Source organism: Ammospiza nelsoni, chromosome 13, assembly GCF_027579445.1.
Source record: "Ammospiza nelsoni isolate bAmmNel1 chromosome 13, bAmmNel1.pri, whole genome shotgun sequence".
Taxonomy (NCBI): domain Eukaryota; kingdom Metazoa; phylum Chordata; class Aves; order Passeriformes; family Passerellidae; genus Ammospiza; species Ammospiza nelsoni.
The window spans coordinates 8,692,118-8,980,475 of NC_080645.1; the positions used below are offsets into that span (position 1 = coordinate 8,692,118).

Genomic DNA, 288,358 nt, shown 5'->3' on the forward strand with positions numbered 1-288,358 from the left:
AATGTAAAGATTCTGTAGCTCCACCTTTAGATGTATTTAAATGTTCCTGAAGTACCTTGCAGCTGTACCAGGCCCTCTGAAAGCAGAGAGAGAGGGGAATGGCTGTGAAGAGTGGTGGTAAGGTGGTGCTGGACTGTACAAAAATTTAAGCCAGGATGAAAGAAATTGTTAGAGAAGGTAACTGGGTACAAACAGCAGTTGTTTAATGTTTACTTATTTTAAGAATGCTTTAGCAAAACCAAAACCCAACAGTAAGGTGGCTTCTGGAGGCAATAAGCTGCCTCTGAAGGTCCATCTGCTGTAAAACATACCTTTTGAGAAGAAAGGAGGCAGCAAAGGTGTGAAATATTTTGAGGCTGGGACATGTGTCAGCTGTACTGGAAGTATTCTGTAGAAACAGTTCACTGAATAACTTATTTATTCTGTAGAGGAAACCACACCTGCTCATCAGCCTACACATAAACTATCTTAAACAAAGCCAGCCCTGCTTCTGACAGAGTCTTGTCCTTCCACAGGGTAAAGAGATTCCTGAAAGTTGTTATGAATTCCAGTTGGTGATGAATTGGGACTCTTTCATCTATGCTTTAAGCTTATATTTGTAATTTTATTATAGCTAAGAGTCAAATTATTAATAGATCAACAAATTTATAGTCAGTGCTTAGGAAATGCAGAAGGAATTTATTGGAAACTGCTGAATATCAGGTTTCCATTTTCCATTGCACACACTCTTCCCAGTTTACATTGTGTTGCAAATAAATTAGTTTACACAAAATATTTCACTACAGTTATTTTTGTGAGTGCAAAGACTACAAAACAAATAACAAAGAATAATATTTCATCTTCAGTTATGAAGGCATCTGCATTTTCTCTTGTCCTTTATATAGTCAAAATTTTGATGTCCAGAGTGATGTGTTATTTTGGAGGAAGTGCATCTGATAAAAGTTTTATGTACAAGATAGATCTTTGTGCTTGGAAAAAATGCAGAGGATTGTCACATTTGAGGCTCTCTAACATCCAACACTTTTACAAGCTGGAGCAGTATCTCTTGACTGGTTCAAGAATGCTGTTTCAGAGCTGTGTACTAAAGGGCACATCTGTCCTTATAAAGAGATTTTTATGAGTTTGCTTAACCATGCACCAATACCTATTGCATTATTTGTTGTAGTTCTAAAGGTTACTTCATAACTTTAGCTTCAGACTTGTTCCAGTTGATCTGACTTTTACCATTTATTTCAGCATAAGTGCAAGTCTGGAGCTTTACCCAATGTCAGTCTGATCTTTACCAATTTGAAACATGTTTGAATAACAAGTTAAAATCAGAAAAGTTTTTTATCTGTCACTGAAGTAATAATGTGGACAGAGTATCTGAGAGTGAGATTTTTGCCTTTCAGCTACCACCAATCTCTTTAGGCTGCAGGAATAATGCAGAATTTAGGGGAGAGAAATATTAAAATTGACTTGCAGATCCTCTCTTGTATTAAAAGCAGGAATTGTGTATTCATGCATCTGCTACCTTTGCACTCTCTGAAAATGTAAAAAATAACTGTTAGCTTGTTATCATCTTCATTGTACTTCTCTTGAATAATGACTCATTTCTGACTTCTTCTGAGAGGTCTGGGAAGGGAGAAAGGTGAAGAAATAAAATCTCTTCCTGTGCTACTTAATGACTTTTTTTTTAAATTTGAAGTGGGAGAAAAGGCCTGAATAAAAAATTAATGGAAGAGTTTGTGAGAAACAGTAATACCTGAGATATTCAAAGATGGCTGCCCTGACTTGGTCACAGGGTTCATATATAAGACTGGGAGTTTTAAGATAATCTAATCAAACTCCCCAAAAATAAAGCCAGACTGTCTTCTCAGCTAAGATTATTTGTGATATGAAGTTGTTGTTCTAAAGAATTTTCCCCAATTTTGGGGAAATTTTGGTTAATGCTTCTAATAGAGCACAGTAGCTATCCCTTTCATTAACTAAATGCAGCATTTACAGCTAAAATCTGATTTGCAAAGTAATCAGGAAATAGGAAGAGTCCAGACAAGAGGGTACTGCAAAGGGATTCTGACTTTTTTTGTGTATGCAATTTTTGCACCTTTCAAATGTCATTTAAATACTCTGTGTTATGTTGGACAACATGCAATTTAGCATATCAGACAAGTATTGGAGATTTCTGTATTGGAGATTTCTGCCTTTTTTTTTTTTTTCCCCCCCCTCTCATCTGTGTAAGGAATGAAGGAATTTGGCATCTGCTGCCTGTGAGAAAAATTCCAAGTGCTTCGTTACAGTGTGTTTATGTCTGCCAGGGGATACCCAGTGCAGCCCCTGCAATTCTGCACCCAACCCGGCCGGTGTCCTGCACTCAGCCCTGGCCGGGGGAGTTCCTGCAGCCAGGCTATTGAACTGGAGGTGTCAGACACTGACAAAATACTTCTTAGCAGAGGTCTGAGGCTTGAGAAACGCCGCTTTTCTCATCCCTGGAATGCTTTCCAGCCCTCTCTGATTAAAGCTGGGAACAGTTCTTTAAGACCGTGTGCCAAGCGATGGCTGTCGTCAGGGTGTGCTTTGTGCTGTGGTACATGTTAGCAGCTCCCTCTAGGAAAAGTCTGTGGTAAAGGACCTCAACTCGTTTCTCTTGCTGCTTATTTGCTTTTTGCCTGCGTCCCGGAGATTTTCCATGTGGCAGTGAAGCAGGGCGGGCTGGCTGTGTGAGAAGGATCGGGGCTGTTGCCGGTGCTGTGCGAATGCACTGCTGAAGGCAGCCGAGGGTGCCCCTGCTGCCCTGCTGAGGCTTTCCTGTTCTGCCTTCACTGCCAGAGAAGCAGGCACTCTGGAAGAACAATTACATTGGTTCATCTTGAGTATCTCCAGATAAATTTGAGATCTTCTTTCTATCTGGAAAGAAATGATTCCCCCTCAAGTAAGATGAAATGGGCATACTTAATTTCTGGTCAAAACTGAAGCATGTAGTTTAAAGAACATTCTTGTTCCTTTCTCATTTTGATCAGCAAATCTTGAAGACCAAAAAAAAAAAAAAAAAAAGAGAGAGAGAAAAGCCTGGTGTTTAAAATGTGTCAGTTTTCCAAATCTAAGTAATGTTGGTAATGTTGGTGACTTAAAAAAAAAAAAAAAAAAAAAAAAAAAAATATATATATATATATATATATATATATATACTCTGTGCTCTGTGTGTGTTTGTGGCAGTTGGGGATGCAGCTGACCTGAGCTGAATTCAATTACCTTAAGGTTATGAACTCCCTTATGTTCTGTGTGTTATTTGTCCCCTTAATCGTCTCCGTCCATTGAAGGGATGATTTCCCCAGCCGGGCTGGGCCCGTGTCCCCCGCTCGCTGCGGAGCCCCGGGCGCCGCTGCCGCCGCTCGAGGGAGCTCTTGCTCGGGAAATGGCTCCGCTCCCACCTGAACCCGAACCTGCCTCTGCCTCTGCCGTGCCCACGCCTAAAATCCTGCCTGAACCCCCTTAAACTTCACTTTGTCACACTAAGCGTTTTACATTAAAGTTACTCATCTTAAATTTTGAGTTCGGGTAGAAGTGTCAGGAATTGTTTCCACAGTAACTTGAAAATAGACGCTTAGAAACACAATCTACTAAACTGACAGTAAATTAAATTTGGAATAATTTTCGTAATGGGACTTCTGTAAATTTAATAAATTGTCATTTTCAGCAAAATCTGGTTCATCTTGCCTGGTCAGTTAGCTCTGGCAGTTGGTTGTATTATGGTATGGAGGAAACCAATTTGAATACAATCCAGTGTTTCCAGTTTGAACCTGGTAACAGAAATAATAGTGAGAAGAATAAGGTCATGCTTTCAAAAAAAAAAAAAAAAGGAAAATAGTACATTTTGAAACCTATAGGTAACAGCAGAAAAGGGAAAAAAAGATTTGTGAATGGCAAACAAACTGAAAGCAGAGGATGACTAATGTTTGTAATAGATCTTGCAGTAACAGGGCAGTGCAGGGAAGTGCTGTGTCATGGAGAGTGGCAGCCATGGCCACTTCTCTGTTTCATTTCATGGCAAGTGCAACCACCTCTCATGACTGTCTCAGGATCATAGCTGGGACTTATAACACCCTGTGTTGTGTTTCAGTAGAGATCAAGCTTTGTTTGTTAAGTGAATTCTCTACTTCCTGATCTTTCACTTGTGAGGAAACAAGAGGGAAAACTCACTCCTTCAATAAATTTAAAGATTATTTCCTAGGTATCCAAGTTATGACAAGGTCTGTATCTCCTTCTTCTTTTTTAATGTTACTTCAGTGATTTTTAGTGAAATAGTTAATCAGAAAATAATTTTTAACTTCAACAGTCAAAATTAAATTTTCTCTTTTCCTACTGATTGCTAAGAGTTAGGGAAGACAATCTTTTCCTTTTTGCAAGTCTTTAAACTGTGAATGAATATTTTTTGGAGCCTTCAGCTGGACTCAGAAAATGAAACTAAAGAACTAAATGGTAGACAGGAAGCCTTTGCCTGGTATCCAAGAAACACATTTGGCAATAATCCTGGGGCTTCTGATTACAAGCTGAAAGGGAAAACTTCATTATTGAAAGTACAGAAGAGACTGAGAGAAGCTTTTTCTGTAGTATTCTTGATTGTAGATGTGGTCTGTCATTTAACAGAGATAAAACACTGCTGCTAGATCACTGGATGGCAGACACCAGAGAGTGCAAAGTAAAAGTCTAAGGACAAAACAGGGTGATGCAAATTGTTAAATTGTAGGGTGTGTTTTCTCTGTGTGTGCATTTTAAGAAAGGGATGTAGTAGTAATATTAATAATATTTTAAAATACCCTGCAGAAACCATATTGCTTATTTCTGATTAATAATGTCAGCATGTTTAAGGTACCCTCCTGAGCGAGTTATGCATATATAGTTCACTATGTAATATATATATATTTGCAATAGTAATTTGCTGTGAAAATTTTTATTTCTAGGCAAGTAGGTTAACATCACCTCAGGTATAATTTCAAGGGATTTCAGGTTTCAGGACAGACTTTTAAAAATACATCCTTTTAAGAGTCTCAGCTTTGCTCTTTCATCATTTATGACCTATATAACAATGAAGTTAAAATTTGTGGCTTTTTACTTTGGTATTCCAGCATAGAACTGGTGTTGTGGTGGTGCAGACTGGTTTCCTAACTAGATTCACTGAACAGGGGAGAAGAGCTTTTTTTGAACTGCTTGTGGGAAAACAGCCTGTGTGTTGCCAAGTGGTTATTGCCTTATTAAGCTTTAAAACAGTTTGGCTTATATAGGGGAAAAAAATCTGAAACCTTGGGGCTTTTAATTCATTCAGTTCTATTGGCTAAACCCAGGAGCAATCACAATTAGTCAAACAAGCTGATCTGGCTCAGGTAATAAAATTACAGTCCATGGTTCTGACATGCTGACAATGAAGTGAGCAGCTGACTTTGGCTGAGGGTATATATTGATAATTTTGGGTTGAGATGCCCTGGTGGGGTAAGGTCTCCCAACAATAAATCCTCTGTTTCCAGCTGGAGAAGTGAGTAATGAGCCCAGCTGCCCTCCAGCACTGCTGCAGCTCACAAACACTGTACCTTCAACATTGCCTGCTCCTGTCAAGTGTGGGAACGTGTGGGCAGGAACAGCTCAGTGCCCTGACAGGAGCATCTTGGCCAATGCTCTGTGAGAGCCAAGCCCTGCCAGAACAGGGAGAGAAGGAGAGTTCAGTGCTGGTTCTGAGCTGACACAGGGCACAGAGCCTGCCCACAACAAAGCAGCAAGATGAGCTAAATCAAATAATGGTTTCCTCCTACTGCTGCCAGAGCTGCATCAAAAGAAGTGTGATATGGCTAGAGGAGATCAATAGAGGAGGGAGTCATCCCTTACAAAATGGCTTAGACATCCTTTGGAAAAGGAATATGCTGTATTAACCCTGAGAGACAAGTATTGGGTATAAAATAGAAATAACTACAGAAGTATTGAGGATCTTTTTTCTATTCTATAGTGTGTGCATGAAGTCTTCCAGAGTTAGAGAGCATGCTCAGAGAGTGCCTATATGTGGTTTTTGGGATTTGTAAATTAGGATTTTAATCCTGGCATCTGCTGTTCTCCTGAACAATTAAAGTAAGCTCTTTAGATTTATGCACTTAGATTCCAAACACTTCTACACAAGTAGTAAATAATTTGTTTTTCAGAACAACCAGGTTTACTTTATTCTCCACTCTGACCCAATATCACCATGAATAGTAATAGCAAGATTTACATCATGTGTATTTGTTCTCTAAATATACTCAAATTTTCCTTCCAGTACAAATAAATCTAATAATTTATACTCTCTAACCTGTATACTGCTAATATAAATTTATACTAACACTGTTCAGATTAAATTTTTGCTGGAGATAATGATGGGGAAGGGAGGACTGAGCAATTTACATTTTTATATTAGAGAGAAGTATACTGGCCTGGGCACTAATTCCTCCTCCTGCCCTTTGGCCCTTGTTGCTATATTGCAGTGCTGAATTTTGCCTGCATTGGTGAAAAGCCTTCAGCTGGTTTGGTGTACAACTGTATTGGCAGTTGTACAATGTAATTTAAAGTAGCTCCTTAGCTGGTTGATTCTTTGCCTTCATTTCACGTTGTCAGTCTGAGCAATGAAAAATGTTTGAAATCCTGCAATCATTGCATCTGAAGATCACCTGAAGATTGCATCTGAAGAATCCTTGCAATCAAATGTATCTGAAGATCCTCCTGGCTTGGTGCTTCTGGATGTGTTAGGAGGAAGATTGTTCTAGAATATTTTTTCTTTTTTTTCTTTCTTTATGCTTCCAACAAAGAAAGATGGATGTGATCGGGATTGTGTTTAGAACTTCTTTGTGTAGAAATTTTGGATTTTATATGAAAATAAGTGTAATTGTGTACCTGTTTTAGGTGTATTATGCAGATACCTCTTGAGTGAACTGATAGCTGATAGCTACCCTATTCATTTTCAGCTTAGTGAGGAGGTGAAGACTACAGGGATTATGATGATATTTACTTTTTTCTGAATGTCATATTTTCTTTTAAATATTATGCTATAACCTTTCTCTCACTGTAGTTTGCTTTGTATGTTAAGGCAAAATTGATTCCTGAGCAGGAATTTGACACAAGATTTGTGTGCTTCTTAAATTTTATGTAAACTCCAGGTGGTGCATGAGATTTAAACTAGTATTTTGTAGAGTTGAATTTCACCTTTATGACCTGGTTAAAGCATTTTTAACTTGATATCAGCAGGTGACTTGTAAGGAGAGACACCTAACAAGAGTTGATCCAAGCTTGACTTTTTTCACACTGGATTTCTAGAGGCTTTGAATAACAGCTGTAAAGAGTAATCCCTGTGTCCTCATTGCCACAAGATTGTTTTCAACATCTCTTACCTCATGCCTGCCTGCTGGAAGGTGCTAAGGAGCTGTCACTCTTATGTCCTAGACTGTCAGTACACCAGACCAGCCCACCATCCTCTCTGTCCCTGGGGCCAGTTTGCCATGATGCCCATAAATGAAGAAATTCCTGAAAAATACCTATCCATAAAGGTTGACTTCAAATATATAAAATTTGGATATTTAATTAAAATTTGAGTTTGAAGTTGTCATATACTTTACAATCCACTTACATTGATGAGTATTTTAATTTGGACTCTATCAGTGCTGTCAGTCAGACATGCTTGATTCTGTTTATCTTATATTCCCCAGCCAAACTGCTGGATTCCTTCTGAATATTGGCCAATTCTTAAACTGGTTAAGGAGCTTCTCAGTTTCCAGGTGTGCTTCCACAGTGATGAATCAGGACATGTTTCTCTGCTGTTGCACTTGCTTTTATTTATTAGGCTGGGGATCTTTGGCTTCGTTGTTGTATTAGTCCTTGTACCTGAGGCCAGAATTTAGGGCAATACTAGCAGTAGTTCCAGTTAAAAATATTCCTTTAAAAAGTCATGTTTTAGTTGACTTAAGGACTCATTAATACCTCTTACTTTATTGTACTGTTATTATTCAGTGCAAGGATTAAATTTTTTTGCTATCCTTTATCAGTGTAGGAATTGTAGCTGACATGGCCATCGATTCTCCAAAAACATACAGTGACAAGTTTCTTTATTCTGCAGTCATGAACCAGTATAGACTGGAAGAAAGGAGCTCCCTGTAAGCCCCAGGGAGCACCAAAGAAAGTAAACTGGTAGCTAAAATGGATCACAGAGCACTGAGAATTGGAGAAGAGCATCATGGTGGAGTACAGATAGTTTTGCAGGCAAGAAGTTTAATTAGGGCTGTGTTCAGAAGCTTTGATGTGCACCTGTACAAATGTACACTTACATGGCTCATGTCATTATAGTCAAAGCTGCCTTTAACAGATCTTATAAAAACTAAACCAGCAGTTATGATTAGTCCTTTGATAAATTTGGACTAATGCATGAGGATTTATGAGTATTTGCAAAAATAATTATTTGAAAAAATAACAGAATTTGTGGTTCCAGTTGTGCTTTTAAAATTTAAAAAGCATTTCTACAAGACTGTGCTGTCTGATTTAACATTGTCTAAATTACAGTCTTGCAGTCTTCTTGCTCAACACAGTGCCAGGGCAGCCTCATTACTTCTTTTCTGACCTTTGTCTGTGAGTTGGCTCTGAGATAATGTCCTGGAAGACTTCAAGGCTAATACATCTTTCTGATTTAACAGGATTTCCTTGGTGTTCCAGACTTTTTGGTTTTCTTTCTCTGAGCTATCCCAGTGACATGTACTCAACACAGCACTACATTCATTAGTGCTGAAAGTGTCCTGCTGATCTCATAGCTGAACAACTACAGAAAAAATTATTTCAGAAGGACCAATCATCCTCTCTAACTTTTTATGTAATAAGTAGTGCAGAAGGTGCATTGTGGTTTATGTCTGTATCCTTTTAAGACTCTATGGCAGCACAAAGCAGGAGCTGTTTCTCTAACCAAAATTTATGTTGATGATTATAGGAATAGCTTCAGACTATAAATTGAGGGCTTTCAATAATCTATTAATGCTTAATAAATCTCTATTGTCTTGACAACTTTATATGCCAAAAGGTAATTTTTCTTTGTATAAATACTGGTGTTTTAGAATTCAAACTTCTTGAAGTGAGTGCTTCAGGGGAGCCGCAAGATCAATTGTGTAGTAAAGGGCTTTTATTTTAGCAGAGGTTAAAGAAAGCCAATGCATTGAAAGCTACTTATAGGATTGCATCATCCAAGTCTGAGATATCTATAGATAAGTTACAATTACCCTCCTGTTTATCTGTTTTCTGTCTCTTCTAAATCTGAGGCCATATTCTATAGGAGTAAAGCAGCTTGACCCAGAACTCTGTGATGTATTATTTTCTATGGTGCTGTCAGTCACTGCCACATCAGCTGGGAAAGCTGGGGCAGCAAGGTCTGCAGTGAGCTGACTCTGCAGCCCTGCTTTTTCTCTCTGCACACTTCTGAGGAGCTGTCTCCAGCTGAGCTGCACAGATAATGATTCTTCATATCTTTCTGCCCTTATGTGGCTTTGGCAAGTGCTGTGTTCTTCCTGCTTCTGCTTCAAATCTCCAAAGTGTGTTTACCAGCACCCTATAAATTCTAGATCTCCTTTCACTTGAAGGAGACAGGCAAGGAGATGATACAGCTCTTGCTGATAAGCTGTTTTGTGTCATGTGCTTTGTTAGTTCAGCTTTCTTTTATTGACTTTCTATAGTTTGTAGCTTATCTGTAAATAATGCTGAATCCAGAAAAAGAAAACACAGACAAATAGAAAAAGGACTGGTTTTATCCACTCTTGCTTAAAAACATAAGATCTGTATTTTTGGGTTTCTAGTGCTTAGGATATATTATTTCACAGGGCACAACTTGGACAGATGTGATATATGGTGCTTTGCCAAAACAAAGACTGTAACATTCAACTGTCATCTCTAAACCTTATGTTGTAACGTTGGATAAAATAGCATTGAGACAGACTCATTTTATCAGGGCAGTCTGGAAATAAAATCTTCAAAGTAATAGTGATGGGAAATGTTATATTGTAACTGTATTAGAGCAGCATTGGTAAGCATTTTTCCCAGGAAAAAGAATGCAAACCCCTGTGACAAAAACACATGAACAGAGCATCACTGATACACCTCAAAGGACAGAAATCATGTGACCTCTTGCTTGGTGGTGCAGATATGAGTAGAATAGGGCACTGTGAGCCCAAAATGTGGCTTTACTGACAAGGGAACAAAGCCTTGTCCTGTGCCAATCTTCCTTCTGCTCTCTCTAGAACCTTCTGCTGAATTTCCCAGAAGCAGACAGATGTGGGTGAAAATTTTGTTTGTGGTTTTTTGTTTTTTGTTTTTTGGGTTTTTTGATTGTTTGTTTGTTTGTTTTTATAATACATCTTTCCCTAAAGGAGCCATGTTATTCTATGGTCCTGTGGCAAGAAAGCAAGCTGGTTTTTACAGCTTGTTTTCCTTATAGAGGCATTCTACAGAATCACTGCTCAGTCTCTAAATTTTAATGTTGAGACCCTGGAGGAGCAAACACTCTCTAAGCCATAAAACCCCCAAATTCAGCTGTCAGGATCTCTGTAGAGTTGATCACTTGTAGGAGTAGCAGGTGGCAGCACTATTGCAGCTTTGTGCCTCCAAGACCTTCCACGTTGGGCAGCCACCTGCTTTGCCTGAGTCTAGAGCTCCTCTTTGGCTGGAACATGAGTTTTTATGAGCACCTGAAAGCAGGGATTTAATTTATCATGAAAAGTACTTGTTTCCACACAGTCATTATTTATGTGACTAGATTTCTCAGAGATTTGTGTTGCTTACACAAATAACTGCTCAGCTGAGTAAGTCATAATGTATTCCTTATCTCTTGTCAAGAGCTGGTTTCTTCAGTTGAAAGAAACTTAATTGCCATAATTAATTGCAATATTAATTATTACACTGTCTTGTATTTGAATGTTGTCACTAGCAATAAATGTAAAAGGGCTTGAGACTCATTAGGCAATTATTTATACTAGATTTTACATGCTTCTTAGGTTGCTCTTAAAAAAATACCAATCCTCAAACATTTCCAATACTAGAGCAGTTTAAAATCTATTGAATATTTAGTTTGTTCTCTCGATATTTACTTTAAAAAATGAATCCATTGGTGAGATATATTTTGAAAGGATAGAGATCATCTGTGGAGTTCAGAATTTCTATTCTATTCCTCTCTTTCCCTGGGAGAGCAAAAATGTGTGTGTAGCCCTTTGAGCCTGTTGTGGCTCAGGATAGGCAGCAGTGGAACTTGAAACCTTTCATCTTCTTTATTTAATCTGCTTTCATAGCCACAGGTATAACTGAAGTATTTGTTTCCATTTTCTCTAATTTTCTGTTTAGTTTCTACAAAAGCAAACTTTTCTTTGAGGCTTTAAATAATCCATTTGTAAGATGCTTTTTTCTTGCAATGTTATGGGCCTTTTTTCGACAGGGAATGGACTGTTCTGTTCAGTATTGTAATCTAGAACATCCCTTCCTGCTGGAAAGGCTGCTTTTATTTTCTACCTGGACATGACACAGAGAAGAGTTGAGCATAAGTTAAAAAACAATAGATTTTTAAAAAATCAATTAATAGATCTAAGCCAGCAAAGGGAAACATTTCAATTTAATATCAAGTATAGTCACTAACCTTTGCTGCCATTCTCTGTGACCATTCCAACCTTTAGAGAATTGTGGTGATTTAAATTGAATTAAAATTCAAAGTTACTACAAAGTCAGAATTGTTGATGATGCTGTACAGAAAATGAACTTGCTCTTTTTCCCACCCTTTTCAGGTTTTAGCTAGGTTCTGGTTTTGTTTTGCTGGCTTTTTTTCTTCTGAAAGACAAAGGGAACATAATTCCCTGGCATTGTTAGTTGCCTCTGGTCCAGAACAGTGTTCAGTCATTCCTGTTCTGCTCCTTTCTGTGTCAAAACAGCTGAATCTATTTTGTGACTTCTTTCTTTTCACTTCTAGTATCCTCTCTGATAGAGTGGGAGGAACTGTGCCCACAACCAGATGACATGAGTGTGCTGTTGGCCAGGAAATGGCAGTTTAAGCAGTAATTTGTTTACAAATGTTTACTCTAGAAGAACATGACCTGAGTAATGAACGTCACCTGCTCTTATGCTGCCAAAAGCTACTGGCAGCATAATCCCTATAGCAACAACAATGCCAGTATTATGGGTGCAGAACATTGAAATCTGTCACTAATGTACCTGGTGTATTTGCAATTTTGTGTGAATAGTTCTGATTTTTTAAAAAAATCTAAATATAATTTATTCATTAATAAATACATTCCAATTGCTCGTATTTCAGGATATGGATAAAAGACAAAAAGTAAAGAGAATTTGGACAAGATGTGATAGCTGTGTAGTCAGGATCCTGCTAATGTGTTCAGATAACTTGACATTTTGGCAAAAAGTTGTATTTACCTTCTTGCTGTTCTGGTTGTTCCCTTTGTATGGTTTAAAATCTAACTTTAAAGAGATCTTGTGATTGAGACATGTCAGAATCATCATGACCTGCATTGTGAAAGGGACAGTGTGGTCAGATTTTGTTCTGCTCTTCGTTGCTTGTATGCCAAAGCACAATTTTATTGTTTTTTTTAGCACGAAGGAGAGTAGTGGTTACTCTTTGCCCAGAGACAGCAGGAAGAAATCACATGGAAGGAAGTGGAAGATGGTTAAACTGTTTGGGAACTGGAGCACTTCTGTGTATTGCTGATTTCTTTCTTTCCTCTAGCCTGGCTAACATGCTTATTTGTATGTGGTTTTTTAATACTCCTCTTTCTTCATTGCTGTTTTGGGTTTTTTCTAAGCTGGGAAAGTAGCTGTGGAAAAATTGCCAGAGATTGTTTTGGAGGAAAACATAATGACAAGAATGCAGATTCCTGATGCTGTCTTGTTTCAGGAGCACACAGCAGTCTAAAGTTGAAAAGCTTCAGGTGAATATTTCATGTCTGCTGTAACATTTAGAAGCAAAACTGAATTTTAGAGGAAACTGGTATTGTTACATCATTGATAATATTTAGGCAGACAGTTGCATTTTATTACTGCATCAATTAAATTAATAGACAAATTGGATAATTTGATCTCCAATGCCTCAACCAAGAAAACACAGTTAGCAATGGCAGAAGTGGGAAGGAAAACCATGACTCCTGAGAGGAAAGTTATTGTTCTGTCTTTTGGAACTTGTCTCCATCCATGTCCCCATCCAAGCAGTGTAATTTTATGATATGAATGTAGTACAGCTGTGTACTTAAAGTTACACTTCACAGCTGCAGACAAAACCTTGAAATTGTTGAAATACTTAATTAGAAAGGCACAAACCAAGATCCACCTTTACTCCCAATCTTTACTGAATGATTTCTGAGTCTGCAGGTGGAGTGGGCACAGGAATTAGGTGCTTGACCCCTGAGATTTTTCTTCCATGGCAATGCTGTGACATAGTTATTACCAGAATATTTCATCATTGCAAGCAAGTTTTTCCTGTCTGTTCTTTGCTTGTTTATTTTGCCCTCAGGGTGCTTTGGGTGGCCTTTGGGAGGAGCAGAAGCCTTTGGTGGATGCTTATCAGGATGTAAAAGGAGTTTTGCTCTTACTTTGACCACTGATTGCCATGACAAATCTAATGAAATAAGTGAGCTGCACAAGTTCTGTAAATGAGATGACAAGTATTTATCTTGTCTCCCCATTCAGTCTTGCTAGGAAAATGAGAAGTCTGGATACAGTAAATAACCTTTCCATCGAGATGGGAAAAATAATTAATGTAATTGTAAAGAGGGCACAGCATGCCTTTTTTCTTGAGTAATTTCTGCTTTGGCCCCTTGACTTCAAAGCCTGAAAGGTGCATTAATGTAGCAATTCAGTGAACTGCTGTCTAGTGAAAGACTTTTCTGAAAGCTTCTCTTTTGGTAGGGGTGTAACAGAGGCATCATTCCTTCTCGCAGAGTGAATCAGAATTTAGAGAAATATTATTTTTATGTTCTCTTTCCCTCTGTATGAGCTATGTATCCAGCTAAAAGGATTTATTAAAAGCCTTTTCACTTGTTTGTGTTCAGGAGAGGGGGGAAAAGTTATTTCTTTGATGTTCCCAAGGCTTTCCACGTAACTGGATTAAAATCTGAAACCATGTCAAGCAAAAGCTGTGGCAGTAATGTACCCTAATTTGTTTCCCTGCAGATTGATGTGATGGTTATTCAAGCTTACCTCTCTCTTCAGTTGTTTGCACGTCTAATTTCTAGATAGTCATGCATTATTCATCTTTATGCTGATAGTAAACTGCTAATAAAACAGGAAATATCTCACTCTTCTGCTGTATTTTCCACAAGATCCTACTTTCTCTCCCTTATACATACTTTTTTTAAATTTAGGTTGTCCAAGATGAAAATATACATATTTGAAATATGTGTGCATTCTTATAGGGTTGCTGGATAACTGTTTAGATTGTCTCCCCTATTTGTGACAGATATTAATGGATCAGTATTTTAAATTATTGCTACAGGAACATGACATTGTACTTACTTATGTTTATTTGAGTTGGAATATGAATTATTATCTGCATGCAGACAGCAGAGAGCAGTAGTCTGGGCTTGGTCAGATAGTGTGAAGGACAGGGATAGAAAATAATTTCATAATCAACAGCTTTAATGGATGATAATGCTGTAGGAAAAAGCAGAGCTGGCTGGCTTTGGCAGCACATTCAGTCTGAGGGTACTTTTGTTATTATTTGAGCTAACACTGACATGAAACTAATGAAGATACATTTATTGAGATGTGCTGTGTGCAGACATTACCAGACACATGGCCCCATCTGATAAGAAAATAGGTTTAGCTATTTTTTGAAATGTTTGCTGCTGGAGCAGGCTAAAGAGAACAATATTCTTGAATAATCAGATTTGTCGGTGCTTAAGAGGTTTTTTGCTCTAGAAATGAGGAACTTCGTACTTTATCTACTTTATGCCCCATCAGGATCATGAGAGATGCAGCTCTGCAGCCAAATGCTACAGTGTAAAGGATTCAGGGGTGTCAGGAAAATTAGCCCCAAAGATGGGGGATAAACTTCACTAGTAATAAATGAAACAAATCGTGCACTAGAAGACTGGGGTGTTTCAGTGGTGCTGTAGTGTTTCTGAGCTCTAGAAAAGTAAACCTATTTTCAATTTGCAGCTTTCTATTGGCATTAGAGAGACACATGAGTTATGCCTTGGGTTACTTCCACAATTCAATTTCTCAGCCCTTTGTAGGCTGTGGTTGTGTAGTATCTGTTCTGATATTTTTGTAATCTAACCTTTCTTTGTTTATACTTTCCTACCTAACGTTTCCCTTTCTATAAGAGGTTGCAACAAAGATTTTCATCCAAAATCCTTTTAAAAATAGTGAAAATAAGCATTAGATCAGATGTGGCATTTTGCTTAGGTAGCTTGGCTGCTGGGAACAGAGAACCCGGCTTCATTTAATTTGCTAAATCGTCCTTCAGTTTTTCAACTCTAGGCATTAGCCATTAATATTCATACAAAGTCTTCCTTAAAAAGAAAAAAATCAATAGGCACATCTAACCTTAATAAGAGGGGTTTGCTATTAATCAATAGGATCACTACCATAATGAATTATCCTTCAAAATAGCACTCTAGATGTTTGGCTCTGTCTTGAAATCTTTCAGCTTGAGTGTACTTTTGTGTAGAAAAGTATTCCAGAACAGTCAGTGAAGCTAATGTCTATTATTCATAGGGCATCCAGATCCTGCTCCTTAGGAGAGTGTGTGGGGTTTTTTGATGCTTTTACACTGAATCTGGTGGATTTTATATTAGACCCTATAATTTGACTCCTGTCTGAAAGAGAATCAAAGCTGTATTTTTTTTTTCCCCTGGATATGTCATATTGGGTATTTCTGTTAAGACTGGCCTGGGGCCCACAGGTAGGATTGTCATTCAGTTCAAATATTCTCCCATCAGTCCTGAAAGTGCTTCCATGATGAAAGAGGGGAAGGCAGCCCCATGGTTAGGCAAGCAGGAGCCAGGTTATTACATCTTCAAATATCCAGCAGACAAGAGGTTCTGCTTTAGACAGGTTTGGCTTTCTGCCGCTTCCTTCACTTGGTGTCAGCTGTTCTTTGTAACTTAACACGGCAACCAAACAAGCTGCAGTTTCTTGCAGTTGTACAGAAATAATATTCCATTATACTCAGTCTGAAGTGACTGTTTCTTATCTTTTGGGGTTTTTGGCAAGATTAATTTCTGTGCAGTTCTATGGCAAGGATAAGCCATGACCTCCAGTTCTGATTCACATAAAACTAAATTCGATTGCATCTGTTTCCCTCAGTAAGTGTGGTCCTTGTATGATCTCTCTGCATATTTTTCTTTGGTTTTAAATGATGCACAAGCTATGTAGGAATAGGAAAATTAATGCAGAAATAACTTTTTTTTTCTACTGCTTGCTATGTTCCCCTAAGCCTTGGGGGCTACTTCTTACCTTGAGCTCCTTGTTTGGTAGAGTTGTTAAAGAACAGTTGGTAGCCTTTTCTTGTGTTCTGGACAAGGAGTGGGTTTATGCTTTCTATTCCTCTTGTTCAGCATTAGTATTTTTCAGCTGCAGTAATGTTACAGGTGCTGCTAAAATGTCATTAAATCCTCATGTTACACATCTGGCAACTTGTAATGGAATCTATTCTCTGAATGTATGTAGTACATCTTTTTGTGCTTTTATAAGTTGGCATTTACACCAGGTTTTTCTTAATTTTAAACATGGTCATGCAATATTTAAATTTACTTCTTATGGCTCTGTGGGCAAAGCTCCACACATGCTTTAGAGAGCATTTTATCTTAAAATGTTGATAATTGAAAGAAAGTTGGAACTACAATTAAAAAACAACCAAGCCCACCAAACTGTATGTTCTAACAATTCATGAGCCATGTTTGGATTCTGATAGTTCAAGTAAAGGATTTCTTTTCCTTATGCTAATGTCTGTCCTTCCTTCTACTCTGTGAGGAAAGTGTAGTACAGTGAAGCTTTAATAAGTCTGGATCTTAAAGGCAGAGAACTTAGTTTTCTTTCATTCCTACTTCTCTTGCACAGATTTGAGAGTTTGTGTTCAAATGTATTAAAACAGGCAGAATGCAGAAATGTCTGGGAGAACGTGATAACCTTAGGGGTCACACAGAGCTCTAAAAGTTACCTAATATATGAGGTTATTTTAAGTGTATGTTGCTTTTGGTTTGTTTACTATACACTTGAATGATACATAGATGTTTTGTGCTGTTTTTTATATTCCAGAATTCCCTTTACTGTTAAAGATAGCATTTAATGATGGCAGAAGATTAAATGGCCTGTGCAGAATCCTTCGCCTCTGGTAAGTGAAAAGCAAACATCTTCATGCTACTAGATCTCTTTGTTTTTCATTACTAGAGAAAAATTAAAATTATTTGACTTGGCCTCAGGCCTTCAATTGCTCTGTTGGGTTATAAAAAATACAGTGAGGAGCCAGTAATGAGTGGTATTCCTTATGTACCTTGGCTGTTTGTTCTTTACAAACAGAAGATTGATTACAATGGTTAAGAGACTTGGGATTTATTGACTTGTCTTCCTAGGAATTTTTTATCTCATAATTGCTTTCAAGAGTATTTTCCTGCTTTTTTCACCTCCATTAACCACTGAAACCTCTTTTTCTATAATAATCAGTAGTAGCTGAGAATGCTGGCCAGTAAACTCAGTCCTAACAGCTGGCTTTTTCCAAATTATTAGGAGTATTTGAAGGTGCTTACTGAAGTGAGGCAGCCTAAAATATTAGTTAGGTAGAATGATGGACTCTACTATCTTGAGGGTAATTCAACTGCATTGGGGGGTGATTGTATCAGATGTCCAGTGATTATTATTTGTTTGTTTCTCCTTTTGTATTTTAAACAATGAATTCTTTACCTGTCACCTCCTGTCCTGTCTCTGCAAACAGCTGAAGCCCTGGGTTCCTGTGTTATTCACAGTGAATGTAGCACTTATTACAGATGTGTTATGAGCAAACCTGGGGCAAACAGAATCTGCTCACAAAAAGCCACAGCCCCATTTAATGCTGATATTACTCCCCCCTGAAACACTAAACCTTGAGTATTAGAACACTGATGTACTTTGTTCCAGTTTAGCCATATTCATTTGAGGTTAAGCAGATAATCCTGTGAGCTTTGAATTTCCTTTGTAGTTTCTCACTTCTCTGGTGGAAAATAAGCAGCAGTACAGTCTCAGAAATGAACACAATGTTTCATCTCTCAAATGCTGTGGTTTAGTGATAAATGCAGTGTAATCCTTGCTCCTAAATAACATTTGCAAGGAACACAGAAGTAACTTTATGTAGGTGATTATGAACTTGGAGGCTAATTATAACTTGTAATATGCATATATTTCTATATATGAATTAATAAAATATTGACATAAGTTTTAGCACATAAAAGATGTCTAGGAAATCTGTGTTGGGATGAGAAGTATTTATTTGGGGAAAGTGATGTGATGTGCATCTTTTAAGAGCACTGACATAATTCCATTTTTCTGAAGGACTGATACAGATTCCAAACCAGGAAATTATTTTGAATTTTTGAGTATGTAGGTCTTAGGTGCCTGTTATTTGGTTTATCACAATACTTTGTTCTTGAACAGAATTTGGCATGAAGGGTTTTTGGGGTTTCTCCATATACAAGTTATTACTATAAATTATGGCATCTTAGTGGAAAGAGGTACAAAGACATCAAGTTTGTTTCTCCCTGAGCCTGGCTCTGTAAGAACACACTTACAAAAACTAATCTGATTTATCTGGTATATGGTAGATTATCTTCAATAGTGAGATAAGAGGGAACAAGTTGACCATTCAGAAATTACTGTTGTTGACTTATGAAACAGATGGAAAAGAGTTTTTGTTAAGCTGATTGTGTAAAATGGAGTGTAGCAAAAGAATTTGAATATGAAAATAAACCTGTCACAGAATATTACAGCATATTGACATGTGATTTAAGCATTTACAAGGGGGATTGATGCTTATTAGATATCACAGGAATGATTTTTGCAGTTGCAAAAATAGCAGCTTTTATATTGTTAGATTGAGATGGGTGCTGTAAATACTAATTTTCAAAGCATGAATCAACTCATCCAGGTTTTTAATTTTAAAATCCTTTCTCCTATTATAATTAATGTTCAGTTCTAGCAGTGTGATCTCAGTGCAAAATCAGCTTATCTTTCAGGCTGGCATGGATTAGGAATCTTGTTTTGATAAACAGTCTACAGACCTGAGCAATCATAGGGCTTACATGTCAACTTTGAAATAAGGACAAGGAAAAGTAAATGGGCTCTCTGAGTTTTGCTGTGAACAGATACACAGAGCCTGAGCACCCAGGAAGCTCAGACTGTACCTGTGGCTTGGTACATCCACATGAATTCAGTTGTTCCACAGTAATTTACTCATCTTCCTAGGTATATGTGCTAAATATTTTAATTTTTTTAACATTTTTATTTACTACTTGTGCTGTTGATATCCTTTCAGATAAAGGATTGTACTTAGTTTGGAACATTAAACATTGTGATCAACGATGTAAGAACTTATTTAGGGACAAATTAGTTTTACAAATAAGGCAAACCTTTTCCCCTCTTTCAACAGGTTTGCTGTTAATGCACAGAAATTTTTGTACCAAGTGAAAAACAAAGCAAAGCATATTTTAATGACAAAAAGATTCTGTGAAATGTTCACATGACAAGCACCTTTTCTTGTAAATCAATGACAGTTCTTTTCATAACCCTTCTTACTATTGGTTTAGTAAAAATAGACAGTCATTATTGCAATGTGCCATTGGAATTTGTAGATACTGTGAGGTCATCTTGTCTATAGCAGACAAGAGAATCCTGTGCATTTTAAGTACACATTGGTATTTCTGTGATCACTGAGGAGTCAGGAACAGCAATAAACCTGAGTTTCCTGTGCCACTGCCATCACCTCTGTAAATGCAGATGTCTCCTCAGAGAACTGCAGGAGTTGTGAATCACAGTCACTTTTATTTTCAGGTTGGCTGTAGGTTTACTTGTACAACTTTCATCAGAATTCATTCTTTATGTTAGTTTGTTCAGATAATCTAACCTACTATGATAAAAGGTAAAAATGAGTTTGAAATCCCCAAAAGTGATCAATGCTGTGAGTCTTGTCCTGCTCAGTGTGTGTTCCTAGTGAGTGTGACATTGCTAAGGAGCATTCAGTGCTAGCAGAGGGTACTGCAGATATGGGTACAATGGAGTGCAAAATGAGGGTGATCCTAGAAATGTATGGATTTAAGATGGACACAATGGAAATAGCCTAATGGTGTTTAGATACTGCAGTAGTATGAAATGTGACATTTTTCACTAATGCCCCCAAAAAGTTTAAAGACCACAACATCAGCTTCAACAGGACTGAGACTGCCAAACCACTGCTAGATTCATTTTCTAGATGTGTCAGCTCTCTGTACTGTGGTACCCAGCAGCCCACCCAGTTAGCTTTTCTCTGCAGTGAAGGGAAGTTGATTTTAGTGCAAGTGCAAGTATGGCTCTAGTAGTTCTGACTCATTTCCTAAAGCACAGCTCAGTGACTGAAGCCCAGCCTGCCATGGGCTGTGTAGGCAGATTGGTTTTCAAACACCCCATGGGATATTGGAACCAGTTATGCTCAAAAGCCAGGACTGGTTGTGGGAGCTCTGCTGTGCTCTGGGGCAGCCAAAAGGCAGCTGTGTTCTGACCATGTAATCACAAGGCTACCACAGAGACTGAAATATTACTCAAACCATTTGGGAACTTCTTCAATTTCCCTCTTCTCCACACACTTGGGCTCTGCAGGCTTCCTGTTTGTTTTATTAGTACAGCTTTACTGCTCAAAGGCAACCTAGCTTGGGAAAGAGTAGGGATCATGTTATTTTTAGCACATGGATAAATACACCTAAAAAAGAAAACTCAGGCATGCAAACCTAGCATTTACAAGTTATATGGATTAGAATGACCCATGTAAAACTACATATTACTTGTTGAAAGAATCTGGAACTAACAAACTGTCACAAATAGCATGGTGTGTCCTATAGGTCATGGTGAGATATTTCATCCTGAGATCAATGAGAAATAAATAAAATCTGCCAAATGTTCGCATTAAATATTCAAAATTTTCCAAGTAACAATTAACTAGACTTTTTTAACATTTATTTTCTGCATGTAGTGCATCTAAAAATAAAGCCCATTTTCATTCATTCAGATTGAAATACATTCTGGGACCAGCACAAAAACTGGCACCAGGGTACATCCAGCCTTGTGGGTCTAAGATAAGAGCTGATTAAGTTCTTTTTAAACAGGAGACACAGGGTTAATTTTGAAGCTGGGGATTGCTGAAGAAACTCAATTCCCCTTTCTTTTTTCCCCTCAAGTGTTGTACATTTTAAGCATTTGAAAAAATCTTTATCATTCTAGTGAAAATTTGTGATTACAGCTGTTTTTCATCTTTATTTCAAAGAATTTATTTTCAGTTGCAAGAGTCATAGGTTAAGACTTTTTTGGGGCTTTTTTTGTACTACAATCAGCAGAACAAACACTATGGTTTGACATCCATCTGTAAATAAAGGCTGTGCCCAGTGCTAGCTGGGGCATCAGCTTTAGTCAAAGGTTTCCTGTAAACACAATACCCAAATAAGCTCAAACTACCCAGGGAAGAAAGTGTAGGCTAATGTGGAAGTCAGGACAAGTATTCTTGGCAAATTGTGATGTGTGCAGCAGCAACTGCAGGTCAGTCAGAACTGCTAAGAGGGACCCTGAAAGAAGCCTACTGTCCAGGTGCTAGATTGGGATTTAAGAAAAAGGCTGTACAGTATCAAACTATATAAAAAGCTTAAAAACCACAATGAGAATATATTTTAAAAATTTTCTTCTATATTGTAAAAATTTTTAAATTAGGTCCAAACCACCATTTAAAAAGGTATGAAATGTGCAATTTTGCAAATGGAAACAAGGGGCACAAGAAGGATTCCATAGGGGTTAATTAGAGTTGCTTTGTGATTTCTTTGTTTCCAGTTCCTTCATACACCCAGTAATCACACAGACTTCAGAGCAGTTCTCTTCAGGCAAGTAGGACATGAGCTAAAAGTATCATTGCTGATTTCAGTAGGGAAGATTGGCTGCACCAAGGAGTAAAAAGCTATTTTAAGAGACAAATGTACAGTACAATCTATTTATGTAAATACTTGGAAAACTCAGGAACGAAATTGTTTCCTAAGTACCGAGCTGTGAAATCAATGTGCCATATGGAGCTATAATATATGGCAGAATATTTTAAAATCCTAAACCTTCTTCAAAGAAAACTGTTGTAAAAGTCTGCATCTAGAATAAAATGACTACTCACTTGTGTTTTAACTGAAAGCTGCAAAGTTATTTCCACATGTACTAAAATTATTATAACTTTATATTGTTAAAAGGCAGTGACCCTTTTCACTTATTTCTCACAAAGCCTAGAGTGTGGAAATGATAATTAAAGGCAAGTGAAACAGATGGCTGTAACATAATTCGTGAGTCTTAACTGGCACTTAACACTAACTCTACTTTCAATTTGACAAATACAATAAGACACCTATGTTGACATACACATAGTGCACTTAACTACTTTTATTTATGCAAGTGAGGTATTAAAATTGTCTTGAAAAGCAGACATCTAAAGAAGAGTAAATGGTATGAAGAAGAGAGTAGTAGTCATTGCTTTCAGTGTTCAATGATTAGTAGTTGTAGGGTTTTTTCTTCCACCATCCTATCTGATAATTTCCATGCAGGTCTCCATCTTATTCCTCCACTAGATAGGTAGCTTGGGAAGATGGGAGGAAATCCACCACTTTTCCAGCAAGAGTTAATTATGAAGACTGGTTTTGTTTTTTTGGAATGAAGTATAGTAAGCTAAAAGTGTGTGCATCTCACACGCTGCGTATGGTACACCTTTAATATATACACTGTCCTTGTACCATGAGCACTTTGTATATACACCGACACCACCTTCAGCAGGAAGTTAAAAGTCAATAGATAATGAACCTTGTGCTGTATCTTCCCTTCCTCTGACATAAATTTCACATGGAATCTCCTCCATCACCCTGTCTTCTATCACCTGCTCGGGGCAGTCGTGAGCTTGCTTGAAAGTGTAAGTGCTTTTCTTGAATGTGCTGTTGAAGGTTTTCATGGGCTGGGGCTGTGCGAAGTCGTTGCGGAAGGGCAGCTCCATGGAGCTCAGGTTGCTCCTGCTCTGCTTCATGCTGGAGGCCTGGGAGCCACAGTGGTGGTCGTGGATGCATCTGGAAGCTGTTGAAGGGCGGCGCAGCTTCTGATAGTTTTCAAGTTCCTCTGATAAATCTGCCAAATCTGCAGAAATTTCTTTGTCCCTTAGTGAGAACAGTTCATAGTGGGGAGGATCAAAAACTTCCTGGAAACCAGTTTTATTGAAGGCAGTCTTGCAAGCCATAACCTTTTTTCGAGGCTGCTTTACTTGCACTAGAATTGAAATGATGAGAAGAACTAAAACTATCCCTGTTGTGATGCCAATGATTGTCCCATGGGTTTTGGTGATTTGTTCAAACAATCCAGTTCTTTTCTTTTCTGCAAAGGAAGAAAGTGATTATGACAAGACATTTATTAGTTTCTACACTCTTGATAATGTATTTAAACAAAGCAAGACTGTATTGTGATTGCCATGCAAGTGATAAAATTACTTAATGGGACTGGAGACTAGAGTTGTATGTCAATGGGATTTGTCTAATTCCCTGTCATTAGTGGCTACCATATGATAATTCAGGATAATTCAGTGGCAGGTGCAACTCTGTGAACCAGTGCCTGCTGACTCAGCTGGGATGAGCCTTCCATCCTGAACCTTTACTGATGTCTATATTCCTAAATCCATGAGCTAAATAGGCTTAAATTAACCTTAAATAGCTTTAATCCAGCTACAGATGATGTTTTTCTTACCATGGTTGGCTCCTGCTGGTAACATTCTCAGTGATGTCAGTAGTAGGAAACCTAGATTTAAAACTGTCTCATTCTTCTTTAAAAGTGAAATATTATCAGAGATAAGAATAACTGTTCTGTTGTAACATCTCTTGGAAATGTAATGGCTGTGTCTATTGTGAGAGTCAGTTACACCTAATTCATCACAGGGAGCTTTAGCAAAACTCTTATTCCAGTTCTAGGAGTCCAGTGATAAAGTTACTTGAAAAAAAAAAGGTAGGGGGATACACCAATCAACCCAAATCATCTGGCAATTTTGGCTAGTACTTCATGTGAAAACACACAAGATGGCAGCATCAGAACAAGATGGATTTCCATATTTAAAATTCTTATTTGAAGATTAAAGTTTTCCAGTTGAACTTCTGTTCCATTAATGTTTTGTCCTGGGGGACTGAGAGATTTCTACACTGCAACACTGGCTAGTGGCAGAGAAGAATTTAAGACTATCAAGAAGAAAACGTAGTAGCCTAAATCTTGCATAATGTTTTCAGATATCTGGCTCCTGGCATCTTAATAAGTGTGTTATGTACCTAAACATACACACAGTGCATGGGGAGAGTTATACACCATCATGTGTAATTTGAAACAATCCTTATGCTGAGCAGAGACTCCCAAGTAGCTGGCTAATAAGAAATTCCATTTCTGCTTCAGAGCTTGGGCTGTTTCCTTTGAGCTACTTTTTACCTTTGAAGTGAAGGAAGAGCTCTCCCCTCGTCCTGACTATCTCAGATTACAGTGGTGCCATCCATGGTGGGAGGTATGAATTTCACTGCTATGGCAGTTCTCTTGTCTGCATCAAGGTTTCTTAATTCTTGGCAGATATTTTAATCAAAAAGTTGTTTTGCAAAAGGCAATGTCTTCGCCAGTCTTAAAATAAATTGCACACAACTGACTTCTCTATCAATTTTTGTGTTACAGGGCTTAGGCATAAGTAGGTCACAATATGCTCAGATTTCTGCAGCTATTGATATGGACTAAATGAGAACTCTGGGTGCCTGCAGGAACTGAGCACAATTGTGAGCAGCTCTTTCTAAGGCTAAGAATTGCTTATTTGGTTGCATCAGTCTCCCTTAGCTGGCAATGTGGCTCTAGTCTTCAGCTGTCTCTTAATTTCTGCTGTGCAAGTATTACAGCAGAATTTAGATGGCATTCAACATAAAACATGATGGGTTATTCAACATCAGATACAGCAATTTATAAATATTGGGAACGACACAGTTTTTATGGAATTAATTTTTTTTAATACTGCAGTACATTAGTGATGTGTGAATTCTAGGGGAGAGTCTAGAAAATGGTAAAGATGGGAAAGATATCTAGAAATTAAACTTAAGAGGGAATATTGAGTATTATCAAAGGTAAGGATTGTTTAGAGGAAGCTTAGTTTTACATTGCAAACTTGGGAGTCGTGGACCAGTTTTGTTGACTGGAAAACTTCCACAGTATTACATTAGAATATCTACTAGTGGTGTGAATTTCTTTGTTTACCCAAAATGCAATTAACAAGTAGGGGTTTTGTAATGTTTATTTGCTTAAAAATGCAAGCAGAATTTTTGCATTGAAAAGAAATTTTCTTTCAAGACTTTCTATAGAGAAGGTTTTGACTTTTTCTGCAGGGTCAGTTTTCTTTGAAATGGAATACTTAAATCTTCTGGAGTTTTGTGTTCAGACCTATTGTTGCCATTCTATTTGTCAAAAAACCCTACGCAAACAACTCATGTGATTTTGTTCTATTGTTTTCTTTAGCAAGAAAAATGGTTGACCTTAGACTGGTTTTGTTCTAACTCTGACAACTGAGCTATTCATGAAGCACAGGAGAAAGTCTGTGCTTTAACAGAATAACAATTTCTTCAAATTATGAGAATTTTTCCTACAAAGCCTGATATTGAAACAAGTCTTTACTGTAGTTGTAATGATTGAAATAATACTCCCAAGCCATGTTCTAGAAGCACGAATTTACATGTGTCTGTATTCCATAAGTGTTTATTTCATGCTCCCTAACTATTCCTCCTTCCTCCCATCCTTTCTCACACCATATACAGCAGCTGAATTTATCCTGAAATAGCCTGTGATTTACACATCTAAACAATGTTTTGAAATTGTCTTTGAGGACTGTTGCTTCTATTTCAACCCTGAGAGGGTTTTTGTGCTTGAAAACTTAGTTCTGTGTTTTTTCAGCTCTTTATTTTTATCTCTAAAAGGTATTACCTGTCCCTACAATCCTTGCTTTATTACAGTTTAGAAATTGATAGGATGCAGCCTCAAAAATACTAAATTCTACTTCTTATCAAGCTGATATCCTTTTAAAATAGAGAGTATTTGCTGAAGAGGAAGAAATTTAGTTAAAAGCAGTAAGAGCAATATCCAGGATGCTTACATGTGTCCTGAGTTTAAATAAAAAATTTGGAACACCTTCCTGAGATTAGTAGAATAGCTGTCTTCAGCATATTTCCAGGAAAAAAGACATTTCATGACTTTCTTGAAAGGCAAACTGACCAGCCTAGCTCATAAAGGCTGTGGTTTGCACTATATTCACCTCTGCAGTGATTCTCATCCCAAGGGTATGCACAGTTCTGAATGCCATTGCAGACTAAAGAATTATTGATGCACATGTTGCTATGGCAGAAGTAAGTGTTGCCTGAGCAGGGAGCTGCAGGAGAGAAGAGAAAGAAAACATTCAGAATTTTCAGTAATCGATGCCTTGCAATAAAACTATTAACTTTCTGTATCTGGGGTTTTTAACATGCATTCTTCCTCTCTGGTTCAAACACAATCATTTCTCTTGCTCGTCACTATCTGATGCTTTTCTCCCTCCATGCAATTGCTTTCAGCAATTTCAGTATTATCAATGCTACAAACCCATTCTTGCTCCAAAGGGGTAGGGAGCAAATAGAGACAGTCACAAAACACAGATGATGGAAGAAGGTTTTAGTTTGTGTCTTTAAAAACTTAATACTTAAAAATCCCATGCTCACTATCAATGATATATTTATTCTGGAGCATCTGCTGTGTGGATGTTGTGAAGCACTCCCTGAGCATCTGCATTTTAGAGCCCATTACTATCTTAAGGCAAATCAGATTTCAGCTTGTGGAGGACTGTTTCAGTAATTGCAAGAGATTTCAGTAACTAGAGGCATCTAAGTCATTCCTGCTTGTGAATCAAAAGCTCTTGGATCCTCCTATTAGAGCTAATGCAGGGATTGAGAGAGCACAGTTTAGTTTTTATGTATCTATCTATATATAGTCTGAAATCTGAAGAAAAAAATTAACTAGAAGGCTGCCCCATGGTTTTGTATTTGTTACAGCTCCTTGACATAAGAAAAAAGATATTAGAAAGTAGTGATAATTCTTTTCAGGGTGTTGTAGCATATACAGAGGGAATTATTTATATATTCAGGGCACCAAGAAACCAAGAAATTGGTTTTTAATTTGTTTCAGTAATGGGGTATTTTTATGACGGAAATGTTTGTTATTAATGGAGTCACTTATATACTAAACAGCAAAGATGTGTGGTAGACATTCTGCTATTTGGTTTCACAGAAAGAATGTGTTCTTGAGCAGCCTGGATTCTCTGGAACATCACAGGAAATCCAAAGGGTAGAGCAGAGGGAATGACTGCTCCTGAGCACTGCATTTCTCGCTTAGTCATTCTGTTAGGCTTGAGAATCTCAATGACAAAAAGAGGAGCTATGCCTAAGAAAAAAAGAACATTAAAAGTTACAATTTTGATTTTGCATTCCTAAATTAAATATTTATTGTCTTTCCATGGCTTACTCCACTGAAGCTGGGTAACCTACACTCATTGGTTTTAAGCTCTGTATTTGCTGTTACTGCTTAACTCTGGCAATCTGGCAAGAAGTTCCATACAAAAACTTGCTTTAATTGTAGTGCAAGTATGAATACAGAACATACTTAGAGGGTATTTTGGAACAGTTTATCTATGTAATCTCAGTGCTTAAAAATGTAGCAGTAACCATCACATCACTTCCTTGCTCAAGTGAGTTGAGAATGTGATTGTTTGGAGAGCAGCTCTAGCCTGAAGAGCACTGCTTTAAAACAGGGTCACTCCTTTGGAAGGTTGAGATCAGGCCTCTTCTGTCAGTTATGCCATAATGTAAACATATTAAACATATTCTCCTTCTCATTTCCCTGAACAGGTGAATTTTTTTTACAGTTCTGTATTTGGTTGATGAAATTTCCTGTTGCTTCTCCATCTGCCAGCACAGGCTCAATTTCACATGTTTGTGTAGTCCCTTTAAATTTTTGTGGGCATGGCTTTTTTTCACAGTTCATGAAGATGGGACAAATGGACTCATTTTCCTTTTGTTTGTTATTTGGGGAGTTTGAAGTCTAAAAGTGACAATGGTTGATCAATTCCAGCCTAGGACTTCAAGGACATAGCTGGTCTCTCATAACAGCTGCCCAAAAGTGGTGCAACGCTCACAGTGCTCTTTGTATCCAGCATTACTCATCTATTGAATCAAGCCAGGAATCAAATACATTGATTTTTCACATTGCTGGTAGCTGAATTACTTATTCAAACCTGCAAACAGTGCTAGGTGTGTGTTAGGTGACTGTCATGCACTATTAGTTCATTTATGGAAATCTTTCCAGAAATATTGATTGTTTTTATGGTTGGCTTCATATAATTACAAATCATTAGCAAGGTAGAAGAGAAAGATAGCTTAACAATCTGAAAATAAGATAAGCTCAGATTCACTTTTTTCAGTTAGTTTCATTGCTTATGACTAGATTATGTAAGAATACTTGAAACACTTTACAGCCACATACTTTTCAATGGCCCTACCCAAGAAAGGCAGTATCTCAGGTAAATAACAACCACATACCTTTGCAGATGTTCTTCTGCCAATGACTTTTGAGTTGCTTTAAACTTATGAATTTGGAAAGTTATCTGCCTTTAGGAGTATTTAGTATTTCAACCTCTTGCATTAAACCCCCCCCCCACAAACCCCCCCCCAAAAAATCCAAGCTCAACAACAACAAAAAAGCCACTCCAATAATTATAATATAAATAGACAATTTCTCTGGCAAACTTCATAGCATTTTCTACATTGAAAGCTAGAATAACTTGCACTATCACCAATGTTAATAATTGTATTGAAATAAAAGCTAGTGGAAAGGCAGTTATCAGTTTTTGCGAGCTGTACTTAAAACTGACATTTATTTAAATTCTGAATATCTAAAGCTTATGAAATGCTTCTTGTAGGCTACGCAATATTCTACAGCATGCAACTGTTCCTTACTACCATATACTCAAAGTAAGCCAAAATCTACTTCTCTTATATATATTGTTACTTAAGAAAGGCTGTTTTATAAAAAGTAGCTTTTCTCCTATGTTAAAATTCACTGGTTTATGGAACATAACATAAAGTCTACCTCTTACCTGTAACCTGAACTTTTGTGCAAGTTATTGACCAAGATCTTATTCAGGACTGGCTACAGACATGTTCTGTCAGAAAAGTTATTTTTTTTTGTTAGCAAATCTGTACTGTTTATTCTTCAAGCAGAACTTTTTGAAAACTTTTAGCACCATCATAGGTCTGACTTCCTGAAATGGGAATATTTCATTCAGCTCTCCCCATGTATCTCAGATCTGCTCTCAGTTCTGAAGTCAGTCTGCATTAGTGCCATATAAACACCAGTGCAATGGTTCTGCAGTGTGGACAGTGTTGTCTTCTGTAAATATGTGAGGCAACAAAATTCCATTCAGGTACAACACCCTTAGAAGAAAAAAAAAATCTCACAAAAAATCTGCTTTCGAGAGACATCTTAATTTACAATGAGAATAAAAACTAACCCAGGCTATGGAATCCAAACAAAAATCCAGATGGCATTTACAACTCAGCTTTAATTACAGGCTTCTTGAATAAACTTGAATTTAACCACTTGTCTGTCACTGTGCCACACCACAGGGCTTTGCTAAGGGAGCACATGTGGGGTCCATCAGAGCCAAATGCAGCTGAGGATAAGGGAGCAGCTTGGCTGGAGGGGCTGTAGGTCCAGACCCACAACTGAAGACAGAGCTGTGTTTAGGAAGGAGAGACTTTACAGGATCAGGTTTTCTGTTCTTCTGAACATCCAGAGTGGCCTTAAGAAGAGCCTGTTGTGGTGTCTGGCAGGGAACTGGGCGCTGGTGGGACAGCAAGCTCCAATCCCACTGCTGTCTGTTTGAAATAACTCTGTGCTCATTTGTAGGGAAGGATGTGTCTTTGTGAGGAGGATGTAGCCTAGGGCAGTATTGCTGAATTCAAATGGAAAATAAACCTTTTAAGGATGCAGGAAAGCTTTTCTTCAGGAACCATGTTAGAAATGTAATAAAGCAATTATCTAATTTACCTGCCAGTATGTGAAGGAAACAGAAACAACCTTTTTCATGTTTTCCTGCTGCTTACTAAGAGACCTGAGCAGGAGAATGGGCCCTTTGAGTGTACTCACGATCCACAAAGGAGGTGAAGAGCATTCTGAAGCGGCTCAGCCTGCTGCCCTCATCGGCCCACATGCGCACCACGCCCGTGCCCGTCTGCAGCGTCACATCGTTGGCCACCGTGCTGCAGAACTTGGCCTTCAGGTTCTCAATGGAGCTGCTCCCGTCATACACAGCCACAAAGTTCCTTTTGCACTCGTTGGAGTGCTCCATCTGATAGTCCAGAAACCGCATGTAGATCTGGTAGGAAAGAGGAATCAATGTCTTTAGGAGAAGAAATACAGAGAGGAGAGTTGTCTTTCTTAGCAAATCTTGAATAAGATGTTTTCTTCCCTTACACATAAATGTAAGTCCCACTTCACAACACTTTTAAACTTAGATTTTCTTATTAGATGTCCATGTGAAGCATTACCTGACATTTGTCTTGGGTATCTATTTCACTTCTTCCTGTTCCCCAAAACAATCTTCATTTAAAAATTTACTTTATTTCTGCTCCCTTTGGAAAAACACTACAAAGCAACACACTTGGTGAAGAACCCCCCAAAAATTTATGCTAAATGTGAAGTCTGTTTCTCTAAAAAGAGATATAAGGAATGCATAAATGTACTGAAATAATTTTAAAGTATTTTGACTGTTCTCTTTCCTTTCTTTCTAATTCATAAAAACAATGTTAAAATATAGGGGAAGGAAGGAGTCTAGTCAGAAAAGCTCAGAAGTAAAATAAGGAAATTAAAATTTATTGCTTCAGAATGAAAGCTAATTACTGAACCATAGCTGTGTTATGGAAGACACAAACCATGAAGTCAGGAGTAATTTGAATAAAAATGGAAATGAGAGAGAAGTAAGCTGGCTGTGTAGGAAGAATTAATGAATTTAAGCTAATCTTTATACTTCTAAAAGCAGAAATCTAATCCAAGAGAAGGCAGCATATGTGTTAGAACGCATGCAACAAAGAAATTAGAAGATTGGGATGGTATTTAAAGAGTAAGTAAATAATTTATTTTGCTGGAGCAGGAAACTTGTGCAAGATTGTAATTCAGTCAAAATTACATTAACACATCAAAAGGTTTTTGGAAATCTTCAATGGCTGTGTTGGAATTCTCAAAATTCTTCTGAAAATTTTAAGATATGAAACAAAGTCACTTACACATGCTCCAAAGGCCATTTTACACTTTAACATGGCCTTGTTTGTTAAGTGTAAAATTGTGCTGCCAGGGAAGCGATGTGCCCAGGCGGAGGCTGAGGTGCTGCTCCTCTGTCCATGAGCTCTCCTGCGTGTCCCGCTGCACCGGGGCTGTGCGAGCACCGGGACTGTCCGAGCACCGGGACTGTCCGAGCACTGTGTCTGTGTGAGCACCGGGACTGTCCGAGCACCGGGGCTGTCTGAGCACTGTGTCTGTCCGAGCACTGCACCGGGACTGTCCGAGCACCGGGACTGTCCGAGCACCGGGGCTGTCCGAGCACCGGGACTGTCTGAGCACCGGGGCTGTCCGAGCACTGCACCGGGACTGTCCGAGCACCGGGGCTGTCCGAGCACCGGGACTGTCTGAGCACCGGGGCTGTCTGAGCACTGTGTCTGTCTGAGCACCGGGGCTGTCCGAGCACCGGGACTGTCTGAGCACCGGGGCTGTCTGAGCACTGTGTCTGTCTGAGCACCGGGGCTGTCCGAGCACTGCACCGGGACTGTCCGAGCACCGGGGCTGTCTGAGCACCGGGACCGTCTGAGCACTGTCCCGGGGCTGCCCGAGCTCCGCTGCCGACCCTCGTGTCCCGCAGCACCGGGGCTGCTGCAGAGGCAGAGCCCCTGCACACCGGGGCTGTATGAATCTACCAAAGGGCTGGGACAGAGCTCTGCACACGGGGCTGTGAGCATCTGCCCAAGGGCTGGGAGTGATCCCTGCACACGGGGCTGTGAGCATCTGCCCAGGGGCTGGGAGTGATCCCTGCACACGGGGCTGTGAGCATCTGCCCAAGGACAGAGCCCTGCACAGGAGGCTGTGAGCATCTGCCCAAGGACAGAGCCCTGCACACGGGGCTGTGAGCATCTGCCCAAGGGCTGGGAGTGATCCCTGCACACGGGGCTGTGAGCATCTGCCCAGGGGCTGGGAGTGATCCCTGCACACGGGGCTGTGAGCATCTGCCCAAGGACAGAGCCCTGCACAGGAGGCTGTGAGCATCTGCCCAAGGACAGAGCCCTGCACACGGGGCTGTGAGCATCTGCCCAAGGACAGAGCCCTGCACACGGGGCTGTGAGCATCTGCCCAAGGGCTGGGAGTGATCCCTGCACACGGGGCTGTGAGCATCTGCCCGAGGGCTGGGACCAAGCCGTCCATCTGCCCAAGGGCTCTGGGACCTCTGCTCAGGTGGGGTGCAGGAGGTCAGGGCAGATGAATCCCACTCCTGGGCTCTAGAACCCAGTTTGCTGCCCCTTTGCCATAGCTCACTACCAAACACCTCTGGGAGACAAAACAAGATATTCCCCTCCCCATTCCTACACCTCTCAGGCTTTATTGAAAACATGAGAACAAAGAAAAACAGGTGACACTGGTGGCCCACGGCTTTTCCTTTCCAGTACTTCCAGAGGCAGGTTGGCCAGCACTGCCTTCCCTTGCACATTCTGTCTGAAGGTGCAGCCAGTGCCATATTAGCTCATTTCACCTCACTGTTTTGTGATTTTTAGCATATGTATTTTAAATTTTCTTCCGTTTTCTTTTTTTTTTTCCTGCTGTTTTTGTAAAGACTTACTACTGGAAATTCTCAGCTACATGGAGAACCTGTTTTCCATTGATGACTTCTCTCAAAAACATAGATAGGAGCTGTAATTGCTAGTATTTGGGCTGAGAGATGGTATTTTCCTTTAATGATTGACTTCATGTATCTGCTACAAAATTACAATGGAAACTAAAAATAATTTAGCACACTTTTAGTGGAGCTATTATTTGTATGATAACAAAGGAATAATCCCATTAAAAGTGCTCACCTCTTCACATGCTCCTTTGGATTAATGAGCTAGGCAAGTATAAAAGGTCCTCACTCTTACATTATATTGATTATTCTAGTAATTTTATGAAATCTGGATGTAATTTATTAAGTGTCTGCTATACACATTTAAAAAGTACTTTCATTGCTACACTTGTGTCAGTTTTAAAACTTTATTTTTATTACAAAATCAAATTGGGGAATTTAAAAATGTCTATGCTTATTTTTCTCAAGAGACTGCACTGTATCAGATCTAATGGATTTTATCATCATAATTCTGCCTGAATTGAAGCTTGAGAAACCACTGTCAAAATACTAAGAATTATTTTTCTGTAATGTTTTAAATCAATAATTTAGGATGATGATCTAATTTCAGGACTCACCCAACTATAACTCTGCCTTCTGGCAACGTTCAATAATTTATTAAAATACTTAAGAACAAGACCTGGTGCACTCAATGGCAATGTAGAGAGAAAATAGGTTTGTTATTGTTTCTGGAAGAACTGTGTCTATTACTTAGCCTAGTATAGGGCTCTTAGGAATTGACTCACTTCCTCAAAGGCTCAAATATATTAATGGACTTTTCTTTCATGTCTTGTCCTCTTCTTATCATCTTTTTGGTTACTGTTTTAGAATGCACTTGCAAGGTGGTTAACAGGGCTGGTTAGTTAAGTGTTAGGAGTGTGTAAGAAGGCAGAGGGAAGGTTTGTTATCTTGGCAGCTACTGCTTCAAAATATTTTTTAATTTTTATGTATCTGCAAGCAGAAGCAAAATTAAAGATGTGTATGCTCTATGGAGAAAAGTAGGTGCTCTTCTGTGCAACATATTTAACAAATATTATTAATATTATTTTGAAACTAATATGATTCAGGCTTTTGTATTCTGGGGTTGTGAACAGGATTTTATCGTGCTGTCTGCCTAACAAGGTAAAGTCTTTCCATTTAGCTCAGACTGCAGATGAAAGTGGGGTTCAAGGTGCAGGATTGTGAATTAGATGGGAGAAGCAGGCACATGTTCTGTTGACTTTGAACAGAACCAAATTCTCCAACAGAATCACTGGAGGCAAAACATTCAGTTTTGGCAGTGAGATTTATTGGAAATTACTGAAGATGTCAGCATTTTTGCCTGCAGTCTTCCAATAAAACCAGGATCCAAGTCAAATGCCTCTGAAAATTGTAGCTTAAACTGTTCTCATAGTTATTTGGTATTTGAAGCTTCAAATAATAGGAAGCCAGCACTATGGACTTAGATAAATTTAATTTGAGAAACAATTCTCTCTCTGGATTTCCTAAGCCACTGCTACATGACTCACTTCAGTCAAGTACAACATTATGTAAATCACAGTTAGTGACCATTACCTGTTGCTGCTGCCACAGAAACCCATTATATACTGAATTACATGAACAAAACCCACCTTAGCATTTGGAGTGGCTTTAATTGTCCAGATACAGTCAACTGCTTGTCCTGGTTTTGTTTTTCCTTCTTGTTCTACTTGACTGGAACGTACTATTCCATCAGCTCCTGAGAGCTCAAACTGGCAGTCTAGGGAGAAGATAGACCTTCTGTCAAATGCAATATGACATTAATTTAAAATTTCATGTATAAAGAAATTGTTACTGTAATACTATACCTGGGATGGGATTTAAAATACCTCCTAGGTAAGTGAAGTCAGGATCTGTAATAGAAAGAAGTCATGAATCACAAGGGCTTTCAGTGCTTGAGAATCACTTCAAGCTTTAGTATTATCTGCAGATTATGTCCATTTTTTATTATGTCACAAAAAAAATTACCAGAAAGTTTACTGAATCAATTGGAGCATATAAAGACAAAGTTTTTTTAGATGAGAACATTATTCCACAAAGATTGACCTTATCTGAAAAACATAATTCTACCCTGACAGCTCAGATTTCCAGCATGACACCAAAAATTGCTATTCAGTATTTTGTTCCGACATTATATTCTGAATTTAACCATGTTAGTTTTCACTGAAACTGCTGGAGCTCCACAAGAGTACAGGGGATCTTTCTCTGTGCAAAAAGCTTATTTAGATTTATTTTATCAGACTGCTGTCTATATAGTTCTGAACAATCTGAACTGAGCTTAGCAGAATATATCAACACTTAGAAATTGCTAACTGCTCTTTTGAAAGTATGGGAAGAAGGCTGCTCAATCCTAAAGGTACTGTTCCCTGGGTTATCTATCTCTTTTATTGGGCCATGCAGAACAGCTCTAGACATGGTTTAGGAAATGTCCTTCTAGGCAAAGAAAGCCCTAGTTCATGCAGAAGTGCACACTGGTTTGGTACAAAGTTCTTTTCCAAATGAAGGTCCAGAGTTTGGCTCTTTCTGTGATCCTATAAATTACTTTTTCTATAGGAAGTTCATCACTTCCCCTAGAATGCCTCAGTCCTGAGCTTAAGACTCGGCACAGTCCAGGACATGACTTTGTCCTCCTCTTTTTATTTACCTATAATGAAAATCTATGATCATTGTATGCAAAATTCTGCAAGGTTTTCAACCTCTTTGCAAGCTTTTTTTTATGAAGCAGGAGTATGTGCATATGTTCCCTTTCATTTTTAAAACAGTAAAATATTTTACCACACTTCACATAAACGAAGAGGAAGGAAAAGAAAAATATGTGTCCTTCAGTTGTTGTAATCTATTGTGAAAATAAGATACAGTTTAAATGTATATTTAAAATTCCAGCCCTGCAACTACAGTAATTTAGTTTTGAAAGTGGTCTTGATGAAATAAATGGCTTTGGAAATGGACTCAGCACAATGCATAAGTACTGTCCCCGTGAAAACATTTTATCATGTAATTCCCAATGGTCTGGTCACCATGTTAATCTGCAGTTTCTGAGTCTAAATCCCTAAGCAGTAACATATAATCATGAATTGTGTTTTCATGTGCTGTAGGGGTAAGGATAACATTAAGAAGTTATGTTTGTGTATACATTTATCGAAGTGGTAGAGCTGACATTTGTATATTGCCTTTTGTCCCAAAGGACAATAAAATGCTGATAACTACATGTGTAGTATCTATGAATACAATAGTCAAGAACTGCACAAGGACATCAGGTCAAGTTTTCATGTAAGAAGGATGCTCTGCCAGGTTTAAGTAGCTCTACAGAGCAGATGTAATTTTTGTTTGTCTAAAGGCACTGTCAGCACATTGTCCTCTCCTTTGCACCTGTGAACTACACAGCACTCTGAGCAAAGAGCAGCTCTGTTTTCTGAGCCCAAGGGTTGAGGGAATCCAGTTATACTGAGAGCTTGTGCTTAGACTGTGCAGATATTTGCTCTGGGTTTTCAGAATGGAGATTTAAAATGTTTTGCATTTGGAGTGCTATTGTAAATTGGTTCAGGTGTTTTTGTCCAGTGCCTTACATGCCCAGAAGAGAGGCTGGTGGAAAGGCAGCTCAAGCATACGTTGTCTTTCCTTTCCTACCACTGGTGACACTGGCACAAGTAGAGAAATAAAGAAGGGTGCTGCGGAAGACCAGCATGGACAAGCTCAACTGTCTTCCTCACTAGCAAACTACAGATCTGTAATTTCCTTCAGTCAAGGTTCCCCAAGTGTTTTTAGCCATGTGCCCAGCAGGATTAGCAGGACTGAGACTGTGGCTATCACACTGTCACTATGCCTCTGTAAGTGCCCATGCTGAAATGCAGCTCTAGGCTGAGAGGACAAGCACACCCACAGAGCTCAATGGGAGCAATAGTCACTAACTCCATTAGAATTTTAGACATCTTTACCTGGTATAAATGAGTACTTTGCTTGAAATCCCTTTCCTTCCAGCTCCTCATCAGAAATAAACTTGATCCACATGAATCTCCCTGTTGATCTAATTAGTGCAGGACTTTTCAGACCACAGTAACGATTAATGAGAGGGGAGAACCCAAAAGGTCCATCTCGAACCTCCAGGTGATCAAACCGACATTCAAATGAGGGTTCTATGTAATAAGGTTCATCAAAGGTCAGCTCAATTCTTTGTCGTGGAGCAGCTAGACATAAAAAAAATTGAAAAAAAGATTAAATGAAGATCTTGATAAAACACATGAAGACATTAATTAATGAAGAGACAGGCCTCCAAAACAGCAAGATAATAGAGAAACTGGAAACTTCTCAAAACACACAACTACAAAAATTTAAAAATTATTTTCTAAAAGTTACTTTTGCATAGAATCATACAAAATTTTTTGCTTGCTCATCTTAATTGTTGAAAATTCAGAAATCACATTAATTGAATGCAGCACATATAACAGATATGAACATATGTACAAAGGTATTCAAACAAGGTTAAATATTAAGATATAAATTAAAACGTGTTCTGTGAAAGCAAAACACATAAAAAAGGACAAAGCACTGAGCTATGCAGAAAAGAACGGAAAAGAGAAACATAAGAATAACCACTCAATATTTCTTAAACATAAAGTCCAAATTTGTAGATCTTTTCACAGAAGACATCTTTTATTAGAATATTCAGAGAAATGTAAGTGCTTCTTATATGTCAATGATATGCAGGTGGCTACAGGTGAGTGTGAGCCTGTGGCAGCCTCACATCAGGATTGGGATCAGAGCCCTGACTCTCACATCCATGGTTTGGATCCCAGAACCTTCTCCTGTGTGAATGGATGGCTTCAGTGTTCCTCGCTCCTGACATCAGCTGTGCTGCGTGAACCTCCCGATCCTGGCTGGCTCTGGAGTGACAGCCCTGAGGAATCACACGCTGCTGCTTGTCCTGAGTGCCAGAAGGATTTTCTCTGGCATCTCCATCCCTCCCAGCAGATCTTCTGCCTCACTCACAAGAGCCACACGCATTTGGAGCTGCTGGCAATGTTGGCAGTGCTCTGCATGAAGGAGCAGATCTTGGCTAGAAGCTCTGGAGGCCTTGGCCCCTCTCAGGCACCCAGAGTGTTTCTGTGGGAGGATGAGGAGAGCTGGAAGCTGCTCCTGTGCCCCAGCCCTGCAGCAGGACAGCCTGGCTGCTCCCTGGGGCACTCCTGGGCAGGAAAGGTGCAAAACCAGGATGTGCATGGGAACAAGCAAAAAGGAGGGGCCTGTGAACCACTGCTGTGCTGTACAAATAAAAACTCATCAAACCTCATTACTTGAAATATTTCAATTAATTGATATGAATCTGATGATTAGGCTGACTAGTATTTTTAGCTGATTTCAGTGGGGTTTGGGTGCATTCTAATAAGAGGAAAAATAATTGGAGTGTCTCAAGTCTTGCAGCCTTTATTTAAGATATTCTCATTGGAATATGGTTTTATTCTAGTTAATGACATTTTTTGTCCTCATCACATTATTCAAATAGTCACCTCAGCAGTGCTAACAAATCTCTGTATTTTTAGTACAGTGCTATGGCAGCCAGATATATCTTTTTATTAATGAAGGACAGCATAAAGGTTTTCTGCTGGTGAGATAGAACATTACAGCATGGTATGAAATAGCCTTCATCTTTTGCAATCTATTATTAGTGCTATTAAGGTAACAAGCTACAATTTTTATCTTACTAATTCCATATCTTCATGGATTACAGTAGATATGCTGCTCCTTTTCCTAGTTGTGAGGATATGTCTTATTCTACATAGCTATTTTCTTAATGTTTGCATTTCTTATTTATTTGTTGTTATTACTTAAGAGAGAAATTTTCGTTTCTTGTTCAAGTAAATGACTGCAAAATTCATTATATTACCAGTATGGCCAGGCAATACTTTACAGCAGGGTAAGATGACAGTTTTACCAGTTCAAGATTTTCTATTTAACAGCAAGATTACAGCAAAACAAAACAGAAATGAAGCATGTACCTTCTAAGATATAGATGCACTCTTGATTGGGTGGGTACATGTTTGGGTAGTTTGGTGAAGCAAAATGTCCTCCATTACTGGTCCGGACCCAGTTGTCACACTGGGTGGGAGGAATGCGATTCACTCCAATGTTTTGCCCACCTTAAGCAAAAAGAAAAAAAATGATCAAATAAGTTTCTTCTGCAAGCATGCAGATTTGATAAAGTAAAATTCTGGCATGACACATAGCCTATAAAGAAGAAAGTAATTTATTTTGGTTGCCCTCTTGTAAAGCACTCATTAATATCTATCTAAGAAAATCTTATGTTTAATTTTTTGGTGGGGTATATCCTAAAGAAATCACAGTTTTCGAATATCAAATATATCCAGAGATCCTTGGAAAGGAGAGGGAGTAATTTTTTACTCAGTTCATGTTTTTGATACTCTTCTTTCTAAGTTAAACAGTCACAGTGGCTGCCAATACCATTATTTTATGGGTTATGTCATCTCCATTCCTATGTAAATATAATCAGAAATATTTGTCAGCTTTCATTGGTCTTGACCCTGATTCCAGAATATGCTAAGGTGGGATATCTATTTACAGTAATTTGCTGGAATACAGGAAGTTTGTAACAGAATGAATTTCAATATGCAAATACACTAAACACAGCAATGGTAGTTTATGAAATTCCTAGATTGCCCTGGTAGCTAAAGGTCTCATTTAGGATCAAAGCTCCTCTTCTGGATGTACAGGGAAATGTGTTCTGTGACTGAGATTATGCAGTTTAGTAAGGTAATTCCTCATGCTGGATCATTCACAGAGCTTGGTTCAGATTTCCTCATCCACAGAGATAAGGTTGGGAATCTCTGACATTCTTAAGTACCTTTGGCCCTTCTCCTTGGTATCCACAGAATTGGAGAGAGTAAGATACAGGATATATATTTTCAGCTAGGTATTTCCTAAATCTCACAGGGTACTCATAGTGTTATTTATAGTTGCACAGTTTTAATTTGCAGACCTGTGAGAGGACATCCATGCTGGTACAGGTCTTAGATGCCCCCAGTAAATTACATCACCTTCCACTGGTACCTTGATAGCTTTTTGATTTATGGGGGTAAAAACTCTCTCTATTCTGCAGAAATTTTTCAAGGAAATTCTGTAGGTGGCAGTTCAAGGAATTCTTCTCTCTTAACTGTGTGTAATCCCACATATGAAAAAATAAGGTTTGTGCAATTGATTCCTTCCCCACTCAGCAGGTTTCAAAAATGTTTGTGGGTGGACTATTTGAAAAGCTTGTTGTCAGATACAGAAAACATGAATTTCTGTGGTGGTTTCTTTCCCACCTCTAACATCTAAAAGTGTAGAACTTTACCTAGGAAAGTGAAACTTCCATGTTCTTTGTGACTGCACGGCTTTGTTCATTTGGGAGAAAATGCAGCAAATGGGGGGAAATGGAAAATCCTGAAGTTCATACTGGTAATTCAAGAGCTATTCATATCTGAATACAAACATTTCATTTATATTGCTTAATTAAGTTATAAAACTGTTCAATTTTTTGAGAGAAAATCATCAAACTGAAATTGTACCTTGTGTCTTCTGTGCAACAGCAATGCCTTCCACTACCAGGATTGTTACAAGCAACACTGATGAGAGAAATTGGACAGGAGAAACATCAGTAATTCTTCAAAGTTATATATATTTTCTGCAGTCCCAGTTCATGCAAATCCTGGCATCACTGACCAAAACAACTCACAACACACAAAGGATGTAATTAATTAATGTGTTTTCTTTAAATTTCAACTCATGAAACCAATGCAGTCTATGTGCACTGCTGGTCCTTCTTCCAGGTTCCTCAAGAAAGTGTGAATGAGAACAGTAATTCATTGTTTGAGGGGACTTCTAAGAATATTTTCTAGAGTTTACATGGTATCTCTTGTCTATAAAACTTTTATATCCTGCAACAAGATGTTTCACTGCTACAATGAATCATATTTATCCTAAAACTCTATTTGCACAATGTGTGCAAAAGACTTCTTCAGCTTCCAAGAAATTAATCCCGACCACAGGAGACACTGAGTGGTCTTAACCCCTCCATAGATTTCACAGATTTGTGCTTGCAAGAATGGTTGTTGTGATGCTGCCACACAATAGCAGTGGTTTCTGCAAATGATGAGGCAGCAGAAAATGGGCAGATGCACATTCTGGAGATGGACAGCCTCCTTCTTCCTTTCCTTCCTTTCTGGCTGTTTTACTTTTGGCCTTTCCCTTACATTTACACATTCCCTGCACCCAAGAAGCATCCATATGAAAAACTCCATATTCCACAGTCCATCAGCAATTTTAAAGCAGCCTTAATATTTAGATTGTCCTAAAATGCTTTGTCAACGTTGTCACTTCAAATTGTTTAGGATTCCCTGGAAGGGGAAAAGAGAATGAAATTGAATAAATTAATATGCCACTCTTCAAATCTTCCATTTGCTTGCATCTGGAGTATCTCAGAAATCCTGGCCACAGCTCTTACAGAACTACCTAAGCAGGCTTGGACTGCCCTGGGCAGAAGGCAGCTGAGGGGAGATAAGACAATTTCCAAAACCACAAGTATCACTGAGATGGGGAACTGAGCAACTACTGCTTGTCTCTTCCAGTAGAGAACCAGGGGGTGTGAGACAAAGCAAGCAGGTGGCATGTTTGAATTAAACAAAGCTTTTTCTTTTTTTTTCTTTTAAAATGCACATAATTCATAATGAATCCTTGAGGTAGAAAATTTTTTTTCAGAAACCCCTTAAGCCATACGTTGTTGGAATTCTGGGATGTATTTGGGGCAAATATAATTTGCTCTATTTTTATACTCATTCTGCTTTTATATCTCTGTAAAAGAAGATACCAAGCAAGATGGACCTTTGATGTGACCTGGTATGGCCCTTCCCATGTTCTTAATCTACTTGTCAGGCAGGCATGGCCTTAGCACTGCAGGGCAAAAAAGAGATTTCAGCAGGAATTTTATTGTCACTTTCAAGAAGTTAATTTTATTTTCCCAGCCTTCCTGCCTTGTTGCTCAGGCATTTCAGTGGCTCAGTTGAAATGGCATTTTTTCCATCTGTGCTTTTCCCTGTGTTGCTGTTGGACTCTGAGCCCTTTGGAGCTGCAGAGTGAGCATGCACTGACTGTGAACCACAGCGATCTTGACTCAACTCATCCAGATGCTCCTCTAACACTGGCATGGATATATCACCTTGGGAAAAGATTAAAGGGATCAAAGTCTGCTCCTGAAAGTGTCCATCCAGCATTTATGTTTTATTTTGTATGTTTCTGCTGCCCTTTCTTCTCTCTACCCATACTGAAGTAGACTGTGTTTCATTCTGAAACTTTCCTCACCAACAAGTGCTTTTTCCTGTGTAAGTCAGTTCATAGCTGTGGGTGTCTTCTAAAATACCATATGAGTCTTGCAAACAAGTGCTATGTTCTTAGAAGCTTATTTGATTTTTAGGGATGGATTATGTTGGAGTAGGTGAAGATTTAAGCAGTTTTTCAATTTCCATTTTTGCAATAATTCTGCATTTTCATCAATATTAATATACTTAAAAATATACTATCTGTCATTATCCAAATACAAAGCAGATGCTTCTAATCATTACTGACTCATCCTAAACTGAAAATTCCTCCTTCAGAAGAAAGTATCTAGCACCCATTACTGGTATTCATTATGGATGTCTTTAAAGCAAATGAACAAATATCCCATCTTTATTAACACATGATTGACAATAGTTTTCAGCTGGTTTTAGTTTTTACTATTCCTTACATAGGTATTATTTTACAATTATTTACAGTTTATTTTTGCATCTCCTCTGTTTAAACTGTACACTGAAGAATCTGAGTTTATGCATTGCGTGAACTTCCAATGCATTTTTACTCCTGAGATCACTTGTCCCTTACACAGAATCTTGACAGTGGTTATAAAGTTGTCACTCTCTTTTCTACACTGGTTTTGGTGCAACACTTCAATGTTGACTTTTATTGCTAAAGTAAAGGCAGTTTCCCCAGTCCTGTGTAAATCCTGTGGCAGTATGTTCTATTGAATTCACCTTTCTTAAAGATGAGCTGTGCCCACCCTCTGTTTTGCAAGGACAGAGCAAGTTCTGTGTAACTTATGCTGCTTCTCAAAATGCAAAACGAGCTTTGACTTTTTTTCTTAAAGCAAACACACAGAGAAATGTGAGTGAAATTAACATGTGACTAACAAAATGAATGCAAATAGTCACTTTCAAGTAACAGTGAAAAATTGAGGGCTTGTTGGTTTGCTTTGGTTTTTATTTAGTACAGCTCTTTCCTATGGCTACCACTGTTCCAATACAGTATTTTTTAAAAATTTCAGTATGCATCTACATTTATTTCAGTGATTGTACTGGTGGAAACAACATAAGAATAGATGTTCTGTTACACTAACCATTGATTTCCCTTCTTGCTGATGTGGATAAAGCAACAACCCCCCTAAAAGGACTTCTGAAAGCCTGATTGGCTTTCACTAGAGCTGTGCTGTTTCTATAAATAGTCCTGTATGTGTGTAAATGCAAACAAACAGAGCCTATTCCTTGCAGAGGAACATGGATATTCAGGCAACTGCAAAAGATATGGGTTGAATATTTGTCTTACTGGCTTCTTTTGTCATGTTCTATGGATGACTGGGAAGGTATGGGCCACCTTCCATTTGTTCCCTGCCCTTTCCATCCTCTTCAGTTTTAATCTCTTACACCTTGTTCTTGCCCTTCCCTAGCAGTGCCCATCCTCCTCATGCTCTCAACAACCCTTAAGATGCATTCAGTAGCCCAGGTAGCAAATGTTCCAGGGTCTTCCTTTGGCACTTTTATCCGGGGTGACAGTCTGATGAAGAAAAGAGGTGTCTCTGGCTAATGGTCTGCATGTGTGCTGTCTTCATCAGAGAGACACTGCTGGCAGAAAGGTGGGGAGGACTTACCTGTTCTTCCTGAGAGTACTGGGCAGGATTGCCTGAGGTAGTATTGCCTTGAACTGAGTGCACTGACATGACACAGTATCATGTGGGAAAGCCAACAGGAGCTAAGGGGCTGTAAACAAGGTCTATCAATACTCAGGATGAAAAGAAAAGGAAAAAAATAATCAGTCAGGATATTTTGAGACCTTTCAGACTGTTTCCATTTTTGTGTGCATTTTAAAAACAACAAAGCAATCTCTTGGTGTCCTAAATTCATACTACTTCCTGGAAAAATAATTTCAGATCTCAAAGACTAATTTGGACAGTACAAATCCGTAAGGAGGAAGATGTCTAGGGAAGAGACAAATCCTGGAAGTTGGTGCATTAGAGAGCCATTGCTGAACCACTATCCTGGGGCTGCAGCAGGGACACAGTCACAGCAATTGGAACAGACATGAGAGACTGAACACTTTCACTAACAGTCTTGTAGCACTTCCAGAAGGATGAAGAATGATCTTTTTATTTCTAATAAACTGCAATTCAAATATTTATTGTGCATCTGAACTTGAAACGGGACACAGTACTCCTCTGCTCCTTTTTTCCTCTCTTAAAGCCTCTCACAGATCTCTCTGACATGACTATTCTTCAGTGTGGATGAAAGATAAGTCTAGGCTTAGCTCCATAGTTATGGTACAGGAAGCACAAGTAGTGAGTAAAGATGCCATTGCAACATGGCATGCTGATGTAAGCAACAGCACAGTGCAGGATTGCACTGAATATCCAAGGGATTCAGGGGGAGGGCTGGGGGTTTTGTTTTCACTGGAGGAGTATGATGACAATTCTCCCAGAGGAGCCTGAGCTATGGGACACTGACCTTATGAACTCAGAGATACTTAGGTGATAAATGTAATAAAAGTTAGTGCTTCTGCACCTTACAGTGGGCTTTCCCCTGATGATCTGTACCCTGCAGAAGAGGCCATCCTTAAGCCAACAGCAGCATGCACACAAGGCAGAGATTGAGGAGCTTCTTTTATTCATGAATCTGCTATTTGTACTTGTATTTCATGAATTATGGTGCACACTCTGGTACTCCTATTTAGAGCTCTGATAGTTTATACCTGTGTGAGCATGAACTAGAAACACAGAAAAAGCAGCCAGCTTCTGTCTGTTTTTAAAATAATGGATTTTTCATTTTCTTCACTTCTTTGCATTAAATATTTTAGATCACACAGCCTGCAGACAGCTGTATACATTTTGAAAAGTGAAGACACTAAACATGCAATTCAAGTTCTTACTATTCTGTTGCTGAAGTAGGCTTACAGAATAACATAAAAGAAGCCCCTGAACTGGTGTAATAAACTGCATTGTTTGCAGAAGTCAAGATGTTCTTTGTTGTCATTTCCCAAATTTTATGAAGTAAATCTAAGCTAAAAAAGAAAAAATGAAGGCAATTTCTGCATTGGAGTATACAGAGGGAGGCTCAGAAATGTGTGGCTCCTACTTCTCTTTAAAAATGAGAATACTATAGTTAGTTTTGCAGTAAATGGGTGCTCAACCCAATACTGAGAAATCAGCATGTTGCTTGGATAAACAAGTGCTTTAGGCTGCAAATCTGACATATGCTTGTACTTTATGGCAAAACACATTCTTCAGATTTCATGGGATACAGTTCAGCTCTGAGCTCCCTATGATCCATCTTTCCCCTGCTCTTTCTGCATGCTCTAGAGATCTTCCCACAGAGACAGCAGACTCGATTTGCTGTGTGGCTCTGAGAGCAGTGTCTGTCTTCAGTGATGACAATGGGGGATCTATGCATGCAGGGCAAGCTGAATATCAAACTGGGCAGCAGTCAGGCACAGCTGAGAAACATTCCACCATGTTTTAAAATAAAGACTTAATCATTTAGAGTATTACACATTCTTAGTATAGTGGTAGCCAGAATCCTAGGGATAAAGATGACAGGCTTTGCTTAAAGCAGGATTCATTGGATCTCTGTGCTCTGCTCCTTGGATCAGGCAGCACCTTGTACACACACAGTCCAGAGGGATGGTAACTGGCAACTCACGGGTCATGCATGTTGGAAGATGTTGCCAGGATGCCTGCTTCTTTCTGGCAGATACAGCCTGGAGTAACAAATGCTTGATCTTAATTATGTACTCTGTTTTGCCTTATGGGAATGGTTCCTTTTCTGTTTGTTCTTCTTAAACTTAGCTCCTCATTTGCCCTCTGTACTAAAATTAGAGTTACTTTCAGCAACTGCTCATCACAGTATTTCAGGTTTTATATCCATGTTTTACTCATGCATTGAAACAGTAATATTAGCTATTAATGAGTTGGGGACATTTATGTTTATTATATCCTATCTTATTCTCTGGCCAACATTAACTACATGTTTGGTTGCTTGTAAGAACTCTGATCAAGAATTAGTTGCTGAACAAATTCAAAGTGAATCCTTGGTGGGTGGTCTCATAAAGAACTTGTACAATTTAGACAGACAGGTAAAGTGTCCAGACACCTTGGATTTCATGTAATTCTGTGTGCATGGTCACCTCCTTTTCTTTCAAAAAGCTTGTTAATGGCTTTAGGATTCAAGCCATTTTTAGCTCAGAAACACAAACTATAAATTTCAAGGAATGAGACTTTTCTCTCTCTTCCTAGCATTTGCTGTGTTTGTTAATTGACAAAAGGAATACTGGATTGCATCTGTTGCTGCTGTATTTAAGGCTAACAGTTCTGCTGCTGAGGATGAAAACATGGCAGTTTTTGAATCCCAAACATTTTTATAGTTCATAGCCTGTATACATTTCTTAATCTATCGCAGTCTCAACAGAAACATTTGCAGATTGGTAAAATGAGTATCAAAGAGCATTTAAGGTGGCTGCCTACAACTTATCCTATTAACAGCTCCAGTGGTTTCCTCATATTGGAACATACAGCAGGATTGTCACAGAATAAAGTACAGAGATGAAGGTGTGCATCAGGCAAGACATATTTTAGCTAGTTTAAGTCTTACCCAGAGCATGCTAGTGGAGCTGCCAACACATTTTTAATCCTTCTCACAGAAGCTTGATAGCAGAAGTGGGCTTCACCAGCTATTAACAGTGACTCTGGTGCCTTCTAAGATCCAAATCTTGTTAGCCATTAACTGCCAGCAGGGTATCTGAATGCACTCAGGTCTATTCTCAGATATAACAGTTTCATCTCACTCCAGCTGTTTCCAGTAGGGATTCCTCTCTTTAAGATTGCCAGAGAAACAAATTGGGACTCTATCTCTGCAGAGAAACCAGGTTAACTGATTCAGGAATTAAGTGCAGTTCTCCCACGTCCCTTTGATAAAAATCATCTCCAGAACAATTCATGCTTGGATGGATCTGTGACAGAGTCCCCTCTAGGTTGGCTAAGAACATTTAATGTTTCTGATCCTGTCCCCCATTAGAAATGTATAAGCAGCTGTGAGCTGCTTCATTTTACCAGTTGCTCCACATCCTGTTACTTATAATCCATCCATGGCTCTGTCTGCCAGCAAAACTTCTGCCAGAATAATGATAGCTTTCATTTTTAAAATAGAAACTTTCCTTTTTATATGGAAGAGCCCTTTTTTCATCTCCAAGCTGTGTGCAGCAAGAGACTGATGAGAAGACTGCATGTGCAAACCATGTTGATGAGGGGTTTCAAAACCTTATTAAAATATGTACACTGACTTCTAAGTTCAGATGACTTCCCTCTGGCTGACAGAGCTAAGAGCTAATCCTGGTCCATATGACTATTCTGAATACATCTTTCCCAGAAATAGCTTATTCCTAGAGAAATTGGATAGTGATACTTTTGACTTAAAAATCGATCAGATTATACCAGAGTTCTTTATCTCCTCTTATTTATTAGCAATATACTATATTTTTCAGTGGAAATAATTTCTGGAATGTCTATTACAAATTAGTATTTAAAGCTCTCTTCTGCTATCTTCTTTCATGTCTAGCAACAATTTATGTACTGACTATAATTTTTTATTTTCCCCCTTTTCACTCTCAGTCCCTTAAAAAGAGACTTAACTTAGTGTTCATCAATTTTACCATACGATATAGAAGGAGGTTTTGTGAAATGCTTTCTTAACATATTGGCCATCCTTTACTGCTGCATAGTCGAGTCAGCTTTGTAGTAACAGAAAACTGAGTGAAGCACAAAGATAATCTGAAAGAAATGTGGATTTTTTAAATTAAAAGTTACCTGCTGGTTTTTGTTGTATAATTTACACTCACCCAATCCCATATCTTGCAGTATTTGAGGTGGCAGTTGCCAGTTGTATGTTGACAGAGGCAGCAAGCTGTTTAAAGGTAGCAAGCTGTTTAAGTTGTCCTAAACTGTTAAATGCTTCGTTAGTTAAAAAAACCAAATTGGAATGTACAAGGCAGACAAGCAGCAAGCTTGTCTGCAGTGTTAGAATCCCAGCTTGAATCCAAGACACTAAAATTTTGCTTCAGTCCAGACAAGTTATACTCCTAGTGCTGGGTTTGTTTTGTATGTAAACTGCAAGTACTAGAGTATGTGCAATTAGCAGCTCTCTTCATTCCTCCAGTGAATTATGACTTTCTGACAGGTTCATAAATGATGAATAGCTTATAAAGTTTTACTTCAAGGGTAATTTTTCTGTCTAATCTCTCCCTGTGAATTAAACCTTAAGGAAGATGCTGAAAATCTTAACTTTTTCATTAGATAGGGATACATAATTTAGTAGTTCCTTTAGCTTCAACCCAGTGTTACAGTATACTCTGGCTACAGCCATATACATGACTTACCCACCAAAATTTGCTATTAATATCAATGTAATTGTAACCAAGTTGTTCTGTAAGAATTTTAGCAGTCACTGTCATCTACGTCTTAGGAAAAAGAGGGAGTTAATGTATTTGAAGTTATGCTTCAGGGTGGTGCATTTTGAATATGAAGTTTGTATGTGTATGAAGAGCAAGGTGTAATACACACCACCAAACACTTGCCTTGTTTTTAACTGCAGCTTTTTGAATCCTGGTCTGCAGTTACCTGAGTTACTTTTGCTGAACTGCTTAGCACTGCAAGCAGTTTGGAGCTTCACTTTTTTCTTTCAGTGCAGCAGAAAAGGTGGAAAGTAGATACTGTTTAAGTAAAAAATATCAAGTATCACTTGATACTGCCTTTATTAGGGTCACTGTAGCTTCTACAGTCAGTACTTTTGCTTTTGGCTTCAATGAACAAATCATGAAACTATTAGGAGATTTTTGAATAACCTTTTTTTCCTGCTTGTTTTCAGCTTTTTGTGGCATTACTACACCTTTTGGTTTTGGAAATAGGCAGCCATAATTTCTAGCTTTTGTATGGAAGGAAGCATTACTTCCTAACACTACTTGTTTGTGAGAAATTAACTGTTGAAATCATGCCAAAATGCAAATGAGGAGCTGGAGCAGAATGGCAGGAAGTTAAATCATAGCAGTCCACATTCTTGCAACCTGATGGAGTTGGAAATAATTCTGTAGTCCACTGGAAGGTTGAGAATGTAGCAGTAATTTGTTCTACTCCTGGATGCTTGTTGAATTACTGGGTCAGAAGCTAGAGAATTCTCTTTTTGGCTTTCTAAATTAATCCAATATATTAACTGAAATAGACCAAAACTAATGTAGAGGAAGGATTTAACTGACAGCTTGTACAGTTTTTTAAAGCAAATAACAGCATATGGAAATGAAAGAGGGAGCATATTTGAAGCATGGGAACAAGCCCTTAGCAAACCCATTTTGGGGGAACACCAGGTATGAGGAAATTCAAGGTAGGTATATTTACTTCCTAAGCCTGACAGGGGCATGGCTTTACTATGAAAGCAGCTGCTTTTCTCTCTCATGAACTGGAGGTTCTGGTGCTTCACTCTTGTAGAGCAGTTGCATTTTGCAAGCTGTGCCAGGCTCAGGGAAGGATTCTGGCATGTTTAAGATGGCATTGAGAACTGAAGGCAGGAGGCAAAGGCTTTGTCCTCCAACAGCCCAAATGCAGCAAGCTCTTGGCCTCCTAAGGGTTCCAGAGCCCGCTGAGAAAGCAGGTGGGCATTGGCTGAGCTCCACTTGAGCAAAAGCTGCAGCCACTGAAATCTCAGGGCTGTCGTGCTCCAGCAGCACTGCTGCCTGGGAGAGCTGGAGGAGAGCAAAGAATCCAGGCAGGATGGTGGGCTCAGGATGAGACTTTCAAAAGTTCTGCTGAACACTACAGACAGAGACAAAGAATTACATTAGGTTTTTATTTAAATAGTCCTTGATATTGATAGCTGAGGAAGAACAGATGAATAGCTCTGAACAAGCTTAATGTAAGAAATTCCAACTGCCACAAAGTATGAGGGGCTCTTTTCTGCTCTGAGGTAACAGCCACAAAATAGAATCTCTGTGGATGACAGAAATGTATACATGCATTCCCTGTTAAGAACAGAAGATGTTTCTAAGAAGTATTAAATAAAATATGACTTCTCATGATACACTAAGCTTCATAGTACTTTACATGGGGTTTAGCAGAACTCCCCCAGTTCTGCACATGAAGCTATTTTTATGGAGAAAAAAAAATTTACTGCCACTCTAGGGAGAGCTTCCATGCAGAATTTAAGATGCAATTTGTAAAATATGGATGGTTACTTTGAATTTTATTCCCAGCAATTTCCTCCTGGAACTGAATCTATACACCTATCTACAGGAATACACTTTTTTGTTTCTGATTAGGTGTAATAATGGGACTATGTAAGGACTTCTATTGAAGCAGAGCTAAAAGGGAGTTTATGATGCTAAGTAACGATAGGTTGTTTCTGTAGTCATGGCAAGGGATGTGTTTAGAATACTAACAGCTTATTGACTAATGGCTTTGTGCAATTTATGGATTATGAATAATACAAAAAACTTCCTGTAGAGGGACTTTTTACCCGGACACTAGTGTGATCATAAAAAATGTACAGGTCTGTTCAATGGAAAACCTGTACAGTCAATTTTGCAGCAATCACATATTTTTGAAATGTAATTAAATCTGCATGTGTATAAAGTATTTAAGTAGTAGATACAACAGCTGTATTTTATGGTTGTTTTATAGTGGCTTCTGATATTTAGATATGTTACTTAAAAGAGGTAGTAGAAAAAAGAATCTAAATGCCTTGTATTCCCCATGTAAGCCATATGTTCCTACGTTGTTCCTAAACTCTGTGAATGGTTAACAATATAGAGACAGACATTTATTAAGAACAAGTATCTTCTGTCTCTCAGTTATGATGTTAATAAATGAAAAATAATTTTTGAAACCTTAAAGACATAAAGTCCCTCATGCCAGGAACATGGGATTTTATGGCCCATTCTGGATTTAAAACAGACTTCTTTACAACTTTCACACTGTGGGAAGACATCAATGTATACACTAAACAATTCTCCACTCTGCAGTAGTGCCTTGTTGGCTTCAATAATGCATGCAGTCACAACATCTCCTAACAGAATAATTTAAAATAACAATCATCATTAAAAAAAACAAAACAAAACAACAACAGACTGGAACCCCCATCAAGTCTGCTATTGCTCCAGAAGATACAGAATGCTAGAAATAATCTCTTGAGGCACAAGCCTAAGTGCCACATCAAGATTTCTTTCCTAACAGAAACCTCTCGCCCATTGTCGAGCTGTATAAATAATAGCACAAAGAAATACTCGGATGAGGAGCCTTGCTCCGTTGTTTACCTCTGAACAGAAATAAGTTAGAAACAAGATTTAAAAGCCTCAAGAAGAAAAGCACATGTAAACACCGGTCAGCGTGTAGCTTGTGACTCGGGTGACTGATTTTATGAAAACCTTACTGAAACCAGACCGTGTTCCCGATAACAAGTGTGATAAGCTGAACAGTGTGGAGCAGCTCGTCAGGAGAGTCACGAAAGCAGAGAGTATTTTTACTGTGAAAAGACGAGCGTAGGATTCCGCCGGTGTGTCTCAAGAATATACGGGTCACCGGGGTAGGGTCGCTGCTACTGTGACCCACCTTTCTGCAGGCTGGGACCCCGCCGAACCCGAGGTGTTCCTAAAACCCCCAAACTCGAGGTACGGAGGTGTCCCCGCCGCTGGAACCCTCCCCAAACCCGAGATGCCGAGGCGTCCCCGCCGCTGGGACCCTCCCCAAGCCCGAGGTGTCTCGGCCGCCCGCCCGCACTAGCGGGACCGGGGGCAGCTCGGGATGGGTGCGGGCCCCCGGGCCGACCCCCGCTGGGCTCCGGCAGCCGCGGCCCCGAGCCGGCGCCGCAGCGCTGTGTCTGCCGTGGGGCAGAGAGGGGCCAGCGAGCGGCGGCCGCGGGGCAGGGGCGCGGGGCGGTGCGATGGGGAGGTGCGGAGCTCCGGCAGCTGCCCGAAAAGAGCAGCCCCGGCAGAAGCGAAGCCCCTGCGCAGCCCCCGCGCCCGCAGCCCCGAAGTTTCTGCCGGCGCAGAGAGGGCGCCGAGGGCAGCGCGGGGCGGCCGAAGGGGCGGCACCGCCGGGGGTACCGCGGTCCCCGCTCCGGCCGGGCGCCGTGCCGCCCGCGGCTCCTACCTTCCAGCACCGAGCGGAGTTTGTGCAGGGCCATTGTCTCCCGGCGGCGGCGACGATCAGCGGCGCTCCATGGCCGCGGCGGTGCCCCCCGCGAGGGCGCTGTGCCCGCGGCTACGGCTCGGCCCCCGCCCGCCCGCGGCCATGCCCGGCGCCCCCGCGGGGCGCGCTCAGCCTCCGCCGCCCGAGCGCGGAGCCGCCGCCGCGCTCAGTCCCATGGAGAGCGGGGCGCGGCGGGCTCCGTCGAGGCTGGCCTGCCCCGGGGGGCTCCACGCGCGGCGCTCGGAGCGCAGCCCGGCAGCACCCAGCCCGACTGAAGCGGCTGCTGCTAAATGAAGCTCATTTAAGATGTGAGGGGTGTTTGCCTGGATGAGCCGCTTGTACGCATGTGCCCGCCCCCGACGGAGCCCCGCAAGCAGCCACAGCCGCAGCCGGCGGGGCCGCTGTGCTCCTCCCGCTCGGCCGGGCACCGAGGCGGGGGCGACAGCGCCGGAGCAGCGCCCGTTCTCACCCCGTCCCCACGGGGAGCCGGGGCTGGCCCCGGTGCAGCGCCCCGCCTCGGTCCCGTACCTCGGCCCCCGCCGTGCCTCACGCCCAGGCCCATCCTGCCCCCGTGTACCGGGCTTTTCCCGTGTGCGGTGCTGGGTGCCCGGACAGCGTCCCCCGCGGCGCCGGGGGCGAGCCGTGCGGTCCCTCTCCAGCACGCGGTGGCTTGGATAAGCCTGAATCCCGGCTGCTCGGCTTTGAGATCTGAGTGTGTCCCCATGGGGTAAAAGGGACACGGTGCTTCCCTCGGTCTTCCGTGGCTCCCCTTCGCCCCCTCGCTGGTGGCAGGGAGCCCGCGCGGCCCCGGCAGTGCGGCGTGCCCAGCTGCCTGCCTGCCTGCCTGCCTGGCTGCAGTGTGCTGCCTGCAGCTCCGGCGCCGGCAAGAGCCCATCACACGCTATTGTGCGGCTGTTGTTTGATAAGAGTGACAGCTAAAATGGAGCTATTACTTTACAAGAAGTTAATAAAAAGGCGCACTTAGCCTGCTGCCTGCCCTGGCTCCCGTCCCTCTGGTTATCCATCACATCGGGTTCTCTTGTGAGGGGAGATGTTACTTCGGGAAAGGGCCCGAGGTGGAGGCAGGTGGCGAAGGGCAGCAGATCCCGCCGCGGGGACTCCGTCCTGCCAGAGCCCTCCGAGCTGTCCAGGGCGGTGCGTGAGGCGAGAGCCGCGGCCGTGCCGGACAGCCGGGGGCATGCCCGGGGAAGGCTGTGCTGCCCATAGGCTACGTGTAAAATGATAGCAACACGGTAGTCCCCTAGAGAGGCTTTCAAATCTCCCATAAGCAACACGGCTTGAAGAATCGCTGGGCATTTCCTACAGGATGTCTCCTCCCTGCATCTGCCGATTTAGGCGAGGCTGAGATCTTTCACTCAGGCTCCAGGAGTGCTGAAACGCGGAGATGTTTAGACCTGTGCGTGTTGCCAAGCTCTGCGCAGGGGGCAGGAGCGGTCCGGGCCCGCAGGAGCTGAGGGGGGGCGCCGTGCCCGGAGCTGCCCCGGGACGGAGCAGGTCCGGTCCCCGCTCGGGTCCTGCGCAGCGAAGCGCGGCTGCACCTCCAGCTGCCCCAGAGCAGGCACTTTGTGGGAGCAATTCGGAACCAACCCACTCGCTACATCCAACAGATTGTGCAAACTGTAAATTATATGCGTAATTGCCTCTTGGGAGTCCGTCTGCTTAAGGAGTAGGGCAGCTCAGTAGTGTCTAACACGAGTGTGCGAGGTGAAGCTCTGATTTCCTTGTGGTTAGGTGCTGTGTATTTGAATGTTAAATTCTTTCTACAATGTTCAAAGGTCAGCCTATCCTGTTAGAAAAGGTCATTCTCTTGCTTCAGATTATCTGTTAAATATTTCAGGCGCTTCAAGTCAGTGTGATTGTCAGCGAGGGCGAATTCAATGGAGAAGTGAGCGGAGAGCAGCGGGAGGGAGCGGGCCCGGGGGCAGCAGCTCCTCCCAGACCCCCGGCGAGACCTCGCAGCAAAGGTCCTGAGCTTTTCTGGGTATTAAAGATCCATTTCAGTGTTGCAAGAAGCTTCATGAAGTATTAAGGTTGATGGTCTGGCAAAATCCCAAGTTACATAATTATATTATTCTACTTACTTGAATTGTCCTTTCAATTTCAAATAGAGATGATACAGTCCTCCTCCAAGCATAGTTTTTCCATGAATTGTGAAATAGCTGCTACATTCCAGCAGTGGACAAAGCGATTCCTCTGTTCCCCTCTTAACCATGTATTTAGGGCAGTGTGATGAAATGTGAAGTTCTTTAGTGGAAACTCCTATACATAGAGAAGTCCTCAATAGGCGTATCTACTTCACATTTTCTTTACTAACAAAAATGTTTACTGTAGTAATGCAAGAAAATATCCAAGACTGCTGTATCTGGCATCGTTCACATTATGCAAGTACATCATTAAAATCTGACTGTGCTGTTGTGCAGATTGTTAGGAAACAGGGGGTTGCCTGCTTTTTTTATTTTTTGGAATGCACAGTACAGCTGATGGCAAAATTTGACTTGGATATTTTTATTACTCATGATGACATAGGAAATGAGAACTGGCCCAATTCTTAAATCTTGGGCTGAATTTGCATTCAGGAGAACTATTTGTGGTCAATTGTCTCTCACCAAAGAGACGAGAGAAAACTCTTGTAATGCTGGGTGCTCAGTACAAGTTTGGGTTGTAATTGCAAAGACCCAATCTGCTACAGTCAATTTAACTGAAGAGCTCAACTTCTGGTTTGTCCATTAGAAGGTTGAACAGAGCTATCACACACTTGGGGAAGTGAACAGCTTTTCCATCCTCTCTCTTTCCAGGGCTGTGTCAAGCTGTCAGTGTGGGAGAGGCAGGGAGTAGCATCAATTTGTAGATTTGGAGCACATTTTGCCCCTGTTTACTGCTGCTTTCAGAGACATTTCTCCCATGGACATCCCTGTTGCTTTGTTTTGCTGGAGTTCTTGTTACAGGCGGTGCTTTCACTGGTGACAGGTCTGAAGGAGCTTTCAGTTCTTGTCTTCTGAGCCTGCAGAGTGCAGATTTCCAGGGAGGAAAACTCTCTGCTGCTGGGTCACGCCGGCAGTAAGCTGCACTTAATTAAACTGAAGTTTGGGAGTCAAGAAAGGTTCAAAACAGCTTTTGGATAGCCCGCTGTGGATTGGTCTGATGCTCTATCCTCATGATTATTTTTGAGTAGCAGTAGTTCAGGGAAGGCAGCGGGACTCATTCTGATGTAGGTAAACACCTGCATGAGCAGCTGAGGAATGAGTCACAACAGTGCTCTAAAGGCTTACATTTGAATTATTAGAACTGCAGCTAAAGGCTTACATTTGAATTATTAGAACTGGGTTTGCATCCTCCTTAAAACTTCATTTGATTTGCTGTTCTGTGAGAAGTTTTAACTTTAATTTACCTGAAATATTTTCTGCTCTTGAGTAGCAAAGTGTACAACCCAAACAGCCTTAGACCAGCAGCTATTAGGACATTGTTTTTAAAAGAGGTTGCAAAATATAGATGTCAACAGTGGATAATTATGAAAGGAGATGAGGAATTATGTTTTAACTGTTCTGGTACTTGGTTTTGTCAGTACAGTTTAGGTGCCTTTGATAAATCCTAATTTTGTGATATAATTTCTATAATTAGAAAATTATAGAAGATGCAAGTACCTCAGTATTGTATTACAATGCAAATGTAATTGCATTACAATATGTAAAACATATTCATACATAAATATGCACAGTTGGCTTTGTTATTTACTACTAAGTAATGAACACTGCAAACTTTTGAATAGTCAGGAAGAAACTCATAGTTTTCAGAAAGCTTACAGTGCACTTCTCTGTTTGGTAGGTAATATCATTAGATCTGACTGTTAGAATATACCTACAGACTTTTTTGGCTTAGGTTGAAAAACTCATTAATTTGAACATTAGGTTATAATGGTTATAATTGTTATGGATTGTATCATAGATGGGATCCCATTTTTCACTGAAGTCAGGAATTAATTATAAAAATAGTGCTGTGTGGCTGATTATTTTCCAGTGACAGGGAGGCCGATATTACCACTGCTTCAACAATGAGATCCTATTCCTGTGGATAGTAGGGTTACTAGAGCAGCACAGCAGTGCCAGATTTAACTCCTCTACTGCTCTTGATTTCATAACATAATTCTTTGAACAAAATATTTGCTCATCCCTATAGAACTAGTACTACAAATTTGCAAAGTATGGGATTATTTTAAGCATAATTGTATTTTCTAAATTTAAAAAAAAATATTTGTTTATTAATACCTTCAAAACAGAGACAGTTAATGCTTTTACACTGTTGATTGTAATATAGCAGAAGCTTATGGATTGACTTCTCCTGCTCTGTTTTTGTGGCATTAATTTGAAAGAAGTTATATATCAATTACAATCCATTGGTATCTATTCAATATCAAATATTGGCACAGCCTGGGGCAATGGGTCAAGAGCAAACCTGCAGAGAAGGACCAGGGGGGGCAGTAAGGGAGGGGGGATCCTGCCCCTCTGCCCTGCCCGGGTGAGACCCCACCTGCAGAGCTGCCCCAGCACAGCAGGGACCTGGAGCTGCTCAGAGAGCCCAGAGGGGGCTCCAGGATGAGCAGAGGGACGGAGCAGCTCTGCTGGGAGGAAAGGCTGGCACAGCTGGCATTGTTCACCTGGAGAGGAGAAGCTTTGGGGTGAGCTCAGTGTGGCCTTGCAGGGCCTGAAAGGAGCCTACAGAGAAACATGGAGAGAGACAATGTACAGGGGATGGAGTGCCAGGACACGGGAAGGGAGGAGGGTTGGGTTGTTAGGAATAAATTCTTTACTGTGAGGGCTGTGAGGGCTGGGCACAGGCTGCCCAGAGAAGCTGTGGCTGCCCCTGGATCCCTGAAAATGTTCAAGGCCAGGTGAAAAATGGGGCTTGGAGCAACTTGGGATAGTGGAAGGTGTCCCTGCCCATACCAGGGGGGTCAGAATTGGATAATCTTTAAAGTTCTTTCCAACCAAACCATTCTGTGATTCTACAGAAGCCGGGAATTGACCAAACTTGCTGTGTTTGTAGTGACTACTTCTCCATTAACTGTAGGGTTTTTAATGTCTCTGTTAAGCATGATGGCCTCAGCACAGGAGGAATATCATACTATATAGAATATGCCTATTAATCTGCAGCAGAAAACTTGGTTCTTTTGTTGGGGGATTATAGTGCATTAATGATAAATCTGGTAGGAAGATTCAGTCTTAAAGCTTCTCATGGAAAATGAGAACAAAGAAAGATGGTATTTCAACAGCCATCTGTCAGTTGGCCTGTCAACAGTGTTTTTATATAGGTGAAATTTCACACCAAGGAAGCTTCCAATAGCATTTCTCACCAGGGCTGTGTTACAGTGGCTGCAGTTTGAAAATTTATGTAGCTCAAACTATTTCTCACTTCTCAGTTACTGTGACAATCACCTGGAACTACAACTTTCTAATTGATGCTGCTTTCTTAAACTTCCTGGAAGAAGGGCAATAACCTTATCCAAAAGAGAACAGAGAACCAAAGTACAACATGAAACCTCTGATGACAGGTTCAACAATATTTAATGCCTTAATTCAAAACAGTATGCATAGACTGTGAGCCATGCTACAAGAACCTAGAACCTGGGGTAAACTTTATTATATTGTATATAGTGATGCAATGATGCACTACTGAGCATGCAAAACACCTCAGAGCAAAAGATACCAAGTTCATTGTTTTGTACAACAGCTTAAATGTCAGCAGGAGGTTATTTTATTCCTAATTGCTTTTTCAAAAACAAAAGGAAGCTAATCTATGTGTACTGTATTGTGATAAGGTAAAAACAACTTTGTTACCACAGTGCATTATGCATTTAGCATTATTCTCCAACCATCTGAAAAAGACAGGAAAGTATATTGAACTGTGGATCCTCCTAATCATGAAATTAGTTCTTTCTTTTGCTGGTAGGAGCCAATTCTATCAATGTGGTTTAAAAAGACCAAAAGCATTAAGTATTTATCTAAAAAAAAAAAAAAAAGCTTTTCATGAGAAAAATTGAAGGTGTGCATGAAGGAAATATTCTATCCTGAATAATAAGAGCGATGTGACATGAGAGTCTCTTGTGCTGGCATTGATCAGTGCATGTTGGAAACACCCAGTGAACCTTCAGAGCTCAGGACACAGCACACTAGGCTGCTGTGCCTGGTGCTCGGTGCTGCTGTACGGATGGGTGAGGTTCAGCACTGCCATGGTAACCCCGGGGCTGACTGGCACTCAGCTGAGCAGCACCAGCCCAGCTCTGGACCTGCTCCCTCCTGCGTGCCCAGGGGCTGCCCTGCCAGGCACAGGGAGCGCCCCAGGGAGGGCCAGCCCCGGCAGGGACCCCCTGCACACGGCAGTGCCTTGACGACCACTTTCAGTTTGCTGAGAGAGATGTTCTAGGTTATCCAACAGTATTAGGAATGCAAATTAACTGATGTAACTCCAGAATTAATAGTGTAAACTCATGTAAAATAAAAGCATTCTCAGAGATTCTTCCAGGATCCCAAGTACACTGAGCAACCATTATTTTATCACCACTAAAAATATCTAAAGCTGAGCAATACGTCTTCTGTCATTATTACAGCCTCAGGAAATTTGGGCATAGCAGTGTACATGGAAAATGTGCATTGATTATTCTGGGTGTCCTATTACATTCTTAATTTAATCTTTGCATATCTCATCACTTAGCAATACATTTTAGGGTGTCAATCCTCAATCTCTCCTCAAAAATGTTTCTTTTAACTTCTTGAAAAACAAAACCAAACAAAAAAATCCCATACATTTCTTATGTTAAAAAAAAAATAGTTACTTTCATAACAACATTGTGCCTTTCTAAAACAAATGTAGTTGTAGTTTAATTATAAAAGCAGTTTATGTAATGCTGATACATTTTTATGATTTTAATTTTTTAATGCGTTGTCTTCTCTGTAGAAGTAGCACACATAAATACTGCATCCATCCCAGGATGACCGAACTCACATCACACTGCAGGTTCCTTTTGGCTCTCTAATTCCTAAGCTTTTTAACTATTGCACATATGGATTTAAACAAAGAAAAATACAGAATACTTTAGGTTAAGCACCATTTAATACAATCAAAACAATTAACAATTAAGTCATCTGAGAAATTGCACAAGTTTAATTTTCAAAAACCAGGTTGTTTTGCAGAATGAACAAAGGACAAGACCAATTCAAGTGATACAAGGTATTCTGCTCGCTGAAATGCTACACTTCATTTACATACCTTTCTTTCTATCAAATATTACTAAAGAATTGGTACATAAACAATGGTACATGCAATTGATCCCTTTACTAAGAAAAATAAATTTACAGTTCTGTTAAATAAAGGCCAAATGCTATTATATACAGTCTCTTAACTGAAAGGCCTTGTGAGACATTCAGGTCTAATTTTAATACTTTCCAAATAAATACCAGATAATGCAACATTTACAAATAACACACCAACAGTACTTTCATGGTAGTAATTTTAAAAATCAGAATTTAGTCTTTCAATTAAGCAAATGAGTAGCAGCTCCTTCATAAATATTAAGGCATGTCACATAGCATCAAAATGGAACCGATGAGCCTCCTGTCGCTTCTCTCTGTCATCTGCTTTCTGAAAAATAATAATAAAAAAACACTTTGTGGAATCTAGAGCAACACTGTTACAGAAATGAGCTGTCAAGTGTCAGAGAATGGTTGATTTTTTTCAAGCCATTTGACAAAAGGCAAAAAGGCTTAGTAAAAGCCCCAACAATTAACTTTTAAATGATGTCAGCTTGAAATAGCGATAATCTACGCCAAATTGGCTTCTGCTGTTACTGCTCTGCTGTCGTAGTATTTACGACCCACTCTTTTCTGTTATTTCTACTAATGCTTTTTAAAAGGAATAATTCAAACCTGAAGACTGTTTCCTGGTATCCATTTTGTCTACATTAGAAATAGAAGATGAAATTACTCTGGACTAACTGTAAATGTAATTTATGTTACATGTACAAAGAATCTAATTTAAAAAAACATTCTCTTAAATGCAACTTCAGAGCAAGACAGCAGTTCAACCAACAACTAACAGCACCAAGTAGGTGAAAAATGTTCTGTGTCTTTTGTTTGTATTATGAAAATGTGAAGTAGGATGCATTTCCCTGCTTATTTATGCAGAACACACACTAACCTGCTGAAAGAATGAATTGGGTGGTGCTTGGAAAAAAACAGCACATTTAAATTGCACCTAGAATTCATGTCATGTGTCAAAACAAGTCCTCTCCCACTCGTCTGCTCTCGTGTGCTAAAGCACTTAGCAAAGGATGGAAGCATTTCTTCAAGATTCTTGAGCACAGAGTGCAAACTTGTGCTTGTGTCATGACAGACAGTATGTGTAAATCCCAGCATGAGAGAATTTGGCAAAGCAGACTGAAATGCTTTTTAGCTTGCACAGACCCATGTTCTTTCTTTCTTTTTTGTTTTTCTTAAGGACTAAAATGAAGAAAAGCCTCTCCAGTAGGTGCTGCGTGGGCATTCAGAACTGTGTCTCAGTTGATAAAAATACACAACAATTGTGGCAGAAATTGGTGCCCGTCTTCTGCCATGAGAGTTCATCTTCTGCTTTGGCTCAAGGCCAAAGACTTCCTCATTACACAATGTTTATGTGTGATAGCAACTCCACTGGATTAAATATGGATTTTACTGCATTTTGTAGCAGCAGCAGAGCTGTCAGTGAGGTTTAAGATATATCAGTCTGGCTTTTTTGGCAGGGACTTTATCAGTGTCAGTAGTATTCTGGATGTCAAAAAAGGGGTGGGAAGGAGGGAGTGGCACACTCTTTCCTACATTGAAATGCTTGTCACATTCCACAAAATTTCACAGTCTCACTTAGAAAACAATTTCCACTCCATTTCTTGTATGCTTCCTGAAAAAATTACTGCTTCAAATTTGACAGTAACTGATACTTTGCTGGATCCAGCAAACCCCTTCCAGCAGTATTTCCATCACTGTGCAGTGTTTCCCTGACTGGCCTCACGACCCCAAAGCAAGTTCTCAAGAATGAGGATAAGGACTATGGAGGGCTGTAGCAAATGTAGCAGGATTTTCTTTGTTGTAGGATGAATAATGGTGTCAAGTCTTCCTCATTTTCTCTTTCATTTGGTGTATCAAAACTAAAATCTGGTAACTGAGATTTCAAAGCTTTTTTTTTCTTCAATGCATTCAAAATTTCTAAGGCAATACAGAGAAACACCTACCCTTAAACCCTACAGTTATTTCAGTACTCCAATACCTGGCTGGAGATGAGTGTGTAAGAACTAGTGTAGACAAAGGGCTTTGCTATTTATCTGCAGAGGTCAAAGTCCAGGATTTATTTAAACTGCTGAATAAAACACTGTAGCTTACAGTAACATATGTTCCCTGGGGGAAAGAAAAGATTTTAAGTGCCAGTTCATTTCCCCTGCCTTTCTTTGCTACATGTACTCCAGAGATCTGCAAGGGACAGGCATTTAGCCAGGACAGGATTTTTAGGAGAGGATTGCTGAGAGACAGTAAACTAAGAACAAGCTTAGAAACAAGGAACTTTGTTTGGAGTTTAACTTTACACATGTCAATGATGCACAACACAGCCTTGGTGAACATTCTTATCTGTTCAATATCTCAAGTACTTCTAAACATTGGGAAGGTAAAAATCTATAGGAAGAATATAGGAATTAACACCTGTTTATACAATGGTTTGAAAAGACACACAATTTGTCCAAATATTTGTGCCTATTTTGTGCTGCAGAGTTGGAAATGAGTTTACAATATAAAATCCCAGGTTTCATTCACACAAACCTGGGACTGAAAACAGCTCTAAAAGCACTCTGGGCTCAGTCCTTCCTTACACTACAATGCTTGAATTATTGTATAGAAACTGTTTTGAATGTTGCCATTAAATCTCCATTTCTCCAGATGGAATTATGTACAGGTCATCCTTCCCCAACTTAAAGTCCAAGTACCTTTTCTGCTTTCCTTGTTTGCTAAAGATGTGTTGGAAAGAGAATCAAACCCAGGCAGAGCCCAGCCCTGAACTGCAAGTGAGCAGTGCTTTCCTGGTACAACAGGACATGCTAATGACAGCCATCATAAACTTTGTATTTCTTTGCTTTGTGTTTCTTATTCCCAGCTTTGTTATTAGCTGGAGACTATATTTAACATTTTGAAGAGTGAAGACTGGCAGACAAATAACATTTAAATATGAAGCATGCGCAAACTTGTCTGAATGTTTAAGAAGGTCATTTTATTTCCACCATCACAAAAACAAACAGTTATTCCATGTCAGAATGTGCAGTAATTTTATCTGACAGCTAAGATTATGGTTTGGGTATGTAGTAGCATTTATTGGCAACTCTGCCAGCTGGGTATGCCTGTGAACTGAGCATAGTTAAGAAAAATGGGAATGCATTTCTTTTGTGACAAGAAAGGCCCCTTTCAAAATGCTTCTTCAAATCAATGGATTTCTATACCCTGCATGTGTAATTCAGACTCAGACAGCAAAGCAGCCAATATGCACAATTGACTCCCTATATGTTCCTGAATGCTAATGTCAGTGCAACCAGCAAAGAGGGTTACACAAAAAAGACTTTTTCCTTGTTTTTAGATTACCAGCAGAACTCAAAGTAAGTAAACTGAGTTTATGTTCCATTTTCCAAAACAATTCTCCTTAAAACTGCAAAATGGAAAGTTTAGATATGAAACAAAGATGGCTCATTTCAACTGGAAGTAACAGCTTAATGGAAAAAGGGAATGAAGAGCAACATGGACCAGCTCAAGTGTCTTAGAACTTAAATAAAAATAATGCCAATTTTTAAACTTGTGGTAAACACTGAATTAGTAGTAACACCTTTTGTGACAATTCAGTCTGTGTCAAAAGTTACTATACTGTAGAAAAATGTAAAAAAAAAAACCTAATGTACAGGTCTGTAAAATATTAGGGAGTGTGAAATAAAATATTCTAGTAAATTAGCTTACCTTTTCTTGCCAATGTAATATGCCAATTATTGCCAGGATGAAAACACAGACACCAATTAAGGCTATAGCTGTTAGCAGTACAATGTTACTTGGGGTCAAATACAGCTTGGCACTCCAGCTATACAAAAGAAGAAAATCCAAGGAAACATTAATACCCTTCATTAAGAAGCAGAAAACAGATTTTGCTTACAAAGATGAAAAGAACCTGTTAGGATAAGACAGGTGACAACCTGGTCTACAGAAATGAGCAGCTCTATTTAGAGACTGAAGCTTAATGATGTTGACTTGGAAATACATGGCTTAATATAATTATTTTTGAGCAATACCATGTCTAAGTACAGTTTCTGTTTAACTTTTCATGAATGCTATGGATATCCTCAGGGAATTAGCTTTTTCTCATTAGGAGATTTATCTCCTGCCCTTGCCTAGGATGAAGCAAAATGCATAAGGAAACCTTTCACAGGAATGCCTAGGGCCTGGGGGACACAGAACAGCAGGGGAAAATAATTCTGGAAGATTTTTCCACCACATGGGAAGCTCCTCTTGGACAGGCTCATGGGCCTTTTTCTGAAGTTTACCCAGGGACAACTGCAGTTCTAAACATAAGCAGTTGATTATGGCTGAAGATCAACATAATTAAACCCTTTAGGGCTCCTGGAAGACATCTCAAATCATGTGAGGTCCTGAGTCCCAGGGAACCCCTTTTTTGTACTACAGCTTTCCTATCATGGGAAAGCTGTCAGCAGCAGGCTCTGTGTTGAGGCCTCTCAGGCAATCACATACTATGTTAAAAAATATATAAATTAAGAAGCTTTTACTATGAAATCAGATTTCTTCTGGGGATTCCATCCTCTGCTATTCTACAATGTCCATAAACAGACTTTATATGAAAGCAAAAATAGTGTAAGGATACTATAATAGAAATGGTTTTGCATAACACATACCTTTAAATACAGCAAGACTGTAACTAAATTTTCATCTGGCAGATGTTCTTTCTGTGGTTGTTAATTAGCAACTCAAGCAGCACATCAATTCTCCACTGTTATTTGTTCTCTAGTAAAATTAACTGCTGAACTGATGTCAGAATCATTTCTGCGTGATAAATGCAACTGACCTCACTGGTAGATCAAGCGGCAAAATGCAGCTGGAATATTTGGCTAATGTTTTCTCTAATAGCAAAAAGAGAAACATGCTCTCTTTCTGGGAGAAACATTTTAATTGCAAAGTGAATTCCACGTACAAGCTCTCGTGCAACCAACCCGTTCACCTTTACTTAGAGGCAAACATTAATTCCTGTAGCAACAGCTACTGCATTCAGAAGGGCTGAAGCAAAGCTCTTCTATGGAACCAGACAGAAACTGCATGTTTGGTGAAACAAAAATGCTTAATTCAACCATTACCATGTTTATAATTTGTCACCGAGGATGCTGTTAAATCTAGCAAGTATGTTATTATTTACAGGAGTGGAGCTAGTAATACATTTTGATTGCTTGCCTGAGCTGGTAATAGGGTTTTTTTTAGTAGATTGTTTATGGGCACCATCTGAGAGGCTCTGTAAATACCTGAGCAGCATTTTCAGCTCCAGCTCAGCACTGACCCCCTGCCCTTCTTCTTCAGTAACTTCCTATACAAGTAACTATTTCTAAACCTACACAGAATGCCTAATTTACCCTGTGTATTAATGCAATTTTGGGAAGTGCAAATCCAAATGATGACATTACCTTCGAGGAACATTATGTGGATAGGGAATGACTATAAGCTGGGAGTTTGGTATGATAGCTGTCCATTCTTGTTTTCTTATGGACTGAAAGAAAAACAAAGGCTGTGTCAATTCCTAACAAATCAACATATATACAAGCAAAGAAATTCTCTGTTGAAACATACAAAAGGAGAAATAAAAACATTGTGGGTTTTTAAAAAAACTTTAAATATAAGGGATTAATCCCTTTATCTTTGTTGCCTGTTCCTCTAAAAGCTCCAAAATGCTTTAAAACCCACTCCTCAAAAGTAAAAAGCAAAGTAACTATTGCTGACACGAAACACAGCATCTGCTGTAAAAGTACAAAGCAACAACATAATAGGGCAAGAAGAAAAGAGCTGATTCTACAAAGGAGGCAGGAAAACAATTATCCAAACCAGAATTTTGGCCCATTTGAGTATCTCACTTTTCAAAGTAGAACCATCAGATCTTTAAAGACTGAAAGTGGTGAGGACCCCACTTTTATGTTTCATGTGAAGATTAGAGAATCACAGCAATCTTCCCCCACCCTGACAGTGCCCATGGTTTTATCACTGAGGCAGAAGGGATTACGTGAGCCCAGCCCAGCCCAAGCAACTCTGGGAAAGCCCTGCAGCTACTGCAGTCCACAGTAATTGGACTCTCAGACCTAATACCCATTTGCTTTACAAACAAGCACTGAATACCATTTATAGACAGTTTCAGTCATCTTTTGGTGTTATTTTGGCTTCAGAGCTTCAGAGCTTATACACTCCTCAAAAAACTGGGCAAACTGGTTCTTTGGGGCAAACCATTCTATATGCAAACTTCTTTGATATTCTTACTTCAGCAAATGAAAAAGCAGTGTCCCAGCAGTATTTCCATCTAAAGTCTCTTAGGAAAGGCAACACCATAAACAATTAGCTTAAATGCCAACCAACCTTTTCTCCCAGGGGCCGAGGGATGCCCACGTACAGGTGGTCGAGGAAGTTGGCGCTGCGGCCCAGGCCCAGCACGTTGTAGGGCAGCTGCAGAGCGTAATGTGCTGACTGGCTGAGCTGGCCAGCTGCAAGCAAAGCACAAAGCAAGCCAAGTGGGTATTTTAGGGGAAAAAAACTCCAATCAATCAACCAATCAACCCCCAAACTACCAACTTGCTACACAAGTACACATTACCCCGTCTGTAATAAAAATGTTTGAAGATTTTCACCAATTGCGTGATTATTTAATTCTTAAAGCTCAGTCCCACATTTCCAAACCATCTGCGAGTACTCACTTGGAGAAGAGCTTAAATACTTTAAATATTTTTGTGAGTACTATTTCTATGTTAACTCAAATCTCCATTATTTGTTACAAGCTGAGAAGAAATCAACTATCTGCATGTATTTTTATATGATTAGTGCCAAATTTCTTGCCCACTGATTTACAAGATTAGACTCAACATGTGAAGGTTCACTTTAATTCTTGTCAGTGTTAAACTGTAATTACTACTGTCATAAAATTAGCTAAGTAAATTCTCATGAACAAATTTTCAAAGAATAAATTAATTTAATGAAAACAGGATTGCAGCCGTTGCAAGTTAATTCTAGAAGAAACTGTAGATGGAAAATAAGATTCTTGGTTTCCTGAAAAGGCAGTGGGGAAACAGACAAGTGTTGCAGTTATCAACAAGTTCACTGTTGATTCATTTCCAAAGTATCTAGGTATTCCATTTAAATAAAAAAATCTTCTAATAGTTTAATTTCTGGCCAACAGATTCAGCTCCTGTGTGGGTTCTTTGTTCTCTCAGCTCCTGTACGCTCCTCTGGGGACAAACTGGTAGTGCAGGCTGGGGATTCTGACCCCTGCTCATTACAGTGATTGCTTCATGGCTCTGCTTTTGTGAACCTCCCTTCCCCTACCAGCTTTGGAGGAACCCACTTGCCTTATGCATGTTTTGAGATAGGCCTGTTTAATCAGGAGGTAAATATTCTGTATTATTGTGCATTTAGAATTATAATAACTATATTTTAAAAAGCAAGGTAAATGTCAACTGAGATCTGAAAAATCAGCTTGATGCAGTTATCTTGTTATAAAGCAAAAATGCTATTAGCAAAAAGAAACAATAATGGTCTTCCTAATGATAATATACATTGTAGATTTATTTTTTCCTCACGTAGAACCATGTAATGAGCAAGCAGATGAGGAAATATTGAAGTTGGATTTGTACTTTCAGGTCTCTATTGGGAGGACAAGGTGCACTGTGCACATTGTTGGGTAGATTTCTCAATTACAGAAGATGTGGCACAAAGCACTGACTGAGCAGCTTTTCTCTTTAGGAACAGGGATTTTTCCAGGAAGTTGAGATAACACAGGATAGGACAGGAAAGGGTTTGAGTCCTGAGTCTGTCCCTGCCTTGCCAGTGACTTCCCTAACATCATCTTGGCTAAACTGCTCAATCTCCAGGTGTCAGTATCCAAATCTAAACTGGTAGTAATTCTCAAAGTACATAATATCTGACACCTCTAGTTACCAACACACAAATATTCAGGAGCAAAAGTGGGTGTATTTAATTTGACTTGGTTATAGAAACAAACCAAGTATGTTACTTGATCATACGGCAATATAAGAAAGATTTTCTTTTAGCATCTTTTCACTAATGCTGCATGCTGAAGGACTTTCCCCAAAAGAACAAGGTACTGCTGTAACATTGAAAAGCTTTTAGAATTACTTTTGAGTGAAATATTTAGGATCATGAGAAGACTGCAACTAAGATCTTGCTTTTTTCTTTCATCTTAAAAATAAAATGAATGTCAACTAAATTAAAGAGAATAGAAGAAAATGTCATATACTGTGTGCAGTCAGCCTTAAAGAGGTTAGAGAGTCACATACTGCATCCAGAATTCTTAAAGCATTGAATAATTTCATGGCTACTAATGCTGGTTCTTATGCCTAAGATAAGGATAACAAAATCTTATGCTTCAGGATGTAAACAGATCATTTGCAAAGGTCAGAGAAGAATGTTTTCTTCTACACAGCAGGCAGAAATGTGCATATACTTATTTTCTATTTGCCTTTAAAATTGGGAGGTGTTGGCTAAGCAGGATGATAGCATGTAGAAGGTTCCAGTTTACTAAAGCTGACTAAGCACAGAACTTTGAGACTGTTCCTTGCTTTCCTCAGCCTATTTCTATCATAAATTCTGTTTGATGCTTACTGGAAAGTTCCACATAGAATTGCAACCAAGTAATTAAGAATGACAAGTGCTCACCTGAGAAACATAAAAGCCCTGAACCAAGATGAAAAACAAAAAGAGAAATTACAGAGAGTACTGTCAACAGTTTATTGACATTATCTGAGGTTCCCAGTCACTGGTAATTAATTTAGTTATGAAAATATTTAAAATTTAATTAAATGGCAACCACAGCAATTTCCCCTCTTGTAAAACTACTGGAAACAACTTTCTACTTGTTTCAAGAAAATCTGAAAATAGTTTTACATCTTCAAGGAGGGAAGTGGGATTTATTTCTTACATTCAAATTGTTCTTTAGGTTTTTGGAGGTCAGTGTAGGCAAGATGGAGGAAGTGGCTGCTGATTCACAGTTTGTTTTACTTCAGCCATAGAACTGTTACTATAAACAAGACTTGAAAAACCTTCTCCTGATCATGCTACACATAATTTCTTTTTAATACTACTTTTAAGACTATTCAATACTATGTCTTTTGCCCTAAGTTTCTTGTTTCAAAAATGCCATTTCAAAGCACACAGAGATCATGGGCTATGGTACTGGTATTAGTGGTGGTATATATATTCTTGTCTTAAATCATAAATTATTAAGGTTATTGCTTCAAAAAACCTTGGGCAGAGTAAAATCCCCAACATTTTAGGACACAGTTTTCTGTGGTTTCAGCCTATCGGAGATCAAATTTGTAAGAAAAAGCTAATGATGTTAGGCAGCCAAACCTCAGAAGATTTTGCAGAGTTTGATATTCAGAAAACATTCTGGACCTTTTGGAATCAATCTCCTTACCTCTGAAGTCTGGCATACAAAATTGGAAGCAATTCATATCATTAACCTTTCTAAAGTCTTGTCTGACAACCAGAGCCATGTGTTGTCTGTGACAGATCCAGTACTTGTTCTTTTATACCTGAATTAAGTCATTTTCCTTCTGTTTCCATTATCCTGATGTAAACTTGCTGAAAGCTCAAGGGTAGCCTGTTCTCCCCTGAGCTGAACTGAAATGTCCTCAACAGCTTATTTCAGGCTGGAGAATTTAACTTTGTGAGGGCAAAGTGGTTGCAGTTACGTGTAGGAGCAATGCCTTCTCTTGTTTAAACAGCACTGACAGCACCTGGTGCTGATTTAGGAACAGCCTCACTGAACCCACAGAAATAGATGCACAATACTGATAGTGTTCAGTCAGTTTAAATACACTTATTTTGTGAAATAACAGCAGAACATGCAAGATCACTACACAAAACTGAAAGACTAATGGAAAATCTGATTTCAAACTTGTGGTTTCCCAAAGCATTCCTTATAATTATTTTTATTATGCTCTTCTTAACAAAATATTATTTGCATTTAATTAGCCAATTAGAAGCCATTCTGTGTAATTCAGAATTCAGTAATACTATTTAGGATTCCAAAAGTGTATCTTTTAGTCTCAGACCTGCATGTAAATTCTTCTGTATCATCACTGAGGTCAGCACATGAATGACTTTTTAGATCGATTAGACAAACATATGTATCCTAGAAAAAGTAAAAATTAGTTCAAAGCTGCCATGCAGAGGTTGCATGGATTGCTGGCCAGCTGGGAGCAGCACCCAGGCCAAGCTGCAGCAGGACAGAGGCAGTCTGGGGGCAGGTCAAGGTCTGGGTGCACACAGTGACCGAGTGTCCCCTCCCTGCACAGCTGGAGCACTGCAGTGATGCTTCCTCTGCTGCCATTACCAGCACTGGCATAAAGTGCACTGAATATTCGCCCTTTTTTCAAAGCTGGCAGCTCCTTCTTTTATTTGAAAATATGCCAACCACTTACTGCTGGTAAGAGAAAGGGAAAATATAACTGATAGTAATGAAAAACCCATGGAATGTGCCTAAGAATTTACAAAGAAGCTTGCAGGAAAAAAACTAATCTAACAAAACCCCAACAACTTCAAACTTGGAAGCTTCATAGAAAGTTGGAGAAATTGAATTGCTTGGCTTTAGTTGAAAGCTTTACTTCAGTTCCTTTCATATTGCCTTTGGGGTCACTGGTTGGAAAAAAGAAATGTAGTGGTCAAAGAGTTCTTTTTCTGCTTAGAATATGCAATGGTAACTTCATTTTTCTAAGGGCTGGGAGTGCCTCCCTGTTTTCCCCAGCTGGTTGCCTCTTTTCCTTAGTCTCCCTAATAGGAAATTCCAGATTAATGCAGAACACAGCTTCACCTCTCAACCTTTTCTGCAATACCTGGTTCTGGAGTACCAGAAATAACAAACATGGGAAAGGGAATTCAAAGAGCACTCCTGGGACTTGGACACCAATGATTGCAGAGCTGCCAACACCTGGGACACCTCTGCAAGCCCAAACTCCAAACCTGATGCATTTTTATGAGAATATGTATTTTTGTGAAAAATATCTTTACCCCATAAAATTATAAAAGTAAAACTGGTAACTTAAAAACCCCCTCAAACAATAAAATTATCATATTGCTGATAGGGGAAGCTGTGTCATTTGTAATGCCCAAATGTCCAAGGTTTGGTAATATTGCAAGCAACATTACAAATTCAAGTAAGCCTTTGAAACAGAAGAGAGTTATACAGAAAAACATACTAGAAGGCTACTCCTACCTATAGCAAACAGAAAATCCCTCTCATTGAATGCAGCTATTCAATTATTAAATTATTCCAGCTTGTTCCATGAATACACTCTTCTTTCTGTGTAGTGAATTCGACACAATGAACCTTTCAGTGTCAAATGGCCTTTGAAAATAAGCTTATTTTGCTTTTTTTCTGGTACATATTGCAATGTTTATGTTTAAATTCACGACTATAATAGCTGCTAGACATTTGTGTTCACCTCACAATTCAATTTAGTTAAACAGCAGGAGAACTCAATGCAACAACAGGGAAGAGTAAGCAGATTTCAAAAAACCAGAAGGGCACGACTTCACAGCATGTGAAAGGTCATTCTGCCATGGAAGGTTTAAAACAAAACAAAGCAAAAGCAGCAAAATGAAAGAGCTCTGGAATGAGAGATGCAGAGGCCATCAGTCCACACAGCTTCACTCATACAGATGCTTAAACAAATTATGACTTGATGCATATCAGCCATTCAGTGAAACTACTCTTATCATCTTCCCATGGATATGGAGCTTTGAGGAAACCTGAGATATTTACTGCCACCTGTTCCTGGCCCACAGAATTAATGTTTGGTAGACACAAGCTGCAAGTATGAGCCTATTTATTCCAAACTCTATCAGCATATTTTTACTTCAGGAGAGAAAATTCAGATGTGCATAGCACAGGCTGAAACACAGAAGATATTCTCCCAATAAAAGCCTGGAAATGTGTATGTAGAGCTGAAAATCCTGACACTCACACTTAACTGTGGGATCTCCTTAAAAATAATAACTCCAAAAGAAAAGGGAGAAGGCAGGTTGCAGGACACTGATCAGAAAGCATGACTTAAATTTGAGTTGGTGTGCTTCTCCTGAATTTACATTGGACCTGGTCTGATCTCAAGCATGAAATTCCTTAAATATTTGAAGAAGTTGTTGCAGTTGATTTTCCTCTCAGGAAGAGAAGTTCTGTGGAGATATTTACTGCAGATGTAAGGCCCAGAACTTCTCAATTTTAATGCCCATGTTGGCAATTGCTACTCCTTGTAGCTAATTTAACAGTATTTCTTGTAAGACTGCAACTGGATTGAGCAATGTGAAAGTAAAAGCACAGAATACATGCTAATTATTATTCTGCTATCTTTTAACAACATACTGGAATGTTAATAGGAGACAGAACAATTCTAACAATGTTTTGAAGAAAACCCTCATAATTATGCAAATTTCCTGTAGTTAAGGCTTGGCAGATCAAAGAACCTTAAAATGAATTAGATAAGGACAGCCATATGGGCTTTTTTATTTTACTCTTTGCATGAATACTGCCTATATGAAAGATGCCATAACTTACAACTGAAGTCCTGCAGGATTTAGGGGATCACAAACAGAGTGGGGACCATGGCTTTGAGTACTTTATGATGTACTTAATCCCAGGGCTGGAGGGATAACTTAAGGTGATTGGTTGCAGTGTCCAGCCAACAACTGTTCCCCCACTGAGTGCAGCCATAAAGGCAATAAATAACAGCAGGGACATGAAAAGGAATGCTGAGTTTGCTTTTCACCAGAAAAATAACTATATTTTTACTCATGTTATTTCTTGGGAAAGGGATTAATTATTTTAAAATTTCGATTAGCTCATTGCTCCTTTCAGAGAATTAAAAGCTTCAAGCATGGATTGTCCTGTAATATTACATAAGGCAGGCAGATAGGTTGATGAAAATTAAATTAGTTTTAAAATAGCATATGGATGCTATACAAATAAAAGCTTAATATGGAAAAGACGTTTTGAAGGTTTATACATGGCCCAAAAATGATGATGATATCATTTGATATATCAAATGATCTATCCTGATTTATCCTGATAGTCAAATGAAAGAGGATTGTGGTGTAATGGGTTGTTTTTCCAGACAACAGCCTGTATAGGCCAGTAATTCTAGTTAGAACATTTACTGAATCTTACACATAACATTTGCAAGAGAAGAAAATCTAGCTACAAATGTAATGTCACACCCTCAGAAAACATGACTTTCAAAAGTTCTTGCAGGAATTATACAAACTCAAAAAAATCTATTAACTTATTAGTGTTGAGAAATTGATCAAAGACAGCATTAGAAAATTCCCTGTAGCAATGCTGCTGGGGTCATAAATACCCTTGGAATTCATTACTGTTATTTCATAATGTCAGAACAGAAAAGGAAATTCATCATGCCTGGACTCTGTTAGGTTTTTATTGTTGTAAACATGGTAGCTGTGAAGGGAATATAGCAGTATTAAATCACATTTGATAACTGTTTCTTAGAGTAAATAGTAAAAACATTGCATTTCAGAAGAACTGCCCCCCCACCCCAAACACAAACAAAAAACCAGCAAAGCCACAACCAACCAAACTCAGCAAACCCTAAAGAAAATGTTTAAGGAAAATGCATTTGCTTTTGTTCTTGGAAGAGAGAAACAGAAAAAAATTAGAAAAATGATACATGGAATAGGTCCAAATTTTAAGCTAGTTTTATTCCATTTGTAAGATGTAAATTGTTCCATGACGCAGAGTTTGAAAAATGTCTTTATTGTACAAACACAGAAATGCTGGAGTATCAAGATATGTTTTGAAGCTATCTGGTTTGTATTTCAGGCCATCTTCTTTGTCTTTAATTTTTCCCAGGTGGAATTAACAGTCCTGAGCACACTACTCATGGTGAGAGCATTGCCAGTGACTCAGATTGACTCAGGACCTTAACGTATCAGCATTTTCCCTTCTAAATTATTGCTTTTATTTAAGTTAGAGTTATGCAGAATATAATCTGGAACTACTGGAACCATTTTTTAAAATCTTAGTTTAATCTGAACTGAAACTGGAGTGACAGCTACTGATGACTGCACCTACTGATCACGTTCAGCTTTTGAGTTTGGGATTTTTGCCTAAGCAAGAAATGAGTCCATTATAGCCCTAAGATTACCAATCATAAATGAGACTAATAAACCACTTTGTACACTCTCCTGTAATTTCTAGGAGCCATCAGTACACAGCTAGGAAGGCAGCACAAACCCCAGGACATTCTAACATCAGGCACGGCCTGGAGCACAGCCCAATGGACGATTCTCTCTTTGGCTGCTTTGTTTTTGGACTCCTGCTCCTGTGGCAGCTGCCCCATCTCAGCCACTAAAGCTTTAGCTCCAGGTTGCACCAAGTACCCCTTCCCCTTGATTTTGACCCAGGTCCCTGAGGATTGATTCCCTACTTTACCTGGAAGGACACAGGAATTCCCTCTCCAGCTTCCTCAGCCTACTCAGAATGTGATTTTGTTACCTGCCAGTGGTAGTGAACAACTCCAGACAAACACATCCTGTGTGTCCTGAACATTATCCTGATCCTTTCTCATCTGGCTGCTAGGATTGTATTGAGCTATTTCAAGGCCTCTGCTGTTTCTTAATGCATAATTGCTTAGGAAGCAATTAGAAGCTTATGCTATTTCACAAACTGGTGATATTTTACCCAACAATTTTTTGCAACAGGCAACTGTTCAAACCTAACTGGCACAGGACAAATGAAAAAATAATGCAATTGCAATGTTTGTAATAAAAATGCAATCTGTAAAGAAGGAAGAGAACACTGGGGGGTTTGGCATTGTAAACTGAAAGCAACATTGAAACCATTCCCGTTCCCTCTGCCACCTTTGCAACTCCTTAGCTTGCTGAGAAGCACAAGCACAGCCAGACTGTGCCCAGGGTACTCCCACAGTGAGTTTCTCTTACCTGACCCATTTTTCAGGTACCCATTTGCATCTACAGTGGTGTACATGATGTAAGGACCAGGCTGATTAACTCCAAAGGGCTACAAGGGGTCAAAGAAAAAGGCAGGCAATATTTTAGGAACAGAACAAGCTATAGTAATTAAACAGTAAACTGAAGAAAAACGTTTTTACATTAAGAAATTCATTTTTTTTATATCAAGAATTTATTTTTTATATTTTAACTTCAAAATCTTACAACTGTTTTGGTCATAGCATTATGTGGAAATCAATTTTCAAAATCACAGTAATCAGCTGGCTAAGTAATGTTTAGTTTCTCATGAAGAAAGCTCTACTATTCAGTCCTCTGGCAAAAGGTTTAATGTTTCCTTGGAAGCTATTAATAAAGTAAAACCCCCTAAAAATTCAAAGAAATAACTGCATGTTCTGGAAAAGCAGAGCATTTGATACCAAGAAAATGCACTATCTTGTTGGTATTTCTGAATTGAAAAATACAACACAAATTTCATCTTTTTTATCATTATTTAGCAGTAGTTAATTTAATTAATGAAAGTGATTGAACAGTTACTTGTCAAGTAGTGTTATCTATTTTAAGCAAATTTTCTTGAGGAGGAAAATGTTTTTAAGCATCAAAGTAAAGTCATGAGGAAAAATAAAACAAACAAACACCCAAGGAAGTTGTGCATTACTGAGTGATGAACCATAAGAAATGCACCCAAGTAAGAAAGGGTGGGAAGGGAGAGGATGAGAGACAACTGCAAGAACAGATTTTAAAGGAATTTTCCTTCTTTTTTTTTTTTTTTTCCTAGTGCTGAATTCAAGCTGATATTAGGACATCAAATCCAACAGAGCTTTCAAGTAAGTTACAGAAGGAACACTAAAAGAGATGATGACATGTTTCACACCATGCCTCAAAAGTAGTAAGTTTAAACCATGAGAGTAAGTGATAATGATGACAGATGAGATCAAAGCCTGACAATAATAACTGATTAGAATGAAAAGTAAGGAGACCACAGAGGTGATGCTAATACAGATCTATGAAAGATGAGTGAATAAGGTGAAATTTAATTTTTTTTGGTGCCACATAGCTGTACTCTGGCAAAATGTGCCTTATGTTACTTTGTCAGAGAACTCCTATTACAATGGGAGCAATGGTGTTTCAGTGATCTCAATAATGAAATTTCCACCAACATCTGCTGTGAAGATTCGCTTTTTAAACCCTCGATTTTTGTAATTAAGTTAATGATACTATCAAACCTCATTATTTTACAACAGAAATTAAACCCCATGTCTCAAAATAGGCTTGAAGCAAAGGTTAGCCCCATTTGAAGCAGTTTTTCTATTTTCAAGTCAAAATTAAATTTGAAACTTTTGCAGAGCTAAAGTGCTTCTGCTACCTCTGATTACTCTAAGCTCTTCTTTCAGGCCAACTTTCACTGTGAACATTGCTAAACAATTTGCTAATTGGCAGTTTGGTGGGTGAGTTGCAGGTCTCTGGAGATGAATAAAATAATCTAAACAGAAAACACCACATGTGTATGGCTGTCTGCAGAATCATCAGAGCCCAGTGCACTTTTCCTTGGCTGTGCCACTGCTGGAGGTGGGCCCAGAAGTGGCTGCATCTACCCCACAGTCAGTTTTGCCTGGACTTTCTAAGTGCCCACCAAGACTTGGCACAACTCACAGTTTGGGCACCCAAGTTCCTCCTGTCTCTGGTACCTCCCAGCCCCCAGTGTGGGTAACAAAGCTCCTGCACAACAACCATCAACTGATTCCAGCTCTGAGCAGCAGCTGCCCAGAGTTATGGGTCTCACAGAAGCAGAAGTTGGCCAGTCATGACTTGGATTACGCATTATTCCAGTCAATAGCTCTTTTAATATGCTGAGAGTTTTTGGTATAATTAGAGTTCAGCTGATTTGAGGCTAAACACTAAACAAGGCCATGGTTACACTTACTGTTATTTTCCGAGGGCAGTCATTCGAACAGAGGCCGCTGAGAACTGCAAGAACAAAAAGTGAGCATGTTGTGTTTATGTTCACAAACCATCTTAGAAGCACCACCTTTGGAATCTGGTAAAGTCTGGTAAAAGTGTCAGGTAGTCATTAAAACACAAAGAAAATAAATATCTTCTTTGTGATTTATGGTAATGTAATCAGTTGGAAACATACTTGGCAGAAATTCATCACTGTTTTACTCCACCTCACTGGTAAACCAGCTTCAAAAGGGCAAATTTCCCAGTTAGAAAAACTCCAAATTAAAACATTTGTAAAACAGTGAACTATACATTTTATTCATTATTCTTCCTTTCTAATAATTTAAAATACTGGCAGAGATTCAGCTTTACTGTTTTAACTGGTAAAAGATAAAGGCTTTTCCCTCTATACAAAGCATCATTTTAGAACTTGGTTTAAAGCAATTCAAAAAAGCTGTAACAAGCAAAAATCCCATTACCAATTTAGTCTATTAATTCAAAAGTATTATAAGCAGGTGTATATAATGCTAATTAATATCTAAAGCCTGTGACATTTGTTCCAATTAATTTTTTAAAACTTACTGGTTTGAAAAATCAGTTACATTCAGAAATCTCTGTTAAAAAACTAAATGAGGGACAGTGAAAGCCATCTGTTCTGTAAGCCAGGACATCCTGTCACACTGAGTATTAGAAGAAAACAACAAAACCCACACACATACAATAATCTAAGGTCCATTTTGGTGCAAAATTTGGACTTCTAATGACAACAGTTTGGTTGAGCAGCAGGCCAGCAATGGCCATGGGCAGGGACGAGGATGCACACCAGGTACTGAGGCCAGGGAAAAACATTACTGCTCCATGAATTATGGTATCACAAAGCAAACATGGCAGACAGAAAATGAAGATTTGGACCAGATTTGAGGGCAGGTCATCCTAACCATCAGGAGCTTCTTAAAGCATTTGCTGTCTTCTTTAAGGGTCCATTGAGCTAAGGGTACAAAATGTTTAGGACCAGGGAAATACTGAAAGGTGCATGTAAGATGTTCACAGTCTGATTAGAAATCACTCCCTGTGTGAGTCAGAAATGGCACTGCTCTAGTGAACAAAGTTTTCTAATAATTAGTGTGTGAATATTAACAATTGTCAAGACTCTTAAATTACCATTTTTTGCTTGTGATTTCAAAATGTTGAAATTTCTATATACAGTAAGATGTAATATTTTATGCAGTCCAAACCCCCCAATATCTGAACAGTTAAGGCAAATGTGTGTGGCAAAGCAGAATTTGAAGACTATATGCACCTACAGATAGACTTTCAACATTACAGCTTTAATTTTATCTATTAAACATAGGTGAGTCTGCAAGTGGATCCAACTCTTCCCATTTTGATGCAAAAGGGCACACTGAAATTTGCTGTTCAGTTTCACCCCTGGAACAAATTACCTGGCCAAGTATATTTGACATCAGTTATAATGAGCAAAGCTGTTCTCATTGTCCATATGCCAAATAAGTGAACACAATGCATTTATTGATACACTAAATCACACAAAGCACATTTTGTTAGAAATACTTTCCCCAATATCACAGCAAAAATATTTTTAGACTCTCATTAATTCCCATTTCCTGGGGTTTCTATGCAAAAATACTCACACCCTAAAAGGGTGCTAAAAAAAGGCTTGCCCCAGTTTTTAAGACAGATTTACACAGAGTGAATCAAAAAAGCATGTTGCAAATTACTCCCTTCCCCATTAAAATATCACACAATTGTAGTTCTGGTAGGGCTTTGTGAAGTGCAAGATTTTCCCAGAGGATTTTCTGCATGCTTTTGTGAATTACACTACAGATACATGGTATTATTTCAAAGAAGGCTTCCACCAACATGATAAATGATTAAACACTATCACGATGAGAACAGAGCTCAGGCTGTGGACAAAGTAATAATAGCATCAGCCCCCAGCAGTAGCTGCAGTTCTGTTCTCTTCTGGTGTGCAGAATGTGTGCTTTAGAGGATTGGGTGCATTTAAATAACATGAAGGCAAATACAATTTTTGAAGGTGAACCTCCAGTTGTTGCTACTGAGCTCTGTCTTCATAGGCTCCCATACAGCCTCATTTTTCACTCAATCTCAAAAAATCAAGCAAGACAGACGAGAAATGAGCTCAAAGCTCAATGCCTTTGCACTTGAAGAACACAGAAGGGCATGCAGTTAAAAATCCTAATTATGAATATTGTAATTTAACTGAAGCCTTTTAAACCAGCTCTCATTAATTCACACACCCTGGCCATGTTCATGGCCACTCTGCTCTCAGGGTAAGGTGTGGTTTGTGCCACGTGGATTTGGGCTGGAACACAGAAGTGACTCCCACAGGGATGCAAAGTGACCCTCAGAACAGAGGGTCCTACACCATGCAGGAGTCCCTGAAATGAAAGCAGCCCCTTTGGAAGGTGATTCTGCATCACTCCCACATGACACACACACATAAACTCCAGCAAAGCAGGCTTGCTATGGCACAGATACAGAACATTACCATAAGGTTTTCATAGGCAAAGGCTCAAATATTCACAATATCCCATTTTGACTTTATTGTGCATTGATAACTTACCAATAACTTTAACAAAATAGGCATCTGCTTCAAAGTTATTTTTCAATGTATGGATAGCAAAGTCCTTGTTGGAGTAGCCTTTGCTTAGCACAATGATATCCAAGATTCCCTGGAGGAAAAAAATCACAAGTTTACATTAGAATGCTTATTTACTCTTGGGAAAAAAAGCTGTGCAGCAAAGTTTACACCTTTGCTATTTATTTTAATATCTTGCAAACATTATGAATATCATGCAAACCAAGTTGGGATGGAGAGGGCCATCCACAGCTCAGTAAGGTCTGTGCAGGGCCCAGGGATGGGCACAGCCACACCCAGAGCCTGTTTGCTGGGTAAGGAGCTGCACTTACATCCTCATAGATGTCAAAGAAGGTGGCAACCACAGCATCCTTGATCTGATTGAGATCTGAGAGCTCCCAGAACACCCTGAACATGCGCCGCACGCTCTTGCAGCTCACGTTGTTGCATGGGACATTTTCTAGCAAAAATGCTTGTTGATTGCTGTAAAACATACATATATAATACATAAACCAACTTGAGACAAGTCTAAATTACAGAAATTTAAAAATATTGTCATTAAATAGTTTAAGTGCTCTGGAGTTAGATGTAATAAAAGCTCAGCTAGCAGCTGCTGGGTACTTGAAAAATCCATGAGTACTTATGTGAACTTTACAGACAGAACTACAATCACTGTCATGCCTGACTCAGAACAATGAAAACAAGAAATAAATGGATCCAAACCAACAGGAGTAACTTAACCATTCAGTCAAAGGACTGAACATATCCTTACTTTATTCTGAAAAAACTACAAATGAACTTATCTGCCATTTTTCTTAATCCCTGCCACAGTCTGTCAGCTTAAACATTATTTAAAACATGTCCATGCTTTTTCATTATTGCATGACAGCTTCTTCCTATCCCAGGTCCATTAATACTTTTTCTTACACAGTGCATGTTTTAAGCAAATCTGAGATTAAACCAAACCTCTATTTGTATATTTTCCACTGTTTCAAGCAAAATACAAAACACAAACCCCAACCTGCTAAAGTGCAGTAAAAATAGGGCAATACAAACCAAGTTAGGCACTTGCTGACATGTAACACAAAGACAGGTGCAAAACTAAACAAGAAATGTAGAAACCAAGCAGAGTGCCTGGGCTAGTGTAGGAAAATCTCCCCTCTTAAGAGTATCCAATAGGTGCCTATGGGTCAGTGGGAGACACAAGGTTTCCACTCTCCCTGAGAATGTATCAGTGCTTCTGGAACTGGGAAAACCTCACACTTTACCAGCCTCCAACTCCTCAGGCAGGTTTGCATCCTGGGAGCCTGCTAAAATCCTTCATTGCCTCAGCAATGGAAACAGATGAAGTTTCCTCCTCTCCTTGTGGAGGCAGAGCCAGGAGCCAGAGCAGTGTTGTGTAAAGGCAGCTCAGCTGTCAGAGCCCAGGGCAACACCGGAGCCACGTCCTCAGTGTGACCCTGCACACGCTGCTGGCTCTGTGGGGACAGCGAGGTGGCTCCTGTGCCTCAGCAGCAGCCAGCATGCACAGGCACACACAGGCACTTCTCCTCAGGCAAATCACTGAATTAACTATGGCCAAAGGGAAATGAGGTCATCTGCAATATTCCAGGTGCTGCATTATCTGTATCTGAGAGCTCATAATCACAACTTGAAATTCTTAAGTGCTCACATTCATTTAATGTATTACCTAAGGACCACATCAGAATAGCCAACTCCAAGGTAAGGTGACAAGCTGAGCCACGCAGTTTTTTTCAATTTCTCTTTTTCATTATCTCAACAGAGCTTTTTAAAATTTGGACAAACTTTTACAAACACTCTTTCATTTTAAGACTCAAAGACTCATTCAGATTTTTTTAAATTGTCAGAAATTACTTAGATAATAATTAATAATGAAAGACGTTTGCATTATACTCTGCACACTACTCAAGTCTAAGCTAGAAGCCTTGTGAATGGATAGACACAAGTAGCTTATTCACTACAGGAAACTTTTTTATTTTCTTTCCTTACAACTGAGAAAAAAGGAAAACATTAATCAAAGTGGCACTGAGTATGGAAATGCCACTTTCCTTCACCCTTCTGTATCTACAAGAGAAACAGAAGACAAACAGCAGGAAGAAAAAAGCAATCTGAAACCTTAAACAGATGCTGAAGACCCAAGAAATGCACTGTGGGAGAGCTCTCTTGTAGAGGAAATGAATTAATTCATAGATGTAGCATCCCCTGTCCCATGTGCCTGGGAGGAGGAAATGTTGCTGTGCAGGCCATGCTGCAGCCACAGGAGTTGCAGGCCCTGATTTTCTACAGGGGGGAGAGAACCTGCTGTTCTCTGCCTCCTCAGCTGCTCGGGTTGTTCCTAGGATTTGGCCTGTGAGCTGCCAGTTGAATTCTTCTATGATTTAGGCCTGTGATACACAAGGATCCCTAGAATTGAAGTATCTACTGCCATGTTTCATTCTGATACATACTGTAATAAATAAGTGCAAGCTTACGACCTTCCTATTATTTTGAACAAAATTTTGAAGAGTTCCCATCAGAAAGAATCTCCCTGTAACAAAGATAATCATCTGCATCCTTAAAATGATAAAGCAATGTCCTTGAAAGCCTATAAAGACAGACACTACTGTAATGGTAAAACCTAAAAAATCAATGCTAAAGTGCTCTACAAAGTGTAACAGTCAATAATACCAAACAACTCAGCTTCAATGCTACAAGAGAGAGCACAAGAACTCTGAACTCAGACCAGCTCATTGCCCTTAACATGCCATTTGCAGCACTTCAGATACTGAGCTATACACACCAATCCACAGCTGCGGATAAATGGTGCACTACCCACAGTTTTATTCCAAAGGACATTATATCCCAATTTGGTCCCTTCTGACCAAAGGCATCTATGCAGGAAAGGGAGATTTTATAAGGCTTAACACCAAAGACAGACTGAAGACTTATTTTAGTTTTATTTTAACATATTCCTTTGCAATTAGAATTAAATATTTACTGCTAATTTCATACATCTCTCATGCTGTCAGTTTTAGGGTAATTCATTTAAAGTAATACCAGGGACATCTAAATCACCACTATCTTACTCCAGACGTTCAGAATAATTGAATTTGCCTCTGGTTTTTTAGATTTGCTCAATTACAAGGGGCTCATCAATCCTTCATTTAAAAGAAGTCCTCTATCCAACCTTCCTTCTGACAAGTGACAGCTAATAATGATATAGGAAGAGATAATTTGGTTGAATAAGAGTTCTTCCATATAAAGGATTAATATATATACATTAATTTAAAACTGAGCATGAACACCTAGAAAACTTTCTAGAAGTCTCTCATACTTATAAGTTTTTTATTCAGCTTTCCATATCCAGCTGCTTTTTGTCTCCAAGTTTCAGTCTTTACTGTTATCAACGTATCGGAGATAAAGTATTGTCAATTTGACCAGTGAAAAACATTCCCTTTGAATAAAAATGGATTTGAAAGACTTAGATTACATATTTACAATGCCAGATGCCAATTACTAGTGTCTAATTGGAAAAAATTGTTAAACAAAATTCCCTTCATCTAATTAGATGGGAGATAGATGCTTATAAACTCACATGCAGTACTTACAATTCCAATGTTACCAGAGTCAATTTAAAATCAGCATGTGAAAAAATGAATTCATTTAGGTAAGACAGGAGGTATAGGTGAACCAATTACTAACTACTGATAAAATCCCTTCACCTATTATTATTCTATATACACACACAATTTCTAATACAGAATTCATGTATATATCTAGCCTGAAGAAAAACCCGTGGACTTGAATTCTAATGTGCAGGTTTTGACTCAAGTCAGAAGTTACAAGAATTCAGACTGAACAGATAAATATGTAAAGATCTACAGTGCATTCAGCACCTTCACCTGTTGGAATTTATTGAGTACCTGATGGAATTCATTGAGTCTTAATAAAGGTTCAACTCCCCACAATACCTGCAACCACAAGTGAGACTCCTTTTTGCTGTTTCTGGTAAAGAAATGTCCCTACACTGTCAGAATATTACACAGTGTAATTCCAAATCAAAGGATTATGGCAGGAGATGAAACAGCAGAGTCTTAAAACGGCTGTGGCAGTAATTGAAGCTATTGATAATTTTCTTGACTTGTTCACTGGGCAGGACACTAAACCAACATAATGCCCAACTGTGGTATCTTTATTTCAGTCTTTTGTAGGGATTTGTAAGGATTTGATCTGAAAGTACTTTCTTGAATTGTGATGGAGGCATATAATTGATTTTAATCCTTTTCTTCCATTATCATGTATTGGTATACCTTCAGATGAACAAAATTATTTCTGGCTGCTTTAATTTCTTTACATTACAGACAGCAAGTAGAAACCTAAACGATAGCACAGATTGAGGTCAAGAGTTTACAAAAATGCTTTTATCATTTAATCACAGTAATCAATCACTGAAATTAGATCTGTAGATGTAGCATGAAAGACTTGAGAGAAAGAAATAAACAGCTTGATCCAGAAGTGTTTAAAATCGATTAAATAAGGTTTTCATTTTAATTTGCTCTAATTTAAGGACAGCTTTTAATTTAATTCCCACACTGTTTTAATACTCTCCAATCAGCGACCCAGTTATACATTTTAAAAGAAAGTATTTGCCTAAGTCTCTCAGAACCAATGAATTATTATTGAATGTGTCATTTCATAGTGAGAGTAAAAAAAAAGTGACTTTTGCTCCCATCTCGAACTACAAAGCATGCTTCCATTCCTTCTCTAGAAATACTGGATAGATACAATAGTAATATGCAATTTATTTCTTGATTTTTAGGTTACTTTACTCTGTTTTTGCCAGAATTCCTCAGTTTTCTGAATCTCCTTTTTAATAGTTTGTCACATCATCTGCCAGTGCTTTCAGTCCTTATGCCTTATTGTGTCACTCAACTTTGATGTCAAGTTTAAAAATAATTTTGAATGCACTCAATTGAATAAGCAAACAATTCAGAAGCAAGGAGAATAAAAGTGTATCAAGTAGTTCATTGCAACAAGACATAGGTGACTTCTGGGCTTCTACAGGAGTAACTATTTACAAACTGTTTAATGATTTTACATGACATTACATTGGTGTAATTATACTCCAGCCAGAGGACAGAGGCTCTTAAGACTTAAAACAGCTTCAAGTACATTTTTGAACTCCATACACCTTCATGAAGGCTATCCAGCTATCAGGATACACATGCTGTGTATCAAAACACAAAATTTCTGAGGCTTAGGCAAAAGCAAAGACAGCAACTTTACAGCTCCCACATCACTGTGTTACTTTGACAAAGGGAAGGCAGGTTCTAGCTCACTCTCTGGACTCTGTGCAGTCTCTGCTCAATGACTGCTGAATAGAAAATGCAAAGTCCCAGCTGAGGAAAGCAGTGCAACACCTGACATTCAGGGCCTGAGTGCTTTAACTTTGCCTGGCAAGGTCTGGGCCCTACCAGCATCACCTCCTTCTCGTCTGCCATGTCTGAATAGAAACAGCTGCTCTGCTGTTATTTTAAGGCTCAGAGGTACAGACAGAGCTCAGCTGCTCACAGCCTTGTCATGAATCACATCATGTAGGCTGAACACAGGCACGCTACTCTTCAAACTGGGTCATTTTTAGGTGTGTCACTATCTGAAGAGTTCTAACACAAAAATGTCAGTGGGTTGACTCATGTTTAGGCAACCACTAGAAGACCTGAATTGACTTCTTGGACTTCAGCACCAAATTCTCTTACTATCAGATGCATCAAAGTGAGGTCCTCACTTGTTTTCTATATGGAGTATACATTCAAACTATGCACCCAAGATCATTCCAAATACCATGTAGAGGAAGATACCAAATGCACCTATGAGAGACTTATTCTGCTTTGTAATGCATTAGTGCAAGTATTTGTCAAGTAAGGAAGACATTAAGACTCCACAAAGCAAGGGCTAAAAAACCTTTTAGAAGTGATAACATGAAGCAAAAGGGAACAGCACAGATAAGATTCCATCCCTGCAGAGGCTGGCAGTCAGCTGTGCAGCACAGACAGACTGCCCTCACGTGCACATATCCTGCCTCTGCTGAGCTTCCCTGGCATCCTGGTCTCTGGGGCTCTCAGCTTTTCTCCCAAGTAAACAAGTCTATTCATCATCCCTGCTGTCAAGCAGAAGCATGTTCACATGCAAACATGCTGCTGCACTTGAAGGTAAAGATAAGGACATGGCAGCAGCAGCATCCCCAGGTGCCAGGTGGGAGCTGCCCACAGGCTGATCCGTTCCCATCACTGGCGGCACGAGCTCACCTACCCAGGTCAGCTCTTACACGGATCACTGACTCCTCTGTGTACAACAGGCTCCCTGAGAGCATCCCCACATGCCCTCTTCCACCTAGCACCAGATGGTAGCAGTAGAAAGTAGTGGGAAAGCAAGCAATGAAGAAAAAATTTTAAAAAAAGGAGGATGAGAAAATTACACAGAAAAATTTAATAAGAAGGGTTAGAAGTTTCTTTTTGGAGGGGCTTGGATGTGTGTGCTATTTTCAGTTCTCTTGGACAATGTAAAAATCACTGGTAAATTCCTGGTTCTCAAAAAGGGCAAAGCACTACTGGCTGCATTTTCCAGCAGTCACCAGTCAGTGCTCACTCCATGAGAGCACAGAACAGGTTCCCCAGCTCACACAGCCTGGTGTTACTAGTCAGCACTGACAGCTGAAGTCAGGAATTTACAGAAGATGATGTGGGAAAAGAAAGGCAGAGAATCAGCCCCTAAGCTCTGGGAGGAGTGCCCAAGATGCTGCCTCATACTCCAGTCCCTGATGGAATTCCCCACCCAGAGTCCCAGGATGTATTCTGAATACAGCATGTAAATGCACTCTTGGGTTCAACAGAAAACACTTAGCAGAGATCAAAAGTCTTGTTCACTTGATAAAATGAATGAGATGCACTAAAGTTAGTAATTTCCATGACTGATGATTGAACATGAATCTGATAGCTTTATTTCTAGGTTTGCATTACCTTCCAGAAGTGTTCTTCAATATAGCAAGTGCATCAGGGTAGCCATCCATATTGTAATCTCCAATGTGAAGTGTAATTGGAAATGAAATTTCTGCTGAAGATTTGTCATTTTGATATGGTACAAAGCCCCAGACTGTGTCTTTATTTCTGAAGTCTTGCAAAACTGGAATCCACTGTAACATAAAACAACAACAACAAAAAAAAAGAACAACAACGTAAAGAAATTAATTTTATTTATTTAAACAATGTAGTTCTATTTAAAACAGCTGACACCACATCATCAGGATTCTTAACCATTTACAAGTAAGGATTATTTCCTAAGTCTGTCACCAAAAGAAAAAAATAATTTGAAGTATTTTTTATGCACTCAGTTATTCCGGAATAGGAAAATATAGTTAAGGTTGTAAGAATAAATCCAGAATATGGAAACATTCAGGAACACCTTAACTGAAATTCAGGCTTGCCTGGAATTTCTACTAATCTTTAAATGTAGGTAAGACCAAGGTAAGACCAAACCATCAGGGCCATGAGATCTTGAGTCTCTTTTTTCCTCTGGAATTGCAAGGCAGTGCAATAGGCACCACTAAAGCTGAGGAGATGGAGCCAGGCTCTCTGCTGTGATACATGGCAGAAGAGCCAGAGAAAACGGTCAGACTGACACCAGGGAGGTTCTGACTAGGGATAAACAACCTAATTAAACAGCAAACGAGGCCCTGAGAAGTTGCAGGATCTTTGTCCTTGGGGGTTTTCAAAATCTGCCTGGGCAAAGCTCTAAACAACATGGTCTGAATTCAGTTTGCTCCTGCTTAAAGCAGAAGGCTGGATCTCCTAAGGTTCAATTCAGCTTGAACAATTTTATTATTCATGGATATTTAGAAGTTCAAGAGCTTCAATTCCCCTCTTATATCCCCAGAAGCATCAGATACTGAACTGTTTGATAAGAAATTAAGATTAAAGTATCAAACTGAGACTACAAAAGAAATGCAAAGTGTAATTTCTCCAGGACAGGAAATAGAATGCATCTGCACTTACTTTCCAAAGTACTGCTGAGGTGCTAAATAAAAATTTATCTTAATTAAAATCAAGGTAATTTTGCAAGTTAGTATGAAGCTGAAGTGGCAGGGTTAACATTTCAATGCTACAGAAAAAACCATCAGTGTCATTTTAAAAGTCAGGAGTAGTTTTATATGTCAACTAACTGACAATGCCTTCAAAAGGACAGAGGGGTGCCATCTTAAAGGATCACTATCACCAACATCAAAAGCACTTAACAGATCTTGCATCTCTCTCTCAGCCAAGCCTCAATTCAACTGTTTCAGGAAGCAGAATGAGATCATGGCAGTATCATATCCTGCCATGGAAAGGCTCCCTTGCTGCACAGTGCAGTGGTCAGCAAGACTCCTGCCACATGGTACCTGTGTGTGACACCGGACTGCTCCCTTGGGATTCCAAACCACCCCAGGCAGACGGGAGAAGCCCCCAGACGCCTGCAGCAGTGCACTGAGGGCTGCTGGGTGCAGCCATGGCTGAGGAGCCTGGGCCAGTCCTGCCTGTCACCGACACACCCCGCGTGTGCCACGGCCCCGAGCTGGATCTGACCGCAGCACCTGCTGCAAACTCCACCTGACAGCAAACACACTTGGACCCTCACACCCACAACATGCACGTGTCTCATTAGTTACTTGGAGGTGCTGAAGGCTTGGAAAAATCTAAGAAACAGAAAATAACGACAATACTCTCATCCTGAGGGAAATTTTTCAGAGGGTTGGATTTCTTAGCACTTATTTGTCATGCAGAAGACAGATGAAACAATATTATTGCAAAATAGTCTAATTTTGAAAAACAGTGATTGAAATCAGAACCATGAAATATAATATAGCTTTTCCTTTACATGGTATCATTCACACAGTCATTGCAGTAAAATCCAATTATATCCATCATATACTTTCTAAATGTTCCCAGGTATGGTAATACTATCTTAAAGAGACAAAATTAAAAATTAATTTTTAGGTAGAAATACAAATTTGTTTCTCTTTTCCCTCTATTCAGAGTGATTAATAGAATGCAGTTTCACATTCCTAAGGTCTACAATGAGATACAAAACAACAGGTGAGCACACCACCACCTATTGCTACCAAGCACTAGCACCCCTGACACCACAGAGCAAATCCATCCCTGCCACTGCAGCAGCTGTGGGACTTTTCCCAAAAGCAGCTCTGTAACATCCCAGAACATCAGCCTTGGTTGATGCATAAACAGATCACATCCCAGCACCAGCTGTGCCTTACTGACAGTTTAAATTTAGAGTAATCCATGCTTTTGGTGAAACTCCTTCTGTAGATTTCTACTACAAACTCCACTTTGTGTAATGTAATGCAAAATTAATTGTTCCTGTGCCTCAGGACATATAGTTAAGTACAAAAGGCAGAAAAATGAAAATGTGTTTGTCAACAATATAAATCTCCTGCTTATTTTGTATTTGATAATCCAGACAATTACTTTAAGCTTCATATTTGCTGTTAATAGGAAAAGACTAAAACTAATTTTTTAATTTCTAAGATAGAAATTGGAGGGTATAATGAGGACACATGAAGCTATTTTTTTTCAATTTTCTGATCATATGATTTCTCCTACACAGCTCAAATGAGAAAGACAAAAAAATTGAGTAAGTGTATTTTTAAAAGAAATTTTAAATGAACACATAAAATTCAGTCAGAGAAATCAGATTCACCACATTGACTTCTTCCTTTTCTGTTAAATTCTTCTGCATAGCATCACTGCTAACATCACTTAAAACATTTATATAGATATTTTGGATCCTTCAAATAATGATTTGTAGGCTAACACAGGAAAAATATTTATGTGTTTGAAAATTTTAAACTCCTCAAACATTTGTTTTTCAAGAAGCAGAATGGAGAATGCTTTCCTGCTGGGAAATGTGAAAACAGCATCATTCTAATTTTGAAAAAGATGTAGGGATTTGAGAAAAATGTAAAGCTCCTTGCAGTCACTGTCAAGGGCTCATTTCTTACAAAGTTCACACTCTGCCATACATTGGGGAAGGCACTTCTCTCGCTCAAAAGCCTGTGAGCTGGTCTTTGAGCCCAACCTGTGGGATTAACATGTCTCTATTTTTAAATTATGGCCAGAAACCCAGGCAGCACAAAACCCACCCCCAGCCAGCTGCTGCTTCCAGGCCACAGAACGCAGGCAGGGAGCCAGCTGAGAGTCACAAAGCTGGGAAATGAGTAGCCCCTTCCTGGCCAATGCATTTCCTGGGAATGCCATGGATGAGCAGCAGGAGTGGCCTGAAAGAGCTGCCCCAGCACCAGCAGTACCCCAGGTCCTTTCCCTGGGGCTCCCTCTCTCAGTGCACTGCACACAGCAAATAACTCAGGATTTCAGCATGCATAAGGCTCTCAGTGCATGCAAGGGGCACCTGAATCCCTCAACAGCTGAGGAAATTACTGTGCTTTGCACCATTAACTTATGGTGTTCAAAGCCCAGAAGGTGACAATCCACAGCATTGGTTCAGAATCACAGAAAAAAGTAACCAAAGCAGTAGAAGTCATGTTTTCAATGCTCACAGCCCCCAGCTGCTTTCAGAAAGAGAAACAACTTAGAAATGATGAGAGGATCTTGCAGAAAATGACATTTATAAAAACTACAGCAGCTGAATCCATTTCCCCCTTTAAACTGCTACACAGGAATGAGGAAAAACTTCTGACATTGACTGAGTGCAGCTGATAATCGATGCTGCCACCTCCCTCCCTAGCCCAGAGAATGACACCATGAAGACCTGGGGTTTGCTGCAGCATGTACTGCTGTGCTCTACTTCAGACCTGCTCCATTTCCTAGAGGAATAAAGCTATAACCTTCCTATTGTACAGAAAAAGGTTATGAGAACTATCAAGCCCACAAAGAAACTCTCAGATGAAGGGACTGAAATAATAGTGTTTGCCTCAGGAAACAAATGAAAAATCATACAGAATACTTGGCAAAATTAAAGAAGAATTAGTCATCTCTAAGAATATCACAGCATCTAGAGTTCCTACATTAAACAGTACCAAGGACTTCAAAACATTTCCCAGATTAGACTGTAGTTATTGCAGGTGAATTTAAAGAAGTCTGAGGTGTCCTAACACCTGCCACAATCTGAAACAGCATATAGGATTCCACTTGGATCTGACAGCAATTCTGCTGTTGCTATGGAAACACTCACATTCCTTTAAAACCTTAGGAGGTCTGTATCTCCTTAAGCCACTCATGTGTATTTTGCTGGCCTTTACTTCTGCTCCATCATCTGAAAGAAAAATTCTGAGATATTCCTAACACTTAACCCCCCCAACCAGCATCACATAAATTAAAACCTATGATGAAAGGTTATCCTTGAAAAAATTCTCCTAGCTTGGCCTGGCTTTCCAGGAGCCATCCAGTTGGGCCAAAGACATCAGGAAAACTATCCTGACAGACAGGATCTTTCTGGAACAACTCCAAAGCCTGACAAGCCATTGCCTGCCTCTCCTCAGTGTAAGTTCTAGAGCCACTAATTGTACAGATGTGTGTTTCTGACTTTTATGCATTTCATCCCAAAGCATCACACACCATCATGGAACTGCAGTAACTGTTTCGGTTTGGTTTTATCAAATGCTACAGCAAACAAGCAAGAAAGACAGAACCAGGCCCAATAGGCAAAGTATTTTTTTATAAGACTGTAATCTCATTTGAGGTCCTTCAGATTTGAGATCAGTTGCTTATAAAGAAAAAAGAAATTCTGAAAACAAGAATTTGTTACTACACCCTTAACTAAAAAAAAAAAAAAAAAAAAAAGCCACAAAACCCCACAGCAAAAATGGAAAAAAGACAATGGAGATACAAAGCCTTCTATTTTTTCAATAATAGTCCTGCAATTTCTCAGTTTCCCACAGATTCCCCTCCAGTACCATCGTCTTGTTGAAACACATTCTGCTCACTACAAGGGCTCCTTATTATTTCCATCAAACTGTGAAGGGATTGGTAAATAGAATCTATTCCAGTCTCTTGCCACAAAGTTTATCATTTCTCATGAAGAGTAACTGATTCAGTAAAATCATCTGACCTCACAATGACCAAATTCAGTGAAATGAAACATTTATTTCCAAATAAATATAAGAATTGGCATATTTGAATAGATTTCTACCTGAAGGAAGCATGCAGCACATGGGAAAAGCTGCAGAATGAAGACATGATACTTTTCACTGTTTCAGAACAGAAAGGAGAAAAAGTTTCAAAAGCAAAAAGCTGCATCACCTCCAGATGAGTTCAAGAAAAGAGTATTCTAGATAGAATTCTTTAAAAGGTTAGACCAGAATAAGTCATTATTGCATGCCATTTGATACTGTCATTTTTAATTAAAGTCATTCTAAAAATAGGGAGGGAAAATTGCTTTAACATTTCTAGGTAAGTCCAAATACTTGTTAACACTTTTTCCTAGCAGGGTGAGAATCTTTTGGGTTCTTTGCTGTTTAAAATAAAGGGGCAATATTTAACTGCTAATTTTTATGTCAGAAGTCATTATACTTGTTTTTTTTTTTTTTTCAAATTTAAACAACACAGTGAAATTGCTAAATTGAGTAAACAAATTAAATATAGGTTAAATATCTGATGTATCTGTGACTAAGTAGTTTATTCAAACTAGTAGTTTTTATTGTCAAAAAATGAACTTATGAAGCACTATAAAAACTGGCTGTATGCCATGTTAGATCAGAGCAGGTTACAATCACAGACTCTATCCTGAAACTTTCTAAAATTATGCAAACTGACCCACACCTTCCTCTGGCACTACTGCACCACTTCCTTTTGGGAACATAACCTGACCAACAGGACCCTCAGACCCCACTGCTCCCAGTGGTTCCAGCTGTTTGTGAGGGGTTCACTTTCTACAGAGAAATTACTTGAATTTACAGTGTTTGTCTCAAATTTACTTGAGGAGCAAAACTCAAATTCCTTTTAATTCTTGTATTATCCAGAGTAAGGAAGTAACCTGAGGGCTCCAGTGCAGCTGTCCTTTGCAAGGAGCAGCCCAGGCACCCCCTGTTCCACACAGCCTGGTTCTCCTGGAGCACTGCAAGGATCACAAACTGAGCATCCCCTTGCTTTTGCAAAGGCTCTGCCCCTTAACTCAAACCCTGCTGTACCCCAGCACCCAGCAATGCTCCATTCCACTGGCTGTTCTCTGTGTGTAGAGGGGATGAATGAATGTAAAAAAAATAAATCCAAACCCAAACAAGAACCCAAGAACCCAGAACCAACCAACCAGTGTGCACAGCAAAAGGGGGTTTTGGGAACAGAGCTGCTGAGCTCAGAAGGCTGAAAGATATAAATGACCAAATTTAGAGTTATTCTTTCATACTCTGATGTCATGTCCCATCCCAGTCATCCCCCCTGCACTCACTGGGAGCTCTGTGCTTTCCTTTCCTACACAGAGTGACTTTCCTCACTTGCAGGCTGCAGCCTGTATTCTATAAATTTTGATTCTTTAAATGACAAAATCTACACTCTAAACTTGGGCTGCAGACTGTAACAAGTTCAGCTATAAATTCTGAATTTTAGATCAGAGAGGGTACTACTTTTAGCACAAAATTCAACTTAAAATTTTTCAGTGAGGGAATAATCAGTAATTCATAACATGGTTAGCAACACGTATGGCACACATTTTAGATTTCTCTGAGTACCCTACAGTGGGTTTTGCTGTCAGCTACAAGCACTTTACATGTCACCTTGGCCTTTAGGTTCACATTGCAAAGTATTAATTTAGTAAAACATTTATTAAGCCATCCAACAGACATCTGGCTAATTTATTGTGTGCTGCAACTTTATTATAAATTAGAGCCTGTATATTCTTAAACCAGATGATCACATCCTTAAATAAATGAACATATAATAATCTATTCCATGAATTATAACCAAGTCTGTGAAAGCCAGTAGTGTCACAAACAAACAACCCTCCAATAATTTAACAGATCCCAGCCCTGAAGACACACAGCCTAAAAAAAGTGTTCTATACCACCTCGAAATTTACTTCATTAGTAAGAAACAAAGACAAAGTAGAAATTAGGGGTAAGAAGTGAGGGCTGGTTCAATGATATATGTGTGTGCATATCTATTTTTACTCTAAAATAACTCCCTAAGTTAAACTAAACAAGCTCATTTGAATTACATTTGTTTCCAGCTCTTAGCACAAACCTTGTTTTTCATCTCATGCTGGAACAGTTATGGTGCTTAGAATGCAGTGTTTTACAAGAAAGTCACTCCTCAGGAGCCTCCATCATTTCTTTGAGTAGAATTATCCATTATAAAAAATTCTAGGAACCTCTTTCACCAAACCCACATTTTTTTCAGATATGGAACACACAAGTACATAAATACAAGTCTCTTGTATTCTGTAATTAAAGGTGAGGAGACTTTATTCCTTTCCTGAAAAATTTCTCTTTTATATAATTATATAAACACAGTACTTTGCTTTGTGTTTGCTATTCCAAATTCTCATTACCTGGTCCAGTCCCAGCTTGGTTAGGTAGATGGCACTTCTTTGACATGCTTCATCTTCACAGACTGGTAATAAATGTTCACTTTGTCCATCCCCATCTGTCAAAAAGAAAAAAAAAAAACTTGTCAGCTTTGTATCTGCAAAATCAGAAACCCTGTTTATATGAAATAATCAGCTGTGAATAATTTACACCTTTTTTAAATGTAAAAAATTACATTATATAAACTAGACCTGTTCAAATCCTTAACCTAATAATTTATGTCTTCTGTTTGAAGATTGCCTTTGCCAATGTACTTTCATCTTGACCCATAATATTGAGAGAATTTGAAATTTTCCTGACATACTGAGAAGAGGAAGTCCTTAGTAATTTAATCCCTGTGTTCAGTTGGGGAAAAAATTACCTTTGATACCAATCCACCATTACAAGTCCACCATAGAAACTTATTTAATTTTCTGAACTAGTTTTAAACTCTTGTGCTGTCAGCAAGACTTCAGGAAGAGTCATGAGTTCACAAGTAATATCTTAATCTGTACTTAACACAAAACACAACACTGGGGAGTTGATTAACACAATGGCTAATAAATCCCCGGCTTACAGAATTAGGTAAATTTGAGTAAATTACATGTTTTCAAAAATGTTCTTTAAGAGCCTTTAATCCATGGATTTCCAAAACCTTGAGTAGAATAATGACCTTTTAATATTTAAACAAGCAATGACTATTTGCATCTGGAGTTTTGACACACAGAGCATGGAGTGGGGAAAAAGTAATAATTTACTGTCCATTATCTAGTGCAGGAGAAATCTCAGTGTTGCCATGGTGAGCTTGCAGCCCTGCCTTCCTCCAGGGCCAGGCCAGCAGTGGCAGCTCCCTGGGAGGCACAGAGGGAGAGGAGCAGTGCCCAGGGGCAGCAGCAGGAACTGAGAGCCTGGGCTGCCAGACCCCACCAGAACCACAGCTTGCCATGGTACCCCAGCTCAGGCACACTGCAGGCAATCCACTTCTCCAGCCCATGGAACCAAAGCTCACAGTGTAACAAAAACAATTCACCTCTTCACCCTGCCCCTTAGCCTGTGCAGCTCTGAGGAGCTGGGTGTTTCATTTGAGATAACCACAGTGTTCACTGTGAGCACTGAAACACAGAGAGGTCCTCAGCTGGCACGTTAATGACTTGAATCATTTCCACACTGGATTTATATTATACCTATAAAATATTGCAGGTTACAGCCACAAACATCCTCTCAGTCTGGCTCCCTGACAGCTGCTTGGCTATTCCACAATAAATGAAATTTGTGCTGGTCTGATGTTTCAGAAATGCAGCTTAGGAACATGCTACAAAACAGATTTCTGTACGAACCACAAAAGTGCTGAGAGCACCAAGGGGCCTCAAGCACATCTACTGCTTGGCTTTGCAGAAATCCAAACCAGTTTATTTAGGGAAGTGGATTTTGTAAAATTCCTTGATGAAATCTCCTGAGCTAATATGCAAAACCCAGAGTTGCCTGTCACTGAAGCCCTTATTCATTTTCCAGTCCAGAACCGGCCCCAGCCCGGAGGTCCTGTCATAGTTCACCAGCACCATGAGAAAGCTGCCTCAGCTGCCAGCCCATAACTCTGTGAGGCTGCACTCCCTCTGGGGCTGTGTGCACATCCACGGCTGTGCAGCTGCAGCTCTGGGTCCCTCCCCTATTCCATCAGCAAGCTGGGAGATGGAAAGGAGGGTTATAAGGGGAGGAGGAGTGATGAAAATATCAGACTTCCCCAAATATCTCCAAGTGATAAAGCCAAACTTTTAGTGGCTTCCTACATCCCATCTGCCTCATGAATTACTTTACCTCACCACCAAAGCCCTCCCAAATCCTCATGGCAGCTCTCTGCTCCAGGATAGAGAATTTAGGAAGTGAAGTAGCCTAGGTGATAGAAATCCAGGAAGTTCACACCCAAAGAGAAGGGAAAGGGAATCCCCACTCTTGAACAGAGAAATCAACACAGCAACTATTGAATCTGTCTGAAATCAGCACAGGTTTTCCTTCTGCATCACTCAAGAACAAGAATTAAAACATGTTGTCATCTTCAATCTTTGCTTGCATGAACACATTAAAATGCTGTTGGACTACAGTTTTTTCTAAACTTAAATGGAAGAAAGTGTTCAATTTGCAAATTATAAACCATGGGAATATTGAAGGATTTGCTAAAATTTAATTAATGCTGCAGAGATATGTGTTTTCTGAATATAAAATGTAAATTAAGCCCTAACATTTTAAATACATTTCCACAAAAGTTTCAGTCTGAAGTGATTTTAGAAGTTTTTCAATAACACACAAGGACAAAGAGCCACATTCCTGTGTTTGAGAAAGGGACAAGAATGAGGATGTTCTCATTTTAAATTATGCTATGGAGCAGAGGAGAATATAAAATGTTTGATTCTACTTATACTGCAAACATTCATCTTGTTATACCAATAACTCAGTTTGATAGTGTGGGTAGGAGATGCTCACAGTAGGGCAGGACGTTGATGAAAACACCCTTGGAGCTTTGAGGAATAACCAATGCATAGGACAGGAGGGACAGAACTGGCACACAATTACACACAGAGCCATCACCTTCCATGTGAAGGTGCTGCTGATTAATTACAAGCTCAAGACTTGATTAAAAGATTTGATTAAAATATCCAGTATGATCAAAGAATGAATAAATACAAATATGCATCAAACACCACGCCTTTGTCCCTGCAAATTGAAAATACTAGGATATATATTCCATATTGGTAGGCCAGAGTTTCCTCAATTCCTTTGACCAGAAGATAGAAGTCCATTTACATAATTTCTCTTACAGAATCATGTTTTCAGTTGCAATTTCTCTTCAGTTCTGTGTAACAGATATTTAAGAATCCAGTAGTAAAAAAAAAAAAATTCAAGATAAAGAGAAAAATCTGTTTAAAATTTACAGCACAGTTTTGAAAAAAATATTTATTTTAAAAATATATCTTGTCAAAAAACATCCTGAAAACAAGATGAGAGGCCATTCTTAAGCTGACACAACTCAAATTATTGTTGTTTCCACCTCACAGAAATTTCCCAGATAAAGGCATCCATACTATGGAGACTGGATCAGATTGCTTGGATTTTGTTTGTTTGGTCTTTATTTTCCTCTTTTACACTCTGCTCAGCTGAATTTAAAGATCACAAAGATGAGATATAAAAACATTAATTCGGCACTTAGAGCAGACAGAACAAATGTTAAAAGGTTTCAAGTAAAGCTCCAGCATTGAACATGTAGATGGAAACAGGACATCAATGAAACAAGAATATCTTCTGAGTTGTACCTAAATAGTTTAAGAAAATCCACCATTAGTCAAATTCTGTATTACAGAAAAGTAGCAATCAAGGAAAGAAAAGCCCAACATTCTTCATTTCTATTATAATATTTCATCTTATTTCCTTTACAGTTTTTATTTCCAAAGCACATCTTACGATGTACAGATCCATCTTTTATAACCAGAAATAAAATGTTTCCTGCATTTCTGAAGCTTTTTCAAAGACACTGTGAAACCAACAAATCGATACAGCAGCTTTTCCAAAATATTTCCTTCTTCATCTTTACATGATTCCACCTTGGAAGCACCTGCTGGAATGCAAACTACTGGCCTTGAAGACCACAGAAAAAACAACCCCAGCAGTAGCTAATTCAAGAGTTTTAACTAACAACAAATTCACCTTGGATTGAAGAAACACCTCCTATCTTCATGCCTGCTTTCAATCCCAATGTAAATAAACATCCTTCAGTTTTTAATTCTGATCTTGAAGTTAAATTTCTCCACAAAGGAAGACACAAATTCAAAGGAGTATCATTAGCACAACTGATCAGTGCAATTAGGTATGCACAGGTGACAAAACATGCATTGGTGACAACAGCTGGATGATCCCATCACACCTAGGCTGGTTTCAAGTATTTATGAAAAATACCTTGCATTACATGTCTTTAATAATCTCCTGCAGCCTAGGTCTACCTAGGAAACCTGTCATGGAGACCCTCTGTAATCTTCACAGAGTTCTGGGGTCTACCACTCTGTCTTTCTGTCCCTTTCATTTAAAACTGAAATCTCATTCCAAACTGGTGGAAATCTTATTTGCAATTCCAATATCATTTGCAGCAGTAGGTGTGCCCCAACACTCCAGACTCCAAATGTCCTGTGCTAGTAGCACTCAGCTTGGAGCAAGAAACAAAAACTCAACTGTTAATGAGCAAGTTCTCTACACATAAATTCTGGCTTGACTGTGATCCAGTATAACCCCATGGTTAATAAAGATCAAGTCTTGTAGGCTTGAAAAGGGCTAGAAAAAGAACAGTCCTACGTACTCATCACCTGCAAAACTGCACTTATGTCTAAATATGTAAAGATAAAATTAGAAGTCTTATTCCATCTAGGAATCATGTGAGAATCATTACCTACAACTGCCTGTTTGCTGTATTTCTAACAAGAACCTTCTTTCCAACACTTGCCCATGTTTGCCAAGGGCTGGCAGCCCCATCCCAGCACCCCAAAACCACTGTCCTGGGAGCACACCTTGCACAGACAGGCTGTGTGAGAGCCATTGCTGAGCTTTAACACTGATTGTCAATGTTCACACAGATCAAGTATTTTCAATCTGTTCTAAAAGTAAATTTGAATGGGAGTGAGCAGAAAAAGTCTTGTCAATCAGATTAAACACAACATAATGTTATTGGAATTGTTAGATGCTCCAAAAGCAATACCAAGGAACTGCAGTCTGAGAACACATTTTAAACTGAATTCACAAATAGCAAATGGTCAAAGGAGCTCCACACAAGAAACTTCTTCCCAAACTCAGAGCTATCAGAGGTGCTTATAAAACAAACACACTTGTAACTTCCTTAGCATGTGTAAACCTAGGCAAAAGAAATTCAACCTCAATGTTCAAATTCCTTAACAAACATAGAAAAAGGTGTCACAAAGTGACACCAGGTTCAAGGACTGTTAGATTCATGCTTGTGCAATGTACTTTCCAATATGGGCTATGAAAAGAAGATGGCACTTGGGCAATTTCTTTGATGGCAATGGCAAGTTCTGTGATCACTCACTCCAAAACTGTTTCATAATACTGCAAGATAAAAGTTGTAGCTATGAAGAGCAAGACAGCTTTTGGTGGGTGTATGATCTAAACCTTTTTAATTTAAATGCTCTGTACTTTTGCTGCAGTGTAATCTTCTGCTCCTTTAAAAACAAAAATGGAATCAACTTTTTGGGGTTATTCTGAGATCATAGACTGATCATTGTAACTTTTGAAAGTTCTGTTAAATAGAGAAGAAGTTTTCTAGCAAGCTGGGAGTTGGACTTGATGATCTGTAGAGGTCCTTTCTAACCCTATTTGTTGAAATGGAAATATGTTAACTATACAGGCCAAGAAAGTCAGCTTTCATAATTCTGAACATAAAAACAAGAACATTCATGTACCACAAAGTTCTCATTCATACATCTCTCCCTCTTGTCTTTGCTCAGTTCTCAGTATCCTCTCTCATGAGTCTTCAATTTACAGCTCTGAAGAACAATAAGAGGAAAAAGAAGCAAAAAGCCCTGTCAGGGTTGTACTACAGCAATACCCTTCTGGGGCAGGCAAGAAGCCTACAATAAGTACAACTGAGCTGGATATTCAAATAAAATAAAGGTTTGTTTGAAAGCTGATTATCTTAAATTTATCTTCTCAAGTAATTAAATAATTAGAATTAAATTATTAATTAAATTAAATAATTAGAATTCTTTTGTCACTCTGTGCCTTTAGGTGCTCAGTGAGATGGTCATGACAGAGGCAGTTATAATAAATTACTAAGAAAATTACACATTATTAAAACAATCAATGTCAGCTGCCTTTAGCAAATGTGAATCATAACTTCAAAAAACAGATGCAAAGAGCTTTTACAGATGATTCAAAGTTCTGTGGACATTAAAGAAAGCCTCATAACCCTCTTCTTCACACTAAATCAATTCTGATTTTAAGTCCTTCCAAAGAAGGCATATTCACAGCTCCACTGCATAGAAGCACTTAAACACAGCGTGCCAGCAAACTGCACAGTGAGACTTCCAGGCTGCAGCAGAGCCAACAGAGCAGCCTTCTGCCTCAAATGGCAATTCCAGCACTAGCTGTGATCCAAGCAGGGAAAAGAAACTGCAGCAAATACAATGTGAACTGCCCCCACACCACACAAAATCACTGCTGGAACTCCTGGGCTGTTTCTGCTGAAAGATGCTTGTTTCACCTGTTTCACATTAAAACAAACTCCCAAGCCTGGCTGTACTTTTGGAGCTCTGTGATGTTCCTCATCTTCAAAGCTCCCATGGCAACAAAGCTGCAGGTGCTGGCAAAGGAAGGGATGGGTAACACAAAGCAAGGCAAGGCACTGGTGGAACTGCCTTGGGTCAGCTCAGCCTGGGCCCAGAGCTCCTCCTGCACCAACCATCAACAGGGCCAAAGAAAAACTCAATCCTGTGAAGTTGTTCAACAAGGAACAGATAACCAAGTGCCACATGCAGCACTACACCGATTTTATTGTTGGAAAGAAAGAAAAGTTCTTCTTAAGTTTCAAGCCCCTTTGACTTAAAAAATAATATGAAGCATCAGCAGTTCTTTTTCCCAGGAGATTCTAGCATTCGTCTGAACATAAAGACCTTGGCAAAACATGGGAACCTGATTTTCGCCCCTCAGAAACTGACACTGTTTGGGATCTACATTTAAAACATTGAGATATCACTTTCCCAGACTCAAAACACAAGTGCCAATTATCCTGCTATGTCTCTATACACTGCTGCTTCAGAAGTGCATCTGGTAGTAAAAGAATCTCTTCCATATCTAAAGTCTCTCATAAGGCTTCATTTCCATTAACTTTCATACCTTTTCCACCCAAACTGATCCCAGTAAACCCAGCTTCCCTCATATGCAGAGCATTTCACACACAGAAGTATTGTCACCCTGCATCTTAAGGTTCTTAGAGAATCCTTCCATTGACTACAGGAGCACTAAATATTTTCACAACACAGTGCTCAAAGGAGAATGGTTTTCTTAAGGGCTTATTTACCAAAATGGACCATTAAAATTTCCTTTTGATACATTGCTACTGCATCTGAGGATGCAACATTCTGAGTGTAAAAAGAAATTCAGATGTTAGAATGAAGCTGACAGATAAAATGAAAAGGTACAAAATCAAAATGCAACTGCAGGCAGAAAAGCAGTGCATTTAAAGTATATTCAGCTGCAGGATAATTAAGGTCTACTTTAAAAAAATCTTTCAACAAAATGCATTTGGCACTGTGCAATGAAAGGCTGAAAAACCCCCAAAGGTTAGGCACTATGTTATCCTCTTTAAACATAATTAATTGGCAATAATGAGCTATCATTTCCTACAAGGAAAGTGATAATTACTACCACATGTCATACAAGTAGTTAATATCCATCAAATAGTTCAATTACTTGGTAGGGGGGAGAACAGAGAGGATTCTATTAGGATTATTAGTTGGATAACTGGATTTTAAATATGAGAAAAAATTGAGTTCAGGTCTCTAAAAGACTTTGATGGAACTTTAACAAACCCAACTCATATTTGCTCAAAAAGCATAGCATAGTTCAAAAAGTGTGCACAGCAGAGGTGAATGCAAACTTCTTAGAGAAGAGAAAGGGCAGCAGCTAAGAAATCAAATGGTGACTAAAAAATAAAGGACTGGGTTGGCTAAAAGCTACCTAGAGAAACGAGGAGTTGCACTGTATTTACTTATGAGGACACCATGATCAAGTTTGATTTCAAAAAGCCATTTTCTCCCTCCTTTAAATACAGGCCAAAACAAAGTTCTTTGCCTTAACTAAGCAAAATCAATGAGTGATTAATCAAACTTTCACAGTCTCAGATACCAAAGGATGATCTTAAATCTCTGCTATCCAACTGAAGTAATCATAGTTAAATACCAATTACAACACCAGTTTCCTATAGAAATGAATTAATGGCTCGTATAATCAGCACAATATCCTGTGCTAATCATTTCTGACTCACTACTTCAAAACCATGTCATTAATCTTTACATTAATGAGAAAATAGCAGGTTATTGTGTCCAAAATATGGTTCACATTCATCTAATGCTAAAAAAACTGGTCATTTTCAGATTGTCCCATTGAAATCCTTCAATGTCTTTAAAAATACAACATTTTCCTAGTAATTTAAGTGACATTTAATAAAACTCTCTATATACTTGCAAGTATTTATCAGGATTCTAGACAACATCTATGATTTCCTCTAAAGACAGTACAAGCAGATCTTATAAAACTCCTCTGCCAGCTCACAGATAACAACAGTGCAGGATTAATCATTTTTGCTATAGCAACCACTGCACTGCAATTACCATAGTGACATGAGAATAGAAAAAGTAATAATGAAGAGCTCTTACTTGTTTGGAGCAATGTGGCAACTAAATAAGTGCAGAATTCTCGAGCGTCCAACTCTGCTCACCTTAATCAATTGAAATGCCATTTGTAATAGATGTCAAAAAGCATTTCTGATTTATTTTTAAAAGGGCAATACAAATTTGTCAATTGTTCCCTGTCCTTTGATCAGATTGATGTACAAATCACTGCTATCATGTAACAGGGGGAAGTGCTACTTATTGCAGAGGTTCCAACTTAGTCATAAAGTATAAGGTCTGCTCCATTACCATCAGTGTATTGATATACACACACATCCTTCTATGTAATTTTCCATTAAAATACACACACACACACACACACACACACACACACACACACATATATATATATAAATGTACTGGACTTTCAGATGCATACAAACATAGATCTGCATATTTTTTTAATGAAAAAAAAATCTTTATTTTTTCAGTATTCAGGAACACTTGGTACTAAGATTATACCAACATCTGTGACAGCTTCTCATGAGTCACCTAATTGCTGGTTTTTCCAACTCCACTTAGCCAAATAATTTATACTTGATAGCTGTTGTTCAACGTGCTTAGTTTAAGAAAGGAAATCTTATCCCAAATTAGTTGCTTTTGGAAGTTCTCAGTCAGAATAAGCTTTGTATAAGCTCAGTCAGAGCTTATACAAAGCTCCCCCCTTTTTTCAAATGACTGGTAAATACTCATGGCTGGAAAGGGTACTTGAAATAAAATTTTCAGAAGCAGGAAAGAATGTTAGACAAAGTGACCTTTTGAAACAATGCTTGTTTTGTGAAGAGGCAGGTGTGATCAGTAAATCAGAACCTTGCACTGCAGGAGTGCAAGAAGGCACAAGCACAAAGGAGGGTGTGAGAGGGAAGGCAGCAGCCCCAAGCTCAGGTCTGACACTGCTGCAGAGCCCAACAGGCACACAGTTAATTCGTGGCAAGTGCCAGAGGGAAAGCACAGAGATGCAGAACCCTCTGAGACCTTGAGCAAATGGCAAAGCTGGCACATCAGCTGTGAGGTACAGAAAATGTCAAGGAGGGGAAGAAAAATAGAGGCAGGCAAGTCAGAAGTAAGAATGTCAGAGGCTTGTGCTGTGTTTTGAACATTTCTAGTGCCAGTGGCTGTGTCCCCGTGCCAAGAGCAGGGTGCCTGTGGCACAGCAGAGTGTGAGTGCACAGCACATTCTGCATCATGCACAGCTTGGCAGAACCTGCCAAAGGTAGAGGCAGCACAATCTTCTAATATATCTCATTTTCCATTTCATTGTGGTATTTTGATTTGTTGTGCAATCAGTGAGCTCCATTATAGATGGCCACATTATTCCAAACTGCAAACCATCACACCTTAACTTTCTTTGACTCACAATCATGATTCTGTCAGTTTTGAAATGGAAAACTGAAAACAGGAGAGGTTCAAGTCTGACAATCCATTTCTAGTACTCATTGTCTTTAACTCCAGCTCAGCACAAGCAGCTGTAAGCTCAAAGCCAGCACTGTGAAGTACCTAAATGTGAGCAGACATAGCACAGGGGGAAATGCAGGTACTGTGCCAGAGCAGCAAACCCACCATGGGAGATGCTGCCCCTTGGTTGGGCTGGTGCAGAACAAATCAATCTGATGATAATTAGCAGTGAGGGCATTGAACAAGGGTGCTGCAGCTCCAGCCCAGCAGTCCCTGGGCCACTGCCCCTCCTCCCAAGCTCAGCTGTACCAAACCACTGCCCTGCCACAGCACTGTGCTCTCCATTTAGCCACACAGTCAAAATGTTAACTTTCACATTGGAACAGTTCCACTTCTCTTTGTGAAGATATCCAGGGTTTATTACAATTCTATTAATTACTATGAATTTCTAAGATTATGATTTATCATTTGGGCTCATTAGAGATAAAATTATCCTACGTTAAGATAGCTCTTCACACTGCCATTGTTAAAAACTTATTAAAAATTTCTATTTAGTACCTATTAAGACACATTATTCAGAACATCAGCTTGGAAAATTATTACAAAAGACCCAGCATATTTAATTTTTTTTAACTGCAAAAACTGTATTATTCTATTCTTTCCTTCATATATTACATAGGTAAGTATTCAAACTTGAAGATAAATAGTAAAATATTTTATTAAAACTTTGCCAAAGATTTTAGAAAATGGGGCAAACATTTCACAGAAGAGCCTGGGGCACAGTTCAGGTTCTACCTGAGTTCATCTCCTGTAGATCTGATCTAGGGACCATTGCCCATCCAGCAGAGGTGCCTTGCATTCACAGGTCAGCCTCCAAACACTTGTAAGTGGCAGCACAGAGCAAGTGAGTCACACTGAGGAGTTTAAAAATTGTCATTTTCTTTAAAATAAGTTTTTGAAGGAAATGTTGTCAAACAATAGCACTGTTTCAACATTTGAAGACAGGGTCAGTCTCACTGTAACAAGTGTGTTGTATAAATACAGTAAATTATTTTTTTAAAGATGTTATTTACAGTCAATTATATCAGCAGAGTCAGGCCTGCAACACCTTGCCTCTGGTTGGAAAATTGCTATTTTACTGCATAGAAAAATATTATTGTCTGCACTACAAAACCAACATGCCCCATTCTTTGTAACATGACAAAACATTGATAAGCCACAATTGACTGGGAAGGTACATTCTAATAGAAAAATATAGGCTTTCACTAACCCTTGCAAAAATAGATTTACATATAAATTAAATTTTTCTTCTGTCCAAAAGCCTTCCAGAATTTTCAATTACAACCATTAAGATTTTACCATGTTCCAGCAATTTTTATTCAAGTAATTTTATTTCATTTAGTCTTTATTAGTTTGTACAAGTGAAGAATTTAGAAACATTTAATCAGATAATGTTTTCTGAACAAGGTTAGAGACAACAAAATCAAAATCATGACAAATAAAATAAGTGTCTGATAAAATTAAGTTTAGTGTAGCATCACACCTCAAAGCAACTAAAATTAGATACACGTGAGGCAGAATGTACTGGGATAACCAAAGCTGAATTTGTAAATAATTATTCCCAGACATTTCAAGATTTACAAACAAATATAACACATTAAAGAGAAAAAGCAGAGAAACATAAAAGCTCCATTTGGAGCTAAGCACCTTTATTTGTTCTCTGGTGTAAAGCAGCTAACCAAAACAAGAGAAAGCAACACTGAGGGCAGTGTAAAAGAAGCAAACTCACCAAAATCTGCAAACACAGACTGTCCAACAACTTTGGCACCACTGGGCATTTCCTTACTTTTTCCAACTTTAGAGAAGTTCCCATCCTGGAAAACAGAACAAGGATGATGGAAAGACTGAATTGCAGAGTAAGTGAAAAAACCTGACTTTTGAACCAAAGAAAATACAGATCACTAGGGAAGGGCTTTAGCAGATAAGAAAGAGACATCTCAGCTATGGAAAAAACTGCACTCTTCAAAAATTGGGACTGAGATTTTGCATTTCTAATCCTTCCTGGATTCTTGTGGAAATCCATCCATAGTAATATTCAGATACACTTTCCATAAATTTTGCTGTGCGACGAGGAAGAGATTGGATTATTTCAGCAACATTATCTAAATGATAATTAAATGATTATGAATACAACTGTGCATTTTTGCATATTAGCATGTGATTTTATAGACACATGTAATATATAACAATACACCTGCATAAAAATTAAAAATAGGGTCCTGATTTGCCTTCTAATTAGGAAATAAATTGATTTTTATTAGGTCTGGCTTAGAACTTGTTTTATTTATCCTTTATTAAAATCTATGCCTGGAGAAAACAACAGTTCATTATACCATCAGAAAGATAAAAAGTGCTAAATCTTTGTTTATCACAGAACTGGATCACAGCTGGCACAAACCCATTTGAAGGTGTTGAGTTTTTGCAGCCATGTTAAAGGAGCCAAGGATCCTTCCCCAGGCACTGCCACCAGCTCAGCACAGGGCTCTGCACACACAGGCACAGAGCCAAAGGCTTGGGAAGGGAGCAGAGTTAGTTATCCATACCCAACAGGAGCAGAGTTATCCATACCCAACAGGAGCAGAGTTATCCATATCCAACAGGACCCACATCATATTTAGTTTGCAGACTTCACTGCAACTCTGGACACAGTGCTACTTGTACTGCATGTCTGACTATTTATCTTTACCTTGACACATAATTTATAGTGATTCTGATGAGAAAAATTAATATTGATGCATTTCCATGTAGTGAAATAGAAGAGGTCCTGAGTTGGCCCTAAAAGCATATCTTGTGTAAGGCAAATATTTAAAAAGCATTTTATAGTGCATCAATGAAGGGAATTACTTTTTTCTATAAAGAGCAGTTTACCAGCTTTAATGGATCAGTTAAAGTATTTGTAGTTTCATACACATGTCCAATCATTTTACATGTATAACCTATTTTCCTGGGCTGATTGATTCCCAAGAACAGAATTCTTTCTTTCTAAAGATAAGCAAATCTATCAGTACAAAATGTATAATGCAGGATTATATTTACAATACGAGTCCAAAATCTGTAAGAAAATTCAAAGAAATCCCCCTAACGGGACAAACACCTTGTGTACTAACAAACACTCACCAGGCAATGATTTTTAAAGTCTACCTAAAGCTGTAAATCCAGGATTCATGACTCAGTGCTTTCAGTACTCTTGCTTGGGAGAAGATGGCCAGGTTATCTCACACAAGACTCTGTTCTGCAGTGACTCACTGTGATCTGCTGGATTCATTTTCAGGCAAAAACTCATCCCTTAACTAACAAGAAACACACTGAGCACTTTCCATCATCATTAAGAAGTGAACTGATAGCTCTAGTCCTTTTGGATAACAAGGTACAAAGGATGCCCCTGGCCAGGTTAGACAATACAAAAGCAGAATCTCAATAAATTATTAATCCCTTGATCTATTACTCCTCACCCCTGAATTTCAGTTATGATATTTAGTTAACACAGGACTTGGGATTTCCTCAAATGTAACTTGCACAGTCAGAAGTGACATTTTGAACCTCTGTCCCAGAAAATCTCACCCAAGACCTAGAGTCATATATCTAATAAAGCTCACTTAATATAAAAAAAAATCTTTCAGACAGCAAGAATAAAACCAAACTGATCAGTCTTCTATCTATAAATCACCATAAATGTCAGAAGAGAACTCTTTGGTGTTTATAACTTTTTCTTTCTTACCTTATTTACCCATGTCTCAAACTGAATGGTTTTGGAATTTGGTGATGTGGTAAGGAACAAATCTGTGAGGAAAATTTAAGAGAAAAGAGATATTTAACAGTAGACCACACTCTCAAATATATGATCACTTAGTAAATATATATTGTTTAAAAATATTACCTATATTTTAGAAGTTATAAATACATTGTATTCTAGTGATAAATTAAGTAAGAAAGACTAAAACCACAACCCTCAAAACTATTTTCATGTCTTGTACTCTTCTGTATAAATAGATATCAATAAATACCAACTAGCCTTTTATTTGGGATATGGTGAATTAAGCAACAGATACACTGTTGACAGGAGAAGAAAAGTAGATGGAGAAATATTTCTGGCTTCCTATACACTAAAATTCTTTAAAACATCAAACCAGTGCAAAGTAGAGCTTCAAAGGATTTATCTGGCAAGGCCTACAGAGAAGCTTATTTGCTGCCTTTGAGAGAAGTCCCCAAATGAGGAAAATGGGAAGAAAAAGCTGTTATTAAAAAAATAAAAAAAGTGGTTGTCTCTTACAGTTGAGGAATAAAAAAAATTTTAAAAATTAAGTCAAGTGTTTGGAAATCGAGATTTAAGAAAACCACTCTTTAAGATTTAAACACCTGTTTTCTTTTTCCTCGTCTCCTCCCTCCCTGCAATTTCAACTGCCATTCTTTGAGCTAGAACACAATGGTTACTTTGCAGGAAAAAGAAAAAAAAAAAAAAGAAAAAAAGAATATTAATGCTTTACCCTGAAGTGTTTTACTGAATAAGCAGGTAGATGGCTGTACAGGGAATTTCAAATAGCACAATAAGGGATATTGTATTCCAGGGAAAAAAACCCAGCAACAAACAACAACCACAAAACTAGAAACCTCCCCACACCTAACAAGCAAAACTCAAACAAAAACCCCACATACTCACAAAAAACAACAAAGATTCTCCTTACAGATGTCTCCCCCCCACAGCTTAAAAGCTTTACCATTTAATTTTATTCCTCTGAATATCTGAAATGGCTATTTCCTTTACAGCATACACATGAAAAGCATGGTAGTGTGTGCTTCATTGGAATGAATTACAGTGATACTTAAGGACTTCCTGAAGGTGAGACAGAAGTAATGAAAATAATCTGAAGACACTATAAATGTAAGTTAGAAAACTTATATATACTTTCAAATATTAACTTTGCATCTAGAAGGAAGCTTGTGCAATACTGTTGATTACTATTGATATAAGCCAGAAAAATATTAAAAATCCAGTATTTTCATAGGGGCAGAAAGAGAAACATGAAATAACAGAAGCCTTAACTAATTTTCCTACAGGTCAAAATGCACCTATCTCTTAAAAAATGTTTTTGAGGTTTAAATAATCATTTCAAGTAGGGTTCTTGCTGTACTTGGTACAGAAATTTACTCTGAGCTCCAGGCTGTGTTGCTGCCAGGTTATGTTACAAGTGCTCCCAGGTTATGCTGCAAGGCTCTGAAGTGTTCTATTGAAATGCCCAGCCAAGGATGAGCATTTGCTCCCCAGCTGGGGCAGGCTGGGTGACCCTCAGCCATCCTGTCTGCTCTGTAACCTCTGCCCAGCACCTCTGACTCCATCTCTCACTGCAGAGCTGATCTCCCACCTCCACTGCTGAGTGAGTCCTCTCTGCTCAGTCCTCGGTGCAAGGGCAGATCCTGGCAGGGGTAACTCAGCATTCCCTCTGCTAATGCTCTGTACCCACATTTTGGGACTCTGCCCCAGACTGAGACAAGGTGGCCCAGCTGCCAACACCAGACAGAACTCACCCAATGGCACCATGCCAGAACCTGCCCCAGCTCCCTCAGCCCTTCCTCAGCAGAGCTGCTCCTGTCCCTTCACCATCTGTGTCACCCTCGGCTGCTCCAGGAGCTCCGCATCTCTCTGGCACTGGGGAGCCCAGAGCTGGGCACAGCCCTGCAGTGCTCCTCACCAGGGCTGAGCAGAGGGGCAGGGTCACCTCCCTGAGCTGCTCAGTGCTCTTCTCAAAGCCCCCAGGATCCCATTGGCCTCACAAGGACACAGTGCTGGCTCCTGCTGTTCACCAGGACCCCCCAGCCCCCTCTCAGAGCTGCTCTGGGTCACCCCCTGCCTGTGCTGGTGCTGGGGTTGTTCCTGCCCAGGACCCTGCTCTGCCTTTCTCCCCAGCAGCTTAAAGACAATTCCATTCAGAAACATTCCTGTTTTGCACTGAACTCCCTCCTCCAAACCAGCTTCTCTTTTAAGTCAGTAAATAATTTTGCTCTCTGCCCCTCTCCCTGTACTCCTCCATCTCCTTTTTCCTAACTCCAGGCACATAACACTGTACAGAACAAATGGAACCAACACAGCAGAGCAGCTCCAAGGCTGCTGTAATGTCACACTGCACTGGCAAAATGCAAAGGCAGGCTAAGAGAGCAGATAATCTTCTAAAAATAGTCTAGAGGAGCTGGTGCCACGCTGCTCCTGCATTAAAGGAACAAGCTGTGATTTCCCATAGGACAACTTAATACAGGTACAACAACACCACCTCTAGTTCTAGAGCCCTCTGAGCCAGCTCCACTGGTACCTTATTGCCAATTGTCCTCTTTCTTATCCTTAAGCCTTCTGAGAAGCTACAAGTTTGAAATGCTTATGCATGATTCTGGGATTAAACTCTCTTGCACTGAATCCAAGTCAAATTGTTAATATTTACAAGCAATTATCCATTTGGATCAAGAATGTCAGATTTCAAACCAAGCAAAACAAAAGCATTTCTTTGCAACAGCAGTATAAAAAGGTGATGCAATTTAGACACCTGAAATAACTACTCACAAATTTGTATAGTTCAGAATTACAAGTATTTTCTCCTAAGTTTGTGAAAGAAATGCGTAAGAAAACACAAGTCCTGTCTGGAACAGTGTTCTAGATCAGTTAATTCCCAAATTTTACTTTCAACCTACCTCACTTCATGATTCTTTCTGGTTTGATTATGTAAGTTTTTGACCCCAAGAGAATCTGAGAGAGGCAACAAGAATATGTGCACTTTAAAATACCTAACAGCCATAGCAAAGAATCCTTGCAAATGTTTCCTCTCCAAAAGAATGGTGTCCACAACATATCTCCCACCTCACTGTCACTGCTTTCCATGTCTATTATTACTAAATTCCTAAAGATGTAAGAGCTGCAGGAGAACAGATGGAGCCAACAAATGCATTAATATCTCTATGATCAGTACTGGGGTTACACAACAATGAAGACATGTACAGTTCTTTTCTACACTTTCTGTGTTACAATACACTAATCACATTGAAAACTGCAACATTTCTGTTTTGCTTCTGGCTGCATCAAGAAAACTCAGCCCCTTATTCCTACAAGGAACGCCTATCATGTTAAATATGCTCAGAAAAAGTCACTTGTCTGTAGCTATGCTGCACACTGCCTTTGGAAGGCAGTTCAGGTTGCAATTTCAGCTGTTAGAATCTATTCCATAAAGATCTCTGAGTTTAAAAAGCACAGACAAAGTACTGAGGGCTGTTCAAATTCCTATGACCCTCACGGCAGCACAGTGAGAGATATTTCCAACCTGAGGTTATTAAACCAACTAATCTGGAGCTCAACAAGCAATTCTTCACAGAATACAAAGGTGATGGTTTTACCAGACAACAGGTACATGAAGAGATGGTAAAAATAAAAGGCAAGGAGGTACCTTTAACAGCCCTAGGGTAGTTGTAGATTCTATAGATATAAAAATGGAAATATGAAAAAGGAAGGGGAAAAAAATCCACTTTTCTGCTGCCAGGGAAAGAATACTGAGCTAGCTGGATGGAGCACTAGACTAAGCCTGCAGGGCATTTCTTGCATCCCCAATTTGTGACATGATGCAGCAAAGATAAGGAAAACACTCAATAGTTGGGATGGGGGAAGATCTTGTTGTCAGATTCAGGCAGATTTCCTGAGATGTAGCACCTATGGCATAAGTGAATGGATAGAAGTAAAAAACAAACACTGCCTGAGAGGAAACCTTTCTCTTAAAGAAATGCAAAATGTGTTCACATTTAAATACACTTTCCTATTTTGGATTTAACAGCCAGTGATTAACATAAATACAAGATAAGCAATTGGAATATTCATCAACAAAACTCAACAGCCTGAGAATACAATAAGGAAGCACGGAAGTTATCCAGCATTTTAGATCTACAATACTGAAAATCAACTAAAATATACACCAGACACTTAATACAAAAGATATCTCATAATGCGGCAGCACAAAACCACTGTGTATTAGCATTTTACTCACAACTCACCCTAAAAAGTGAGTTGGTGAGCAAATTTGGCTATAATTGAATTTAGCTTAGTAATTGGCTTAGTAATAAGATGCTGCTACCCCACCTCTGCTACATCTGATCACCAGTTAATATATATATATATATAAATACTGAATTCAGCATTCATTCTTACAAAAAAAAGGAAACAGATTATTAGAATGTATGTTTCTGCCTGTAAAAGGGAAGCTATTTGAGTACAGTGCTCCTAGCTCCAAGATTCTAAAGCTTGCTCCAGAGGAAGCACAGCACTCCCATCCATCTTTTCTTGATAGGATCAGGGAATTTTGACACTGCATCAACATACTGCCCACTGAAGACTGAAAAATCTCCCCCAAAAGCAACATAAAACTTGACTGGCTAGACTGCATTGAGTTTATTTAGTGCATTTAGAACTACCCTGTATCAATGTCCAAGTCACCCCAGACACAGCCACAAACACTAAAACTGTAATTTGAACACAGCACAGCCCATCTTGAGCTAGCTACATTTTTAGCAATGTTTGTACAATGTACCTAAAGGAGCTTTACTGTCTGTGGTGCCCACCTTGGGCAGCAAGAGCACAGCTTTTGTGCCATGGGGCTTGGGAACCAGAGAGCTGCACTGGAGAGAAGCAGCTGCTGAGAACCCAGTGCCGGGACCAAACTGATCAAGGGCAGCAGCACCTCTCCTGTGCAGATGGGCTGGGAGCTGGGGCTGCTCAGTCTGCAGGAGGAACCCCAGAGCCCCTTCCAGGACATAAAGAGAGCTGGGGAGGGGCTTTGGACAAGGACATGCAGAGACAGGGCAAGGGGGAATGGCCTTAGGCTGGAAGAGAGCAGGTTTAGGTTAGAAATAAGGAAGAAATTCTTCCCTGTGAGGGTGGTGAGGCCTTGCACAGGCTGCCCCTGGATCCCTGGCAGTGCCCAAGGCCAGGTTGAATGGGGCTTGGAGCAACCTGGGATAGTGGAAGGTGTCCTGCCCATGGCAGGGGTTGTAACTGGATGAGATCTAAGGTACCTTCTAACCCAAGCAACTCTGGGATAATTGCAACAGCTTATGGATCATGACAAGGGAAATCCATAAACAAGACAGATTAAAATGCAGGACAGCACTCTAACACCTTAAACATGAAAGCATTTCTATTTTTCCTGTAAATCTTTTTGCTGCAGAACTAAACATACAGGCAGTTTCCAACCACCCACCTCCACACCCAACAGCAGGTCCAGCCCTGATCCATATCCCATGGTTTCTGTCACACAGAAAGACTCCTAGACTCCCCCCAACCCAGCCTTTTGCAGCTGTGCTTCCTTTACCCCACACACCATTAGGTCAGTCCTCCTCTCAGAATTTCAAGTCCATCTGAAATGAACATCCTCTTTTATAGAAATTCATCCAGGGTTTGCTCTTCACCATCTCCAACTAAATTCTCTGCCTTCAGTCTGGATTTCCTCTCCGCCCCCCTCCGGTGCAGCCATTCCTGCCTGTGCCCCTGCTCTCAGCTGAGCACCCAAACACTGACCACAGCCCAGAGGCACCATGGAAGGGAAAGGTTCCACAGCCCCTGGCCTCTCCTGATGGCTGCCTGAGAAAGGCAGTGAGAGCCAGGAAGGAAAACAGCAACAGCACCCCAGCTGAGAATTTGAAACCTGTTTCAAACTGGTTAGCTTCAATGAATCTTTGAATCAACAGTAAATAAAACAGGTCAGGGTAAAAAAGTACAGTGCAGTCTCACCCTGCTTCCCCTGATTTTACTTACTAGAACTAGAAATTGCAATGAAACCTAACTGTACAGAACCTGCTGCAAGTTCACTTCTGATTACCCTTGTTATTTTCTGTCACTTTTGAGTGTTATAAAAATAGTGCTATTTTTAGATGGAGCATTCATTTCACTAATGACTGTTTTGACCTTTCTGTTTAATGTCAGAGGGCTTTATTTCAGAATAAAACCCCCCAGCACCTGACTGTCTTGAGAAGCCACCAGGGTACAAGCAACATGAAGTAACTGTTTGATTTCACATTGACTTCAGAAGTTTAAGTTTATAAAGGAGGGGGGGAAGTGCCCTTTTTATAAACACTATTGCCACGGAGAAGGCAGTTCCCAATTAGAACATTTATGTGTACACTCCAAACATGCCTAAAAATGATTTCATCAATGTGGAAGAACAGGAGTGTCTGTGCATATTCTCTAAGCAGGAGTTACTTTTGGAGATAAAAGTGCCTGCTTTATCTATATGTAAATAATGCACTGAAGTAAAAATCTCTGCTTTGCAGTGTGTTGACAGAATAGTAATGTAACAACTGTATTAAAATCATTAAATACCCTAAAACCCAAGGCAAAATAAAAGATAACTTTATTTACATTACAGATTGAACACTGGTAGGAAAAAAAGTATTCAAAACCAAACATTACTTAAAATTTTTTTATTGTAACGACACAATATTAATTGTACAATACTTCTACTATGCACAAACCTAATTTTATAAAAAAAAAGTTAGATATAATCAGTTTTATTTCTTTACTACATCAAAACAGAAAACAAAATCTTCCAAATTTCATGCTTCTTTTCCTAAGTATTTTATTCAGGCAGAGAAACTCTCTACATGTGGTACTTGTTAAACATGAGCTTTCAGACAGAAAGTGCTCTTTATTTTCAGATATGGGCAACAACATTGTTTCAAGGAACAAAAAATAATGCCCCTCAAGAGTGCTTTCAGAACCCATTTTCACATTCATGTTTTCTCAACAAAATGCTATTTGGGGCACAACCAATTTATTTCTCACCTGTATTGAGTTATTGATTACCATAAAAATATAACTCCCCAGTGTATATAACTATATCAGTATATAATTAAAAATTGCAAAAGGAATAGCTTTTGAGACACTTCATAATGGCAATTTTAAAATTAAATCTGCTAAGCAGATAGCAGAGATTATGGGCTCCTTTAGAAAGATTAGGAAAAAAGTTAAACCTAAAGCTCTTTCTTTTCTCTAATGATCTCTATCCATCCTCTGGTTCTCTCTGCAAGGAAAGCTGTGAGTAAGAGAAGGCACTGGCAAATGCAGCTCAGTCCCATCAGCAGGAGGAGATGCAGCTAAACCCAGCTCTGGTTTGATTTTATGAGCTGGAACTTCCTGTGGGATTGAACACTGGGAAGGAGCAAGTGGAGGAATGAGGGTGACAGGGGATCATATAATCCAAAACATTTTTAATTAGATATAACAAACACGTAAGGAATAGAATTAATGAAAAACAAACCAAACTTTACAGACTGAAGCCCTCTGAAATATATCCTATCTTACATGATACATTTTTTGCCTCTATTATCGGCAGTAAACTTAGAGGTAAGCTCTGCTATCAGAGCTAAAACTCTGATAAGAAATTTTAAAATTTTTACCTGTTAAAGAATGACACAGTGACATGGCTTTACTGAATACTTGCTTGGGCAGAAGTGTGAGGGAGGAGGCAGAACCAGAGAGAACAGATTAACTTCAAATATATGGACACACCCCCATGCCCCACCCAAGTTTTAAAATGCCACCAGATACTTTGTGTGCCAGTGATTTGAATAGTGAATAAATGCAGATCTACTGCAGAAAATCAGCTCTGCTGGTAATATGAGCTGCAGAGAGACTACCAGCTTCCATGAAGAGCAAACTCACTGAAAATATGACCAGAGAATCTGACATTGAGCATTAGACTATTTTCAGAATCTAGATTTAAATGACTACAACAGAAATATCACCTGTGATTTGAATGATTGGTTTGCAAGAAGAAAACTATCCACATTTATACATTTAAACTAAGTGGGAATCAAAAAGAAAACACATTGTGAACGTTCTGGTACATTAGGTTTCTAAATTCCCAAAGCAAAACAACATAAGAAAATTAACACCAGAAATCAGTAAAGAGACTAGCAATTAGCTTACAGCAAGCTGTTTCTGACTAATGATTTTTCCATTTTAGTTTTCCCAAACCCAAATTTATGATTTTTCCTTCATTTTATATAAACAGCTCCAGAAATATCTCCAACTATACACACCACATGCTAGTGTTCAACATGAGATCAGGACTTCCAAGCTGTGGAGTCACATATCCAAGTGACACACAGAGTATTTAATACATCAGCTATTTTTCACAGCATTCAAGGATACAGTGACACATGTACAGTATGAAGTTACAGTGGGACTCACAGTCCAAGGCAGCTTGTCTCATGTATTTGAGCACTTTAAAAGTGTTTGTAGGGCCTAACTTCTTGGTAGAAGACTTGTATTTCTGAATGCAAACTAATCTATGGTTTAATAATTCTGGTTTTTTTTCCCCAAGTTTAAAAAGAGAGCACTAGCACTAAGTGAATACCTGACATGGTAGGATGTTTACAATAAAAGTTATGAAGATGTCTAATTAGAAAAAAATGACACAGCAAAATAATCACTATCCTAAAAATTTCAACTGTGATATTTTTAAGAAAGGCCTCTTGATGATCCTTCTTTGGAAATGCTCACCTGGACTGCTTCGTAAAATACACCCAATGTTAATCTGTTCACACAAGTCTATTATTATTATTAGCTGGAGATTATTGTCCTAAGCCAGCTGTGAAAAAGAACTAATGACAAGTGTGAGTATGAATTACCAGACACCCAGCAGCCCTGTTCTACCAGGGGCCAGCACATTTGCTCCTCACCTTGCAGCCTCAGGACCACTGTCCCAGCAGTGGCAGTGATGGGAGCTGCCTGACCAGCCCATTTCCAGACATCCCTCCCAGTTCAGCCTCTCTGTGAAGCAGATACTCCTCCCTGGAGCAACACATGCTTAATATGCATGCAAAAAAATACTTTAAAGTTTGCTATTTAGTTTATCCATTAAGCACATACAGACCCTTTAGTAAAGGTTTTATACTGCAAATTTTTGCATGGTTTTAATGAAATTCCTGGTCTAACTCAGAATTCCTTACTGAATTAATAACTATAGGGAGCTGAGATGTCTGCATGAGGATGCTTTCTTTAAAAACAGCAGCAGCATTACTCTCTGAAATGGCCCAGTTTATCTCTGACCAAGAAAGATTAGTATTATCTTTGTTGTGGTTAGAGGATTTTTGGATTATAAAATCCTTACACTGTTAGCCTTTCATGAAGCATTGTCAGGGATTAAACACATCTTTATGAGCAAGTTCTCCTATAATGAAATCATAACAATTCAACTTCATTTCACCCAGAGCATGAGAAGTGTGGCAATTAAAAGCTCTGCTCTGAGTGTTTAATATCAGCAGGTTGAAAACAGGTTAGGCAATAAACTAGCAAAAAGCTTCTCAGCCCAGAGAGGATTTTTTGTTTTATGTCAAGCACACTTTAAATCTCCTAAGCTGTTTATAATGATAGAGTTGCCAAAAATAGCCCAGCTAAAAATCATCAAATTGGCTGCATCTGTTACAGAATACAAAGAGTGCCAAAATATTGCAGAATATTAAAAAAACCTTGAAAATACCTGCAAAAAAACCCTATGGAGAGTAAGTAAAATGGCATGTCCTGGTGATCTATTTGTAAACAAAAATCACTCCATCAATTTTAGGTGCAATTATATCCTTATAATCATGAACAGTAGCATTGCCTGTGAGTAAACAGCCTGAATATTTCAGTCCAAAAATCCCACAGCAGCATCAAATCCCATGATTATTAAGTGTTTTGGGCCACATGATTTCAGCAGGCAGATTATTCCCCTGCATCTTGTGAATGCCTCCTTTTTAATTAATACAATTCTAACGTGCAGCAGCCCTGCTCCTGATGAGGCTTTGCTCCCACTGCAGAGTGGCTGTGTGGGTGAGCTCTGAGTCACAAACTCTCCCCTCCCCAAACACTGGCACCCAGCCCTGCTGTGCCCTGCCTGCCCCAGGGCATTCCCACCAGTCCTGCACACACTTCCAGCTCCTGTTGTTTTGCCCTTTTCCCCCTGAATTTCTATCACCTGACTGCTTTGATGACTGCCTGTGAGTCACTTCCCAGCCCTGTACAGACACACAATTAGAGCAGACGTGGTGAGAACACTGCACAGGTATTTTCTGGAAGAGGCACAGTGAGATTCAAGGTACAATTTCATGCTTGGTTAAAGGCAGCATACAACTGCTGCTACTAAAAGAGGAGTCAACCTTTCCCCTGTGCTTACATCTGCTCTGACAATCCTGCATAGGGAGTTGGATCAACTTAACTCCAGTGACAATGAACTGTGCTCCTCAGCAGCCCCAGTTCCAAGCAGTTACTAGAGCTGATGTCAGGGAACTGCCACAAATGCACAGGCAGGACTAGAAAACTGGCAACTTTTCATTTTGCCAGGAAAAAGACATCAGTCATGAAATATCAGATATACTGATACTATTTTTCAGCATGATTTTTGGTTAGTCCCATCTTCATAGGGACGGTAAAAAAAATTATCATTCCCACCTTAGAAGTAAAACATTACTTAAAAAAATAATAATAGTGCAATAGTTTCTCCAGTTTTCTTGTCAGGATGAATTATTTTCCTTACAATTTTCCCCAGGTTCCTTTAACAAACACTTCCCACAGCACTAAACATTAACACCCTAACATAGATCCTCAGCTTGAGGTGTCACAGCCTTGCTGCTACAAGAAAATAAAAGTCAGGATCTTTATGGGAAGAGCTTCACAGGAGCTTCTACTCCCATCTTGAGATATAAAAATAGATGTGACTCTATAAAAGCTCCCAGCACTACCCACACAAAGATCCTGACTCTCATTTCTGTTTAATAGAGAAGCTTCCACAGCAGCAGCACTAACCAGAACTCTTGGAACATTCTTTAGTCTGGCAGCTGTCAAAAACCCTGAAAAATTGATCAGTGTGTGACCGATCAATGTAAGGATCTTAGACTTCTTACCTTTACTCACCTCTGAGTTTAGATTTCAATGTACTCCACTTAAAATGCTACCTGGAATGCTCATCTATGCTGTTTATGCCACTAAAAAAAAATTCCAGAAGGCTTCTAGAGCTAAGTGTGTTAGAACTGGTTATTACATGACACTGATTACGGTAAGCAACCATATATTTAATTTTCTAGTTGGAATTTCCACTTGACAGCTTCACATAGCAATGTGCCAGAACTGGATATTAAGGTTTGACTGCATACTAAAGCAATTAACTTAATCCCCAACATTTATAAGCATCTTAATTAAATTTATGGAATCATTCCTCTCTCATTCCCATGCAACTAAACAGGAAAAAGATAAGCTCTCTTTCCAAAATTACCATATATGAATTGATGTACACTGCACATCTAGCAGAAGATAAAGCACTTCAGAATTAATTTAGTGTGTGAAGAAATTAAGTTTATCACAATATTTAAATGTGCTTGGAAATATGAGCCAGGTATGGAAATGATAAACAGATTCACCATGGTAACTGAATCACATTGACAAAATACCCCAACAAAATAAAGGGAGAACACAGTTAGTTCTATCAGTGATAGAATTAACTACAACATAATAGACTGAAGCCATAATGAAATCCTGAAAGCAAATTTTAAGTCCAGTCTTAAAAACCTTCTGCTGAATCAAACTACCTATTTCCATACTCAAATGAAAAACTGCAGCCCTGCAGCAGTTGCCACAGCAGTTGTACTAGAGTACAGAATTGTGAAGAGCAGCAAACAACACTTTAAGGGTGAACACGACATCATTCAGAACATGCAGCAGTTATGATTATCATCAAGAAGTAGCAAATGCTATTAGGACATTTATTTTAAAAGTTGTTTTTTAAAACCCAGAATTTTCAAATCATAGATTTTAAAATTAAGTAACTGGAAAACCCGAATCAGAAGTAGCAAAATCATATAATTACTGAAGGAAGCTGCAACACATGACATTGACACTTAGTGATAATTATTTTTAGGATGATTTCTAACACTTCTATGACTTACCAGCAGTGAAGTCATTATTTAAATCTATAAAGGCATGGGAGTGTGGTATATACATTTTACTTTGAGTTTCCAGTGCAGGATGCCATGACAAGTTCCTACAGACAAGAATAAAAATACATTTCATCAATGTGTAGGGACTGTTAATCATGATAATACAGCTTAAAAAACAGTGAAACTTTAAATAAAAATGGGACAGAAAGCATGTTCTCCCAATGCTAAAACAAAATTCATGTTTAGCTTACAATATACCCAGTAACTCCAGGAATTGCTTGAAAGATTCTGTGAGTTCCATTTTATTAATTTTCTAAAGCAACTTTTTTTGTTTTGCACAGAACAGTGTCACTAGCCATGAAGTTATAGTTAGTGCCAAGGCTCCTGTACCGCAGATCCTGAGACACTGATCCCTGTCCTCAGTTTCCCCAAGCAGCTTTACTTCTGCAAGTACTTCTGGAATTTACTTGCTGATTAATAAACATGAGCAGAAGTAAGCACATGCTGCTAGAGCAGCTCATGCCTGCTGCATGAAAATACACTTTATTTCAGCTCACCTAAAAATCAACATATGAATTAAACTTTCACATTACGATGGACTACTAGCTAATTATGTAATTTCCCAAGCAGGTGATACTTTTATTTATTTATTTATTTATAAATACACATGCCCTGCTGGTTTCTGTTCTAAAAATGGCTGAAATTCCAGCACACCTCCCTGTTAGCAGTGATTTGAAGTGCAACAAATCCTTCAAAAGTCACAATATGACTTTCAGAACCCTTACCTAAAACACTCAGGAAAATCTCAATGTGCACTATACAACAGCAGGTACAAATATTACTACTACTAGTTGGGAGCTGCTTTATTTATTCCAGTGACATTACATACATTTTATTGAAGTCCTTATCTTCCTTGACTAATTTATGGTAAGAAAATAAATAATATTCTGATTACTTCCCAAAGATCATAACCAAGTCTTAGAAATGTTAAAATGCATCCCTTAATCCAAAAGAAATAATTATTTTCTCTAGGTTTTTCTATGTATTCAGTCTTGAAGACTGCCATTGAAGTTAGTCAAAGTTCTAGAATAAATCTTAAAATATTTTGGATTAAAATATAAAAGTGCTTTTCTAAGCAGATGACAAGGCTGTTTTCCATGAACAAGACATGGCTTATGCTATTACCTATAGCACTCAGTCTCATTTTGAGCTCTGATGAGTAATTTTATTTTTACCTTAAAGGTCCTGAAAGAATTTCTTCAACAAAATGCAACAAATCTTTCCCACTTCTCCATTTCTTCAAGAGCTCATACAATTTATTTAATATATAATCATTACAAAGTGCTCAGAAACATCCTTGTGAACCTGAAATCTGTTTCATAAGCCACCAGTACAAGGATAGTGATACAATTCGAGTTGGGATTAATGAACAAAAGCACACTGCCAAGAAGGGCACAGCTTCCACTGACACAGTCAAATGTTATTTAACCTAGGAAAGGAAAAGAGACAGGAACTACAGGTATAAGGTTTTTTATTTTCAAATTATGGACTTTAAGTTCTTTGGCATCCTGCCCAATACTAGACTTTGCTACTCTATATTACTTGGTTACAGACTGGTTCTTCTGAGCCAGTAGAGACAATCTTTTGTTATATTTTGATTTCAGCTTAACCAAGACAGTTAAAAATAACCATTTTCACAGTCCTTGTTAAACATTTAAGTATGCCATTATTTTTACTCCAGTATTTGATAACTGGGCCCATTCTAGAAATTTCAGGGCTAGCAGAAATTTAATCATGAAACTTAGTCCCCTTTGCTGCAATTTCATCTAATAAGGCTTCAGTCAACTTCTATCTGCTCATGAGTGGCCTGAGGCATTCCTTAACACAAGGGATGTGATACAGACATCACTTGTATGCACACTTGTGCTGCTACTTAGTCACCTCTGCTTTACACCACTTCAGAAATCTCTTCCTCTTTATTTTCTTTATATATCTAGTTCAATACTTTTACATCCTGCACTTCCTGTGCTTTTGATTTCCTATGGTGCACAACCTTCCCATTACAAATCATTTCCCAGACAGATGAGAATGTTTTTTTAAATTTACCCCAAACATCTGCAGATTTTTCTTTTGCCATCCCTTTCATTATAAGATCTATTTCAGTAGTTCTTGCATCATCAACCTGAGAGCAGCTTTTATACAGCACAAGTTCCATAACAGATTATAATACTAAACACCAAAAATGTACTAAACAAATGGGACTAGACTATAACTTCTAGGAACTAATTGTTCCAAGAGTCAATTTTCCTCTTTCTGATGTCTAGTGTCAGTGGCTCTGTTTTCTCAGCTCTCATGGAATTTCTACTTACACTATAAAATAGCACTTTAAAGAGCAGATGAAGAGTGTCACTGAATGTTTGCCAGGGACAGCAAGAAGAGTCACACACAAATCCTACACTTTAATGGGAAGTGAATACACAATGCCCAAGTTCCAAAGCCATGCTGAGCCCTCAGCTTACCCTCCCAGCAGGATCTGTGGCTTACTCGAGTCACTGGTGACACCAAACACATCAGGAATCAAGTCTCCATTGAAGCTGAAAATGGAACACAATGTCAGTGCCACCTCAGTCCCCACAGGAGTTCAAACCACCTGTTCTCAAACTCATCTGCACTGGGACATTTTCACAAAGGCTGTGCAGAACTCTCAGCTGTGGCTCTGAATTTTGGCTCCTGTCTGAGCTGCTGTAAAGGTCTGTCAGTGCTTCCCACTCTGCCTTACAGATCTACTGCCCTCCACTTTTGTTCAGCATTTCACACACAGGCAAGCACGTTGTGAAAGGGACATTTGCTCATTGTGGTAAGCCAGTAAGGTTTTTGCTTGACAAAATTCACTGAGAAATGAATGGCTTTTTAAATGAATACTCACAGTACTGGAATGAAAGAAATTAAAAGATCATGCAGTTACTATTGCCAGGATAATATAATATACAACAGAGAGAATTGTAAAGATAACCATTTTGGTTCATCATCTTTTGTTGGATTAGTTGACATTACACAAACCACCCTGTTCTTAAAAGATAAAGAACATGAGCATATGTTTCAAATTTTAGCATTAAAATATATTTAAGTTGCTCTTAGTCACCATTATAAATGTGGTTTTCTAAAAAAGTAGGTTATACTTACTCCATTACTAGAGGCTCATCATGAAAAGTCTTATTTAACACAGTTTTATGGTTAAGATCTGAAAAATGAAAATATTAACTTGATTCAGTTACCAATATATTCTGACATTTGCATTTGCAACTAAGACATAATTCTTCTATTTATTTAAAACTATCTGTCATATGATTAAAAAAAAAGGCACCACTTAATATAAAAAACTAAATGGCTTCCTGAAATTTTGCAGGAAAGGTGAGTTACAGTTAAAAGACTGCAGGCTTTTTCTCTCTCCACCAAACTCCTCAACAAATTATTCCAAGTAGATCTTAGTGAAACCTATTTCTGTGTATGACTGCAATCACTCAGTGAGGAAACTGATTACAAACTCAATACAGGGAAACTGAAACAGTTGGGATAAAGACAGGCTAGAAGTTTAACATTCATTGTATGGTAGACTTCTGTTTAAATAACATTCTTAATTATACACACTGAATATTTGAAATAAGCAATCAAGGCAGACTTTCTAAATGGGAAGCGAGCACTAAGTTCCAATCAGGTTATCACCTTAGACTTCACTTGTACTTGTAATCCAAACTCCTTGCCAGATTATTCCCATTTCCCTCCTCTCTCCACAATGTTTGTCTTTACAATTTCCACATTTCATACAGCAGTCCCCTCCTACTGACTTGTGTGTCACACTCCTATTACCCAAGGGGACACCCCATACCTTGCCAGTGGCCTCAGCACAAACCAACCACTGCCTGAATTTTTAACCTCTGACTCCTCCTCCAGGCCCCATAGCTCATTGTGTTTCCCCCAACACTTGGGGTTTTTTTCTGAAACAAAACGGAATAACCTAATTCAACTCCTCATATTCTTCCCAATCCTAGAGATACCTGCTATTCACTTGATATTGATCCACTGCACGTTTCTGGGTTGCTTGTTTCAGCTCTGATCAAAGCCAGAAGCAATGGTGTCTGAGGCAAACTTGCCTCATCTGTAACTATGCCATGACACAGTTCTTTACAATAGTGATTATTCTTCAGTAGTTTTTGTAGATTAAACAGTATTTTCTTTTGCTTATCTGTCCTTGTTCAAACCCTAAATTCCTCCCCAAACCCTTTCCTAGCAAAGTCAACAGAAAACAGAGGAGACCTCAAGAGTTCACACAATCCATAACTCTACCCCAAGACAGAATCAGCTACAACTTGAACACAGCTAAGAGACACCTGAAAAATCAATTCTAAAGGTCTTGAAAACTTTCAGCAATAGAGACTCTAGAAACCTTTCTTCCAATACTCACTTTAGTGTGTCACTGTCTTTAAAGAATTTCGTTTAACACAAATATTATATTACTGGTGGTAGGTTTAGGGATGTGATTTTGAAAGCTGATGCACTTAAGTTCACAGCAGGTTCCCTGTGCATTTTAAACTGAAGATAAATTTTTTGAGATAGTCTTTGTGAAGCTGACATGCATGATGGGGAAGCCATGAGAAGCAGCTCTTCAGTTAATAGGTACTGCCAAATCAGAATAATGTTTGGTTCTATCTGTTGCATAATACACTGCAAGTATTGTTCTCTTTCATTAATTATTGAACACAGTTTAACAGCAGGATAATATATGGGTGTGCAGCTGAATAGCTGCTAATCCCTATTTTAGTGCTAAAAACAATCATTACACTGTAAAAATGAGTTGTAACTTCTTAACAATACTTTGAATAAGGAAATCTAACAATCTTACTAAGAACCAGTCTCAGCAACTCACCCAAGGTTTGGTTGTGTCCCCAGAAAATAAACACTGAAAGTTCATCTTTGCCATGACTTGGGGCCTGGGTAGTGAGGAGCACATCCATCTGGGAATCTCCATCATAATCTCCAGGAACTACACTGGTTATGGTGACACCAAGGGATCTGGAATTAAAAACAAAAGCCCCCACATGCAAATAATGGTAAAAAGGTGTGCATGTAAAAAGCACTTGTGTAGTCAAAGGCTTGCCCTATTATTATTAGTTGGTCCAATGCAATCTTAATCCTAAACCAGGTTGTTGAAGGGTAAATCCTTACCTATTGCAAAAGTATCTCAAAATCAGGCACCTGATCGGCTGTCCCTGTCTAAGGAAATTGACACTTCAAACTTCAGCTATCAGACATTCTTCAGCCATATCCTGTTAATGCTATCTACACTTCATTAAATCCTCACATTTGTTTAGAACCAGTCAACCAAATGTGTTTCAGAGAGCAGGATCTTCTGGTTGCATTCCAAGAGCAAGAACATAAGGCAACAGGAGCTGTTTAAACAGCAGGAGTCAGGCACAGGTGGATTTTTAAAGCCAATTCCATTTCCTCCTACCTTCTGCCAGGTCTTACTATTCCTTCCTACCTTTGTTTGTTCTATCTTTTTTTATTTGCTTACCTACTCTGCTTTACACACACAAACACAGGTCACATTAAGGATTAAAAGCAGATCCTTTCTAATGCATTAAACAAATTAGTTCCTTCCGAGACAGGAGGGAATAAGGAAAAATAAAAATATGTAGCGTACAGAAGATGAAGCTGAGCTATAAAGGCATTTTAACTTTTAATAAACATAATACTATTGGTAAGCATTATTCCTAAGCAATAGCCATAATAATATAACAGGATATTGAAGCTAGACATATATATATGCACATATAAACAGATTGGCTTACATCTATTAAAAACTGATGTTTTTTTAAAGGCCACATGTAAACTTGACAGAGGAACATCTCTACACAGAAACACCAGAACACCACCTTTCATATCTCTTCTAAATCAGATGATACTGGCTGGATTCCATTAGTAACTACAGCAAATGCATGAATTTCCCTGAAAACATGTCTTGGCATTGATACTAAACCTGCCCACCACAAAGACCTATGTATGCCACGGAATGACAGTTTACCTCACTAGGAAATACAGTCCTGAAAATCCAAATCAACTGCAAAGATATTTCACATATGGGTACTTTAAATACTAATTTGAGGACAAAACCTAAACCATAAATATTCCATAAGGGTTGGGAAGTAACACTTTTTAGTAAACAACTTGAATGACACAACTCATCTCCATAGACTCTGTCATATGACCAACAAAACAAAAGCGCATCAGGGCATGGATCAGGAAGTTGGTCAAAGAACCAGAGCTGGAATGACAAGTGAACAATGAGTCAAAGAGGCAACAAGAGCACAGACAAGTGCAGCAGCTCCCCCTGAGAGGAGAGAGGCCCTTCCAAGCAAACACTGAACAGCCATACTTACTTCATTGGTAGCTTAACACGGGGCTTAAAGTAGGGCTCCTTCTGGTCAGCCAAAAAAATCACCAGCTCATTTCCTGCCAAGGCAAACAGATCATGAGCAACAGAGGAAGACTGGAAATGGCTTATATACAAACCCAACATTTAAACAACTGCCACAAATGACCATTCCCCACAGCAGCAAGAACTTTCAAAGACATCTCATACCACTACCTCCTCATCCAAAAGGAGACAAAAGGAGCACTTCTTCAACACAAAGTCAGTTGCATCTTAAAGGAATGCTAATATCACAAATCTTCTTTGGGGGTTTAGTGTTAGAACTTTCCCTCTGTTATTTTTATCATATTGCTTAAAATAAAACTTTCTGTAATGAATTAAGAAATATTACACATGGAAAAGTAATAGGCAGCAGCTCCACAAAACTAATTAAAGCTTAAAGTCTAACTCAAATTAATTCTTTTAATAGTATGTCTCACATAGCAGGATCTGATACTGCTTTCCCATGTCAGCTGTCCAAAGCACTTTAAAGGAAACTCAGAATTTACTTGGTTCCCTGCAGCATCTCCCCATCTAGAGGCAATGATATAAGTATCGTTTCATTATTTCAGGATAATCTAAATAAAAGCCCATATTTTATGCTGCAGAAATAACTGAAATTCAGGGAGGAAAGGAAGAATTTCAACTTCAGTGATGAAATAAAAATTTTTAGTCTGTAAACCACAAAACACACACACACCTCTGTAAGTAAAACATAGCTCACAGTGCCACAATAGTATTTTTTCTTTGCTTCATTCTCCAATAAACCCACCTCCAGCACCACAAAATCATTCTCTATTAAAGAATAATTCTAAGGCTCCAAACTTGAGCTACCACAGTACTTTTTTAGAGTATTGTTTTGTGGCAGAGTTCAGAGCTGGGAAATAGCAGGGAACACAAGGCTCCTGCTACAAACCTCTTGAGGAGAAGGAGAATCCAGCACCAGATGAGCAAATGACCAGGAGCCCTTTCAGAGAGGCCAGCTCAGGCCAGAGTGACACTGCCTGAGCTGCAGCCACGCTCCTGGGGCAGGGAAAGGCTGGCACAGGCCAGGGCTGGGAGCCTGGGGCTGCCTCAGCTGGGGACAGCTCACCTGGGGCTGCCTGCTGAACTGGAATTCCCATTTCACACCTCTCACTCTCACCTGCCTTTTTACTGGTTACTTGGTAAAGTAATGACTAGGATGAAAAAGGAAATGTGTTTTTACACATATCAGGTTCCAAGTTAGCTGCAACACTGAGAAATGAGATTTTTTTGGTCATTAAAGATAGAGATATAAAAATTTCAGCTCAGTGCTCAAGTCAAAGCAAATTAACCATTAAAAATTATTTATTACATGAACAGAAAAGAGAATTACTATGCCACTACAATCAATCCTAAAAGCTGTTTGCAGTTCTGTATTCTTTTTGAGATAAGAGGACAGTAAGAAAAAATCAGTGCATTGGAGAGTGTGAAAAAACAGGAACAGTTTCCATACAAACAACAATTATGTAGATTAGAGGTCTTCAGGCTGAGTATCTGTGTGACATATATCACACACACACATATATATGTATATATGAAATAAATAGCACAGAAATTTCCCAAATTCCCCAATGAAATGCAGCAGGTGAACAGGGAATGCTCACTCACTTCCAGCAGAGGCATCAAGCATAGCCAGGAGCTGGTACATGAAAAAGCAACCAGCACGAGCTTCCCCACTGAGCTGTTACAGGCACAGACTCACAGACAGGTAAGTGTATGCATAATTCCATTTATCTGTAGATTCTGAGTTTCAAAAAGTGACTAAACCCAGAGGCCTGGTACTTTGGAATTAGCCTTGCAATGGGATGCTCCTGGATCCAGACTATCCCTTACATTCAGCGAGCTGACTATTTCTTACAAAGGTATCAGCACAATCTGAATTTCTTTTCTGTATCTGAGTATAGGGAACATTACTCTCACTCAACTGAAGTAAGGCAAGATCAGAAAAATAATATATATCCAGCCAAAGGTCCAAGGCATCATCCCCATTTCTTTATTAAGGGTCAGGATTATTAGGACAGGGCTGCTGTACAGACTCCTGTTCCTCAAAGTCTCATGTCATCTCCAGTGCTCATCTGCTCATGCTGTTTACAACTGGCTGCCATAAATGCCACCATTTAGAACTACTACCTTTTGTTTTGAGAGTATTCTGTAGTTACTTTTCACCAAGGCTTATGGTATGAAAAATAATGTTTGAATAACTATGTTATTTCAATCAGATTTTTACAGTAAGTACCACACAGGAAAATTATTTATCAAGTGCTGCTAAAGAAATCACAAATCTCATTCCTGAAACTTATAACTATTCCCATTTTTATACACACTCATCTGAAAGATAAGAAAGTAAAAATTAAATCTCTTATCATAGACATTCATTTTAAGTCTGACCATTTTTTCAGTAGATGAGCCAGTGGAGCATTTCCAGGGAGTCATGCATTTCAATAACTCAACTAGATGGGAAAATCACTCATGCTTTACCAAAGCTACTCAGAAAAAAATTTCTGAGATGGAAGGAATAAAAAAAGGTGAATCTGAGAATAAATTTACTATCTTAATGTGCTTCAAGAAAGTAAAATATTCTAAGATTAATGTCTGCAAACAACACTGACCACTGAAAATAAATCCTGATTTGAGGTCTCCCCATATCTGAAGCCTGAAGAGAAACCTGTGGCAAGTGACAGCTACCATGGCACTTTAACTTTTAATGGACAGAGTAGAACAATGTGCAATTTTTCCTTCACATCTGCGAAATGTTCATCTTTGTTTCCAAAACTAGAGTGAAAGCAGGAGCAAAACAACAATTTGTGACCATTCAAGTTGTAGGATGAAGTGTCTACATTATTTCACAACCAGAAATTCAACTTTAAAAACAAATGCTCCCTATGTGAACCATTCTAGTGCAAACCGAACACCGTATGTCACACAGGAAATACCTGGGAGCAAAACAAGTGTCAATTTCACCCTGCAAACAACGCTGCGCTCACCGCGCCGGCCCTGGCAGCACAGCCCCGGCACTCGGGCCGAGCTCGGGGAGCGAACGAGCAGCCAGGAAGGGACAGGCCACAGGGACCGCAGGGACTGCAGGGCCCGGCGAGCCCATCCCTCTCGGGCCGGGCATCTCGCACCGGCAGCGCTGCCCCGCAGCCCCAGCCCTGCCATCACCCCGCACGGGCTGCCGGGCCCCGGGGGTGGCAGCACCTTCGGCTGTCCCCCTTGGATGAGGGACAGAGAGCCCAGCTAACACCGCCCGTGCCCCGCAGCCCCCGGGCCCGCCGCGGCGCCGCACTCACCGCCGCGCAGCACGAACAGGTCCGTCTGCTTGTCCGAGTTGAAGTCGCCGAAGGCCGCCAGGGTCCCGCGGGCCTCGGGCCCGAAGAGCTGAGCGGTCACATTCTGCAGGGCTCGGGCGGGCCCCGCCAGGGCCAGCAGGGCCAGGGCCAGCAGCGGGGCCAGCGGCGGGCACGGCCCGCGGGCCCCCATCGCGCACGGCCTCGCCCCGCCCGCGCTCTGACGGCAGCGGGGCGGGCCCGGCCCGGCGGCCGCGGTTTGCGGCAGCGGCGGCGGAGCCTGCGCGAGCGCTTTACGGCGGGAGCCAGGCAGGGCCCGCCCGGCGCCGCGCACCCGCGCCCGGGGCTCTCCGGGACCGCTCCGCCATGGCGGCGACTCACATGGCTGATGTGAGCTGGAAGATGCTGGAGCTGCGCGCTCGCTCCAAACGCTCAGGTCTGACCTCTTGGCTTAGCCCGGGAGGAGCTCCGGGGACCCCTGTGCCTCCTGTCACTCACCGCCCCGCTCCCGGCCCGGCCCGGGGCTGTTTCCCCGTCCTCACCGCGGGTGGCGGTGCCCGGCCGGGCCGGGCCCTGAGGGGCGCAGGGGACAGCTGGGGGTGGCGGCCCCGCCCGAGCCCTCCTCGGCTGGCACAGCCCCCGGTGCCCTCAGGTGCCACCTGTGCCCACGGTAGCAAAGGCAGCGTGTTCAGCACCGCAGCTGTATAAAGTGTTGCGGCTGTGGAGCAGATGCAGTGTTTAGGGGAAAGTCCCAGCTCTTGGCAGGTTTCTCTTAGCTAAAGGTAACTGCTATACAGCGTGGCAATTCCGTGTTCTGAGCGTGGGGCAGCTCGTTCTGGCCTAAACCAAAGGGTGATGTTTGCTGAGTTAGCCTGAATTTCTAAACTTCAAAAAACTTGTAGGTTTTTTTTTTGGGGTTTTTTTTTTTTTTTTAAGTAAAGTACAGTCATAGCAGGCGTTTAGTTGTTCTAACGGAAAAACTTTTCGGGAAGATCCCTGTGTTTATTTATACACCACACATGCTTGTAACACTCAGTTGTTGCTTATTTGCATGTTTGGTTAGTTTTGTTTTGCTAGTAACTGATCAGACATTGTGAGACCAAAACGGGGCTTTACGAGGGCTCTAAAGAATTGATTGTTTAAAGTCTGGTACGATTAATTTGGCTTTAAAAGTTCGGTTTGTGCATTGACTGATTGGCAGTCCCGCGCTGAGGACTGCCCGCTGAAGGAGGTGTCACTGGCGGCCGGTTACCATTACCGGGGCCGGGAGTGTGACTGACAGACGGAGCGTGGGGCTCTGCAGGGCCGGGGCGGGCAGTGCAGCCCCGGGCGGATCGGGAATCCCGAGCCTCAGGGAGCACTCGGGTTTGGGATCTCCCTGCAGGGTCAGCCCTCAGGGAGCACTCGGGTTTGGGATCTCCCTGCAGGGTCAGCCCTCAGGGAGCACTCGGGTTTGGGGATCCCCTGCAGGGTCAGCCCTCAGGGAGCACTCGGGTTTGGGATCTCCCTGCAGGGTCAGCCCTCAGGGAGCACTCGGGTTTGGGATCTCCCTGCAGGGTCAGCCCTCAGGGAGCACTCGGGTTTGGGGATCCCCTGCAGGGTCAGCCCTCAGGGAGCACTCGGGTTTGGGATCTCCCTGCAGGGTCAGCCCTCAGGGAGCACTCGGGTTTGGGATCTCCCTGCAGGGTCAGCACTCGGGTTTGGGATCCCCTGCAGGGTCAGCCCTCAGGGAGAGCAGGGCTAAGGGAATCCTCTGCAGGGTCAAGCCTGCCTGCAGAAGGTGTTTGATGGTTTCAAACACTTCACGTTTTCTTTGCTGCTGCTGCCTGTTACTTTTTTGTTACATGTATAAAGAATTGTATTCTGAGCAATGACAGGTTGTAGTTCACTTCCATCTTTCCCATTGTCTAGAGATTTGTTCATGGCATTTTACATAACAACTGAATAAATTTGGTCAAGAAATAAACGTTATTTTTAGTTGAAAAGTTTTTCTGATTAAAGAGTTGATTTAAAAATCAAATTTTATTAAATATCTTTCAGGTAACATTCATAGCTAAAAATAAGAATAATGTTCTTACATTTCAAGTTTACTGCTGCATCTTTATGTTGAAATTTGTATAGCTTCAGGGCTTTTTTCTTCCTTCCTGGCCCTGTCAGAAGGAGACGTGGTTGGGATTGTCATAGAAAGTGACTGAAAGTCCCCCACATGTTCCTGGTTTGGCTGAGGCCTGTGCTGGAGTCCCAGCTCACAGACAGCACTATTTTGTTTGATTTGGGTTTTTTTTACTAGTGTGCTTTTTGGAGTAAGATGTAGTAAATGTGGAGTATAGACACGTGCCTGAAATGCACCAGTGACTCATGTTTTATAGCCTGCAGCAATGGATCATGTAAGATTCAAATCCTGTAGGAGGGAATTTGTATCCTCATGTTTATGTGTATTAAATGATGAATTACTTTTTTCCAGTAAAACCAAATTTTATTCAGAAATTTTCATTTCCCTTCCTGAAGCAATAAAATACTGTTTCATTTGTTGCTACTCTGATTAGGAGCAGATTCTAAATGTAGTAGTTAATTAGTTAAAAGCCCACAAAATTTTTCTTACTTTAAAAAAATAAACTTTAAAGATTTGGAAAAACTTGTTATCATAATTGCAGACATGTTTTTCCTAAAGTGGAAGATGTCCTACCCCCAATAACTGAGATATTCAGTGCATAAGTAATGTGTATGACTGCAGGAAACATCCTGGTGTAGATTTCACATGGGATGAAAGCAGCACTGTGCATAAGCAGTTTTAGCTCCTTATCATTGTTCCTTAACACTTTAGTGTGCACTAGTTAAATCAGTATCTTTATTTCATCTAGAAATATATCAGATGGTATTAATCACCTTTTGGTGTTTGTAGCTAATTCCCTATTGAATAAGGGAGCTCATGTCAATATCCAAAAGATGGATTTTTTTGTAAACTGTGTCCTTTCACTCAGAAGGAGTAAACTACTAAGTTTTATGGAAGTAAAACAAAATAAAACCAAGAGGTCAGCGTAGAAGAAAGAAACATAAGATGTAATGAAAGTTTGTGCTGTGCACTGTGTTGTGTTAATAACTCCACTAACATTGCTTTCACTTAATTTAATGCTGATTGCCTTTAACATTTACTAAACAGTTTTGAAAATGGCTGTAGCTTAGCCTGAGCCGTTTGTGATTAGCTGCACCAATTTGAAATGGCCAGTTTGGATGATGACAGAGCCTCCTCTGCGCATGCTTTTTTAAAATTTGGTAAGTGTGCAGTTCTGTGTTTTGTTTTTGTTTGTGGCTATTTAATTCAACAAAAAATAGTTGTATGTTTTGTTTCATGCAGTGTTCTGTGTTAGTAGCTCTTTAGTACTGTACAATAAAACTTAAAAATTTGAACTCTTTCAGTAAAAATTTCTGACAATTGTAATCTACTTAGATTGAAATCTACTATCAAATCTTCCTGCTTTGTTTGTTTAGTGTTCCTGTCAGTATCCCTCAGTGCAACCACCTCTGACCTCCAATTTCTCTTTTAAGATGACAGTCATGTAAAAGGTGCATTAGGAATGCTGTTTGTAATTGACTCCTAAAAAACCCCAGCGTGACAAGTATAGAGAGAAGTAAAATTTCCAGTCAGTCAGTCACTGGTTACAAAGTTGGACATTTGGAAATTAAGTGGAAGCAAAGTAAAGCCCCCTGGCACAGCTTCTCCTCAGGTGCAGCAGAAGCTGGAATATATGAAGCTGTCAAGGCCATTCCTGAGTGTTTTGAAGGGAGTTTGGGATGAGGTGTATCCATATGTGACACTCTGTGATGGGGGAAACTCTTGGGTAGTCTTTGCTGAAACTCAGTAGGAGAACAAGTTTAAGGCAACACAACTGGGTGGCTTGGACTCCCCTGCCCTTCCTGTGGCTTTTCAGTTGTGCCTCTCTGACCCATCAAAAAATGTCATGTGTTGACAGCATTAAAGAAAAATTACTCTTTCCTAATTCTTGCAAAGATCTTTGATGTTTCTCCTTTATGATGCAAAATAAACATTTTTAATAGTTTTGACACCTATTGTTTTGAATTCTCAGAAATTACAATGCCTGCCTTGAATATCCTGAGTGGTTTCCAGCCTTGCTTGTAGCATTTACAAGGCTTGTGTGGTAGACTTTGGCATTTTGGTTGTGTGAAGCTCCTGTGTACTGGCATGATGGTCAGGATTTTATTTCTGGTGTTTAGTAGCTTTTGTTGGTTTTGTTGTTTGTTACTGTAAATCCTGAAATCATAGTTTCCATTAAGTGCAATATACTTGACAAAGAGCTGCCTTTGGATGAGTAGGAAATAGAGAAAGGACAGAATAAATTGGTGTGTATTTTTTTCTTTTTCCCCTGTGGTGATCAGTGAAGAAATGGTTGGAGCTGTGTTAGGGGAGGGTTAGGCTGGATATCAGGAAAAGGTTCTTCACCCAGGGGGTGGCTGGGCACTGGAACAGGCTCCCCAGGACAGTGGGCACAGCACCCAACCTGACAGAGCTCAGGAAGGTCTGGACAATGCTCTCAGGCACAGGGTGCCATCCTGGGCTTGCTCTGTGCAGGGCCAGCAGCTGGACCTTGACAGTCCTTGTGGGTCCCTTCCAGCTCTGGATGTTCCGTGACTCTGTGAAACACTAACTGAATTACTTGCACAGTGTAACATGTGATTTTTCTTGATCAATTATAGTTTTAAAGCTTTTCTCTTTAATGTTATTTAAATTAAACTATTACAAGATTTTACTCATTTTTATTAATGTGTAATTGTCACTCAACCAAGGTTTATGACTTTTTGCTTACTTCTGCTGTGTATTCAGGTAGAGGAATACTTTAATACCTTTTCTGTCTGCCTCTCCAAGCCCTCTCCTGGTGTTTCCTTACCCTGGTTTGTAGAACAGTTCAGTCTGGAAGGGTTCTCAGGATGTCACCTACACCAGCCTCTTGCTCAAAGCAGGATCAACTATGAGATCATGGTTTCCTCCTGTATGTAGTGATTAAAATCCCCTTGGGATATCTTTTCTTAAACTTTGCTGTGAGTAGAAATCAAATCCTCTTTGGTCCCAGTGCCTTCTGTAAGGTGAAGCTGCCACTGCCCTTACTGGGTAATGAAAGTTACAGGGATCTGAGCTCCAGGGCTTGCCTCTGTCTCAAGTGTTAGATTATGTCCAGACCTAATGTCACATCAGAGCCTGTGATCAGTTTTCATTCTTATCAAATATACAAAGAAATCTTGTGTTCTCAGCTTTTTTCTTTTGGCCTGGCCTGATAGAATTATGCAAAGCAATGTTTTCTTTTCTTATTCTGGCATGTGAAATATTAGAAGTAAATTTCTTGCCATGTTGCTTCCATTTGTGTGGGATTAGCTTTCTGGAAGTGTTTGTTTATATTAATTCTGTACTTTGAAAGATTTGAATAAACTGTCCTTGTTGAAATATGCAAATCTTTATCCATAGACTCAGTGCAGAATTCCATTCTAATCCCTATTTTTCTTTAATTTGCACAATTACTGCCATCTCCAAGGATGTGTGTGTGTCCAAAGCTTCCATATATACAAATTTGGAACAGAGCTGTTTTAAAGCCATTTTGGCCATAGCTTCTGAATCCAAACATCTGGGCAGTTCATATCTCTTCCCTGAAGAGCAGTTAATGCTGATCTCAGGTGTAACTGGAATAAAAATGAGGGGGATGGGAAATTAGCATCAGGATGACACAGTTTATTCAGTATCCAGAGGTTGTACATAGAATTGAAATTTCTTCCTGTTCTCTATTACTTTGAAAGGAATCTCTATCATTTTTAGTGATGAATCAACTTGAAGAGAGTTGAAATCATATTACTCTGGGACCTGTAAATGGTGGGAAATGAAAGGGGATTATTTTTCCTTCAGATTAGGAATATAGGCATTTAGTCAGTGCAATGTCTGACGACAAAAGGGATTTAATTGGACTTGGGATCAAGACTTTGAGTGTTCTCTTATCAGACATTATTTATATTAACCCAGAAAGTGACACTGGGATTTTTGGTCAGTTTTTTACTGATTGTGAAGTAGGTACTGCCTGCAGCAATGCTCTTGTGGTGTAAGGAAATAATGGGCACACTTCATTCTTTGTAGGAAGAAAAGCTGAATTCCCAAATAACCTATTTAAATGTTGGATGGGGTTGTTACACCCCTAGACAGCAGACAAACTAGTAAATCAACAGAACAGGTTTTTGTGTTCCTCCTAGCATACCTACTTGTTTGCCTAAAATAAAACTCCCACTGTATGGTTATAACAAAGTGATGTATTTATGAAAAACAGTATTTAAAATTGATGTCCTCACTGTTTCTTCTGAATGCAGCTGTACAAAGTGAGACCTCCAGGGTCCCATTTGCAAATGTCACTCTGTTATGTTTAGAGTGCTGCAGTCTTGCTGTTGTCATCTCTTTAATTTTACTTTTTTTTTGTTTGAAAATTGATTTTAAATATGTAATTGAAAATAGCTTTCTGTGACAGGTTTTTATCTTGCTGAAATGAGCTCAAATAGATTTTAGATGAGACTGGAGTCAGGCTTTTTTTAGCCATCCTTAAAATAGCTTCCTCTGTTATGGGCTCTCTCCAAAAGCTCAAGGAAGGAGCAGCTTCGTGTTTGTCCTGACTGTTCCTTGCTTTGATTAGGTTGTGGCAATAATGAAATGCAATTTACCACATGATTTCTCCAGGAGAATGCTGTAACAGCCAAGCAAAACATAAACTATATAGATGCTAATAAGGAATTAATGAAGAATATGTGAAAAACTGATTTAAACAAGTTCTTCTCCTTATAGTAGGAGTAATTTTAGGGAATACTCAAAAGTTTAAAACTATTTTTTGTCAGTTTTTCAAACTTTGAATTCTGTTCCCCTTTCTGTTCCATCAGCACTCTACTCTGTTTTACTATATTTGTATTAAAGTTTCAAACATCTAGAATAATGTAATTTGTAGTGACATTTTGACATTTTCATGCTTTCTGTTCTGTTTAATCTTCTTTCTGCACTAAGTTGAAATCTTTGAATGCTCTGAAATAGAAGAATATGCTTGCTTTTTGTTCTTGATACCTTTGTTTTGTTTCTCTGTTGGCCACAGAGGGTCACAGTTTGTCTGGTGAGTATTTAAATGAAAACAATTTTAGTTCAGGACCTTTTGACTTGTGTGTGTGTGCCTGTGTGTCCTGGTGCCACACTGGGGTGGGCAGCCTGCAGGAGGTGAACGTTCTGAACCTGTTTCACACACAAACAATGGTGGATATGCATGTGGTATTCAGTCAGCTAATCCAAGAGTTAGAAACTTTATTTTGCCTTTGAAAATTTCTAAGTGAATTTCTCATAAAATTGCTGCTCTTTATGAAGATTTTTTTCTTTTGTCTATTCTGTGCTTTCACTACAACACTGTACAAGATTACAGTTACTGCAGCTCACTGTATTGTGTGCTTTTGCAAGATAACTGAATTAATTGTGTAACAGTAATTAATTGTATAAATTATTAATCATTTCATGGACAGGGATTCATAGGCTAAAAGAAGTAGGAAAGCAAAATAGCTTCAAAAATGGATTTAAATTGGTTCAGAATGTTCATTATTTATTTATTTATTTATTTATTTATTTTAATAGAAGATACAAAAGCTGTGATATGTTGCAAGTTTTTATTTTCCATTACAGAACAATTTCATTTCTTTTGCCTTTGTTTTTTAAGGCAGTTTAAATACACTGGGCTCTCTGTGCTTCCCTTTCAGGCCCTTTCCTACATGCAGGTGTTTATTTCTCATTTAACCTTTCCCAAGGAGGAAAGGCTGGAGGGGCAGCTCAGATGGGTTGGGAAGCTCACATGGGTTGGGAAGCATCGCCAGGACATCCAAGCAGAGCTGGCACCCAGGGCCCTGCCTGGGGAGGGATGGGGTTTTTTCTCTGCTGTGCTGGCAAAGCCAAGGCAGTCTAACTTGGGGTGAGGTTTGCAATCTTGAATGGCTACACATTTTCATTCTCCCCCAAAGGACTTGATTCATGAAGCTCTGTCACCATTCTGCACGCATCCCAGTTAGGTTGGAAAGGACCTCTGAGGTCATCAACTCCAACATTTGACCAAACACCATCTTGGCAACTGGGCAGGGCACTGAGTCCCACATCCGCTTGTTTCTTGAACACTTTTCTTTTTCTTCATTTTGTTTTTTCATTTCCTGGGCTGAGAGTCCTGTATATGGACAGTCACGAGTCTGATGCCTGGGAGGGTGCTGGGATTGCCAGGGAGGCTCTGTGAAAAGGAGCACTGGCTGTGTCCTGCCAGAACTGCTTGGCTGGCTGGGCTGCCCTGGCACTGCATCCCCTGAGCTGTCCCAAAGGGCAGGGTGCAGGCTGGGAAGGGAAATTCTCATTCTTCTGTTAGCACATGGCTCTTGTGGGGATCCTGCCATCCAGAACACTGAATAAATCCTGAGTGATTTGTGGGGGAGAGCAGGATTACTCTGAAATCAGAAGTTGGAAATGGTTCACCCCAATAATTTGGAATGGGTAGCTCATCTCAGCTCTCAGTAAAGTGACTTTTCAGGTGCAGATAGGGAAGTAGTGAGAATGAAAGATGGGGATTTGATAGCATTGGATTTCTCTGGAATATAGGTGACTTGAGGGCTTTATCTGTTGGATAACTTGTTTAAGCTTTAGCAGCATGTGGGAACAAGCCAATCCCTGTACTGACATGAATCAGCTGGGCTGGCTGGTGGGTGCAAACAGGGTTGGGTAGGTGAAACACTGAGGGTGTTGAACACCTTCACAATTTAGAAGGCAGGTAGGGCAGTAAGAATTGAATATGGTCTACTTTTGTCCCTCTTCTGTTTTCCTACTTATCTTCTGGAATTTTCTCTGTAACATACTTAAGTTCTAAGAAAATGTTCATAGAAAATTCTCAACATTTAATAGTTGTCTTCAATAATTAATTCTACACTTATGTAGCATTTGCTGTATCTGCAAGGCGCTGGAGATACAGGTGGAGGTCTGGTTTGTAGACAGTAGTGTAAAAAAAAATTCTCTGAGACTGTAGAGATAACAACTTTTCTATTTCAATTGAAATTTGATAAATTGTGCTCTTGAATAACAAACATGAAGAAATGCCTTATCACAGTAATTTTTAGCAATATTACAATTATGAAACTCATTCTGATCTTGATTTTGGTATTCTTTTTTCTTCTTATTTTAGGTTCAATTTATGAGCCACTTAAATGTATTAACCTCCCAAAGCCAGAGGGGGAAACTCTGTGGGACAAATTAAATCATTACTATAGAATTGGTAAGTTAATAATGCTTGAACTAACCCAGATGTGAGTTAGAATTGATATTTGCATGATAAATATCAGCTCTACATTATTCATACTTAAGGATAGTTTCCTAAACTTCTGCTGGAAGTTGGAAGGTGCAAAGAGAAGGGCTGAGTTACATTTTTTTCTGTAAATCAAAATGTCTGTTGAAATTCCAGTTCAGCTGTAAGATTGAATTTAGAATTATTTTGGATAAAGGGGTAGCTTAGGATTGTAGCATTGACCAGGTCCAGCTGAGGAAAAATTTAAATGGACAAAAGCTTTTGTGTAGTACTTGGAACAGTCTGGCAGTTCTTTTTTGTTATTAATGGTGCCATAATGTATTTTTGGTTTTGGCAACCTGAAAATTCCTGTCTTAATCTATTTTCATATCAAGGTACTGAGTTAAATAATTGTAGTTGTCCTTTCTCCTTGCTTACTCCCCTCTACTTATATAAGTATTGATACAATCATCAGGCCTGAGTTAAAAATGTAATTTTTATGAATGTAGATTTCTGGAGAGTTTAAGCATTTAATTGACTGGGGGGCAGTTGACATACTGTAGTCACTTTTTTCTTCTGTTTTCATAGAAAGGAAGTTACTGGGTTGCTTTGTAGAAATTCTGTACAAAGTGGGTTGTGCTAGAACAGTCATAGAAATAATTTTGAATACTGCTGGGTTTTTGTGTAAAAAGGGCTAATTTGTCTGAAAAAAACAATGTAACAAGTTTTGTGTGTGTTACTTCTTACTTTTCTTTCCCTTATTTTATCTTGTGCATGCTCTAACAGGTTGTTTACACCTTGATCTGTTCCTGGAAATCTGTTTAGAATCTGGAAGAAATACAAATGTTGTTAACAATCTTTTTTATTTTTCCTTTTTGCAGTTAAATCAACGTTGCTGGTCTATCAAAGCCCAACCACAGGTCTGTTCCCTACCAAGACTTTTGGGAGTAACCAAAGGGCAAAAGTCCATGACAGCCTTTACTGTGCTGCCTGTGCCTGGGCACTGGCCCTTGCTTACAGGTGAATAACTTCTACCCTCATGTCTCTGCCAGGTCACCCCTCTCTTATTCAGCTCCCTGGGAAAGTTATAAAAGATGAAGCTTTATCAAAAATAGATTTGTAAACCCATAGGGAATGGTGCATTTCCAAATCTCAGTAAAAATATTTATGAAGGTGTTAGGTTAAAAATGTCACTCTTCTTTAGGTTAGTAAACATGTTTTCATATAATGTAATTGGTGCCAGCATTTTTTGCAGTGGAATTAATGCCTGCTACTAAAAATAGAGCTTCTTCTGGCAAATTGTACTCGGGATACTTTTAAATCTAGCAGGAGAGTTCAGGGCATTGGCAGCATTGTTGCTGGTCCTAAGAATCATTTATTTGCAAGGGACTGGATGTTAGATTATCAAGAAGGACTTTTTTTTAATTCTTAAATTTCGAAAGAGGAATGCTTGTGTAAGTTGCCAGACAAAAACCCTTTTCTTATTTTTATTATGATTTTTATTAATGAGGAAGGATGGCTAGGGCTGTAAATACGTAGATATGAGTGAGGGCACCACTCTGCACCAGCGTTAGTTAAATACTTCATACCCCCAAGCACCAATGTCTCCCTTTCCCCCCAGTGCTGCATTTGCAGTTTGTCTGTGAGTTCTCTCCCTGTGCAGGCGCATTGATGATGACAAGGGCAGGACCCACGAGCTGGAGCACTCTGCCATCAAGTGCATGAGGGGAATTCTCTACTGCTACATGCGCCAGGCCGATAAGGTGAGACTGCTGTGGGCACAGCCTTGCCTCCCTCCAGGGATTCATTCAGCTGGGAGACAAATCCTAAATACACAGCAAATTCTCAGTGCTAGGGTGCCCCTAACAGAGCAGCTGCTTCGTTGTTGTGGCAGCATCAATTTAGGGTGTACGTGTGAGCATTTTGGGTAGGAAAGTGCAGGGTACGCTTGAAACTTCTTTGTGTTCATTTTGCAGTTATTTGTCCCATTCAAATATTACACCATTAGTACTTGTGGGGGATTTTATGTCTTTTTATAGTGATTAATTGGAAAGATGTAGAAGTACTTTTTGTTAAGGCTGGAGAGGGTTTTTTTGCACTGTTGTCTTGGTTATTGTGTTTGTAGTTGTTCTCCTTACCTAGGTGATAATTTTAATTTTTTGCTTGGTTTCTTTAGCAGACATTTTCCAGCACTATTTTACGTAATGACATAACTTCAGAAGGGCACACGTTTCCAAAATGAGTAAGGAAACAGAGTAGTCTACTTATGTTGCAACACAGTTGATTTAGTCAGCCCTTAATTCTCTTGTGAATATACTCTGAATATTCAGGCCTTCTTATTAAAATCTGGTGTGGTGGATAAATTTTGCATATTGGTCAGCAGCAGATCTAGAAGTAGTTAGATACACATATTCCTTGTGGTTATTTGAATTTTCAGGTCACTGACTTTTAACTGTATTATTAGAAATAGTTTTTGTGTAAGTCCATAGCTTCCCTCACAGCTGAGCACACAATCTGAAATGGGAAGCCCACAGGTATGGGGTATCAGTAGCAGTAATAATGAGCAAGTATTGTATTGCCACTTGTATCTATGCTGACATATATTTTCTGAGGGGTTGGATTGCTTCTTGAGAGTCTCATATCTTTAAATAATCTTGACCTAAATTGATCTTGTTACATTTAAGCTGTTGTTTTTCTCTTTGATGTGCAGTTTTTGTTCTGGGGTGAGGAGTGCCAGATAAGAATAATGAGCATTAAATTACCAGAGGTGTCCCACTGCTGGCACACTGCCTGTCTGCTTTTGCCTTGTTTACTACAGATGTTTTTCTCTTCCTACAGTGTAGTAATAAACAGTTTCTGGTAGCCAACAGACAGAAGTCAAGCTGGACTTTATTCTGAGAGACTGTGTGGCCTCATAAAAGGAAGATATTTTTTAGTTCCATTTGTTTAAGACATGACTTGAGCAAATGCTGCTGCTTTTAGCAAAAATGCAGATGTTGCATTCTATTGCCAATGTGAGTCATGACCTGAAGTCTATTAAATGTATTTGTAGAGCAGACTCCAATACAGTACTTGTTTGCTTGTTCTGAGGCACGTGCTGTGTTTTGTTGGTAGAGAAGAAAATCTTATGAAGGTAGCATCAATGATGACAATACTGTGAAATGTGGATCAGGTACTGGCAATGATGGTTATAAAATTTTAAAATTTGTTGGAGAGCAAAGTGTGACTTAAAGAGTTATGGAGTTATCTTGGTTTCATTTAATTACCAGCTATAAAGTAATTGTTCTGAAAATACACTGTTGATGATAAGGTTTACATAGTGGTCAAATTAAAAAAAAAATTAGTTTGGAAATAATAACAATAGTAATAATAATTTAAATAAGGTATATGGTGAAATTATGGTTGCCAAACATACTGAAATTATTGCCTTTGCTTTTATATTTTGCCTTTCATTCACCTTTAGGTTCAGAAATTTAAACAAGACCCCAAACCATCTGCATGTCTGCATTCTGTGTTCAATGCACAAACTGGAGATGAGGTCTTCTCCCATGAGGAGTATGGACACCTTCAGGTAACACATCCATCCTGTTGTAAATCCAAGTTTGGCTGATTTTTTAATAATATTGTCTTCCATTCTTCCATGCAGCTGTCTCAGTTTGGTTAGATTTGTGTTAGATGTGCTGTGTGTGGTAAAAGTGAGTCAGTTTCCTTTTGCATCTTCTGCTGAAAAAGACAGAGTGTTTTGAAACATAACTGAATGATGTGCTTTGGTCAGAAGGGACTGAGATAACTGCGAGATTGTAGAAGTAGATGGTTGGTTGTTTGCAGAGTTGCTTCTTTTTGAAACCAACAGATGGCTGTCAATAAATAATCCTGGCAAAAGAATGTTGTGGTCAGGAAAGTGAAAGATTTAGAGTAATCTTATGGTGAATATTCCCAGTTTCATTTTCCATCATTTTGAGCAATTTTCATTCATTTAATGCACATTGACAGCAGTTAGGAATTGTTCCCTGCTTTGCATAGTGGTTCCTAGTCAGACTAATTGCATAACTGATTGTTTTGTTGTCTCTCATTTTCCAGAGTTTTAATCTTTACTCCTTTTATTTCCCATTCTCTTTACTTTCAGACCCACCTTTCCTTTCATGATCTTGTTATTTTGCATTCCATAAGTCTGCACACAACTTCTAGCTCAGAAATTGCTAGTGAAATTATTCAGAACTGACACAGTGGGTTGATGATTATTTCATTTCATGGTGACAGTATTACTTAAATAGTTTGTACAGTGAATGTGTTGGATTCAGAAATTGTATGTTCTGGGGAAAATGCTTTATGGAGTTATCTTAAGTTAGCATTTTGGACTGTGGGAAATTTCATGAAAAGGCACATGTTTTATCTATGAGAGGAGACAATCTGGGGACCTGGGGAGCACTGTATGACAGTTTAGAGTCTGCTTTTTGTGGCAGCTCAACCCTTCCCATAAACATGAATGCACATTGCCATCTGTCATCTGCATACCTCAAGAATTAGAGGGTTTTCAGCTCTGTGGAGACAAGAGTACAGAGTAACTGAGAGGGCTCAGCTGGGAAACATTGAATATGTTATCTAGCCCTTACTGCTGTATTTGGTGCTTTTCAGTTTGTATTAAGACACTAGAGTCAATTGTCTTTAAATATTTATAGATTTTTAGAATTTGGACCGAATTTTTGATCTGCTGTGTTCCAGATAAGAGTCCTTTTTTTTGTTCTAGATGGTTTCTTTAAATTTCATGTAATGAGATTGTTATTTTATACCTCATACTGTGATAAGCTTAGTTTCTCTATTGAAGTTATAGAAATTCTCAAGTATAGGAAAGTTCTGTAATAAAAACCAAACCAGCAGTTTCCTTTGATTCCTCAGTGAGTTGACATGATGATGCTCAGCTGCTGAAGGTAATTACTGTTTACAATAAATGCAGCTTATGTGTACTAAAAATATAGTTTTTCAATATCTGATCATATCTGAATGTTGTAATTCTCCTCCTGTCAGCTGATAATGCCAAAATTCCCACCAGGGCAGAAGGGATTTGCTTTCTGGGTGTGCTGTGCACTATTCAATGTGCTGCTTGCCTTTCTGGTAACCCACTGGCTAGTGAGTTGTCATGTATGGAAACATGAAAACAGCTTGGGACAAAGTGATTACCTGTGGGTCAAAGCATGTGCCTAAGGGAGAACATTTTGCTAGCACAGTTTGAAATTTAAAAGTCATAAAACATCAGAGGTTCTAGAAGACAAGGCTTGTTTGTGCCACCTTTTCCTATTGATTGTTTCCACATCATTAGATGCAGACTTTTTTAGAAGCAGTAGTGTGTTATAGTGGGACCATCTTTGCTAGTGAATTATACCATGTTTATTTTGTTTACATGACTCCAATGAACATAAAGTTAATTACAGTTTCCTTTCTGTGTTTAATTGCTCCAGATCAATGCTTTGTCATTATTTCTTCTCTATTTGGTTGAGATGATCTCTTCGGGGCTGCAGATTATCTACAACACAGATGAGGTACAAATTGATTTCCTGTCCTAAAACATGCTTCAAATTGTTTCTGTTTTTTCTGGCTTTTATTTCATTACCAACTGCAAATTAATTGTTCTGAAAATATGCTGCAGGTATTCTGTGCTTTGAGTGGAACTCAGAAAAAGTAATGGAATGAATGGATAGTGAAATAATAGCTAAAAAAGTGTTAGATGTGCAAAGAGTAAATGTAACATGACATTGAAAGTTTTATAGTTCTCTGCTATTTCTGATAGCTGCAATGTCAAGAATTAAAAGATCAGAGTTCCAACATGTTAGGACAGTTAACCTCTACTTACATTGCTCTCACTTTTCACAATATTTCAAACTCTGTCAGTTCACCCTGTCCAATGAAAATTCAGTGTAATAAATACTGGGGTTAATTTTCAGGGAAGCTGCAGGGCTTTCTTCAAACAATATGAATATGAGTGTTAAGAATTTTTGCTGTATCTTTAATTGAAAATAAAAGAATTTTATATCATAGTAAGGGATGTTTCTAGAGAGTGTTAACTCCTCTGTAAATAAGATAATAATAGCCTTGGCTTGAGTACAAGTCATGTCAGGACAACCTGCTGGCCTGCTCTAAAATGAGGTTATGTTTTGAAACTGGAATAGAAAGCACAGATGTACATACTTTTTTAATTCTTCTTTTCTCCAATTTTCTTAATCTGGATTTGTTTAAATTTACTCTGTTCTGTTTGATAGTTGCTGCTGTATTGCCTTAAAAAGCTTAAATGTGCTTGCAGTACTACTATTAAAAAGAAAGATTTTTCCACTAATAGTGAATTTGCATTATTTTTGTATAACATATATCTTCAGTAATCTATTTTTTTACATAATTACAAAACTAAATTTTGCAACATGCCTTCTTTCTTTCTTAGATCATATGATAGGCCTATATTATTTCCTCTGAACTGCCTTTATATCTGTGAGGAGGCAAATGTATATAATTAAGGATTTAATTAGCTTGATATATAATTTATGTTATCCTCCAGATGTTTGCATTTAATTACAGATTCTGCAGAAGAAGTGCATGTTTATAGACTCTCCATCAGTGGATATTCTCCTCTTCCTTGCCAGGATGTCCTTATCCTAGCAACTGTCCCCTCTAAATCTCTGCACTATGGACATTCATACTCAGATTTTTTTACCACAGACCTGCACTTTCTGTTGGGTTTCTATGGCTAATTCTATGTGGTGCTATTTGCTCCTTCTTAGAAATTTCAGTTACTGATAGAGCATGGGAAAAGCCACACTCTTAATATTTGGGTGTTTGGCTTCATTCAGAGAAAGTTCATTTTAATACAAGGAAATGCTAAATTACAGGGATGAATATACTGGGCATAGCTGAAGAGTGAGACAGAGGTTTCTTGGAAGCAGTAACTATGACCAGATCTAGTGTGCAGATAATTGTGAACCTCATAGTGACATTTTAGCAGAGACATTAAATAAAGACAGACCAGTGTGTCTAGAATTATAATATTGGTATGAGATAAAAGAGTAAATATAAAAATATAAAGAGTAAATCTGAAATAGTAAATTTTTAAAATTTAAAGAAAAATGGAGAAAAAAGGCAAAACAAAGGTGTACAGGCAAATACCTTTCAGTAAAAGATTGGGGTTTTGTTACATAGCTCATTGGAAAAAAAAACCCAAAGTGGATGCTTCTCTGTAGTTCCTCAGTAAGGTTTTACTTTTAGCCATTGCAGTATTTTCTTTTCCACAGTCCCCTAGAATAATTTGGATGGGAGGGGATAAAATCCCTGCTTTGGAGATGAACCAGTGTAAATCTTGTGCTTGTGGTTACATTTTCTTTAAGCTCCAATCTGTGGACTCTTTAAAGTGAACTATAAAACTTATGTTCAATTTCATTTTTCTACAGTCAAGCAACTCCAAATGTCTCTTTGAACAGTGTAAATCAGGAAAAATTATCTGTTTAAATAAGTTCCCAGCTATAGTTGAATACATCTTAAATACCTTCAGTACTTTGGTATTCAGTTGAAATGTGTTGGTCCAAGAAGAGATTTTAATTATAATAAATTGGCTTAGAGTTTTATTTATGTTTACAAAGGAGTGTGTTTGAATCTGCATAAATATATGTTATCTGGAGCTTATTTAATAAAACTTTGGCATATTAGTTCTCTTAAAATGAATTAAGAAAAAGCACCAGGATTTCTGTGTTCTAATTTTGGTTTTGTTTCTGATGTTGTTAGTATAAATTTTTTTGAAAATATCAAAATATCACCTTTTTGGCTATCACCTTTTTGAAGAGCTTTTTGGAGCTCTTCAAATATGTGTCTTCAATATGAAATCATTTTTATCCCTGCCTTTGTTGCAACTTCTCTGTAAATTCACACATCAGTTGGGACAGCTCTTAACATATTGTGGTTAAAAACTGGTTTTAAGGAGAATATTTGAACTTGACAACACCATCCTTTGAGTTGAGACAGAAAAGGATGGAAAGAACAGTTACAAGGAATAGCAAGTTTATCTTTTGGAAAAAGACAGAAAAGATGTGCTTTCATTTTCCTTCAGTCACTTTTCTTCCCTGTAGGTGTCCTTTATCCAGAACCTTGTGTTTTGTGTGGAGAGAGCCTATCGTGTGCCAGACTTTGGTGTGTGGGAGAGAGGCAGCAAGTACAACAATGGCTGTCCAGAGCTGCACTCAAGGTGGGTGAGCAAATGCAGCTCTGTTAGCCAGGGCAAGTAAATCAATGGAAAGAATTCATAATGGGTAAGCTATAAATAATAATGCATGAAAATACTGCTTGAACTAGATTAAGGTTCTCTAAAGACTGAGGGATGTATTTTGGGAAAATGTGAGGATAATTTCATCATGATATGCATGCTGAAATAACCACATGGATGCTTAGCTATTTGAGTATTCAAATTCCAGTAATTATGTGCAGCTGCATGTATATAATTCTGAAACTTGTGTTCAGAGCAGCTCAGGGTCTTTAGGCATGTGCACTGGGATTGGAATCATATTCAAAAAACTGGTTAGGATTATCCTGCTTTAAAAAGGTGTGGAATCATGAGATTAGATTTTCTCTTCTACACTGTGGTGGGAAGGAGATGCTGTACACTGGAGAGCAGCCTAGGGCCAAGCTCTTTTCCAGGTTCTTCAGATGCTGCAAGTTCTGAGTCCTGTCAGGGACAGGGAGCAATCCTGGGAGCATTTTAATGCTGGACTTGTCCTGCTCACCTCAGTGGAATCACTCATGTGCTCTCTGCCTTGAAGGATCAAATCTGTAATCTGACAACTTGATTATTCCAGTGTTACTATTGTTTCCTTCACCTTTGGACTTCTGAGGTTTTAATAATCATAAAAATGGCTATAGCTTGGATATCTTTGGATTTTGAAAACATTATTGATCATCTTTATTATCAAGGGCTTGTAAAGAATACACATTTCTTCCAGCCTTCAATATTGCCAAAGAAATCTGTCTTGTCATTTGAGAATGAATTATTTTTCTTAGCGCACATGCAGGCATGTATATTTTAACCTTTAGATATACTTACATGTCCTTGCAGCAAAACTATTAATGTAGGGCTGTTTTTCAGGGCTTTTATAGAACCTTTTAATCAATATGAGAGCTAAAAAAAAAAAAAAAGAGTTGTTATATAATCTGCTTTATGACTTTGCTGATTTTCTTTTCTCCTACTGTGTCTGTAAAATTGTCAAATGCCAGACTACATGACTACATAGAGAAACAAATGCTTCTTTCCAGATCTCACCTTGTAAAAATGTGCAAAAGGAGCACTGAAACTCCTGTGTCTCCTGTTTTCAGCATCCTGGCTATTCAATATGTGAATTTTCTTCAGGGACAACTGAGCATCTTTTAAACAGATGGAAATGGGCATGTTGTTTTATCTTAATCTAGGCTGACATTTATAGGTTGGTTTTTCTAAGGGTAAAGTTTAGTGAGATGGACTGGGCCAATCTAACAGATCATTGAGCTAGCATAAGGGGAAGCACAGAGCTTGGTCCTAATTGAAGAAGTAGACTTTGGTCATCAGAAACAAGTATTGCCTCTATTTATCACCCTTGGTGTACATGTGGATACTCTGCTTCGCTGTGGAAAGCTGGTAGGCAATTTCCCTGGTTCTCATAAATCAGGAAAAATGGGATGGCAACATGCATCAAAAGGCATTTTTAGATATTGAGGAAAGCTCTGTGTACACTGAAATGTTCTTTATACTTTATGTTCCAATTGTATCTACCAAAGAGAGCTATAAAATCCCCTTTTGTTTCAAATTGATGAAGCAATTATGAATATCAGGTCTACTCACAAATGCTATATGGGGGTCTCCTGTGATTAGGGACCCCAAAGTGCTCTCTTCAGGGGCAGTGTTAAGGATGGTGCACTCCTGACCCTTAAATTCTGGGATGGAAATCTCCATACAGGCTGTGTTTGCTTTCAGAATAAGTAGGTAATTCTTGTGTTTTATTGAAAGAGGCTTTCTGTTCAAAGAAGATATTTTACAGTTGGAAGTCTGTGAATAATAGCTGCACATTATGGCCCATGTTAAAAGATGCAGATATTTTAAGCCTTCACAGTCTCTTAGTACAGCTCCAAACACTTGTGATAAATGATAAATAGCAGAACACTCTGTGGAGCACGTCTGCACTGATGTATGCAAATTGATGTCTTTTATTGGTTCAAAGGCAAGATTTGTAACAGCTTTTATTGTAGTGTGATCCCTTCCCATACGGCTGAACTTGACAGAAATGAATTTGTCCTGTAGCTGTTTGATCCAGCTGCTGTGCAGGCATTGCTGAGGAGCTGTGCAAAGTGCCTCTGACACCTCCCATATGCACCCTGAGAATCAGGAAATCACCAAAGCAGCATCCTCATATCCCAAATGTGGAGCTGCAGGGCCTCAGTCATGCTCTTCTCTGGGGTATATAGCACATTGCTGTAGTGCTGTCCCTCCTTGTTCTTTTTTGGGTTATAGAGTTACAAAATTATTAGTGATGTAGAAACTTTTTTCTCATTTGCTTATTTTTCACATCTGCTTGATGTTCCAGTTGAAATGCACAGCATTCAGATAGAGGCAAGAAATTGAATAGGAGGAGGATTAAGGATGGATGTACTTGAAGGTGTATTTTGATTTACATTTGCTAAAAATGTGCAAGTTTTAGTGTTTGCCCTTAGGTATTTTACTGAGGGGTTGAATCCAACAATTAAAAAGTAATGAGAATTATGAATGTTGTTTAAGTTTGTTTAGTAAATCTCTTTTAGCAAGCTGGAAGTGGTTTCTCTAGGTTAGTCTCATCTTGCCCTGCCCTAAATATGGCTCAAGGTCAAATGTTACCTTGCAGCAGCATTATGATTGCAAGGCTGCTCTTGATAATCCTTGACACACTAAAATAACTGGCAGCTCCAGTAAGGTCTGAGAATTGCACCTGGTGAAGTTCAGTGGGGACATGAAGAAGAAACCTTTTCATTGGAAGCACAGAGAAGGAAAGAGCAGGATGCTCAAAGCAGAGTCACCATCCCTGGAGGTTTGTGAGACTTGTCTAGTATAGGCTGGGGTTTACTTAAATTGGTCTTGGTTAGATATTGGGCTTCAAGTGAGGTTGTGTGTTGGGCTAGATAAGTTCCATATGTCCCTTCTGGCCAATGACTTCATCATCCTGTCACATTTTTAGAGGACTGTTTGAAGAGGGTTTGGGTGAGGTTTTGCTTTGTGCCCATCTCCTTTTTCTCCAGGCAGAGTCCCACAGGTCAGTATGGTCTATTCATAGTGGTTTAATGAGTGGAGGAAGCAACACATTTATTAAAATACATTTTGCCATTCATCCATTCAGTTAAGACACTCCATTTCTTTTGTTACTAAATTGTAGAGTCTGAGGAATGTATTTTCTATATAAACACATAAGCATAATGTTTATTACAGAACCTCTTTAGCAATTTTCCCAACAGGAAGGCATTAATCAGTAGCAATGAAATGAGTGTGAAGTGTGATCACAGTCCTGAAGAGTGCTGTGCTGTGATTGTTCACTCTTGTAAAGACACACTTGATACAAAGGCTCTTCACAGACTTCTTTTTTCTTTTAAAGGACTTCCTCCTGTCATTTACCCAATAAAACTTTTGATAATTTAAGTAGTACTTGTGTGTGTGGTGAAGAGAGTGATTGACAATGTTGGGATGTTTATATGGTCACTGGCAAGTAATTGTGAGAATAATGAAGTTTCCAGGGGCTTTCAATAACTAGAGATAGAAAAATGCTGATAAATTACAGTAAATTACTAAGTTTTTTACTACTATTATTGTAGAATAATGATTGAGTCTGCAAAGCAGAGATGATTTCAAGGAAGGAATACATGTTTGTCTTGAATGTCATTCAAGCAGTATCAGCCTATTTTGCAGACAGGTTGAGTAGTTTTACGTTATCTGAATACCAACTGAACATTTATTACTTCTCTACCTTTTATCAGTAAGTTTTTTCTCACTCTGAAAATAGATCATGTTGATATTAGGACTGTTACTTGAAAGGAAAATATGAGATTTTAACATGTGATACAACCTCAAGTGTGCAAGATTTCTCTGATTTTTACCTTCTGTATACGCAGTTTGATAATACTGAATTCGTCTGAAAAGTTCTGAGTCATCATACCAATTTATTTGGTCAATGGCTAGGTGATAATTAGAATAAAGCAATTTTTAGAACAATTACCTTTTTTTTTTTTTTAGGTATGAAACAAAGCCAGAAAAATAATTACATTCCCAGCTCTTCTGAGTTCAGTTTATTTCTTCATCTCATTCTGCAGCTCTCAAAGCTTTCAGCATCAGAGGGCACCAGGCAGAGGCAGCTGCTCAGAGCAGGCTGTGGTTAGGCTGCTTCAGCCTTCTCTTGTTGAGCAATTAGAACTGGAGCCCAGGAGAATCATTCCTGGCAGTGTTTCAGAGAGGAACATGGGGGTTTGTAAATGATAAAGTGTGAAAACAGTACAAAGTATTTCTAATATTAGAACTAACACAGGTAAAATAATACTTAAAAAACCAAATTCTTGAACTGCATTGAATTATTTTCATTCTTTTCAGTATTTCTTGTGTAATCATAATTAGACCCCATATTAAAAATATTAATTTGTTTGTAATCATTTGAAATTACATATTTTACAATACTAGATAGTAAAAATCAGTTTATTTAGAGTAAGGTAAAATGTTTGCTTCCATCCCAGAGTGCTGCATGGAGTATAGAAAAATAAGGATTGAAGCAGTCCCTGTTTGCAGATTTCTGACAATTTAATTGTTGTCAATTTTTTGGTGGGGGGCTCGATGATGATGTTGTTTGTCAATACAGTCACAACACCTCTTACATAGAAGTGTGAGTTAGTGCTTATTATCTGAATATTTATCTATAATTATGTAATCTTAAAAACTAAGAAAAAGAGAAGTGAAACTGAAAGGAAAAGAATGCTCCTTCACTTTTTTTAATAATTCTCACAAGGTAAATAGAAAAGGACACTTTTTAAATGAAAATGTTGAAAACTTTGTTAAAATGTATTTTATTTGTACTGTGGCATTTACATAAGGGTTAATAAATAATTTTAATATATAATTTGATATTTTTAATTATATAATTATTAGTGATTTTAATCCATAGTGTCTTAAAATGTGAGTGGAATTGTTGATGGAATTTCTGGGTCCTGTTTTCTTTGATGAATGAAATTAAAGATGTGTCACTATATGGTTGACATCAGAAAATCCTTCTGTTGTGAGTTCAGATTGATGAGCTCTTTTATTATATTGAAAGCTAGAAATCAGTCTTTAAAGTTTAATGCTCGAGAGCTGGTTTGAAAAATTGTGCTGAATTAAATCTTCTGTCTCTGTGCTATTAGCAAGACCTTGAAATGCATAATGCCAATGTCTGATAGCAAGGTGAGAACAAAAGTTCATTTATGAGATGCTCTCTGACATTTGAAGACAAATAAAAATGCTGGGTAGTACTTCAGAGAAAAAAACCCAACCTACCACCAAACCAACCCCAAATCTGCTGCATCATCATTTTAGTAACATAAAGGTTAAGCGTGAAATTCAAATCAAGAAAAGGTCCTGGCACTCAAAGCTATCAAGTGTGTCAAGTTTTAGCCTGGGCTTGAATTGTGATACCTCTGGGTTTTGTTTTGCTTTCTCCTCAGCTCCGTGGGACTGGCAAAAGCAGCTTTAGAAGCAATTAATGGTTTCAATCTCTTTGGAAATCAGGTAATAGAAGTGTTTGTTTCCCTCCTTTGTTGTTAGCATTAATGATTTACCAGGTAGATCAGAGGATATTTAGAAGTGTCTAGCACAGTTTGTTAGAGTCCAGCTTTAAAGAAAGTCAGCAAACTGCTTGCTGCTGTTTCAGGTACAGAATTTATCTGATAAAATCATTAGTGCCCTTTCTATCAAGAATCACTTGAGATTTTTCCTTAGAAAAATTCTAAAGTGGTTGTAGCTTAGTCTAAAAAAGAATTTTGTTGCCAAAATGTTTTTTTCCTTCAGAACTGTATCTGTTGCTGATACTAGAATATACTTCCCCCTTCAAGCATTACCTTCCTTTTGTCTGCTTCCTTCATGTGCCTTTTGATCAAGACTTTAAACAAGCTGCTTTTATATAATCCCACTTTTTAACCTGTTTTTAATTTCAGTGTGTTGCACATCTGTGAAGTCTTTTCTCATCCTTTATTTGGCTTGGATCAATTAGGGAAGCAAGCCTTTTCTGAGACTTTTATATCTGCTGTGGGTTCCCCTTCTGTGTGCATCTTTGTCTTTGGTGCTATACAGTAGTCTGTAGCTAAAATCTTCCAAATTAATGGTTTAGAAAATGTATATATGGGAGAGAGATGCCATGCATTCTAAAAGCTGATGTCAGGTGTTCAGAACTAGGAGTAGTAAGGATCTTTAGTAATGACCACACACTGTATATGCATTGTTATTCTTTCAGAAATGACATTTATCTATAATCTTTACCTTCCCAATAGTTTCAAGCACCAGTAAATGTGGCTGTTGAGGTTTTTTTCAATTTTTTTTTTGCTGAATTCTAAAAAGGATGAATAAATTGCTGAAGCAAGACCCATTTAAATGCTTTGAGAGGTTGTTTGAGAGTTTATTTCTGAGATCTGTAGCTGGCATTAACAGAACCCATTTTGACCTTCAGTCTATGCAGAGTTTGCCTTTGTGCTTAGCTCCAGCTGTGTTCCAGTGGCTTTGAGAAATCCCCTTGAGCCCCTCAAGAGATTTGTTTGCACCTGCAGCTGCACAGGTACAGCCTGCAGAAATCACTGCTGGGTAGCACTGCTCACAGCAAGAGCAGCACATTGAAGCCTGACCTGGGCACAGTTGTTTGTGTATGAGCTGCATGCCCTCTACTGGGTTGGGCAAAAACAATTTTTTAAATTTTTTTTTTCATAAATCAAGTCTCTGTACAGTGTTCTTACTCCAGAAGTTTACAGTCTTTAGAGAAGTGAAAAATAGTTCATTTGTCAAACAAGGTGCTTGTGGGTTTAGGGAATGCAAATGAGGCTGCTCCTGAACCCCCAGAGGATCCTTCCCTGCAGCACAGACTTTGGAACTGCATGTGGAGGCAGGTTGTGTTCAGGGTTTGTAGGTGAGTTTAGAGAATTGTGAATAATCAGAACCTGGATTAAGAAGAAAGTTAAAACCATCAAAGCCAATGTGATTTATTTTTTGTGGACATTCTTATTGCAGCACTAGTCAGTGTGTATCTTGCTAGAATGACTGAGAAAACAGATTATTTCCCATGGGGACAGTGGAAAAAATTGGGGTTTTGTTTACCCTAGTAAAGCAAAAGCTGTGCATTTTTATGATAACTATATATAATTAGAGTGCAGTAAAGTATAAGTAAGAATAAAACCCTTTGGAGAAGCATCTTAGTGGATGTTGGTACTGGCACACAAAGAAGGGTGGTGAGGTATTTATGTAGAAACTTCACTGGAAATTGAAATTTTTAATAATTAGAATGGTGGGCTCTGGAACAGTCTTCCTAGGAAAGTTGTATACAAAAAATTGGCTGCTGTTTAGGAGAAATTTGGTGGATTTATGAAAATTTCTAGGATTTATGACCATTAGTGGAATGAATTCACATTGACTGAGATTCACGTTCTGAAATTCATTATCAGTTGCAACACTTATGAAGATACCTATTCATTAACAAACCTGAAGAAGAAGTTGCCTCCTGGTAATAGTTCTAAATTATATTGATTCTATTTAAACTCTGTCTCAGCCAGGGGAATTTAGTGTTTCAGGAAGTATCAGGAAGTTGACAGAGAAATACTGTGTGAAATTACTGATTTTATTAGGAAGTGAATTTTACCAAGGAATAGATGTTGATAATGCAAACCTTACAATAACTGAAAAGCAGACTATTTTTATTTGCTATGAAAGTCCTTTTCCAAAGCAGTACCTGTGCTGAATATCCAATATTTTGTGTTCTAACTGACTTGTAATGAAATATTCAGCATCACTGTTTAGAACATTTCCTGTGTTCACAGGGAAGAACAACTACTTTTTTTTGTTTGTCCTTAATAGAGGCCTCATTTTTCAAATATTAATAGAAGAGTTAACAGCTTGAATGAATCATATAATTACTAATCAGTGATAAAGCCATCTAATTTTGGCTATACTTCAATATATTGAAAAATCAAAATATTTTCAACTTGATGTTGTGCTGTGTTTTCTGATTAGAATTTTCAGCAACGACAACATAACCTAAATGAAACACAGGAGCAGTGTTTCAGCAGGATGCACCAAGCTTCTTCCCTTTGCCTAAACAATGCAATGTTGTGTTCCAGGGCTGCTCTTGGTCTGTCATATTTGTGGATTTCGATGCCCATAACCGGAACAGACAGACCCTGTGCTCGCTGCTGCCCCGGGAGTCAAGGTCTCATGTAAGTCATTAAAGAAATTCACCTCAGCAGAGTGTGGGGGAAACAAGTGCATATGACCTTCTGATCTGCTTGATAAATGTGAAATTTGCTGGGAAGCTGTTAAAGTTCTGCTTGTTAAGTGTCACTGCGTTGTAGTTAATATGGAATTAATATGATCTTCTTTATTTTTTTAATAGTTAGATTAAAATGGTAACCTCTTGGTAGCTTTCCAGACAATTTTAAAATAAAATTTGAAATAACTTAAGTGAGATTTGCAGCCTTGGGGATTTGTTTTTCTTTTGGCCTAGTTTCCACTATACACAGTGTCTGCACTTTTGAAACCCTTTGTTTTAGCTTTAATTCTTTCTTTTGTCTAGGAAAAAAGCCTTTAAGCTTGGCTTATCATAAATTGCTGAATATGAACAATTTCTTGTTGTTATAAACTACCGTTACAAATGTATTTCCTTAGTGAGTAAATCTAAATGACATAAATATAGATTAGCTAAAAAAACATCTAGTTCAGTGCTACCATCAAAGGTAAATGTGGTGGTAGAAAATCTGTAATTTAAAATGAGTGATAATAGGGTTCTGCTTTTTTTATTCATTCTGGAATATAATAGCAGTTTTGTTCATGAAACAGGCTATTAATCTGAAACATTAATAGTTTACTTATTGTGTAGAAGAATTATAGCAGAGTTGTAGTGCTGGATAATTTAAATAAAAGGCACTGTCAGCTACTTTTTCTATAGTCAAATGGTCTTTTTGAGCTCTTGCTGTTTGTTATTTGCTGGAGACTTGAAATATTCCAATAGAAGCTGATTTTATAACTTCTCCCATACAAATCTTTGTGTTCTTTTCTTCCTTTGTTGGGTTAATTTCAGTCATATTGGCTGAAATTTTAAATAGTTAAGTATCCTGACTATATCAGCAGAAAATGATACTTTTTGTGTGTTTTTGGAAGCTTACCTGTAGAGGTGATGCACTAATTAGTAATTTTTCTAGTGTTTGTAATTCATGAACGATCTGCATGGTTCCTGAGAAGGTTTCTCTTATTTTTTCCTGGAATTATTCCCTTATCTTCTTAATTGTAAATCAGATAGGCTTGTTTGTTCCAGCACCCTAAGAATGTTTCTGAAAAAGCTGTTCAAAAATGACAATTTAATCACAGATACTTCTCAGCATTGCACCTTTATGAAATACTTGTGCTTCTTTTTGAGCATATGATACCCAAATGTTTGTGTTTTCTCCAGGAATAATCTGGAGAATGTATTTAAAAAACAAACAAAAAAGTCCCAAAACACAAAGTTTTATGTTTTCAAATGTGCCTGCACATTATCAGCTGTAAAACAGGTGACATTCTGAATTAAATTAGTTATCTTCTAAATTGTATATCTGCACATTTGGTTTGTAGTTTATCTTGATACTTCCTAAGAAGTCTTATTTTGCACACTATTTCCTATATTAGCACTACGATTTTGATAAGATAATGTTCCAAATGTATATTTCACTTAGTAAGTTAAACAGTCTTTGTTTGTGCATCAAATAATTGTCAGAGATCTAATTAAATTCATAATGTCATTTCTCACTCTCCTACAGAATACTGATGCAGCTCTTCTGCCCTGCCTTAGTTATCCTGGATTTGCTTTGGATGATGAGGTTCTGTTTGGTCAAACACTAGATAAAATTATTAGGAAGTTGAAAGGCAAATATGGGTTTAAGAGGTTTCTGAGGGATGGCTACAGGACGGCGCTGGAGGACAGGACACGGCGTTACTACAAACCAGCAGAGATCAAGGTAAATCCTGCCCCCCTGAGCCCCTGCAGCCACACTGCTCAGGGGCTCCCAAAGCCTCCAAGGCAAGGAGGTGCCTGCTGGAATTTGCATCTGCAGTTTTCAGAGATTGCTAAGTCAGCATTGAGTCATTGGCTTGTTTTGTAATGAATGTGCTTTCATTTACATTTAGGGTACAGTTGATTTCACATAACAAATAAGGAAATTATTTATCATTTCATTTAATTTCACAGCTGACTACAGTTTGAGTGTGTGGAAAACAATTTTGCTTTTGATCACAGTATTTATCAGTTAAGGTTATCTAAATGAAAATTTATTTATATTTTCCCCCATAGCTTCTCTCTAAAAAATGAAAAGTAGATTATTTAAATAGTCTGCTTGAGAAAAAGCCACAGCAGATGTAAAGGCACAGTTAAAGTGCCCATAGAATTAACTGATACTAAATGTACTAAAATATTTTTGCATTCAAGTTTGCCTTTTGTTGCTAGGAAATTACTCTGCAGGATTATTCAGATATATATTTACTTAAATGAAAATTATGAAATGTCTGATGAATTTTTCTTCTTTGCAGCTTTTTGATGGCATTGAGTGTGAATTCCCTATTTTTTTTATTTTCATGATAATTGATGGTAAGTATAGTTTTACATTCCTGTTCCTTAAAGGCATAAGAGAAATGAGCTTTTAGAGGAAAGATACAAAATTACTTTCCTGTCCTGCCAAAATAAACCATAATGCAGTGGCACTAAATATCTCAGTGAGAGTTCTGCCTCCTGGCTCACAAAACCCCAAGCATCCCAACCCGCTATATTTCAGCATTTCTAATGTGAACTGTTTTTAGAATATAACTTGGTAAGGATGTGTTAAAAGCTTCAGTCTGTGGCATTGTCCTGCATTGCCTTTTAAGCCTGAAAAACTTTCAGATGTATCAGAACTTCACAGCAGCACGGGAAAGAAAAGGGAGGGAGAGCACACTGCCACACTCAATGTGCACCAGGGCTTCTCAAGTTGAGCATTGTGTGGCAATTCAGTCAGAATTCAGAAGAGAAGAAAGGCAACCAGGAAAGGTTTCATTTCCTTCTAGCCACAATTTTTCACATAGTCAGTCTGATTGAATAATAAAACAAAATAAAAACATCAAAACAAAACCAACAAAAATGACACTCCGTCGGTCTTGACGTGAGCACGGGAGACACACCAAAGGAGCTCAAGGGGTGATCTCAGGATGGAAGCTGGAACTTGCATAGAACAGAAGTCTGAATAAGAACATGAGTAGGGTTACAATTGTCAAAAAGATTTTTTAATGGATTAAAATCTGTCCATCTTTTCTAGCATGTTGAATAGTTTGCAGATGAAGACAGTGAGGGGCACAGAAATCTTCCATCAGCCCCAACTGCTCAGTGGCCACCCACAGATTAAAATGTTGTGTTTGAAGATATAATAAGGTTTCACAATTGATATTTCTAAAGAAATATTTGACATTTTTCAAAGAGTGAGGCCCAAAACTGAGGAGAAAGGCACTGACATTTAATGCTGCCCACTTGCAGTTTTGAGAACAAAAAGATAGTCATCTTCAACTGAGCTTAACAAAAGAATAAAAAAAGCATTTTACGCTTCTTGTATCCAAAAAACCCTAAAAATTATATACTTTACACATATTGTCCTTGTCCTTTTTGCCTGGACCACACTTTTAGGAAACAGAACATTTCTGTTGGTAGATTTTGTGCAAATATCTCCAAATCCACAAACTTCCTTAATGCAAAATATGAAGTGCAGCAATGGCAAAAAGACAAGGATGTGGAAGGAGCAGACATTGCTCCTATGTCATGAGTATCCTCAAGTGTTTGGAAATGCTCAGTGTGTCACATGTCACACACCTTTTTGTGTGCAAACTTTGATTGCATTTGTGTCTCTTGATAGCTGTAAATATTCCTGTGTATATACTCAGGAAGATTTGAAAGTATGGTGAGCAATACTTGTTAAACTTTGAGTTTGGATGGAGTGTTGAAGAGCCATGGAAAGAAAAAAAAATTGATAGTTGAAGAAGGAAATATTAGTATAAGATTCATAATGCCAAGTTTTCATCTAGCTTGTTCCTCTTTGAATGTTAAAAAATATTCTGCTTTAAAACATCACCTTGCTTGTCAAATAGATCAATATTTTCTTTGATGAACAGAAATGGGGTTTGTATTGTTAATATGTGTTTTCATTTAAGAACTTTCCATGAACTGAACATTACTCATGCTAGCATTCATCAGATTCATCTTGGGAAGTTCTGCTAAAACAGCTTTTAAGGAACTGGTAGTCCCTAACATATCAGTGTCTCCCCAAAAGCAGCATCAGGGAGTTGACTGTTGTGATCTACAGCTCAGTCTTTTCCTTTTTGTGAGCTATTTACTGTCTAGGTACTTAATAGTTAGTTTTGAAAAGTAAACACTGTTTTGTTTTTTTTTTATTCCTATTTTATGAACCTTGAGGTCATGGAAAAATTATTTCTTCCATTAAATCAATTATTGTTTGGTTAATTTTAGGCATTTTTAGAGGAAATCCTACACAAGTAAAGGAATATCAGGATCTTCTGGACCCTTTGCTTCAACATACACCTGAAGGTATTATCTGGAAATTGTTCTTCTGAAACAATTGTAGCTTTTTATTGACCTGAAATTGTAAAAATCCTGACTTACCTATTAATGTATTAATTGCTTTCCTAATGTATATTGTGGTCAGAACAAATGAGAAGTAAGGGCATCAACATGTTTCCTAGTGGAAAAATACTAATTCTAAAATTACCTTTTATGTAGATATATTGCATCATAAATTGTGATAATAAAGGTAACATTTTTCTGGAAAAATCAGTAGCATTTTCCCAGAGAAATGTTACTTTAATTATCACAATTTATGTGATCCTAAAGTAAGATTTACACTGTGCCCACTCATTCCTCCCCTCCTTCACCTCTGCTTCATTGTTTACAAAGTTCACTTCTCCTTTTCAGGCAAATATTAACTACCAGCAGTCAGATTGTCTCAATGTCCCACCTGGACCCAGCTGAGAATTACTCTCATCATTCATTGTCACTTAATTTTGCAAGCTCTAAAAAATAATTTGGTATATGCATGTGAAATTGTTTCTACCTTAGAGCTGGGAAAGTGGCTACATAATAATTTTATTATAAATGTTCTCGTATTTAAATTGAGCACTTCAGAATTTTTGTGGCACTGCAGAAAAGGCTAGTGGTGGCCTACAGGCACAGCCATCCAAACTTCAGTTAAAAAAAGAAAAAGGCCATAAGTTTGAGTGGGAGGAAAAGAAATGGCCTGAGAACAGAACAATCCAATTTTAAAACTCAGCACTTAAGTCACCTGTTCTTACATCTGTGCTACAGTTACACAAGTGCATGCAGAATATGCCTTGTTCTTCAAACTTTTTGAAGTGAACTAATTTCTGTAAGTCAGTCAAACATTCCCTTACCAAATTTGCATTGTGTAGCAAATTTTTCTTGCTGGTTGTCACTTTTTTCTGATTAATAATGAGTATGTGAAGGTTCGTGCACACTAAATTAATCTTGTGGTTCCTTTTGTTGCATGTCATCACAAATGTCACATCTTAAAATTTCTGGGTGTTGTTTGGTGCCTCACTCATTTGAATCTAATATCTCTAATAACTATTGCTTTTCCATTTTTTCTCTGCTTCTTCCCAGTAATTTGATTTTTTCCTAAGCAAATAGTAAGACACTGCAGCTTTATTCTGTTTATCACCTGTTGTTTATCCAAATTAGTTCAAGAGTAGAGCAATATTAAGGTGGAATTTAATTATGCAGGAAGCATATTAATTTGCTTTTCAATTTCATATAATTAGGTCAGTCATTTGTAATCATGTCTCTAAATTCCTGATGCATGTCCACTTAAAAAGTTCTGAAATAAAGTTTAAAATGATCAGCAATACCTGTGGCATAATTCTAGGTACAAGGTACGTATCTTTAGTAGAGAAGTTATGCCATTTTGTTTCATGGTGTTTCAAGAATCATTTTAAACATTTGATGAATAAAATGATCCAAAACCAAGTTGACTCTTTTTTGAGCAGGAGTTTTAGTTAGAAAGAGTTGTCTGATACTGAGCCTGTGTTAACTGGGGGCACAGCACCCTGAGTGTTTCACTGGGACCCAGCTTTCATGGCTTTTGGTTAAGGCTTTCTGCTTTTTCCTTCAGGTGACTTCTGTTAGTTTCAGTTGGCACAGAAGGTGCTGCGCAGACAACATACCTGTTCTGGGAAGAAATTCTGAGGAAATGTCTGGTGAAATCCAAAGTAGTTTAACATTGCCCTGGGATTGCTCACTGAGATAACACAAATGACAATCTCTGTTCAAACTGTTACTGGGGTGCAAGATTTCCTGGTCTGGATCCACTTCAGCTTTCTTAGGGCACTGCAGTCGAGTCCTGGCAGTGATGTTTACCCTCTGGCTGTGCTTGCTGTCCCCAGGGTGCCCTGTTGTCCCCAAGTATTACTACGTGCCTGCTGACTTTGTGGAGGCGGAGCAGAGGAGCCCGGGCAGCCAGCGGCGCTTCCCCAGCAACAACGGGCGGGACGGGAAGCTGTTCCTGTGGGGCCAGGCCGTGTACATCATTGCCAAGCTGCTGGGTGAGAGCCGCCTCCTGCCCCTTTGGCCTGCCTTCCTCCTCAATCCAAACTGGCATTGCCTTTATCTGGGACAGATAAAAATTGCTTTGCAGTCTTCTTGGTTTTATGCTGCGTACTATACAGCTTAGTGGAATATTTCATGGAGTACTGAAAACCTAAACATGATGAGTTTTCTTTTTTTTCTGGCTTTCCCTCCTATTTCCTTTTCTTCATGACAGAGTATATTAATGTGATGCTTTCTGGGTTAAGTGTATCAGCTTCATCACTGTACAGATACACTAAAAATCATCGCCCCAACTGCAATACTCCTCCCCTTAACCCTCCTCTCCTCATGCAAACACCTATGAACTAACATTACATTGTAAATGATTTATAGCATTTAATTCCAATTATTGACTGCTTAAGCAAGACAAGTTGAAACTTTGAGTCGTTGCAGTCTCAGAGAAAGGCAATGATTCATTCATCTGTGTTATTTTTACGCTTTTTCAATTGTATGAGCTATTGAATGTGTGTGTCAAAGTTTGACCAGTGAAGGTTGTTTTGGTGATTTTCAGTCACAAACTCTCAGTCTCACTTGGAATGATTTTATAGGCTAATGCAAAAAGAATGTTTAATCCAGAAAAATCTTCACAGTTGGGTTTCTCCTTTAGTATTTCTTTCAGGAGAAATATATATTACTTTATTTTAACATGATCAGCAGTTACCTAGTAATCGGTAGATGGGGTTCTGGAAACTATTTTTCTGTTAGCACAGAAGGGAAACAGGTTGTTGGTAATAAAAATGAGAGAAATTTAAGAGGAGTTTAAAAATTCAGCAGTTGGCAAGAAGAGTGGATGTATCTTTGGGTATAGAGGGACAGAGTCTGTCTGGTACTCCACCTGTTTGGTTTTGCTTGCAAAATTCCTCTTTTTGCCAACGCTTCAAAGTAAATGCAGGCAATCTCACTAATAATTAAAACAATAATTTATCTTATAAGAGTATTAGCCAAGTAATCCTCCAGTGTGTGTGTAGGTTGCTGTAGAAGTTCAGCTAGTATTGATCTTGTACTGATCTTTGTGTGTTTCTGTACCTGCAGAATGCTGGTTAATAAGTTCTATTTATAGTTTGCTAGCTGTTGTTTGTGTAACATAAACATTCTTGTGTTTCAGTTCTTTGCTGAGCATTCTTACACACTGCTTTTTTATTTTTTTTATTTTTTTATTTTTTTTTCCAAAATATGCAAAATTTCATAGCAATTTTTCCCTGCTTCTCTCATAGTTTTTGGAGATCTTACAGCAAGGTGTTCATCAGAGGTTGTTATATCAGGGACTCCATTTATTCCTGCTAATTTAGAGTTTGGTGCATTCAATTTTGCTCCTTACTGGTGAAAACCTACTGGAATAACAATCTTGTCCTTGGTGAAAGTGTTTGTGTGTCTTACTTTGCTTGTTGGTGGTTGCTAATTAAGTGGAAGCCTGGCTCCAAATACTTTGATATCTGGGAAGGTATTGGTTTCCCATTTCATTATCCATTCAGAAATCATTGTGTTGCCTCCAGGGTATCAATTAATCTGTGTTTGTTCAGCCTCCTTGCTCGTGCTGTGTAGGCAGCACACAGTACCACCTTTGTAGCCTTTGCTGCTGTCTCTGGGCCTGGGCTCTGCCTCTCGAGGTGCATATATTTCTGAATGCAGCAACGTGAGCCTGAGTCAATTCTTACCCTCCCACAGAGGGGCAAACAGGAACAGGGAAGTCAAAATCTTGATCCTGCTTACAAATGCTGAGTAACAGAGTGAAAGTGCCTGTGTGTCACTGTTGGAGGGCACATTTCGGCAACTGAAAAAACTATTTATGAAGGAAAAGAGCATGTGTTTTGCAGGTGGTGATGCTGTTTTCCACAGAATTTCCTTCTTGCTTTGGATGAGGTTTGTAAAACCTTTATGTTAAGGTCCCCATTTTGGAGCAAGGGAAAGGAGTCCCTGGTATTTAGCTGTTTCATGCAACTGAAAATTCACTCAGTCTTTTGTGTAGTAGCTCCTTTTGTGTTGTTTTTCCTTAGACTTCTTATATCTTGTTCTGTGGATTCAGTGCTACCTAGAACTAAGAATTTTAGCAATATTTTTGTAAACTAAATGGATTAAATGTTGTCAGCTGCTGCTGATGTAGATAGGGAGCTAACAAAAGAACCTGCTTTTGCTGTCCAGCACATTTATACTTGTGATAATGGTGATGAATATTCACTAGCAGTTAGCTTAAGTTTTATATTAGTCTGTTGATATATTGTGACTTACTCTGTGTTAGAAATTAGATCAAGTTTGGACAGTTTCCTGTCAAAATACAATTTTGGTAGAAGAAAGCTTATTTTAAGGGTATAATAGCTCATACTAGATTATGAACCTGTATTCAAGGAATTTGTTGAAAGTTTTTACTTGTGTATTTTTATTGGAGTGCTTTTTCAGGAGAAGGTTAAAATACTGGGGGTTTAGGTTTAGTGGGATTTTTCTCCCCCATGTAAAAGAACTCCATGTAGCAACTGCTAGATTTCAAATATTTAAAAAAAATTTTTTTTCACAATTTCTTCCTGAATTAACCTATTGAGAGGCACCTTTGATATCTCTTGTTCTTTCCAGGATTCAAGTCATGTGATTACCTTGAGAGAGAGGCTGTTTTTCTGGTTATTGAGTTCATAGTTAATGCTCTAGAATAATTCCATGGTTGTGGATTAAGGGCTTTTTAAGTGACTTATGTTGTGGAGTCTGGTGTCTGCATATCATCTATTAACATATCCCTGTGAGCAAATAAAGGCTTGGGTTTTTATACCACAGTGCGGTAATTAGCTGTGGCAAGAACAAAGCCTGAGTCATCCATTTTAAAATTAATAGAATTCTAAATTTTTCAAAATGTGCTTTTATGAATCATTGATCTAAAACAAAGCAGAACCAACTACAACACAAAAGTTGACATGTCTTCACAAAAGCTGCAGAAAGTACTGAAGTCATTCTGCATTTCTATCCTCATTTCCTTTCAGCTGATAAATTAGTGAGCCCTAAAGATCTGGACCCCATTGGCCGCTACGTGGCTCCCCAGGACCAGCGCAACGTCAGCATGAGGTTCTCCAACCAGGTCAGCATCAGCCTGCTGTTATTACATTTGTACTGAAAAATTGTCATCTAGGTGCTATGCATGCTCCTCTAATATTGCAGCTAAAGTGCAAAGAAAATATTCAGTGTGTGTACATTTTCTGAACTGATGGAGGATTGCTTTTAGAAGGAAATTATAACATCTTCAGTTTTGAGGAAGTGATGAGCGTTTGCCTTCAAATTAAGTGATGCAGTGAAAATGATAGATAAAATGTAAATATCAATAACTGCTAATAAAAAGGTATGTGTCTCGAGTTTTAAGTTGTGCCAGGAAGGCAAGAATGAATCTGCTTTTTTATTCCTTTAAAGTAATTTCAACTGCAATATATTAATATTTTTTGTATTTGGAGCTCCTAAGAGCTATAAGAATGAGGGTTTTGGGGTTTTTTTGTTGGTTTTGGGTTTTTTGGGGGGTTTTTTTGTGTTTTTTTTTTTCTTTTTGTGTGGTTGATACACCATCCCTGAAGATATTTAAAAGATGTGCAGATGTGACATTTAAGGACAGGGTTCAGTGGGTTTAGGGGTGCTGGCTCAATTGTTGGACTCTGACTGTAAAGGCCCTTTAATGATTCTATGATTCCATGTGCTTCTGTATTTGGATTAAATGCACAGCAGGAATGAGTGACCAGGGATGGGGAATGCTTGAAACATGGTAATTCAAATCTGTAGTGAATGAGACAGCAAGATATGTACATGTCTGTGTGTAGGGACCTCCTTGAGTTAAACAGGTAAGAACTGTGGAAATGTCTAGCTCAAAGATGTGTTTCAGCCTTTTTTTTTTGTATGAGGAATGTATATTTGAGAAGTTCCTTGTTCAGCATTGTGAATTTGTTACTGAAGCATAAGAGATGAAGTATTTAACTTAAGATTCACTCCAGGTTCAGAACTGAACAATGCTTTTCTTGTTCTATCCAAATGCTGCTATCCCCTCAGTTTGCTACTATTTCCTGTTTCCAAGGTAATCCATGTGCCTGATGTTGGTTCATTCATAAGGAGACTTTCATTGCTCACAGTGCAGCACTTGCCATGTTCCTGTGACATAATGAAAGCTCAGTGATGTCCTTTGTTGCTGGTTTCTTTGTTTGTTCTTCATCATGGGATTATGAATGTGACAGAACCTGGGGGCTGCTGGCCCTTTTGGGGTGCCCTCAGGAGGGGCCTGTGTTGAGTCAGCCCATCTGATTCCTCTTGCTTTGATTCTTCAAACCAGTCAGTTTTAATATGCCACAGCTGAGCACTTTGAAGAAGATGAGGCTTTGTTCTGCAGGCACTCTGTGACTCATCAGGAAGTGTCTTAGCAGAAAAGCACTTTTACAACTATTTGGGGTACCCAGTATGTGATAGGCAGTTTGCAGATCTTCAGAGAGAAATAGCCTCTGCTCCAAGAGCTTCCTAAAAGTGATAATAAATAATGCAATGATAATTTGTTTTCTCATGGCTTAGACATTGAGGGCCACTTAGTGAGTCACTAAAGAACTTAGTAAAATGCAGCTACCCAGTAAAATTCTGCAATGCAGTAGGGACTTTAAAAGTCAACAGTGTTGAGAATAACAGTTGCATTTTGATATTTTACTTCATCTTCAGACAGTACATGAAGAAGGAAGGAAATTCTGGGCATGCCCAGGTCTGCTTCTAGCTGTGTTCTTCCCAGTGGTGATACTCCTTTGCCAGAGATGACTGTGCATGTGTTTCTTTGAAATGTAAATGCCAGAACTAAAGATATGGTACCCAGTGGGGGTTAGAAGGGAGGGATGCCCTTCTGAATTAGTGGGAAATAGAGACTGTGGCATCAGGCCTTTGGCATGCCAGCCAGGAGGCTGTGGGATTTCTTTGGGATAGTTTGTACTGGAACAGCTGCTGCAGTATTTTGGGTGGTTTTACTGCTAGTATCAGAGCAAAATATTCCTTCATGCAGATGTCAAATGGGTCCTTGTTAAGAGAAGGTTAAAGGTGCCCTGACATGACTCAGGGGAGCTGTACCAGCAAAGGTCTTCAAGTTCCAGACAAGAATCTTGAGTTTGGCTTTTTTAATCCATGTTTTAGATTTGCTTAACCAGTTTGTCTGAATATTTGATTATGCCATTTTATCTAATTGAGCTAATTTATGCAAAATCAGTATCATATTTGCCTTAAAGTGCAGGGAAAATGACTAAAAATACCATACAAAATGAGAACACAGCACATCTTAATGATGTCTTTAGAAATCAAAAGTAGTTTCTTCTTTTTAATGATGTCTTCTCTTTTCCATATAGCTAAAGAATTAGTCAGTTAAATTGAACAGAAAACTATTTCCATTTGTATTAAATTTTATTCCTGTAAGCAATAAACAAGGATATGTAAACATTTCAGAAGCCTGTGTATATAAATTTTGTTGTGATACTGTGTTTTGAAAGAAATGTACCAAAAAGAAGGCTTTTAAAATTTTTATTTGAAGCTCTGTGCTAAGTAAATATTTCTTCAAGAAATATGTTTTCCATGTAGGCATATTTTTATTTTGTGGTTGCATTAATTATAAACTCTAAACACTTGCCACTGAAAATGTGATTAATTTAATATATTTGTGGCTTTGGTGCCACTACAAAAATATGTCTGATACCCACACAATAGTGTAGATTTAAGCAAGCAATGGAAAGTGTTTCAAATATTCCAACCTTATTTTTACAGCTTAGAAGCATCAATGAAGAATTAGGTAAAGGAAAGTAAGGTAATATAGACCTCCAAAGGTAAAAGTGCTATGAAAGCTGTGTATATATAACTGTGTATAATTACAGTGGGAGTGCATCAGAAAATCAGATCAAGGACAGTCTCATTGCTTGTAGAAAACAGGCCTCAAATGAGCAGTACAGTAAAAACATAATGGCTACCAGTACTCATTTGGTGTGTTTATAGTTTGAAGGAAATGTTTTTTCACCTAATTCAATGGCAGAACCTGTTATTTCCCGCTTTGAGGAGGCTGTGTCCATATGTTGTTTCTTGGGGGAGTGCCAGTGTGGTGCTGGAGCAGGGCTGTGTTTGTGGGCTCAGTCTGTGTTCAGAGCACACTGGGACACTGTGTGTGCTTTGTGCTCCTGACAGCCAGGTCAGAGCCCCTCCAGGAGTTCCAGAGAAATGGAACCAGCCCTACTCCCTTTGCTTTGAAAGGAGATCCTGCAGGGTTCTGCTTCAGAGAGACTCTTTAGAGCTGAATTCCTTCAAGAGCTTCTTTTGTGACTCCTCTTTAGTGCCTCCACATTCAGGAGATTCCATCTTGGTTGGGGTTGTTGCATCCTCTTTTGGGAGGATGTGGTGTAGGGGAGGGCCTGGATGGTAACAATAACATTTGAGAAGTGAGCTAGGGTGGGGCTTTTCTGGAATTGTTTTGTATTTTACTGGCACATGTGAAAGCTGATTTATTGCTGTCTTGTGTAAATTTCATCTTTAGCAAAAAATCATAATCTGACTAAATTGCCAGAGTAGGATTATTTTATGTTCTGAGTTAAGTTGAAATATGTGTTTAGGGTTACAGTTAAATAAGTGGATTCTCTGAATGTGATTACTGTATTCTTTTAATGTTTTACTGCGTAGAGTTAATAAGCATTTGTAAGGATTTTATTTCAGGTACTGGGAATTAAGATTAATGCCTAGTGATGAAGAGAATTGGGAAGAGAATAGTCAAAATAATAAATTGCTTATTTTGTTTATTTATTCAGGGAAATAGATAACATGTAAATAAGGAACTAAATTTATTACTTGTAGATAGGCTGAGATATTTTAAGATTTTTATGTTTAGGATTAGAGCCTGTCTAATTTGGATGGAGCCGTATTGGATGATTTGTTTTGTCATGTTAATTGTAAACATGTCCTTGCTTTATTCCCTTTAATACAATTGCCTACCACAGTTAACACAGTTCTAAACCTGCCAACGCTGGTTTGGAATTTGAGGCACATAAGTGTGCTGTGTTTGATTTCAGGGGCTGGTGTGTCTGTGCCAGTGGGCACAGGGTGGTCAGCAGTGCCAGGAGCTCAGTGCCAGTGGGCACAGGGTGGTCAGCAGTGGTCAGTGGTGCCTGGCAGCCCTGGGTTAGCTGGGGTGTGGCTCAGGAGCAGCCAGGGGTCATGGGGGGGCAGTGCAGCCTCTCCTGTTGTGAGCTGTTCCCATTTGCCTCTCCTCACTGTGTGTGCTCAGGAATCCCTGTGGGTGCCATTTCCATCAGGCTCTCCAATGCTCTGCCCCCTTTCTGACATGCTCAATGAATGGTTTTTTCAGAGTTCTGAGGTTTCCTGGCACTGGAAGCAGAAAGGCACAGTGATTACATCTGTGCAGTGAGAGGCTGATACTGAGCTGCTTTGTCTCCTTGTGCCAGGAATGGAGTCAGGGATTTTTCCCTTTATCCTTGCCTCCAGCAGTTTATAACCTTGTTAAAAACTGTGAATTTTTTTTAAATCTTTTTTTATTCTCCTTTTTGGAGAGGAAGAACAACTAATCAGTCTTTTATCTTGTTCTTCTGAAGTATATTTATCATCTGCACAGCATGCAGAATACAGCTGAAACCAGCCCTTCTGCCAAGGATCCAAGGGGGAGCCTGGGCAGGGGGACTGTCCTGGTGTCTTGGGGAGACAGTGATGGATGTTGTGGGAACAATACCTGAGCTGGCCTTATTAGAAATGAGGAAGCCAAGACACTAAAATGGAATTTTTAACAAGAAGATTTATTTAGTGGAATATTTAGCGGTTTAATGCTTTTCCATATCTCTTTTATTAAAATACACAGCAAATACTATATAGCACAATCACCACTGGAAAAGGTGCCTTCCTTTTTTTGAGTGTTTTATCTATTATTTTGATCTGTGTCTCTCTAGGTCACTACTTGTCATCCTCCAGGCTGTGACATGTCAAATGACAGTAACTTTCTGTTGAATGTTGCAGCAGTCCTGTAGTTGTACTGCAATGATAGTTATATTTTTTCCACAATACTCTCAAAGGTCTAGTAGTTTTTCACACAGATTTTGTGTTGTGCCAGTTGTGCTGTAGCTGCATTTATGTAGTTCTGGCCTGTGTTAGAACCACCATTGATTGGCTGTAAGTGAATCCTGTCCTTGGCTGTGTGTGAGGCAGAACTCATGGGTTATGTACAATTTACAGGCTGTGCTTACACAGTCCTGCTCAGCTCTTCAGTGAGAGGGGAACTGAGTCTTAGCTCAAAGGCCACTGCCCAGGTTAGATCACAGGCTGTCTGCAAATCATTACTCTTGGAAGGGCTCTCTCATTTTCAGGTTGGGGGGGCTCTGCTTTTTGTTTAAACACAATGCTTATGGCTGAGTTTTGGGTTGAGTTTCCCTATTGTTTGTATAAATACAAGTGATAGCACAATGATCTTATTCTGAGCAGGAAAATCTAATGTTGCTTGAACTTCTGACTGCTTCATCTAGTCTCTGTGCACATGCTTTCATCAGAAACATTTCATGTGGCAAAAAGTCCAGAATTTTTAGTGCAAATGTAGTGCTGACAGACTTCTGGGAAAAAGTTACCAAGAATTTCTCCTGCAAATCCCTAAGATCTTTATTGATATGAAGACTCACAGCTCACAGCTGCCTGAGCAAGCAAGTGTTCCCTCTGAACCTCTTCTTCTAAATCAATGTCTATCCCTCTGTCATCACAAAAAATGCTGTCTCTTTGTACAATTGATAGAAGATGTGTTTAACTTCTGTCATTCATGTTCTGGTAGTTTCTAGACAAAAGCAGACAAAAGCATTTTAGCAATGAAAATGTGAGCTGCTCTTAGTTATGTTGATCTACAGTCAGTGAATGCCAGAGGATGAACAAGGACCAGGGGGTGTTCATGGCTCATTCTGCCAGATCAAAACACAGAGAGTCAAGTCAATGATTTCACCCAACATGTTGAATTCACTCCTATCTGCATGGTTTCCTGATGTAAAATACTGGTATTTATTTCAGACATGAAGTGTCAGTGTAATAAGCAGTGCAAGGAAATGGAGCTGTCTACAGTAAATGTATTATGTCTTTCATGCCACTAAAGAGCAGCTGTGTGATGACAATTTTTCACAGTAAAGGTTTGAAATCATAGGTCATTATTTCTAAGGGAATTTTATTGTTTACCCAAAAAGCTGAATAATTTTGCTCATTACAAAAATATTTATCAAAACATTAGGTCATATCAGGCATATAGGAGATATACTGATTGGATAAATTCCAAATTTTTGTATGAAATAAAATGTTTTCCCTATGTAGTTCTTCTTAATTAAAGAAACCCCCAACTAATCCAAGCAGTGTAATGATTACCAGAAATCTGTTTATTACTAATTCTCCAAAATTTGTTTTGCAGAACTATTATTGGTAGGACAGGCTTCCTGTACTCTTAAGATTTATAAATCTTTCAATTTGCTCACACCTTTACTCACAAGAAAAAGCAATGCAGGCAGTGCTGTCTGTCATAGTTGTGGATTGTTTGACCTTGGTCATGCTATATTGAATAAAATCTTTAGTTAGCAATGCCAGTAATGATTTTTTCATTATTTTGCAGGGTCCCTTAGAAAATGATTTGGTGGTCCATGTGGCCCTGATAGCAGAAAGCCAGCGGTATGTATTTGCTTTTGTTGAGTACCTGTGTATTAAGGAAGGGTTAAACAATACATCTGAAATGGTGTAGAATAAAATGCTGCTACTTGTATATATCTGCTGCCAAGAGAATTATTGAAACTATTCTGTGATTTGTCATTAAATCTATCTGTATTTGATTTGTAGCCTGCAAGTATTTCTGAACACATATGGAATCCAAACTCAGACCCCCCAGCAGGTGGAACCAATTCAGATATGGGCTCAGAAAGAACTTGTCAAAGTAAGGAATTCTGCATTTAAAATTATTTCTCCATCTCTGTATTTCTTTTGTAAAAACAAAGATTTATATCAAGCTATTGGCCTTGTATCTGCCTAAGCTGTTGTCTACATATTTCTGTCCTCCTAAAGCAGTTGCAAGGTGTGCTGGCACTGGAAGTTACAGATTCCTGCAGCTTTCAGGGAAATGTAGGAGCCCACATGTTCTGTATTATCTGATTAGGCTTATTGCCTGAGCCACTTTCAAAGTATAATGAATGAATAATAAAATTTTAATAACATTAGTAGCTTGGTAAACTGAATGAATCTTGATGGAGAAACAAGCAAATGAGCAATAGTCAAAGAAATAGATTAAGACAGTAGGCATAAACCATCATAGGATTTCATAGTGCAGCCCTTGGCACAGGCAATATCCACATCTCTGTCACTGTTTCCTTTGGATTGACTATATCCAGGAAGTTTTGGGTTTGAAATCCTTCTTGGTCTATCCCTTTAGCTGAGCACATTTAACATAGCTCAGTTAGAAATGACTGGGATGAAGGATCATCTTCAGCATCCCCTTCATCCTCCCTGAAGAATCTGTTTTCTATTGGGGCAAGGAGTCTCCTTAGGGTTAATCACATCCTTCCAGGCCTGGGCTGGCCCTGCTGGTCCTGCCTGTACGTCAGACACAAAGCTCCTGCTGCCCCTGTGTTGTGCAAATGGTGTCACACATGAGAGTGATGAATGTTTGGGGCAGTGCAGTGACAGGTCCTGTTTGTCAGCCCCATTGTAGAACAGATCTCTGTGTAGGGCTCTCCCTCAGAAATCAGGTCACATGGCCAATGCCATGATGTATCAGGAGTCTGTAGGATACAAGGAAAAAAGTCAATCCAAAATTAGAGAATATAGCAACATATTGTGGGTTTCTTAAGTTTGTGAGGATGAAGGATGTGCTAAACCTGGCTGTGGCTTATTCAGAAAAATGCTTACCCCAAATAATGGCTGCCACTAACACCTGAGAAGCACTAAAACAGGGGGAAGAGAAAAATCCATGTTTCCATTCATCCTTGTTCATTTCTGAACCCATTTTTACTCAGTAGCTTTCATGATAATATATTCCAAAATATGTTCTCTCTGTATCTGTCCTGAAGTTCTGTACTGAAACTTTGGTTTAACAAATGAATACTCCATAACTTTACTGTAAAGGTATACATTGTCTCTCTGTCATCCATCACTGTTTTGGTTTCCCTGCCAAAAAGATGAGACCTTCATTAAGTTTTATTATTATCACTTAAATTCCTATCTATGGAAAAGTCTGTGTTAGGATTTATTTTTCTAAAGCTGTTGAGACATTGGCAATTCTGACACTTCCTTTATCCTCGTGATGGGTAGGTACAGCTGCCTCATCAAAACTTACTATGTGAAGGAGTGCCATGAAAATATTAATTCACCTGATACAAAACCTCTTCTTAATGGGCTTCTAATAAAGGCTCTGCCAGAGCTGTGAAGTAAAGAGAGTGTTTGGGATGTTATGAAAACTGGGGTTTGATCTTGGGGCTTATGCCAATAACCAAAATGAACCAAAAAGCAAACAAACAAAAGCTCCTGGCAGTATTTGTCATCCTTTGAGGGGAAAGGAAGCCAACAGTGGAACAGTCAATGTATTTTGGGGAATAGAAGGTTGATCTGTGGAAAATATGGATCTCAATATTCCCTACTCTGATGCTGTCATTTCTAAGGAGAATTTAATTTAATCAGAAATCTTTGAACTGCTCTAGTAGCACATGGTAACAGTTTAAATCTCTAGACTTATTAACAAGCATGTGTCCAAAAAAGTACTGTAAAACAAATGGATGGGGACTGAAAGTAGAACTTTAAGCCATGTAAAGATATCCACAAAGAGAGGGCAGTGGGGAAAAGAGAACAAAGAGATAAACAATAAAATGGGACAAGATACATGTAATACACAGGAAAAAAGCACATGTGGAGTGGAATTACAGCACAGGAGAGGAGCAGAACCCCTGGGCACAGACTGAGAGGAGGAGAGGGAGCACAGAAGCAGATGGTGTGCAAGACAGCTGCATTTTGGGTCATGCTCATAAATCAACCCCACAGCCCAGTCTGCTTTCACAGCCATTTCTTGCTATTAGCAGCTTAATAATCCAGAATTGAAGGGCTTTTTAATAAAAAAACCCAAAGGTGCTTGAAGCAGCTGGACTTGAATGAATTGTGCCTGGTGCTGCATCTGAGCTTTGATTGTAACAGATCAGGCTGGAGAACTCTCACTAGAGGAGGAAACTGCTGCAGCAGCCTGTGTGCCAACAGGGGCCTCAAGCTACAGAGTCCTCAAGGAAACAGACAATATTGCAATCATGTCCTGCATTCCAGTAAAATGAAGGTCCTTGTAGCATTAACTGGCCCTGCTGCCATTCTTCCAGTCTCCCTTATTTACCTGAGCAGAGGGTCAGCATTGTTTGTTATGTACAGGTGGGTTATTAAAGGCTATCAGTGTTCTGATGTCTCCATCCTGCCCCACTTGAATCCAGTTCCTTACTCTGGATGAACAGGTCTTGTAGGTAATTTTGTTTATTTTCTTTTTTAAACAGCTCTTGGTATTAGTGCAGAAGCATGGGCAGGACCAGGAAGACCCCAGGCTGACAGCAATAGAAAGCTATTGAGTGTAATGTTTGTTCAAGTGTTTGCTTTCACTTGCTTCTGAATTATCTTCCTATAACACAAAGAAAGATTGAACTTTGGAAAATGTTCAGAATTCTGAATATTCTGCAGAAATGGTGTGTTCCTTACCCAAAACAGGCCAAGTAAGGAAAAATTACATCTTTCAGTCAGGTTTAACTGATGCATTTATACTGTAATGCTCACAGATTAGTTGTTTTCTTATGGTTTTGTACTGATACAGTGTAATAAGGGAAGATTATTTTTGCAAAATTGCATCAGTTGAATGACAGGCACAAATAACTAATAAGAATCAAGCTGTGAATAATGAGATAATTCCCTCTTGCTTGTGTTGCTGATGCAATAATTTTACAAATTTGTAGAAAAACATTTAAAGGGTTCCTATATTACTCTTTTACTTTTGTATCCACTCTGGAAAAGCATAACAGAAGGCAAATTTGACTAGCCAATAAATGCAAATGATCCTTTAAAATTATTTCAATAAGCAATTTGAAAAATCAAATATTTTACTTACAGAGAATAGAAAAGTAATCAGAGGAAGAAGTTAAAAAGAAGACCTACTATAGGAAACAATTAGTGTTTTTTAGGAAACACAGCCCTGAACAGCAATAGCAGCCACATTTTCTGAATCATTTTCTAATCAAAGCAGACTGCACACAGCTTTCTTTGTGAGATGTGGCAGGAAAAAGGCTGGGATCTAGGTTTTTATCAGTTTTTATGACTCTTTTTCACAGGCTTACTTCCATTTGGGAGTCAATGAGAAATTGGGATTATCAGGAAGACCGGACAGACCCATAGGATGCCTTGGAACATCAAAGGTTATTACAAGAAATGTTTATATTCTCATTATTGATAAATATTTCAGATAAACATTTAGTCTCTGTAATTTTAACTAGAATTGATATCTAATGTTATTTTATACATATTTTATGATGTTCAAGTCTTGGTATTTGGCTCTGAGGGATGTTTTAAAGACAAGATTGATGGAAGTTTTCTTTCTCAACAGATTTATCGAATCCTGGGCAAGACTGTAGTTTGCTACTCGATCATTTTTGATCTCAGTGATTTCTACATGTCTCAGGATGTTATGATGTTGATTGATGACATTAAGGTATTTGTAACTTTTCATTTGAGTAACTGACAAAAATAGTCTGCAGAAGAATTAACTGTGCAGTCTGATGAAACAGGAGACTGAAAGGGGAACGCAGTACAGTGTGTATTATTATAATACAAAAATAAACCTGCAGCTAGAAATTGTATTGAGACAAATATCCTGTCAGCCCAGTATGAGTTCTAGTGAGTTTCTCTCTAAGACAAAAAATCCTGCCCCCCAAGTGACTGGGAATGCTGTAGGGCAGCAAGCAAATTATCATTAGTTTCTTTGGGAGAACAAATGTTCTTGCCTGAAAAAAGGAACAAGACTGGTGTTTACAGGAGATATGAAAGCCTTACATGGAGGAAACACTACTTGATTTTGCACAAATATTTAAACCTGCTCTAAGGTTGACAGCAGCTCAGAGCTCACTCCCCACATGCACAGAAGATGGCCCTGGTGCTTCCATCCCAGTGACTGGGATTTAAGCCCTGGATCCCCACACACTTTTTCTAGGTTGCTGCCTGTAGTTCAGAGTACTGCCCTGTCTCATGCTTTGCTCCATGATCCATGCATTTTCTTAGGAGTATTTTCAGAACACTTAGGGAATAGCAGGGCTTGACAGCAGCTTTCTGTTGCAGAAATCTGTTGGTGCTGTAGTAGCTGAGGAGTTTTTAGGCTGCTGGGTTCTCAGGGCTGTAGGTGCTCTGCTGTCTTGCCCTGTGTGCTGTGCTGGCTGTGTTCTTTGGGATGTGTTGTGACTGAGGCTCCTCCTTGCGCAGAATGCCCTGCAGTTCATTAAGCAGTACTGGAAAATGCACGGCCGGCCGCTGTTCGTGGTGCTCATCCGGGAGGACAACATCAGGTAGGGAGGGAGAGAAGCAGCATTTGCAGTGTGGGGCTCACCTGAGGACAAGATTCATGGAGTTCTGTTTCACATTGCAGAGGGAGCAGATTCAATCCCATATTGGATATGCTGGCAGCCTTTAGAAAGGGACTCGTTGGAGGAGTGAAGGTTCACGTTGACAGAGTACAGGTAAGGTGTCTCTGCTGACTCTTGTGTTCTTCCTCCTGATACTGCTACATGTATTCTTACCACTTTGGGGCTTTATGTGACTTGTGATTTTATTTAGTTTCATACAAATAAGGAGTCAAGACATTTAGTACTGTTTGTTTTGTCTCAACAGAAACATGGATTTATTTTCATTCCTTTTGATGTGTCTTTTGAAAGTCATAATCTTCACAGAGGATTTTCAGAAGAGAAAGGGGTGTTTTTTGTTAGGCAATCTTGTGAAATTACTACCAAAGCATAAAGCCACGGTGTCAAGCACTGAGGGATTTCTTTTGATTAGGTAATCACAGAGGGGGAAAAAAGGTGCTTCACATATATTAAAATTCTTACAAGAACTAAAGTCTAGTTTTAACATCTTTACTGTTTGAATGAATCTTAAAGCAGGAACATTCCTTCATTAAAATGTGAAAATTACCAAGACAGGTGCTGATTTTACATACTCCTGTGTGGTAGTTAATCTGAGTTTACACCTGTTGAACTATACTTTTTTTGTAAGAGAGAAGAGTAAAGACAGAGTAATGACTTTATGTTCCCTAGAAGATCATTAATTTGTAGAAGAGCAGGGTCATTGGGAAAGGGAATGCTTCTAGCTGGGATGGTTTAAGATATCCTTGCAATCTTTAAGTATTTATGTCTTTCTCCTGCTCACATGCAGGTCATGGAGTCTCTCCTGGTACCACTGACTCTTCCTATAGCAGATGCCATCACTGCCCATGGCAAACCTTTCATTTGGCTACAGGGCTGTTGTTGTTGTGATTTGGTTTGGTTATTGTTTTTTGAATTTAACTGCAATGACTTTCTTGCCTTGCAAGAAAGATTTATCAGACAAGAAATTTCTCCATCCACCTGTGTCCTTATTCTAAGCACTACTCTGGACAGCCATTGGGGAGTAAACTTTGCCTTCATACTCACTGACCTTCTGGAAAGATCTTTGTCCAATATAAACAGTAAGGAGTTGTTTTAAAGGGTTTAAGATGGTGACAGTCACTGGTCTTTGCTTTATTTGTTAGCCATTAAACAGAGCACATGGGAAGATACAAACAAATGTTTGTCTGACTTGAAGGCCAGTGGAGAAGGTGGTGGGTGCCTTTCCTGCTGGGCACCCTGTGCCTCTGCAGCAGCTGAGCTGCAATCTCTGTCCTAGGGGAGGATTTGGGACAAGAACAAGGGACATGTCTAATTCCTGGTGTTTTCTTGAATACTTCATTTATTCCAACAAAATATATATTGATCTTTGTCAGTTGCATTCAGCTGCTTCATTTAGGTGCACATGTTAAACATGCCTGAGAGAGAATGTGTATCTCTAATTGGGTGAATGCTCTTTTTCTCCTATAAAGTATATCAAATCTGATTTAAAAATTTGTATGCTCAGAAGTTTTGTATCTCTTTTCTGATTATTACCTTCATTGTCATCATGTGTTCAAGCAGATGTGCAAGGCAAAGAATGAATGGCACCAGTAATAAAAGCAAAGCAGGGTTTTTATATTCTGTCATCTCACAGTGTAACAGATCAATGTTTTACTGCAACTCATGTACAATGAAAATGGAATATAAAAGTTCACAAAACACACTCAGTTTTATTTAGCTAATGAGAACAATCAAAAGCAGTCCTAAAAATGCTGTATTACAGTACATTTCCTCTGGCAGTAGATAAATGGGGAATTCCTATAAATTCAGAGTGAATGAATTGTAATGACATCAGATAAATGCAGCACTGAGTTTCAGCTCTGTAATCTTTTGAGATGTATTTGTAAACTGCATTTGATGTGCAAACTTAGGCCAGGCATGCTTGGATTGGGGAATGAGCAGAGAGTGGGAATGCTCTTTGTAGTTTTTGCCTGAAACATCAGTGAGGCTGACAGGAAAACTTCCTGGCCTTCAGCCATCCCTGGAGTAATGAGCTTTGGGCTCCAGAATGTGGGGACTGTGCAGGACTCTGAGGAAGGCAAATCCTCAGTCTCAGTGTTTCCATTTTGGGGTGGGCAGTGCTGGATGGAGCTGGACAGGACAAAAGAACAATGGAACACAAGCAAAAAGGAGACAGCAGCCCCAGGAGACTTCTGCTGCCTTAAGCTTTTTTTCCTCATGAAAGAGCAAAAATACTCTGAAAGCATAAAATATTTGGAACTTTAGTTAAAAAAAAACTACTTTCTCAATGGAAACCAGCAGCAACATACTGAGATTAGACGACAGCTATATAGTTCTGTATATATTTTGAAATTTGTTTTCAATTTTTCATTGCAGACATTAATATCTGGAGCAGTTGTTGAACAACTTGACTTCCTAAGCATCACTGAAACAGAAGAGTAAGGCTATGTGTAAATAGTAGTGATGATTTATGTGATAATTAAAATACTTTCTGAACCATGAAGAAATTAAATACTTATTTTTCAGGGCTCCTGTATTTAAGAGTTTGGAGGAGCTGGATCTTCCAAAACATTCAAAAGTCAAGAGACAATCTAGTACTCCCAATGCTTCTGAACTTGAGCAGCAACCAGATGTAAATATTAATGACTGGAAAAACAAGTCAACATATGAGATCCTGCAGAAACTTAATGTAAGAAAACTTGCTAAAAGTACAGTGTAACTTCATTCTTGTGAAATAAGAAATTCTGTGCTGATACTCTTTTTACAGCAGCCTACTTAGTTCAGCATGATCAGTGTTGGGGCACAGCTAATAACATGAAATATCTGATATTCCTCTCCATACTCAGGGAATCCTCCTCTTTATCTCATCACAGGGCTCCTTGGCCCTTCATGTAACTGTTGGCTCTCAGTTCTCCCAGGTGCCCCAATCATCCCTGGTGCCCTCTGGATCCATTTCCATGTGTCCTAAGAACAGATATTTTATTGATAAACTGCTAATCAAAAGAGACTTGAGCAGTGGGTATTTACTAGGATGGACTGGGAACTTCTTAATAACATCAAGGGACAGTTCCAATCTGCCACTTGTTTCCTGTACCTAGAGGAAAACCACCAGTGACTGTTCTAGGTCTGGTATTGATACAAACACACCAAGTGTTCTGCTTGGTTCCCTATTTCATTACAAGCATTTTTGCTGTAAATTAAAGGACTTGAGAATGAAAAATCAGGAAACTTTTCCAAGGTCAAATTATTACAGCTTAATATGATCCACAGAGAAGGCTCTTCAAGCAGCAGTGACAAGGATACAGCACACACAGGGTATGGGATAATTGTGAAATCCCCTTGAAAATAAAATAATTATACTTTTCCTTAAATTGAAAAGAAGAAAAGGCCCTTTGGTTTCACCTGAAATTTTTAATAGCTCTTCTGGCTTTGCTTCAGTGACAATCTGAAGGCAGTTTATGGTTCTGCTGTTGCTGTTTTTTATTTAAGGACTGCAGTTGCCTGGCAAGCCAAGTGTTACTCTCCAGTATATTGCTCAAAAGGGAAGGGCCGAATTTCATCACCAAGGAAGGTAAGAGCTCCTGCCATGGGACTGTCCTGAGGAAGCAGCTCTGTGCTCAGTTGCAATGAACAGGAATAATAGCTGTGCTTGCCAGCAGTTGTGGAGCTCTTTTCTCTGCCATTTAGAGCAATTTCTGCATTAAATAGGAGATGCAGATTGATGGTGTGGTGGGGAATGAGCTGCTGGATATATGAATGCTTTTAGACTGTTTGTAGGCCAGTGCTGTATCTGGTTGTAATTTTGAGTGCATAGATTAGAAAAAAAATACAGGATTTGCCTTTACAAAGAAAACAAACGAAAGACAAGTCTAAATGTCTTTAACAGTCTGTACTATATGAGGCTTTATACTGAATTTTTATTCTGCTTTGATGTAATCTCACTTCAGTTCAATGTATCTGTGAAGTTCTGGTTTTGTGTTACGGCTTTGTTTTAGAGCAGAGGGTCTAAATTTCTGTAATGTAATTCTGAGAAGGCCACTGAGGCTTTGGGGTTTTGTGCTGCAAAGTTTGCTGTTTTGTCTTTTTTCCCAAAGATTGCTTTCTAGTTGCCTTTTTATATATGATTACTGAGAAAAAGAGGGCTGTTCAAATCAAATAATATACTCTTAGTTATTCATCAAGCAGTGGGACTTCCCACCTCATGTTACAGAGTCCTGCTTCTTAATTTTGGTAGGAGATGGCTGCTTCATGTGGAGAAGAGCTGTCATATTGACATAAACATACATTATATCTGCATTGCTGTGTTAAAAAGATCATAGAATCTATAGGATATTCTGAGTTGGAAGGGACCCACAAGGATCATCATCCTTCACAGCACACCCCAGCCATCCCCCCATGTGCCTGAGAGCTTCCTGAGCTCTGCCAGACTGGTGCTGTGCCCTGGGGAGCCTGGTCAGTGCCCAGCCACCCTCTGGTGAGGAACCTTTTCCTGATCTCCAACCTAAACCTCCCCTGCCTCAACTCCAGCCATCTCCTTGAGTCCTGTTATTGGTCACAGAGTGAGGAGATCTGCTCCTGCCCCTCTGCTGCCCTGGTGAGGATCCTGCAGACCCAGTGAGGTCCCTCCTCAGTCCCCTCTGCTCTGGGCTCCACAAGCCAAGTCACCTCAGCCTCTCCTCACATGGTTCCCTGCTAAATCCTTCACCATCTTCCTGTGCCTCCTTTGGATACTTTCTAATATCTTTTTATCTTTCCTCTGCTGTGGTGCCCAAAATTGCCCACAGGACTGGAAAGCCACCTCAAGGGAATAAAGCCCCTTGGCTGGTAACCCAGTGCATTGCTGCAAGTCCTGGCTGCAATCTGCACATTAGGCCATGTGGGCTCTGCAGAGGCCTTTTCCAGCAGTCACCTGGAGTGTTGGGAGGCTTTGGGAGCTCAGGAGCTTCCTTTAGTCCTTTGCAGGTTGTGTTCTTTGCTCTAGAAACAGCTCAGGGCAGATTCCCTAACCCCTGTGAGCAAGCAGTGTTACCATTGCAACCACTGGGTCATGATGATGAACTTAAAAATGCTGTTGAAATCAATTAAATCCAAAAATGTGCAGTTGTGCCTCTGGGTGCTCAGAGCTACCTGTGCAGACCTCTCAGTGCCACCCCATGTGGAATGGTGGTGCTGATGACCTTTTTAACATGCACCTTGGATTGGATGGGCTGAGTCACTGACTGAGTTCTCTGCATGGACACTGCTGAGACTGACATTAGTAATCACCCAATCAATAAAACACAAATCTGAACACAGAGGCTGAAGAACTTTAGGTTCTGCAGTATGAGGATGTACTTTGTGATGGGGTGTACCATTATAGGCCAAATCTATATGTAGATTAATTTTCCCCAGTGTATTGCAAGAGCAGGTGATATTATAGGTGTCTCTACAGCAGGCACAGCAAATTCAGCTGAAATCTGGTTTGGCTTTTTCATAAGAACATAAACTAGGAGATGGGACTTGATTGCATCTGAATTTTAGATGTACAGCATAATAGATAAGTGCTTTATAAAGCAGCTTCAGAATTAACTGGTCTCATCATACTTGCCTTATTACTATTAAGTGAAAGCCTGTGCATCTTTTTTTGCTTGTGTTTTGTTTTCTTTTCTTTGTTCATTCCCTTTAGGTACTGTTGCTGAGCACATTGAAAGAATCTACAGACGAGCTGGCAGCAGAAAGCTCTGGTTTGTATACAAATATCACGTTCCTTCTGGCTTACACCAGTTTTGTTTTCCTAATGTTTTTATAGAAAGTAAGGCTGGATTCTCACACACTTAAAGGAGGAAAATGGCAGCTTTCCTGACAGTTGTATTGGTGCATGGCAGCCGAAGGTCTGGTTTAAAAAATGAAGAAGCAGTTTCTTACTGTTATCTTTTGAAATACAAAACCAATAGGCTGGTTTTGCACTGAGTGCTATTGCCAATACACAGGCCCCATTACATTGAAATAATGTGAGAAGAATGTTAATATTCTTATTTCTTACAGGGCATGAAAAAATATTGTCAATAGCTCCATGTAGGAAGGCTGGTGATAAGATATAAATCATTTAAGCTGATGCACTAACTCAGATTTATTGCCCTGAAGTCATTTGCTTTGAGCCTGACTTTGACACTTTAAATAACTTTAAAAGGTTTCAGCAAGTAGGTTGATATTTACATGTTGTTTATTAATTTCTTTGCCCTGAAGCTCAGTAGCAGTTTAATTTCTTTTTATCAAAGTCAAGCCTGTCCTGAACTCTGTTCTCTCAGTCTGTAACTATTCCTAACAGGTCAGTAAATATAAATTTGGTTTTTGTTTTTGTCTCTACATACAGTTAAATGGGCCTTTGCCAATAATGAGGTAGACCCAAAATACCTTGATGGTATTTTTTGTAATTAATAAAAATCAGAAGTATTTTTAGGAACAAAATATGTAAACTGTTTTCATTTCTCTTCCCTGATTGCCATGTGACACACATATAGGTTGGTGTTGCGCTACAGTGCTGCATTTGCACAGAAATTTTCTTCTTCTATAACCCCACATATTACTACTTTACTGGTACATGGGAAACAGGTAAAGTGCCCAGAAATCTGAAGTGCAGCTCTGTGAGATTTTTTTTTATTTTGCTTATTTGCATTTTGATTGTATCAGCTAATGCATTTTTGAAATGCTTTGCTCTTGATCTTAAGGAGTGTGTAGCACTTTTTACAGGAATCAACATCAACTGTTTGAGTTTTTTACTAACACCTTAGAATATTACAGCTTATTCCTCATCTCTGTGAATAAATGATTCTTAGTAACCTCAAAACCTATGCTAGAAAAGCTCAATTACAGTTCTGTTAGGTTTGTATTTTGTCAGGAAATTGCTATTAAATGTGTTCATATCTTTAACCACCTACTGCATACCTAGAAAAATGTGGTTCTTAGAAGTTACAGCTTGTTTTAACCTGGCAGGTGACACAAGCCTCTTCTTTTCATGCTGCACATGCAAAATATTACCTCAGCATGGAACACACAGCAAGGCTTTGGTATTATGTGTTATACTTTCTCTTGCAAAATCTTTGACTCTTTTAAATAGATTTTAAAATTACCAAAGTTATTTTGCAAAATGATGAAAATGTCGTAAAAGAGGAGCTGGCATTTCTTACCTGCCTTTGGTTAAGATGGTGTTGAGAAGAGAACAAGAAGCTTTTTATGGAACTGGTAGTTTAATGAGTTCTAACTAAATATATTTCTGATCCATTAACCTATATCTGAACTAAAAAATGAGAACCTACAGAAGATTGCATAAAATCCAATCCAAATTCCACTTTGTACATACTGTATGTATTCACTGAGTTAATTTTGAGATTCTGCTGTGGCAGACTGCAGCTTTCTATCTGAATTCATTAAACTAGCATGTGATATGTAGTGGGATTGCTCTGTTTTCTGCCCTCAGGTCTGTTGTGCGCTTCGCAGCAAGTCTTTTAGGTAAACTAGTGGACAGCCTTGCACCATCTATTACTAATGTTTTAGTTCAGGGCAAGCAGGTAAGTCTTTGCTCCTCAGAACTGCATTAAGGAATGATAACAGAAACTAAACAAATGGCTTGTTCATTTTCAAGGCCTCTGATGCTTCTTTTAAAAGTATGCAATGGCTTAAAAAAAACCTTACCAAAGAAGAGAAATCCAGAGAAAATAAATATGTGTTTAATAATTGTATTTGGAATTGAATAATAATTTTAATTAATGAAAGAATAAGACTGAAAAGACTGTTCAGCATTTATGGAAGACAGGAAGGGGCATGATTTCTGAAACTCCTTGGGTTTAAGGTCTCTGGGGAGACCTTGGAAACCCTTCCAGTGCCCAAAGGGGCACATAGAGCTGGAGAGGGACTTTTGACAAGGACATGTAGAGACAGGACAAGAGGGAATTGCTTTAAAATGAAATAGGGCAGGTTCAGATTAGATCTTAGGAAGAAACTCTTCCCTGTGGGAGTGAGGAGAGCCTGGCACAGGCTGCCTGGAGAAGCTGTGGCTGCCCCATCCCTGGGATGTTCAGGTTGGATGGGGTTTGGAGCAGGAATGTTGTAACATGATGATCTTTAAGGTCCCTTCCCACCCAAACCTTTGTGTGATTGCATCTATATGCCCTCTTACTTGACAAAAGTAGATGAAGTATAAAGGCATCTCTTAAAAGACTTCTTTAATGAAAATGTAATCATTTTCTGTGTGATTGAGCATAACACAACACATGGGTGGCAGCTAAGCAAAAGGTCTGTCAGGGTTTTCTGTTTCAAAGAAAGTTTGTATTTTTTCCTTTCCTAGGAGAAGATTGTTTTTCTTCCCCAGCACAGTAATTTTAATTAAATTCATGAACAGTTGCTTCTAAATAATACAAATTGAATATTTCTGTATTTTTGTGTTAAATATGTGTATGTGTATACCTGCTGACATGCAATGTTGTTGTCTTCCTCCAGACTGAGGTCTGGGTTTGTGCTTCTGGTGCTGCTCAGCTGTAGAGGAGGTCACACCTGCATGCAGCAGAATTTGAGGCTATTGGCAACTTTTTAACCTAACATCCTTTCCTTGGTCTTTATTACAGCAGAAAAACTAGTGTTGCTGTCTTAATGACAGTAGATTAAAAACAAAACAGAATTCTAATAAAATTCCTTTTTTGTGGTTAAACAATCTGGTACCAGCAATATATTTTCTTAAAATTAAGGCTGTAACTTTTAGCATGCTAGTAGAAATAAGAAAACAAAACTATAAATTTAATTCTGAATTTTAATTGAGTTCTACAGCTGAAATGTATGAAATTATATAACTGTCTAAACCTCTTGTACAGTCCTGATTATAAAGCAGTGGTCTTGTATTTTTATTTTAATTTGGAAAAATAGATTCCATATTCACTGTGGTTGTTATTGAAGTTTATTACTTCAATAGCATCTAATTAACAGTATTAACAAGCATCAGCCATTGACTTAAAATCACCCTTGTATTGTGAAACTTTTAACAAACAAAGGAAAGTTGGTGCAGTTTAGTTTCTGAATTGCTTTGCTGTTCTTGCTGCCCCAGCCTCTGAATTGTTTTCCCTGTGCCACAGGTGACGCTGGGAGCGTTTGGCCAGGAGGAAGCTGTTATCTCTAACCCCTTATCACCCGCAGTGATTAAGGACATGATCTATGATAAATGCCGGCTGCAGGATGAAAGAGAGGCTGTGCTGCAGCAGGAGCTGGTCATCCACATTGGCTGGATCATCTCCAACTCCCCAGAACTCTTCAGTGGAATGCTGAAGATACGGATTGGGTCAGTAAAGCAGGGGAATGGAGACTTCAGAGAGCCACAAACCTGAATCAAGGTTCAAACATCATCTACCTGCCACCTGTTCTCTTTGTTCTTTGACAAGGTGACCTACAAACAGGCTGTGCTGGCGTGCTGTCACATTCCATGGTATCTGCACTTACTTTGCTACCCACAGAAGTTAATTATTTTTTTCACATTTAGGAAGAGACATGCATTTGAATAAGCACTCCTTTGAAGAGGCCAGGTGCTACTGACTGAGATTTACTGAATCACTGAGCATGCTTTAGAATCAGAACTTAAGTGTTTCATTTTCCATATTTTTTTCCATAGAGAAAAATACAGCATTTCAGCACTGAAGGTAGATACCAGCAGCCTTTTTTCTAGCATACAAGATTCATATTTCTTCTTTAGCAGTACATTCCAGTCATCATAAAACAAAAAATTGCCTGTATTACATTTAACTGGAAGTATCCTTTTGCACTTAAATGCTTTTCTGTCCCCTCCACAGATCCATGTTGCTCCTCTTTCCTCCCCTTCCTTATTCTCTATAGCTAATCCTTTTTGCAATTTTTTTTTCTTTCTGCCAAGGTTAATGCTAGAGATTCAATTTCCTTTATTTCAGTGTTATCACCCACTCCAGTGAGCAAAATTAACCTTCTCACAGAAATGCCGTTCCAGTTTGATAATGATTTGATTTAGTGTCTTGTTATTGATTTGTTTTCAGGGTTTCATGTTGAAATAGATCAAGTTTCTGACAGCCCTATTACTGTAAAAACTCCCAACCAAGTGACTTGAATTCACCTCTTATCAGTGAAGAGCTCAGCAGAAGGTCCACCCTTGACTTTGGTGTGGCTTGCAGGCCACTGCAAAGGAAAATACCAGTGAGGGACTCACACACAGACACAGCTGAGGCATGAGGGGGGAAAGAACTCCTGAGCCAGCTGTGTTGTTCATCAGTAATAAGAGAAGGGCTCATCACCTGCTAAATTAAATGAAAGTAGCATGTTCTGCTAATGTAATGGACCTCAATACTCCCTGGTATCTTGCACCTCCCAATGCACAGTCCTGGAAACCTCAGATGTAATCAACACTGCATCAGCTGGCCAGGCATCTCCAAATTGTGTGTAGTTCCTAAGAACTCCCTGGGAAGGAGTGTGACTTGACTTATGTAAGCAGAAACATTCTGCACCTGGGTAGCTAAACAGGTAAATGACCATGGAATGTGGCTGTGGAGATGACAGCCTGAATCTCTCACTGCATTTTCAGATAAACACAGAAAGGCTCTGATGTACCCAAGCCTTGATCAGCTGTTATGGACTGTTTGAAGAAAAGCTAGTTCAGTTTCCTTTTGTTAGGAATGCCTACTGGAACTGAACCAGTGGAGAGGGTAAGAGGCTGAGCTCTGTGCTTACCTGGCTTCTGATGTACCTTGTTTCATCTTTGATATTGCATCAGAGGCTGGAGCACTGCTTTTACATAATGTGCACAATAAAACTCAGCATTTTCCTTCAACACTTTGCCAAGTTCTGCCCCTCTGATACCTCAGGCTAAAAATCTTCACTGTTGCTATATTTTTATTGAATCAAATTTTTTTCAAAAAGGAGCAGAAAAAGAAAGTGTGATAGATTACAAAATTGAATTTCAAAGGCTAAAACTAGAAATAAGCCCTGAAGTCTTGGTAAATGTAAAATATTGTAAATTTTATGGCTTTTTAAAACTCATCAGCAAAATGCATATATAGGCAGAGCATAATTCTGAATAGGAATTTGAACATCAAAAGGCAGGTAAATGTTGGTTTTAATGAACATGGAATACAGGGAATGTAGTCCAATCAATCTTCTCTATGGAAAACATGGTCCACAACACATTTCTTAATTGCATTATCCCTTTCAGTTTGTATCATGTTCCAATCAAACAGGAAGAGTAGGAGAATATTTGTCTGATATTTTATGCAAGTCCTGACAGCCAAATAGCAGGATTGTGTGGAATTCTTAGGAGCTGTTTTATTAGACTAATTTTTCCTATTTGGAAACTTTGTATTTAATGACTAACTCTATTCCTCTCCTTGTGTAGATGGATTATCCATGCTATGAAGTATGAACTGCAGATCAGAGCTGGGGAGATGCCAGCCAAGGACTTGTACCAGATGTCCCCCAGCGAGGTGAAGCAGCTCCTGCTGGACATTCTGCAGCCTCAGCAGCCGGGCAGGTAACGGGGGCTGAGCTGGGGCTCCTGATTTCATTCAGAACAGTTCAAGTACATTTCATTCCTGAGCTGCTTTGTGTGCACCTGAAATCACCAGGCATCTGTAATCATCTGTAATTTTTAAAGGGAAGATAACAAAAAAACACTTTTTCATTCTTTCACATGGGCCCAGGTTATAGAATTGTTTCTTTTCTATTGCATATTCCCTTTTCAGCTTTATCTTTGTGGAAATCTCTTTACTGCCAGAGAATAGAGATCTGTGTGCTATAATGTGAACTGTTACACTCTTTGATGTGGGGAAAGAAGCCAAAAATTACTCAGTACCTCCACTTAAGTGACTTGTAGGAACAGTTTATCTGTTCAGTGCCTGCTTTCTTCTAGGTTATTATATGAGTAAGAGCAGATGTTCTCTAGAATTCTTAAAAGATAGTGGTACTGCCTGAAAGTTGCAATCTTTTCTCCAAGCTGTAACCAGCTGCAAAAAAGAACATTCATTGTGATACCAGGTATGCAAGACAAAAGTTAAAATTGCAATATTTCCACTTAACTTTATTGATAAGAGTGAAGTCAAAGCTCTTCCTCTTGGTTTTACTTCTGGTTAAGTTAAACTTTGGCACATAATATTGCTGATAATTTCCACAGTCCTTGACTGAATGGGTGATGGGCTTTTCCTCTCAACAAAGAGGAGTTACAGCACACATCCTGCTGTTTATGTTCCTGCTTCATTCAAAACACACCTGTGTCTTTTCCCAGTCTATAATCCCTGAGAAAAGAGCTGCTTCAGTCACTGCCTCATCTCTCAGTCCCACGGGCTCTGTTCTGCATCTCCCAGATGCTTTGCAGAGCCTTGGCTGTGCTGAGCAGTCCTTGCTGCTGCCTCTGCTCATGTTGGTGCTGCCACTGTCCTGTGAAGCCACAGCAGAACCTTTTGCAGCATTCTCCACTCAGTATTAATGCTCTTTAGGAAGCACTTGCTCAGTCTCAGTAAGGAATTCAAGCACCACCTTTTGTCAGAGATTTTACCTGCACTGCCACAGCTGCTGCTGCTTTTGATGCCTGTAACACACAGGGTAGGTCACTGAAGGGCACTGGCTTGAGTTTCTGAGGATGAGGATTCTTTGTGTGGTTATCTGAGTACAAAAACTCAGCAGCATATCCTTCAAATCTTTCAGTCTTCTAACTTCTTTTCTAACTTCTTCCTGTACAGTATTGCTAACTCATTTTTCCTTGCCCATTAGTGACTTGTTTTTACAAGTTTTCTTCCTGACAGGAAATACAGAATACTCCTTATCTTTTTCCTCCTCCTTTTCTTTTTTTCTTTTTGAGGACAGTTTTTCCTACTCTTAGGATATTTTTAGAAAAAAAAATCTTTGGTAAAGTGATACCATAGCTCACTGCCAATTAATTTGTCATACAGAAAGGGCTAATGGTCTATTTACCTCCCTAACAGTCTCTCCACAACTCACCTCTCTCCAGGTTTTCACAGAAGACATTTTTGCAAGCACAGACTCCACATATTACACTTTTTAATCTATTTATGTGGGTCACAAGAGTGCAAGAAACTCTTTTTTAAACAGAGCATTGTTATTTTAATGGTCCAAACAGTTCTGAAACTCACTTTGCTTATTCAGTTTGCAAGACTCTCTTCCTGACCCTATTAATGTAGGTGGGTCAGAGCATTTCTGACATCTTCAAATTCTTCTTTTTTTGTCTTAAGAAAACAACTTGTTATTTTTAATACACCAGTGATCTTTTTGCTTTTATGGAAGTTTTCTTATCCTAATCCAAGGACAGAGCTGTACAGAGAATAAGATGAAACTGCCATAGTAGACATGACTTTTTGGTAGTTTAGTGTTTAATTGAGAGGTGATTTATGAGAAACTTTTTCTTACCTTGCCATGTTTATCCAATACAGTTATACAGGGAAAGAGCCCACATTGCATGTTGGCTTAGCCCTGGCTTTATAGGGTTAACTTTAAACATCTCCTTTGTTCTCAGAATGTGTATCCCAATTACACAGAGCTCAAACCTGCTCAGAAAATGCACCACCTAGTGATAATTTTTCCCTTTTATTCTTAAAAACAAAACAAAACAAAAACAAAACACAGAAAAAACCTAAACCAACACACTGTCTGCTTTGTCTTGTGGTGTAGCTGGGACTGAGCTACACTAAGAAACTTAACTGTAAAACCATGCATGCAGTTGTCAGAATTATTCTTTTCTTTACTGGTTGTATCTCAGAAGGAATTCTCACAATTTCTCCAGTATTTCATAAGAGTTTTTAATGCAAGATATTTTAGCAATTTCATCCAGCACACTGGTGTCTGCAGGAACAGATAATTTTATAGACAAGTGTTTTTATTCTAAGCATGTCATGTTAATCTCCCAATACATATGGAGCAAAACCTAAACCCCCAAGGTTATTAATGCTGAATTCATTTGAGCCAGGCTGAGAAAGGGCTGCAAAACAACATTGTTCAAGTTGACCAGGGAATTTCCCTTTTTTTTTTTTCTTTTCAAGCAGCCTACCAGAACCAGGTCTCAGAAATACAGAAAGGCAGGAGGCATGTTGCAAAGCAGGAATTTAATTGTAGTTTTTCTAAAAAACAATGTGTACTGATTTTTCTACTTAAAATTCAAAAAGCCTCTAAGGACTAAGTAATTTGAGGAACTCCTCTCTGTCAAATACATTCAGGACAGCCACACAAGACTTAAATTTACCTGGTGAATCCAGTAATTAATTCATACCCATGGATGCTAGTTCTTCAAGTTCCATTGCTGGTGTTTTAAACATTTTGGCTAAAGCCCCATTTCTGTAGTAACACTGAGAAGAAAAAACAGGAAAATTAAATTCCATACTTGATAGCATAAGTAAAAAAGAAAAAAGCTGGTATACTTCTGAAGGCAAAAAGGATTTGTGATTCATGAAGAATGTGACTCAGTTTGCTCAAAGCCTTAGTTTTACAAAACCATTCTGTTGAATTTTCTAAATTTGCAGGCCACTTGTTTTCTACAGACCATCAGGAAAAACCCCTGCCCTCAACAATTCTGCTGCAATGCATTTTTCTTATATGATTAGACCTGATGAATTTGATCTGCTACTGTTACTGGCCTGCACTGGGTGGATTTCAGAGCTGCTGCTTCTTCTGCAGCTCCATGAAGCACAGCCAGCCCCAGGGGTGCCCCTGTGCTCTCTGCATGTGAGCCCTGTGCTGTGTGTGCAGCAGAGGGGTCTGTCCTGCTCAGCTGCCAGGCTGTGAGTGCAGGTGTGCTGAGCTGTCCCCTCCTGTGTCCCCAGGAGCTGGCTGAACAGGAGGCAGCTGGATGGCTCCCTGAACAGAACTCCTGCAGGCTTCTACGACCGCGTGTGGCAGATCCTGGAGAGAACCCCCAACGGCCTCATCGTGGCAGGGAGGTTCCTGCCCCAGGTAATCCCACACACGGGCTCAGCCCCTGCTGTTCCACCTGCCCAGCTATGGTGAAATTATCATTAATGGCTATTTGTGCCATCATGTTTTACTTAGAGTAACTTGGTAATTGGGAAAAAAAAATTCAAGTTTTCTATTTCATTAGGAGTAAAATACAATTGGGATAGAATGAAAGCAAATAATTTCTATTAAAGCACATTTATAAAACTGTAAGTGTAGAAGATTCTTTCCAAGTCATGAACTCTGAAATCTGCAGCCTTTTTGATCCTACAAAAAGGTTATTATTTCTTAGTTGAATATTATTTGTTCAGCAAGCCAGTAGGCTCTGCCTGGGGGTGGCTTTGATTTAATACATGTGGTCTTTTAATAAAAGTATGGTTTGTTTTCCAGCAACCAACCTTATCGGATATGACGATGTATGAAATGAACTTTTCCCTCCTAGTTGAAGATATGCTGCAGAACATTGACCAGCCTCAATACAGGCAGATCATCGTGGAGGTCTGTGGCCAATAATCAATGACATTTTATACTGTGCACTAGTATGTTACAGCCTAAAACAAAAAAATAACCTAGACTCAAATATCTGAAGAAACAGGATTTTCCATAGAAACACTTGCTTCAGAGGTTTTGATGATTAAACAGGTTCCTGTTACATGTTCAGAACAGAGTGAGTTCATGGTGTTCTTCCCCTTCAGCAAATATTAATGACACTAGCAATACAGTTAGGTCAGAGGAGGTAAAAATCTAATAATTCCAGAGTAGCTTTCCTTCAAGTCCTTAGCCTGTGCCTTTTCCTAACAATTTCCCAGATCTAAGGAAAACTGAAATAAAATAACCAGCTTGCCCCCTGAACGATTCTTCTTTCCCTTTGTGCTCAGGGTGCCTCGTGAGTAGCTTTGCACTACTGAGTCAGCCACCTTCCCATTGCCTTGTGTTCCCCATCCTCACAGGAGGGCAAGAGGCTGTTTAAATCCTTCCCCCAGTGCTGTTTAAATCCTTCCCCCAGTGTTGTTTAAATCCTTCCCCCACTGCACACAAGGTTTGCTTTTAGAACAGAGCAGGAGCACTGCACTGTTGGTACCTGGTACCTTCAGCAGCATTCACTGTTAGTGCCCAGGTCTGTGCCCCTGTGCCTGTGAGTGCCCCTCCCCAGAACATCCCACCCCAAACTCTGCCTCACAGCTCATGCTCAGCCTGCTTGCTGGAGCACCCCCAGTTTTTGCTAAGAGATAAGAAAATTCCCAAACCCAAGGTGGCCAGTGCAGACTCCACTGCTTGCCTGCAGGTGTTAGAACAGAACACTCTTCATGTTCACCTTCCTATTTTAAACCCTTTTCAGATGTAAGTAACATCAATTCTGATGAGCTGAGGCTTTACTGCTGGCTGTTCTCTTTGGTTTTGATAAACTTTGTCATAACAGAATTTTAGCATCTGTGATTGTGCCTCAGAACACCAAATGCTGAGGTTCAGTGTTTGCTGCCTTTCACTCTCTCCACAGGATTTGTGCAGCCACAGAATGAACTGAATAAAATAGAAAATAACTTCCCTGGCTCCCAGCCAAGCTGGATGTTAATGTCAATCATTTGCACCATGCCCTTACCCAGGCAGTCCCCAGCAATTGTAACCTTTGATAAAAGCCTGCTTTTCCAGTGATTCTTTTATCCAAGTCAGGATTCTATTATCTGTGCATTATTACCTGTGCCATTATTAAATGGCTTCCTGCTTGAGAGAGGCATATGCAGTTACTAACAGTGCTATTATGTAACCTGAATTTTAAAAAATGAAATTTCAAGCCTTACAATCTTTTTCTGCCTTCTAGTTGCTGATGGTTATATCTGTTATTCTGGAGAGAAATCCTGAGCTAGAGTTCCAGGACAAAGTGGACTTGGACAAGGTGGTGCAAGAAGCATTTCATGACTTTCAGAAAGATCACAGCAGTCCAAAGGGAGCTGAAAATCAAGTGAGTAAAATATTGCTGTCTTACCAAATTTACCATTCTTATTGAAGTTACTTCTAAATGTTAATTCTGTGCAGTTCAGAGTAAAAAGCAATTGACAGAAGTTCAGAATGGAAAACAAATAAGAAATTAATATACCCAAATGCTGCCTAGGTCTGCAAAGAGCCTCTAAGCAGAGATGAAAGAGGTGCACTTTATTGCTGAGTTGTAAATTCAAAATGCTACAGTAAGGAAAATACTTTGTGTTCCATGGCTCTGAAATGGGGCTAGCAGTGAGCTGGGAGAGTTCTCCTCAAAGGGGAAAGGATTCATTAAGGAGGGGCACTAGAACTGAGAAGAGTTAAAAATAAAAGAAACTAAAGTTCAGCAAGGAAGTGTGAACTTAGGATCTTATGAACACAGAGACTAAGAAAACTTTAATAACCAAAGAATTCATATTGACAGTATTAAAGTAAGAACTTGAGATACAGAACTGTTCTTAGTTACTGATTTTTCTGTTAGATTTGCATTCATGAACTGGCAAAAGTTTGACTAAAATTCAAATAAAGGAATAAATGCTTTTAGTATTTTCTTCACTAGAATTACAGGTTTTATGCTTTAAAGATCTCTGGATAGTCTCAGTACAAGTTTTGGTGCCTCAAAGCTCTGAAATTCTGTAATAAAGCCAGGTTTATTGGCCTGGTAGAAGGAGGAGATGAGAGTAGAACAGTGGGACAAGTCCCAGAGCTACTGAGGATCATCCTCCTCACTGCAGCTGGCATTTTATTGTGGACCATATATTTGAAGTTATCTGTGCTGCTCTGAAGGATGTGTTGATTCATAACATTGACAGGCAGCAGCCCTTCCTCTTGCTGAATTTTTAGTTCCTTTAAAAGATGAGGAAGGATGTGCTGCTTAAGAGCTCTTTCAAATGTTTCAGTGTTCACTCTTGTGCCACTGATTTTTTGTACTAAGATTTGAAAGCAAGGCAGATAGGCAGCCCCAGCAGTGTGTCAGTTTGCACAATGCCTTTGTTTAGAAGTAACACAATTTCCTGGAAGTGAATGATCCTTTTGGTCCATGTTGGAGGGCAGTGACTCTGTGGCCATCATACACACAAATGGCTCTCAAGTGCTAGCTCCACACAGCACCTGGAATATGGAATTTGTTGCTGACTTTTGTCACAAGCTGCAAAATCCCCAATGGCTACAAACAGAAAGGGAAATTCCATGCAAACCCCAGTTTTTATTTGTGCTGCTCTGGCCTCTGTTGAAGTGATAGATTTTTTTTTTTCTCCAAGCCCAGACCTACTTAGAATAATGCCTTTTTGTCTCTCAGAAAGAGCCTCCAATTTAGAGTTCTGAGTAATATTTAAGATTGTTGTTGGAAATTCAGCTCCTTGCATGGAAATTTTCTGGAACCTGGCTCTCCCATATTCCCAGGTGGATCCCTGCTGGCAGTGGCTGTAACCCTGGCTGGGATTGTTCTTAGGGTGCTGCCTCAACGTTTCCTAACACTGCTAAAATCTCCTGATCTGTCTGAAATATGGTCTTCCCTTAAATGGATTTGCAAATACTTTGAACTTTGTTGATTCCCTGTTAACATGTAATAAATATCCAAAGTATTTATTCTAGTATGTTCAGACACACCCTAAAACTACAAAAGTCTTATTACTTTCTCCACACAATCTCTGCCCTTGATTAATAAAAGTAACCAATTTCCTCAATTAAGGCATTAAACCTTTTTTAGAGCAGCTAATACATAATTTGAGAGTAAGCAGGTGTTTTAATGTCACTAACTGAGAAAAACAGGTGTTCAGTGAAGGACACCTATTTTGGTGATCTGATTAATGAATGAGTTCATGTGCTACCTGTGGTTTGGATCTTGGATTCTTTCCTTCTGAATAAATCTTCAGTCAGTTTACACCTCATGTACACCCAAGGCCCTGGCTCACCATTCCCCCACACAGCTGCATGTTTCAGCAGAGCAGTTGTTCTCTGACAGCTCTGACATTTTCAGAAATGCTAAGAAGGTGGAATCTGTGCAGTCCTGGAAAACTCAGTGAGGAAAGAGAAGCAGGTAAGTACATATGGGAGATTTCTGAAAATTGAGCAGAGTTATTCTCTAGTTTTAGAGTCCAAAAAGCACATTTGCATTTTGAACATATCTGATGTTGCTCTTGTTTGCCTGTGTGTGGCTGCTTTGCACATTCACACTAATGGCAGCCTCTGTTCCCTCTGCAGAGTGACATGACTGCATTCTACAACACCCACCCACTTGGAAAGAAGGGAACTTGCAGCTACCTGAGCAAGGCTGTGATCACTTTGCTGCTGGAAGGGGAAATGAAATCAAGCCACGATGATCCTTGCACCATTAGCTAAGGCTGGCACACAGCACAGCAATTGTTGCTTTACTTAGTGCTCCGTTTTTCAGGCCAATTCTAAGGGACTGGTTTGAAGGGTGACCCTGGCTAGTGACACAAATGCATCCTCTCCTTTGCTGAAAGAAGTGCCATTAAAGATACCAAGTGCCACCAGATTATCTCCTTTCTCAGCTATGCAGCATGAAACTGAGCACATGAAGTTAGTCCTGTGGTATTTGATTAAGTTGAATGGAAATGTATTTATGATTTTAAAAATGCATCTACTGTAGCAGGTAAATTCAAGGGAAGGCAGTATGAGATTTTGTCTTTATACCTCTATTTATTTATAATTGCAAACAAGTAGAAGATAAATTAATATGCATACCAATCAGTGTGGAAATACAAAAACTGGATTATTTTCTTATTATTCTACAAACAAATTGGAGGTGAAGTATTTGTTATTCTCTTAAGGTTTTCTTTATCAGTTCAAGTGAGAGCATTCATTTAATGTGTTGGGGTTTTTAATTTACAGGCTGGTAACTTGATATACAGGTTTCATCCTAACAGAGCAACTTTTTATCTCTAGCAATACACATCACTCTATTTTCCCAGTTGTTATTTAAACATCTGTAAGTTAACAAGGGAAATGTAACACAATAAAAGTTTGTTTTTAAAAAAAAAGGCAAACAAGCTGTATTTAAATTAAAATCAATGAAGAAATAACTTTGTATTACATATGTTATCATGGTGTTAAAGAATCCAAGATACACTTATTTATCTCCTAAATGTGTGAAAACACTGTATGCTATATGCTTTATTTTGGTGAAATAATAAAAAGCAAATGCTTGTAAAAAAGAAAAAGCTGTCAGAAATACTCTAAGTGCCATGCAAAGAGCCTCCTGCTGACTGCAGTGGCCACCTTTGACCTGCTACTGGAACCACCTGGCAGCACTGAAGTGCCACTTTCAGCAGCACACAACACAATTAAGCTCTAGATCAGATCCTTAAACATTTTGCTAATTAACCTGCTGCTGAGGAGCTGCAGCTCCTTGTGAAGGAGCTGCTGGCACACTGCTGTCACAGGCAGCTGCTTGCAGAGGGCAAAGCCCCTGGTCCCTTGCTGTCCCCTTGCTGTGACACACTTCCCTGGGCAAGCAGGGGGGTGCCAGGGCCCGGGGAAGCAGAGCCAGAGGACACCCCGTGGCTCAGGGGGGGCTGGGGAGTGCCTGTCCCTGGAGCAGCAAGGAGGGGACAGCTCAGCAGCAGCCCCAGCTGGCAGCAGTGCTGAGCACTGCCTCACCACGGCTTCCAGCAGTGCAACAGGACCTGGCACTTTACTGCATTACTGCCCTGGGGGTGAGCTACCAACAGCATTACTGCCCTGGGAGTGAGGTACCAACTGCATTACTGCCCTGGGGGTGAGCTACCAACAGCATTACTGCCCTGGGAGTGAGGTACCAACTGCATTACTGCCCTGGGGGTGAGGTACCAACTGCATTACTGCCCTGGGGGTGAGGTACCAACTGCACTGGACTCCCCTTGTCCTTTCTGTTCCATGGTGCCTGCAGCTGGCCCTGGCTCAGTGATCACATGAGCACCAAGATCTCTGCTTCCAGCAGATTTTACCAATAATATTTGAAATGAACATGTCTCTGGCCATATAATACAGAACATAACTCTTGTCTGCAAACTGTAAATCCTATTGAAAGGAAACAATCCTTTACATGCAGACCCTCCCCATGACTCCAGGAGCACTGGAGTTTCTTAGACAGCAGCTCAGGTTCTGGTTTTCCAATTGCACATGATTTAAAGTGTAACTCAGTTTAATTCTTACCCCTGGCTTTCTCCTTCTCTCTTCTTCCATTTGCACCTCAGTTATTGGTAAGTCTCAGGTTTGCTGATCTTGGTCTGAACTTTGGAACTGCAAATGAATGAAAATGCCAGTGACCATTTACCCTTATACAAACCTGGAATGAAAATGCATGCAAACTGTTCCTGTTTTCCTTTATCACCTTGAACACATGGTTTATGAAATTATGATTGGGACAGTTTTTCAGCTGCTACAAAATAAGGATAAATGAGAAGATGAAGATACCAAAATCCAGCAGAGTCCATATTCTCTGAAAAAGGTTCTTGAATCTGAAGGGACAACACCATTAATTTTTCTCTTGGTGAAGCAGGAGCAAGACACAGGAGCTTGCCACAAATGGTTCTTGTAGAACCTTTTAAATTATAGTTTTATAAGATAACACAAGACAATTGGAATAGAAATTAAATATATTAAATATTTTTCTGGGTAAACCAGATATTTTTTAAACAGTCACATCCCAAGTGATGTGTGATTAATATTTAACAAACTTGGTCCTAATTTCTTTAAAAACATTGTGCCTCAAAAGGATAAGGAAGGAGATCCCTTTGGGGTTACAAGGGAGTAACTGCAGTGCAGCAGTCACTGCAATGCCCTGTGTACTTGCAGGACCTACTGGCAATAGAGTTGCTCCAGGTATGAAAGGAGTAAGTCCCAAAGGGTTCACACCATTCAGTTCCCTTATTACACACCTTCACAGTGCTCCACAACCTGAAAACCCATTCTGCTTCCAGGGGAAGAAACATCCATTAAAACAACAGGAAAACAGCAGCTGAAAAACTTAAAGTTCAGCTGTGCAGTAAATGCAGGTTGGTTTTAGCACCACTTTTTTTCCAGATTCCTCTATCAGACACTCTTGAGAAGACCAAATTATTTTAGTTAAGTAAACCATAGGAAAAAAAATCCTCTACTGTTAGAAAAAGAGGATATACCAATCTCCAGTATCAACTCCTGATTTAAACACACATAACCCCACTCCCCTCTCCACCCCCAAACTCAGTCACCTTCCATTTTACCAAAACCAGTCCTCACACTGGATTCCTGTGCCCCTAACAGGTGTCATGTTCCCCATGCATCAGACATTTCAGACTGCAGGAGACCTCAGGAGAATTCAGCAGGGAAGAAGGTGACACAAGCAGTTCAAGGCTTTCTTGGCATTTTTGCTGTTGGCTTTGTTGCTTTCCTCCACATGAATTTTCAGTCTTATTCTCTTACAAATCAGTCTGCACAACTGATACAGAACAGATACAGAAAAAAATGCACAATCAGGTTAACAATAAATCAGTCTCTGAGAAATCTTCTTCATTACTTCCTAATCTATCACAGCTGAGAATGTAGCAAGAGATGCAGATCTGAGCAGGCTTTTTTTGGCTCAGCCCTGGAGCAGGGGATGTGATGGTATCACAACACTGATGGGGCATTTTTCTGAGCAATGTTTTCTCATCAAGGTCCATCAGCAAGCAGTGTCTGATAACACCAGCTTTAGCATTACTGTCATAAAACCATTCTGCTTTTGTAATTTAGGTCTCATATTTTTTGTTTTCACTGCTATTTAAAATACTTCCTTAAGCCTTATACATTAAGTTCATGTCATGAAAACAAATTCCTGAAGAAATGGTCATCAGTCAGAATCAGTGTTATGTTCATGCACCTTCTGCAGGTTTCAAGAAAGTCTACTTGCTTGGCCAGTAGCATTTTTAAGACTGAAAATTATCCTTCTGTAAAAATTCTTTTCAGCTACATGGGTGTTACAATACTAATATCACTGGAAGTGGAAGACATATGTAATTTTTAAAAAATCAATACAGTCAGAGTATTTACCTACAAGAGATTTTGTATATAGTTGGTAAGAGGAAAAAATAAATGTACCAAAGAAAGTGGGAGTGCTGGGGCAATTTGATGCTTAAAACATAAATTTAAAAAATACTAGGATGCAATTAATTCCACTGAAGCCTATATATTTCATCCCAAAAATCAATCAAAAAATGGCTTGATTGAATTTTTAGATAATTACTATCCACTCCTGCCAAATATATTCTGTTCTCCAGAAGCATGACAGTCTTTTAAGCTAATGAACTAAGCCTTGCAGCATGGGAAGAGAAAATTAAATGAGCACGAAAATCTTTGCTGTGCTATAAACACAAAATGCAACAATGCTGGAAAACACAGCTGAGAGCCCAAAGGAAACGTGCAGGGTTGTTCTATCCACTGTCCATACCTAGACTCAGTTCCAGTCATGGGGATGTGTGAATATGGGGAGAAGGTAAGGAGGAAACCCAGCTGGGGTCTTGGCTGGAGAGAAGTTAAAGGATTCCCCTATGGGGTTGGTTTTGGGAGTGGAATAAGGAATGTGCATTTACCCATGCAGCATTCTGACTTTAGGAACTATCAATGGTATTCTCTCCACCTGAACATGCTTCTTCCTCTTGCACATTGGCAGGAGCTGGAACAAAAACAAATGGAGAAAAAGCAGATATAAGGAATGTAAAAGTCTCCATGTGGTGGGTCTTTTCCTGAATCAGAGTCTCCTAAAAGGCTGCAAGGGTTCCTTCTGTAACCTTCCATAACAGTGCATGCTTCTGACAAGGGGAGGGAGACGGGAACTAAAAACTTTCTTCCCCTCTTCACATAAATACATACAGGATAATTGCTACTTTTTTCAAATCAGGTCAAAAATTAAGTTTCTCATTTTATAAAAAACCAGCCTTTTGAGACAAAAGAGATGTTCTTTGGAACAGGGGGTCCTGCTACCACCCAACAGTAAGGACTGATCTCACCTCAGCCTTGTCCTTTTGGGAAAGCTGCAGGAAGCTTAGGAAGCCCACAAAAAATGCCATAGTTGATGTTTTTAGGGAAATTGAGGCCAGATAGAAGGAGGGAAAGGGTGATATCATGCATAGGAAAAAAAATTTATGTAGGAATAATTTCTTACTTTCATACCAGTGAAACAGAAAAAAGAGGTCTTTGTGCCTTGCCACAACAAGGAAATCCACTGAGAAATCCACTTGTCACTGAGGAAATCCAATGAGAAATCTACTTGCCACTGAGGAAATCCACTGAGAAATCCACTTGCCACATGAGGAAATCCATCCAGGTGCAAGGGCCTGTATGAGGAGAGGACATCATGCTGGTTTGTACCTGCACCACAGACCTAAACCTTGCATATCACTCCATTCTGGCAGGAAACACAATTTACTAAAAAAGAACTTGCAAGTAAATAACACCTCCTAAACCCACTTTCTACCCCATCACTGAAGAATAATGTATGGATGTCCCCCTGGGTTATGTTCCAAAAGCTAAAACATAATTGCTCTTTGAACAGGACTGGGATTTTCTGTCCAAGTGTGTCTTTTTTGACATTGTTGCCCAAGATGCCCACAAGCATCTCAGGTTCCTGCTTTGCTTGTTGAGGCTCCTGGATCAGTCAGGGGTCCCTGCAGCAGGGCTGCCAGCAGTGCCAGGAAAGCTGGAATTCCTGCTCCTGCCCATGGAGGGCTCACCTGGCTGCACTCAGATCCTCACAGGACTAATCTGAGTTGTGGCTGAGCAAACCCAGCAGATTTCTGGGTTCCTGTAACAGGCCAGGTGTGTTTGGTGAGGTGAGCTGCACAGATGAACTGTGCACTGCCTAAGATAAATTATGCTGCAGCAGTTCTAAAGGAAACCTTAACCATGTGCTTAGAGAAGATTGTGGCACATTCTGTGAACCTGAGTGTTTGTGCATCCTCTCTATAATCAATGGTAAGTAATAAAAACAAAGCAGAAAGAAAATGTTAACAAGACTCTCATGTACTTGGAAGGTGTTTAACATTGCTGGCTCGGACATAAATGCCTTGCAAGAAAAAAGAAAACTGCCTTTAAGAATGCAAAAACGAACCCCTACAGTTTCATGTCATATCTCCAGACTGAGCTACCCAACTAAATCCACTAAATCCAAATGCTTTTCTTTGTGAACAAATACCCCTCCCAAAATGCTGTTTTCTCTGCAGTGCTAGGGACCTCAGAGGTTTAAATACAAGTGAAATGATTTAAGCACTTGCTGTACTTTGGTCTTACTTTTGGTGATTTCCTGTTCTCCAAGGATGAAGAAGACCCAAGTGTAAAATTAGAGAAAAGAGATGCACAGAGAGCCAGGCAAAGGAACTCAGGAAAGGTGTTTTGTCACATGGCTGAGCATGCTGCTGTAAGCCCTGCAAGCACCACACACAGGGAAATCAATGCTCAAGCCTGCTCCTGCATCCCAGAGCACACCTGCAGGATATGGCAGTGAAAATATCAATGAATCCCCTCATCCTCACCTGAGTGCACTCCCACCACTGTCAGCAGCCAGATCTGCACTGGAGGCTCAGGCTGACAAGCCCCCATGATGCTCCCTCTTGGCTGGGAGGCCACAGGATTTTGGGCAGGATCAGAAGATCCCTCATAAGCTGCTCCTGGACATACAGACAGCAGAGGCTGCTGCTCACCAGCCTCACTCTGGCCATGTTCCTGTGCCTGATTTCACTCAGCCAAAGCAGTAACATCAAAAATATTCCCCAAAGACTGTACACACCTCACTGGTGTGCTGCTGGAAATGGTAAATTATTGTATTCACAAGAATCCTTCAAAATGGGAAGTCCAGGTTGGCAGTCTGATTTTCTGATCTCTGCTAGAGAGAACCTGATCCATGGTTAGAAATTTTTCTTCTCCCAGCCAACCAATGGGTAACTGCCCTCACAGCACCCAGTTAAGTATGTTGTATTTCTAGCTGCAATAGATGCTCTCTCTCTTCAAAGCATAGGTTTTACAGCAAAGATCCAAGAGACTTTTGCTCCAGAGCCCTGGCAGGTTCCTGAGCCTCTCCTTTATGAGCAGGAAGGCACCTGCTCAAGTACCATGCTTGGGGAGGCTACAGTCCCTCCTCCTGTATATTTTCTGCTAACACCTTTTATGCCACATATAAACAAAAAGTATTGGAATATTTTAATATATATATTTTAAAATGCAAATAGATTGGGAAGCCTTAGCCTTGAAAGTTTATTTTTGTTAGATGTATTAAAAACATTTTATAGGGAGATATGAGAATATGAAAACAAGTAATAGTACTTGGATCTCATTTATCTTTGAAGTTGTTTCCCAAATCCTCTTATCATGCAGAAATTGTAATGTCCTTCTTGTCCTTTGAGGCATTGGCCAAGACAGAGAAAACTCATCAACTCTTCTCAAATTAAGCTTTCTTCACAATGCAGGTTTCAGATTCAGTGCTGTCAGCCTCTGTTTCAGTTCCATGATTCACACAAGCTTTGGATCAAGCCTCAAGTGACAAAATGAATTTACTGCTTCTGGATATTTATTTTTTCAGCTTAATGCTATCTGCCTACTATTCATTACCTTAGATCAGGTTAATTGTGTGCTCATGAGAACTCATTTGTATCTTGAAGCCTTTATATTAAATATCCCATTGCCTCAACTGACTAAAAAAAGTCTTTATCCAGCTACAATATCAAGTCTTGTATTGGACCTGACTCTGGTTTGCTTGAAATGCTTTTGTTTTAGAACATTTTACTTGTCATGCAAAAATAAAACAAAATTTGCACATTTTGGCATATAAATAACAGAGGTTAAGAGACAGCTGGAGTGGATGTTCTGTGGTCACTGACACCTCCCCCCTCACACAGATTGCAGTGGAACTGCTCTAATGACACTGCAATTTGCATATAGAAAAGGAGAAACCTTCAAAGAGAGCAGCAGTTCATTGATTTTAATGTAACCCACCCAAAAAATGCATAAAGCAGAGGTAAATATTTGTCCATGGGTGTCAGCAAGCTCTTCTAGTCCATCATGATACATTATTATTTCTTCTGTACCTAAATCACTGTCAGACTGGAATGCTGCTCTGAAGCAAGCTTCAGTTACAGAAATTATTGCTTAACAAGTATTTTGCAGTTCCTTGCAAAGCAAGAATTTGAGATGGAAGATGTTATGTAAGAGAGAAGATGGAGGACAAGGACAAATCAAGAACTGCTTACCTGTCCTTACACTGCACAGGCAGTAGCCATTGATTCTTTCCAATCATTTCAAGATTTTTGCTGCCATTGCTTTGGAATGGAATCACCTATGCCTTAACTGACAACCAAACCATCACTAAGTGATTGAAATCAGTATCAAGAGACTAAAAAGCAGCATAAAAGACTCAAATTTGCAGTCAACAAACCAGCAAACACCTGTTCTGCATTCCTGCACACCTTTAAGCTGAGTTCTAGTTCTACACATACACTTTCTGGGCTTGCAAATTCCATACATAAAATTTCACACGCAAATATTTAAAGCTGATATCAAAACATTTGGCTTCCTACAAAGACAGGAGCAGACACAGCCAAAATGCTTTTGTAGGATGTTCTGTTAGTGGCCCCCCTTGTTTACATGACCAAAGTCATTCTGGCCTGAGCTGGCACAAACCTCTGTGCAGCCCCCTCAAAGCTGTACCTGTATTTTGCTGTGGCTTTGAGCAGACTGTTACATGGCACTGCCAACTAGAGCCACCAGCTCCAACATTAATGCTCTGTAATGACTGCTGGAAGATGGAATGACATCTCCATGAAAAATAAATACCACCTTGGCATACTGTAAGCAATATTTCCCTTTTCACTGCACTCATAAGCAAGTTACACTGTAGATAACCTACAGGGGAGACTTGGTCTGTTTCCAAACCCTGTCATGGGCTTCACCCCAAAGCACAGCTCCATCCCAGCCCTCTCCTGAAAACAGCTTTTGCAGAGGATTTTGTCATCAGTGCAAAGGCCTCCACAGGATATAGGCTCAGTGTAAGACAAGGAAGCAAAAAACCTCACAAAGGTGTCATTGCAGGGCTTGAGTCTGCTTTCAATTGTTGTTCAAAGCTGACAGTTAATGCATAGGAAGTTATTTGTTTTCTATTCTTATAGAACTTTCATAGGTACAGAATCAGAACTTCCAATTCTACTGGACTTTTAGACAAACAATTCCTGTGTTCATTCCACTGACAAGATGGGCAACATTTCATTTGTATCTCAGTCAGGGATCTGTTAAGGCAGTAAGACTAATTTACTCTTGAAGAGCTTCCTACCAGATGAACTGGAATCAATTTTAGATTGCTGAAAACCAGGTCTTGTACACAAAGGTGACTCCAATACAATCCCACTGACAAATCACTTTCAATGTAAAATTTCAATACAAAACACACTTCCTCTGAAACCTTCAGTGATTTGGATCAAAGAGCCAAGTGAAAACTGATACAAACTTTATTTTAGATCCTGTCTTAGAAGAGCCCTGGTAACAGACTCGGGACAGCTCATGAATAAAGCCACACCTATACTAAAGTATTAGCTAGACCCAGACTTTCCTAGAACAACAGTTCTTTAATGCAGAAATCCACTGCAGCCTGTTCATGGTAATTCAATGCACCACATTTTACTTTTTTCTGCTAAAAAACTTCTGCCATAAAGTTACAACAAATTCACGAGTTTTACTACAGCACTACTAAACTACTTTTATTAAAAATGCACCCAGGCCAGCAAGGGGGGCTATTTTTGGACAGGATTTTCAAATCCATTCACTTGAACTGTGGGACGCTGCTCTCTGCTACACCAATGGTAAGGTTTCCATTAGTGTCTGAGTGAATAATGAACAATTCCCCCAGTGTTACCCATATTTGCTTTCCCCTGAGGCTGCCACTGACTCCTCCTGTGACTGCAGTCACTCCTCTCTGCTCCTTGCTCCATCCAGCTGTTCCAGAGGTTACAGCATTGCGTGTTCGAGGCTTTCAGCTCAAATTTTCATTTTGTTCAATAACAGTCTACAGGGGGATAGGAAACAAAAAATTACTTGAGAATATTCACTATGCCTTTTAGATAATCATTCAGAAAATCTCCACTCTCCAAGCCTGCACACTGGCAACTGGCCCATGAAGTTGTGTACTGACAAACTTCAATAACATTTTAGCAGAGAACTCAGCAGCTGTCTGGAATTAGCCCTCCAGTTTCCATGGATACAACAATTAGATCAGCACAAACAAAGCAGCTGAAATTTTCAAATGAATAGTATTTTACATCACCCTCTGCACAAAAATCCTGGTGGCAATAGACATGTTAAAAATACTGAAATTTTTTAGTTGAAAGCCCACCCACAGAGGCAACACTGTTAAAATAAAGGTTGTATAAGAGAAGAAAATAAATCCAACATTTTACCTTCTCATTTTAGATAAGGAAGACTACATGGCAAAGGAAAGATTACTATTAATATTTACTTTAAAATTATTTCAAGTTACATAGGTGTTTTTGCAATAGCAACAAAATTTAGAAAGAAGCTCACCTTCTTTTCTGGGGTGGGGAAATCAAACCAAACCAGCATCACCAACAGAGAAGCTGTATGTACTTTCAGGAGAACTGCAACAGGAGCTTTGCAAATACATCCAACTTGCTTCTGCTGATCTCAAAATATGATACAGACACAAATTCTGAGCCAAGCAAAAAAAAAATTATTAAATTGACTGGAAATACTTCATACACTGGAGCCAGTAACAGGAATATGCAATAACTGCAAGCAGGTAACTTGTAAAGATAGAAGGCTGAGCAAAAATCTCAAAACAAGAATAATCTTGGGTAATCAGGACAGTTTGTCAGAAGCTTTGTTACCTTTGGTCTCTCTAAGAGGTCTCATTTTAGACATCCACTGTGGTTTCTGTATCATTGTGTAACAAATCCAATGCCTTCTGTTTCTAGTGGGAAGCCAGCTGAAAAGCTCAGCCTTCTCCAAGATGCAGGAAAACATGACTGAATGCAGGGAAGGAAAGTTTGGATTCCCTTCTCATCAGGCACTGTTTTTACAGACTTAAACAAAGTTTGCCAGGAGAGATTTCTCTGTTGATTTCTCCTATAATTTATTTTGAACCACAAACAGCTTCCTCTTACAGATTTGATATTAATTATTAAATTCTCTGAGAAGAACTGTTGTGCTGAGATCCTTTATGAGTGTTATTAATTCTTCCATGATTTAAAAACATTCATAACTCAGAAATTCAAAGCCTATATCCATTAACCAGCCAAAACCAAGGTTGTAATGATCTCTTTAAATTGAAAGTGCAATATATTTTGAATATTAATTACATTTTTTTGTTAGTACATCAAATAACCTTTTTGTACTAGTGGTTTCAGATTTCTCGGAGTTTTCCCAATTGAAGGGCTAGCAACACTGAAACTGAACTCCCTTTCAGAGTGTTCTACCCTCAGACACTTTGTACAAATTCCACAAAGCACTCTGTGGATCCTTTGATGGGCAAACAGGCAGCATTTACACCAGAGAGCACACAGTCACAGACTGGGGCACAACTGGGTTTTAGGGACTCTCACAGCATGCAAATTTAAAGACTGAATGTCTCGCACTAAATAAGGAGACAAATTAGGTTTAGAAGTTGTGCTAGACTCAGATATCAGAGAGAGGGAACTGAATGTTGATGCAAACCCTTCCAATTGTCACTGTGGGACACCAGAGAGAGCAGTGACAGGGCTGGCACCCCAATTGTCAGTGTGGGACACCAGAGACAGCAGTGACATAGCTGGCACCCCAATTGTCAGTGTGGGACAAAACAGTTCAAACATGATTTGTTTTTAGAGAAAAAGGACTGTTCAGGTTCCCCTCTAAAACAGCTTTCCCTATATTCACTATAAATCAGAGTCAGCAAGGACCAGCAGAAGGAAAACAGGCATGGAGGACTGTGGGAAAATGGAAAAAAAGGAAAAATCCACCAGAGAATGGCACAGCTTCACTGGCACTGCTGCATTTTCTTTTAGCAGGCAAGTTTACATCTCTCCTTTTCTCTTTATAAAGGAGAGAGCTAGGCCACTGGAAGAGGACCAATTTATATTATGTGCTACAAAAGTTAGTCCAATAACAGATTAAAGAAAGCCTTGAAAATTAAGTAAAGACTCCTGGATGTTTAGTGTCTCACTCCATAACCAAAGGGCAGGGGATATATATATACATATTCATCACAAGTCTACATGGCAAGGTTTAAAAAAACCTAAGACATTAATGTGGAGACTGTCAACAATTCAAGACAGGAACTATTTAAATGAAATGATTTAAAGACTGAAATAGCACCAGCTATTCTGGGGAAGCAGAATTTATTTCTGTTAGATAGCTTTCCCTGTCTAATCCTGCCACACACTATGTTCCTAGCTTGCTGTCACTATAAAGCCTGCTATTACAGATTTCTGGGGATACCTAGAAGCACATAAGGACAATTTGTCTCTCATGGAATGCTATATCAGTAAACATCCAGGCTATATCAGTTAGACAAATGGGGGATTCAAAGCTTAACTCATGAAAATTTTGATTGTTTATTGCTTCTTCCAGTGAGCTTTTTAATGTAGTGTAACATAAAATGTTATGGGAATAAGAGGAAAGCTGGGCATCAACAGCACTTCTGCCAGGCAATGGAACCCAGAGGTGAAGAGGGTTTCCACTACTTCCAAAAAATTACTTTGATGGCATCTATTGCATCTGTTCATTTTTCCAGTGCCTAGACAGGAAAGAATTGTTATCAAATCCTACCAGTCATATTAGTTGTTTTATGGTTTCCATATAAAGTACAAATGGTTTTGACACTAAAAATTCTAAGTTGTAAGTGAGAAGAGGCCAGGTTTAACCTGCATTATGAAATCATATATGTTAGCCAAAAGAAGACCCAACATGTATTTCAGATTCATTGCTGATAACTGGCAACCCACTCTCACACAGATATTTGCAAAACACAGCAAAATAAAAGCATTTCACATTAAGCAAGTTTAATAATCTTCATCTTGACCTGGACACTTCACATCCTCCCCAATTCCCAGGATTTATTTAAACATGAGAGCCAAGTCAGATTCCCACAAACCATGTCTCAGCCCCTGCAGAAAGAGGAAAATGTTAAAGCTGAGGAGTTTGGTGTTCTAAGCATGAGCTGAAAAAGCACATCCACCACAGGCTTCAGTCATGCCCCTGTGTGTGCTGCACGTGTGTGTATATCTGTGCACAGCTGTGCACAAACTGATGTGTATATCTGTGCACAGCTGTGCACAAACTGATGTGTATATCTGCACATTGCTGTGCACAAACTGATGTGTATATCTGTACATAGCTGTGCACAAACTGATGTGTATACCTGTACACACTGGGCACAAACTGATGTGTATATCTGCACATTGCTGTGCACAAACTGATGTGTATATCTGTGCACAGCTGTGCACAAACTGATGTGTATATCTGTACACAGCTGTGCACAAACTGATGTGTATATCTGCACGTTGCTGTGCACAAACTGATGTGTATATCTGCACATTGCTGTGCACAAACTGATGTGTATATCTGCACACAGCTGTGCACAAACTGATGTGTATATCTGCACATTGCTGTGCACAAACTGATGTGTATATCTGTACATTGCTGTGCACAAACTGATGTGTATATCTGTACATTGCTGTGCACAAACTGATGTGTATATCTGCACATTGCTGTGCACAAACTGATGTGTATATCTGCACATTGCTGTGCACAAACTGCTGATGTGTATATCTGCACATTGCTGTGCACAAACTGATGTGTATATCTGCACATTGCTGTGCACAAACTGATGTGTATATCTGTACACAGCTGTGCACAAACTGATGTGTGCACAGGGTGAACAGCCCCTGCCTTTAGCCCTGCCCATGGAGCAGCCTCTGCTGCAGTGTCTGGGCTGCTGTTTGGTCTGCAGAGCCAGTGTGCCTCAAGGCAAACTGCACAACATGAATTTTGGGGGTGTCAGTACTATACCCATCTTTCTGACTAACTCTGTAAAGCTGTGCTCAATCCAGTTCCCTCCTCTGGGACTCTCTTTAGGCCTCTGGAAATAGGAGAAAACAGCTTCTGTTTCCCCAGGGTGGAATACTCAGGAAGTGCTACAAAATAATTAAAGAAGCTCCTCAAGAACCAACCAGAAAGCTGCAGTAATTTCTCCTCCCCTCACAGTGAGTCAGCAGCAGCCAGACCTCTTTCCCAAACACAACCAGCCTCTCCAGGATGGATTTCCCCCTTTATTTCCTAAACTGAGGCAATCACAGCTCTTCCTGCTTCAGCAAAATGTACTCTGCAGAACAACAAATCTCTCCTCAGCCTCAGATGTGGCACATTCTGTATCTAAAAATACCTCAGCTACCCTTGGAGGTTTCCATTTGCCCTTACACAGGATAATTAACTCACCGATTTTGTAATTCCCTGATAATGGGAACAATTTTAGGGTAATTAGTAAGGCATTAAGGTTCTCTTTTCTTTGTTTTGAATTCATTGTTTGTTTTTACAATATCTGAGGCATACTTTTAACCCCGCTCTACATCTTTGGTGACTAATGTTTTATGGAGATCACATTAAATATTCTTGTGCACAAGAAAAAATGGGGTGCAATTATCCTGAAAAGATGATGCTGATCCAAGATACTTGAGGAATTTGAGTCCCTTTAATACCAAACCTGCCTTTAGTCAGATCTTTTCCTTATGTCAAAATGTTGCTCTGAGATCTGCATTAAAACAGAACCATTTCAGAGACATAGACTTCCAAAAGCTTTATTGTACCCTGCTCCCAAAGCACAAACTTTGGAATCTTGCTGGCAAGCCCTCAAGACTTCACAAGGGAAAATATGACATTGATACAAAAATCAAATAACAACCTTAATGGTCTTCTGCCCTTTAGCAGCAAGGGTAAACCCTCAAGTCCACAATGTCCTGGAACATAAAACCATTAAAGCTGGAAAATGAATTTCTCAGACTAAGTCAACAGTATATAATAGTCAAGGAAAGGGCCCTAATCTGGGGTCATGTCCATCTCAGTTATTCTTTTCCATTATATTACAATAATTTCTCTTGAACTGGGATGCTAAGGCCCTTAATGCATTAATGCAGGTTTCTGGGCAAGCATTAGATTTGTGTTCTATGGAGTTTTTCAAGAAAATATTTACATTTAGGTCTTTTTATTCTTCTTCTAAAATCTGACTTGTAATGATCCTATAATACAATTATTTTAATGTAAAATAAATTAGTTAATTTCATGCATATTTTCAAAGAGTTCCACTGAGAGTCGATGTTGCAGTGTTACTATGAAAATATCATTTGTTATGTTTGTAGCTTTCAGTGGAAACACAGTCGGGTATCCAATAAACACATCTAGAAAAATCTGCTAGGAACACCTAGGCCAGCATATTTCATCAGCAAATTTAAAAGAATTGGGGGGGGGGGGGGGAAGGAATATTTAATAACTTTCACATATGAAAGGTATCTGGTGACAAAGAGATAAAGAGTATAAATGAATTATTTTATTTTTTATAGAGAGCCCAAAGAGGCTCTAGCAATGTGTAGCTTTCACCAACATCAGTTAACAAAGTGAATATTAAGTAGCTCTTTGGTTGCTTATTGATTTAGCCATTCTTCTGTGTGGGCTGGTAAATTATTGAAAACTAAGAGATCTGAAACCAGAGAATGGAAACACATCAGGGCTTGGGTCATTAGAGAACAAGTAATAACTGAGAATTAAATAGGTATTACCACAAAATATAACGGTATAGAAGTATTTTTCACTAGTAACTGGGTATAATAAAGAGTGAAAAACATGAATATTGTGAGGAAATTTAGAAGGAAACAAACTCCAGAGACAAACCCCCATAAACAAAGGCTATAATTCACTCAGTGAAATTATTTTAACTTTGAATTAAAAAAAAACAAAACAAAACAGAAACCTCCTTCCATCATTAATTTTTTTCTTTGTTTTATTGTGTTATTTCTAATACACAGTTTAAAAAATCAGGTGAAAACTGGAAACTAGAGTATGAGGTCAATTTTTCAAACTGGAAAAAAAGGGGGAGAAGGGACACACATCACACAATATCAAAGAGTACAAGTGAAGCAGTGCATGCAGAGGGCACAGCCTGTACCTTTGTTATGTACCAAACTTGCTCTTCCCATTGACACAGACACCTTGAATGGCTTGCTAGGGTGGCAGGAAATTCCTGCAGACTGACACAGATAATATCAGTGTTAAAAACAACCACCACGAAAGGACAGTATCTATTCCAACTGAATAAATAAGGGAATTTGATCCCTCAAACACCAAATATTGTCAAAAACCTGTTCAGCACGTAGTGGAACAGCTGGAAGCTGCAGTTTGAGCATTACCACATGGATTAAAGCAAACTGCAGCACACATAACCAACACTGCAGCTGGGAACTCTCAGCCCCCAGAGCTGCCCATGTGTGAGGAAGGCACAGAAAATGGCCAAAGTGTGGCACCTGCTATGCTGTACATTAACCCCAGCTGCCAGGCTGGGATGTTAAACAGGAAAAGCACATTTGCAGCAGCAATGCAGTTCAGGGTGTGCAGTCTGCAGCATCACCAGCACAGCTCTGCAGGCAGGCAGGGCTCCCACTGAGCTGCTGTCTGTGCTCAGGGTGTTGTGTTGGTGACACAGTGGCAGCAGAAGTGCCCAGTGCCCGTGTGTAACACTCAGGGAAAGGGAACAGGCAGGGAAGAGCTGCCATGACTGCCCTGCACAGCCATGGGCCTGTGCTCCTTACCTGCCATAGGACCAAATCTTGAACCAACACAGACTCAGAATATTCCTCCTTGCAACTGCACTCCTGCCTTCCCTCTGAGGTTAACTAGGGCATCACTGGGGTGCTTTGGGCCCCAAACTGCTCTGTCTCTTCACTAAGTCTAGAATTAACCCTGAAAGGAGATTGGAGTTGTTCCTCCAGGAAAGAATTCCACATAAAGGAGAATCAGAGGGATCAATTCAAAGTTCAAAGAGACAGAGGTAAGAAAAAGCAGGTGCCTTGGAATTACAGTTTATATCCTCCCTCCTAGGGCAAACTGCTGAAAATGCCCCCCCAAAGCACAGGACAAACTGCACAATGCTGCCTGAGGAATAAACTGGGGCAGGTCAGCCCCAGGAAAGGAGCCAGCACTGGTCAGGAAACCAGCTGCACCAAATGAGAATTTCCCAGTCTGACCAGGAATTGTTTTAGTCCTTGCATCCCATCATTAGGCCAAGCCCAGTTCAAAAATAAGGTTTAGTGCAGCTTATACCTTATTGTACTCAAAACTGTGTTTTTCTGGAGTATGTGCAATATCTACACTATTTACAGGAGTGATTCTGTAAAAAAAGAAATTAATTGTCTCAATAGATTTAGAATTGAGAACACAACAAATAATACAATAATATTTAAAAGGTTTATGTTAAATTAAAACATCAACATTTCAAAAATCTGTATTGGACAAAAAATAGGAAATTGGTATTTGACATGCTGTAGGTTCTGAAGCTATGCAGAAACAAAAAAGAAATGAGATATTAAAAGACAAAGAGCAAAATGAGCCATTAAGTTGTTTCTATGGCTGCAGTTACTACCTCAGTTACTACTACTATGGCTGCAAAACCACCTCAGAAAGAATATTCAACAAGAAAATAAAAGCAGGCTAGGAGAATAATCTAAGCACAAAATATTTGGTTTTTAATTCCAAACTAGGAAGAGTTAAATATGTTTATTGAAAGGACTGCTTTAAAGACACAAATAAGCAGCAAAACAAAACTCTCTTGTTAGCACCACTGGAGCAGAATTATTTGCATTGAGCAGTACTTGGTGTACAGAGCAGAGAACCAGCTCCAAGACATCAGCAGAGTTATTTCTGCTTAAGAGCTCTCTCCGTGTCAAGAAGAGTACCAAAATGCTTCATGAGAATTTGCATTCATTCTATTCCGGGTTTGAGGAAACTAGATTTTATTTCCCATCCACAGCACACTGTCAGTTTTTATCACTCATATCCTGTTATGTAACAGAGAGGGGCTGACACAATCCGTCCTGACTTAACAGAACCTGAGTTGTCATCTGTAAAATCTGAAAAAGCACTTCTCTAATGCTGCAGTGACATGAAACATATTTTATTTTTAACATCAGCTTATTTTTTAATATCTGAGGAAAAACCACTACCAGATAAAATACTTCATTGACACCTGCATTCTCTAAACAGTGCAGCTGCATCACCATCATGGCCATTCTCCTGCACAGGGGGACATAAATTCCACACCAGTTCAGCTGACATTTTGGTTCCATGTATTAGCTCATGCATAATCCAGAGCCAAGCATCTATGAATGCACATCAACAACAGCATCAATCACACACTGGAAGTTCAGTTAGAAACAGATTTCCACCCCTTTTACTCTATTGTGAGCGAGTACTTAGATCCCATCAGCATCATACTGAGCAGAATTTTTAAGTTTGTTAAAGTGAAACAAATCAGTATTTGCTCCCAAGGCTTGTGGATCTGCATTTATAGTTCATGTACTGACAGACTTAAAACTCATATATATCCATGAAACTAAAACCTTAATATGCAAAGAGTGCATGCAGCATTTTGACACCCATTTCAGTCTGTACAGATTTCCAGAGTGCCCTTATTCTGTCCCCCTTGCTGATGGTGAAGTTAATGTCAGTCAATTGACATGAGCCAGTGTTGCTGCTAAAGTCACAGAACTACATGACCCCATTGTAAGCAAAAAGGCAAAAAGAAGATTCCACAAGACACTTCTTCATGGGCTCATTATATTTCCCTAAGATTCTCATGAGGACATTTAATGAGCCAAATTGGCTCCTGATTACAGCTGCTAAAGTCAATCCATGTGAGAGGTGGTTCTGCCCTCCCTGGTAGCAAACCACTGCATCAGTTCAGACATTTTTTGACACTACACCCAAAAGCAGGAGGATCCAGCAGAAGAGTTAGCAAGGAGCACAACAGCTTCTGAGCCCAAAATGGCTCTGTTCTACTCTGCTCTCCTCATTTCTGTCTGGGGTTAGGTCACAGCACTCCCAGCTCTCCACATAATTTAATGCAACAGTACAGCAAAAGAAAAATCTAACTATTGACTCTACTGACACTGTCCAGCAGGTGAGACCAGGGAGCAGAGGAGCCCCCTGCCCCTCTTGTGCAAGGGCCATCCTGATCCCGGTGTGGAAGTGCCACCTTGGCTGTCCCCTCAGGCTGCTGCCTGATTTCATCCTCTGCCTTGCTCACACACATCTCTGCCAGCACAGCTGATAAAACATAGCAGGGAAGGGAAAAGAAAGATGTTTCTGGATGGCAACACAGTCCTATAAACCACTGCTTTAAAAGTAGACTGGTATGAAAATCAATCGCTCGAGATAATCCTAAAGAAAAATTAAGAGAAAAGCAGAAAAGAAATAAAACCAGCACTAAGTGGGAAAAATGTAGTAGAAAATAAATTATGTACAGACACTTGGATATCACAAAAATTTTTAAAAAGGAGAAACTGAAGCAGAAAGTAACATTTCAAACCCAAAGTTATTTGGAGATATGCTGTTTTTAAAAAATAGCAAGTGAGCATCTTTCTCAGCAATTGTCAGATACACTGATGTAAATCCACTTTATTTAAAACTATGTTGGACATTGTGAATGTATCAATGCAAGTGCATATTGTAGGACTCACAGAGAGAAGCAAAATGAAAAGCAAAACTACTTTTAACTTCACACACATGAAAAAGGCTCAGTGGCCCCTGTTACTTTACAGTGCAGCTCACTGAGAGGTCTTGGTGTGCTCCATTTCAAAGCAGTCAGACCAGACAACAGCTTTTCATGTTTAGTTTCTGCCATGTTTCTCCTACTGATGACATGAACCATAAATCCCTGTCTGGCTTCTATCTCAAGACATCAAAAAGTAATCTTTGATCTTATTCCCATGAGTCCCTATTGCTTCTGAAATATTTGATGTTAACATATTTGTTTATACAGCAATGTTCTCCGAAAATCCCCTTGAACACAAAAAAGCATGAAACAAGTTGAGTGTTTTGGTAGAGCATTTTACTAGAGGACTTGAACAAACTGTTAAACTCAGATCTCCTTATCATGGATGTTACAATACTTGGTTGGCAAAGATGTTTTGATATCAACATCTAAAGTCCAGGGATCTTTTGTCAGATCACTGTTTCCATAACCAGAAAAATGCTGCTGGCATCATTTGGATGTGCAGCTGTTCCTGGCAAGCTGCTTCCACGTGTGGCCACAAGTTATTTACTGCCCAGGACCTGAAAGCAAAATCTTTGAGTTTACCTTGCTCTAATTTTACTTTAGGTATCATCACAAAACTTCAGTAAATTGCATGAAGTAACCAAACAGAACTGTTTGTGTGGCAGTGGCAATACAAAGGAGGAAACCCCCAAACCAACAAGCCAAACCCTCAAATGCAAATCAGCCTTCAGCTCTAAACCAGCAAAGACCTGCTGGGATGATAGAGTAATATAAACTTTGAAAGTTAACTAGGAACTGATTGCCAGTGGTTCATACAGTGACATGTCTGCTGTAACAATTCCCAGAAAATGTAACACTGGATTGTGCATGTGAAGAAGAGATCAAAAGCACACTGGGTAGATTTTGAAAGCTTTATCTAGAATATAAAGAGGCCAAAAGTCTTTGGCAAAAGGACAGGGAAGAGCTATCAGTGAGACTGGCACACAGTTTTCATTAAAAACAGGCAGCTCATTATCAGCCATTAGGTTCTCATAATTCTGATATTGCATAGCCAGAGGAGACACAAGTTTGGAAATTGCTTCTTATGCAGTTCTCTGGCTAACAACTCTTCCAACTGTGACTGGGCAGAAACATTATTTTTATTTCTGGAGTAGAAAAACTTTAGGTTACATCAACATCAGAAGGGCAGCTCCACCCTGGAGGCATTGTGAGTGAAGGTAAGAGGATATGGAGTCTGAGCTAACATGGATCACTTGGATTCCAATGGAGCACAGACAAAACAGTGAGTGACAGCCTGCAAAGAAACAGAGCTTAGAAATGCACAACTAAACTAAAATCACTGCAGTCATTTCAGGCAGATGCATCTTGCCATAAATTTAGACCCAGGAAATTGAAAGGGAAGAGGAAGTTATTCTGTTAGAAAATCCTTCAACTATTTGACTTCCCAACAGCAAAGATGCTGTAAAACTGTGTACTGACATTTACAGCTTGCACAAGATTAATTAAAGCATCAGGAAATAAAACTCCATAATTAGTCCTGGAAAAGCCGCAGGTGCCAAACTGCTATTTACAGACTGAGGGGATGTAATATTTTAAAATTAAAAATTGTTATGCATCAACTACAAGGAGACAGAAGGAGAAATGCACAGCTAGCTCAAAGAAAATAACACTCAAGCATCAGCAAAAAGATAACTAAAACTTTGATTATGATAGTTTTGTTAACCTTTTCCTGCTATTCTGATAAAGAGAACCCACCCGTTCTAGAGGGCTAAAAGCTTTCCTGAAGTTATGACCTCCTTCCTCCCATCTTATTTTCTTAATTTTGCCTGCAAACATTACTCCTAGCCATTTCTTAAATATCTGTGCAGTGTTTTAGAATAATATCTCCACCTCTACCAGTCAGAGGGATGGAAGAAATGTCACCCATAGAAACACCTGTAGCAGGTTTATTTTGTTTCTTTGCCCTCTCTGCACTTGGTGCAATCTTACATAAGCGAAACATTCCCTTAATAATTAAATATTTGGTGCTTTTGTGGCCCTTGGGATTTGACTTTCTTGTTTGTTTTCATTTGGTTGGTTGTTTTGTGTTTTAATTTTGAAACTATGACTTCCTTAGAGCAATCTGAGTCACCAAAGTTAAAATTCATCTGATAGCGAAGCTCTGATCTTTTTGCCCTCTACACAAATTTAATATAAGATGCCTTATTCTTGAATAAGAATGCTTTTGGGTTTTGTGCAGCAACCACTCCTGCTGGCACAACCTCAGTGTGCGTTTCATCACTTACTGATCTTGTATGTTGGATTTAGGCAGAAAAATGGCTGCTTTAGGGATATTTATCAGAGTTAGCAGTGAGATAAGCAGCAAATGGTCCTTAATGCCAAGCACAGCAATACACATGCACAGAAACAGAGCTTTGAGCTGTACATCCAACTTCATACCTGCTCTTCAACTTCAGTCCTTTCATTCTGTTAAAAGTTCATTTTCTAGCTGCACCTATCCTTTGTGTCCCCATTTATTTCTGCTAAATCAACGAGAGTGGTTGAAGCAACGTCCATGCTATTCTTACATAGTGTCTACATGTATGATTTTGTCATGGCAGAAATCTTGCACAAGATATAAAACTGGGGAAAAGCCAAGATATTTAACTGTTAAGGAGATTTCTGTTGCTAGAACCACTAACCAAATGAAAAGGGCCAGTAGATATTGAATGACCAAAAAAAAAAAAAAAAAAAACTAAAACAAAAAACTCAACCAACCAACCAACCAACCCGATGTATCTTTATTCCCTTCTACTAGCTGCAGGAAGTTTCATTTTCCTGCACCTAAAATCTTGCTACCAAAATATAGAGAGTTTTCTATACATCACCTTATGCAACGTTATCGACTGAGATTTACATATTTATGTATCTAAAAACCAACCAGCTTGCCAGGGCAGCAAAACACCAAGTATATACAAAGTAAGAAAAATACAAGGACTGTACCTGAGACATTTCCTCCGTGCTGCTCTTTCCAGAGTCATTGGCAAAGCTCCAGCTGGAGGAGCAGGAGCAGCAGCCCCTGTGGGATGGAGGAGCGGGAGCTGCCCAAAGTCCTCTTGTCAAACACTGAGCCGGCACCACCCGGGAGAGGCAAAGCCTCCAGACCAATGCAGGGTTGGTTTCTCAAGAGATTAAATGGTAAAATGGGACCCTGAGAGGAAGGAGCCGCTAAGGGGACTGGTTTGAGCCTCCCCCAGCGCCCTGCAGGGGCCTGCCCTGCACGGAAGGTGCGAGAGGCCGCTGGGCGCCGTGTGGGGGAGCCTGAGGGAAGCACCGGGAAGCGGGAATGGCCTCGGGGCACCCAGCGGCTCTATGGGAAAGGCCCGGGGCGGGCAGGGCAGGGCCGGGAAAAGGGAAGGGCTGAGCCATCCCCGCTGTGCCGGGGACGGGCTCCCGGCTGAGGGGCAGCGGGCCCGCCCCTCACACCTGAGGGTAGGGATGGCCGCTGGAGGAGCGGGGGAAGCTCCTGCTGCCCCTCCGTGTCGGCTGCCATGTCTTCACTCTTTTCTCTGGTGCTCTGCTCCCTTCTTAGGCGCTGCTTTGGGAAAGGCTCCACAGAACGTCCTCACCTGGGGCTCTGGTGAGGGAGCAGAGCTGGCCTGCCCTGGGGGCGGCCTCACTTCAGCCTTCTCCTTACACATTCCTGGCCTAGAGGATGGTGAGGAATCACTGAAGTTGTGAGGGGCAATTCCCGTTTTCCCCACTCAGCTGAGGATGCACCTTGAGGAAGGGGCAGCCGTAGGATGGAGGTGGGTGCCAAGCAGGTGAGGAACGGGTTCCAGCAGTGATGGAGTCCCTGCTCCATCGGGGGAGGGACAAAGCACCACAGGGCTCTAAGGCTCCACAGGACTTTTCTCAGGAGCTTAGGGATTGGGGAAACTACAAATTAAAAAAGATTGTGCATGGTTTATGTAGGGAAAAACTAGAACAAAATGTAAGAGTGCTGATGCTTTAAGACGGATGCACTAAAATGCTACAATTCCCCAAAAAAGTTAAAGTTGTTTGTGCTTTCCACTTTGTACACTCCAGGAAAGAAAAACAATTAACATATTTCATTTAAAGGATATAAACATATAACTAAGAGTATTTGAGTTATTTAACTTAAATATCAATTCCAGTGATGTTCATCAGCATAACTTTTTTTCAAAATTGGCTATGACACCTTCAAACTGCATTATCAGACTGTAATTGCCAAAGCTTTTTGTGAATGCTTACAAAGCCAAAAATGTTTATACAGTTCTTTAATATCAGCTGCCATGTGTAAACATTCCTGGTTGCAACAGATATAATAATGTGGAGGTTACAAAACTGCAAAGGAGTAGAACTGAGCAAATTGGAAACAATTAGAAAAAAATTACATGAGACTATTTGGGTCTGTATTCAAACCATAGTAAGGGTGACTGATATGTAATTTTGGATCAAGAATGGGCTAGCTTGGTCTTTTTAATAGTCTTAATGATCTATAAAAGTCTATAATTTCAACCACTTAAATTAACTTGAGTGTGTTATCATTCGACAGCAGAGAAATTATGCTAATAGGATTATTGTTATATTAAAAATGGTGCTAATTTGAGGCTTTAAGAATACAGATGTACTGCTCAAATGTTGTATTCTTGTTAGCCATGCAGTAGGACATGACATAAAGTAGGTATTTTGTCATTGTCAAAAACAAAATGGCTCTAGTGAACAATAGATTGCACATCTTCTCATTATGGGAGGGACCATACTTGTCAGCAAAACAGAGTGACTCAGAAAACATTAGTGGATAAAAGTAATAACAGAAAGCTGTTGAAAGTGGAAGGAAAAAGGGGGGAAATGTGATTCTCAGCTGTGGTGTTATTTGCTGGAAAGCAAAGCTGTAAAGCTACCTCATATATAAAAAGAAAATTCTCATTTTAATGGGTTGCTTCCACCAGCATGGAAACAATGCAAGTAAACTATTTGTCATGCCAAAGATTATTGATTGATTTCCGGCTCAAAAAATACCCAAAGCAAAACAAAAAAGATTGTGTCTGAAGGGATAAGAAGGAAAATGCAGCCAGGTCTGTAGTGATAAAGGTGCTGGAGATCTGCTTCAGAAATCAGCAGTTTGAAATGGCTCAACCACATTTGTTTACTGATACCTGGAAAATAGCTTATTCTTTCAGGGGTCATTTAAAAATGTCTTTTGCTTTGTGGGGAATATTTTAATATCAAGAAATGAACCAGAAAGTAATATTCATTGTGCGCTCATCAGTATTCTAGCAGAACCTTTCATGAATCTGTTTTAATTTATAAAGCAATAGAACAGTTTGAGAAAAGTGTATGCACTAAATATTTTCACAAAATTGCAACCATGCTAGGGCAGTTCTGCTTTAGTTCTGTTCCAGGCTACTGATATTTAGTGCTTCTCCTTGGATAAGTGACCTGTTTTAATGAGCTCTCACTGCAGCAGAATTCACGTTGTTTTTCAAGAATGAGGAGAAGGGTGGGAGAAGGGTGTGCTGGTGTGGCCACTCCATCCTGGGCTCAGCTGGCCCATCAGGATCAGGGCATCCACACTCCTCTCCTGGAGCTCCAGGTTTTAACACTTTGTCACTTTTAGCACTGGATAGTTGTCTTTTAGAGAATAAGGGAAAATATCCTTTAATCCTGGATGAGTTGTCTGTTTCTGATTCATTAACATCTTGATACTCTTGCTTCAATAAAACCTTTTTCCTCATGATGAGGTTTTATATGCACAAATACCACTTTTACAGTCATGGGATGAGCATCCTGCACCCCATGAGTGGATTATGTTGGGCAGTTTGTGCTGGGAATGTCTGACAGCCACTGGGCATGAACATACTGCAAAAGTTCAAGAGTCAATGAACCCAAAATTACTCTTTATTAATTTATCAGAAATAGTTTTACATTATTGGGAGATTCTGTTTGGCCTCCCCTAAGGAGAAAGGTTTTAGACTGTAATCCCAAGTTATGTTAAGATGTGACAGTTTTGGCTCCAGAAAAACTTTTTTTTATGGCAAAATTTCCAGAGGAGAATTTATTTTGTACAATAAAAATTAGATCTGGGCATCCCGTTTTGCCATGGGATCTGGGAATAATTCAAACAATTACCCCAGTGATAAACAATTTTGTGTCTGATGGATGAGCTGTCTTTAGGTAATGGCACTGTGGGATTCCATTTTTTCCACACTCTGTGCTGCAGTTCAGCAAAATTTAAAGATGCTGGCTTGTGAAATTTTTGTGTAGAAATTCTACTAAGTGAAGGAATGCTTTGATATTTTACCTGTTTGAAGTAATAGTTTTTTGGATTTATCATAACTTGTGCCAGTTTCATATTCACCAGTTTAATCAACAAAGCCATGCAGCACTTTGATGTAAACAAGATGACCTCACTAGTCAGTTCTGTATTTTCCCTGCCTTTGACAAAGGCAAGCCATATTTATATTGATTTTTCTCTTTACACAGGCATATCCTTTCCTACCATTTCTTACCTCCAGGCATTCCTAAACCAGCCATTTAGAGCTGTAAAACCAAGGCTTGAGCCTGCAGTTTCTCACCTCACCTGGCTTTTCCCTGCTGCATTTCCCTCACTTTGATGCAAGGAATGCTCTCAACTTCAGTCTTGATCCAAGTTATTTTTCTTAACTTCCTTTGCTCAATATGGTGGAACAATACAAACAAATGAGGGAAGCCATGAGGAGTTTGTCCTTTTTTTTTAATGTCAAAATACTTTTTCTGCCTTAACATTTAATGGGCATTACAGAAACCTGAGAATCCCCTGATTTCCCACCCCTCCCCTGAGTTTTTCCTTTGCATCACAAATAGATAAATACAGTGGAATACTTCATCTTGACTAAAACTTACTTCTTGCTTCAGTCTTCAGTGGCTTTAAGAATATTTGGGAAAATCTAGGTGTAATGAAGCTGCCTGAAAAATGTCAGCTCTTCCTGGAAGAAACCCAGTTATTGTTATCAGATTTCTTAAGATGGTTTCAGTCAGAGTAGCAGTGTCTGCTTTGCTGAGTTCCAAGGACCCTGTTCAGTCCCCAGCAGTGAGTGGGTGCCTGATGAGGAGGAGACATGCATGAGATGCAGCACTAGTATTGGAGTCAGAGCAAACATCTGCATGAAACCAGAATTGAAATCTGTTGTGAGTGCAGAAGGACATTTTGGATACTGTGAAAAGAAAACCAATTCACTGAGAATTAAATCTTAAGTGTCACAGGAGCCACTACTGATTGATATAATTTCAAGTCCATTTCAAAGCATGAGAGCTCCAAACCAGCTTGTTCTCAGTTCCTGTTGAATCCTGTGATGCAGCTTCAGTCTTCAGACTTGGCAGTCTCTGAAAGCAAGGGCACGGAGGGTGGATGGGATGAATTGGAGATATCAACCTAAATTAGGAATTTTCTTGCTTTTGTGAATATTGTGTTTGTTTAAAGAGATCACTGCTGCTCCTACATCTGTAAAGATAACTGTTGATGAGAGATGTAAGTACTGAGGAAAGGGACATTTAGCACAATTTTTAATTGTCTTATTCAAGTTCTCTTTTGAAGGGATTTTGTCAGAACAGCTAGAGAGCTGAACAAAGAATGCATCTGAGCTGAATTGATGTAGTGCACATTGATTACAATTAGAAAACTTTGTGGCTAGCATATATTAGTTGGAACTTCTGCTGAAAATGATTTAATGTGAATCATTTTTCAGTAGCAGTATATTTGAATTCTGTTGAACAATTTTCTTGATGTACAAAGATTGGCATCCTTAATGTTTTAGCCATATGGAGCACATTATCCTGAGAGAATGATGTGCTTTTTGTGTGTTACTATGGAAGGTTTGTATTGGTTTTTTTCAAATTGTTTTTGTTTTGCTTTTTTTTTTGGCGGTTGGATTTTTAAAATTTGTTTTGTTGTTTATCTGGGTTTCTTGTGGAAGTAGACCACCTGATCACTTTGTTGCAAGTACTTTTACATCTAAAGCCTTTACTGCTGGAGAACTTGCACAGGGAGTTAATGAAATAACATATTTGATGCCTGGCAGTAAAGCTGAAGTCAGAATTGTCAAAGATAAAGCTTTAACTATCAGGGTGGCTGCCAAAACAGGATTGCTGAGAAGCTGCATGGTCTGGCTTGGTGTCCAAACCACGCTTCTACAATCACCACTGTGGCATCTGAGGGATAATTTGTGTCCAACATAACTGTGCTGACAAAAGCTGCTTGCTCTACACTACCAAAAATAGGGATGTGTTGGAGCTGCTAATTACAGCCCTCTTGGATCTGTGCTGAGTGATCCTCATACAGATCAAGATGAGACATTACAATGTGAGGGAGGCCCAAGACTTTGAATAGCAGAAATCATGGTACTGAAGATCTTACCTTGCTAGCTTTGAACTCTGTTCTTGGGATTTTTTATACCTCATCTGCATATAGCTCAATATTCCTGCTATTTTATGTGTTGGAATACTGTTAAAACAATAAAAAGGGCAGAAGAAAATTGTAGAAGGGCCCAGTTTGCCTCTATTTTGGCTTGGTGTTCATCACTGCCAGTGACACAGGCTCTGTGGAACTTTGTGCTGCTCTGTAAAGCCACTCAGGTGATGTGAGGGTTCCCACTCCATCCTCTGTTCCAGCTGCTTATACTGCCAGTGGTGGAGCAGGAATGTCCTGGTTCTTGCATACTGTGATCCCTGAGCCTTTGAGATTCCACATTGAGGAGGAGACATTTATAATTTATTGTTGTTTATTACCCACAACCTCTCACCTCCATGGCAGTGATAGAGTAACACCAATAAAGAGCCCTGTCTTACTGAGTTATCATATTTCACCATTGACATTATCATCTCTGAAGTGTTACATTTTACAGAAAATTACACTGTTTCTTAAAAAGAAGGAAAAAACTTCAGCAACTCAAAACAAGCTTTTTTGTGGTATTAAGAGTGATGTTAGATGTTCTAATGTGGCTAGAAATGCACTTGGAAAAAAATGCCCCCAAGGGCATTGAACTCTACAACTCAGAATGTCTGAAAACATGGAAGAGAAGTTGGTGAGACTAGAAGAGAAAATAAGAGAGGGGAAGAAAACCTTTCAAGCTATTTAATGATAGAATATTTGGAATAAAGACAATAATGGAAAAAAGTTCCTTTTATCAGTAGCTGTGTTCTAAAACTCTAATTGCACTGCTTAGCTGGGGAGTGAAGGAAATGAACTGAATTCATTGTCTTAATGATGCACTTAGCAGATGGGCAAAATGAATACATAATAAATTGTGCTTCATTTCTTACACAGACAGCAGTTTCATGAAATATAACAATGTTCTGCATTTTCTCCATCTGTTTCTACAAAAATGAATTTATTTCTTCTGTTTTCTTTGCTCCCTCTTCAAAGCATTATTTGATTTGAATATCATCTAAACTTGAAGGAAATGATCCTTGCCATAAGAGGTCTCAATCACAGCCTTGTCATTAAAAGAAAGATGTCACTGTGGAATTGTACCCAGGACTGTGTACAGATGTAGTTGCAGAATTTGGGATTTTTGAAAATATGCCTGGGAGAACTGGGAAGTATTGTAAAATTTGGCTGGTGTCTAGCCATGTAGGTAATTCATTTAATGCAAAACCTTTTACAATACCCCTTAACCATCATGTAACAGCTCTATACTCTGTTCTAGCAGATTTAGAAATTTTTTTTGCATCAGTATCATACCAGTTATAAAAAAAAAAAAAAATTACTCCTGGTAGTTCTGTGAATCTGAATGTATCTTAACATTTTATGGCTATGACTGTGTTCCATAACTACTGTAGTGGTCTTCCCTCCCCACCCACTTTTTATTTTCTTTAATATAACAAGATTTAAGATGAAATCTAGAAACAGATGTTTGCTTCTGATGCTGTGCAGTAAATGCAGTTTTATTTCAGCTATGGCCCCATCTGTGAAGTGTTAAGCACCCGAGAGCTCAGAGTTTCTCTGAGGGGCTTTTCCCTGCATATTGGAGACTGTTAAGTTGTCAGCATTGGGAAAGATCTCTGAACAATACTGGAGTTTTGGAAAAAATACCATAAAGGCCAGCTTCACAAATAACTTCTTCAGTATCTAAGTGATATTGTATTGAGTGTTGTCATAAGAAAAGGTTTTTAATTATATGTACATTTTCTGGTGTTTTAAAAAAAATGGCTTTTAGTCAATAGAATTTGCTGCTTTTCACAGGGTGGTTTTGTAGTTACTGGCTTTGAATTCTTGCTGTACTTGGTAAATCTAGGTCCAATGGTTTTTTCCTTTTTATTTTAAATTTATTGTGAATGAGAGTAATGCAATCCAGTAGTCAGAAGGCATACTACACAAAATACTAAGAACCATATTGTGCTGTCTAAAAGTGATTTTGAATGAGTTTTGTGCTTAACTACATCCAACTTTCAATAAAGAATCCTAAACACCATATATTTAGCCTTACAATTTAAGAGGCTCACAAAAAAGACACAAAGGAACAAAGACATTGTGTTCAATTGAGTGCACCTCTTTGTTGCTGTGCTTGTGAAAAATGTCGTACCATAATTTTAGTTCTTTGTCCTTTTTATTTGTGTTAATTCATCTTTAAAATGAATGTTTCTGTCCCTGTGAGTGATTTATAATAACTGTATGCATTAGGCTATATGCAAAGTATTTAACTTCTTGTCTGTTACAATGCTTTACAGCCTTCAACAATGGGACTTTTCAAAGGACCTTGTGTAACATTTGTGTTCTAGAAGTGGCACTCCTATGGCCTGTTCTTGTTCCCTGAGGGGCTCCATTCATGTGAACAGTACCCCTAGGTGGAAGGAAATACCATTATCTCTATTTCATTGAGACCAAAGCAGATAATAATTTACCCAAGGTTATTCAGGGATGCTTTCACAAGGTTTAGAACTGTGCTCTTTCTACCAGGTTACTTTGATAATTATTTAATCACACTGGAGTGAGGTTGCTCAAATTGCATTAAGGGTTTTGCTCCTGAATTTGGGATTCTGTGGCACCTGTCAGCTGGGAGAAAATGCCATATTTCCATAAATCTGTCTGTAAAGTGGGGCCTAATAATGTACTAGGACATAGCAGCAATTTCTGTAGGACTTGACAAGTACTAATCCAGGTTCTGAACTGGTTTTCCTCAGGTTACCTAAAGCAGCCTAAAAAAGCTTCCATTTTCTCCAGGCTTGGCATAGGCTGGGTGGCACCTGGATGGATGGATGGACAAGGTTCTCACATGGGTTATGGGCTGTGTCACACCTGGATGGATGGATGGATGGATGGATGGATGGATGGATGGATGGATGGATGGATGGATGGACGGACAAGGGTCTCACATGGGTTATGGGCTGTGTGGCACATGGATGGATGGATGGATGGATGGATGGATGGATGGATGGATGGATGGATGGATGGATGGACAAGATTCTCACATGGATTCACTGTTGAACATCACTGAAGAGCACAGGACAGATATGCAGCAAAATGATTTGGTAGGGACACATCCAAAACTGTATGAGGAAGGAAATAAATTATCATGAGAGCAGCAGGATGCTCAGTAGTAACAGATTTAGTGTTTGTAAAGGAATCAAGTTTAAAAAGTGGAAAAACTATGGTTTAGAGAGGTGGATTTTGTACTACAAATAGAGGAAAGAGCCTCGTTGCAGGGTGCAGGGACTCCAGATGGCCAAGATGTGCCTGTCAGTGCTTGCAGGATGCTGTGCCTTTGCTTTGTCACTCCTGAAGGGGTGCAGGGTGCGCCGAGGGCCCTGGGGCTCAGCTCCCGTTCCCGCTGACTGCTGCCAGCGCACACAGCTGATTCCTGCCCTCCTCAGGCTCCCTCTGCTGTGCGCCTCTGGCTCCACAGGAAACATTTAACTGCCACAGTCATTGCAACATCTGTAGCTTCCCACCTTAGTGAAACAGTGCTTATGCTGCAAGTTTTATTAGTTAGGATTTCTTTAGTGTATTCTAGTTTAAAAAAACCCACTCTTTTGGAAAGAAAAAAAGCCATAAAAGACCACTTGACAAAAGCTTTCCTTTTAAAGACATAGAAGACTGAAGAATTTAAACTAGAAAAGAAATGGAGCTGTAGTAAGAATATATTTATAATAATAATAAAACCAAAATAATTATTTTTCCAGAATTAAATGAAAATTTGTTTGTTGCCTTTCTTCAGTTTTTCTGTTCACTTGAGTGAATTTGTGCTGGGGTCAGAGGCTTGGTTGGTGCTTTATTAAGCACATTACATGGCCCTGCAAATGGAATTCAAGAACTGTAAAAAAATTCTTATAGTAAGTCTATTAAAGTTTTTAGTAATATGGCCATAAGGAACCAAGAACTAAAATCAAACCTCACATTTGGATTAATTGTGTGGTAAATCAAAGGAGAAAGTGAAAAATGACCTTCACTGAGCATGTTTTGCTTCCCCTGTGGGAAAGAGAAGAATCAAATGATGATTTATTTTTCTTCTCCCTCTAAGTGGAGAGAAGAACTTTCACACAGAGACGAGGTTTTTTGTAGCATCTGAGAAGTAATTTTGTTTTCTTGTAGAAGAACACTTCACATTGGGATGATTTCTATTAGACAAGGGGCTTTCTTTTGAGATGGAGCAGTTTTGGATAGAAGATGAGGATCACCTAACTCCAGGGGAAGCAATTTGGTTGCTTTCCCTGAGTACTCAGAAATGGTCCTTGTGTCACCACAGCTTGTGTCCAGAAGGAAGAGGGAAAGGAACAAGGAAAGGGGAGGAACAGAACTATGATATTTATATTTTTGTGATTGATCTGGGAAACAAAACTGGTGGTTCATGTGATGATCACACACCTTAATTGCTTATCCAGTGACTCCATATTCAGCTTGAACTGATCAATATATTGATAACCTGAAAAATGAGTGAGTTTACTTAACTTTACTCAGTTATAACTCTTTAAATTCATATTTGGTGTAACCGTATTTATAAGAACTATAGAGGTAACTTATAAAGCAAGGAAATGGTGCTTCAAAGCTAACAATAATGATTATACCACAGGCTGTGGTCCAAGTCACAAAGAATCACATAACAGGGAAAACATTCCATAAAAAGCAAGGCTAATTATGGTCCTGCTTCTCACTGTTTCATATGGCATTACTCAGCTTGCAGAATTCTTACTGCAGGAGTTTTGATCCAAACAAGAGCCTGCCTGTGGGACTATAGATGTTCTCAGGAGTTCAAGGAAAAGGGGAGCATCAGGGAGGAGGATCTGGCACTGGAAGTGAATTTCCTTTGGTTTTATTTGGTTTCCAGTGTCTCACACATAGCTGTGCTCTCAGTTTGCAGCTGAACGTTGCTTGTCCCATTCCCCTGGAGGAGCAGCAGGGAGCTGGGCTGGCTGCTCAGGGGGCTCCTCTGGGCAGTGTGCTCAGAAAGGCACCTCCACTGAACTGCTCTCAAACATCAGTTTTGAAGTTTCATAGGCCTGGGACTGGGATACAGGCACTGCTGCCTGTGCATACACAAGTGAAGACAAAGCTTTGAAATGGTAATTGGTATCTTAAAAAGTCCCTGTCCACTCCTTTATCTGCAAGACAGAACTTGGTTATTCCAAATGAGAAATTTGTGATGCCAAATAATAAAAGCTTACAGAAAGAAAAAGTCAGATATCCTAAAGACATTATTTCCTTTGGAAAAAGTACAGTGGAAGTGTATATTATCTCTTTAAAAAGTATACAGAAGTAAAGAAGAAATTTCAAAGTAGAAATTTAAAAAGCCAATTAAATTTTTCTAATCTGCTCTACTAGTGAATAATTGCTCAGTGTTGGCATGCATTGTCTATTGATCTGATGTTTATTAAGAAATTGTGCTTGCAGCATTGCTCTCTGTATAAGTTGGCATGAATCAGGTCATTAGGAATATTTTGATTCATTCCAGCTGCATCAAATTTTTTGTTCTCAGAAGTACTGGGCATCTTATTGAAAAAAATTGAATAAAGATGAACTCCTAATTACTTACTAGTTCCAGAGAAGCTAATGAAAATGAAATTAGCTTATCATCAGAAAACAAGGCTTTCTTTTATTAGAAAGGAAATATTGCATATATGTGTGTTGAGTGCCTGAGAAATGTTATACAATGGTTTTTTCAGAGCTAACCAGTGGAATACTTTTCCATACTATGCAGAAAGAAACATGATCAATTCTCCCAGAACACTATTAATCAGTCTGTTGAGAAAGTGTTTATGTCTCCTTATGGGTTCTATTTGAATGTGCTTGTACATACCTGAGCAATTTTAAGAAATTATCAACCTGTACTTTATAAATGAGACATCTTTGATTTTACAGTGTTTCCTCAGTCAAAAAGGCAATATTATAATGTGCACAGAATGAACCTTATCGTGCATAGAATATCTCTCACTGAACAACTCCCAAAGACATATCTTGTTCTACATTTTTCATGTAGAAAATGAACATTTTCATTTTGGTGCATATGACTATCAGAAATTATGATGTTGTACACTAAGTACTTATTTTTTTTAACTTTTTTTTCTCCCAGCCTGCATAGTATTATTTCAATGAAAAATTCAAGATGCCATGGCACAAGACAAATGCCACTTATGCAGCTGAAGTCAGATGTAAGAGGTAAGTGAAACAAATTCCTTTGAGCTGCATTGCAACTCCCCTTGTCTTTCCAAAAGAGCAAAGTGTACTGTAAGAGTCAGGTTTTGTTGCTTCAATCTCTCTTGATAATGATTCTCATTAGTGTTGTGATAATTAGATACAGATGGTTTGCAGGTGGGGAATGCCAGGCTTCATCTTTTCTAAATTGCTCAATGTGTCACCTGTTTGACAAAATAAAGAAGCTGTGGGGCCTGTTGATGTAACTGAAAGACTCCACATAAATTCCACTGGTTTTTGATCTTAGGAATTACTTTAGAGAGCAACTAGTGTAGTAGTGGATATATTCAGAACTGTGTGCAAGCATCTTCAGGAGAGATGACAAGTCATTTTATGTGATCTTCCTCTGATTGTACGAAAACCCTTCCTCATGCTCATTCTCCTCCTTCACAAATTGATAAATCATTTGGTCCAAAAGACATGAGGGATACATGAAAATCCTCTTCAGCAGAGCCCCTCATTGAAATAGTTGGGCATTCTATGTAGCTTTTAGATCCTGAAATCAGTGACTTCATCTATGTATTGGTGGTGACAAAATTCCAATGAGACTTCCACTGTCTCTGGAGTCAGGGAGAGGAAGAAGATTGAAAGCTATTGTATCTGAGTCCTCACTTCATTTCCCAAGACAAAACAATTTCCATTTTAGTTGTATTTCATGCAAAGGAAATGTCTTTAAATATGTCGCTTATCAGATGTGAATTTATAAACAAGATAAAGTGGGAGAGGGGAATTGCTATCTGGAGCTGGCTGCATTTCTTGTAAGGTGATCTAGAAAATCTAAACCCAGCCATTGTTTACCTCCAGGCTTCTATTCAGGGCACTGCTCAGTTTTACCAGAAAAGGTTTCCTGTTGTAAAGTGGCATTTAAAAAGTTAGCTTCACTTTCTAAAAAGTAACCTGATTAAGCTTTGCAATGTTGATTTATATTGTTTGTTTTGTAATCTTTTTTATATCCAAAATTGCCACTGTCTGGAAGCCCACACTTTGCAGAATTCATTGGTGTATGATTCAGCATGGCCTTTAAACCTCAGCATTGCATTGTTCCTTGTTAGTGTGGGCTGTCAGAATCCAGCTCTTTGGCAGTAAAATGACTCCTTGGTACCAGCAAAGAACACTTAAAAGGAGGAAAAAAATTCTTTAAATGACTGCATGAGATGATTTTTAAGTAATAAGATACTTTGCAGTATCCTGCAAAGACAGACATGGAATGTTGAAAGTCTGTCTCCTGGATTTTTCCCTTAGGAACTGAGCCATCTACAACCATCCCTACTGGTATCTGAATGCTAAAAATGTTACTCAAGAAATGGATTTCAGTCCCCTACTGCAGCTGGATACATCTAACTCTGTATTGGCACACTGAGATTTGTTGAGTCATATTTATCTCTGCTAAGCTCTTTGACTTTCCATAGTCTAAGTTTGTTTGAACTGAAATTGCCTTGCTTGTGATGCTTTGAACTTTTTATATTGCAAAGCCCTTTTTACTTGTTTGTTGTTTTATACAGGAGATAATTCTGCCTTGATGACCCACTTGATATGGCAAAATATTCTTGTCACAGGGTAGTCAGATCCAAGGAGGGTCTTGACCCAAGATGGTATTTCTGCCACAAGGCAGTGATTAAACACATGGACTTCTCATTAGATATTCATGTCACATCCAGCAGGACTGTCACCTTTGGATCAAGAATGAAATTCAGTTCTGGCTGCAGATAATTACTTCCTTACCAGGCAGAACTGAGAGATCAAAGATCAGAAGTCAAAACTTGTCAGATACCTTTCCTTCTGTATTATTCCTTTTTCCCTCTTTGCTGTTGCAAATACCAAGAAATTATTCCAATTGAGCTGCATTATACAACTTTATAGAAATCAAGCATATTAAACATTTCAGAAGTTTAGATAATGCCAGGTATTAACACAATCTAAACAATAGAATTATTAAGAAACATTTATATTGTTCCTTGCTTTACCAAGAACTTTCATTCACTTCTATGAGACTGTATCCTGTTTTTCATGCTCTCATTATATAAATTCTTCATGCCAGGACTGTCTTACCTGAATGTCTGTGAGGGGGCATTGCTGTGACATAGCTCTGCCCAGGCCAGACAGCTTGTGGGTGTGTGTCCTGTGTATCTGTCCATCTGTCTGTCTCACTGGGAGTATTGCAGCCAGCAACTCACTGAGTTCTTTGGGTATTTATTCAGCTCCTTGAGAGGTTTTGCAGCTTGCAGTGAGGGCTCTGATCCTGTAGCTACTTTGCTGCTGGTGCCTAAGCAGCCTGCACAATTTCATTTAACAAAGCTCTCAACTTACCAATGTATGAAGTGCAGACCTTGCTTATTGTTGTGTACTTAATAAAGAGGAGTTATAGCCCAGGCTGAGGTGAATGGAAAGTGTGGGGTTTTATTGCAGATTCAGTAGTCCCTCTTGCAGAGTAAATGTCAACTCATATTGTGGATTTCTCTGCAACAGCTATGAAACCACAGCTTTTTCAGTCCTTGAAGCAGACTAAACTGATATAAGTCCCTACTTGGGGATGTGTTTATTATTTGAAATAAAAATATTGTTTGGGTTTTTTTGCATTTTATGAATAGGGTTATATGAAGGGTTTTTAAATGTCTATTTATATTATCACAAATACTTTTCCATTTACTGTCCCTCTACAATACTGAGAATATCTTATTCCTCCAACCTAGAGGTTTTTCCAAGGTTAAAGAAAAAAATTTTAAATAAATGTCTTTAAAGCATTGTCCATTATGGTGCAAGGTGGTCCAGGAAGACACCATTATCCTTGGAAAATGTACCTGCTTAAAAATAAGCATTGATTTGGCAGGAGTTATAACCTAATTTATTTTATCCTGTACTAAATTTCATTGTGCAGCTGGCTGATCAGCTGTGGCCTGATGATGCCTGAGAGGCACAGTGCTGTGCTATGGACCATATTTCCATCTTTTCCTTGACTCTCCTCATTCTCTTTTAGAATTCTCTTTTAGCTCCTGAGGGACAGAGAAATGGCTATGCTTTTGTTTTGGAATGAATGTGACTCTCCTTGGACTCCCACACAGGAACTAGACATTAGAGGATCTAACATGGTGGTGTCAAAAACCCTGTAAACCTCCTAATTAGACATGTCTTAAGTGTGAAACAATCAAACTTGGGGTTCTGCCCACCTCCCAGGAGTCGGCAGAGAGAGAAGCTGCTGTTTCACCACTTCATTATCACCCAGTGCACTGAATAGGAAAACTCTGATGTCACCCAGTTGCCATGGCAACACCATCCTTGCTTATCTCTGTTTCTCTGGCAACAATCCCTTACTTTCTGCTATATTCACACTCTCTTTGTTACTATAAAATTCCTTCATCGTGGTTTATATATTCACTGACATCAGGTCATCCCTTAGACTCAGGCTATGACTTACTCATACAGAGGATTACTGGACCTTTATCATTTCTCATTAATTTTGGTAGGGTTTGAATCTGGAAAGGAAAACTAAGCCATAGCCTTTAGAGAGGCGTGGTAGATTCAATTTCATTTTATTGTCTGTGGATACATTTCAGGCTGTAGGGGTCTTTGTTTCATTTGGGAGTCACCCTGGTTTGAAGTTGGAGACCTGGGAGTCCTTGGGAGAATTTAATGCCTGTGTTCCAATTGACTGTTCTCCCTCAAAAGTGGATAAAATGCACAATCTGAAATCACAGGGTACTTGAGGAAAGCAGCCAGGAGTGATACTTAGGGGCTGGGATTCTGTGAAGGGTTCCAGTGAGTGTAGAATCAATTACAAGATAAGAATCTTTATCCAGGAGTCTGGATGTGTAACATTTTAAGTTAGAAGAGACCTCCAGAGTTCCCCATCTGTTGTAAACCCTTTCTCAAAGCAGATTGAGTTAGATCAGGCTGCTCAGAAAAAAATTTCAGCTTGTTTTTGAACACCTTCAAGAATGGCAATTCCATAAACTCTTGGGGTGATTGTCCTAGTATTTAACACATCTGATTTTAAAAAAAAAAATATAAAAAAAGGAATTTCCAATCTTCCAACTTCGCACCTCTTTGTCCTACTGTTGTTGTGCACCTTTAAGAAGAGTCTTTGTCTTCTCTGCATCCTCCTACCAGGTCCTTGTGTCCCTGAGCATCACAGTGACCCTCCACTGAACACACTCTGGTGTGTCTGTCCTGCAAAGCCACAGCTGGACACAGAACCCCAGATTCAGACTCACAAGTGCCAAATAAAGAGGGAGAGGAGACCTTCCCTGGCCCCTCCAGCTCCCTCAGCCTGGGCTGCAGGAGGCTTGTTTTCTTCTGCAGGGATGTGTTTGTCACTTGTGTTCACCTCTGCATCCCCCAGGACCCCCAGGTTTCTTCTGCAGAGCTGCTTCCTGCTCAGTCCCCAGCTGTGTTGTTCTGGACTGACTGCATTCCACATGGGCCACTGTTCACTGAGAGGCACTGGAACACGTCCAGTGAAGCTGTGGGTGCCCCATCCTTGGAAGTGTGTTCAAGGCTGTGTGGGATGGTCTTTGAGCAACCTGGGTTAGTGGAAGGTGTCCCTGCCCATGGCAGATGGTTGGAACTACAACCAACAACAAAATCAGTTCTTTAATGTCCCTTTCAACCCAAACCATTCCATGGTTTTATGTAAAAAATTGCTCTTGATTTTGTTGAACCTTAATGTTCTTGTCACCACATTTTTCCATGCTCCCCAGGTTGCCCTCAGAGGCAGCCCTGCACCCCAGGGTGCTGACCCCTGTTTGTGCTCACCCACACACTTGCAGAGAATGCCTTCTGGACAGTCATCCAGGCTGTAAATGAAGTTGTTCCACAGGTCCCTGGGGATCTGTTTCCATTTGTGACTGGCTGCCAGCTGGACCTTGTGCCTGGCACTCTGACCATGCGATTTTCAGTGCACGTTGTGTCCACTCACCCAGCTGGCAAGTCACTAATTGGGGATAAGGAGTCTGTCAGCCCTTGATAGAGTGGAGATGTACAACATCCACTGCCCTTGTTCTCAGTAGCTGTCACCCACCCTCCTGAGCTGTGATTTGAGCAGGCCTGCTTAGCCTGCTTAAAACCTGTAGCTACTGGGGACAAACAGTGTGATTCAGAATCAGAAGATGAAAAAGCCAGAGAGGTTTACTTCTTTCTCTCTCCCTCTATACATTGTTTTTAGTTACAGTGGAGGATCTTCTGCAAGCAATGAGGGGAACCAGAGAGAAGAAAAGAAAGAGGGGGGGAAAATTAATACAAGGAATTTTCAGAACAAGTTAAATATTTTTCTTTCTATGGCTAATAGGTTGATAACAATGTTTCATAACTGAGTATTAATATTCATGATGAACTATGGAAAATTAACTGATCTGGTTGCTGAAGAGGAGGTAAAGAAACTTGATGTTGTTGGTAGCATCAGTTTTGGTTCTTCCCTTCCCAAAGATTCATTTGAACAGAGTTACAGAAAAAATGGCTATGCCAACATTCTTTTGAGTCTTTCATGTAAGTATTCCTGTTCATTTCAGTGACAATTTATCGGTTGGTATTCTACAAGCAGACTTGCAACTTGCATTGCATTGTGTTTCCATGGAGACAGACATGTTTATGTTCATGTAATACATGGCAATATTAATCACTGGAGACATAAACTGACTATTCCTAAAGTTCTTATCCACAGCTTTTACATTAGCTCTTTGCAGATTTATGGATTGATGGATACTGCATATTTATGTTGTGTCAGCACTGGAGCAGTTTATCATTTAACACTTATCTCACTGAAGAGTAATATGTTCTCTCCATATTAGGTAATTTTTGAAACACTTGTATATAATAACATCCATTCTCTATAAATTTATAAAGACAAATTTGAAAGAGCTTCAAAACTGATTACTTCCTTTTAGGCAGAGAAACTACTTTGTCATTTCTATTATTATTGCTCTCTGATGTTTCAGTATTCTGTCACTGTCTGAACAATCACTGCAGCCTCATGATGGTGTAGAGGGGATGCAGAGTCACAGAATCATTTACCCAGCAGTGCCAAGCAAACCATGGCCCTGAGTGCCCCATCTGTGTCTGCTAAGTACCTCTGGGGATGGTGGTTCCACCACTTCCCTGGGCAGCCTGGACCAATGCTTGACAACCCTTTAGTGAATAATTTTCCCCTAATATCCAATCTAAACCTCCTCTGATGCAGCTTGAGGCCATTTCCTCTTGTCTTGTTACCTGGGAGAAGAGGCCAACTCCCACATCACCAAAAACTCCTGCCAGGAAGTTTTAGAGAGCAATAAGGTGCTCCTGAGCCTTTTCTCCAGCTAAACTGCCCCAGCTCTCCCAGCTGCACATCAGACTTCTGCCCCAGCCCCTTCCCCAGCTTTGTAGCCGTGCCCTGGACATGCACCAGCCCCCAATGCCTTTTGCAGAGAGTGGCCAAAAATGAACCCAGTGTGTGAGGTGTGGCCTCACCAGTACCCAGCACAGGGGGACAGTCACTGCCCTGGTCCTGCTGGCCCCACCACTGCTGATACAAGACTCGGTGAAACACAGCTTCATTTCTTGAACACAATAGATGCTTGCTGCCAGTGTATTTCTAAGTGAATTGTGTCTGGGAATTTAACTCCACTAGAATTCCTTTCAATAGCTCAGTAGCAGTTAAGGTTCCATATAATTGGAACAAACAGAGCCAAAAAGAAACAAAAAAACCTACATGATATTGTTGACACTCTGTCTATCAAGTCAAAATGAGCATTTGAAGTCATTCAGCTCCTAATGGGACAGATTAATATCATCTTTTCTTTAAGCTCCTCTCTATTTTTCCAGCTTTCATGATGGAATTAGTGATTTCCAAGAAGCTAGTGAAGTATGGGCTGGATTTTCTTGCTGATGAGCTAGTTTCATGGTTTTTTTAGATATTCCTGTGTTTGTTCCAGTTTCTCTTACCTGGTTTATCATCACTGATACTGTTTGAGATGTTAAGGATATGTTTGTATCCAATTGCTAGAGCTGTTAAATGTAATATTTCAATGACTACTCTAGAGCCTGTCTGAGGGCAACTTTTATTGTACTTTTAATGTCATTCTATTCAGGAAAGGCACTTGGCACTGCACCAAAGGACTGCTAGTGAGAGAACATTAGAGCTGTCATCCAAGTATGGTCCTACACCTCTCTACCCAGTGATCTTCACCCTGCTGTACCCACAGGATTTAACAGAGCAGGCAGAGTGACTGAAGCATATCAAGTTGAGCATTCAAAGTTGAGTTGGTACCAAAGAAAATAAGCTGCTGTCTATATGACAAGGAGCCTGGAGAGGAACAGGGGAGATATTGTCTAGTCTGAGACATTAAATTGAACATTTGCTTTGAAAAAAAAAAAAAAAAAGAAAGTAAAATTAATCCAGGGAGAATTGTCTCTGGCATCCAGGGCTTGGCTTTTTAGAAATAATTACAAAAAGGAAATAAATCTGATTCTTGCCTATTGCATTTTATGACCCTTATGTGTTAGTCATTGTTCTTGAGTTGGGAACAGAAATAATAGTTGAGAAGCAAGCAGAATTTATAGTTCTGAACAGCAGTCTTGACAGTTTCTCAATAAAAAGTAATTCAACAAATTGCCAACACTCTTCCTGATCAGAGTGCATAATGCAACAGTTAAGTGACATCAGGCTCAGCAGGGAAGTAATCAGCATCCAGCACATAATGATCTCTGAAATTTGGTGTGTGTCTGCTCTGTCACATGGGCAATTGGTGTCATCCCACGTCAGTTTGGTTCTTTGCCCTGCAGCAAGACTTTTGAATGTAAAGAACATCTTACAGGAAAAATAAATGAACCAATCACTTCTCAACCACCTCAGTTCTTGCCACGTGTGGTTAAGAGAAGAGCTCGAGAATTTAAAGTACAGCTTAGAACTCAGATTTGTACTTCATGTTACCATGAGTTACATTTCTTATCAGAAACTTCTGAAGTATTTATTCAGTCTATAAATTTTGTGTTTTGCTCCTCTGAGTAACAAGAAGAGTACATTCTGGTTAATTGAACCTCCTCACTTGTTTTTCCCCTTTTTTTCTCATGTATAAAAGATGCCTGAACAATTTAACATTGTCTTAGCAAGATTTTCCTTTGTGGTATGTGTGGTATATTTCAGATTGCTTTTGCTTTGGTTTGGTTGCTTGGGTCTTTTTTTCAAAGGTCAATTACCATGACAGTGGGATCTTTTCATCCTGGAGGAGCATTTAACAAAGACCATGAAATATGCTGTAGATTGGTAGATGAATTAATTAATTATAACTACAGAAATCATACTGTTTCAGTTAGTACAGTTGCATTTCTACAGCTATACATAAATTATAAAACATTACTTAATTATTGCAGTGTTATGCTGCTTTTAATTTCCCAGCATATTGGGACACCAAATACAAGGTGTTCAGGATGTGTCTAGATTTGTAATATTAAAGCAAAGTCATTGTCACATTTGTGTGTCTTCAGTTGTTGGGTTCTTCAGTTTCCCAGCTGTGCTTTGCAGAGCATCTGAGCAGATCTTCATGCTCCATCTTTATCTGTCCATAATTTAATGCTGTCACTTGAAGTGGTGGTTGCTCTTTATGTATCTTGGGTGGAGATTTTGGAAAGTTGTTCTGCTGTCCAGCTGTTTGGCTTTAAGTTAGCAAGGTAGCTTTCACAGGCTTGCTTTACAGCCAGTGTTGAAGACAGAGAGGATGTGAATGGTGATTAAGACCCTGATTCAGGCTTCCTCTCTAGATGATCCTCATTTTCCATGAATGCTGCAGGAGTCTGGGGAGATTGGCAAGCCATATGAAGAGCCAAAATAGTGCTGTGAGAATATTTTCCTCCTTTACTGCATATTAGACCTGAAAGCATCTTCAAACCTCTCTTTGGCTGTACAGATGGTCTCAGAGCTGCATTTCAGCTCCCTCTGCTGAAAGGAAAGAGGTGTGAAACACGAGGGCTGGCTGGGGAAATAGCTGGTGGTGAATCATTTATAGGATTCTCCCTTGTTTTTTTGACATAATTATGACTGCTCCTCTGAATGCATATTCAGGTTGTCTGACTGGAGGACTGTGTTCCTCAGTGCTAAGGAGTTGCATTTTACAATTGCTTCCTCGTGCCCTCCATGTGTTTCTCAAGCTGTTGGTTTGATACAGGTGAATTTTTAGTTACTCTTTGTGTAAACACACCCAAATGCCTGAAAATGCTGTAGTAAATCATCAAGGTGGCATTTTATAGCTACTGTGTATTTTAGACCACATCATACTATTCCTGTTACTTCAGCCTGTAGTTAAAAAAGCAAGATGACAATGTAGCTGTTGAGAGAAAATGTGTTATGTAACGCCACTTTTGTTTGGCAATATGGAAAGCCAAGACAATTAACATGTGGCACCTCCTTTACAGAGTTTGTGTAGCTGTATTTTTAAAGTACTTGGGTGAGACTGGGCATATAAAGCATTTTTAATATGCTTCAATCTTGTAAAAAAAGGAAATTTAAAAGGAAGAAAGACCAAAGTTACTGTTGATAAATTGCTAGAGGTGGCTGAATGGATCAAAAGAAAAACATTTGCTGGTTAAAATACGTGGTCATTTAGATAGCAAGACCAGCTAGAATGTGGTCTCTTTAGAAGAGGAAAGAAAGGAAAGATAGGGAGTAGGAAATCCTATTGCTGATTCAGCACATGGCGCTCAAATGTGACAAATTTACTGTGAATTTTCACTTTCTAGGTCAGACCGAATCACTTGGCTGGGTTTTGTTTGCACATCTTGTTGGTGACCTGCTGCTTCCATTTAACACATACTCTAGAATGCACTTTAAAAAATGTAACAGTTTTCCATCTGCTGTTCTCACAGCAGACTTTATAGCCTGTCATCTACTTGCATCTTCCAGAGAAAAGCAGTTGCCTGCAATCTTTTCTCAGTGTCAGTGCTGTCAGAAGTATCTGCTTGGGTCTCCTCTCCCTTAAGGCTTGGGCAACACAGACACCCTGAAATCATCTCCCCTTTTCTGGCTTCTGGGATTTTTAAGGCCAATTTACTGATCAAGGGAAAGCAATGTCAAATGTTTTTATTAGCACATGGATCTGATAGTAATTCCTGTTGTGGAAAAATCTTCACATGCTTAGGCCTAGAATGCATTTGTGAGGGAGCAGGTGCCCACAGTTTGTTGGTACACAGAACACATGAGTGCCTCTGCATGCTAATTTTAGCATCTTTTGCTCCTTTGTCCCTGTTTGTGCAATGCTGATGCACAACACCCATTTTATGTGATTCCAGTGTTTTTATCAGTTTGTACATAATCTTTTAATGATGTTGACTTATAAAAGTGTCAGTCATATATTCTTAGTAACACAACAAATGTTAAACATTCAATTTCAACTTCTTTACTAGGGTCTTTTCTGAAGAATTATTATAACCTACTTGTTTAGAAAATAAATTTTTATTTTAAGTAGCTTGACAAACTTGGTAGTAATCTCTTGTGGTTCAGTGTAACGGCAGCCATATGGAACTATAATTTCCAAGTCCCACAGATCTAATTTAGTTTTATGCTATGTTGGATTACATGTCAAAATTATCTTCATGCCATCTGTAAGGCTTCTTACATTCTGAATTGTTTTATTGTAGGTTTACTGTAGTGCTTGCTATCTAGAAATTTGTGCTTTATTTCAGTTACTGATGTTTGATTTCTTAAAGGTCCAAGACAGCTTAATTTTCCCATATTGTATCTTGTAGGTCAGCCTCTAGGAATCTCCTGAAAAAGCAAAGTGACGTTAGAGATGAGTTAATATGCATGTAAGTGAGTGTGGTAAACCCCAGGAATTTGTTTGGTTTAGCTTCATCACTTGAGAGTTCTGTTTTGCTTTGTTTGTACTTGTAATACACTGAGATCTGTTCCCTTTCATATGTTATTGCTCGGCCTTCCCCACTGAAAATGCCTCCTAAGGACACTTACACATACTGAGGTGGTGGGCTTGCTGAAAGGGAAGAAATGTGAGGAGAAAGAGAAAAAAGTGAATAGCCATTAAATAAAAAGTTAGCCGCTTTAAATGTTATTTTTGGATACCAAAAGAAGAAGATTTTCTAAGCCTAGTAGGTGCAGGTATGGTTTTTGTATCCCTCAGTTTTGCCTTTTTTGCACAGTCTTTTATTGTTTTACACAAACTCCCCCCTGGAGTTGGTCACTGACTTTGCAGCCTGGCCCTGTCTGTGTGTGAGGAGTTGTCTCTGTGCTCAGGGGCTGGGCAGGAGGTTGTGGCCCTGCCTGTGGAAGTGCTGCAGGCTGTGCAATCACCTCAGAGCACATTGGAAGGGGAAGAGAGGGAAAATCACAACTGCATCTCAATGGCAGCTTAGGAGATGGTTTAATTCTCTGTTCATGGTCAAGTTTTTTTGTCCATCTAATCTTTGTATTGTGTTTTCTTTGCTTTCCAGCATCCCCTGTCAGAGCTCCATTGAAAATATGAAGCACATCAGCATAGTAAGTGAGCAGTGACCTGCAGCACTAACATGGCAGTAGGAGACCTTTACCCTTGTAGCTTATGGTACAGTCTTTTCTTTTTTCTTTCCCTTTTTATATCTCTGCTTTCCATGTGGACTAGTAAGCAAATTCATAAAGGAGGTACATTTTGCTATGTTCTTTTACAGCATTTGATACTGTGGCTCACATGCCAATTACTGGTCTTGGAGGCAGTTATAACATGAAAAAAAAATCTAACATTTGTCCTGCATGGTATTTACATTTTTTGGATGATTTTTTTTTTCCTGAGGAAGCAGTTAAGAGCAAAAGTCAAAGATATATTACCTCTCTGAGCTATGTGGTTTGGTAATATTTTCCTAGTGCTTTTCACTTTGCTAGCAGATCTGCAGACATCTTTATCCCATCAGGTCTGGGTGGTGCTCTGATGCTGTCACTCCCAGTGCTCATGTTCGGGGCTTTGTTTCTCTGCGGGTTTTTTGCTTGTGCATCAGCTTCAATTTAAAGACACTATTTTAAGTTATAGCTGTAAGACAAATAGCAGCTTGTGGTTCTGGATGGGTTATTTTTCTATTGCAGCAGATATGAAGTATTGGCTGCTGCAGGAATTCAGTCAGGATCTCTTGCTGTTGACATTGACTTCACACTGCCTTCAGAAAAGTGAATTTGTAGACGTAATATGTGGATGCAATTTATTGTCTGAACATGGTAATAAATAGTTTCAACTATTTTTAGATCAACAAAACAAAATAGGCCATGACTGCCACAAAGAGAGGTTGCTTGCCTCCTGACAGATATAGTTTATAGTTAAACTAACTGCATTAAACATTTAACACATGGAGGCACCTTAGCCTGTGTAGTGGGCTTTAGTGATATATGCTAATAACAAAATCAATAAGCTCTGTCTTGGGTTCTACCCAAACTGAAACTTTTGTACTAAAACTGTATGAGGACAAGCCTAAGCCTTGTCATCGAAATTTAGGTCTATGCATTCCATCTCCTGCTTACACCCTTGAGAGTTTCCTTTGTAGGTGGTTTTACTAAAGAAAAGTGATTCAGTTTAAGATGTGCTCTGGGGAGTTTTCTTCATCCCTCCATCCTGGAGTCTGCTATCAGCTGTACCTTTAGCATGGCTTTTGTGAAAGCCTTCATTTGTCAGTGTTTTGAAGAGGTTACAATAACAAGACAGACCAGGGTAGGCAAAATAATGTGGTCATTTAGAGAATCTGTAAATTTTTTGTATGTATATAAGTAGATCTTGTAACAGTCAAATCAGAGGTGCAAACCCTAAACTTTCTGTGTTTAATCCTATCTTTGTTTGGGTAAAAATGATAAATGAAGCTTTTCATGGCCGGCTGCTCTCTGAAATGAATGTATCCACAGAAGTGGATATGGATACTGGTTTTATTCTTTTAGTTGACAAAACAGAAGATCCTGCTGCACAAAAGAAATGTCAGAATATATGGGATATTTTAAACACTTCAGATACTGAGAATGGCTCCAGCTTTATTAGACTGATAACATTTGAAGGGATGCTGAAATCAATTGACTCTCATTTGATAGTTGCATTTGTCTGCAATTATGTTGATATAAAACTGCCATAACTTATGTGGGTCATCATCATCATTATTAGTGCTTCTCAGTATCTAATTTCTGTTATTTCATGTTTTATTAAATACTGAACTTAGTACAATTCTTAGGGCTGTCCTTTCTTTACTGTTGTTTCAGCTACAGTTAAAGTAGATGTTTCATCTGCAAATGTGGGCTTCAAGCATTATCTCCAAATAACAGTATTTATTAAGAACAAACTTGATCTTCAAAATCAGCACCTAGTGTTAGAAATATCAGTCTAAAAATGCTTTACAAATGCATTTTGTAGTCTTGAACTTACAGATAGATGTATAAGTTTCTGCCTTGCTGATATAGCTCATGTCCTTTGTTTTGACCACCTGTTGATGGGATGCTGTTTTGTTAGCTACAAAGGGGCTAAAAGGTTTCTCCCTCTGCCCAAAAGGTTTTATATTTTAGTGAGAGAAAATTAATTTTTAATGTGATTCTTTGCTCCATCAGGTCACTGTATCACCCAGGACTGCTTTTTCCTGACAAATGTAGTTACCTTTCAGGGACTCGGTGGGGATTTGTTGAGCTTGAGCTACATGTGTCTCTAGAACCAAAAGGGATGGGTTTGAAAGAGCTGAGAGAACTGGCAGATGTCATTGCAAAGCTTTTCTCTGTTAGATTTGCCAAGCTGTAGGTATTGGGAAAGTTGGAGACTGGGAGAGGTGGGAACAGGTTGCCCTGAAAGGTTGTGGAATCTGTGTCTTGGGAATTTTTCTGGCCTGTTTACACACAGATCTAAGCAACCTTGTCAGAATTCAATGCTTCTCCTGTTTCAAGAAAAAATGTTGGACTTAGATCTCCTTCTAAGGCTCCCTCTGACCTGAAAGATTCTAAGAAAACAGAATTGTACTGATTTGCAATGTCCAGGAGAAAATGTTGGATTTTTTTTTTTCTTCACTCCTGAGATAATTTTATTTGATAACTTGTCTCTACCAATAATGAAAAAATTGAAGCAAAACACTTACAGTTATTAAAACATGCTATCATTTCAAAATTTTGCTTTATCTATTTGTCTTTTGGTAACTCTTTTGGGTGTGGAGGTTTTTTGCCCCCACTTACTGTGTCATTTGGGCAAAGGAAATTCTTGGTGCTGTCTCAGATTTCTATTACTTATAAAAGCCACATGTGTACACAGGGATATCTAAATGCAGATTAGGTACAAAACAAGCTTTGAAAGAACAAGAGAAGACAATGAATACATAAGTGTGGATTTGAGAAGCTACTCTCCATGCTTGCTTAACAAGACAGGGCTGAGAAATAATCCACCGGCAATATTTTGTTAAGAGAATTATGAAGATTGCAGTCTTGGTGGTTTTAATGTCCCAAGATGAATTTACAGACTTTCAGAGAACAACTGAAGATATTTGGAGTTGCAGAACCCAGACACTTACTAGGGATATATCTTTACACATACATGTGTCAAGAGTGGAACAAAAGCAGGTACTCTTCAGTTCTTCCTGACTATTAATCAACACAAATTTTCCCAATGCTTTGTATGAGCTATCAAGGTTTCATCCATAAATTCTTTTAAGGCAGGAAAATTCTTGGGTGTTACAGGGGAGTAAAGAAAACCTGTGTTTCAGAAAGTGTGTATTTTAGGGTTTTGACTGAATAACACACCTTCTGCTTATTTTGAGAACCTTGTTAATGTTTTCCTTTTGCTGGCCTAGGATTAGAGAGCTCCTTCCAAGATCTTGGAGCTATTGATTAAAAATGCTTTCCCTGCATTACCCTTGTGGCTAAAGGCATTACTGACTCACAGCTGTCATCACTGCTCACTCTCATTTCCTCCTGCCATTCACACAGTTCCCATGGCTCTCTTATATTGTGTGACCTCTGGGGTTCCAACATTCTGCATTTCATAAGGCTTCCTTCCATTTTTGTCTGTATTTTCTTTGCTCTAAAATCTATATTCACAGTATCTCTAAATCTTGTTTTGCTTCCTTTTAGAGCATTATTATTGCTGTGGCTGTCTAAAGTCTTACCTCAAGCTGTACTTTTACATCTGTTTACTAAGCTCTTGTAATACTTCCTCTCTGAACATTCCCCACTGACTGTTTTTCCCCTCTGAACAAACTCTTTATGCTCATTTCAAAATCAAGGAGCTAACCCATACATTGATCAGTTTAAAAAACAAATGTCTGAGGCAGTGCAAAGGTATTTCATGAGGCTGAAAGCCAGTTGCTCTAAGGAGTTTGATGTTAGTTTATTGTGAAATATTTCTGCACAATGACACAGTGAAAAAGGTATTATTAATTTACCTGCATCCTATGCTTATTTTATATGTACTTACATATATAATCATCCATTATATGTGGGTATTTTCATAGATTGTTTAGAGATGTGATTGCCCCATGATTTGAACATGAAAAAAAGAGATAAGCTTTCAGAAAATAATGCAGCAAATTACAGGTTGGTTAGTGTGTTTCTAGGTAACAAAATGCTTTTTGATGTTTCTAGAACAGCAGAAATTGCAGACCAGCATTCCTGTCATGTGCAAGTGTCACATATATATCACAGCAAGCGTCTAATATATAGAAAAGACCCAGGTGTTACTGGATATGAATTAAATCAGGGTTTTCCACACACTTAATTACTTTACAAGCTAACAAAAAAAAAATCCTAGATACTGCTCCAGAGAGAGATTTCCTGAGGTGTTTTAGGAAGTGATTCTGCTCATGGTCCAGAAAATAAGACTTGTAACCCTGGAAAACACACTATTTGATTCATTACATTATTATTATTGTTGTTGTTGTTGTTATTTCTAGCTCAACAGCTCCAGTGATCTTGGTGGTGATCAGTGGCCAAGGTCCTCTGTCCCTGTCTACCCACAGAAGGTGGACTCTGCATCTTCCCAAATAATCCAGTTCCAGGACAAAGTTGTTGTATCTCTGACAGGAGTCTGTCATGGTTCTATTAAAGGTTCATAGAAGTTGAGATACTTCAAGGGAACCTGCTGTGATGGCTGCCAAGGAAGGTTTCCCATCAAACCTGCTTTGCTGCAGTGTTTCATACTGGGGAGCTTCACTTGTGTGCATTCTGTTACTGTACACATGAAACTTTTTGTGGCAAGCACCCTTCAGATGTATGATTTTGGTGCATGATGGTGTCAGTTCTGCACAACATAATATGATAATGAAAACAATGAAGAGTGGTATGAAAAACAGGAGGAGAAAATGCTGTACATGTTATTATAGATGTGACTCAAAACCCTGTCAAATTCTAATGTTTCCCTTGTTACTCTGCTACTGTTTTCTGGGTCTATGTGGGTAGTGCTCTCCTATGGATTTGTTGAGGCACTTGAAATAACTCAGCACAATTCTCAGCACTGCTGGGGCTGGTTTAAGTTTATACCATCTCATGTAGGGTGTTTTTTGCTAGTTAAAAGCAAGCATGTGTTACATGACTGTCTCCATGAAAACTCCTAAAACTCACCAAGTGCCACATCTGAATTTCAGCCAAGGCTTCAATGCAAGGAACAAAAAGGGTGTAGGTTACCATTTGCCTACAGCATGAAAACCCCCACCTGCCAGACCACTGTGCTTAGTTTTATACAAAACTTGGTTCCTGCTGAGTGTTTTTATGCCAGATGTTCCCTGTGGTTGAGCATACAGGCTCTATCTTCTCACAATTGCATCAGAGCAAATGAGCTATGACACTGCTTGCCTATTTTTAAGTAAGTTCAATGTTGTCCATCTAATGAATGCTAAGGCATACTCTGCCTGTGGGAAATGCAGGCTTTGCATGGTAGAACAGTTAGGAAGAAGCTTTGTATGTTTTATATTTTAAAAAGCCAAGCAAAACTCAAGCCCTACCAAATATGTGTCCTGAAAGTTGCATCAAACAGCCACTGTTTAACTCAAGTCTATCCAGAGGTGCTGATTTTTAGTTAGCATTGATAATTTTGAACAATTATGTATTGACTGTGAAAAGTATGTTACCTGCATTTAGAGGGCAGCTCTGGAATTGTAAGCATGGAAATTCTTCTTGCACATGTATGTAACTCTTTGCCTTTGTCATTATGGGAGTGTATGGCTTTTCTGTGGATGATGCAGATGAGTGTCTGTAGATTGTATAGGTTAATATATTAATATATTTATACATTAATATTAATGTCTGTAGATTAGTGACCATTTGAAGATTGGAAGATCACCACTGTTTAATGTTAAGCCATGTGATCCTGATGTTTTGCCTTCTACACTAAGGTTTTGGGTTTGGCCACTTAAGGTCATCTCCTTATTCCTTTGCATTTTTGGCAACTGCTTATTCTATTTTTACACTTTTTCATTAATCTTCTTTTTGAAATTCTACTGATAATCTGTCACAGAGTATGAGTTCATTTCTCTCACTGACTGCAGGACTGCACTGATTAAAGACTCAGTCTGGCTGTGACTGACAAGCATGAGATCAGTTTGTAAAAGCATCATAGAGAGGGTTTTCAGGGCAAGTCACAGAAGGTCATAAAATCATCATAATTATGTGCCAGTTCCATTTGGGCTAGTTATATATCTTGTTTTAGGATACTGTCCCAATTGGTGGTCCTTTATGTCTGTAGAGAAAAAAAGATGCCACGCTGATGTTGAATCAGTAACTGTCCTTAAATTTTATGTTAGAAAATAGCAGTAAGGAAAATACAGTTTAATTTTAAAAAAAGAAGTTTTGATTTGATAGGTTATCTTTTCAGAGATTTACAGATAGAAATTACAAGAGCAGTAACAGATTCTGATATGCATAAATATTTAAGCATATTACATTTTTTATTTTTATTTTATGTGAATAAGTTGAAGTACATATAAAATAAATGATTGCAAGTGTCCCAAAAGGTCAGGTCAGACCCAGTAATAGAAAGTGTTTCTCCCATGTACCCATGGTAAGGAAAATTTTGTAGAATACCACAGTTTTCCAGAGTTAAAAGAAGGAATGAGTGACAAGGGAAAACAAAGGTAGAGAACCCAGTCTTTCCATGGGACAGCATAGCCTACATCCCTTCATGACTAGGAATTATTATTAATAGAATAAGAAATTAATATTACAGCCCCAATAAGTGATCAGCACTGGAGTTTTGGGATAAATTGTTTTAAGTGTCCCTGGTCCTGGCAGGGGGGTTGGAATTAGATGACCTTTGAGGTTCTTGCCAGCCCAAACTATTCTATGATAATCATCTAAAATAATCTGGCTGGGAGTGGGTTGAAATTGAATGCAGACAAGAAGGGGCTGCATGCCAGAGAACGTGTCCTGGAATTCAGTCATGGCAAGAATGTGACAAGCAGAGAGAGAATGATCAAGTCAAGAGTAGCAGCCTGTTCTCATTGATCATTTGATGATTTTAGAAAAGTTTCCAGAGAGTTTCAGATTTTCAGCTGGCTACACTCATATTGTTATACTGAGAGTAACTAAAGCTGTGCCTTGACAGCTTTACAATCTAAGATGGGAAAGTTTTTACATGTTCTGCATATAACACCCGATTTAAAAATCGTTAGGCTTGCAGTCCTGTCTCATTTGTATGCATTATTCAGGCAGCTGAATTGTAGTTCATGGGAAGGCTTTGGCCTGTGAAAATTAGACATGCATTTTAAAAATCAGATACTTGATGTGCAGTGTGCTTCTCTGCGTGTGCCAGTGCTCTCTTACTGCTGCTACAGCCAGAGAGAAACCTCATTGATAAAACTTTGTGTAATCAAAGCAAAGGATGAACAGTTTAAGTGCAACAGGCTGGGCTTGAGATGATGATTGCACTTCTCATCTCATTAGCACCTTTAATCTAAAAGGCACAGAGCATTTTAAACTTCATTTTTATAATAGCCATGACAGCTGTGAGTGCAGAACTGCCTCTGCATTTTGCAGGGAAAAAACCAAAGGAGAAAAAGGTTAAAAAAGTAACCCAGCAAACTGCTGACCAAGCCAGGAGCACTTTTTGCTGCTCCTATTCTTTAAGAACTAGGAGATTTCAGCATGTGTTTAGAGGCCACAGAAGAAGGGCTGTTTGTGCTCTGTTTCAAAATGTGACAGAACAAATTCCTCTCAGTCTTCATTTCACTTGCTAGGACCCAGCTTTCTGACAGTAAATACATCTGCACACAGAAAAGAATTGAATAACAGTGAAGATAGCTATCTCCAAAAATATCCTGGCTTAGCCAGGGTGGATGGAAGAAGGTAGAAATTTGTGAAAACAAGGGGTGAAACCAACAGGAGAAGCAGGGCATGCAGCACACAGCAAATTTGAGAGGGTATGTGAATATGGAGAACCATGCAGCACTCACTAGAAGAGCTGAGTTCTCTGGAAAAAGGTGGGAGTTTATAACAAGAACATCCCAACTATAGTCTTTATTAACATCTGGAAGTGTTTTTCTCTTCAGTGCTCCCTGCCAACCCTCCAGCCATTTCTTTTTCTTGGATTTGGGAAAATCAGACTTCACAGTATTGAGAAGTAACGAAATGAAAATAATCAAATTGAGGAAAGTGGCTGGTTTGGGAAGCTAGGATACATGCTTTTGTTTTTCCTCTTAAGGCAATTCCTATGGTTTTAGGAAGGAAGGGCAAGAAAGAAACAAGTATAGACACCTTGGTTTGTTTTACTCAAAGACCCAATTTAAAATGTTCTCTGTGTGCTTTGGAGATGAAAACGTGACATTTGAGTGGATCAAGTACATTGGAACAGGGACAAAGGAGAGTTTGAGGTGACTGGGCAGAATCTCAGTAGGCTTTTCTGTTAAATAAAAAAAAAAAAAGATTACAAAAATGTAATTACTGACCTGCTTGTTGGTTTTGAAATTTACCAATCTGGAGGTGAAAATGCAGCTATATTATTGGCAAAATGAAAAAGGGCAGAATAGCAAAGTATTCTCATTTTCCTTCTATGAACAGCTGCTCTATTCCTCTGTAATCAAAACCTAGCACTAGCTTGAGTTTTTTTCTAGCTGTGGGGTATTCTTAATGGATTTTTTCATGATAAATTGTAGATGTGATTTCTTATGCCAGAATAAAGGATGTGTATTCTATTTAGTCAGTCTGTTAAGACTCTGTTTCCTTCTCTCTTACTCTTTTAAGGGTTATCGGATATAAACCTAATTTTTAAATCCCATGATAATGAGTCAAGCATGTCCTATTCCAGCCTACAGCAAACTGCTATGAAATCAGTGTGTGTGGGAGGGGGGTTGCTAATTGGAAGAGCAAACACTTTGTAGGTAACCTATTTTTGAACTTGAATCTTTTATCTAATTTAGTCTGGTTCTGCAGTAGCTGTTTTCCCATGAAGACAGTCACTATAATATAAAGCATTCAATATTAACAGGCCTGACTATTATTAAGAGTCTACAAGAATTTTTTCCTAGTCCAGACTAGAGTTAAGGCTGCACTGTGGCTATCAGCTTGTTCTAGTTTGACTGCAGACCTAACCATGATGAATTATGTTAATCCAGGTGTAAGTGTATGTGATATGTGATATTTGAAGGTAGATGCTGGCTGTTCTGTCTGACCTTCCAGCTCTCCAGGTGCAAACTGGAGCTATGCTTAGGAAAATGCTGGCCCTGAGTTTTATGTGGAGCCTTGCTGAGCTGGGGTTTAGGACTTGGCTAAACTGGAAACACCATTTGTGGCTGGGCAGCACTGGCTGAAAGTGCTGCATTCTGTTCTCTTACTCTGATCTGATCTCACTGTAGTGGGCTTGAATATCCATAGATCTGGGTCCTTCTGCTGTCTTCCAAATAATTCATTTTCTTGTGAATTCATAAATATTTGCAGTTTTGTTGTCAGCCCATCCATGTTGGACCTATTGACAGTTTGACCTTCTCCTATTTCCATGCCTTGTACCTGAAACAGTTCATTATTGCAAAGACAATACATGTGTTCAACTGCCATATCAAATTTCACTATTGGCTTTCAATTTTGTTCTGATTTATATGTGATTGACTTGACTTTCAGAGCTCTTTTTCCCTGAACATGAACAGAAGCATGAATTGACTGAAGGCTTTTTTGTTTATTTTTTTTTAGTTCTAACTTGTACTTTGCATTTAAAATTATAGTGACTGGAAAACTGGCAGAATAATTTCATGTAATTGCAGTATTTTATTCAAATAGGTGTTATTTATGGTTGGTTCTTAAAATGGCACATCACATTTTTGAAAAATCTCATCCTCAGAATATATCTCCAGTCTAAATTGATGGAAACTGTGTAGTCTATAAGGTAAAAACAATTGCGATAGATGTTCCATAAATTTCTGTTGTTGGCTAATTAAGTATTTGCTAGTTTTTGCATTTTTTTTGCTTTTGAAATGTACCATTTTCTCTGACTGGTATTTGCTTTATTGCAAAGTAATTAATGCACACTCAGAGTTTTTATTTGACCTCTACTACACCTATGGGAAAATCACAGTTTTTGAGACTTCAGCATTTTGTGTGTTCATCTGTTATTCTGTTGTTCAGTTTGAGAACAGCTGCAAAAGGAATTCACCAGGCAGTAGGATTTCATCAGGTATTGAAATGTACTTAGATAGGTAAAACAGTAAGATATTTCCTTAGCATCTTATTTATCCTTGCATCTTACTTAGGATTTCTATTACCTTTCTGTTACACTAAATATTGGTTTTGCACTTGAAAAATATTAGATCTGTCCTGCCATGTCATATTAAATCAAGTGTCCTTGTTTGGTTTACTTAATCATAGGATGGTTGAAAGGGACTTTTAAGGATCACCTAATTCAAGCCCCCCTGCTTTGGACAAGGACATGATCAGTCCCATCATGAAGGAAAGCAAAATAGCAAAGCTTCTAATAATATTAATTTTTAAGAATATATATAAAATTGAAATAAATGTATATGTGAAATAATGCTTGAGAGCGAGAGCTTCTGAATTTGCATTTTTTTCTGATGCACTGTTTTTCATAAAGTGTGTAGCTGTCAAAGGGAGAAACGTCAAAAAATAGTAAAAATCTTAGAGGTAAAAGATTCATTCACAGAATTCTAGATTTAAATATGTCTAATAGTCAAACCCAGATGCTTTGCAGTAAAATCCTCCTCTTCAGAAGATGCACGAATATACTTTGGACTTGTAGAAATCTAAGGTGTTAAAGTCTAAAAGGGATTAAATTATCCCCAATTTACATTGCATAAAATGTAGAAAACATTCTCCTTTCTGCTGTAAAAGAACCATATGGATGTTTTAAAAAACTTTTGACTGCCTGTATTAAGACATATGCACTGCATTTTTTCTTTTCTCCCACAAGAGATATATTCTTATATGCATCATATATTTGGGCCAAAATATAATTTCTGTTGGATCAGCAGTAGTGTGGCCACAGGGTACCACACAAGAGCTGGATCTGTATTGGGGGAAAGATAAACTGAAACAAGGTGGAGGAGATAACATGAGGAATGGGTGGAGAGTATAGAGAATATACAGTAGGTGCTAAAAACCACTAGGAAATGCAAAGAAAGGAAAGAAAAATGAGAGAGGAAGAGCAATGTAGGGAAAAGTACAAGGGATGAAAAAATTTGATTTGAGATCTCTTTCTCATTGAGTTGATGTTTGATGTCAAACATTGCAGTAAAAAGATAGAAACTTTATGCAATTTCCTTGCTGCTGTTAAGAGCATTAAGAAAAAGAATTCTGTATTGCTCCTTTTGAATTTTAGATCACTCTGGTGTTTTAGAACAGAACATATTATTTCCAAAGGTAAAATGTGCTTTCCAATCCTGACTTGCTACCTTAATTCCTACAGAAGCTGAGAGATGTCAGTTTTGCGTGATGGAAAGCTGGGAATGGCGGTTTTTGTTGATACAATCAGTAAAGCTTGTCATGAGTTTTCCAGAATGGACTGACTGGTGGGTGTTAAATGTAAATTATGGGATATTTCCGTTGTTTATTAAGATATAGATGGTGAACTCCAGTCCTCCTCATGTACTGTTACATATTCAATTTTATTGCCAAGTGGTGTCCTGTAAAAGAGGCAATTTGGAAATATAGGAGTTGGGAATGACACTAAAGAAATTAATTTCTTTATCAATGACTTTTTAATAATTGTAATAACAAATGGAAAAATCCAGATCATGAAAAAATTCTTCAGTTGTTAACAATCTCATCCATTGGTAGTGATCTATTTTGAGAAGTTCCCTGAAAATTAACTTTTTCCTTCATTTTGATTTGAAAGGTCTTTGGTGTTTAAGATAACTTTTTGTAATTCATCTTAGGCTTTTCAGAAATGTGATTGAACATAATATTGTGAATCCACCTACAGTTCCTATTATCCTCAGTATTTCTAAAAAGCTATTTTTTTTACAAAAGTCTCTTTCCTGGGACTGCATTTTAAATCAAGTTATGTGTGCCTCCCTGTTAACTTTTCATTTATACTGGCTTTGCAGTGGGTATGTAGAAGTAATTGTTAATGGTTTCACTGCTTTCATGCCTCTCCTTTTCAAGAACACAGCTAAAAACTCTTTGACTCTCACTGTAGGATCCTATTTCATGATTGTGATTCATCCTTTCTCTCCTTTTTCTTCATGTGGGGACCACATCTTATTTTCAGAATACATCTGTCATTCTTCTTTTTGAACACAGAACTGAAGAAATAGTTATTTGTGAGACAGTGTGTTGAAATACACACATGCAGATGTGTCATTTTTTTTCTGCAAATAACCAGAAAATCCAATCAGGCCTTTGTTTAGCAAATGAACTTGGGTTCAGTTTTGCCCTTCACAGCTTTCAGGTTCACACAAGCTTGTGTGCTGTCCCCACCTACCCCCCACCCCCCCCCCAACATTTAAAAGTGAAAACTGATGGCAAAGGTAAGGGCCATGTTTTAGATTGTGTATGTGTCTAGAATCCTTTCTCCACCAAGTGGCTCTCCGTGTTCTTTATCTGACCAGCTCTTCACATTATTTCCATTGTCCAGCCTCTTTGTCTGACCTGAAAGGGCTGTGCAGTTCTCAGAGCACAGAGCATTGACTTTTCTGTGCCTTGGATTTTTGTGTTCCTGCCCTGGGGCTGCCGGGCTCCTTGCTGAGGAACAAGACAGGGATAGAGGAGGAAGACAGAAGTTTCTGGCACAGGAACTGGCAGATGAGGTGCTGGAGATAAAATGGGTACAGTCTACTCCAACCTCTCTATTTTTAGAGCCACAGAAGGCCTCTCCTGATAATACAATATATCTAAATACAAGGAACTCAGTCCCAGATGTTTTCCTTTACTCTCCAAAATGCCTGTGGGCATGTGCAAAGGCAGGTTGAAATAGTGTTGTTGGTTTGCTTTTTTTAATTTGCTCTATCCTGCTGTGCAGTGACTCTGGATGAGAGGACACTGCACCAGAGACAGAGGGATTGGTGTTCCCTGGGTAGGAGCTCTGGGATTCTGCCAATTAAGATGAAGCTTCAGTGATATAAAATGGAATATGAATTCTTAATTATAATTTCTCCTAGTTGTTTCTGCTTGCTTGCATCTGACTTTAAATGGCTTTATAGGAAGTTTGTGCACACACCCCAAGGCGAAATCTGGACTTATGTTTTTCTCATTTCTCTGATGTGTTTCAGGAATGTTGCGAATGAATGGCTCTGTTGTGGGCTGTGTTGTTTTTACCTCTTGGGTTTGTGTTCCCTGAAGACCAAAGAAAGCTGTTCAAGCAGTGTATGAAGTATGTAAATGGCAGCCTGATGCAAATTAAAGCCAGTGAGTATTTATGATGTATTTTAGGGGACTGTTTCTGTCAGGTAGTTGCTCTTATGAGTCTAATTTGGGACCAGCATCAAAGAAAGAGCTAGGCCACCTTTTTTGTTCTCCAAAGCCTTGTTTCTGGTACCACCTACCATTCCAGATACTGAAGGATGCAGATGTTGAATAGTTAACAGTGATTTCAGCTGGCTGTTGCAGGTATCAGAAATTTCTATAGCTGCAGGTCAGTTCAGCTGCACTTGGAGGGGACTTTTAGGGGATCATTAATTGTGCCATTACACTGAGTGTGAATTTCCTACATTTCCTATGTACAGCCTACATAAATAATCCTGGGAATACATGTTTTATTCCTTTACTGTAATACTTAGCCTGTTGTGATGTTAAATTAAATCCAGCAGGAAACACAGACACGCATGCTCAGTGAAGTGTTTTGAATACATTTTCAGTGATGCTATATTTCTAAACTATAAAGGAACATCAGGAAGAAATAGAAATACAAATATTTAAAGATGTATTTATCTTGGATCATGCTTGTGCCTGATACCTTGAACACATCACACAGCAGCTCTCTCTGCTTGTTTGTAGAGTGAAGCAGGCTGCCCAGGGAAGTGGCTGCATCACTGCCCTTGGAAATGTCCAGAAGATGTGTGGATGAGGCTTTTGGTTTAGTGGTGAACATGGTGGTGCTGGGTTGACAGCTGGGCTCAGTGACCTTGGAGGTCTTTTCCAGCCTTAATGATCCTGTGATTCTCTGTTCCCTCTTTGCCTGTCTCAGGGTGTGGAATGGATTGTGATGTCTCATTACTTTGCATGGCTGGTTTAGAAATGAATCACTGTGTAGTTTGATTCACCCCAAAATGGATTCTGCTATAAATCCTACCACTAAGCAGAGCTTTACCTTCCAAACAGTCACACACCCAGACTTCAAAGTCTGGCAAACACAGTGAGGACAAGAGATCTGGGAACACATTGGAAGCTCATGATTTAGCTTAACTGTTCCTAACATCAAAGCAAATTGGTGTTTGGAATACAATTCTCCAGTAGTGTTTTAATGTGATGCTTTCAACAGTATGTAGAATTTTAAAAAGAGATTTTTAAGTTATCTCCAAAAGTGTAATGAGCTATGTGGTGGGTAAATTATTTTTCTATGGCTCAGGATAAATGTGAGGAAAGTCTGGGGGGATTTGAATTTTCTTTGTGTGATAAAGAAAAGTAACTCAGCAATTCCACTGGCAACAGTGATGTGGGACACTTCACTTGAAACTAATCTCAGGCTTATTGGTAACTCACTGGATCTTTTCAACAGAGTATGGGAGATTAGGCGAAATATCTTCTTTAAATTGCTTCCCTTTTTACATTTTCCAAACGATGCTCTTTCTGCTGCCTCCAGCTAGTCAGCATCCTGAGATGTGCACAGGCTTTATGGAGGTCAAAGTAGTTTAAAAGGAAGAAATCATTATAACAAGAAAGTCTGAGTATATAATTTAACTTGAATTAAAAGCAGCATTCTGGAGTGCAGAAGTATTGACCCTTCCCATCTGAAATGAACAGCATTGGAGTTGACTGGACATTTTGAGTTATCCATGGCAACACTAATTCATTTGGATGCACTGTTTTCACTGACATAACGTGGTCATAATAAATTTATCTGGTATTAATGTCCAGGGCACAGAGATTCTCATGTCAACACCCTCACCACCCCAAGTAAGGCATTTGTAGGGATACCAGCTGCTCAGAAAAAGCTCAGCTGCTGACAATCTGCATCTTCCAATGCTTTAACATATGAGAAATAATAGTGAGATTGTGCTCTGTTTGTGTGCTTGTCTACTCTGCAAGAAAGAAGTGTAAAACACCTTTCTTCATCTTTGCCTGACCTTTTCTTTCCCACTGAAGCACAAGAAAATCACCTTTTTATGTTTCATGGACTGTTACCAACACAGTGTGGCTGAGGAGCTAATTCTACATTTAAGGGATACAGAATGAATCCTTAATACTCTAAATGTTTCCTAGTTCTTGCAATTTGCACAAAAGAGCAGAGAGTAAAGAAAATTCTGAAATGGTAGGATTTATGGATCTTAGATGTACAAATAATAATTTGTTAGATTACTATTTAGGAAAGCTTTATAATAGCTTGTAACATTTAATTTGATAATCAGAGCCACCTACATTTAGATGAAATTACTTCACTCATGTCTATGAATGGTATCACTGTTCAAAAAAATCTTCTGTGTCTCTGCTGCCTGTGCTCTTCCATGTTTTTTGTGCGTGCTCTTCATATGCAAATGTTGGAAAACCTGGATAGGTGAGGTGAAGCTGTGGATAGGTGAGGTGAAACTCTTGAGTTACAAATGGATATCAGCAGTTACAGATCACTTCCAGTGATGTTTCTAGGCTTTCTAATTTGTTATTGAGCCTTTGAAGAGCCCACAAATCAGCTCATTGTTGCTTCATTTTTCCTCATCATGTTCTTGCACTCAAAAGCAGCAACAACAAAAATCCCTAAAGTCAAATCAGACCATGTATTTCAATCCAGCTCATAAAGCTCAGGTGGCAGGAACTGGAGACAGGGAAATACTGACCAATTTTACTGTGGGCACTAATGAAGTCTGTAAAATGCATGAGGTCAGTCATGACAAAAGCTCTTGCTTTCAGCTTTTTGTGGCCTTTTATTATTTTACATAGAGAATCCTGGAAGCAGCAAATGGTTCTTTCAAAGATTCAGTGTGGAATGAACTTCCTTCAAATAAGATGGGCCCAGGGCCTTGGGGATAGAGTATGAGATGTAAAGAAGGCCATTCTTCTGGAGTTCTGGTATTTTAAAAGCAAACAAGCAAAAGCCCCAAGGAAGTGATGGGATTAAATCTCAAACTCCACATTGTTCTGTATTTGGTGAAGCAGCCAGGAGAAGAGTGAGGCTTTTTCCCAATGGAGCTTTGACATGCTCATTCATTTTATTGTCATGCTCTTAAACAGGTTTATTACTGTATGGATATGAGATCAGGACAAACCCCTCTGAGGAGCCCTTTGCAGGGAGGGACATGGGGGTTAGGAAAGGAAACACCTAAAGGAATCCCAAACAGCTCTTTCCCGTTTTCTCTCTGTCACTTCAACATAATGAACAGGGATAAATAAAGTAATAAAGCTGTCTGCAACCACAGCTGTACAGTTCCTATTCCCATAGGCTCAGCAACATCAATCAAAAGTGAATTAGAGAGACATGTTTTACTTCTGTTGTATATCAAAGAGCTGCTCGGGCGTTACCAAATGTTAATTCATTTTAGCAGCTTGAAATGAGACAAAAATCTGGGAGCAGTGTATCTGAAACCTCCTTGCTGTGTCCTGGATTTGTGTCCCAAGTCCTCCCTTTGCTTCCATGGAGGAACAAGGACACACACTGTGGTTTCCATGCACAATGACTTACACTGTGTCCTCATTCACTGTTACCCCTCATGCTTGGCTGGCTGCACACTGACATTTTCTGCTCCTAAACCCCAAAGTCAGGCTTTCCCTGGTGACATGCACAAACTCTTCTGGAACAAACAAACCATAGTATGGTTTTACATTGAGTGGCAGTGGAGCAAGTTACTGTATTTCCAACTCTGTTATCCTAGAATATTCCAGTGTGGGCATATCTACATAATCAGCAAAAAATATCTGTGTGTTTAACTCCTGGGAAAATGCAAGGTGGGGCAATAAGCAGTAGAAAAACACAGAAATAAAAAATTGCAAAAAGAATTTGATTTTAAGGTGATTTTTGGCCAGTTACTTTAACTCTGTGTTTTATTTTGTCTCATCCTTTTCTCTGCTGGGTCAGACTGTAGCCCTTTGGGCAGGAACAGTCCCCTTGCTATTGCCAAGTCCTGCCATGCAGTGTCACCTCAGTCTAGAAACAAGTTCTTCCATTTTGTTCAAATGAAGAGCAGATTTAGAGGAGATGGAACAGCCTACAGATGACTGTATTACAGTCTGGATTCAGAGTGCTATTAACCAAATATTAATTGGAATTTCCTCTTTTTATAGTATATTTTTGGTTTATTTTCCCACACAAAATGTATACAGAGCAAGATGCAGTCTAAGCCCCAAGGGACACTTATTTCCAATGCAGAGGCTGTGAAAATCAAATTCTTTTCTTAGTTCATATACCTGATGTGTCTCTTCTGATACATGTGATCTACCTATTTATAGGTGTACACATTATTACAGGGGTCTGTGCAGATAGATGTACACATATGTTTGTACTGCTGCAGCCCCATTTGGGTGTCAGATTTGTTATGACCAGTAATTTAAATCTGTAATGGTAGAACTCAGTTTTGTCTATAAACGGGAGAAGTCTCACCAATCCCACAGAGGTATAATATTATTTGTGTTCATAAAAAGCAGAAATCATGCATTTTGGGTCCAGGACAGAGTCCTAGCTTTATTTTGCATGTTTTACTCTATTAAAGTATTTTTTTTCTTAAACAGAGGTAAATGCTTCCTCTGAAATGTTTATTTGGATAGGTGATTTTCCTCTCAACTACAAGTTTAGAGTCTGATTTTTGAGATAGGAATGCTGACTGATAATTGCATATGGGGAAAAAAACTTTAGCTGGCTTTATACTGTACTTTTTGAGTGGGACAGGTGTGTGAAGAGTCTTCTACTGAAGAGCGAATTCATTTTATTTGGCCATATCAGGAAGACAGTAAGAGATATTTATCTGTTTCTTTTTTCATTATATAGTGGTTTTATCCCAGAAACAAATGTTGCATTACCTATGCTCTCTGCAAATTATTAAATCTGTCATTTTTCTGTACATTCCTTAAGTCTTCTGATTTAGCAAAGAAACAATTCTTTCTATGTACACTGAATTCTAGCAGGGAAGATTTTGTGATGAGAAAATGAAAAAGCTGGAATGACATTATAAGACTTCCATTGAATTTACATAAAAATTGAAACTGGTAGGAGATAAGAAACTACTTTACAGTACTTACTTTCTTTAAAAAAATAAAGTTATATCTATGAAAATGCTGAAAATCAAGCAAATTTTGGGGGGTAAAAATATAAGAAATTGCTGAGTCATTTAATACGTGTACATTCAATCCAAAGATAAAGATTTTTTTAGCCTGGTTTTACATGTTGCAATGTAAACAAGCAAAAAAGTGCTAGAGCACAATCAGGTTTCTTGTTACCATTCTTAGCATCTCAAGGAAGATCTGTCACAGCCCAGACTAAAGGAAACAAGTGGAGCAAGCCCTGTGCTAAACCTGGGGTAAAGTTTTCTTAAAAACTATTTTACAAAGGAGAAAGCTGATTTGACAGAGACTGGTGGAACTGCACGTTCATGGCATGAAATGATCTCTGAGCTTTCTTTTCAATGTTCTGTTTTCTCTAACGAGAGCAGCACCCAGTGGCTGAAAAACATCCAGCTCTGGAAAAGGAGCAGGGTCTGGGTGTTTGGAGAGTAGGAGAGAGAGACTTTCTGATCATGCATGGCATAATTCCATAGCAATGACTGCACACTTACTATGACTCAGTTAAATGCTACAGTAATTTACATAATATCTTCTGCTGAAGTACCTTAAATGCAATTTGATTGCAAACACCAAAATAAGTCCCATGGAATCTTCAGCTCAGAATCTCAGTGGGAGCAGACCTGATGCAGCTGGGAAGCACTTTGAAGTGTGTGAAACTAAAAAATGAATAAAAAGTTGCTGATGCTCAGCAGGATGCTGAATATAGTTTAAGATTTATAACTGTCTTATGTAGAAAAAAGAGATTGGATGTTTAAGTATTAAATATTATTTATACAACAACTATGTTTCTAATTAGAAACCAGTATTCACTCCAAACCTGGAGTAATCTTCTCTCATTTGGTTACAATGACATTAAAATCTAGAAGTTTGTCTGTCTCTCTGGATATTATTCTTCTTTGCATTGAAGAGAAACATCTTGTGAGCTGTTGCACATAGTTTCTGCACTGGGATTCAGTCATTGTGTATCTCTCATGAACTTAGGATGAATTCAGGTAGCTATACTGGGGGAAGAGCTAGAAAATGTCATTTGTATCCTATTCCACTATTTTCTACTTTTATCTTAGATGGCAGAGCTTTTACCTTGCTTAAGGCTGCAGAGAGCCCTGTAGATTTTAGTGTAAAAACTTGTAAAAGCAGAAAGCAAGGCCATTTCAGTCTGTTTGGAAGCTTCTAGCATTTCAGCAGGATACAGGGCTAAGAATAGACTTCCTTTATTTAAAAGAAAAACCTCAGAAAAATCATATTCTGAACTGTTAAAAACTGGCATTGACTATCACAATGGCAGCTGATGAGTTGTGAAAGTTTAGCTTCATTTAAATGTTAAAGCTGGAACTGAGGGATTTGCCTCCCAGTCCTTTCCAGTTGTATATACATGAACATAGGCATGAGCAATTCTGAAAATCTGGACACTTGTGAAAAACTAGAATCAAGACAAGGTTTGGGGGCTGCATCAGATGCCTCTCTGAAATTAATTTAGTAAGGAAGGACTCTTAATAAGGAAAAAATGAGCATATCTGAATCTACAAATCTATTTCCATCTTCAGCCCAACTGATTTGTCAAAGGCTCTTTGACATTGGCTCTGTGGCTCTCCAGGTTTGCTCAGTTACAGTTTTGTGCAGTGTAAAGCAGTGACTGCTTATTTACAGCTCTTTGGGAGGGAATTTACATTTTGAATAGTGGAACGATAGCTCTTGATCTACACTTAATTAACACTGACATTGCTCACATTTATTCAAATGGAGCTAAACACAGAGATGTGTAATTTTTATGCCAATTATTCTGGTCAAGTAGGGTTAGTGAATGAAAGACTCTACCTCATAAAGGAATGGGTGTTTGTTTATTTGTAAAAGAAAAGGCTGCACACTGTTCCAGCCCCTTTTTATTTGTAATATAATAGTGATTACAAACACAGAGCTCATACAGTAACTGACTTTTACATATCTGAGATCTTGGGGAAATCAGGGATAAGGCAACAAACTTGCCTTAAAAATTAATTGGAGCAGATTTTTTAATGGCTTATGGTTAGCTGGCTTTGTGTTGCTGGGAGTATGGAATAGGTGAAGCTGTCTATTTTGAATGTAAGCAGAGGAAAACCAAAGAGCACTGTGAACAGTAGGAGTTGGATGTTCAGAGTGGCTGTGCCAGTGTTTTGTTGTGAGACATTGAGAATCTCTGCCCACAGGAACTGCTTAGAATCTGAAATGAGGAGAATGACCATCCATGGGAAAGCAAAGGACTCTGCATTCTGGATATTTGGGAATGGAATTATATAAATCTGGTCTGTGCTATTTGTCAAATTCTAGACATACATAAACTAAGAGAACTGGTCTGGCTATTGTAAAATTGGTAGAGAAATGCATCTCTGTGTGTGAGCAGGATTCAAGCCTATAAATGGCAAGGATTGTCAGTAATATCTGACATATTACTGTGTGCAGTCTGGCCTCTTCAGTCTAGATACAGACAGCATGAGCATTTATGTTCACATCTTTGGGGCTTTGGTTTTTAATTGAGGAATGTTCATTTTGCTGAAGTTGGACTTCTCTTCCATATCTCCATTAAAACAACACTTCTGGCTTTTGAGATTTAGAAGGTACATTGGACACCTAAAAAGATTGCCTCCACAGCCTTATTATAGTTCAGAGACAAAATTAAAAAAGATTAAATCTTAAATAAAAAATAAAATAAAAATCTCTATTCCTTGCACACCACCTGCTGCTCAGTATCCAGCAACACAGATTTGCTGTGAGGCTGGAAATGGGGCTGCTGAGTGAGAAAATGAGCCCTGGCTGGTGTCTGGAGTGGCTGCACCAAGCAGTGTTTGCCAGCCAGCCCCACTGGGAGAAGCTGTGTTTTGGGCTGAAGTACGAAATGTCAGAAGATTTCAGCTTTTCAATGGAAGAGGCCTCTTTCTAGCTGTCTGCTCAGGCTCAAAACTTGAGAAGGGTCTGAGTAGTCCTGAGGGAGGATAAGCAAAAGTCAGGAGAAGAAATGTAATAATGGTTCTGTTTGCATGGAGTTTAAAGGCTGCACAGCTGCACGGAGGGAGGATAGTTGGAGGCTTTGCTGGTCTGTGTGTGCCTGTTTGGTTGAACAAATGTCCTGCAAATAAATGAGAAACCCTAGAGAGCCTTTGCTAAACCTGGTCCTCCTGTGAACTCTCTTGCTAGCTGCTCAGAGTATGACTGACTGTCTGTGCAGCTGATGGGGCTTGGCTGGTAATCCATGGATTCCTTCTGTAAAGGAGGCTGGGCAAATATTGGCATCTGGAAGCAATAATTGAATTTTGAATCAGCAGTGAATTTCACTTTGATTAAATAATTTCTGTATTTAAGCAGCTTGTGCAGTATAATTTCAATCCTACATAATTAACAGAGTATAAGAAAAATACTATATATGAGGTATGACCAATAATGCAACACTTCACACCTCTTAGTGTCATTAACCTGTGGAATTATATGCCACATTGATTTGGAATTTGATTTGAAGTTTCAGATAATTACAGTGATCATATTTCTTACTCAACTACATTAATTTCAATTAGCTCTGAATTTTGAGGCAGTGCTCCTGCCACGCAGGGTAGCTGCTGTGCCCATCCATTTTCTCTAGCTGCTTAAAGGTTTCCTGGCAGTTTGAACATCTGGAGGGTGGTTAAAAAAATATAAAGCAGTGCTTTTCTTATATTCTTTATACTGACTGTGCTCCACTGTGCATTTGTGTGATTTCCCAATTGTGTCAGGGGTCTCTGGCTGTATTGTACACACACACAAAGGTGAGAGGAGCAGGGCACGTTCTGCTTGTAGCACACTGGCACTCCTGAGAGGAGTCATTTAGCATTGCTGTGATAGCCTTCATGATAATTATATGCCATAATTCATTTTAGTGCTTTTATCAGAAAACAGACTGAAACCTCAAAGTACATTCTGTGTCTTTCATAAAAGTTGTTTCAAGTGCTTACCAGACCTGATGATCTCTACAGCTGCAGAAAGTATCTAGTTTGTAGCTGAAAGACAAAGAGATAACCTTTGAAAAGACAAAATGCCAGGTAGTAAAATCAGATTATTACCAATTATTTAAAAATAATAACCATGCACTTTACTTCAATAATACAGTATTTTCAATAACATCTTCCTATTTTTCTGCACCCAAATACAGAACCTACTAGGGGATAAAAGGACATGTTCTCCCAGTGTCTAAATATTAACATTTTGGGAACCATAACCACTGGCTAGATTTTTAAAGAAAAACCTACATTTTTATATGTATACTAGCAGAATCCCAGAACTGTTTTCTCTGTATTTCATTTGATAATCTTTAAATGTATTTTCTACTTGACTTGGCCAGCCTTTGGGAGAGTTCAGTGACTCAGTGTTTTGGGGTGTCAGGAATATGTCTCAGAAGCAGTGGAGAAAAGTCTATCGTGTAATGCATGCACGGTGCCTTTAACACTGCTATCACTTTTTAACAGAATTTAAAGTGTCTGTGTAAACTGGAGTCTTGCTGCCATATTTACAGGTAGGTCTTAGCAAGGCATAATCCATTATCTCTCAAGTGAGGTAGATTTTGTTTGTTTGTTTCAGTTACTGTTTTCACACACACCTGGAGGAGACAACTCAGCTATAATTTAAGGAGAAAAAAATCTGATACAATTATTGGAAAATCACTCTTTCTTCATTTTAGCTGTAATAGCTCTGCTGAGGAAAGAAAAATGACTAATCTAAGAAAAAGGCTGCTTAAGAGTGAAGCCATACAAAAGCTCATCAACAACAGAATTTAACAACAGAGCCCAGGGCAATTTCCAGGCTATTAGAACTGCCTGTGGAGACTGCCAAACTGCAGTAGCTAGAAAAATAATTTTCAGTTTGATATGAAATCTTGTGTTTTCCTGGCCTCCCTTCTTGCTTTAAGGACATTTCATGTAGTTATTAAAAGGCAATAAACAGAACATTTAGCATGAATTTTAAAACTAAATACATATAGTAGCAACACTAACAATCAAATAGTAAATGCTACTAAAGTGAGTTTGTTTCTCTAAGTTCATTTTTAGTAGATATCTAACTTTTAAACTTAAATAAAGACTGAGTTGAAAAATCCTAAGATGGAAAAAAGATACTTAGTGCATGTTAGGGTCTTATTTGAAATTTTTGCAGGCTGAAACACTATTTAAGAATAAAAATCCCCAAAAACTGAACATCTCTCCCTCCACCTGAGGCACTAACCTGAAATTGCACAATGATGATAAGACAATAGTAACACATTTCTACTTATAATGAAGAAAGCCATTCTAATTCCTTTTATGAAATGAATCAAACTGAAAATAATTTTCTCTCATGCATTCTAAAAAAATTGAGTTATATTTATGCATCCTAAACACCCAGAGTTTTTGGGATTTTTGTTGATTTTTTTTACCAGCACTCAAGGAAAGTAATCAGATTTGGGACATACTTTACTGAATAGGATACAGGTACTGAAAGAAAATACAGCCCATGCTTTGCCTTTAGTGAAATAGTTCCAAGCTCATTTTAAGAAGATATTAAAAGCAAGTTTGATATGTTATAGAGGACATTAATTTGAGATGACATCCATATTCAGTAATAGTGGCACACAGATGAGCTACATGCAGAACTGTGTTGAACAACAAACATCCTTTTCCAAGGCACAGAAAGATGCCCTGTATTGCCAATGGAATGTTTATCACTCTGAGAAGCATTTTCTTGAGACTTCCTTGGTTTTTTTTTCTATTTACTGAGTATAAAGGACTAACATTTAATATGGTAGTATTACCTGTTTTTTACTAAGTCTGGCAGACAGATTGATGTGTAAAATTACTTCAGTAAATTCAGTGAAAAATTCTCTGCAAGCATGGAAATTGAAGCTAAATTCTGCTCAAACATAGAAAAGAGAATTATGCATTAAGTTTTATATGTATGTCTTTGTCTATAGATTAGACAAAAGATTAGTCAAGGAACTCTGGAGATGGGAAATTTGAGGAGAATGATCCTGTCTTGCTGAAATTATGTGTTTCTGAGAATCAAACCTCTATGTGGTGGGAGCCATCCCATTTCCAATTTCTGTCTGACAATGAGAGCACCTCTGGTCTGCACCATGTTGCTATCTCCCTGTTTGGAACCCTGCTAGATCAGCCTGTTTTAATTGGCCTGATGGATCACTGGCTACCAGTGAACTGCAGTGAATTCTCCTGTGCCTGCTGGCTCTGCTCCAACCTTGGGAGAGCTTTGGTGAGGATACATGTTAGCAGCATCTGAACCCTCTAATGATCCCCGAGCCTTCTCTCTTTGAAACATTTCAAAAGGCTGCTTAAAACTCAAGGGTAAAAATATATGCTATGTTTAAAGATTGGCAAAGTGAGACTGGATTTCATGGTGCTGAATTCTACAGAAGGTCTGTAGTGGAAATGGGTGGCATTCATGTTACTGCTTGGTTTGTAAATTTAAAAAGCTCCAGGACTGTTGCAGCTTGTGTAGCTCGGTAACACTGATGGAAAAACTGTGTTTTATCACTCTGTTGAATGGGGTTATCAGCCTAGAGTATCCACAATCAGCAGAATTTAAAGGCAGCATTGCCTATCTAAATTAGGGCAAAAATGAAATACAGAATGTTCAACTGTATTTGTCTTACTGATTGATAGAGTTGTCTTTTTTTCATAGCATGAATTACAGTGAGACCTTGCACAGAGGAGTCTGTTTGAGACAGCAGTGGAGATCTGCTGGTCTTCATTCTTCTTAGTGCTGAGATAGTTCTCAGAAAAAAACCTGAAACAGTAGAAATGCAAACTGTACTAACGGTTTTACTTACTGTAAAACCCCTGGCTGTAAACCACAGCTGATCATTTGTTAATGTTAATGATGCTGTCTCATGCAGTGATCTGAACTGAAATGTTGCAGTGTGTGCACAGTGACAGCCCTCTGCTCATTTGTGCTCTATAATTTTGCCTGAATGTCCCAAGAATGCAGAACTCTACATGTTCTTCTGGCCTCTGCTTTGATTTTTCTTATCAGCTGAGTTCTGCTTTCAATTTAGTGTAAAATTGAGTTTTAAAATACCCTGCACCCTCAGAAATCTGCAAGAAGGAAGAAGGTAGTCCCCTGTCACTGAGCAGAGTGACGATTTTATGTAGGTTTGGCATGTAGAGAGTTAGGACAGCCTTACAACTTGCAGTTTTAACACATCTATCTTAGGATGCCTTCAAAAACCTGTTTGAGGGAGTAGTTACCAGCACTTGAATTGGTTCCCTTCAGGTTATCTCAGGTCAGTTGAAAACTCTTTCTGCACTTGCTACTTCTGTCTCCTTTGTCCCCATCTCCTCCCTGAAGCTTTTAGCATAGAGAATGTTACTGATACCTTTTTTGTATTCATAATCTCCTGTTGTGTTTCAGTACTCATAATACACTAATAACAAAATAATGCAAGATCTTTTCCCTTGCAAAACCTCTCTTACATTATTTTGTGTCCTTTCATTACTGCTGTTTTGGGAATATTGAAGTGTGGCAAAACATACAAGAAAAAGAGTGAAAATGCTTTAATAGGTATTGTCAGAAGGGGAGAGATACTTGAAGAAGCACACCTAATCAAGAATACACTCTTCAAAATGGGACACCTGTGTTCTCTGGAGTGATGACTGAAGGGGAGAAATGAGCTTTGAAATTTCTAAATTCTTGCATTGCTGGGTGCTCTCTACCATGTGCTACAGCAGAGAATTTCCAGCCACTTCAGTCTGCCATTCTAACCCAGCCTATTTCTGATCTTTGTGGATGGCTGCAGGACTCTGGGTGAACAGGCAGCAGTGCTGGACAGCAACCTTTGTAATTGCACTCTGCACACATGGAGACACTTGACTACATCAGAAAAAATGGTTTAACCAGAGCCCTTTGTGCAAAAAGCAGACAATAATTGACAGCTTGCCCTGCTGAATGTGCCTACTATATAGGATACTTGGTTCTACTGTTCTCAGCTTCTGATAACCCTTTACAAAAGAATTGAAGATTAAGGCTAAAAATCAAAAGGATGTGCTATAAATTTCTCTTGGTCAAACAAAAAGGACAATTCAAACCACTAAAAATATCTTGAAGGAATAGCACATTGACTTACTTAAACAGTATAAACAAACCCCAGACTGATATCTATGATAGCAACTGCAATTAGCAGAAAAAGAAAAACAAGAGCTATTTTGACTAGAATAAAGAAGATTTCAAACTGCTGCAAAAAATTCTCAGTGTGAGATGGAAGGCTCACATCCAATTCTTGTGTATTATTAGCAAAAATGGTTCATTAGGCTGCCAGTGGGAATTGTACCAGAGAAACTCACTGGACTCTGTAAATTCTGCGGATAATGGGAAAGAACAGAATCAGATGGTAGAGTTTAAAATTATAGGAGAAGCACACAATTTTATTACAGCTTTTACAATATGAACATTTATAAAGCACATTCTTAAGTGATGCTTTTGAAAGGAAAATAAATTTCTACAAGTCTGAAAGTCTTCCTGTTGCTTTCATAGGTAACGAAAAATAAAGAAAAGCATTAGAGTCAGGATATCAAGGATGTGATGATTTCATAGCAAAATCTACTACTCCACTTAGCTCTGTGTCTTGTACACAAATAACAGCAACATCAGTGAAAGCAGATTAGAGAGGCTGTTACAGACTGAGGTTACACAGAGTGATGGCTTCACTGAGACACCCTGTTAGAGGCTTTTTGACATTTTATGAAGATTAACTGAGTAAGAGCTTTTATAGGTGGTACTTTTTGTGTTGTAATAGCAAACCTGATGTAAAAGGATGTAACTCATATAATCTGCTTCAGGTATCCATAATGTAGATGTCTGCAGTTGTCAGCCCTGTTGCTACATCTCTTCCTTCCTTTCCTTTAGTTTCACATGCCCCTATGCATTTGTCAAGTTACACAGAATCATGGAGTAGTTTAGGGTTGGAAGGGACATTTAAAGCTCTTCCAATCCAACTCTTCTGAATGAGTAGGGACATCTTCAACTAGATCAGGTTTGTCAGAGCTCCACCCAACCTGACCTTGAATGGTTCAAGGGATAGGGCATCTCCCACCTCTCTAGGCATCCTATGCCAGTGTTTTACAACCCTCATCATAAAAATCCTCTTCCTTACTCATTTACTCTGAATTTACTCTCCTTTAGTTTGACACCATTGCCCCTTGCTACAGGCACTGCTTTCCTATAAGCCTCCTTCAAGTCTTGCAAGACTACAATAAAGTCTCCCTGGAGTCTTCTCCTTTCCAGGCAAAAAAAAAAAAAAGAAAACCCCAATTTTCTCAACTCTTGCCTATAGGAGAGGTGTTCCATCCCTCTGAACTGTTTTTTGACCCTTCTGGACCAGTTCCAACAGGCCCATGACTTCCTTGTGCTGAGGAGCCAGGAGCTGGATGCAGAGCTCCAGGTGGTTCACAGGAGCTGCAATCCAAAATGCTTTGTAGAACAATATGTGGTTGTTTTTGTGCTAATGTCTGCCAATATTAAGCAAACTTTAGCACAATAACCACATAAAAGTGCCTTTGTGGTAGCTATTTCGCAGGAACTTTTTTTGAAATGTACTTATTCATACACAGAGTCCTTGCCTTTGCTAAGTGCTGCTGTATGTGAGTACTCCTTCCATTTTGTAGCACTTATTGACTGACTAACAAATTATAATAAATTATATGTACTTACTTGGAATGATGAGTAGGTCTGCATACAGAACTGCATTGATATTCCATTTTCCCCCTTCTCATCCTTGACAAAACAAAATGTCAATAAGAAGAAATGCAAAAGCCAAATTTTGTTCCATAGACAAGTAGTTATAGATTCATTTCCCCCTCTGCCTTCCCCTTTTCTATTTTTCTGAATTGAACTGGCAGGGCAGAATTTTTATAGATTAAAAAGTGATTTGTCATCTTGAAATGAACCTTCAAGCTATAAAGAAAATTGCTAAGGGATGATGTAAGAGAGATCTGAAAAGATGACAACAAACCAAGCAAGATGGGTAGGAACTAGGTGGTCAGTGATAATTGGGATGCCCAAAACTTTTCTGAGCCAAAGCTGATGGATTCTTTATAGCATAGGCAGTAAATCTCTGGAATTTACTGTCTGTGCTTTATGTAGTTACAAAGGCAGACTGGGCAAGTTCAAGAGGAAGAAATCTATAGATTTCATAGATTACTGAATACTCAGAAACTACAATTAGTTAAGGAATTGCTTAATATGGCCTTCAAACAGCTAAACTCACTACCATAACCAGTGTCATAGGTGGAATGCTACAATATCTTTGATCTCAAAGATGGGTGAGGTTTTTTTGCCATGGGAGGTGATGAAGTAGAAGTGTGCTTCTGCCTGTTTATTGAAACTGCAGGAATATCAAGTTCCAGGATTGTGTTGGGGCAAACCAGGAACCAGGTCAAGCCAGTGTACAAGTTCAAAGAAATGAGTTGTCAGTGAAGACAGACAGCTTAAGCTTTTGTTTAAACTGTTCTGGAATGATCAGTGGGCAGAACACACAGAGGTGACACAACTGGTAAATATTAGCTCTCATTTAGTGTCCTTATTTTACCTTGGGGATCCAAGACAATTAATTAGCTTGCCAAAAAAAAAAAAAAAAACAAAAAAACAAAAAACAACCCCACACACACAAAAAAGGAAATGTTCTTTTTATTTAATGATTTATATTTTTAAACAGTTGGGCACTTGGACATTTGTACATCAGCTAATATTTTTAGGGACAATTCTTTTACTTTCTGAAAGGTACTTACTCTTTGCAAACAAACAAAGGCCGTGAAAAATACTCAAAATCAAAAGAAACAAATGTGAAACCATGCAGATTGGTCTTTTCTTGAGATGAGACTGACAGAACTAATAAGCTCAGTTCATTTCAACAGGTAATAGCCATGAAGTTAAAATCAATTTTTAATGTTAATATTATCTTGTTACTGATGTTCATAGTGAATTTGTCACAAAAATCTCTCTCCCCTTGAAAACTCAAATGCTTTGTATTTACCTGCTACTCCCTCTCTTCTGCCTGCACTACAGCAACCTTCAGATGTATTGTTTGCTTTCTGCTCCATTTCTAAAGGGAAAGTGGTGTCTCTGATACTTATTTGCATACATTTTTTGAAGAATTGTTACTATTTTACGAAAATAGATATGTATATTTTATACCACAGCATTCATAAGTGAAATAAAAAGACCCCTATTTACCTCCTGTAGTCAAAGCAGTGCCAACAGTATTGTTTTTATTTATTGATTTTTTTTATTTAAGAGCAGCTTTCATGCCTTGTTCCAAAATAAGCTTTCCAACATGTGCATTAACTGCTGGTAGGGGATCATCCAACAAATAAATATTTCTTCTGGCATAAACAACAAGCACAAAGATGATTCCTTTTTGCTGATCACCAGACCTCTTTCATCTATGCAGGGGGAAGAGCAAACTACACAAATTAGAGGATGGATACCTAGACAAAACACTGTTACAGCAAAATTACAACTGATCCGTGATTATAAGGCTGTGCTCATAATCAGATGAGGGTTTACTTACCTGATATAGTTTTAGCATTCCATGGAGCGTAATCATTAAACCCCACACAAATTTTGTGAAGCTTTATTCTGTGCTTTTGTTTCTTTCTTTTTTTTTTTTTTGTTTTGCTGTTAGTGTTGCTGTTACTGATTTTCATGTTTCACATCTTCATAAAAGAGCATTGGCACCTGTCTCGTGATCTTTGCTGACTTTGCTAATAATATAAGAAACTATTCCCACACAGAGCTAGGCATAACCTCATAGACATAATCCCAAACTTTAGGGACATTTGCAGGAAATTTAGATTTCAATTTTATGTCATTTGCTACTTCAGTTGTTCCATCTTCAGTCCAAGAGTCACTAAAATTACAATTTTTAACAGAAAAAGACATATTAGTGCAGGGAATTCTGGAAAAGAATGGATTGTGGCTGTTTAAAGCTGCTGAAGGGAAGGAAAAAAGAAAAGATAGCATTCAATCTTGCGGGCATTAGTAACTTGCATTCAAAATTACTTCATAGCATTTGACAAAATGGCTATTGCTCAGGCAAAGTGCTGTATATTTCCTAAAATTCTGCCTATTGTTCTTTATCTGACTCAGATAAATCACATGAGATTTCTCTTAGTTTTCAAAATGGGTTAGCTAATCAGTACTTTTCAGACATGATCAGCAGGTAGTAAAAGGGGCAGATGGAAAATGGGTAGAAAGGTCCTTTATGATTTCAGCTGCCCCCCGATTTAACAATTTTTTTGGGCTACAGCATTTGATTCCAAATCTTTCTGAAGGCTGTAATCCCATCTTTCCCAAACATGAAATAAAAGTTGCAGTTATCAATTGTTTAGCCAAAATGTACACTTGGAGAAATTAATATATGATCTTCAGTGTGAGTTGAGAGGAATATAAATATAGAAAACTTCCGTTTAAATGTATCCTTCTGACAGCTACTTCTCCAGCCAAGGAAAAGACCTTTCTCAGCACAGGTCAGGTCAGGGAATAACTGATCTATTATAAACTGGCATACAGAGCTCTCCTCTTGTGCAGTTTGGAAGTGGGTCATTCTCATTCCAAGTTTTTTACAAGAGAAGGATGAAATCTTAAGGGGAGCAAAGTAGCTGTGTACCAGGCTGCCCTGATTGTATCACTTTTGTGACTGATCACATTAGCATTTGCTCTGATTATTAGCAGCAACTATATAATTTGAAATGCATGCCTCTGGAGTAGCTGGATTAGTTTAATCAGTCATAGCATAATTTTTCATTTGCATTTTGAATCCCTTAATGCAGATCACGGATTAGTCACTTAAAAAAATATGCCTAATTTCAGAGAAAAAACAGGCAAATTTCTGCACTTAATTCACCATTTGGAAACTGCCTTAACATTCAGTAACAGATGCTTAGCAGCTATAATATAATAGAGCTTCATTCACTTCAATCCACCCCAGCTGAGACACTGGCCCTTGTTAATGGGCTGTAAATGACTCTCAGGCAGTCACCACCCTGAAATGGCAGAAGGGAACACAATCATTCTCCTGAGCCTGCTAATGAGAATTTCTTTATGAAGATGCTCAGTGGACCTCTCTCTATTTCATTGCTTTACCAGCTTGATTGCTAAATCTGACAGGATGTGATGTAACTTTATTAGCAGTAGAAGAAAAATATTAAAAGATGGTAAAACACAGAGCTATTTATAAATAGTAGTACTTCCATGAGGAGTACATATTGCACAGTTTATTTCAGGTTATTAGAGGCAAATCCAGCAGTAGAAGGAAAATACATCCCAAAGATGATTGTGCTTTGGAGAGCACATGGATTCAACCAAGGGCATGTTGGATCCTCAGGCTTCCACCTATGACAGGATTCTGACAGGCCACAAACTCACATCTGAAATAGACTTGACTGCAGCTAAACATGTGCTGCTCTGCAGAATTTTTAAGAAACATAAGTGTGTGAAAGAAATCCTGAGACACAAAGTAGGCTATGTTTGAAGACTTTTCTTCTTAGGGTTAATTTTATTAATAAATTCCTACGATAAGATTGTTCCTACAACACAGTTTTGGTTCTCTTCACTTAAAAAATTATAAGCAATTTGAAATCTAGTCTTTCTCTTTTATTTTTTCTCCCTTTTTCTTAAATGGCAGCATAAGTGGATGCATTTTAGTATGAATTGTAATATTTCAGTTTTAGCTCCATGAGGAAGAATTTCCATACCTAACTCTAGGTTGTATATAGACCACATGATTGTATCAGAAAGTATGACTTCAGTATTTCTTATTTTTCCCCATCTGAATAAAATTTAGTGCATTTTTAATTGTAGTATGTGTGCTCTGAACCATACAGCTCCTTGACTAAGGTTCAGTCCTTCATCTTGCTTTGATGTGTTTTTTGTAAAATTGCAGCTGTTTCCTACTGTGAGACCTGTGGTATTCTCTTTAGTTCTAAAATTACAGATTGTATGAGAAGAGATAAATTGTTACACTTTCTAGCTTACATTTTGGACAAGCAGCACTCTTTGAAATTTTGAGCATTTACAAACCAGCAAGTTATTGACTTGACATAAGCTTTTACTTAGTATATACAAGGTACAGGATTTTTTTTCCTGTAATAAGCCAGTTTGCCCTAACAGTGGGGTTACAGATTTATCAGGTGGATTATTTGCCTTTTTCATCCCATTTTCACAGTCACTGTTGCCTTTAATAGTTATCTTAAGCCAACATGGGCATGGCAGCCAGTTCTATATGTCCCATAAAACTGGTTCTCCTTATCTGTCTTTCTATCAGCATTTCAAGATTGATGCTTATTAGGGAAATTGGAATGAGTTTAAAAAACTGCATGAAAAGTTACTTGGATAATAAGGGAATAATTTATGAGAAAAGATTGAGTTAAATACGTGTGACTTAAAGAAAGATCTGAGTTTTTCATAAAGGTCTACATATCTTTAACAGCAAAGAGATTGTGAGTAGAATTATTAAGGCACTATCAGTCACTTGATTAGAATAAGGAAAAGGAGCAGATTTGGGAGTTTTATAAGTATCTCAAAATCAGAGAGAAAATAATGGTACAAATAATAAAAGTCTGTAAAGACTTTAAAGGTCAGCACCTTTAGTATGCTCCAAGATCAGTTACAAAATTCAAAGTCTCTGAAGAACCATGTGATTTTGAGACTATTATTTGTGTGTCATGGTCGTTAAGACAGAGTCTGGATTTTAAAATGGTTGGAATTATGAATATAAAGAGTTTAGGTGCTTGGAACATTTGAACTGGATGTGAATCAGGTACCAGATGTCAGGGAAAAGCATGCACTGAGAATGCATTAGCAAAACTTGGTTTTCTTTTTAGGTATTGTTTGGTTTCATTTTGTTACAAAACTGTAACAGATTTTAAAAGGCCCCCAGTGATTTAGGAAAACTAAATTTGGAGGAATAGGACTGTGAAAAGAAATCTGAATCTCCAGATATGTTACAGAGGCCTTCTGTTCCACTGGGATGGAGCAAAAAAAATACTACACTCTTGAGATTATTTCTGATGTTTTGTTGTCTTTGTCTTTTATTAGGAAAAAGATCTCAGAAGAGGAATATATAAAGATCCTTCTTTATAAAATGTTTCAGAAACTACATTAATTCACCTTGTTTTTGTGAACTGATATTGGAAAAAACCCACAATTATAGTTGTGTTCACTATTTGACTCACAGTTTTTCATGCCTTAGGTGGTTGTTTCAAAAGCTGTTTCCCAATAGTACATTGTAATCAATTTAGTGCATGTTAAAATCTCATTCTTTATTTGGGTACACTTAGCAGTTAATGAAATTGCCACTCATTGAAATTCAATTGTGAATTTAGCCATCTTCATCTGCAATCAAGCTGTAAAAGCCTTATATCCTTATACTAAAATATCTGAGAAAAAATTAACATAAAAAAGATAATTGGTCATGAGTGTTACAAAGTAGAAATGTAATGAACCTTGTGTCACACTTTGAAAAGTGGTATTTGTGATACCTCATTTTACGCATATTTTTCCAAGCATATATGCTCTAAATTTAACCAATGAATATTTGTTTGCTACTGTGACTTCTATTACATTTTATTTTTTCTTACAGGTCACTTTTGCTCACTAAGAAATAGTCAAGTTTCCCTTTTTGTAATCATTGCAGTATGTAAGTGAAGGAACGTGGGGAAAAAAGCTTTAGGACGTAAAAAGTCTTGTTTATTGACAGAGCTGCATATTAATAACTACTTGTTGAGGAATATAAATGTAATTTATATATTTATGAAATATATTTAACATTCCTAAGATATATAGATATAGATATAGACAAACCTACAGAAAAAGAACTACTGAAATATGAAGGGATTATTTCCAATAAAAGTTCTGCTGTATGTTCTAGGATTTCCTTGGGATTTTATGCTACATGTTATGCGTTGTTAGGGACGGCAGCAATAGAGGCACTAGAAGGTGCCTGCAGGACTCTCAGGTCGGTGGATGGCAGGTGCTGCGTGCCCTGCCTGCAGCAGAGGCAGGGCCAAGGGCCATGGCCAGGCTGTGCCCTTGGGCTCCATGGCCAGGCTGTGCCGTTGGCTTCCATGGCCTGTGACATCACGGAGGCCAAGCCATGGAACCGTCGCCGAGAGCTCCAGGACAGCAGCCGGCAGCACTGACTCTCAGTGCGGCTCGAGGCAGCGGTGAGTGCGGCAGCAGGAGGAAGGCTCTGCTGGACAAGGCCTGGGCCGGCAGCAGCGGCTGCCATGGGGGGCTTTGGGGCTGGGCTGAGGGTGCAGGGGCCACCTTGGGCAGAGCGGGTGCCAGCTGCAGTGGGGCCGCAGGGATGTGGCCCGAGCTTTCCCTTGAGCTCCCTCTGCCATCCATTGCCAGGGCCCTGCATGTCCTGCCCGACTAGCCCAGGAGCCATGTCCCTGGCAGCCCTGCTGAGCCCCTTCTGTCCCTCTTCCTGCAGACCATGGCTGGGATCTTCACCCAAATCACGGCGCTGCTGAGCGTGTTGCACTTCCTGGTGCAGACGAATGACCCGAGCATGCAGGTGACCGAGGAGCTCCTGCAGCAGCACGAGGTGCAGCACAGACAGGAGATGTCCCTGGTGCTGGAGCTCCTGCGGCAGCAAGAGGAGCAGCAAAGCCGGGAGATGGCCCTGGTGCTGGAGATGCTGCACCGCGAGGAGCAGCGCAGCCAGGAGATGGCCCTGCGGCTGGAGATGCTGCAGCGCAGCCAGGAGGAGCCCGAAAGCGCCCAGGAGAGCCTGTGGCTCTCGGCCTGCCAGCACTGGTGGTTCTGGGTTTCTGCAGAGATGCTGCTCGTGCTCTTTGCCGCCTACTGGCTGCCCAGGCACGGCGACCCTGGCTACGACGATGGCTCAGACGGCGGAGAAACTCCACCAGAGCCCGGAAGGAAGAGAAGGAGGAGGAGGAAGAGGAAGAGGAGGAGGAGGAGGAGGAGAAGAAGGAGGATGCAGACTACGGTGACAGGCTGGATGACGTTAGGCCTCCGGATCCGTGTCTCGTTCTGAAGGAGACGCAGAATTCAGAGGACACGGGATTGAAGGGACGGTCAATGCATCTGCCAAGCCCTTCCCACAAGAAACTTTGGGACAGAACTGCATCCAGGGAATGCACTGGATGTATTCATTCCCAGGCTTTATGTTTTTACCTTCCCAGAACCAGATTGTGTTTTAGACGTTTAGGAAGTTTTTATTTTATGTATAGAGAATAGGAATATAAGAAAAATAGTACAGGAATAGAAGTAAAATTTTTCGTAAATAGGAAGAAGTTCAATAAAAGTAGCAAATGTAATGCTGTGTCAAGGTGCACAGGTTTATTCTAGGCCATAGAGTAGTATTCATTGTTAGACTAGATATTTTACCTTTCCAAATGCAGATGGTATCTAGATGTTTAAGAAGTTTTCCATTTTAGAATAGAATATAAGAATATTGTAAAGAATATTGTGAAGAATATCTTCATGAAATAAGAATATTAGTAAAATTGTTTATCAATAGCACATAGAACTTGGAGCTATGAAAGTAGAAAATGTAATGCTATCTAAATGTGCTATGATATCCACTAAAGGTCTTGTTCTTTGTAATCTCCATAGTACTTTACTCAATTAAAATGTTTTTACTCAATTAAACCTTAGTTTTGTTTCAATGTTTGCAAGCTGTACTTTTTTAAGATGCTAGAATCTGTAAATAAATCAATAAAAAAGTTTTATTGATTTCAAAAGTAACATACTTGATGGACTTTTCGGTGTAAGACATTTTTACAGGGAACAAATGAAGAAATAAAATGTATTTCTTGCACTGTCAGCTAGTTTATTGGAGGCCGTCTTTAGCAGTAACACGGAGAGCACATTTTCCCAGAGCCGCACGTTATGCACTGAGTGCCGATGCTCTCTCAGGCCCCAGGCTGCGCCCTCCCACCTTTGCCTGGTGGCGGCAGAGCCCTGGCTTCCCCCCTGGCCGGGGCTCGCTCTGGGCGTGCTTTGGATGGCAGCAGCGGCGGCCGAGCAGCGGCACTGCCGGCTGAATTTCACAAGGCCTGTGGGCAGGACGGGGCCCGAGCTGTCGGGGCCCTTTGGGTGCCTGCTGAGAGCCGTTCTTCCCCCCGCAGCCCAAGGGCCCGGGAACGGCCACAGCGGCAGCGATGGAGCCCGCGCGGGGCTGCAGGGGGCAGCGGGCGGCAGCACCGACCCCGCACAGACAGCGCCGTGGCTCCGGGCGAGCCCCACGCCGAGGGGCCGCAGCTCCCAGGCTGTGCCACAGATTCCCGCCTGCTGCTCCACAAGTGCTGCAGCAGCCCCGGCAGCTGCCCGGTTTTGTGTTCGGGCAAAGGTTGAGCCCAGGGGGGGTTTGTCCGCCATTGCCCCTCTGCCTCCCCACACGCGGGCGCCATTTTGGGAGGGCTTCGGCGCCGCTTTTGTTCCCCTGGGTCCTGGGCAGCCCGGCAGGGTTCAGCAACTTTGTAGCTCCTCATCATCAGTTAGTTTTTTGCCTCTTGCCGTCGGGCCTAAACATTGTCTTGGCAACACGCTGACCCACTTAAAAAAAAGCTAAGACATTTTCATAATATTGCAGCTAATGACATTTCATCTGTTTGTTTCTGCATTTAATTTTTCACTTACTGATGCAACTTAGTTTGCTTTGGTGGGGGTAGGAGTCACCGTTTTTAAACTAGGTTCATATTTCTGAAGAGCAGAGCCCTTACATGTCCATCTGCCTTACGTGGTGCTGAATTAGTCATTCTGTTAATATTCCATTTCCAGAGCTTCTTGCTCAGATTATTCTTTGGAGCAAAAATGGAAAAAACTTTAGAAGTACCTCTAAAGGGATTTTTTCCTGCCATGAAAATGTTATCTTTGTAGATAAATACAGAAATTGTTCCAACAGAATATATGCATGTGTGTGTATATTCATTGCACCTTGGCTTACATCAGGGGGTGAGAGGCCACAGTAAAGGGAATGTTTCTAGAGATTTCTGGTTTGGAGAGTGACAAGGCCCCAGTAAAGGGAATGTTTCTAGAGATTTCTGGTTTGGAGAACAACAAGGCCCCAATAAAGGGAATGTTTCTAGAGATTTCTGGTTTGGAGAACGATGATTGTAGCACAGGAGCATGGAATTATTCAGCTCAACGCTGAGCTTACTCTGCAGTTCAAACGCTGCTGGGTTTGGATCATGGTCTTTGAGTAGTTTGGAACATAAAATATCGTGGGGATTTTATGCTACATGTTATGAGTTGTTAGGGACGGCAGCAATAGAGGCACTAGAAGGTGCCTGCAGGACTCTCAGGTCGGTGGATGGCAGGTGCTGCGTGCCCTGCCTGCAGCAGAGGCAGGGCCAAGGGCCATGGCCAGGCTGTGCCCTTGGGCTCCATGGCCAGGCTGTGCCGTTGGCTTCCATGGCCTGTGACATCACGGAGGCCAAGCCACGGAACCGTCGCCGGGAGCTCCAGGACAGCAGCCGGCAGCACTGACTCTCAGTGCGGCTCGAGGCAGCGGTGAGTGCGGCAGCAGGAGGAAGGCTCTGCTGGACAAGGCCTGGGCCGGCAGCAGCGGCTGCCATGGGGGGCTTTGGGGCTGGGCTGAGGGTGCAGGGGCCACCTTGGGCAGAGCGGGTGCCAGCTGCAGTGGGGCCGCAGGGATGTGGCCCGAGCTTTCCCTTGAGCTCCCTCTGCCATCCATTGCCAGGGCCCTGCATGTCCTGCCCGACTAGCCCAGGAGCCATGTCCCTGGCAGCCCTGCTGAGCCCCTTCTGTCCCTCTTCCTGCAGACCATGGCTGGGATCTTCACCCAAATCACGGCGCTGCTGAGCGTGTTGCACTTCCTGGTGCAGACGAATGACCCGAGCATGCAGGTGACCGAGGAGCTCCTGCAGCAGCACGAGGTGCAGCACAGACAGGAGATGTCCCTGGTGCTGGAGCTCCTGCGGCAGCAAGAGGAGCAGCAAAGCCGGGAGATGGCCCTGGTGCTGGAGATGCTGCACCGCGAGGAGCAGCGCAGCCAGGAGATGGCCCTGCGGCTGGAGATGCTGCAGCGCAGCCAGGAGGAGCCCGAAAGCGCCCAGGAGAGCCTGTGGCTCTCGGCCTGCCAGCACTGGTGGTTCTGGGTTTCTGCAGAGATGCTGCTCGTGCTCTTTGCCGCCTACTGGCTGCCCAGGCACGGCGACCCTGGCTACGACGATGGCTCAGATGGCGGAGAAACTCCACCAGAGCCCGGAAGGAAGAGAAGGAGGAGGAGGAAGAGGAAGAGGAGGAGGAGGAGGAGGAGAAGAAGGAGGATGCAGACTACGGTGACAGGCTGGATGACGTTAGGCCTCCGGATCCGTGTCTCGTTCTGAAGGAGACGCAGAATTCAGAGGACACGGGATTGAAGGGACGGTCAATGCATCTGCCAAGCCCTTCCCACAAGAAACTTTGGGACAGAACTGCATCCAGGGAATGCACTGGATGTATTCATTCCCAGGCTTTATGTTTTTACCTTCCCAGAACCAGATTGTGTTTTAGACGTTTAGGAAGTTTTTATTTTATGTATAGAGAATAGGAATATAAGAAAAATAGTACAGGAATAGAAGTAAAATTTTTCGTAAATAGGAAGAAGTTCAATAAAAGTAGCAAATGTTATGCTGTGTCAAGGTGCACAGGTTTATTCTAGGCCATAGAGTAGTATTCATTGTTAGACTAGATATTTTACCTTTCCAAATGCAGATGGTATCTAGATGTTTAAGAAGTTTTCCTTTTAAGAATAGAATATAAGAATATTGTAAAGAATATTGTGAAGAATATCTTCATGAAATAAGAATATTAGTAAAGCTGTTCATCAATAGCATGTAGAACATGGAGCTATGAAAGTAGAAAATGTAAGGCTATCTAAATGTGCTATGATATCCACTAAAGGTCTTGTTCTTTGTAATCTCCATAGTACTTTACTCAATTAAAATGTTTTTACTCAATTAAACCTTAGTTTTGTTTCAATGTTTGCAAGCTGTACTTTTTTAAGATGCTAGAATCTGTAAATAAATCAATAAAAAAGTTTTATTGATTTCAAAAGTAACATACTTGATGGACTTTTCGGTGTAAGACATTTTTGTAGGAAACAAATGAAGAAATAAAATGTATTTCTTGCACTGTCAGCTAGTTTATTGGAGGCCGTCTTTAGCAGTAACACGGAGAGCACATTTTCCCAGAGCCGCACGTTATGCACTGAGTGCCGATGCTCTCTCAGGCCCCAGGCTGCGCCCTCCCACCTTTGCCTGGTGGCGGCAGAGCCCTGGCTTCCCCCCTGGCCGGGGCTCGCTCTGGGCGTGCTTTGGATGGCAGCAGCGGCGGCCGAGCAGCGGCACTGCCGGCTGAATTTCACAAGGCCTGTGGGCAGGACGGGGCCCGAGCTGTCGGGGCCCTTTGGGTGCCTGCTGAGAGCCGTTCTTCCCCCCGCAGCCCAAGGGCCCGGGAACGGCCACAGCGGCAGCGATGGAGCCCGCGCGGGGCTGCAGGGGGCAGCGGGCGGCAGCACCGACCCCGCACAGACAGCGCCGTGGCTCCGGGCGAGCCCCACGCCGAGGGGCCGCAGCTCCCAGGCTGTGCCACAGATTCCCGCCTGCTGCTCCACAAGTGCTGCAGCAGCTCCGGCAGCTGCCCGGTTTTGTGTTCGGGCAAAGGTTGAGCCCAGGGGGGATTTGTCCGCCATTGCCCCTCTGCCTCCCCACACGCGGGCGCCATTTTGGGAGGGCTTCGGCGCCGCTTTTGTTCCCCTGGGTCCTGGGCAGCCCGGCAGGGTTCAGCAACTTTGTAGCTCCTCATCATCAGTTAGTTTTTTGCCTCTTGCCGTCGGGCCTAAACATTGTCTTGGCAACACGCTGACCCACTTAAAAAAAAGCTAAGACATTTTCATAATATTGCAGCTAATGACATTTCATCTGTTTGTTTCTGCATTTAATTTTTCACTTACTGATGCAACTTAGTTTGCTTTGGTGGGGGTAGGAGTCACCGTTTTTAAACTAGGTTCATATTTCTGAAGAGCAGAGCCCTTACATGTCCATCTGCCTTACGTGGTGCTGAATTAGTCATTCTGTTAATATTCCATTTCCAGAGCTTCTTGCTCAGATTATTCTTTGGAGCAAAAATGGAAAAAACTTTAGAAGTACCTCTAAAAACTTTCAAGTACCTATTTAAACCTGGTGACAAAGTCCCTGGGATTTTTTCCTGCCATTACAAAATGTTATCTTTGGAGATAAATACAGAAAATGTTCCAACAGAATATATGCATGTGTGTGTATATTCATTGCACCTTGGCTTACATCAGGGGGTTAGAGGCCACAGTAAAGGGAATGTTTCTAGAGATTTCTGGTTTGGAGAGTGACAAGGCCACAGTAAAGGGAATGTTTCTAGATATTTCTGGTTTGGAGAACAACAAGGCCACAGTAAAGGGAATGTTTCTAGAGATTTCTGGTTTGGAGAACAACAAGGCCCCAGTAAAGGGAATGTTTCTAGAGATTTCTGGTTTGGAGAACAACAAGGCCCCAATAAAGGGAATGTTTCTAGAGATTTCTGGTTTGGAGAACGATGATTGTAGCACAGGAGCATGGAATTATTCAGCTCAAAGTTGAGCTAACTCTGCAGTTCAAACGCTGCTGGGTCTGGGTCATGGTCTTTGAGTAGTTTGGAACATAAAATATCGTGGGGATTTTATGCTACATGTTATGAGTTGTTAGGGACGGCAGCAATAGAGGCACTAGAAGGTGCCTGCAGGACTCTCAGGTCGGTGGATGGCAGGTGCTGCGTGCCCTGCCTGCAGCAGAGGCAGGGCCAAGGGCCATGGCCAGGCTGTGCCCTTGGGCTCCATGGCCAGGCTGTGCCGTTGGCTTCCATGGCCTGTGACATCACGGAGGCCAAGCCATGGAACCGTCGCCGGGAGCTCCAGGACAGCAGCCGGCAGCACTGACTCTCAGTGCGGCTCGAGGCAGCGGTGAGTGCGGCAGCAGGAGGAAGGCTCTGCTGGACAAGGCCTGGGCCGGCAGCAGCGGCTGCCATGGGGGGCTTTGGGGCTGGGCTGAGGGTGTAGGGGCCACCTTGGGCAGAGCGGGTGCCAGCTGCAGTGGGGCCCCAAGGACGTGGCCCGAGCTTTCCCTTGAGCTCCCTCTGCCATCCATTGCCAGGGCCCTGCATGTCCTGCCTGACTAGCCCAGGAGCCATGTCCCTGGCAGCCCTGCTGAGCCCCTTCTGTCCCTCTTCCTGCAGACCATGGCTGGGATCTTCACCCAAATCACATCGCTGCTGAGCGTGTTCCAGTTCCTGGTGCAGACGAATAACCAGGGCGTGCAGGTGACCGAGGAGCTCCTGCAGCAGCACGAGGTGCAGCACAGACAGGAGATGTCCCTGGTGCTGGAGCTCCTGTGGCGGAACGAGGAGCAGCACAGCCAGGAGATGGCCCTGGTGCTGGAGAGGCTGCACCGCGAGGAGCAGCGCAGCCAGGAGATGGCCCTGCGGCTGGAGATGCTGCAGCGCAGCCAGGAGGAGCCCGAAAGCGCCCAGGAGAGCCTGTGGCTCTCGGCCTGCCAGCACTGGTGGTTCTGGGTCCCTGCAGAGATGCTGCTCGTGCTCTTTGCCGCCTACTGGCTTTCCAGGCACGGCGACCCTGGCTACGACGATGGCTCAGACGGCGGAGAAACTCCACCAGAGCCCGGAAGGAGGAGGAGGAGGAGGAGGAAGAGGATGCAGACTACGGTGACAGGCTGGATGACGCCAGGCCTCCGGATCCGTGTCTCGTTCTGAAGGAGACGCAGAATTCAGAGGACACGGGATTGAAGGGACGGTCAATGCATCTGCCAAGCCCTTCCCACAAGAAACTTTGGGACAGAACTGCATCCAGGGAATGCACTGGATGTATTCATTCCCAGGCTGGATGTTTTTACCATCCCAGAACCAGATTGTGTTTTAGACGTTTAGGAAGTTTTTATTTTATGTATAGAGAATAGGAATATAAGAAAAATAGTACAGGAATAGAAGTAAAATTTTTCGTAAATAGGAAGAAGTTCAATAAAAGTAGCAAATGTAATGCTGTGTCAAGATGCACAGGTTTATTCTAGGCCATAGAGTAGTATTCATTGTTAGACTAGATATTTTACCTTTCCAAATGCAGATGGTATCTAGATGTTTAAGAAGTTTTCCATTTTAGAATAGAATATAAGAATATTGTAAAGAATATTGTAAAGAATATCTTCATGAAATAAGAATATTAGTAAAATTGTTTATCAATAGCACATAGAACTTGGAGCTATGAAAGTAGAAAATGTAATGCTATCTAAATGTGCTATGATATCCACCAAAGGTCTTGTTCTTTGTAATCTCCATAGTACTTTACTCAATTAAAATGTTTTTACTCAATTAAACCTTAGTTTTGTTTCAATGTTTGCAAGCTGTACTTTTTTAAGATGCTAGAATCTGTAAATAAATCAATAAAAAAGTTTTATTGATTTCAAAAGTAACATACTTGATGGACTTTTCGGTGTAAGACATTTTTGTAGGAAACAAATGAAGAAATAAAATGTATTTCTTGCACTGTCAGCTAGTTTATTGGAGGCCGTCTTTAGCAGTAACACGGAGAGCACATTTTCCCAGAGCCGCACGTTATGCACTGAGTGCCGATGCTCTCTCAGGCCCCAGGCTGCGCCCTCCCACCTTTGCCTGGTGGCGGCAGAGCCCTGGCTTCCCCCCTGGCCGGGGCTCGCTCTGGGCGTGCTTTGGATGGCAGCAGCGGCGGCCGAGCAGCGGCACTGCCGGCTGAATTTCACAAGGCCTGTGGGCAGGACGGGGCCCGAGCTGTCGGGGCCCTTTGGGTGCCTGCTGAGAGCCGTTCTTCCCCCCGCAGCCCAAGGGCCCGGGAACGGCCACAGCGGCAGCGATGGAGCCCGCGCGGGGCTGCAGGGGGCAGCGGGCGGCAGCACCGACCCCGCACAGACAGCGCCGTGGCTCCGGGCGAGCCCCACGCCGAGGGGCCGCAGCTCCCAGGCTGTGCCACAGATTCCCGCCTGCTGCTCCACAAGTGCTGCAGCAGCCCCGGCAGCTGCCCGGTTTTGTGTTCGGGCAAAGGTTGAGCCCAGGGGGGGTTTGTCCGCCATTGCCCCTCTGCCTCCCCACACGCGGGCGCCATTTTGGGAGGGCTTCGGCGCCGCTTTTGTTCCCCTGGGTCCTGGGCAGCCCGGCAGGGTTCAGCAACTTTGTAGCTCCTCATCATCAGTTAGTTTTTTGCCTCTTGCCGTCGGGCCTAAACATTGTCTTGGCAACACGCTGACCCACTTAAAAAAAAGCTAAGACATTTTCATAATATTGCAGCTAATGACATTTCATCTGTTTGTTTCTGCATTTAATTTTTCACTTACTGATGCAACTTAGTTTGCTTTGGTGGGGGTAGGAGTCACCGTTTTTAAACTAGGTTCATATTTCTGAAGAGCAGAGCCCTTACATGTCCATCTGCCTTACGTGGTGCTGAATTAGTCATTCTGTTAATATTCCATTTCCAGAGCTTCTTGCTCAGATTATTCTTTGGAGCAAAAATGGAAAAAACTTTAGAAGTACCTCTAAAGGGATTTTTTCCTGCCATGAAAATGTTATCTTTGGAGATAAATACAGAAATTGTTCCAACAGAATATATGCATGTGTGTGTATATTCATTGCACCTTGGCTTACATCAGGGGGTGAGAGGCCACAGTAAAGGGAATGTTTCTAGAGATTTCTGGTTTGGAGAGTGACAAGGCCCCAGTAAAGGGAATGTTTCTAGAGATTTCTGGTTTGGAGAACAACAAGGCCCCAATAAAGGGAATGTTTCTAGAGATTTCTGGTTTGGAGAACGATGATTGTAGCACAGGAGCATGGAATTATTCAGCTCAAAGCTGAGCTTACTCTGCAGTTCAAACGCTGCTGGGTTTGGATCATGGTCTTTGAGTAGTTTGGAACATAAAATATCGTGGGGATTTTATGCTACATGTTATGAGTTGTTAGGGACGGCAGCAATAGAGGCACTAGAAGGTGCCTGCAGGACTCTCAGGTCGGTGGATGGCAGGTGCTGCGTGCCCTGCCTGCAGCAGAGGCAGGGCCAAGGGCCATGGCCAGGCTGTGCCCTTGGGCTCCATGGCCAGGCTGTGCCGTTGGCTTCCATGGCCTGTGACATCACGGAGGCCAAGCCATGGAACCGTCGCCGGGAGCTCCAGGACAGCAGCCGGCAGCACTGACTCTCAGTGCGGCTCGAGGCAGCGGTGAGTGCGGCAGCAGGAGGAAGGCTCTGCTGGACAAGGCCTGGGCCGGCAGCAGCGGCTGCCATGGGGGGCTTTGGGGCTGGGCTGAGGGTGCAGGGGCCACCTTGGGCAGAGCGGGTGCCAGCTGCAGTGGGGCCGCAGGGATGTGGCCCGAGCTTTCCCTTGAGCTCCCTCTGCCATCCATTGCCAGGGCCCTGCATGTCCTGCCCGACTAGCCCAGGAGCCATGTCCCTGGCAGCCCTGCTGAGCCCCTTCTGTCCCTCTTCCTGCAGACCATGGCTGGGATCTTCACCCAAATCACGGCGCTGCTGAGCGTGTTGCACTTCCTGGTGCAGACGAATGACCCGAGCATGCAGGTGACCGAGGAGCTCCTGCAGCAGCACGAGGTGCAGCACAGACAGGAGATGTCCCTGGTGCTGGAGCTCCTGCGGCAGCAAGAGGAGCAGCAAAGCCGGGAGATGGCCCTGGTGCTGGAGATGCTGCACCGCGAGGAGCAGCGCAGCCAGGAGATGGCCCTGCGGCTGGAGATGCTGCAGCGCAGCCAGGAGGAGCCCGAAAGCGCCCAGGAGAGCCTGTGGCTCTCGGCCTGCCAGCACTGGTGGTTCTGGGTTTCTGCAGAGATGCTGCTCGTGCTCTTTGCCGCCTACTGGCTGCCCAGGCACGGCGACCCTGGCTACGACGATGGCTCAGACGGCGGAGAAACTCCACCAGAGCCCGGAAGGAAGAGAAGGAGGAGGAGGAAGAGGAAGAGGAGGAGGAGGAGGAGGAGAAGAAGGAGGATGCAGACTACGGTGACAGGCTGGATGACGTTAGGCCTCCGGATCCGTGTCTCGTTCTGAAGGAGACGCAGAATTCAGAGGACACGGGATTGAAGGGACGGTCAATGCATCTGCCAAGCCCTTCCCACAAGAAACTTTGGGACAGAACTGCATCCAGGGAATGCACTGGATGTATTCATTCCCAGGCTTTATGTTTTTACCTTCCCAGAACCAGATTGTGTTTTAGACGTTTAGGAAGTTTTTATTTTATGTATAGAGAATAGGAATATAAGAAAAATAGTACAGGAATAGAAGTAAAATTTTTCGTAAATAGGAAGAAGTTCAATAAAAGTAGCAAATGTAATGCTGTGTCAAGGTGCACAGGTTTATTCTAGGCCATAGAGTAGTATTCATTGTTAGACTAGATATTTTACCTTTCCAAATGCAGATGGTATCTAGATGTTTAAGAAGTTTTCCTTTTAAGAATAGAATATAAGAATATTGTAAAGAATATTGTGAAGAATATCTTCATGAAATAAGAATATTAGTAAAGCTGTTCATCAATAGCACGTAGAACATGGAGCTATGAAAGTAGAAAATGTAATGCTATCTAAATGTGCTATGATATCCACTAAAGGTCTTGTTCTTTGTAATCTCCATAGTACTTTACTCAATTAAAATGTTTTTACTCAATTAAACCTTAGTTTTGTTTCAATGTTTGCAAGCTGTACTTTTTAAAGATGCTAGAATCTGTAAATAAATCAATAAAAAAGTTTTATTGATTTCAAAAGTAACATACTTGATGGACTTTTCGGTGTAAGACATTTTTGTAGGAAACAAATGAAGAAATAAAATGTATTTCTTGCACTGTCAGCTAGTTTATTGGAGGCCGTCTTTAGCAGTAACACGGAGAGCACATTTTCCCAGAGCCGCACGTTATGCACTGAGTGCCGATGCTCTCTCAGGCCCCAGGCTGCGCCCTCCCACCTTTGCCTGGTGGCGGCAGAGCCCTGGCTTCCCCCCTGGCCGGGGCTCGCTCTGGGCGTGCTTTGGATGGCAGCAGCGGCGGCCGAGCAGCGGCACTGCCGGCTGAATTTCACAAGGCCTGTGGGCAGGACGGGGCCCGAGCTGTCGGGGCCCTTTGGGTGCCTGCTGAGAGCCGTTCTTCCCCCCGCAGCCCAAGGGCCCGGGAACGGCCACAGCGGCAGCGATGGAGCCCGCGCGGGGCTGCAGGGGGCAGCGGGCGGCAGCACCGACCCCGCACAGACAGCGCCGTGGCTCCGGGCGAGCCCCACGCCGAGGGGCCGCAGCTCCCAGGCTGTGCCACAGATTCCCGCCTGCTGCTCCACAAGTGCTGCAGCAGCTCCGGCAGCTGCCCGGTTTTGTATTCGGGCAAAGGTTGAGCCCAGGGGGGGTTTGTCCGCCATTGCCCCTCTGCCTCCCCACACGCGGGCGCCATTTTGGGAGGGCTTCGGCGCCGCTTTTGTTCCCCTGGGTCCTGGGCAGCCCGGCAGGGTTCAGCAACTCTTGAAACAGATGAGGTTGAAGACAATATTCCCTGTATTTGCAATAAAACAGTCAGGCTTTTCTTCTATTTCTATGTGCAAGCTACTTT

At 39.6% G+C, this 288,358-nt stretch overlaps 3 protein-coding genes across 7 annotated transcripts; 1 reads left to right on the top strand and 2 right to left on the bottom strand.

The window, feature by feature from the left end:
- Positions 1-22,602: 22,602 nt before the first annotated feature.
- On the bottom strand, positions 22,603-52,818 carry NETO2 (neuropilin and tolloid like 2). The gene is made up of 9 exons (XM_059481390.1): positions 52,725-52,818; positions 40,813-40,869; positions 39,247-39,387; positions 37,189-37,437; positions 35,062-35,106; positions 34,846-34,973; positions 30,463-30,691; positions 26,543-26,656; positions 22,603-23,604 (listed from the first exon to the last, which is right to left on the bottom strand). The coding sequence occupies exons 1-9, from the start codon at positions 52,756-52,758 to the stop codon at positions 23,024-23,026; spliced, it is 1,578 nt and encodes a 525-aa protein (XP_059337373.1). The 5' UTR covers positions 52,759-52,818; the 3' UTR covers positions 22,603-23,023.
- A 7,051-nt stretch (positions 52,819-59,869) lies between these two features.
- ITFG1 (integrin alpha FG-GAP repeat containing 1) lies at positions 59,870-130,048 on the bottom strand. Of its 2 annotated transcripts, XM_059481151.1 has the most exons (18): positions 129,819-130,048; positions 126,473-126,545; positions 124,960-125,105; positions 123,219-123,276; positions 122,555-122,629; positions 120,045-120,139; positions 107,821-107,882; positions 105,832-105,916; positions 94,191-94,285; positions 86,660-86,832; positions 79,976-80,126; positions 79,629-79,737; positions 77,010-77,053; positions 75,059-75,137; positions 66,452-66,576; positions 65,515-65,597; positions 63,794-63,911; positions 59,870-60,416 (listed from the first exon to the last, which is right to left on the bottom strand). In XM_059481151.1, exons 1-18 carry the CDS (start codon positions 130,006-130,008, stop codon positions 60,357-60,359), a joined length of 1,821 nt encoding a protein of 606 aa, XP_059337134.1. In that variant the 5' UTR covers positions 130,009-130,048; the 3' UTR covers positions 59,870-60,356. The 2 variants fall into 2 exon arrangements, with proteins under 2 accessions (XP_059337134.1, XP_059337135.1); XM_059481152.1 differs by lacking the exon at positions 63,794-63,911.
- Positions 130,049-130,074: 26 nt separating this feature from the next.
- On the top strand, positions 130,075-196,741 carry PHKB (phosphorylase kinase regulatory subunit beta). Of its 4 annotated transcripts, XM_059481153.1 has the most exons (32): positions 133,030-133,088; positions 136,940-136,957; positions 139,040-139,129; positions 140,020-140,158; positions 140,802-140,901; positions 142,602-142,709; positions 144,595-144,675; positions 147,241-147,356; positions 152,840-152,903; positions 155,492-155,587; positions 157,163-157,360; positions 157,929-157,986; positions 159,886-159,963; positions 161,832-161,990; positions 164,997-165,091; positions 171,629-171,684; positions 171,850-171,943; positions 175,350-175,433; positions 175,622-175,726; positions 176,491-176,573; positions 176,654-176,744; positions 179,025-179,086; positions 179,175-179,337; positions 180,138-180,219; positions 182,314-182,371; positions 184,105-184,195; positions 185,750-185,952; positions 188,023-188,157; positions 191,453-191,582; positions 191,973-192,080; positions 193,402-193,542; positions 195,762-196,741. In XM_059481153.1, the coding sequence occupies exons 1-32, from the start codon at positions 133,034-133,036 to the stop codon at positions 195,897-195,899; spliced, it is 3,279 nt and encodes a 1,092-aa protein (XP_059337136.1). In that variant the 5' UTR covers positions 133,030-133,033; the 3' UTR covers positions 195,900-196,741. The 4 variants fall into 4 exon arrangements, with proteins under 4 accessions (XP_059337137.1, XP_059337139.1, XP_059337138.1 ...); XM_059481154.1 differs by lacking the exons at positions 133,030-133,088; positions 136,940-136,957 and adding an exon at positions 130,075-130,251; XM_059481156.1 differs by lacking the exons at positions 133,030-133,088; positions 136,940-136,957; positions 184,105-184,195 and adding exons at positions 130,469-130,597; positions 183,149-183,239.
- Positions 196,742-288,358: the final 91,617 nt, after the last annotated feature.

Excerpts from the sequence above, each read along its gene's own strand:
- PHKB (XM_059481153.1), top strand. The coding sequence starts at position 133,034 with ATGGCCAGTTTGGATGATGACAGAGCCTCCTCTGCGCATGCTTTTTTA. Across the intron at positions 182,372-184,104 it reads GCTGGCAGCAGAAAGCTCTG|GTCTGTTGTGCGCTTCGCAG; the intron begins GTTTGTATACAA and ends TTCTGCCCTCAG. Across the intron at positions 188,158-191,452 it reads CAGCCTCAGCAGCCGGGCAG|GAGCTGGCTGAACAGGAGGC; the intron begins GTAACGGGGGCT and ends CTGTGTCCCCAG.
- ITFG1 (XM_059481151.1), bottom strand. The coding sequence starts at position 130,008 with ATGGGGGCCCGCGGGCCGTGCCCGCCGCTGGCCCCGCTGCTGGCCCTG. Across the intron at positions 125,106-126,472 it reads CGTGTTAAGCTACCAATGAA|ATCCCTTGGTGTCACCATAA; the intron begins GTAAGTATGGCT and ends TTTTAATTCCAG. Across the intron at positions 107,883-120,044 it reads AAATAATGACTTCACTGCTG|ATTTGTTCCTTACCACATCA; the intron begins GTAAGTCATAGA and ends TTTTCCTCACAG.
- NETO2 (XM_059481390.1), bottom strand. The coding sequence starts at position 52,758 with ATGGCCCTGCACAAACTCCGCTCGGTGCTGGAAG. Across the intron at positions 40,870-52,724 it reads ACTCCGCTCGGTGCTGGAAG|TGTTGCTTGTAACAATCCTG; the intron begins GTAGGAGCCGCG and ends TTCTCTCATCAG. Across the intron at positions 39,388-40,812 it reads TGTTGCACAGAAGACACAAG|GTGGGCAAAACATTGGAGTG; the intron begins GTACAATTTCAG and ends TTTTTGCTTAAG.